The sequence below is a fragment of the Pelophylax lessonae genome, assembly GCF_965119305.1.
Source record: "Pelophylax lessonae genome assembly, chromosome: 2".
NCBI classification, from domain to species: Eukaryota; Metazoa; Chordata; class Amphibia; order Anura; family Ranidae; genus Pelophylax; species Pelophylax lessonae.
The window spans coordinates 151,793,643-152,063,268 of NC_138769.1; the positions used below are offsets into that span (position 1 = coordinate 151,793,643).

A 269,626-nucleotide genomic window follows, 5' to 3' on the forward strand; every position below is an offset into this window, starting at 1 on the left:
AAAGATCAAAAGAAATGTTGATAAAACCACAAACTAGGAAAAAAGAAGAATGTATAACATGATTAATGAAGATTGAGGATGGCTATAAGGTAAAAACACACTGGATTCCTGCTTCGTTGCACCCGATTGATCACCAAGACATTCAGCAGATTTACGACAAAGATTCTCTCTAGCTCCACCAAACAGAAAGCAAATCACAAACAATTTATGTCCGAATACAAAAATACATAATCATATCATGCAAGGAACATAGAACAGCATAATCATATTAGTCAGTTATAAAAAAAAAAAGAAAAAGAGGAGAAAACAAAGTTGAAACAGACACACAGGTATTGCTTAGAACAAAGACTAGGTATCCCTGGTACTCTCATGGGTGCTGCACTGCAGCTTAATGACTAAGAGGCAGAACATCAGCATCCTTTTCAGTGCCACAGACTGCCAATTCCTGGCGTATAAATGTAAGAATCAACCAGATCTAAGGATAGTATGGCACAACATATATTCATCACAACACTGGTTGATTCTCATCACCCATTTTAATATAGAGGATGGATGTGTAATCCCTTTAAACGTATATATTTGCCTTTCTCTACTGTTACTAAATGTGGAAAGCAGCAAGGTTCATTAGTGCAGAAAGAGTTCAATAAATGAGCACACATCCCCCTATGCTGTTAGATCAGGACACTTCTCCTTGTCATATAACTTCTTCTTTAGGAAAAGCTGTGGTGATGTGTTCTCAAGGTGGTCATGTGCTCTGTTTGGCGATTACAAGATTCAGTTCTGGCTAAATTATCTCAAGAAGACCTCTCTGTTCCTGAGAGGCAATAATGATGACACTAACTGGCATCGCCGCTGGCACAATATTATTGTCAGAACGAGTGGTCATGCTAAACAGAAGTAATCACGACAAGAATCCAATTCCTGCTACTTCTGTGTTGAGCACCTAAGAATATGAATCCACATAACAGGTTACAGGCTCCAGCTTTATGGCAAGGTAGTCCAGCATGTCTCATGTCACCAAGAGTTACTGTTGACTAGATGTCGCCCTTCATTAAAGGGCATCCAAGGAAGAATTTGCCAGAAGTTTGTCTTGTATCCCACAGGATATGGTAAAGTATAGACTTTTGTTTGTATTAAGAAAGAGTCGATTTTTCTGGCTCAGAGACTGTGCCGCCTTCCATTTATTCTTGAAGAGAAAACTGGTGCACTGATGACATGCTGAAGGTTGAAATATCTTCGAAAATGGTGACTTGTTATGCTGGAGTGAAATGTTCCCAGAGATTTTTGAATAGGAACATTGTATGGGTACAGGGCAGGCCAAGTTTCTGGCATTGCTTACACAAACGCTTCATGATCAGGAGTGCCATTTATTTTCTGGTACAGTTTGGAGTCTTCGATTTTTTGCTTCCTTTGCCGTTCCAGGCTCCGCTTAAAGAAGATGAGGTAGAGTGGTAGGCAGAACCCAAGCAAGCTCGTTACCAGCAATCCAACATTGACCTGTCATTGCAGAAAGATAGAAATAAGTATAAGGAATGCATACACAGTAAGTTAGAATACAATATACACAGCTCACTACGTATATTTTTCTTATTTATTAAGATCACAGAAAAATGAATACACAGCAATGAAGTACACATAGTGACAAAGGCCAACAAACTCCCACACTCTTGGGCCTCATGCAAACTGGACATTTTTAACGCTGCTGTTAGGGGCATGTGGGTTTTTATTTCTACCTCTCAAGGCCCCTGTATGTTATCCTACAGCTGCAAGAAAAAGTATGTGAACCCTTTTGAATGATATGGATTTCTGCACAAATTGGTCATAAAATGTGCCTAACCTAAACCCCATAGAGAATCTGTGCGGTTTTGTCAAGAGGAAGATGAGAGACACTAGACCCAACAATGCAGATGACCTAAAGGCCGCTATCAAAGCAACCGGGACTTCCATTCCACCTCAGCAGTGCCACAGACTGATCGCCTCCATACCACACTGCACTGATGCAGTAAATCATGCAAAAGGAACCCGACCAAGTGTTGAGTGCATACTATACTGTTCATACTTTTCAGTAAGCCAACATTTCTGTAATAAAAATCCTTTTTGTTATTGGTCTTATGTAATATTTAAATTTTCTGAGATACTGAATTTTGAGTTTTCACTAGCTGTAAGCCATAATCATCAAAATTAAAAGAAAACAAAATGCTTGAAATATATCTCCATGTGTGTAAGGCCTCTTTCACACGGTCGCTCCGGTTTTTTGCTCCGCTGCGGGACTTTTTTTTTTTCACGGAGCGGACGACACTTGTGTCATCCGCTCCGTATGTCCGCATATCATCCCATCCGTTTGCGGATGATATACGGACATAATGTAAGTCTATGGGGATTGCGGATGTCAGCGGATGAAACCGCTGACATCCGATTTTCCTTCCTTTCCGTTTTTTGAACGGAGGAAAAAATAGGGTTCTGTTCCGTTCCAAAAAATGGAACAGAACTGAAAGGAAGAAAATCGGATGTCAGCGGATGGTATTCCGCTGACATCCGCAATCCCATAGACATACATTATGTCCGTAAATCATCCGCAAAAAAATAGGATGATTTGCGGACATACGGAACGCCCGTGTGAAAGGGCCCTAACGCATCTATATAAACTTTAAGAGTTTCACTGCTTGAATTGAATTACTGAAATAAAATAACTTTTTGATGATATTCTAATTTTATGAGATGCACCTGTAAATCATGTGCAATCATCAAAACATCAAAATATAATTTCACATAAAGTCCACTATAATTCATGAAAAATAACCAAGTAACAATTTTAATCTTCTGTGAATCCATTTGTGAGTTCCCCCACTAATAACATAAGTTGCCTACAGGAAGAAAAGATGTCTGCAACGCTCAACAGGCCTCCTGAAGACATCTCCTATGACAAAACGCGTCAGTCAGAGCCTATGCTGACATCCTCATGTCTGCCAGTTATAGCGATGGTTGAATTTTTCATTGTGCTTCTGTTCATGCTATTAAATGTGAATATCTTTATATAATTAAATAAAATAACCTAGCAGTTTTACACTATGGAGCATTTTGTGTCTGTTTTATATGTGAACAATGGTATATGCTGTTCGGATTGATGGTCATATCTAGACCCTATTGGCAACCCTGGTGGCTATATACACTTATTGGAGAGGATCTCTGGTATCTATGAGCGTTGCAGACCTCTTATAATATGGGGTCTTTTCTTCCGGTAGGTGGCTGATGTTATTAATGGTGGTGGAACTCACAGAAGATTACAAATGTCACTTGATTAATTCTCATGAATTATAGTGAAATTATTTTTTGCACATTATTTATTTTTATGCATTTGAATATAATTTTATAGCATAACAACATTTGGTTTCCATTTACCGTATTATACATTTGATTAGAACAGTGATGGCAAACTTTGGTACCCCAGACGTTTTGGAACTAATTTCCCATGATGCTTAACTACACTGCAGAATGCATGAGCATCATGGGAAATATAGTTTCAAAACATCTGGGGTGCCAAGGTTTGCCATCACTGAATTAGGATATATGGCACAAGATGTGGGTTTATTTTATTCATAATCCTTAGATTACGCAATAGGAATGGTAGGAGAAGGATAAAAAAGAGGGAACACAAACAAAACAGTAAAAAAGGCTAAACCTAATGCACTTGAAAAAGTATTCAGCAAAAGGCAATAAGCCAACAGAGTGGAGATGGGTTAGAACACCAGTCAGTTTTTTTTTTGCTGCCTGTGCCCCATTAGCGAGATTTGTCCCTCTCTATTTGTAGAAAAAGTAGAAATCCCAGATTTTGGGTTGTCATTATAACAGGAATAGAGCGGGAAACCTTCTAGTTCTGATGACAACTAGAGATTCCCTTATTTTGGAAGGATTTCTGCTAACCTATTATTTTGGCTATAAGACAGGATGTGAAAGGAAATCTTCCTAATAGGACACCGATGGCAAAAAAAAAGAAGAAAAATAAACACAACAACAGGGGTTATAACCCTCTCTCACTCTATCCAAAATGAAAAAAAAATATAGTTTTGCCTTTAGTTCTACTTTAGGTTGAATGTTTTAATACTCTAAATGCAATACCATCAAAAGTAAACAAAATGACTCTAGGAATACAATGAGACCTCTTTACTGATGTACTTTTTAACCTAACATAGTTAGGCCCCTTTTACACGGTCCACATTCCGTTGTGGACTGTGCTCTGCTCAGCGGGGATCGATACGCCGATCCCTGCTGAGCCGGCGGATTACAGCTCCGTCTCCGCACTGTGTGCGGAGAGGGAGGTGTCAGAGCCCCGCTGCTCTCTATGGGGAATCGGATGAGAGCGGACCGCCTGTCCACTCTCATCCGATCCCATCCGATTCGATCCCATCCGATCCGATCCCCAGGACGGATGGAAAATAGGGTTTCCATCCGTCCGGATTTCACGGACAGGATCGGATGCGGATGGCAGCGGGTGTCAGCGGACATGTCTCCGCTGACATCCGCTGCTCCATAGGGCTGAATGGGGCATCCGATCAGATCCGCCTAAAAAACCGACAGGCGGATCTGAGCGCAACGCCCGTATGAAAGAGCCCTTAGTTGGTCTTCTTTTCATTATATCCACACAACAACACTTTCAATATAAATTGTTTCATACACTAGTGTAATTACCCAATCATAAGTAAAAATCTAAAAAATGTATACATTAGAATTCTTACTAACTAGTCCTTACCCAGAGTGGATCACCATTCAAAGGTCCCATCATAGCCAAGAACAGAGGTTGCTGAAGGAGTGCAAACAGAGCGCTAATGAGAGATTGCAAGCCAGTCAAACTACCGAAATGTGATGATGGGTATCTGAAAAAAAGAAAGTTAAGGTTGTTAAACTTCTGGTGAAAAGAAGATTTATTCTACTGCCAAATTTCCAAAAAATGTAAAACGCTTTACTTTACTCTATGCTTAAGGAGTGTCTATAGTCTTTTTAAAGTCGTTCAGCCATAACTTTATGACCACCCACTTACTATTAAGTAGGTCGCTCTTTTGCAACCCAAACATCCCTGATCCATCGAGGCATGTACACAAGCCATCAGTAGCTGATCATTTAAGTCCTGTAAGGCCCTTTTCACACGGGCTTTCCGATCAGGTCCGCCTGTCAGTTTTTCAGGTGGATCTGATCAGATCAGGCACGTACAGTCAGGGGAGGCAGAGCCTCACCTATCATGAACATTGAACATAAACAACGATCAAGCTTCAAGGATAGGTAGGTAGCCGAAGTCCTGCCCCACCACTGGTCAAAAGTTGGGGTGCCTAGCACTAATGATTCTGAAGATACGGGGCTCCTCGGACAGCATGTAAGAAGCTGCATACAGCGCGGCCAGTTTAAATACAAGCTGGGAAACGCTGTTTGCAGCAGACTGAGAGGATGAGCTCACAGTGCCTCTGACTTCTTATCAAAGGCACTGAGCTCAATGGACAGCTTGGGGCCTTGGACCAATGGTAAAGCACTTTTGTTCCAAGCTGTCCAATAAAAATGATGCAGTGCAGGCTGTCCTCTCACTGCAGTGCCATAGAAGGTGGCATGTGTCTAAAAGACAAATGCTCCCTTCCTGCCCAGCCCTATTAAAGTGATTGTAAAGTCTAGTTATTTTTCCTATAAAAATAACAAACATGTTATTCTTACCTCCTCTGTTGCAGTGGATTTGCACAGGGCACCCTGGATCCTCCTCTTCTTGGGCCCCTCCTCTGTAATCCTGGCCCCTCCCTCCTGTTCAGTGCCCCCACAGCAAGCAGCTTGCTATGGGGACACCTGAGCTGAGTCACAGCTTCCGGAGTCCATTCAGACATGGAGCCCTGACCTAACCCTGCCCCCTCTCTATCCCGATTGGCTAGCTGACTTTGGCAGCAGCGGCAGCCAATGGCGCCGCTGCTGTGTCTCAGCCAATAAGGAGGGAGAATCTCAGACGGCTGAGACATTTGTGGACATTGCTGGACAGAGGGATCTCAAGGTAACTGTTAGGGGGGCTGCTGCACACAGAAGACTTTTTATGCTAATGTATAGAATGCATTAAGATAAAAAAACCTTCTGTCTTTACAACTCCTTTAACTACAAGGAAATAACATTTATGGGTATAAGGTTTACCCATAATCCCATGTTTTTCTCAGACAGGTAAGAGGGAGAATCTGCTGCTGCTGAAAAGGTACTTTTTTATTCAAGCAAAATAATATATTATTATGCTATATGTTATAACATAATCATTTATTATTTATCTATTTACTGTGAAATTACTGATTTTAAGTTATAACTTCAAATTCAGTAATTTGTCCGTTAAGCCATCTGCTTGAGTTCAGTTTTTAAAAATATAGTCAATTACCTGAACCACTTGCCACCAGTACATATACTGCGGCAGGTCGGTTCTGTCCAGCGAAACGACATAACTGTACGTTGCTTCGTGGGACCACGAGTTATCACGGCACACCGCGGTCCCTGTGTTCATTCCACAAGTCCATCCCCCACACAGTTAGAAAGCATCCCCTAGGGACACATTTAACCCTTTGATCGCCCCTGGTGTTAACCCATTCCCTTCCAGTGTCATCAATAAAGTGCATATTTTTAGCACTGATTACTGTAGCAATGCCACTGGTGCCCCCAAAAGTGTCAGTTAGGTGCCCGATCTGTCCGCCGCAATGTCGCAGTCCTGCTAAAAATCACAGATCGACGCCATTACTATTAAAAAAAATTAAACAAACAAAAAAAAAGACATAAATCTTTCCCCTAGTTTGTAGACGCGATAACTTTTGCGCAAACCAAATATACACAAATTGGTATTTTTTTTACTAAAAATATGTGGCAGAATACAAATTGGCCTAAAATAAAGAAAAAATTAGATTTTAAAATGTTTTTTTTTTATTGGGAATGTTATATAGTAGAAAGTAAAAATTATTGTTTTTTTTTAGAATTGTCGCTCTTTTTTTTGTTTATAGCACAAAAAAAAAAAAAAAAATGCACAGGTGATCAAATACCATCAAAAGAAAGCTCTATTTGTGGGAAAAAAAATCAATTTCATTTGGGTACAGCGTCGCACAACCGCACAATTGTCAGTTAAAGTAACACAGTGCCGAATCGCAAAAAATGGCCTGGTCATTAAGGGGGAATTTATATATTTTTTAGCAGACACCCTAGGGAATAAAATAGTGGTCGTTATAACTTTTTATGTTACACTTTCTTTTGTTGAAAAAACTGTTTCATGAATAAAAATAAAAACACTAAAGTTAGCCTGATTTTTTGTATAAAGTGATAGATGATGTTACGCTGAGTAAAATGATACCTAACCTGTCACGCTTTAAAATTGCACACACTTTTGGAATGGCGCCAAACTTCAATACCTAAAAATCTCCATAGGCGACGCTTTGAAAATTTTTACAGGTTACATTTTTAGAGTTACAGGAGGTCTAGTGCTAGAATTATTGCTCTCACTCTAACGTTTGCGGCGATACCTCACATGTGTGGTTTGAACGCTGTTTACATATATTAAAACAAGTCCTTATGTTGGTTAACCACTTGCCTACAGGGCACTTTCACCCCCTTCCTGTCCAGGCCAATTTTCAGCTTTCAGCGCTCTCACGCTTTGAATGACAATTGCGCGGTCATGCTACACTATACCCATATTAAATTTTTATAATTTTTTTTCACACAAATAGAGCTTTGTATGGTATTTGGTGGTATTTAAATCACCTCTGGGTTTTTTATTTCTTACAAAAAAAAAAAGAAAAAAGTTTTTCTTATTTTCTGCGAGAAAATTTTGAAAATAAATACATTTTTCTCCTTCACTGATGTGCGCTGATGAGGCGGCACTGATGGGCACTGATAGGCTGCACTTATGGGCACTGATAGGCTGCACTTATGGGCACTGATGAGGTGGCACCTGCACGGTTTAGGAGATATTTGCACTGCATGCAGCCGCTGACGCGAATGGCGCATGCGGGTCCGGCGGACCTTCAGAGTTCCTTGGCGGGAAGTGCCGGAAAATGACTCCCGTGCGCATGCTCAGTATTTCATAATGAGCTAGTATGCGATGCATACTAGCTCATTATGCCTTTGTCTTGCAGGGTTTTTTTTTTTAGTATACTACCTTTTGTTACCGTTTGTAAATATTTGTTAAACGAGTATAACTAGTAGAACTTGTAGAACTGCAATCGCCTACATAATGAGAATCAATTACGTAACTTGTGAATATGTAACCTGTGTGAATCTGGCTCTTATAATAGCCAGTACCTCACCAGCCACTGACCTCACCGCACGTCCCTGGATCAGATGCTCCATTCACCCCTATGGAGCAGCGGATGTCAGTATTGACATTTCCGCTGACACCCGCTGCTATCCGACCTGATCCTGTCCGTGAAATCCAGACGGATGGTAACCATTTTTTTCCATCTGTCTAGAGGATCAGAACGGATAGGATAAAAACGGACAGGCAGTCCGTTTTCATCTGATCACCCCATAGAGGGGAGCGGGGCTCTGACAGGTCCGTCTCTGCACAGTGAGCGGAGAGGGACCAGTCATCCGCCTGCTCAGCGGTGATCAGCGGATCGATCCCCGCTAAGCAAAGCTTAAGTCTTATGAGATTTAGTGATGTGACTACAGTGCTGCTGGTTGAACCCCTCCTCTTAGTTCTTGAATATTACCCCTCTGGGTATCAAAGAGGCAGTTCTGACATGAGTTATCAAACCCTGCTTCCCTTCCAAGATGGCCACCTTCACACAGAAACAAAGTGAAAAAAGAAAGCAAGGTAAAGCCCCGTACACACGTACCGAATGTCGGCCGTAAATATTCGGCCGCCGAACGATCGGACGATTGTCGGCTTGTTAGTATGATGCTTCCGACAACCGACAGCGAATTTTCGGCTGAACAGAATCTGGCGTGCAGACTTTAAAATTTTTGTTGGCCGTCACCAGAACGGCCGATTGTTCGCCAGTCAGTACAGAATTTGACCGACAAACAGCAGATTAGCAAAACTGGGCATGCTCAGAAAATAAAAAACACAAGGAAAGTTAACCATCACATGACATCACTTCTGCAGTCGGCTGTTGTTGGCCGACAAAATTCGTGTGCAGTCTTTAGCACTTTTCAGCCGACAGGACAGCACCGGACAAAAGACGGCCGATCGTTCGGCCGACATTCGGTACGTGTGTACGGGGCTTTAGTCACAATTTGGAAAAGATCAGCTACAGGGAGCCAACAGAGCTACCACAGTGGTTCCCGGGCTCTCCTGTTACTACTGGGAGCACAGATCCACAGTAAAATGCCCAAACATTTTGTGAGGAACATCGAGGAATATCTGTCCCCAAACTCCTCTGCAATGAGTGAACCTGGAAGTGATGTGTATTAGGTGACTTTAAGCTTCAGAGCTGTCATTCCACAGCTACTGTAGGGTCTTGATAGTTTCATTGTGATAGCAATAAAAATAAATACAAAAATATATAAAATGTTTACAATAAATTGCAATAAAATAAATAAAATACATGCATGTGCAAATGTGCACATCTGTAAACAGCAATTGGGCCGCACAAGTGGGGTATTGCTATGAATACCAGAGTGAGAGCAATAATTCATTGTTAAAGCGGAGTTCCACCCTGGATTTTTATTTTTTTTTAATACCCCCGGGACAGTCAGGGCTAGTACATTCCACAATGGCTAGCCTCTGATCTGTCCCGGGTTGCACTTACCTGTTAGGACAAATACTTACCTTGAAAACGTCTTGTCCAGCGCTGCCATCTCAGATGTGGGCAGCTTGAAGCCAGCGAGATCCCCTTCGGCGTCTTCTTCCACCTTCTTTGGTCCCACGATGCTCTGCGCCGGCCCCGACGTCACTTCTGGGTCGCGCGCGTCATCCCTCTACAGCTTCTGGGCATGCCCAGAAGCTGTTTAGAAGGGGATGACGCGCGCGACCAGGAACTGACGTCGGGGCCGGTGCAGGCGCAATGATTCCTGGGAGCTATGACGTTCAGCTCCCAGGAATCATTGCAGAGCCAGGAAGTGACGACGGGCCGCGGCCGAGGAAGGAGGAAGAAGGAAGTAAGGTAAGTATTTTTTCTTCGCTACGAGGTAAGTAAAAAAAAAAAAAAATATGCGATTATCCATTTCTTTTTCAGGTGACCCAGAGCGAGAAGATGGAGGTAAGTATTAAATTAGGGTGGAACTCCACTTTAACTCTAAACTGACAACCTGCAAAAAGGCTTTTAAAAAGTGTCGCGTATGGACACGTTCAGGTACTGTAGTTTGCTATTTACAGGCGCACATAATTTTAAAGCTTGATATGTTTGGTAGCTATTGACTTGAGGCAACCCCATCTTTTCTATTCTACCAAAAAATGGGTATTATGTGTATGTATGTACAAGAATTCATTTTTTCCTAAAAATATGTTTAATAAACAGTTGTGCTTGTATCGTGCAACACAAAAACTGCCACCTTTTATTCTACAGGGCCTTTGCTTTCCAAAAATATATATAATGTTTTATAAAGTCATTTTCTATTAAGAAAATGCAGATTTTAACATGTGATAACAACTAATGCACCACTATGCAGCACCTGTTTGTTATCTGTACATGGTGTTGAGGAACAAGAAGGTGGATTTGATTAGGAAAGTGGACTGAGTGAACCCATTATTGGTTGGATTAAGCAGCTAGTAATACGTGATACAAAACAAAGGTTTGCTGCTAACCAATGTTTGGTGAGTAGCTAGTGTTTGTGGTGGAAGAGATTACAACGTGGACACGCAGCTTGGAGGAGAGATTTCTTTTGGAACACAAGCACTTTTTCTTGGATGAACTTTGTTTGCATATGGATTTTGTTGCACCTGAGCTCCTTTAACTACATGGGACATTTGCACATTGTTTTTCTTTTTTTTGGAACACTTTACGATTTGGACTATTTATGTTTATTTGTATTTTGCACAAATTTGAGGAAGTTACACTAGGGTTGATTTACTAAGGGCTCTTTCACACTGTCCGTCCGTTGGACGGACTCCGTTTATCTCAGCGGGGGATCGATCTGCCGATCCCCTGCTGAGCAGGAGGATGACAGCTGTTCACCGCACTGTGTGCGGAGACCCAGCTGTCAGTTCCCCATACATCTCTATGGGGGAAATTGGATGGGAACGGACCGTCGGTCCATTCTCATCTGATCCCATCCGATTCGATGGACGGATGGAAAATAGGGTTTCCATCCGCCCAGATTTGACGGATCGGATGTCAGCAGACATGTCTCCGCTGACATCCGATGCCCCATAGAGATGCATGGGGGGACCGTTCAGATCCGCCAAAAAAACTGACAGGCGGATCTGAATGGTCCGCCTGTGTGAAAGAGCCCTAAAACTGAAGAGTGCAAAATGCGATGCAGCTGTGCATAGAAACCAATCAGCTTCCAGGTTTTTTTTTGTCAAAGCTTAATTGAACAAGATGAAGTTAGAAACTGATTGGCTACCATGCACAGTGCACAACTGCACCAGATTTTGCACTCTCCAGTTTTAGTAAATCAACTCCTGTGTATTACATTGTTGGATATTGCTAAAAGGGGACAGTGCAGTCACCATTTATAGGTTAGATTGTAACGTGTGTGAAAAAATAAAAAAATGCTCCGGTAGAAAAGTATTTAAACATTACAAAAACAAAGATGGAGAATAATGTCTATACTTACACAGCAGCATACAGTCCCCCTACAGCAGAATGGATGAATCCTCTGACTATTGTGTGCAATATAAAAGACAGGATCTGTAAAAAAACAAACAGAATTTAGACATGCTCCACTGCTGTGTCTGAAATTTGTTTGGATGAATGAGCAGCATAATCAGCACACACAAAAGAACTTCCCTAGAGACTTCCTTTACCTGTAAAGGCAGGTTCGGAATAAGACATGTGAACCCAAAACCCACTAGCAGCACGTTGGTAAATGCAAAGGCCCTGGTCGCATTTGTGATTTTCTGAATTTGGCGATCACGCTTTTTCTTTTTCTTTCCATCCCTGTGAAGAAAGCAAACAAAAACATGAGAAAAAAATGGTGGATATAACTTCAATTAATAACTATTTTATGTGTACCTGTACCTTATAGTGCAGTGCACATATGAACGTACCATAAAGACTAAAATGGATCTTCTGCAGCAGCACATTACTGTTTAGTATAACGCAAGTGTAAAATGAGCCTTTGTGTACCTTTAGGGCTCTTTCTCACGGTCCGCCTCCATAGGCGGATCCGTGCTGCTCAGCGGTGGGATCGATACACAGATCCCCGCTGAGCAGGAAGGTGACAGCTCCCTCTTCGCTCTGTGCACAGAGAGGGAGGTGTCAGAGCTCCATTCATCTCTATGGGGGAATCGGATGAGAGTGGACCGCCTGTCCGCTCTCATCCGATCCGATCCCCTGGATGGACGGAAGGAAAATAGGGTTTCCATCTGTCCGGATTTCACGGACAGGATCGGATGCGGATGGCAGCGGGTGTCAGCGGACATGTCTCCGCTGACATTCGCTGCCCCATAGGGATGCATGGAGCATCCGATCAGATCTGCATAAAAAACTGACAGGCAGATCTGATCGGAGCGCTCGTGTGAAAGAGCCCTTACCGTAGTTGCAGAGTAATAAAAACATGCTCAGGCCCTCCCTTTACTTCCTCCTACCCCTCACTGTTCACTCAATGTGATGGGCATCCATGACACAGGAGATTGTGGGTAGAGTTCCAGTTTTGGAGCTGGAGTAAACGTTTGCAGATGGAACTTCCTCATATGTCCATTGGGCTTCCCATACGTTTTGGATAGTGATGGGCTCGGGCGTGTTTGGATCGAGCCTGCCAGATAGGCATCACTGCACACCGCCAATCATAGGCAGTGAGGCATTTCCCGACCGGCAGCTGCACATACACACGCTGCCTATGATTGGCTTTGTGCAGTGCCGGCTTCCAGTCTGGCTCAATCAAAACATGCCTGAGCTCATCACTAGTTCTGGAAGATTACACATGGTACGTGCAGGTGGCCTCTGGTTGTTTGAATTCAACTCCTGCTGTCAGTTTTACTATAAGTTTGTTGTAACATTATAAAGTGTGTGCAGCCTAAATGTCACTTAGAGGAGCAAACATACTGATTAGCATCCTTCTCGTCAACATCATCATTTCCATCGTCGCATTCCTTGAGCTTCCAATCCATGATATATCCAATCACAGGGGCTGTCATTAGGCAGAGCAGCTGTAGAACTCCAAAGATGGATGTATACAGACCGACTGTAGAGAAAAAAACCAATTCATTTTACTATAAGGCTTCTGAAACCAAGTGAACATTTAACAGCTAGTTGGTTGAGAGACATGGATGGTTATGGAAATGCCATCTTTTTAAATGAAAGAGAAAAGGAGAAAAATAATTTCTTGCATTTTGTGTGGGTGGAGACATATACATGTATACAGTATGAAATGGGTCATATTTATAATAAAAGGTTAATAAAAAATAGTAAATGTGACACAAAACATAATTACGCTTTTAAGCAATAACTATAACTGTGCTATAAGTAGATCCAATCAGTCAAATCAGAAAAATGATGAATCATTTGCAGCAGCACAAGAATGGGCACATATATTTTGCACTTTCTATCATGATAAGGCTCAGTAAACCCGCACCCCCTGTTGTATTCTCTGTAATAAAAAATGAATTTAAAATCTGACAGGAAGAGAGGAAATCTCTCACTGTGGCCACAGCAGGTATACAGGCATAGGAACTCAAGCGTAAAGATCTCATCAGTTGAGTTCCCAAGAACATAAGAAAATTGTCTTATGGTTTAACTCTCCAGATGCCAAGAACTAAAATATCAGTTTTGGGTGGGCTGACCCTTTAAAAAAGCTAATAAGCCTGACTGCAAAAGGCAATGCCATTTTACTGGGTCTGCGGACAGGAAGTTTAAGATTCTTTTACAATGGCATTTGTAAAATGAGTCTGTTGGTAGCTCATGTTTTTAAGTAACTACTGTATATGTATTAATCCTTTAAACATGGGAACACTGATTGTGTGACAGCACAGATCTTGCGGCTGGTTTTCACTTCTTCCCAAAGCTTACCCGTGTGCATCACTTTGTGACGAAAGCAAGGCAGCATGTGACAGCAAAGAGAACAATACAAGAAAGAGATGTGTTAGCACAGACTTCAGCAACTAACTTTAACATACATACAGAAACTATGTTACACAAGGAATGACCTAAATCGAGAAATAAAAACTGGATCCAGCCTGAATTAGTGGAACCCACTACATTACAGACACAGGTCTTGAGCTTGAGGATTACATCTGTGCTGAATCAGCGGCTAGGGCAGGGAAAGGGAAGTGAAAACGACAGAAATGTCCAATATCAGCAATAATGACATCTGGGAATGAGTTGATATTGCACAAACAGAGCAAAATCCCCATTATGTAGACATGTATTCATATATGCAAGTATTATCTGTTCCAATTGTGCCCCTAGGTGAACCCTCTCTAGTTACCTGCTGTGTAAGATCTCAATATACACCCACATAGGTGCTCTTACTTGATGCTTGACAATACTGTTAAGGCCCCTTTCACACATGCGGACCGTTCAGATCCGCCTGTCAGTTTTTTAGGCGGATATGAACGGATGCCCCATGCATCTCTATGGGGCAGCGGATGTCAGAGGAGATATGTCCGCTGACATCCGATCCGATTTTGTCCATCAAATCCGGACGGATGGAAACCCTATTTTCCATCCGTCTGGCGGATCGGATGGGATGAGAACGGAAAGGCAGTCCGTTCTCATCTGATTCCCCCATAGAGGACAGCGGGGACCCGACAGCTCTGTCTCTGCACACAGCGTGGAGACAGAGCTGACATCCGCCTGCTCAGCGGGGGATCGGCGGATCGATCCCCGGCTGAGAAAAACGGAGCGGACAGTGTGAAAGGGGCCTAAGTCTTTTTTCCCCGAAACGCTATTAGGTCATTTTATGTAGTCAGGTATACTTCAAATATAACTTATATTGTGTCACAAAGACTTGGGGGAGCAGGAGCCATACAGCCTACTCGCCTACTGTACAGTTTTGCATTGTCTTCTTAAAATATATGTAAATACTCTAAATAGTAAGTATTGATTTAAAACGGATTATACTGCTTTAAAATAAAAAGCAGCACAGGTAAACTTTTTGTAGACAAGCAGAAGCAAAGGAACTTCAAAATTAGGAATTGTGCAATCCAAGCATAGTAAGTCAATAACGAAGAACAAAGGGCCTTTTTTAATATTAACCCCCTTCCAGCCCAGGCCAATTTTCCGCTTTCAGTGCTGCCGCATTTTGAATGAAAAGTGTGCGGTTGGCAACACTGTACCCATATGAAATATTAATCTTTTTTTTTTCACACACAAAGAGCTTTCTTTTGGTGGTATTTTTTTCACCACTGGGCTTTTTAAATTTTTTTGCAAAATAATACGAACAATATGGTTTTCTTTGTTATAAAAAGTTTGCAAACAATAAATGAATAAATTATAAATAATAAATAAATAATCTTTCTTCATAAATTTAGGCCAAAATGTTTACTGCTACATTTCTGTTGTGAAAATATTCTAAATCAGTTAATATTTGTTAGTCTGTAGGAAAGGTATAGAGTCCACAAACAATGGTATATATATATATATATATATATATATATATATATATACACACCAATACCAAAAATATACAATGAATGGCATGAATGGAAGCCATCCATTGTGTACAATTGTCATGTGATCTGCTGTGATTGGTCACAGCGATCACATGGTACTGACAGTGGGCCGGTGTTCCGTGAAAAAACCATACCCTCGTCACTTACGGTGCACCTACGGAGGGTATGGATGTCTCACAGTAGTGTGTGTAATGTTACACTTGCCGCCGTTACATTAAAACAGCTCCTCTGCAACATAAGTCATCTCCGCTCCTTCCCCTGTCACTTCCCTCATCTCGGCTAATAAATATAAAAGCGGATTACGGAGCCGAGATCGCCGTCACTTACATTTCATAAACCCACCGACGCTTTTATATTTATTAGCCGAGATGAGGGAAGTGTCAGGGATAGGAGAGGAGATGCCCCATGTTGCCGCCGAACTGTTTTAATGTAACCGCCGCAAGTATAACATTACACACACTCCGTAATAATTTCATTCCCTCCGAGCATGCGTAGTTGTGAACTTCTCTGCTGTGCAATGACATATCCGGGGCTCTGAGCATGCGCACTGCTGCGCCGCTCAGCTGTTTCAGACCGGATGTGACGAGGGTATGGAATTCTAACGAGGTATGGTTTTTTAACGTTACACCGGTACTCTGATTTGTCATCCACTGTGTCCGTGTTAAATATCAATTACTTGTTAAAACTCTTCAGCTTTTTCTCCAGTGCCTAAATCCTATTTATATACATTAACCATTCATTTATATTCATATAATTTGCTATTTATTATCCTATCCTGAATTATCCATAGCAACCTCACCTGAAGAAAACCTGACCTTTCAGGTGTTTGAAACTGTTGAAAGAATCCACTGTTTTGTATACTAGCATTTTGCTACAGCAGGCCACTGCAAACTTTGATAACAATTATCCTGGTTTATTGACATACATTGCACTACCAGTATGAGATATGCTCATGTATAGGAGGGGTGTGCATGTTTACGTACTGTAAAGACACCCCTGGCTCCTGGTTTATTGACATGCATTGCACTACCAGTATGACATATGCTCATGCATAGAAGGGGCGTGCATGTTTATGTACTGTAAAGACACCCCTGGCTCCTGGTTTATTGACATACATTGCACTTCCATATGAGATATGCTCATGCATAGAAGGGGCGTGCATGTTTACGCACTGTAAAGACACCCCTGTCTCCTGGTTTATTGACATACATTGCACTACCAGTATGAGATATGCTCATGCATAGAAGGGGCGTGCATGTTTACGTACTGTAAAGACACCCCTGGCTCCTGGTTTATTGACATACATTGCACTACCAGTATGACATATGCTCATACATAGGAGGGGTGTGTAAAGACACCCCTGTCTCCTGGTTTATTACAGTTAAAAACAACAGTGATCATCCATAAAAAAATCGATTTTGGATGATCAATCCTGCCCTCTATGTACGGTCGGCCATATCACAGAGAGCACATTCACATGCAACAGTTTTCCAATCGGATTGTAATCAGCCAGATCAGATGATCTTTTCGGTGACCTAAGATGAACTAATCATTATGTATATAAACAGTCATCTGTTTAACTATGTAATAAACATCCAGTGGTAACCTGAGTGTCTGTTTTCCTCCTGGCTTCATGTGTTCCTTCCCTTTCCCTGTATGTATTTTTGCCAGCCTGGAAGCCTGTCTCCTAACATGACTTTCAACTCATTGCTTCATCGTTCTTGATAGAGCAGGTTCAAACTGGATCGCCTTCATTGAACTTGTGCCACAAACAATTCTGCAGCTCGGGATGAGTGAGGTAAACAGCACATGAATCTGTCAGCGCCTAAAAATAGTTTCCAGGGGGGGGCGCTGCAGATTTAGATGTAAAATGCGGACTGGGCTTGCTCTGTCCTGAAAGCCATTGTATTACAAGAAAAGAGAAGGTTGCATACATTACATGAAGGATAGGCTGCTGGTGATAAGCCTCACCTTTACTGGCTGTACAAAATGTAATTGAACCTGTCATTAATATTGCTTCCTGTTCCAAACTGCTGGAGCTGTCATTTCTATCTAATTATAATGCTGCAAAATTTGACGTGAATAAAAGGCCAAGATCAGGACACAGAGCTGCATTCTGCCAATGTTTTTTTGATGAAACATTTCATTGACTCTTACGCAATAAGACAAAACAAACCAAAACACCCAGAACAACCTGATCAGATGAGATGATCTTTATACTCAGGTGTGTTTTGTCTATAGTCACTAAAGGGCACCTTGTCATAGAAAACTTGTCTAATAACAAGTCAGCTGACATGGGAGGAAAGACCTAGCTACTTAGAACATGCGGGAGACCAAACAAGGTCTTTTTGACAAAAAAAAACAAAAAAAAAACTGAGAATTGTGCTGTAACCGCAAAGATTCAAGCTGTTTGCAGTGAACTAATGCACCAATCACTTTGAAACTTACGGTAGTCCTGTGTAGCACTACTCCCAGGGAGCAGCTTGAAGCGGGTTCCCCTGGGTTATCCATAGCAACAACTTAGCAATTCAAAGTACTTTAATTGTTTGGCTCAGTCAGAAAACAGTCCAGGGGATGTGTTTCTTTTTGTTGGTTTTATTTTAGAACTTGGATAGGAGAAGGGATGAGTGGGATACTCCAACTGGATGAACTATGCACAATTTTAGGACTTTTAGCTATGTTGAGTGCGGCAAGGCCGCTGCTTCACCTTGCCACTGTAGTGAAGTATTTGATAAGCAAACTGTATAGTAAATTACTCTTCAGGGCCCGGCTTGGCACCCCCTTTACTCCTACTCTTCAGGGTTCTACTTGGCACCCCCTTTACTCTTGCATACTATGTGAGGTGACCTTCTATCCTCTGACTTCTCTGGAGTGGTCCCCCTTCCTGGGCGGAGCCCTTGACAAGCCCCCTGGTACTCATGGACACTGTTTATCCCAGATGACTCTGCCAGCAGCTCCACCGTCATCTTTCAAGGATTCTTCAGGCTCAGCTCCACACCTGGCTCACCAGGCCGACTGCATGTGACCACCTTCCTTAGACAGCAGGAAAGACAGCCGTCACCCTCCTCCTGGGACTCTGCTTCCCGCCAATGACGCCCTGTCACATTTGCCCTCAGGCTATGTCACGACCCTCCAACTTGTGTCTTAGAATAGCTGGGAGGTGAAGCCACCGTTAATCTACTTGTAATATCCAGCCCTCATTGTGTTTAGCTGATTAGTGGGCATGGATGAGGAGGGAGGGAGCGGGCTGTTATTTACCACAGTATATACTCCCACATGTGTGACTCTATAGTCACATGGGCTGCTTGGATGTGATAGGGAGGAAATGATCAGCTTTGAAACTTCCTGAAATCTGATCATGTGGAGAGTTGCCACCAAAGCTGCAAAATCCCTAGCTGAATGAACAGCATGTAATACACCATTTATTGTTTTTTTATGTGGGTTTAGTGACACTTTAATGAACTTCAAATCCCATCTTCCACCACGGCAGACAGCTTGTAGTTCTTAATGAACTATGAGAGTGCTGATGATCACCCTCATAGTTCATTGACACTTCCTGCAACTGAGTAACTGTCTGCTCATACGGAGGCACAGGAAGAGAGATGTCAACAGTGTCTGCAGGAGCCTGACATTGCACCTGCAATTCATTGATCACAGGTGCCATGATTTGCAGGCTGATGTGTAAAACAAAAAAAAAAAAATGTACATTTTATTGCCTGCAAAATCATGTGCATTTATTATTTTTTAAAGGTTAACTTAGCCTTTAATAGGGAAAATTAACAAAGGTTCCTGCACCAACTAGCATGAGTAGCATGTACCACATTACCAAAGCAGGAAAAACTCCTGCCAGCATATTGTAGAGTGGGACCTTGGTTCTCTGTGGGGGAAGCAGCAATGTCTTTGCAGCAGTCCAACACAGTCCCTGATCAGTTTGATCTACAACTCTCCAAATGAAGGGGAAAATGTAGACACGTGTTAGAGCTCTGCAGAGAGACTACTTCTTTCCCAAGGAAAGCAAGGATCAGCTGCTGGCAAAGGAAAGCCTTTTATACTCAGAGTGTGCCTTCTTTACAAAGAAAATGAACTGTAGGGCACTAAACACTTTTTTGTTTTGATGTACTCAGAAGACAATTAGCTCATTTATATTGAATTTTCAATTTGGATTTATGTGAAAGAGACACTTAAAGACAGCAGCATCTATCCTGAACTGGAATGTCCATTTTGGGTGAAGTTTCCAGGTGAATTAACACTACTATTTTGCCTTTTGTCATGCAAAAGTCTTTATGGTTAGCTAATATAAGGCACTCACCAGTCTCCAAGTTTCCATCTACCAGGAATTCCAGAATGTTGTTCATAGCTCCCATGTAGAAAATGAGACGGAGTTGGGTAACACACATGGTAATAAGGCTAAGGAGCAAGATAGGACTGAACACGCTCTTCATAAAGGATGGAGTTGCTAAAAGAATACGAGAAATACAATAAAAAAATGCACTGACTAACAAAACTTTCATGCTTATGGTATTAAACAATTCAACATCCTAAGTGTAGAGACCCATAATAACATTCCCGCTTTCAGTTGACACTTGCTGACTGCCTAACTGTAAATATAATATACATCATATTTTTTTACGTTAAATACCAGGGTTATCTCAGCAGCTAGATGCCATAACCCACTCGGGCGGTTAGGTTTCCGATAAAACTGGTCCCAGTGGCGGATTTGCCATGAGATCACTTTTATAGGCTGTGCCCTTGGAGGACATCTGACGTCACTTCTGCCTCTCTGGGATTTTTTTATTCCCTTAAAGGCAAAATGTCTGTTTTTTGCTTTCAAAGATAAATGAGAGATCTGGGGTCTTTTTGCGTTGCTTTAACCGAAAAAGTGTATGATATAAACTCCAAACCTTCTGCTTCATTTTTTAAGAAATGTTTTCTTAATGCGTATCTGCATTCCAGAGGCTGCAAAATATGAGAATGCACTAAACCAACCAGGGATGTGCTACTTTTTGCACACGCCAGATAAGCCAAATGAGTTCTATGTTTTATAAAGGTTCCTAATTAATTTACCTCTCATGAGCTGAGCATAAATGTGCAGAGCAGGAAATTATTGATTGAATCTTAGCAGGAAGGGAAGCTCAAATCATCCACAGATAATAATGCTGGCACTGAGACAGAACACATACTATTTTCCATATCGTTTACTGTGCACTAAGCTGTAAATGTTTAATGGCAACTGACGTTTCCTTAGAAAATCCATAATGTGCTAAAAATTGTAGCTACATTTCCCATGACACTCAATCTGATCTGTAGACCTTGGTTGTATTTTGAAGTGAGCATCAGCTAGTACACAGGAAGCTTGGCAAAGGGACTAGAAAAAAGCTCAGGTCTAATTAAAAAGGCAGATCTTATTTTAAAATGACAAGTAGGAATTGGTTAAAACTTCTATCAGTTTTATTTGTCAGCTGTCTCCTATTTAGGAGATTTCCCTTCACTTCCTGTTTTGTAGAACAGATCTTTTTTCAGAGAGAGAAACTAAAGCCTCATACACACGCAACGAATTTCCGCCGACCGGTCGTCCATCTTTTGTCCAGAGTGGTGTTTTGTTGGTTGGAATGTGCCTAGACTGCACACGAATTTTCCCGCACGACAAAAGTCATGTGTTGGATTGCTTTCTTTGTGTTCTTTCTTCTCTGAGCATGCCCAATCTTGCTCATAAGATTTTTCCCTGTCGAAATCTTTACTGACTGCATGAACATCGGACATGTTTTGATGGAGGACAAAATTTTTATAGCCTGCACACCAGATTTTTTTTGGCCGAAAAGTCGGAGTCGGTTGTCGGAAGCATCATACTAACAAGCCGAAAATCGGCAGATCGGTGGTCGGACGAAAATTCCCAGCCGAATTTCGACGCGTGTGCACGAGGCTTTAAGGCCCGTACACACGATAAGAAAATCTATAGGGAAAATTCGTCTGACGACCGATCTGCGGATTTTCGGATTGTTAGTATGGTGCTTTGGACAGCCGACTCCGACTTTTCAGCCGACAAAATCCTGATGGGCAGGCTATATAATTTTTGTCGTCCGTCAAAAAAACGTCCGATTTTCGTCTCATTAGTACAGATTTAGATGGAAAAAAAATCTTAAGAGCAAGACTAGGTATGCTCAGAGAAGAAAGAACACATACAAAGCAATCCAACACATGACATCACTTCTGAAGTAGAATTCTGTCGTACGGGAAAATTCGTATGAAAATAACCTCTTCACTTTCCACATCAGACTAGCATGCTACAAAAAATGGACGACAGATCGTTCGATAATCTGATCGTGTGTACGGGGCTTAAGGCTTGGTTCACACCTATATGTTTTTTAATGCTTTTTGCAGAAACGCACTACAGTCCATTTAACATGGTTTTCTCTGTGACATGTTCACATCTATGCTTTTTTTCAGCGTTTTTGGAAAGGGTCAGGAACTTTTGGTGGATTTTTGGTTCAATAGACTTCAATGGAAAAGCTTCCGAAAAGTATTTAGTGTAGTGTAGATTTTGCCTCAAATTTGTGTTTTTTAATCCATTCAACAACTCAACAACCAAAAAAAAAACATAAAAAATGTAAAATGCATAAAAAAAACCACAGGAAACTCTGGACGCATTATGTTCCCATTAGGGGCGTCTGGATGGGACAGATGGTCCTCTTCTCCTCTCAACTTAACCACTCCATTTTCTTCATTAGCCCCCGTTCACACTAAGGCGACCTGTGACCTCACAGGTCGCCTCCCATAGGGAAGCTGCGGACCCGTTCTAATAGGAGCGACACAAGTCGCTCCGACTTAGAAAAAGGGTCCGGAGCTTCTTTGGGGCGACCAGGAGGCGACCGCCATAGACTTCAATGTTATGAAGTCCGTGGTGGCCGCTCCGAGGTCGCGGCGCGCTGCTCGCACCGCGACCTCGGAGGTCGCGGTGCGAAGTAGCGTCGCCCCTATGTGAACGGGGGCTTATGCTCAAGACATTGTTGTTTAACAAATGTTATTCTTGTCTGACATGTTCACTTGATTGTTGTCAACAATTTTATACAGTACATTTTATGATTTGTTTTCTATAATGTTACTGCTTGTCCTATGTTAAAATGGATCAATAAAAATTTATTGAAAGAAAAAAACACAGGAAAATGGGAAAATGCGTCAAAAGCGAACAGTATAGGTGTGAAAAGTGTGACAGGTATCACCAGAACACGTGTCTTCAATAAAAGATTTCAACTATATTTCGTTTAGGTGACACCTCAAAATTTTGGATTTTCTCTTTCAGTCCCGGCGACATTGGTTTCAGGGCATATATTGTATAGAGGGTGAATTTCCCTAATGGGGACACAGCAATAAATCATGACTGGGGTTTTAACGCCTCACCACTCTTGCCAAGTAAAAAAGGTTGGGTTTAGCTACACTTTGATACAAACTCAGTTCTCATATGAGAGGTAGCTACACAAAGAAACAAATACCTAATTTCTTTACCTGACAGCTGGAAACAGGATACAATGAAAATCACTAATTATTTTTCTAATACTAGGGTAATGTTCAGGGGTCTTATTAGAAGTAAATGTTATGCAGAATTCAAAAACGACTCCAGCATTGGACAGCTGATTCCTTTTCAGCACAATCGTCTAATTCCAGACTGGGGACATACCTGCGTTGTCTGCTTGGCATTTCACCTCCAGATCCACAGTGGACAGACACAACTTATTGCCCTCCTGCAGTGCTGCCAGTTCTTTGGGGTTTTTCATGGAGCCTCCTACACTTAGTCGTCTCCCCACAGTGGTAACTTGCTTGTAAAACTGCTTTCCTGTAATCTTGTGGTCAAAGCCCAGCCAGCTGAACTTTATCTTCACACTGCAAACAATGGTAGCCATATAATCATTCATTTTCAAAAAGTTTTTATTTCATTTAAGTCAAACACATAACACGGCATAAAATCAAACAATCAGTTGGATGGAACCTCAAACCAGTAGAGGTCCGCAGTAACAGTGACAATCAGGTAACATACAATTGAGTCAACAGTGGAACATCTGTAGAAAACAAGCTATGCAGTATAGTAAAACCCAGCTAGATGCAAAGGTGTAAGGGCAAAGGGGACAAAGGGGTGCGACTGTCTCAAGATCTGGCCACATTCCCTGCATCATAAAACCCAAACTGTAGTAAGTGTAAAGAAAATGGGGGGGGGGGGGGGAGTCCCGCCACCATCCGTACCCCTCCTATGGGAACTCTGGGTATGCTAAGCTCCTGGCCAGGCTGAGGTCTCTGAGCACCAAAAAGGTTGCGAAACATCCGGAGACTTCCTACTGGGTCCAGCTGAGGGGGATTCCCAGACCGACACGCGGGCACCCCACCTTTCCATAGAGGCAGCTGAAGTGACCCTCAAGGTCCGTCCCTGAAGGTACAACCAGCGTTTGCAGATGGGAGGGGGTAATGGTGGCAGGCCAACCCAACTATATAGCCACCGGTCAGCGGCTGAGACGTCACAACACCAAGACACAACAAGGGGGGAAAAGAAAAAGTGGGGGTGGAAATAGAGCTAGTGTAGGAGATGAGGTTGCAAAAGTAGGCAGTCACGGGGGAGTCTAAAAGCGAGCAGGGAAAGAGAAAAATCCAGCATATAATCATTCAATGGAACTTTACTATAATAGCAGTATGTTGTTATAAATACAATGTTCTTACGTATAATCCATGTCTTCTGGTCCAGGAAAAGGCTCCAGAGGCCAGTTAAAGAAGCAGTTGAAGAAGACCAGCCCAGCACAGGCAGCCCAGACAATAAGAATAGTGATAAAACTTACATTTAGATCATAAATAACCTGCAAAGTAAACAGATAAACAACATTGTTTAAAAAAACAGAGCGGGTACACCAGAGGCCAGAATTTACTTGCTGACTGTTCTCCATCCCCTCCCCGCAGTCTTTTAGGAACATCACAGGTCCCAGAAGACTGCGGGACCACTCACAATCAGCAGCGTAGTGGGCACCTGGCTGTGCAGTCGCTTGCTGTCACAGCCAGGTGCCCATAGTTAAGATGCCAGTGCCGGGGTCCAAAGGCAGTAAATGGCGCCCCCTCAAGTGAGCACAGAGCTGGATCCTGGGACAGGTATGAGTTTGTTCATTTAAGTGGAAGTAAACCCTTTTTTTGAACTTGTACCTACAGATAAGCCTATTATTAAGGCTTGCAGCTGCAGTAAATATCTCCTAAACCTGCACGGTTTAGGAGATAATCACACTGCATGCAGTCAGTGATGTCACCGGTGCATGCGCTCTGAAGGGACGGCATACCCCCACCGTGGTCCGTGACTCCCACGTGCATACGTGGGAGTGACATCATCGTGAAGCGGCCAATCAGACAGCCAGAGGACACAAACCCAGAAAGGAAGACTGGGTGAAGATGGAGGGTGCCCCGTTGTGCGGTTTACTATGCTTTAAAAGTCAGCATGCAGTTTTTGTAGCTGCTGACTCTTAATATTAAGGGCCAGTTCACACCAAAGAAATGGGTTCCAGATGTTTTTTTGCAATTTGCATTTTTGACATATTTTTGGTGCATTTTTTCCACCTCCTTTTTCTTCAAGGCCTAAATTACACCTATGCATTTTCAGTTTTGCAAAACACATTACAGTCTATTTACCATGGTTTCCTATGGGTCACGTTCACACCTGTGGGTTTTATGGAAGAGGCCAGGGACTTTTTTCTGTTTTTTGGTCCCTTAGACTTCAATGGATCAAAAATGTATTGAAAAATGCAAAATGCACCTGGAATATGCAAACTGCAACCTTCATAGGTGTGAACCAGGCCTAAATAGGGACATTTGTGTTCCAGTGTGTTCTGGTGCGTTTTATCACTTTCCAGTACAGTTCAGTGCAGACAAAATGCAGCGTGTCCTTTTTTTTTTGTGGAACTATACCACACTGGAACTGACTGCACTGGTGAGAACTATGCCATTGAAAACCATATAATCTACTATCCATGCATTGTTGATACAGAAAAAAAAAAATGCACTGGACTGCATGAGTGTGAACTGGCCCTTAGAAAATCGATTGAAACTCCTCTTTAGGATCAGCAAACTTTATGAGGCTTATTTTTCTTACCAAGTACTTATGCTTACAAAAGAAATCATTAAGAAAACAATAATGCACAGATATATCACACAACACTTTACATCAGAGCTGGATCATCCATAAGGCAACCTAGGCAGTAGCCTAGGACCTGGTGGATATCCAGGAAGCCAAGCTACAACATTCATGCTCCTACATTAAACAAAAAGGAATAACACAAATGGTCAAAGCTATGGACCAGCCTGCCACTTGAAAAGGGGGTCTGGTGGGGCTTACCATGCAAGTAGAGTAAAACATAATGCAGATATGGGCCACGTGGGATTTCTACCTAAGAACTCTCAGAGCTGCAAGACATCAGTGCTAACTACAGCACCCAAAAAAAAAAATAGCAATCTTGCCAATTTATTTTTAACAGACAAGATTACAGTGACCCACCCTAGACAGCTGGGACACAATTTTATTTGTGTTGTGGCCATAGGCGTGCGCACGGGGTGTGCCGGGTGTGCCTGGGCACACCCTAATCACCCTGTGTCTGTTAGTGTAGGGCCGGCTGCCTCCCGAGATCTCCATCTTTGGCACTGAGGGTAGTGAGATACTCCGTGGAGAGGCAGCTGTGCTGTTGGCTCCAGCAGACAGTGAAGCTTGCCATGTGTGTGACACTGTCAGGTAATGTTACTGCTTGCAGGGAGAAAGACAAGCTGTCAAAACTCAGCGGTGATGTCGGGGATGGGCGGGACCGAACAGCTATCAAACACCAGCCAATGGGATGGGGTCTGGGCGGCTGCTTCATTTATGTGGCTCCGCCCCTTTCTTAAGCAGCCCAATCATTGGCTGGTGTTTGACAGCTGCTTGATCCCGCCCACCCCCGACATCACCGCTAAGTTTTGACAGCTGGTCTTTCTCCCTGCAAGCAGCTACATGACAGTGACTGTGTCACACACACAGTGGGGTACCAATAGGGGGGCGCACTGGGGGGTATCAGCCAGCGTCCTCTGAGAGATCCTGTATGGCAGTGTGAAGGCAGCTGCAGTGGCAGCTCCTTCAATCCATGCTGCAAGCGGGGGGCGGAGCCGCGGCAGGAAGAAAGGGGCGGAGCCTCGGCGGGAATGAGGGGGCGGAGCCTCTACGGGAAGAAGGGGGCGGAGCCTCGGCGGGAAGAAGGTGAGTGCCCATTGCCCAAGTGTGTGTGCTCTGTGTTGGATAGGAGGAGGATGGGGAAGCTGCACATAGAGGAATTCATCCTTCCCTATCCTTCCTGCAGCTGCTGAATAACTGATTGTCCTCCTCTCCCTCCTGCAGGAAGAATGGTGAAAGATCAATTCATCTATATGCAGCTGCCCCATCCCCCTCCTATACAACTTCCTTTGCTGGCCCCCCAGTGCTCTCTTAACCCCCCCTCCAGTGTTCTTATCCCCCCCTCAGTGCTCTTAACCCCCCCCCCCCCAGTGCACTAGACCCCCTGTTCTTTAGCCCCCCCATGCTCTTCAGCTCCCCACAGTGCTTTTTATCTCCCTCCCCCCTATGCTCCCTGTCCCCCCCCCCAGTGCTCTCCACCCCCCGGTTTTCCCTGCCCGCCCCCCAAGTGCTCCCTGTCCCCCCCAGTGCTCTCCACCCCCCCTGGTTTTCCCTGCTCGCCCCCCCCAGTGCTCTCCACCCCCTGCACCTTCCAACCCCCCTACAATGCTTTGCAAACCCCCTCTTAATTCTCTCCTGTCCCCCCCGCCCACCGTCCCCCTTCACCTCCTCCAGTGCTCTCTGCTTCCCCTGTGCTCTCCGGCCCCCCTAGTGCTCTTCTATCTTCTATCATGTCCTCAGTCTTTGAGCATCTCCTGTATCACGTCCTTAGTCTCTGACCATCTCCTGTATCATGTCTGCAGTCTCTGACCATCTCCTGTATCATGTCTGCAGTCTCTGACCATCTCCTGTATCATGTCTGCAGTCTCTGACCATCTCCTGTATCACGTCTGCAGTCTCTGACCATCTATTGTATCACGCCTACAGTCTCTGACCATCTATTGTATCATATAATTAAAGGGGTAGTGGTGCGCTTCAGGAATCGGCTCTAATGGATCTCTATTTGGGTAGGTGGCAGTGATGTGTATAAATCTTACTTTAAAGGTGCTCCGCGTGATAAATATAATATTTAAAATAATTAGGTGATGAAAATGCAGGTGTGTCAATCAAATCAGTAAATATACAGGTTTTCTTAAAATAAATAAATATATGGGTACGGTGTTTATCAATAGATAAATAAATAAATAAATAAACATCAGATTGCTACTTTTTTGCCAATGACATCAATAAATAAATTATATAAATCCAGTGTATGACCTTCAATCTGATTCATAGACAGTGAAATAAATATATATTGTGCTCAAAATAAAGTGCTACATGCAATTTTCTATTAAAACGGTGCTGGAAAAGATATCTGTGAATAGTTCGATTGTGATCCTTCAAATACCAATATTTAAATGAGATAGTCCAAAAGAAAAAAATTTTTTTTTTTTTATAGAGAACATCCAAAATAGCTTGTGTGAATACGTTCTTCGCTTATATCCGTGCTTCACTCATGCAATCAAGTGGCTATGATCTCCTTCACCTTGTGTGTCACCTCTGAGTGCTCTAGCCTCTCACCTTATAGGCAAGATAAATATGCCTTTGGTATCTATCCAAGCTCGACGATAGACTCAATTTCTCTCAATCTGGATCCTTTCTTCCTTAATGGAGCTGCTTTCTTGGATCCCTCTAAATGTTTGTCTTGATCGTTTTTGACACTATCCTCTTTGTCCGATCTTTAGTGTGCCTCAGAGACAAAGACTATTCATGGTGCAGTATATCCAACTCATTTATTAAAATATAAAGATTTACACTTACAATTTAGGTATGATACTTCAGCATGTAAACAAAAAACCAGCCGCCGCTGTGGAGATCGGGCTCCGTTGTAACGTCACTTCCGGCTCCTCCTACGCGTTACGTCACGAGGTCACGTGACTTCCTCAGGGAGTCCCTGAGGAAGTCACGTGACCTCGTGACGTAACGCGTAGGAGGAGCCGGAAGTGACGTTACAACGGAGCCCGATCTCCACAGCGGCGGCTGGTTTTTTGTTTACATGCTGAAGTATCATACCTAAATTGTAAGTGTAAATCTTTATATTTTAATAAATGAGTTGGATATACTGCACCATGAATAGTCTTTGTCTCTGAGGCACACTAAAGATCGGACAAAGAGGATAGTGTCAAAAACGATCAAGACAAACATTTAGAGGGATCCAAGAAAGCAGCTCCATTAAGGAAGAAAGGATCCAGATTGAGAGAAATTGAGTCTATCGTCGAGCTTGGATAGATACCAAAGGCATATTTATCTTGCCTATAAGGTGAGAGGCTAGAGCACTCAGAGGTGACACACAAGGTGAAGGAGATCATAGCCACTTGATTGCATGAGTGAAGCACGGATATAAGCGAAGAACGTATTCACACAAGCTATTTTGGATGTTCTCTATAAAAAAAAAAAAATTTTTTTCTTTTGGACTATCTCATTTAAATATTGGTATTTGAAGGATCACAATCGAACTATTCACAGATATCTTTTCCAGCACCGTTTTAATAGAAAATTGCATGTAGCACTTTATTTTGAGCACAATATATATTTATTTCACTGTCTATGAATCAGATTGAAGGTCATACACTGGATTTATATAATTTATTTATTGATGTCATTGGCAAAAAAGTAGCAATCTGATGTTTATTTATTTATTTATTTATCTATTGATAAACACCGTACCCATATATTTATTTATTTTAAGAAAACCTGTATATTTACTGATTTGATTGACACACCTGCATTTTCATCACCTAATTATTTTAAATATTATATTTATCACGCGGAGCACCTTTAAAGTAAGATTTATACACATCACTGCCACCTACCCAAATAGAGATCCATTAGAGCCGATTCCTGAAGCGCACCACTACCCCTTTAATTATATCATTTACTGCCTTAGTATCAGTCCCAGTGGCGCTGCAGCAGGGAATCTCTGGCCACCTCAGACAGCGCAGGGATCACACACACTCCCTGATCTATTGTATCATGTCTGCAGTCTCTGACCATCTCCTGTATCATGTCTGCAGTCTCTGACCATCTCTTGTATCATGTCTGCAGTCTTTGACCATCTCCTGTATCATGTCTGCAGTCTCTGACCATCTCCTGTATCATGTCTGCAGTCTCTGACCATCTCCTGTATCATGTCTGCAGTCTCTGACCATCTCCTGTATCATGTCTGCAGTCTCTGACCGTCTCATGCCAAGGTTCGCCATCACTGCTCTATATATATATATACACGCATGTGTGTTTGAGCTTTGGGGTGCACACCCTAATGCAATAGGCTGCGCACGCCTATGGTTGTGGCGTTAAGAATTTTTACTGAAGGGCCTCACTGGCTTCCTGTTTTCACCAAGGCTGAGCAAGAGATTTGCTGTACACTGAAATTACACCCTGATTGAGTGTACATGTTTTACAACATAGATCAACACAGGAATGGGATTTTTATTGATCCATCTACATTAATGACTCTTCTAAAAATATATAATGGCTGCCATGCCAAGCTGCTGTGTACAATGACCTCAGATGAGGTAACAAGAGAGACAGATCTTCAAAGTCAACACAATTTGTCTTTTGTTTTCCAGCACACAAAAAAAGAAACTGAAGGGTTACAAAATAACTCATTAGTAACCCCTAAGGCCCTGGTAACATGACTGGTTTTGTTGCAGCAACACAAAGGAACAAAACATGATGTAGTAAACTGTATGTCAAGTGGATTTAAACTTTTTTGTGTTGTTTTTGAGCATTAAAGTGGTTGTAAAGACCTGAAAGGAAAACAACCTTCTGTGTGCTGCTCCCCCCAGCACCTCCCCCCCCCCCACAATACTCACCTGAGCCCCCGCTTGATCCAGCGATGTGCACGAGAGCCTCCGCTGTCCCGGGTCTCTCTCTCCTCATTGGCTGACAAACTGTCATTTATAGCCAGTGAGCCAATGAGGAGTAAGCAGTGGGCGGGCCCGAGCCACTGCTCTATGGTTGCATAGAGCATGGTTCAGGAGCGGGCATGCATCAATGCCCCCATTTCAAGCAGCTGCTTGCTATTGGGGGCAATGGTCAAGGAGGAGGAGCCAGGAGTTCAGGGGACCCGAGAAGAGGGTTAAGGGCAGCTCTGTGAAAAAACACTGCACAGAGCAGGTAAGTATACCATGTTTGTTACTTAACCCCCCCCCCTAAAAAAAAATCTAACCTTTAGAATCATTAGGGGGGTGGTACTGCGATTTGCCTTACATTGGAGAGATTTCCTCTCACTTCATTTGGTTTCTAGAGGTCAGGAAGTGAAAATCCTCCCTTGTGGTGGGGATGCCTAGTATTGCAAGGGTAAATGCTTGTCTATGTCTAGGGTACCAGAGAAAGCACTGTACTTACCTTATCCCTGCTCTCCCAGCAGCCGATGCTCCCCTGTCCATGTCTACATCTATGTCTATATGTCTACATCTGCATATCTAGATCTGCTTGTAGACTGTCCTTCAGCATTCTCACATCCAATGCATGGCAATGGGCCCTACATTGTTCTTAAATGACATCAGAGGGCTTGTAACTGCTGGACAGTAGGGAGGAAGAGGGTGCAGAGACAGGTCTAGCAACATAGAAGCCTGCTGGAGTTAATGATTGGGTAAGTAAAATAGCTTTTTCTGGTACTCTAGACATAAATGAACATTGAAACCTTGGCAGCGTACGAGAGAGGATTTTTATTTTCCCCTGAGTTCAGCTTGAAAACAAATCCCTTAAATGGAACACAGACGGCAACAAATTCTGATGGGGGTTTTAAATAATCCCTACTCTATCCAAAATAAAAAAGGTATATATTTTAACATTGGGGCAATCCTAATTTGTCCATTTAGACCTTGTATTTAAGTTCAAACTGAACTTTCAGTTGAATTCAACTAAAAACATTCCAAGTGCATCAAATCGTTAGATCTGCAAATCTGCTTTTTTTTAGCCCCAACATGAGTAGAAAAACCTGTTTCCCACTAGAATGCTGCAGAGAAGGAGTCTTGTTCTTTGTGTGGAAGCAGTTATCTCTCTGCAGTGGTTCCAACATACTCCCTGCTGAGTCAGAGCTAGAGCCCTCCAATCAGCAGGAAGCATGAGCTTTACTGAGCTATAGGGTTTGCTCATCAGGGGGAGTGTGGGACCTCTGCACAGAGACCATTGCTTCCATGAGCATGGCAAGGGTCCTTCTCTGCAACACAGGCTTTTCTGCTTAGAGTGAGGCTGCTTTGCAAAGAAAACTGTTATGGCTCATTAACACACGTACAGAGAACCATACACCATGGAAAGAAAGTGTATCTCTGCACCCAGGAATAACAGATGTATGCATATAGCCTCCTGTACAAATAAATGACAGGCTGTGGCTGAACAGCATATTGGAGCCTTTACTTGCCTATAGGGACAGCTGATCCGCCCTGCGTGCAAACTGTTTGCATCAAGGGGCACACATCTGTACACAAGTAAATGCTCAGATATGCAATCATCACTGTGCAGTTGCAGCCTGTCATTGATTAGCAAAGCTCTCTGTGCCCATGGGAATGTACCCTAAAGTGATAATAAAGCCTTGTTCTTGTTTTTCAAATAACAAACATCTTATACTTACCTTCTCTGTGCAGTGTTTTTGCACAGAGCAGCCCGCACCCTCTTCTTCTCGGGTCCCATGCCGGCGCTCCTAGCCCCTTTCTCTTGCTGGGTGCCCCCACAGCAAGCAGCTTGCAATGGGGGCACCCAAATAGATGCACTCCCAAACTGTGCCTCTGTGTCGTCCCCCCCTTAGTTTGCTGATTGGCTCACTGGCTGTGATTGACACGAGTGAGAGCCAATGGCCAAAAAGCAATCAGGAGTGCAAGTCCTTGGAGAGACAAGGCTCTCTTGGACATCGCTGAATCAAGAGGGGGCTCAGGTAAGTATTAGGGGGGAATAGAAAAAGAAAAGAGGGCGCACTGGCCTAGTGAATTATCCAACAGATTTATTAAACAATATGAATAAAATCATAAAGATATCTACTCACAGACGTAAGTTAAAAACACGCTTGTTAGGCCACATATGTGGCTATCTCTTATCGCTTGCTCGAATCACCGAACCTGGGAGTGGGGGGTCCTGGATGAGACCCCTTAGGCTGACGCGTTTCGAAGGACTGGCCTTCTTCTTTAGAGCTTCACAGGCTCTGAAGAAGAAGGCCAGTCCTTCATAATGCGTCAGCCTAAGGGGTCTCATTCAGGAAACCCCACTCCCAGGTTCAGTGATTTGAGCAAACAATGAAAGATTGCCACACATGTGGCCTTACCAGCGTGTTTTTAACTTACGTCTGTGAGTAGACATCTTTATGATTTTATTCAGATTTTTTAATAAATCTGTTGGATATTGCACTAGGCCAGTGCGCCCTCTTTTCTTTTTCTATTCTCGCAGCACTGTCGGGACGACCCCAGTCCTAAAGGGCAGCAAGGCATCTATGAGATTGTCCAAGATTTGACCAGGTACCTGTGACACTACACAGTCAGCTGACCATAGCGCAGGATTGTGTTGTTCTTTTCTGTAAGTATTAGGGGGGTGGTTCCACACAGAAGGTTTTTTTACTTTCATGCATAGAACTGTGCCTTTACAACCACTTTAAGTGCCGGTTCACAGTTATGCGATGCGGGAAGGCTGCGAATTCGCAGCCTGTTCCCGCATCGCAAACGCACATCTGGCAGTTCACACTGCCATATGCGATACGCAGGGGGTGTCAATGAAATGTTAACGACACCCCCAGTTTGATCGCATATCGCAGTGCGATCTGACAGTTCGCACAGGATCGGATCGCACAAGTGTGAACCACTGTGCGATCCGATCCTGATGCGGTTGGAAAAAAGGGTCATGTGCGAGTTTGGTACGGATACAGTGTGAATTCAGCCATACAAAGTGTATGGCTGAATTCACATCCGCACCTCCGATCGCATGTAATGAAGGAGCAGTGCGCTCCGAATTACATGCGATTGGCACACTCGCATAAATGTGCCCTAAGACCTCTCAACTGCCCATCAGGCTCTGCCCAACCAGTTGCTCAAGTAAATTCCCAAATACTGTATGTTCATTGCCCTATTTGAGTAATGATATCACCAGTATCCCAGACCTTTTTTTTTTACGTTTAGCGGAGATCTTACTGTTGGTTTGCTAATTTGCAAACTAGCAAATCTATTGCTGCCATTGTGACAAGGCCTTAAATTACGGTAGTAAGAACTACCTGAATTTGGTGCCCATGGCAGTAATGTTACCAAAACTGGTGCAAATGCTTGCCTATACTAGGTGCAGGAAGAGGGAACTATTGCCAGAAAAATGTAATTAAGGCTGTATTAACATCAACAGATAATCTTGTAATGGAAGGAAATATACCAACCTTGATAAAGGGGAAGGTGACAGCGGAGGAAGCATAGGACCCAATCATTAGTGCAATAAAAGTTGAACGTAGGTCACCAAACATGTTGGGCAGCTTTAAAAAAAAAAAACAGGATTGTTAAAGTTTACTGTGGATAGGCTACTTTTTCATATTAACAAGTGACAATGACTGCACATAGCTGTGATATAACATTATCAGAATTTCATCTACAAATAGCACAAGGTTTGTGGCTTAAAGGAAATTAAAGATGTTATCAGCCTTTATTTGACAGAAGAGTGATTATACAGTACAGTCTATATGACAGTAGTTTATTGTGTGGGCATTGTTCTCTAGTCAGCAGCACAGCAGGATCCCACTAAGTTATTGTGTCATACCCCTGGCATTTTCTTTCAAAGCAGCAAGACTAATATGAGGAATTTTTAAACAGTTTCTATTTCTAACACAAAATTTAAACAATCACGAATGAAACATATTATCAATTATTTCAGGAATAAAAATAAGGAATCTCTAGGGGAGTAATAACATTTTTCCAGAGAAAACGAAATCTTATTCGAGTCCTTTTGTGGGTGGTAAATGTGTTACTATCATTAGTTACACCATTTATAGCACACATCCATAACTTCGATAAACACTAGTGATGCAATGCCAGAGGCCAAGCATTACTTTCAGCTAGAGATGGTCTCGGGCGCGTTCGAGTTCCCACGTGCCCGATCCCACCAGGAAGCCGACACTGCACTCCGCTAATCACGGGCAGAGAGACATTTCCCAGTCCGCAGCTGCACAAATCGGGAAATGTCTCAGTGCCTGTGATTAGCGGAGTGCAGTGTCGGCTTCCTGGTGGGATCGGGCACGTGGGAACCCGAACACGCCCGAGCCCATCTTTACTTGCAACTATAGGGCAGTATATGAGTTTACTTCATATCAGAATTTATTCATATTATTTACATAAAGAATATTTTCAACATGGTAGAAAACAGGCAACTCATGCATAGGAGCGTGTATCCGCACAGTGGCACGGTGGGGAATTCCTCGACTGCTTATGATTGGAGGAGTATAAGAGATGATTAAGGCCCCACACACCTACACAGGTTGAACTGGATGGACTATTGTCTTTATTCAACCTCACCTACTATGTAACTATGTAACTATGAGGTCTGCAGTGACAACTTCCCTGAAGGATTGCTCAGGCAGATTCAGACTAGTATTGCCGGAGCTCATCCCTGCTAATGAATCATTTTTTTGTCTTCATTAAAAAGTAAAAAAAAAAAAATATATGATTTTGCTGCAACCAAGTATGCACCAAGTCAAAGGTAAAAGCCACTATGCACCCTAGAAGCACTCAACCTTTGTAATGAGGGATCTCTCCCATCATGCTCTTCTCTGGGACAAACAAAGTCTATAAACACGCTATACACAGAGCAAACTACTGGTTTCTGATGAACCATACAAAATGTGCTTCATGAATGGCCCTGTCAACACCCTCCTTGAAGTTTCCAATTGAAAAATTGAAGGAGTTGAGAGGAATATCAGCTGACCATCAGCTGCATGCAATTATTAATCACAGTGGGAGAATAGTTCATCCATACTGTATAGGGATGCTGTAGTCAACTGCGGGCAGGCTTGCTGGAAAACGTTAGTTTGATTATTGATGCAGCCTCCGCTGTCAGAATACGGATTCCCGCATCCACCTCAAATTTGTGGATAGGAGAATCAGTTAAAGCGGAACTCCACCCAAAATGGGAAATTCCGCTTTTTTGCTATCCCCTTGCACCTGTCAGGGGGGGAGAGCGTGCACCTGGTTTCGCTGCGGTGAAGTCCCCCCGGGAGTTCAGGCCCCGTCCTCCTTTTCCCTTCACTGGGCAATTTATAAAGCACAGCGCCCTTTGTGCATGCACAGTAAGGAGTCATCAGCTGTGAAGCCGCAAGGATTCACTGCCAGTTTCCCTTACCCGAGATGGCGGTGGCAGCACCCGAGAGCCGATTGAAAAATCAGCTCGGGTGAAGACACTGCTGGATTTGTGGACAAGTAAGTGTCCTCATATTAAAAGTCAGCAGCAGCTACAGTATTTGTAGCTGCTGACTTTTCATTTTTTCTGAAGCAGCCCGGAGCTTCGCTTTAAGTTTTCTTCTTTCAACCCACTAGCTGGAAAAAAAAAAAAACAGCCATGTATAATCAGCTATAGTGTAACCAAGGGTTGTGCACAAAGGGGATCGCTGAAGAAGTCCCGCCTACTCGGACGTAACACGTACGGGGGATTGGTCACATGATCCACGGCCGTACTGACCAGGAAGTAACTAGGAAGCATCACAGCACAGCACGCTGCACGCTCTGCATTTTTTATGCTCTTAATCTATGGATACAATGTAAGTGGGATTCTTGTTTTTGGGCTAATAAATTTGGCAATATATACCGAGAGCACTAGATCCCTTTGGTTTTTTATTACATATTTCGGGGGATGTATCCTGGAGACTCGTTTGTATTAGCCACTCATTCCGTGGTGAAGACTGCTTTTGTAAACATCTGAGGGTTGTGTGCTTGGAGCTGAGTTTCCAGATTTTAAGTGATTTATGCGATTTGACCCTGCAGGGTCGTACCATTGAGGCAGATAATGCTTGCTGGTGGGAAGCTGCGAGCACAGAAATCACACTGAATGTTGTTGTTCACCAGACCACATGTGGACTTTTTTCTCTCTTACATCACTTCAAGCTATAGACTGTCTCCCTTATTATCATTATTATTTTCATTGTTGACTCTGCAAATTCCATTGTTTGATTATGCAATTTGAGTCATTTCATTCATTCTAAGAGGGTTTATGACTGCGCTGCACTATGATTTAAATTTTCAGAAGTTGGAAGTAACTGAATCACTAGGTATACAAGTTATGAATATCTACAATGTTTATTCGGTCTGGACAGAAAAAGGCGAGGCTGAGGGTAACTCAGGGGAGTTTGTAACTCACTCAATGCACACCTAATCCTTATGTGACACCTCCAGTTTATTTAAAGCACTCAGAAAATTCCTTCAATGGACATGTCACTACTCTAAGAAATTGCACCTGGCTATGCTAAACACAGAGTAACAATACCAGCTGATTCACAGATGACAGGTAACCACTGAGAAGTAGAAGCCAGAGCTGTAGAACAACAGCAGGATGATACAAAAGGTAATCTATGACCCTGAAATAATTTGGAAAACAAAATAGGATAGGCTACTAAACTATATAAGCCCCAAATGATCCTGTTATTGGAAAGATGTGACTGATGCGATCTCATTAGTGTACAAGGTCAAGGTTCCGATCCTATTGTTTGTTAGTAGCAGTAGATGAAGAAATGTATACCCCTCCAATTATTGTTGCGGTACTTATGCTGGCCATACACGTATAGATTTTCATCCGGAAATTTTCGTTTCAAGAAAATTCGTTTGATTTTCTAATCGTTAGTGGGGTTAAATCGATGTCCTTTTTTGACTGCAGCGACGGGAAAATTCGTAGGGGCAGAAGGGAAAACTTTTCTCGATCAATGAATTTTCGGGCAGTGTATGTGGTAATCGTTCAGAAATTACATTCATTTTAAAATTAAATGTTAAAAGCAAAAGACAATTTTCGAACGACATTCGTCTATTCAAAGAATGTTCAAAGAATGTTCAAAGAATGTTCAAAGAATATTCCCGTCCAAAAATCTATACGTGTATGGCTAGCATTAGACTTTTATATATCACACGGAAGCAAATCGCCAGATTCTGGTTATTGTCACATGCACCCGCGAAGAAACAGAGGGTAAAACTGGTTAACTTTATTCCTATATGGGAACATTTAACATACCAACATGTAAATTCTACTCTATATGGCAGGCATGGTTGGACACTCCAAGACCTGCTCACCCTTAACTGGTCATGCACAGACTGCTACAGGTATGAATGTTAAATACCTTCTGACATCTCCCTCTAGGGTAGGATATTAGAGAGTTGTCCATACACAAGTATTATCGCAAGTGAGAATCACAAATCTGCAATTTTTGTCCTTGCCCAATGAGGTTATGTTTATCCTCAAAGCTTTGGGGATAGAAAGAACCATATTTTGTTTTTGGTCCGTTGGCCGTTGATTTCTCTTCCTGATGGGGTGAGAGTAGTTAAGCCCCGTACACACGATCAGATTATCAAACGATCTGTCGTCCGTTTTTTGTGGCATGCTAGTCTGATGTGGAAAGTGAAGAAGTTATTTTCATACGAATTTTCCCGTACGACAGAATTCTACTTCAGAAGTGATGTCATGTGTTGGATTGCTTTCTTTGTGTTCTTTCGTCTCTGAGCATGCCTAGTCTTGCTCTTAAGATTTTTTTTCCGTCAAAATCTGTACTAATGAGACGAAAATCGGACGTTGTATTACGGACAGCAAAAATTTTATAGCCTGCACATCAGGATTTTGTCAGCCGAAAAGTCGGAGTTGGCTGTCGAAAGCACCATACTAACCATCCGAAAATCGGCAGATCGGTCGTCGGACGAATTTACCCTACAGATTTTCTTATCGTGTGTACAGGCCTTTAGAACTTACGCTCTCAAATGTTTTTTTCTTTTTCTTTAGGTTCTACAGGACTTGATTTGTCATCTCTAAAATCCTATGTAACTACATTACTGTTCCTAATGGTTGAGATGATCTGACTCCTAGGATGTGTTATTTTCCTTATCAAGTGAATTTTGTATACCTCTTTGATGTATGTTCTAGGCTTCCTATATGTCTAGATTACTGTATTTTGTTTTTGATGACTAATGGCACAATAAACATTTTCCTGATTAAAAAAAAAAAAATGATATAAGGTGGATAGAATATATAATGTTGCTAACCAAGCTACAAATTGCAGTGCTCAACCACGCACCTAAAATGGTTCCTTATTTTAGTCATTGTAACCTTGTGCTAGTACAGTTCAGTTCGCAACTGTTTTTATGCTAAGCCAATTCTGAAATTTTTAATAACCCTTCATTTAGAAAATATAAAAATATTTGGTGACACCCACAGAGCACATCTGAGGTTGTCGTCTCCTCTTTATCATGACCTTCTCCAAAAACAACCTGAAGTCCTTGGCCTTGTCTGCTCTTCTTTCTCCTGGTCTAGATAGGAAGACCCTTATCAGCTCTCCCTGACCGATAGGAAGACCCTTATCAGCTCTCCCTGACCTGGTAACGTGCCCCCCTGTAAATGGGCACATTCTCTGAGCCATTCCAAAATCTTCCTGCTTTGCTATTGTAATAACAAACAAGCACATTCTGTCTGGCCTCCTCAAACTGAGAACACCAAGTCCATCCCTCCTCCCCCACAACCAGAAAAGAACTCAAACAGAACCCGTTCCCTGAGCACACAATCATCTGCGTAAATTGGACCAAATTTAACTGATGACACCGATGCTGGCCTTCAATAGAGCCTGTGACGGAGATAAGCATTTATACAAAGACACTGCTATCTTTCAAAACAATCTCTGACATTTCCGCTGTTTAAACTACATATTATAATGAATATACAAGCTGTTAACATCTAAACTGGGCTGGCTCACAGTCTATAAGAGCTCATTCACAAAAGGAAATGTATGTGAATCGCACATTGTATTATAATACAATTCAGTACTTTCTGAATGGCAAGTGTTACCATGGAGGTATTAGAGGCTTAGCATCAAGAAATTAAGGGAGAGATTTACTAAGACTGGAGAGTGCAAATAAAAAAAATCTGGTGCATGTCTGCATAGAAACCAATCAGCTTCCAGGTTTTTAGGAAGCTAATTGGCTACCATGCACAGCTGCACTGGATTCTGAGTGCTCTGATTTTTGTAAATCTCCCCCTAAAGCCTCGTACACACGCAACGAATTTCCGCCGACCGGTCGTCCGTCTTTTGTCCAGATTGGTGCTTTGTTGGTTGGAATGAGTTCTAGACTGCACACGAATTTTCCCGTACGACAGAATTCTACTTCAGAAGTGATGTCATGTGTTGGATTGCTTTGTATGTGTTCTTTCTTCTCTGAGCATGCCTAGTCTTGCTCGTAAGATTTTTCCCCATCAAAATCTGTACTAATGAGATGAAAATCGGACGTGTTTTGATGGTCGACAAAAATTATATAGCCTGCACACCAGGATTTTTTCGGCCGAAAAGTTGGAGTCGGTTGTCGGAAGCATCATACTAACAAGCCGAAAATCGGCAGATCGGTCGTCGGACGAAATTTCCCGGCCGAATTTCTACTCGTGTGTACGGGGCTTAAGTGTCAAGCTTATATTGTCTGCTGCAGTCCGGAAGGGTCACCACCTGACCCCTGTCAAGACTGGAAGGCGGTGACGTTACAGTCAATGGACCATCCAAGGGGGACAAAGGGGCCGCGACAGGCCAAACCTCAACTGCTGCAAAATTAAAAGTATCCCGGCAGGAAGCCATCCCTGCCGGCAGAAGACAGTGATTATCGCTAAGGGCTATAGCAACTGCTTGCGATAATCTCAAGTGAATCTGGCAGGCTGGTTGTACCCCCGTTGATCGATTGATCAACTTGGGACTTTCAGCCTGCCCATTAATGGTTTGAATCTCGGCCGGTTCCTGCTGAACTGTGTTTAGCCAGCCTTACTTTCTTGATGGTAAGCCTTCAATACCTCCATGGTGACATTTGACATTCAGAATGTTCTGAATTGTATTATATGCTGTTAAATAATTTTTCAGGTGCTTTCGTGGTCTCCCTGATAAAGCAGCAGTGGGCGGCAAAATGCATTGGAATCCACCACTGAAAATTTTGTGCATCAATTTTTTAACAATCTAACACTTGTTTTGGTTTTTTTTATTGATGGTTATATTTTATGGTTGTAACAATTTCATATTGTTCACAAGGTCATATAGGTCTATGAGCTCTTTTATTATAAAATTATGTAATAAAGGTCTTGTTTTAAATTTGATTGTGCTACCTCACTCTTTATCTATACAGCCGTGAAAGCCCCCACGTACCTTTAAGGGTTATTGTTTTTTCTCCAATATCTTTAATTGGTGCTATGCATTTTTACTTTTAGCTAGCGTTCTACTTTATCTTGCTGTACACTGTGAATTCGTATTTGTTTTTTTATATTTAAAGCAAAAAGATGCTTAGCTTTCATTTCTTGTATTGTGCAAAAAAAACGGGGGGGGGGGGGGGGGTGAGCTGGGTGTCTAATTGTAGACTGGTTGAACCAAAGAGAACGTCATATAAGTTATCGACACCTGACAGTATGCAGACACCAAGGGAGTGACGGCAAATCAGTTATCACACACTTTTCTGTTACAGTAGTGTTCAATGTTTTTCTATCTGACACATGCTGTTTGGTGCATACACAAAAAGATAAGAATTTCTGAGGATAAATGGCAGAGACATCTATACATTTCTAGATAACAAAATTTAAGAAAAACCAAGAAAACAAGTACATTTGGAGCTGCTTTCTGGAGGGACTCACAGGAACACTGGCTGGAATAAATAGAATAGAAACTGCACTCAGAAGGTTTTTTTACCTTAATGTAGAAAATGCTTTAAGGTTAAAAACATTTGGCCTTTAGAACAACTTTAATACCATAAAAATAAGGATCTACCTGTTAAGTAGTTCCTATGGATTGTTGGATAGAAAGGGGGTTATTTACAACTTTGTTTTTCTTTTAAGACTTACCACCAATTTTATTTTCTATATTGGGTATTTCTGCTCTACACCTACACATAGTAGAAGTGTCCCTATTATGACATGGGCAAATGTCACGTCGTAAAGTGCATCCGCCTGCTCAGCGGGGGATCTCTCCTTTGATCCCCGCTGAGCAGGCGGATGACAAGTCCGTGTCTGCTCCGTTATGCAGAGCGGACGCGGACACAGCCCCGCTGTTCTCTATGAGGCAGTCGGATGGAAACAGACCACCTGTCCACTTCCATCCGATTGTCATTCGATCCAACGGATGGATGGGAAATGGATCCCTATCTGTTTTTGGCAGACAGGATCGAATCGGATGCCCATGTCGGCTAACATCCGTTGCGCTGTAGATAAACAAGGGCTGGTCCAATCAGGTCCGCCTTAAAAACTGACAGCCAGTGAAACCAGCCTTAAAGTGGACCTGTCTTTCTGTTTAATTTGCTATTCAGCTTTTAACAAATTTGAATTTAAAATTTTAAACAGGGTTTTTCTTGGAGGAATTATTCCACTACAGTATGGGTAAAATCAACCAAAACCTAATTTGTTGTTTGTCACAGAATACATAGCCACATAGCCACTAGTGACATCACACAACAATCACACAGCTATTCATACTAAAAGCAAAGGATATACATTATGTGCAAAGGTTTCATTCATGTGGTGTTCCTGGCCATTGAGATTTTCTGATTTATCTGTAGCCAGTACAGCCAAGTGTTTCTGATTTACTGCAGATGGAAAGCCTGGGCAAAGCAATGACAGGCTGATACTATCCATGGCTGTTCACATGTAATCAAAGGCCTCATTCACATAGAGCGTACACAACTGTACACCCTTGGAGGGTGGTGTTTACCCACACGGGGGTGCACAGGTGTTCTGTGCATTCCATTCCATTGCTGTAAATTGGGATGCAGCAGCTACACGGATACAGCCACTGCTCCCAATCTGACATCTATGCAGGTTCAGGTGCACCCACACATTGGGAGCAGAGGCTGCGTCCATGCAGCAGCTGCTTCCCAATTGACAGCAATAGAACTGCATGCACAGGGAAGCATCCTTCCACCTTCCACAAGCTTATATGTACGCCTTGTGTGAATGAGGCCAAAGAATGATTTCATGTGGCTAAAATTAGTAGCCCTGTACATAGACTGTTTATGACCAGGGCCGGATATCTGTTCCTAACTGCAGGTGATCGGTCAACTTGCAATTACATGAAAGGAAGCTACGGAGCATCTCAGGTAAGTGGAAACACCTGGCTGTACCCGCTGCAAAAAATATGCAGATTGGGGTGGTGTAAAACCAGCAACATCCATGTGAATGAGTCCTAAAACTGCCTGATCATCCCCACTCAAGGCTTAATAATAAAGCTTACCTGTAGGTAAAATTAAAATCTAGTAAACTTGCACGGTTTAGGAGATATTCGCCCTGCTTCGATTGACCTTCAGAGCTCCTTGCCGGAAAGTGAACTCCCACGTGCATTCGTGGGAGTGACGTCATCGCGGCACCGGCCACTCACAGCGCCGGAGCTGCCGAACCCAGGAAGAGATGCCGGGGGAAGATGTCAGCTGCCTCAGCAGTGTCCGGGCGACCGTGTCCAGGCTTCGTTCTAAGGTAAGTATTTCATAATGAGCTAGTATGCAATGCATACTAGCTCATTATGCCTTTGTCCTGCAGGGTTTGTTTTTTTTTTGTTTTTTTGAGGATACAACCGCTATAAGTGCTGCTCTGTAGAGTATCATAGGACACTACTGTATCATACGACATGTTACTGTTAGGTTCAGGCATGATATGTACAAAAAGGTTTCATATCATTTTTACACAAAACCTTATTTAGATTTTTAAATGTGAAATTATTTTGACACCTATGCAAATAATTATTATTTTTTGGGTGAGGGGAGAAAGTCTATTCCCAGAACTTATCTTTCAGTTATGCAGAGAAGTAACTATGTTGAAGGATAACCAACCCCCCCCCCCCCCCCCGGCTTATCTGCCTTAAACCAAGGACGACCCTGGCTTCCTTAGCAGCGATATTCTTCAGGAACCAGGCAACAGACGGCAGCAGAAGTAGAACTATTTTAAGATCATTTTGTCTAAAATAAGCCAGCTTTAACCGTTTGCTGTTATGCTGCTGTTTTCTACCACGAAGATTTCCGATTAGTCAGGCAATACAGACTTGAAGGCTATTTGGGTTATAAATTCAATATACTGCGAAATCTCTGTACACTTCATACAGTGAAAAATTCTGTATAGGATTAAACTGTTTGCTATTTGCGGTTTGAATGTGTAGCCCTGACAATCATAATGATAATATAACAAAAGTTCCCTGCACGGCCAGTTTAGGCCGTATCGCTAACACCAGAATAGCGATACGACATGGAGATTACTATAAGAACCATAAAATCAAACAAATGAGGACCAGTGCCCTAAAGGGATTATAATAAGTATTACATAAACAAACAGCTACTTATAAAAAGAAAAGACTGGATACTGAAAAACAAACAGGGATCATACAGTTGAGCTCACCCATTTTCAGATTAGGGCAATGACACAGAAGACACATTATGACAGAGTGTGTATGAGCGTGTGTTACCTACTGGGGTCCCTAAGCAACAAGACTCATAGCAGTACGGCCCATAATCGCTGCTGCAGCTGATCACAGTGATGTAGTCCTTCAAGCTGATATTTTATTTATTTTATTTTATTTCAGGTACTTATATAGCGCTGTCAATTTACGCAGCGCTTTACATATACATTGCACATTCACATCAGTCCCTGCCCTCAATGAGCGTACAATCTAAGGTCCCTAACTCACATTCATACATACACAGTAGGGCCAATTTTTTTATTTTTTTTATTTTAAGCCATAATATATACATTATAGAGTTTCTGACTTTTTCTCTCTGAATATAACTGATGAATTACCACTGGTGTACAAACACTATCACAGAAGTGTCAGCATTTTGGCCAAGAGCAATCATCCTTTTCAACACCAAAATTATTGCAACAGTGGATCTAATATCTAAGCTAGACGGTTATTATATTAAAGCGGAACTTCACTCTCCCAATTAACATTGTCTATTTTTGATCCTTATGCTGCTACCATTAGTAAATAGAAAGGAAAGTGGATCACATTTAGGCCCCTTTCACACTAGTGCGACTTGTCCCGCGATTTTGGACCGCAAAATCGCATGACAAGTCGTTTTCCATTACAGTAAAACCTTGGATTGCGAGCATAATTCGTTCCGGAAACATGCTTGTAATCCAAAGCACTCTTATATCAAAGCGAATTTCCCCATAAGAAATAATGGAAACTCAGATGATTTGTTCCACAAGTTCTTCAGTTTATAGTCTATATACAAAGATTATAGCAATGTGATAGGTTGTGTAACCATAAAATATCCATCCACAATATGCAGCCTTCCCAAGGGGATTAGAAGCAAAATCTAGCAGAGCTACAGAATATAAGAGAGATGAGAGGCGCCTCTAAGTGTAGCAATATGGTTACATTTAATGAAGGTTCAACATTTAGCAACTCACATGGTTGATGATTAAAATAGGCATATCTAAGTATGCAGGCATCCGGGGTAAAGCTGTCCACATAGACCATCTTCTGAACCACCATCTCTCACCACTGTCAGTCTGCAATCGTGACCGGGAAGAATAGCCTGCAGTAGAGTGATCTGAAAGTGAGGCTTTGAATCACTCGTGGAGTGCAGCGGGGAAGGGATGATGAAGATGGCTGTGCAGAGGACGGTCTATGTGGACAGCTTTACCCCAGATGCCTGCATCCTTAGATGTGCCTGTTTTAATCATCAACCATGTGAGTTACTAAATATTGAACCTTCATTAAATGTAACCATATTGCTACACTTAGAGGCTCCTCTCTTCTTTTTTATACATGACGCTACTTGTATATCAAGTCATCGCTTGTATATCAAGTCAAAATTTATTTAAAAAATGTGCTTGTCTTGCAAAGCGCTCTCAAACCAAGGTTTTACTGTATTTTCAATGAGCCTGATTCATATCAGTGCGTTTTGAAGTCGCACCGACTTCAAAGTAGTTCCTGCACTACTTTGCCACGATTTGATTGCGTTTTGAGCCATAGCCATAGCCATTGCTTTCAAAATCGTGGTAAAATCTCGTCGCATAAGTGTGAAAGGGGCCTTACTTGTTTTTAAACTTTTCTTTTTACATTTCTTCAGTTAGGCTCCATTCACACTAATGTTTTTTTTTTCATGCTTTTTGCCGAAACGCATTTCATTTATTTTACATGGGTTGTAACACGTTCATATTCACATCAATGCATTTTGGTACCTCTGCCATTTTGGAAAGGGTTTGAGGATTTTTTTACCCCCAAAATGCAGCATTTTTGCATGTAACAGACTTCAATGAGCATGTATCAAAAATGCAAGTCCTGCGTTTCTGACCCATTTTGCATTATTTAATCTGCCCAACAACAAATTGGCCAAATAAAAATAAAAAAGAATCAAAGACGCATTAAAAACGTGTCAAAATGCGGAAAGCCTAGCAAAAGGCACTGCTGAATTGCTCAAAAGCAACATGCATAGGTGTGAATCGAGCCTTACGTCCTGGTTTACAGGCCTAGGCAAATGATGTCATACATCTCAGAAGTCTTCAGGAGGGGGGAGGGGTTTTCTCAGCTAAGCACGTCCTCCTGCCTGCATGCCTGAGCTAAGGGTAGATGGATTCCAGGAAGTACATGCTACATGAACCATCTGTCCTTATTTAAGATGGTCATAGCCAGAAATGTTAGGGAGTGTTTTTCAAAGTGGGTTCTCAGCAAAATAAAGCATGGAGACATGGGTGGATGGGGGAGTTTGCATAGAATATTAAAAATGAATTAAATAGCATTTTCAGTTTGTGGTGCTCAGATGCAGTGTAGTTTCACTTTAACCTCCCTGGCGGTATGATTCTTTCGGATTTTAGGTGCTGAAAGCGGTACCATTATTTTGCATGTAATCCTTGAGAATGAGCAGCCCAAACCAACTGTTTACATATTTTTTTTTTTTTTACTGTGCGTTCTTCTTTATAACATCTCGGGTATGATAAAGATTGAGACACAAAATCATAAATTATAATATAATAAAAAACTATAAAAAAGTTAAAATATGTATATATGTATATATATATATATATACATATATATATGTATATATATATATATATATATATACATATATATATGTGTATATATATATATATATATATACATATATATGTATATATATATATATATATATATATATATACACATATATATGTATGTATATATATATATATATATATATATATATATATATATATATATATATATATATATATACACGTGTATATATATATATATATATATATATATATATATACATAAAAAGTACAGTAAAACTGAAGGAAAGGGCACTGGGGGGCAATGTAATGTGAATTTATTTTATTTTGAATGGTATCAGTGTGTTTGGTGTGTTTTACATTTGAATTTGCTGCCGGTTCCACCCCCCTGCGAACGTCACGTCGCAGGAGACGGAAGCCGGGGCACGGAGAGGATCGAGTGGAAGATCCGCCGCCGCATACCGCTGAGATACATCGCTGGATCCCGGTGACAAGGTAAGAAACCTCTTTTACAGGATCCAGCGATGCTTCTGGCGGTACCCTGAGTGTGGCTCGGGGTTACCGCTTTTGGCTCTGAAATTTAACCCCGAGCCACGCTCGGGAATACCGCTAAGAAGGTTAAAGACTTTGTCATTATATATGTATACATTATCATGTCACAGAGTGGAAGTTTTATAAGTGCAAAAAAAATAATTGAGGTTTCCCTTAGCAACCAGAAAAATATCAACCTCAATATTACTTTCTTTGTTATAGATCAAGGATCCTTAAACTACTGCCCTCCAGCTGTTGTGGAACTACACATCCCATGAGTCATTGTAAAACTCTGATATTCACAGCCATGACTAGGCATGATGGGAATTGTAGTTCCTGAACAATTGGAGGGCCATAGTTTGAAGACCCCTGCTATAGAAGATATCCAAACGTATTCAATGATATCAGTCATTTTCACAGCGAAAACAGAAAATGTAATGACACGTGAAGTAGCAGCTTCATACTTACTGTAAGAGATGTAAAGGTCATACACATTCCACCAAAGCCATTTAGACATAAGGCTACGAAAATCAGCACAGACAGCGCTGTAGTGGAAAAAAAAAAGGCATGGATCATTACCGACTGAGGCTTCCAAACTGACATGTCCTATACACAACGAATTGTAAACAGGAGTCGGAATAAATAATAATTATTTATTTGCGGTTTATCAAACTCTGAAAAAAGGACGATGGTGAATAAGTCTTTGTAGAGGTGGGTTTAATTATTTCTTCTTGGACAGGCAGTATCATGGTCTATAAACTATTGCCCTAAAGGGTAAAAACACATCTAACTTTATGTTGTGTGCAATTAGGTCCATTTATAAAGAAGGTAAGGCCCTGCCGAAATCATACCGCTACCTAAAAAAAACAAAAAAAAAACACATTTATGAAGCCTAGAGCCGCACTTTACAACAGGTGTGCTTAGTGCTCCACAAGTTTCAGAATTCCGAAGGTAAATACAAAGCCAGGAGGACATCTTGGTCAAAACACTTGTCAAATTCATGTGACTTGCCTCTCCTCCAATCAGAGGTTCTTGACACAACTCAGGATCGGTCTGTATCTTATGTTAGAAAAGTCCTCTAAGGCTTCGTTCACACTAGTGCAACTTTGAAGTCACGTGTTTTCAAATGCGAGTTTGGAGTGTGACTTTGATGCGACTTTACATTCTCTGGCACTAAAACTGCAAGAACGTTGCATCAAAGTAGGGCAGGAACCTTTTCAAAGTTGCTGCGACTTCAACAGACAGATTGGAACAGGTGCCATTGAAATCAATGGGCTAAGACTTGTCATGCAAATTTATGTGTGCAAAGCAGGGGCGTAGATAAGGGGGGGGGAGTCAGGGGGGGGGGGTGGTCAGTTTTTCCAACCCCCCCCCCCCCCTCCCAGAGCATTAGTCAATTTCACAGCAGCTAGGCTAGTGTAGCCTATCAGCTGGTGGAGCCGCACTGCCCCTGGGAATATCACCTGTCTCATCCACGAGGCTTACAGGCAGGGCCCGGCTTACATTGAAGCCATGTTTACTATTTGCTTCACTAACAGATGTGCCTGCTGGGGGCGCTGTATATACTGTATATATTTACACACCACAATCTGTCACAGTGTGGCAGGCGTGATAATTATTGTTCTCTGAGTACTCAAGGTTACCCCCCCCCCCCCCCGGAAAAAAAATTATCTACGACCGTGGTGCAAAGTTACATGACAAGTCGCACTAGAGCCTAATGCCTCGTACACGTGCAACGATTATCGGCCGACCGATCGGCCGTCTTTTGTCCAGAGTTGTGTTTTGTTGGTTGAAATGTGCTCTAGACTGCACACGAATTTTCTCGGCCAACAAAAATCAACTTCAGAAGTGATGTCATGTGCTGGTTTACTTTCCGTGTGTTTTTTCTTCTCTGAGCATGCCCAGTCTTGCTCATCAGATTTTTGTCTGCCGAAATCTGTACTGACTGACGGAAAATCGGCCGTTGTGTTGACAGCCAACAAAAATTTTATAGCCTGCACACCAAATTTTTTTCGGCCGAAAAGTTGGAGTCGGTTGTCGGAAGTATCATACTAACAAGCCGAAAATCAGCCGATCGGACGTTGGCCGAAAATTCACGGCCAACTATCGATGCGTGTGTATGAGGCATAAGTCTTTTTAATGAAACATGTAACAGAATGTATGCTATGAGATAATATTTTAAATGTATGAACTTACACAACTGTATCAATGCATACATGGAGCAGTGTGAAGGACATAATCTTATCCTAATCATGTAAATTGTATATACAACACACAGTATTTACTATGCGCCCATCAAAGCAGAAATACAGCAAATTCAATAACAAATGTGGTTTTCTAAAGAGTATAGGCTCCAGCATGCAGACATAAGACATATAAGTACTGATGTAACAGAAACAAACAAAGTATTTTCTCTAGTGTTTGTGGCTATTGCATTTGCTCAGAAGCAAAGGCGGTAAATAATATCAAATCAAAAAATATGGGGCAAGCATATGCAGTACGACATGAATTCATATGCTGCTGATTAGGAATGAAGGTTTCAATGTTAAAAACTTGTCATACATGATATTTAATACCTAAGATCGGCCATAGACGGAGCAAATTTCTTGGTTGCAAAAGATAAACTAGCTCGATTGCCCACACGGACAGATTTGAACTGGCTATGACTGGCTTAAGTGAGCAATTACTGTGCTTGTCACATTGTACTTCGTTATTTTTATTTTACTGTAGAATCTTATTATGTGCATCCTCTAAGCAAGGACAGAAAATTGGTACAATTTGGATGCTCTATGCACATTGCAAGCTGAGACCATTAAACATGTATGTGACATGATTGCATCCTATAAGCAAAATCAGTAGGGGACTGTGACTGCTGGGTGCACTTACATTTGCATGCTCATGGGAACCTGGATTGCAAGGGTACCAGTTAAAGCAGAACTAAACCCTCCTATCCTTTACAGCCAAGGAAGCTGACACCTTGGTCTCTGTTTGATCTGCAGCTGTCATGGTGCTGTACATGTGATCATGTATGACACTAACCACTACTTCGGCTTGACAGTTCAGATAGGAGCACAAGCAACTGTGACTGTTTTCATCCACGGTATGCCTTGAATATAACTGTTTAGCATAGTTAAATCAATGTATTTAGTTTATAACAATTTCTTACTACTCTTATGCCTTTTCCTTTTAATAAATCAGTACTTATGCATTAAGGAGTTGCTAATCAACCATGCAATTCATGTTTTTGTTTTAGCAGTCTTACTTACAGTTGGGATTACTTGATCCATATGCAATAAGCAGGCAAGAAACACCAAAACTGGCACTGAAACAAAAAGGAAACAATTTTTTTCTTCTGACCTATATGGTCACTCATATTTACAAAAATACAACTAGTGGTATTGATTAAAATGTTGGAGAGTTAACCTCCCTGGCGGTCTGATTATGTCAGTATTTTTAAATGTCAACGAGGTACATTGTTTTGCATGGAAATCTGTTGTTTTATATTGGAGGCCTGTAATTATTAGGAATAAAGCAGTAAGAGCCCATTCACACTGCCGCGACTTGTCAGGCGACTTGTCAGCCTGACAAGTCGCGGTATGTCGCGTCCCATTGAGTAGTACAGGACCCGTTCTAATAGGAGCGACACAAGTCGCTCAGACTTAGAAAAAGGGTCCTGTACTACTTTGGGGCGACCTCGGAGCGACTTGCATAGACTTCAATTATGTGAAGTCCCTGCAAGTCGCGGTGCACAGCGGTGCACGCGACTTCACAGGTCGCCCCCCGAAGTCGTGCCGCTTCAGTGTGAACGGGCACTTAAATTGAATAAAAATTATTAATATATTAATTAATAAATTAATAAATAAATGAATGAATGATAAATAAAAGGAATAAACAGTAAAAGTGCAGGCATGGCACTGGACAAAGCACTAGGGACAAAACTGAGGCGAAATGGTTTGATATAGTAATGTAATCCTAACAGATTACAATATATAATAATGTCATGTTTTGTTTATTTTTTTGAATTTCCCCCCTGGTTCCGCCCTGCTGAGTCACGGTGCTTGCAGGGAAGAGAACCCCGAAGATGGATGCGGGTGTTCCGTTAAAAAACCCTACCCGTAAAAATTCCCTACCCTCGTCCCTTCCAGTGAGGGTACGTCAAGGCATCAGTTGAGCCGCTTCCCAGTGCGCACAGTAAATGATCTCGGCTTCCGTGAAAAAACTCTACCCTCCTTCCCAGTCCTTAAAGCGGCGCATTCCCGTCAAAATACCCTACCCTTGTTCCCCGGCGGGTCCAGAAAAATTTAAAAGTGCCTCCTAACAGAAGAAAATGTATATACAGTGGGTACGGAAAGTATTCAGACCCCTTAAATGTTTCACTCTTTGTTATATTGCAGCCATTTGCTAAAATCATTTAGGTTCATTCTTCTTTCTCATGAATGTACACATAGCACCCCATACTGACAGAAAAACACAGAATTGTTGACATTGTTGCAGATTTATTAAAAAAGAAAATCTGAAATATCACATGGTCCTAAGTATTCAGACCCTTTGCTCAGTATTTAGTAGAAGCCCCCTTTTGATCTAATACAGCCAGGAGTCTTTTTGGGAAAGATGCAACAAGTCTTTCACACCTGGATTTGGGGATCCTCTGCCATTCCTCCTTGCAGATCCTCTCCAGTTCTGTCAGGTTGGATGGTAAACGTTGGTGGACAGCCATTTTTAGGTCTCTCCAGAGATGCTCAATTGGGTTTAAGTCAGGGCTCTGGCTGGGCCATTCAAGAACAGTCACAGAGTTTTTGTGAAGCCACTCCTTCGTTATTTTAGCTGTGTGCTTAGGGTCATTGTCTTGTTGGAAGGTAAACCTTCGGCCCAGTCTGAGGTCCAGAGCACTCTGGAGAAGGTTTTTGTCCAGGATATCCCTGTACTTGGCCGCATTCATCTTTCCCTCGATTGCAACCAGTCGTCCTGTCCCTGCAGCTGAAAAACACCCCCACAGCATGATGCTGCCACCACCATGCTTCACTGTTGGGACTGTATTGGACAGGTGATGAGCAATGCTTGGTTTTCTCCACACATACCGCTTAGAATTAAGGCCAAAAAGTTCTATTTTGGTCTCATCAGACCAGAGAATCTTATTTCTCACCATCTTGGAGTCCTTCAGGTGTTTTTTAGCAAACTCCATGCGGGCTTTCATGTGTCTTACACTGAGGAGAGGCTTCCGTCGGGCCACTCTGCCATAAAGCCCCGACTGGTGGAGGGCTGCAGTGATGGTTGACTTTCTACAACTTTCTCCCATCTCCTGACTGCATCTCTGGAGCTCAGCCACAGTGATCTTTGGGTTCTTCTTTACCTCTCTCACCAAGGCTCTTCTCCCCCGATAGCTCAGTTTGGCCGGACGGCCAGCTCTAGGAAGGGTTCTGGTCGTCCCAAACGTCTTCCATTTGAGGATTATGGAGGCCACTGTGCTCTTAGGTACCTTAAGTGCAGCAGAAATCTTTTTGTAACCTTGGCCAGATCTGTGCCTTGCCACAATTCTGTCTCTGAGCTCTTCAGGCAGTTCCTTTGACCTCATGATTCTCATTTGCTCTGACATGCATTGTGATCTGGAAGGTCTTATATAGACAGGTGTGTGGCTTTCCTAATCACGTCCAATCAGTATAATCAAACACAGCTGGACTCAAATGAAGGTGTAGAACCATCTCAAGGATGATCAGAAGAAATGGAAAGCACTTGAGTTAAATATATGAGTGTCACAGCAAAGGGTCTGAATACTTAGGACCATGTGATATTTCAGTTTTTCTTTTTTTAATAAATCTGCAACAATGTCAACAATTCTGTGTTTTTCTGTCAGTATGGGGTGCTATGTGTACATTCATGAGGAAGAAGAATGAACTTAAATGATTTTAGCAAATGGCTGCAATATAACAAAGAGTGAAAAATTTAAGGGGGTCTGAATACTTTCCGTACCCACTGTATATATTAATCGAAATGGAATGATAAAAAAAATATATTTATATATTTTACATTTTCCTCTATTAGGAGACACTTTTACATTTTCCTCGACCCGCCGGGGAACAAGGGTAGGGTATTTTCATGGGAAGCCGACATCATTTGCTAACCCAACGCTTTAAGCACTGGGAACCAGGGTAGGTTTATTTCACGGGAAGCCATTGTAATGTTAAAAAAACCCTACGCAGTGAAAATTCCCTACCCTCGTCACTTCTGCTGTGAGCCGATCATTTACTGCCTGAGCATGCGCACTGGGAAGCAGCTCAGCTGATGCATGACGTACGTGCACAGGAAGTGATGAGGGTAGGGAATTTTCATGGGGTAGGGTTTTTTAACGTTATACCGGCATCGGCCAAAGTACACAGCGGGAGGACATCAGGGGATCATAGGGACAAGGTAAATTTCACTATTTAGGGTAATCCTGAGTGTAGCTCGGGGTTACCGCTTTAGGTACTGAAAACTAAGCCACACTCAGGATTAATGCCAGGGAGGTTAAACCACCTGTTACATATATATCTAATGCCCCGTACACACGTGCAGATTATCTGAAGACTTTTGTCTTCAGATTTACCTTTTCTATGTAGTGCAAGGGCCTGCCGGATTGCATATAAATTGAAAGTGTTTAGGTTTGACCTCATATTATATGGTTTTGGTAAGTCTACAGACAAAAGTCTTCAGATAATCTGCACGTGTGTACGGGGCATTAGAGTCACCGGTGGTTAAATGCCAGCACACGGGCCCCACTTACTAGCTGTGACTAATGATGGGCTCAGGCGTGATTGGATCGTCCCTGCACACAGCCAATAATAGGCAGAATGTGTATGTGCAGCTGTAGGCCGGGAAATGCCTCATTGCCTATGATTGGTGGTGTGCAGTGACGGCTTCCTGGGAGGTACAATCAGAACACGCCTGTGCCCATCCCTGGCGGTGACACTTTTAATTTGCTGTGTTTTTGGAAAGGCAACTATAAGATTGTACACAGGTGAGTGTGAACACCCATTGCACTAGCACAGGTAGAAATGGATATGTGAACTGTGGTATGGAGATGTTATTGCTAGAATGAGATAGTAGAAGCCAGAAGGCTTCTCAACTTAAACAACTTTGCCTAAAACTGAAACGCACTGTGGTTGACTTGCTTTCATTTCCTAAACATTACAGATTTAAAATCACAGTACAGTTTTTCACCTAGTAAGTGAAGTATATATAGCTGCTATGGGCAACAAGGTCCCTATTTTCTGAAAACAGATAAAACATTACTCACCTTCCACTTAGCCTCAGCTTGCGTGGACCATACTTGTCCATGATGATTCCCAATGGAAGTGAGATGGCACTAAGCAAGAAAGATCCCACTGTAAAAGCCAGATTCAACATTTCATCTTGTTCTTTACACACCAGCCAGCCATTGAGCTCTATCAGTTGTTCTTGCTCTTCTGTGTCAGTGCTGCTGTTTGTGGAGCTATTAAATGTTGCATTTTCTGTATAGGAAAGAAGGAAAACGTAGGTTTAGGTAAAGCATTTACAATAAAGCTAGGTTTTGTCAAAAATAGTTAAAATGTGACCATCCTCCAAACAAACAAGATACACAATGTCTGCATTAGAGTAGTGGTCTCTAAACCGTGGCTCTTTGCTTTCTTTTATCTGGCCTTTGGGGAACTATATTGGGACAACAATGGTACATAGTCCCCCCCCCCCCATGACACCAATGAAGGGGCAGATTTTCTCCCAATGCCACCAAAGATGGGGCACAATTCCTCCCAATCACATAAATAATGGGACACAATTCCTCCCAATGACATCAATAATGGGACACAATTCCTCCCAATGACATCAATAATGGGACACAATTCCTCCCGCTGACACCAATGAAGGGGCAGATTTTCTCCCAATGACACCAAAGATGGGGCACAGTTCCTCCCAATCACACAAATAATGGGACACAATTCCTCCCAATGACATCAGTAATGGGACACAATTCCTCCCGCTGACACCAATGAAGGGGCAGAATTTCTCCCAATGACACCAAAGATGGGGCACAATTCCTCCCAATCACACAAATAATGGGACACAATTCCTCCCGCTGACACCAATGATGGAGCATTGTTTGACCTATTCTATTCCCAATGGCCAGAGTCTGGCCCCCTTGAGTCTGAAGGACAGTAAACTGGTCCTTTGTTCAGAAACTTTTGAGACCCCTACATTAGGCAACAACTGCTATTCACATGTACTGTACTCATGTAAAAGCTCTGAAACCTGTGTGATAATTGACAATTGGAGTGATTTCAACCCTTCATATTTGTGTTTTTTGTACACATTTAAAAAATCCTTTTAGCCTTAAAAAAAAAAAAATCTTATATTTTCCAAAAGCAGAAATGGTAGAGAATAAAATGGTGGTAGTTCCAATTTTTTATGTTACACAATTTAGCACAAAAGCCAAAGAAATGCCAAATTCCAGTAAACAAATACACTAAAGTTAATTTTATATAGGAGGAGGTTGCACCAAGTACAAAATACTCAACATTTCAAAGAAAATTGTGTGCGTCCGTGAAATGGCAACAAACTTCAGTGCATTATATTTTCAAGGCTTTAAAAGCCTCTACGGATCATCAGTTTAGAGCTATGCAGGAGTGATGGATGTCACATTCACCGATTTATAAGTGTTTTTGTCCCCCCCAGTGGAGAGATTTCTCTACACTCCCAGTCTAATTTCCCCCCCACTCCAGCCAATGGATAGGAACACAAAATGGATAGGATTCTAGCTTTAATCCAAATGTACAAATACCAAATAAGTTCTAAACATCCATTTCATACAGATTCCAGGCAAATATTTATCTTGCTTGTGGCTTCTATTTCCTCAAGTGCATTGGCATGAAAATGGCAGTGTATTGCCAGGCACATGTTTGTTCACTCAGTCTCCGAATTTTCGAGAAAGTTCTGGCTGCTTCATGGAACTCTGTGTTACTTCTGTATCCAGATGCTTGGGATCAGTTAGGTTTATAATGATGCTAGACACCAGGGGTTATTTCCTAGCAAGACAATAATGGAATCCTCAGTGTCTTTCTATAAATAAATCTATGCACGCGCCATGGTACTAAGAAAACAGCCGGTGGCAGAAATGACCCATGAGAAAGAATGATTCATCTCTGACTATGCTATGGCAAATGCAAAAAATACGTACACAACCTCTTCCCACATAACATCCTTTGATGTCATTTATATCCCACTTTGATTAGGTCAATGAATTGCCAATAAAGAATATCTTAGCTCCATGCACACTGGCGTTTTTTTTTTTAAGCAAAAAAAAATACTGGATAAAAGCAGCTTTTTGTAGTAGCGTTTTTAGCAGCATTTTAGGAGCATTTAAAAGCATTTAGGAGCGTTTGCGTTTTATTCGTGTTTTTGCAGTAAAAGGGAAAAAAAGCTAAAAAAACCATTACAGTAAACCCCCGTTATATCGCGGTTCAGTTTTTGAGGTCCCGGTATTTTGCGTTTTTTTTTTCTGTAAGACCTATTAATATTATTTTACTAATAAATCATTGTTAATTCAATATTTTTGTGTTTTTCATTGCCCTTGCTCTGTCTCTCAGTATCTTTTATGTGTTTAAATGTGTTTCTATTGTTTTAAAAAGTGTGTTTAAGCCCATTCACACTGCCGCGACTTGTCAGGCGACTTGTCAGCATGACAAGTCGCGGTATGTCACGGTCCATTGAGTAGTACAGGACCCGTTCTAATAGGAGCGACACAAGTCACTCCGACTTAGAAAAAGGGTCCTGTACTACTTTGGGGCGACCTCGGAGCGACTTGCATAGACTTCCATTATGTGAAGTCCCTGCAAGTCGCGCCAAAGTCGCGGTGCACAGCGGTGCACGTGACTTCACAGGTCGCCCCCCGAAGTCGTGCTGCTTCAGGGTGAACCGTCACTTAAGACCTTAAAATGCTTTTAAGAGCCCATTCAGACTAGCGCGACTTGTCAGGCGACTTGTCAGCCTGACAAGTCGCGGTATGTCACGGTCCATTGACCGCTACAGGACCCGTTCTAATAGGAGCGACACAAGTCGCTCCGACTTAGAAAAAGGGTCCTGTACTACTTTGGGGCGACCTCGGAGCGACTTGCATAGACTTCCATTATGTGAAGTCGCTGCAAGTCGCGGTGCACAGCGGTGCACGTGACTTCACAGGTCGCCCCCCGAAGTCGTGCTGCTTCAGGGTGAACCGCCACTTAAGACCTTAAAATGCTTTTAAGAGCCCATTCAGACTAGCGCGACTTGTCAGGCGACTTGTCAGCCTGACAAGTCGCGGTATGTCGCGGCCCATTGAGTAGTACAGGACCCGTTCTAATAGGAGCGACATAAGTCGCTCCGACTTAGAAAAAGGGTCCTGTACTACTTTTGGGCGACTTGCATACACTTCCATTATGTGAAGTCCCTGCAAGTCGCGCCAAAGTCGCGGTGCACAGCGGTGCACGTGACTTCACAGGTCGCCCCCCGAAGTCGTGCCGCTTCAGGGTGAACCGCCACTTAAGACCTTAAAATGCTTTTAAGAGCCCATTCAGACTAGCGCGACTTGTCAGGCGACTTGTCAGCCTGACAAGTCGCGGTAGGTCGCGGTCCATTGAGTAGTACAGGACCCCTTCTAATAGGAGCGACACAAGTCGCTCCGACTTAGAAAAAGGGTCCTGTACTACTTTGGGGCAACCTCGGAGCGACTTGCATAGACTTCCATTATGTGAAGTCCCTGCAAGTCGCGTCGAAGTCGCGGTGCAAAGCGGTGCACGCGACTTCACAGGTTGCCCCCCGAAGTCGGATCGCCTCAGTGTGAACCGGCTCTAAAAGTACAGTGAAAGTTATAAAAACATGCCTACAGTGTATTTAAATAGGGTATTTCTATTTCGCGGATTTTCACTTTTCGCGGGTGGGTCCGGAATGTAACCCCCGCGATGGAGGGGGGTTTACTGTAGTAGCGTTTAGAAGCGTTTCTGCTGGAAAAACGCCCCAAGAAACTCCACAAAACATTTTTTTTCTCCTCCTAGACGCTGAAGCTCAAAAAACGCTAGTGTGCATGGGCACATAGGATAACACTATTTAGCTTCTAGGAGCTAATGATAATAACCGATTCTAGGAGCTTAAAAAAACGCTAGTGTGCATGGAGTCTAAAGGCAACATTTTTAGAGCAAAGGCTCGTACACGATAAGAAAATCAGAAGTATAATTTCATACTACGAACGATCTTCTGATTTTCTGATCATTAGTATAGCGCTTTCAATTGCTGTCCGTGTCGCCATAAGGCCTCAATTTACACGGGTGCACTTAAGTGTTTGCCCGTGTGAACATTATGGAGTTATGTTACCTCCTTTCTTAACCCCTAGAAACCAATGTGCTGTGCCAACATTGCATTTAGTTGAATGGATGAGGTTCAGTCGGCAATATTACCTGCTAAACATGACAAGTAAGATAACTGTTGCCGGGCATATGTATACCCTATAAGAGGAAGCAGTTGGAGGGTGGTAAAAATTTGGCCCAACCATGTCCCCCCCCCCCCCCCCCCAAGCTGATTACATGTAAACAGACTTGCTGGTTGTCGGCAATCCTTTCTTCAAATGCTGTGTCTGTGTAAGGAAAGGAGAGCCGAAGACAGGCAAGGCTGTCAGTACATTGTTTACACTAATAATCAGGGCACTGATCATCAGTGTCCTGATTATTAGTGCAGCCCCATCAGTGCAGCCTCTCAATTCCCATCAGTGCCTCCTTATCAGTGCCTCCTCATTAGTGCCCATGAGTGAAGCTTATCAGTGCCCATGAGTGCAGCCTCATCAGTGCCCATGAGTGCAGCCTCATCAGTGCCCATGAGTGCAGTCTCATCAGTGCCCATTAGTGCAGCCTCATCAGTGCCCATGAGTGCAGCCTCATCAGTGCCCATGAGTGCAGTCTCATCAGTGCCCATGAGTGCAGCCTCATCAGTGCCTATGAGTGCAGCCTCATCAGTGCCTATGAGTGCAGCCTCATCAGTGCCCATTAGTGCAGCCTCATCAGTGCCTATGAGTGCAGCCTCATCAGTGCCCATGAATGCATCCTCATCAGTGCCCATTAGTGCAGCCTCATCAGTGCCTATGAGTGCAGCCTCATCAGTGCCCATGAATGCAGTCTCATCAGTGCCCACGAGTGCGGCCCCATCCGTACCCATCAGTGCAACCCCATCTGTGCCCATCAGTGCAGCCTCATCTGTGCAGTCTCATCAATGCAGCCTCATAAGTGCCCATCAGTACAACCTCATCAGCACACATCGGTGAACAAGAAAAATGACTTATTTGCAAAATGACATAACAGAAACTAAGAAAAAATGTTTTTTCCCCCAAAATGTTTAGTCTTTTTTTGTTTAGCAAGAAACTCAGTGGTGATTAAATATCACCAAAAAAAAGCCCTGTCTCAAAAAAAATTATAAAAATGTAATATGGGTACATTGCAATTGTCAAAGTGTGACAGCACCGAAAGCTGAAAATTTGCCTTTCAGGAAGAGGATGAAATTGACTGGTACTGAAGTGGTTTGGGGGGGGGGGGGGGGTAATTACAAAATTTTAAGTTGCCACCACAAAAGGAATAAAGAGGAAATCTCCCATTGAGGACATTTATTCCCATGACAAGTTTCCAGGAAATAATTTTTCTCACATTCAAAATAAATCTTCTCACTTCCTGCTGTGTCTACAGGACAGGAAATGAAGAGGATGTTCCCTACTGAGACACAGATGATAAGAAAAAAAAAAAACACAACAGTTATTGAACCCTTTCCTACTCAGTTTTAACTTTTCCTACTAAAATCAAATACGAAAAAAAGTGTTTTTCATTGGAGATAATTAAGACTCAATCTATCTTATACAACGAGGCTGCTTAATGACCAATAATGATGTGCAAAGCACATTAACTCCTATCAACTGTTCACAATTTCACTTTACTGTAAAGCTACTAGTAATTTCTCAATGGCAACTAAGGGTTAATGGTATGCAGTTGAATGGTGGGGGAGAGAGAGAATGGTACAGCTAGGTGCTGAATTTACAAATGTGTCCAGTGCCTCTGTTGCAAGACCCTTTAATCTTTTTATTTACATGGTCTCGCTGCAGTGGGGAGTAAGGAAATCAGTGGGCCAGACACTGCCAGCAATGTTCTAAGCAGAGTAGTGCCATGTCATCAGATTTACTCCCAAAGTCAGGGGGTAATTGACAGGTGTGGGGATGATGCACTGAATTCCTTTCTTTTTCTGGTAAGGTCTAAAGATAACCAACCGTGAGGATCATTGATCCCTATAGAAAACAGATGGTTAGTGGACATAGTAATTAATACAGCAGATGCTAGACAATTGAACTATGGAAATGGTATGGGCAGTGCCATTTTCTTCAGTCCTGAATGATTCTTTGCGTTTGTTAGGCAGCATAACTCAGTTAATAATCAATGCATTGTAAACTGCATAAATGATATTCATAAAATCTAAGCTTTCTGCTTTTTTGTAATCCTGTTACCTATATAGTAACAGAATCGGATATAGTAAACTAGCACATTGCATGCCAGTCTACAGGTGGTCTGTCTTTTATTTTTCTCTCTGAAAAATGGCTGGTATATAAAATCATACATCATGAAAAATGACTTAGTATAGCATATGAGGGACTATTGACACTTTTTCCTTTTTTTAATGTATGTTAAAATGTGCAGTTTAATGTGATTGTCATTGTAATGTTCATTGTAAAGTTCACTAACATGCTCATATGCATTGGGATGTGCTGCTATTTAGTTTAAGTTGCACAGCAATGCACATACACTATATTGTCAAAAATATTGGGACTGCTGCCTTTACACGCTCATGGACTTTAATGGCATCCCAGCTTTAAGCCCCGTACACATGATCAGATTATCGAACGATCTGTCTTCAGTTTTTTGTGGCACGCTAGTCTGATGTGGAAAGTGAAGAGGGTTTTTTCATACGAATTTTCCCGTACGACCTAATTCTACTTCAGAAGTGATGTCATGTGTTGGATTGCTTTCTATGTGTTCTTTCATCTCTGAGCATGCCTAGTCTTGCTCTTAAGATTTTTTTCCATCGAAATCAGTACTAATGAGACGAAAATCGGACATTGTTTTGACAGACGACAAAAATTATATAGCCTGCACATCAGGATTTTGTTGGCCGAAAAGTCGGAGTCGGCTGTTGAAAGCACCATACTAACAATCCGAAAATCGGCAGATCGGTCGTCGGACAAATTTTCCCTACAGATTTTCTTATCGTGTGTACGGGCCTTTAGTCTGTAGGGTTTAATATTGAGTTGGCCCACTCTTTGCAGCTATAACAGCTTCAATTCTTCTGGGCAGGGTGTCCGCTAGGTTTAGGAATGTGTCTATGGCAATTTTTGATCATTTTTCAAGAAGCACATTTGTGAGGTCAGGCACTGAAGTTGGACGACAAGACCTGGCTTGCAGTCTCCACTTTAATTCATCCCAAAGGTGATCTATCGGGTTGAGGTCATGGACCTTGCTTTGTGCCCTAGTGTGCAGTCATGTTGGAACAGGAAGGGGCCATCCCCAAACTGTTCCCACAAAGTCGGGAGCATAACATTTTACAAAATGTCTTGGTATGCTGATGCCTTAAGAGTTCCCGTCACTGGAACTGAGGGGTGAGCCCAACCCCTAAAAAACAACCCCACACCATAATCCCCCCTCCACCAAATGATTCATAAGGTCCATAAAGACATGGATGAATGAGTTTGGGATGGAGGAACTTGACTGGCCTGCACAGAGTCCTGAACTCAACTCGATAGAACACCTTTGGATTGAATTAGCGTGGAGACTGTAAGCCAGGCCAATGTGCTTCTGGAAGAATGGTTAAACATTTCTATAGGCACACTACTAAACCTTGTGGAAAGCCTTCCCAGAAGAGTTGAAGCTGTTATAGCTGCAATGGGTGGGCAAACTCAATTTTGAACCCTATGAACTAAGACTGGGATGCCATTAAAGTTCATGTGTGTGTAAAGGGAGACGTCCCAATACTTTTGACAACATAGTGTACATTGTAAGGCATCAAATGCAACACAACACATATGGTTGCTACCTCATCCCTTTAAAACCGAACACATGAATTACACAGGTTCTGCGACTGACTAAGGTAGTAAATAAACTCACTTGGTGCCTTACATGCATAAAATTAGCTCCAGAACCTGTGTAATTCATATGTGTTTGGGTTTAAAGGGATGAGGTGGCAACCCATGACACAGATGTGAATGCTCTTAGGCATTGTGCTTTAGAGCCCTTTTACACTGAGGCGCTTTTCAAGTGCTTTGGCGCTAAAAAACACCTGAAAAGCTCACGAAAACCTATTCCCTCTAAAATCAATGAATGCTTTCACATTGGGGCAGTGCGTTGAAAAAAAAAAGCGATAAAAACGCCCCTCTCTATTAAAATGAATGGGAAATGCCTGAAAAATGCTTCAAAAGCGCCTCAAAGCAGTTCTCAAAGCAGTTTTTGAGACACGTGTCCTTAAAAAAGCGCACTACCAACGCCGCAAAAGTGTGCTTTTTTCCTTTGAAATCAGTGTTCTTATTTCAACCATTTTATAGTCAAAAGTCCAATAGGGATTAAGAATAAGACAAGAAAGTTGTACTAAATCAAAAATACATGCTGCAAAATGTATTTGGTGCAAAATATAGTGTAATTACCACAGGTGGGTTAATAATTATCTATGGAATGGTAAATATGTAGCTAGATGGAGATGATGCATGCAGTGCCTTCTTCTTTCCTCCCATCCCCCTTTAGTTGTATGGGTGAGTCTAATGGTCTTAGTAAAACATGGATAAGGTAACAGGAAACAGATGTGGGTAAAAGGTCGTCATACAGGCCGTGGAGGCACATTCATCCTATGCAGTAGAGGCGTAGACATTGTAATATGGGGTTGGCACTGGTTCTTCAACCTTGCACAGGGCCTATACCGTGTAGACAGTGAGAACATGACCCTGAGTAGAACTTATCAGTAAACAAGTCACCATAATAGCTCTGGAATGGAACAGGCTCTTAGCCAGTGTCCTCAGCACTTTTTAAGAACTCTGGCACAGTTCCCATAACAAAAGAATATTTGTGACCAGGACAACATAGCTGATATGTAAATGAACCCTTCAGATGAATCCTTATGAAAGTTTATTAACTCTCTTCACAAACAGACTTCAATTTCTAGCTTTGTTCCAAATGTGGTTTAAAAAAAAAAAAAATCTAAAAGTATGTTCTACTGCTTTCAGCCTCCTCCAAATTTCCAAATTCTGTTTTTTATCTGCTGTGATCTGACATCCTGTCACATACCTGATCCGAGGCCGATATGTAGAGAGGGTTCCCCTTGCGGCTGAGTGCGATACACCCCTGAGGATGGAACAGGAGGTGTAGCGCCCAAGCACTGGTTGCCACCAGGGTCAGTGGAGTAGACCGGTGGTCATCTGCAGGATGCTGGGCAGAAGTCTTCTGAGAGTCTTCAGATAGACTCGACAACTAGTGCCGCCAGGAAACAGGTGTAGAAGCAAGCTGAGAGTCAAACACTGGTAATCAGTCTGAGGACGCAGGCAGGTAGCAGTAACAGGAGCTTTAGCCAAGGTCACAACAGGAAGGCAGGTAGAAGGCAATGACAGAGCCTGTGAAACAAGCCGAGGTCATATACTGGAGAGCAGGCAGATAGGTAACAAGTCCGTAGGCCAAACCAAGGTCATACACTGTAGAGGTAAACTGGAGCGAGGTAGGTGAGACAAGCCAAGGGTCGGAGCCGGGAGAGAAGAGCAGACAGGTCAGGAACCAGCCGAGTCACAACAGGAAATCCAAGGTAGGTTAGCAGATGCTCAGGACACAGGAAGGGTGACGACAATCCAGCAACTTGACGGGCTGCATCAAGATATAGGCCAGCAAATGGTAACATCTATGACGTCATGCGTGCGCCATTGTACATGCGTATTCGCGAACACACGCTGCGACTAACCTGCGTAAGCGCATTTGCCAATCTTATGCCGGTGCACATATGCGGGGGAATGCCCCTGATGTGCCCATCGCGAGTGCTGGCAGAAATGCCAGTCTCACCACAGCCATTTCTGACACATTCTTTTAGAGGGTGGCTATGTTCGTTCTCCATGGTCCCACTCTATGCAGGAATGTAACTACTATCTTCTTCTTGCTCCCAAATAGGGATGAGCTCAGGCGTGTTTGGGTCCTAGTTCCAACCCACATGAGCAATCCAGCCAGGAAGCCGTCACTGCCAGTGGTGTATTTAGGTTTTGCGCTGCCCTAGGCCTGACTAAACTTGGGCACCCCTAATTTAAATATAACCCCCCCCATCCTGTAAAGGTCACATCCTTTCCTGTTTATGACCCACCCTGTCATCTGTAAACAACAGACCACAACCACAGTCTATCAGTGCCCATCAGTGAAGCCTCATCAGTTCCCATAAGTTCAGCTACATCAGTGGCTATCAGTGCAGCCTTATCAGTGCTCACCAGTGCAGCCTCATTACTGCCCATCAGTGCAGTCTCATCAGTGCAGCATATCAGTGCAGCCTCATCAGTGGCCATCAGTACAGCCCCATCAGTGGCCACCAGTGCATCATATCAGTCAAGCTTATCAGTCTTGCCTCATCAGTGACCATCAGTGCAGTCTATTAGTGCCCATCAGGGCAGCATATCAGTGCAGCCCCATCAGCTTTTTTGCTGCCCCCCCAGCAAAGTGCTGCCCTAGGCCTGGGCCTTGTTGGCCAAGGCCAAGATACAGCACTGGTCACTGCACATTGCCAATCATGCGCAGCCTAGTCAGGGTGTGTGTATGTGCAGCTGTGGGCTGGGAAATGCCTAACTGCCTATGATTGGTGGTGTGCAGTGACGGCTTCCTGCCAGGATTGCTCAGGTGGGTTGGGACTAAGTCCTGAACACGCCTGAGCCCATCCGTACTCCCAAGATGGACTAGGGACTATGGGATGTATATTGTATTATACAGTGAGGGGGAAAAAAGTATTTGATCCCCTGCCAATTTTGGACGTTTGCCCACTGACAAATAAATGATCCGTCTATAATTTTAATGGTAGGTTTATTTTAACAGTGAGAGAGACAGAATAACAACAAGAAAAACAGAAAAAAAGGATATCAATTAGTGTCACTTTAAGCTGAATTCCGGGGATGATATATTTTGCATATTACATTGGACCAGCTTGGCACAGTATTAGTAGGCATACCTGCTCAGTCTCTGTGGAAGCTGCAAATTACTCTAGTAGCCCCAGACTACTACAGAGACTGTCCTTCTGCATAGTAACCAGAGGTCCACTAGCCACGACAACCACTCGAGAACACCATGCATTTTTCTAAATCAATGCAAAGCATTATCTGATTGGACGAGGTTGAGCTTTGACAAAAAAAAAAAACCTGAAAGCCGATTGGTTTCTCTGCAGAGCTGCATCAGATTTTGCACTCTCCAGTTTTAGTAAATCCAGGGCCGCTGATAGGGGGGGACCACCAGCCCTCTTGTAGGGGGCCCGAGCACACAGAGGGGCCCACACAGAGAGGGGGATTAGTGATGGACAACAAATACAGAAATCTTCCTCCAGCACCTGAATCTGATCTGTCCCTCGCCCTGCTATCAGGTTTTATCTGCTGAGAAAGAGACAGTTGTCCCTCACTAATCCCCCCTTCCTGTGTGGGCCCCCCTCCCAGCACTGGCTCTAATGTTATCTCTACTCAGGAGTTTATTTGTAACTTTGTTTCTCTCTCTCTGTCTCTTTGATCACTGAGCTCCAACTGCCCAGCCTGTATATTTTTCTCATCCCATCTTCATTTTTATTTAACATAGTTTTTTTTTTTTTTAGATTTAGCAGGCATTATGTGAGTTATGTTATATTTGTGTCAGCTAATAGTGATTTTGTTGTAATTTTAGCTAAATATATCTTTAATTTTTTTCTTGGGGGGGCCCTGCCAGGTAGTCTGTATGGGGCCCCGCGATTTCTAACAGCAGCCCTGAGTAAATCCACCGATGTTTGTTCGGGGACATGCATGCGCACACACATGGATGTCAAACTGTGTCTCAATTGACATGAATAAGACTGTCAGCACATGGATGCATTGAACACCAGTGCATTCAATGCGAGGAAACACGGCCATCACACTGGTGTAAGCTTAAAGTGAAACTCAACTCTCTCAATTAACATTTACTATTTTTCATCCTTATGCTGCTAGTATTAGTAAATATATATGAAAGTATATTAAAATTACGTGTATTTTTATTTTTTTTTCACATTTCTTCAGCTACTTCCTAGGCAAACGATATCATATATCCCAGGAGTCTTCGATGAGGGGGGGGGGGTCTTAGCTAAGCAGACCCTCCTGCAAGAAGGCCTGGCCTAAGGGCAACTGGATTCCAGGAAGTAAATGCTACATTTTTCATCTGCCCTTACTCAAGATGGCCCTGGCCAGAAATGCAAGAAGGATGTTCTGCAAGCAGGCCTGGCCTAAGGGCAAATGGATTCTAGGAAAAAATTGCTACATTTTTCATCTGCCCTAGGCCAGAAATGCTGGAAGGGTGTTTTTAAAAGTGATTTCCCAGCAAAATAAATCATAGTGACAGAAATGGATGGGTGAGTTTATTTTGAAAAAAAAAAAAAAAAATAATTAATTAAATAGTGTTTTTAGTTTGTGGTGCTCAGATGTAGTTTTGTTCCGCCTTAAGTACACCCATGTGAATGACACCTTACAAGTAGAAAGCATCAGTTCACATTCTGTTTACAAGCCTGTTCAGTATACACAGATGCTGACCCATATAAAAGCAGAGTAAATCAATGCCAGACAACGCTTGATGAGGCAACATCGTGCATTGGCTTAGAAGTTAAACATGATGCAATCTAAGGTGTGGCCTAAATGATGCTGTTCAGGTGGAAAGGGATCAATTTAGGAACAGGCTGAACTAGGAAAGTGAACAGGACATGCTGTTTTGCCAGGAAACATTAAGTAAACATGTAGATCTAAATAATTATTAAACCCGGGCTAAGTGTAAGTGTTGAAAATGACAAAGAAAGTAAAAAATTATTAAAAGTTTAAACATTAATTAGAAATGCCGCTGTTGTTCGCTAAGTAAAACCTCAGAAATAAATAACCAACAATAAAACAGCGCTTGCAATAATACAATTGACAATCATATAGTGTTAATTAATAATGTGTAAAATATAGTGCAAAAAAATCTTGTGCAAAATATAGTGCAAACAAATCTCGAAAGTTCAATATTGCTTAAACAATTTGTCCATAAACTGTGCAATTTCTTAAAAGTGCAATAGTGCTAAAAAAAAGTCCATAAATAGTGCAATTATGCTTAGTAATAAAAAGTGCTTAAAGTGCCTCAAAAAAGTGCTGGAGTGCTTCAAATCAATCAGGCGGTGCCGGGTTCTTCACTCCCCTCCTGTATAACAGGAAGTCTCAGGGGCAGACTGGCAACTTTCATACAAACCAGAGGCCCATGGTGCAGTGACTCAGCCCCCCTCCCACTCTCCCTCTTCCCGTTCTCCTCCTGCCCCCAATTCCAGGCTGAAGCCCAGCTCCAAGGCTCTCTACTCACCAGCTGAATCAAGGTTCCCAACCTGGCCAGCAGGGGGCGGTTGGGGGGAGCTAGGACAGCTCGATTGGGACTGGCCAGGGGAGGAGAGTCTCCAGTGGGACCCCTGCTCAGACACAGTTACACCATCCATGCTGGGGAGGGAGGTCTGCGCTCTTTCCTCATCTTCAACCCAAGCTCAGTAGGTCAGCAGTGAGGACTTTTTACTTCTCTTCACCAGGAATCCTTTAGGCATGTCTGTGGCAGAAGCAGTGCAGCCTTTTTACAGGACATCAGAGCGGCCCGGGCGGCAATTGCCCCCCTGCCCCCTGACCCAGTCCTCCCCTGGGAAGTCTTATCCGTGGAACGCACACTGGTCAGCGTTCCCGGAAGTGCTGTGTGTTTGTTTCTACATGCCGTTTTTCTACATGCTGATCAAACATGGAATTTCTTGTAAGTAAATGATTTTATGCGCTATTAAATATTCGTCTCTATGGACTTCACTATGTGGGCTGTCTGGTTTTTTTTGAGCTGCTAAGATTCGGTACAAGGCGTTTTACAGTGACTGAGTGCCAACACCAAGTGGATTTGCTTTTCATCTCACAAGTTTCAAGCATATCTGACCCCCAGACTGAAATAGCTGAGGGGAGGGAAGCACCCGGCACCGCCTGATTGGTTTGAAGCACTTTTTATTACCAAGCATAATTGCACTATTTATGGACTTTTTTTTTTTTTTTTTTAGCACTATTGCACTTTTAAGGATTTGCTCGGTTTATGGACAAATTGTTTAAGCACTATTGCACTTTCGAGATTTTTTTGCACTATATTTTGCACATGATTAATTAATACTATATGATTGTCAAATCAATTGTATTATTGCGCCGTTTTATTGTTGGTTAATTAAGTAAACATGATCAAAGCCCTGTACAGTAGGGATCGACCAATTATCATAAAGCAAAGCAAAGCCGATATTTCGAGGGCCGATATGCACTTTCCCTGATATATCGGAATCGGCCCCGGAGGTTACTGATATTGCCGATATTTCGGGAAAGTGCTTGTACCGGAGTGATGCCTTCAGCTAGAGGAATCAACCCGGTTTCGGGGTCCATAGCCGAGGGTCGGCTGGCTTGTAATGACAACCGATGCAGCCAAGAAGCCGCTCGGCTGTCATTACAAGGAGCGGGAGGGGACATCCCCCCGCTTCTGTCGCCTTCCGCGGCTCTCTCGGGTCTCCCGTCCCACCGGGAAACCTGGGCAACCAGCCTGCACGGCCGCCGAAGACTCGATCAAAGCCGCATTTGGCTCTGATTGGGTCTCCATGCAAAAACCCGAAAGTGATGTCATGACATCACTTCCGGGTACTGTCTGGCGCCAGATTAAAAAAATGACAGCGTTCAAAACAGCCAAACTTGGCGTTTTGAATGCTTTTAAGTGCAGAGGATGGGTTTGGGGTCTTTTAGACCCCCAGATCCCTCCAAAAGAGTACCTGTCAAGAAAAAATATTTTTTTAAATGTACGAAAATATCAGCGCATATCGGCCGATACCAATATGCATCGGTATCAGCAACGAAAAACCGATATCGGTCGATCACTATTGTACAGTCATTTAGCTCTTGTCTTTGTAATACTGCCTATCTCTAGGCCATTTGCAAAACAGTGATTTAATTTTGCCCTCTACCACAGTCCTGCTCCCACATTTATAAAACTATTCAGGCCACGCAGTTCAGGATCAGTCACTTTCTGTGATTTCCATTTTTTGTTCAGTTTCCCTTTAATAACACATGATAGTTGAAGATGCATTCCTTTAACTAAGAAAACTATGCTGGTGTTAAACAAACATGACAAAATTCACTTAGCTATTAAAAGAAATATGTAAGTCTATCAACGTGTAAGATGGCACATAGCTCAAAACATGAAAATGACTGAGATTAGGTGAAACATACCTTTGAGCACTACCATACCTTTGGGTGATTAAATCTCTTTCTACTAAGATACTTAACTAATGTTGGCTGTCACTTCACTCGCACACCAAAATCAATGTCATTCAAATGAGATAACCATCTAAAGATTTGCTCAGGAGTGTTCGGGACCGTAGTCTCAACCCATTTGCCCGATCCCGCCATGAAGCCGTCACTGCACACCGCTAATCACAGGCATCGAGACATTTCCCAGTCTGTGCAGCTGGAAATGTCTCACTGCCTGTGATTGGAGGTCTGCAGTGTCGGCTTCCAGGCAGGATGGGTTGGGGATAGGATCCCAAATATGCCTGAGCCCATCTCTATAACTGTTAAAAGACCTGAGGAAAACGACTTGTATAACATTTTTAAGATTACAACTCTGGATGCAAAAATCTGCATAATCACCCTTACACACATATGGCGCCAGATTAAAAAAAAGACAGCATTCAAAACAGCCAAACTGGCTGTTTTGTAATGCCACGTACGGCCATTGACTTCTATAGGTGGCTGTGTGTAGCACCTGTGGGCAGGTGGGGAAATGCACCAAAATTTAAAGCGGTTGTAAAGCCTTACTTATAGTCCTAAAAAGGAATGTTTTACATATACCCACTGAAGTGACTAACCTCATGTGATACATGGCAATTAAACAAATCCTCCTACATGTTGTACCTGACTGTTTATCTGCAGCACTTTCTCCTCTCAGCCACCTAAAGCACATATTTTACATTTTTCACATTTCTCAGCTCCCGAAGGCAGGGGGTGGAAATTTGATTTGACATACAACACAGAGAGCTGAGTGTACTCTGAGACCTGAGTGGAGGGAAAGAACACACCCCCTCTATACAGTCTAATAGGAAAACATGCACCGCTCAGCCTGTCATAACGTTCTGTGTGGGTGAGGGGGGTAGGGCAATCTCTCAGATTGTCAAGTGTTGGCATAGCTTTTCAGAAGTGACAGGCAAGTACATTTTATAGAAGGATATTTTTTATTCCTTTTTCATTTTTGAGGTTTACAACCACTTTAAGCTATCTGGCCATATATGTCTGTGTGCATGAGCCCTGATTTAGTGTGGCCACCATAGTGGGCATAAGCTGCACTGTGCCTACTGCTATTTTCATTGCTCAAAACTGTCCCTGATTTCGAGGGACTGTCCCTGATTTGGAACAAAGTCCCTCTGTCCCTCTTTCCTCCTCATTTGTCCCTCATTTTGGTCTGATCTATATAGTTGTATATAAAATGCACTTTGTATCTTTTAAAAAGTGTTTAACAGTGCTAAACCTTTCGTCCAATTTCTAAATTGCTGCATTTCTTAAATGTCAAAAGCCAATATAAAGGAATAGTAGTGGTAAAAAAGAGCACTTATGGGCTTAACTAACAATTTTTTTTTATTTTTTTTTTTAAATCTCATTTAGGGGGTTGTGGCATGGGGTTTGTCCTATGCCTACATACTTTTGCTAATAGGTGTCCTTCCTTCCCATCCCAAAAAGTTGGGAGGTATGGTATTTTCAGTTAAAGCGGTAGTATACTCTGCTTTTTTCCACTTTTAACTACAGGTAAGCCTATAATAAGGCTTACCTGTAGGTACAATTATTATCTCCTAAACCGGCACGGTTTAGGAGATATTTGCAGTATATGCAGCCGCTCACGCGAGCGGCGCATGCGCTCTGAAGGTCCGGCGGACCTTCAGTTTCCCTTGCCGGGAAGTTGCCAGAAAATGGCTCCCACGCGTATGTGCGCGAGTGACGTCATCCGCCGAACCCGGAAGAGACGCCGAGGGATCATGTCAGCTCCCACAGCGGTGTCTGGGGGTCCGTGTCAGGGCTAAGGTAAGTAATTCATAATGAACTAGTATGCGATGCATACTAGCTCATTATGCCTTTGTCTTGCAGGTTTTTTTTTTTTTTTTAGGTTTACAACCGCTTTAAGGCCTACCATTAACTAGTTATCATGGAGATTGCTCCCATTATTAGGAACAGGAAGGCATACTACAACACTGTGGACGTCTCTGGATGGACCTGTTTTGAGTGTGGTCGGGGTTCCTGATTACAGGAACACCTACAAAGAATGCTTCACCAATTTATAATTTATTTTGTTTAAGGAATTACAGAAATAGGGAACACATCACAAGCTAAGCACGCTCAAAAGACAAGTGAGTAAGTTGAATAACCAAGTGGTATACATATGGGAGGCTAAGCCTCATTCTTAGAATTACTGGTCAGAAAGACAAATGTTTCCAACAGCACTTACTTGGCTAAAACAACATAAATTATGATGGCAGAAAAATTCCAAGCCCATGTGCACACAGCATAATGGCTTTCGTCTTCTCTGATTATGATCAACTAGTTAATTTGTAACCATAGTTAGTTTTAAAATTGTGTATAGGAATATTTTAAAATATGACCTTCCCTATAATAACAGAAAACTACTAGGACGAAAAAAAGGAAAAGAAAAGTGTAAACTGTACTGCAGAGTAGAAGTAGTGAACAAACTGAAAGGCTGACATTTCATGGCCCACTGTTTGCAGGCAATACAAATGTTGTTTGTAATAACCACAATAATACCTTATAAGGTCTACATCACTACAGTTCAGGTTTAACACAAGGCAGGGTAAAGTAAATTCCTAACTGATAACTAGTGGTTTAAAAAACAGGTTTGAAAACCAAGATGACTGGTAAGGCTGCGTACAAGGATTTCTTTAGGTGCTGAAATATACAAACCCTTAGGGCTCTTTCAGGCTTCGTTTCCACTATTGCGACTTGTTGTGCGACTTGACACATGTCAAGTCGCACAGCAAGTCAAAAGCCATTCATTTCAATTTGGCCCGTTTTCACTGCCGCGACTTGAGTTGCGGCGACTTCAAAAGTAGTTTGTGCACTACTTTTGGGGAGACTTCAGTGCGACTTCCTTCTATAATGAGGGACAAGTCGCACTGAAAGCCGCAAACAACTTTCACTACGAAGTCACGCTAGAAGTAGCATGACTTCGTAGCCGCGATAGTGGAAACGGAGCCTCACACACGGAGTCCGCCAGGTGGACTGCGTTTTTCTCAGCTGGGGATCGATCCGCCGTTTCCCCGCTGAGCAGGCGGATGACAGCTGTGTCTCCGTGCTGTGTGCGAAAAAAACAGCTGTCAGGTCCCCATTTATGTCTATGGGGGAATCGGATGGGAACGGACCGTCTGTCTGTTCTCATCCGATCCGATCCGCCAGACGGATGGAAAATAGGGTATCCATCCATCCTGTTTTGACGGATTGGATGTCAGCGGACATGTCTCCGCTGACATCCGATGCCCCATAGGGATGCATGGGGCGCCCATTCAGACCCGCCAAAAAAAAATGACAGGCGGATCTGACCTCTGAACATGGGCATCCGCAGGTAGGGGCAAGGGGGGGCAAATGCCCCCCCCTGGAATCTCAACTTCCCCTTTCATGTGGTTGTTAAGCCATTTTATACCATCCTGTCTGGTCTGTTTAATAATCCTGTTTGCCCGTGTGTCTGTGTGCCTGTGCGTCTGTGTATGTGTTTTAAAAAAATAAGCCTTTCTTTACCAGTTTTCAGAGGGCCGAGCACCGATAACGTGACCCGTCAGCTCTCTCCTCTCCCCGTCTGACAGCTGCCTGCAGTGGGCAGGGCCGAGGATTTCTCACTGATGTCAGTCAGGAGGGGAGGAGGAGGGGAGGGGGAGAGGAGAAGAGAGGCGGTGGGTCACGTGAGCGGCGAGTGGTGCTCTGAAAACTTGTTATTTTTATAAAACACAGACACAGGGGCACACAGGATTATTAAACAGACTGTAGACAGGATATAAAACTTTAAATTAAACTACAGCAGCAGGAGGGGAGGGCGGGCACTGACACAGGAGCAGATAGGCAGGGAGAGAGGGGGGGGGGGGAGGACAGAGGAGGACAGGAGGGCTGAGGATGACAGAGGCACGTAAACTGACCACAGTGTCAGGGCTCAGCAGCCATGGAATACCGTGGTCAGTTTACAGAGGGGAGGACATAGCCAGGCAGGATCAGCCAGGTATTTTAGGTGATAGAAGGGGCCAAATTACACAGCAAAGCACTGTGCTGTATAACATGCTTTAAGGGAACAGGATACATTTTTTTCAGGTTAAAAATGCTTTAAAAATAAATTCTGGTGTTTGCTCTTTAAAAATAAATACTCAAAATAAGTATAATGACTAAGCCCCTCCCCTTCATGACATTTTTGAAAAGGGGCAGAGCATGGGTGACCAAAAATGATGCCCCCCCCCCCCCCCTGAAAAAAGTTCTGCGGACGCCCATGCCTCTGAAATGAAAAAATGAACAAAGCATAGCCCTCTATAGTGTGTAATAGCCTCAATCCAAAGTACAGAGAGTGATTTATGTCTGATCGCTTCACAAGTGGGGGGGGGGGTCCCCCTGTAAGAACACAATAGCACAGCAGGGGACATAGTAACATAGTTAGTCAGGTTGCACTGCTGTAGCTTCTGACTTTTAATATAAGAATACTTACCTGTCCAGGAATCTCAGGATGTCGGCACCCCTAGCCAATTCATCAACTGTAGTAAGGGAAACAGAGAGTGAAGCCTTGCTGTGCTTCCTGAATGGTCCTGCCATCTACTGGGACCTCTGTGTGTCCCAGAAGGCAGCGGTAGGAAGGAGGTGGGGATGGAAATTACCTAGATCGCTGTGTGGCCATCTTACCAGGAAGTGGGAGCAAGTACCTGTCAAACCAGGTACCTGTTCCCCCCTCCCTCCAAAAAGTGCCAAATATGGCAGTGGAGGGGGGAGTGTGCAAACAAGCGGAGCTTCCCCTTTTGGGTGGAGTTCCGCTTTAAGTTAAAATTTATAGAAATAATTCAGATTTTTAATTTAATAAACATGCCATAAAGTCTGGCTTGAGATTCTTTACATTTTCATGTTGAGCCAAAATAAAATGATTCGGCAGCAAGGTGCCCCTGGAAATTATATTCTAGTGTTGACAACTATTTCTGATTAACTGATCTCTTCTCCAATACATCAACAGTTAATAAATCAATGCCATCTTTAATTATCCTAGGGCACAATTTCCAACATACCCAACTTATGCAAACAGCCCTCTGCATAATCAGAAAAGATTGGTTGTAGCCATATACAGTATATACTGTACAATGCATAATGGGAGCAACGGCGGAATTCTTTCTTCCTCTCCTTTTAGTGCCGGTTCACACATATGCAATGTCAGACATCGCATGTGATCGCATGTGATTCGCAGCGCACTGCTCTGCAAATCACATGCAATGTCTGTGCATTGCGAATTCAGCCATTACAGATTGAATGGCTGAATTTGCATCACATATGACCAAAGTCGCACAGGACCCTGTTTTTGGTCCGCACCAGAATCGGATCACACCTATGCGATCTGATTAGTGTCCGAATTGACAATTCGCACTGCGATATGTGAACTGATCTGGGGTGTCGTTAACTTTGTATTGACGCCCCCAACGATTCGCATATGGCAGTGTGAACTGCCTGCAAGTCGAGTGCGATGCAGGAACCCGCAGTGGATTCGCAGGGTTCCCACATCGCATATGTGTGAACCAGCACCTACTCCAGTGTAATTAATCAAAGAAATCAGTTCTGATAGTAATAGGAATACAGATAGTGATCTGCAGAATTTAGACACCAGCATGAGAAGCTCAGATCACACTGGCTTTGTCTTCAGATGAGTAAGCAGGAAGCCACCTGCAGTGCAAGGTTCCATAACACACTGCCTATAACTATAAGAGACTGACACACATATACAATCAGCACAGAAGAACTTCATTGTTCAAGGTGCTGCCAACTTCAGGAGGCCTTGTGGTAAACAATAATCTGCACCCACTATGTTCACTTTTCTTGGCAGCTTCCTGATTTTTAAACTGCAAATTTGTGTAAATCTTCTTTCAAACTTTTCTAAAATAATCTGTCATCTATAAAATTGTCTGTGCATGCATTAATCAGATAAAATAACACGTCTGCTCAGTTATCAGTATTCATGAGCAGGGCTGCTGTTAGAAATCGCGGGGGCCCGTACAGACTACCTGGCAGGCCCCCCCCCCCCCCCCTCCAAGAAAATATTAAAGATATATTTAGCTAAAATTACAACAAAATAACTATTATCAGACACAAATATATCACAACTCGCATAATTCCTGCTAAATCTAAAAAAAAAAAAAACTATGTTAAATAAAAAAGAAGATGAGATGAGAAAAATATACAGGCTGTGCAGTTGGAGCTCAGTGAGAGAGAGACAGAGAGAGAGAAACAAAGTTACAATTTACAAATAAACTCCTGAGCAGAGATAAGTGCTGGGAGGGGGGGGGGGGGCACACACAAGGGAGGGGGATTAGTGAGGGACAACTGTCTCTTTCTCAACAGATAAAAGCTGATAGCAGGGAGAGGGACAGATCAGATTCAGGTGCTGGAGGAAGATTTCTGTATTTGTTGTCCATCATTAATCCCCCTCTCTGTGTGAGCCCCTCTGTGTGCTAGGGCCCCCTACAAGAGGGCTGGTGGTCCCCCCCTATCAGCGGCCCTGTTCATGAGTATTATTACTTTCTGGGTGAGGCCATATAGTATAACGGCCTACAGCTTCCAAGCACATAGCAGTGTCCAGCATGGTCAGTCCGAGACATAGGTAGGAGAGGGTCCTGTCTCAGGCACTGCGGTAGACATGGCGCAGCTGAAGAGGGACCCCTTAAAGAGTCCCTAAAAAAAATCAAATAACTTCTAACTCTTAACATCTAGCCATTTCCTAACATTAACTTACTCCCTTAGTGAGGACTTCATTCCTCACCTTACCCCTTAAAACTTATCCGTAACCTTTAGGCCCCTTTCACACTTATGCGACTTGTCATGTGATTTGGGACTGCAAAGTTGCATGAAAAGTCATACTCCATGATTTCCAATGAGTACCGTTCATATCTGTGCGACTTCAAATTAGTTCCATAGACAGAGGCCTTGCTTCAAGTCCAATCAAAATCATGGCAAAATCACGCAACTATTAGGTCGCATACGTGTGAAAGGGGGCTTAAAGATGAATGATACCCCTAAGGTCTTATGCACTGCACACAGGATATTTAAAAAAACGCCATTGCTGCTGCCAGGAAAAAGTAAAAACGTACTTTTAACTGCGTTAATGACTAGCGTTTATAGGCGTTTTTTGGCGTAATCGCTTTTGGGCGTTTTTACAGTAAAAACACCCCACATAATGTAAAAAATGTTTAAAAAGGTCAAAACGCGGCTAAAAGCTAGTTAGGGTCCATGTACACGGGACGCTGGAAATGGCCGTTTAGGAGCAGTTGGGCGTTTTTTTCAGAAGCCCCTGAACCCATCTACATTTTATCTTATCTGTCCATGTACACCAGGTCGTTTACAGTCATTTGCAGGCAGTTGCGTTCAGGGACTTTTTTTAAAAAGTTATAGCGTTTACAAACTACGGGATAGATTTTTGGACTTTTTATTTATTTTTTTTTGTTTTTATTAGTAATGGCGGCAATCAGCGTTTTTTAGCGGGACTGCGACATTGCGGCGGACAGATAGGGCCCCTAACTGACATTTTTGACACTTTTTGGGGACCAGTGACATTAATACAGTAATCAGTGCTAAATATTATGCACTGTTACTGTATAAATGACACTGGCAGGGAAGGGGTTAACACTGGGGGTGATCAAAGGGGTTAATGTATGCCTAAGTATGCTTGCTCACTGTGGGGGGAGGTTCTGTGACAGAAATGTGAAAATCTATCAGCGCAATAATAAGCAAAAAATATAAATATAATGTGATAAAGCTGCAAACACTAAGGCTACGTTCACATGTTAGCGTAGCGGACCGCGGGGAGAATTACCGCAAATCTGCCCGTGATCCGGAAATCATTGCAAATCGCGGGATGCCTGTGCGTTGCCGTTGATTTGCAATGGCACCCCAAACGCTGTGCAATGTTGCCGCGATTTCCGCCTGCCGAATCGCGGTAACATCGCGCAAACAAAATCGCCGGTCGCATGACGCCCCAAAGAAGCTCTTGTACCTTTTTTTGGCATCATGCGACCCACGATTTTGTTTGCGCGATGTTACCGCGATTCGGCAGGCGGAAATCGCACAGCGTTTGGGGTGCCATTGCAAATCAATGGCAACGCACAGGCGTCCCGCGATTTGCAATGTTTTCTGGATCGCGGGCGGAACCGCGGTGATTCTGCCCGCGGTCCGCTACGCTAACATGTGAACGTAGCCTAATTGTGATCCCACTACACAAACAAGTAAACAAATTAAATAAATGCGTTGCGCTAAATCATAAATGTACACAAGTGATACAATGAAACTTATCAACATAAAAAATTTGAAAAACGCCCATGTGATCCAAATAGGTGACAATAGTGATGAATAAGCCCCTTCGGGTAAATAATAAACAGAGTCCACGTATGAAAAAATGTGCTGTGATCAATAAATTCCAAAACACCTCCTTGACTGTGAAAATCCACCACCAGAAGTGCAAGCCTCTCACCTCAATATCTGACCCAGGAGTCACCCAGGGTCAGACACAGCAGTCCCCTGTGGTGGTAATATAAAGCCAGCAAAACGATGTATACAGGAGAGTCCAGGATCATATAGCTCATACGTCCATAGCACAGGTATAGAGGGGAACAAAAAACAGACAGAACCGAGTGCTCTCTGTTTTAAACTGATCAAGCAGACGTTTATTCAAAAGTAGGGTACTCACAAATCACTAGATGTATTTGAGCATGTCAAACAGCGGTGTCTCCATGCGAGAGGAGAGGATGTGACGTCTGCAGCACGGCTCCGCCCCCCTGTATGCGTTACGTCGGTGCTCAGGGCTGTGACTTCTTCAGCAAGGGGTCTGAGCGTTTTGAGCCAATAGCTGAGAGCGCTGATCAGGGTATTCTGATGGGGGGGCGTCCCCCCTGTCAGAACACAATAGCTCAGCGGGGGAGGTCGCTGTACTAAAGTTGGATCATTAGTACAGCTGCTCCAACCAGAGCTAACAGTTTTTTTTCCAGCGGGTTGAACGGAAAAAAAACAAATAGTGTGTACCAGGCTTTACTGTAAATTACTAATCAGATTAGCACTGTAATTGTGTACCAAATATTACAGCATCTGTTTTCATTGTCTAGCATTAAATGCAGGGGTAACATAAAAACTGCATTGTAAAGAAAAATAAGATGTCCTTTAACCACTTAAGGACCGCCCGCCGCAGTTTTACAGCGGCGCGCAGCCCCTCCTGCGCGAACTGATGTAGCACTACGCTGGTTGCGCACCTGTGCTAGGGGGGGAGGGCGCGCTGGTGGCAGCGTGCTCCCGCCCCCACTCGGCAGCGGGGAAGCCGATGCATGGGGCCGGTGGCCGCGATTCCCGCCAGGCACCCGCGATCGCTCCCCGCTGAGAGAGAAGGACGGGCAGCTGTTGTAAACACAGCTGACTGTTTTTCTCTCTGGAATGATCACAGAGGGCCTGTGATCCTTCTGTATAGGATCACTGGTCTCTATGTTAACCCCTTGATCACCCACTGTGTTAACCCCTTCCCTGCCAGTGCCATTATTACAGTAACAGTGCATATTTTTAGCACTGATTACTGTAGTAATGTCACTGGTCCCCCCCCAAAAGTGTAAAAAAATGTCAGTTAGGGGTCTGATCTGTCCGCCGCAATGTCGCAGTCCCGCTAAAAAATGATGATCGCCGCCATCACTAATAAAAAAATAAATAAAAAGTCCAAAAATCTATCCCGTAGTTGTAAACGCTATAACTTTTGCACAAACCAATTAAAATACACTTTTTTTTTAGTTAGGGGTCTGATCTGTCCGCCGCAATGTTGCAGTTCCGCTAAAAATCGCAGATCGCCGCCATTACTACTGTAGTAAAAAAAAAAAAAAGCAATATAAATGACATAAATATTTCCCCTAATTTGTAGATGCGATAACTTTTGCCCAAACCAATCAAAATACACTTATTGTTTTTTTTTTTTACCAAAAATATGTAGCAGAATACAAATTTGGCTTAAAAGGATGAAAAATGTTGTTTTAAAAAAAATCTTTTTGGGGAATGTTATATAGCAGAATGTGCAAAATATTGTTTTTTTTCCAGAATTGTCGCTCATCTTTTGTTTATAGCACAAAAAAAAAAAAAAAAATCGCACAGGTGATCAAATACCACCAAAAGAAAGCTCTATTTGTGGGGAAAAAAAGGACATCAATTTTATTTTGGTACAGCCACGTAAGACCGCGCAATTGTCCGTTAAAGTAACGAAGTCCTGAATCGCAAAAAAATGGCCTGCTCATTAAAGCGGTAGTATACTCCACTATCTGACTTTTATCTATAGGTAAGCCTATAATAAAGCTTACCTGTAGGTATAATTAATATCTCCTAAACCTGCACGGTTTAGGAGATATTCGCCCTGCATGCATCCGCTGACTTCAGCGGCGCATGCGCTCTGAAGGTCCGGCGGACCTTCAGAGCTCCTTGCCGGAAAGTGAAACTCCAGCGCACATGCGCGGGAGTGATGTCATCGCGGCTCCAGCCACTCACAGCGCCGGAACCATAGAACCAGGAAAAGAAGCCGAGGCAACATGACAGTGCCATTAGCGTTGTCCAGGCGACCATGTTGGGGCTTTGTTTTAAGGTATTTCATAATGAGCTAGTATGCGATGCATACTAGCTCATTATGCCTTTGTCCTGCAGGTTTTTTTCTTTTTTTGCATTTTTTTACTGAGTATACAACCGCTTTAGGGGGCAAATCCTTCCGGTCCAGAACTGGTTAAAAAAAAACAAAAAGCACCAACTGTTGAGCCCATCATTGTGGATATGATGTCAGTATTCCATTAACAACCACCGTCTATTTGCCATCTTTGAATGCAAGCAGTTTCCATGAGTTTCTATTCCAATAGGGGAGCATTCACCTTTGATAGGTGTAGTGTTAGGCTGGCCATACACTATACAATTTTCTTGTTCAACTTTCCTTTAGATTTACCAAAACCATGTAATATAGGGTTAAACCTAAACACTTTCAATTTGTATGCAGTCAGGTAGGCCCTTGCACTACATAGTTTAAGGTAAATCTAAAGGAAATGGAATAAGAAAATTGTATAGTGTATGGCCAGCCTTACTCCCTGGATAATACAAAAGAGCATTATTTCCATTCATTCATTACTAAATGAGAACAAACCCAAATGAATGGCCCTCAGAGTGTGCGCTTCCTGCTGCTGATTATGAATTGGCCTTTGCTTCTTCACAGATAACACTGCAGGGTGTGGATGCTTTGCACCTCTTTAGGAGACGTATCTCAGATACACCCCAGAGATAATACACAGCAATCCTTGAAAATGTAACAGCACAGAGCCCGTCTACCCACAGAATCTGTACGGATCATAATAAGAAAAGTGTTAACATGAATTATGCATCATATTAAATATTGTTAATAAAATTAAATCTACATCTGGCCTGCAAAGCTAATATGCAGAGGTAGGAATGAAATGCTGTAATGATATGCCTCATTTGCTATACAAGTGCAAACATTGCCTAATTTTGAGATCTTCTTCTATTATACTAGGTGGGTTAAAGTCCACAAGTAACAAGAATTAACCACTTTAGCCCCGGAGGATTTGGCTGCTCAAAGACCAGGCCCTTTTTTGCGATTCGGCACTGCGTGACTTTAACGGACAATTGCGTGGTCATGCGACGCTGTACCCAAATGAAATTTTCCCCACAAACAGAGCTTTCTTTTGGTGGTATTTGATCACCTGTGTGATTTTTATTTTTTGCGCTATAAACAAAAAAGTGTGACAATTTTGAAAAAATAACAATATTTTTAAAATTCTCAAAAAAAAATAAAAATCAAAATTTTTTAACATTTTAGGCCAATTTGTTTTCTGCTACATATTTTTGGTAAAAAAAAAAATTGCAATAAGCGTATTTTGATTGGTTTGCACAAAAGTTATTGCGTTTACTAACTACGGGAAAGATTTATGTCATTTTTATTGTTTTTTATTTTAACTAGTAATGGCGGCGATCTGCGATTTTTTACGTGACTGCGGCATTGTGGCGGACAGATCAGACCCCTAACTGACATTTTTGACACTTTTGGGAGTACCAGTGACATTACAGTATAATATGCACTGTTACTGTAAAAATGACACTGGCAGGGAAGGTGTTAACTTTATTGGTGATCAGTGGGTTAAATGTATCCCTAGGGGCGTGATTCTAACTGTGGGGGGGGGCGTGGCTTGTGATGTAACCACAGAGACATACGATCCTACATAGCAGGATCGTATAGTCTCTGCACTTACACCAGGGAGAATGACAGACGGCTTTGTTTACATCAGCCGTCTGCCTTTCTCCCTCTCCTGCGGGAGATCGCGAGTGGCCAGCGGACATCGGCACGCGCTCGCCCCTACAGGCTCCTGGGCGAGTGACGTAGCCCTAGGTCGGTTTGCCCAGGAGCGGCTGACTGCCGCAGTAAATAGTCATGCGGCGGTCGGCAAGTGGTTAAAGCGGAGTTCCGGCCACATACACATTTTTTACCTAAAAATACCCCCTAATCCTAAGCTATCCCCAATTACCCTAACACTAACCCCACATTACAGGTAATTACAGTTATAGAATAAAGATAAATACTTACCTTTAAAATTAATTGCAGAGCGATTTTAGGGTGGAACTCCGCTTTAAACAGACCAATCCTAGTGGAAGCTCTTCTACATAATAATTTTAACTACTTGCCAACCAGCCGCTGTACATATACTGCGACAGGTCAGCTCATTCCCACGAAACGACATACCTGTACATCGCTTCATGGGACCGCGAGTGAGGGCGCAGGGGAAGCTGCTCTATGGGTCCCGCCTCGATTGCCGCCGGGCACCCGTGATCGCTCCCCCGTGGAGACAGAACGGCGGTCTGCTGTTGTAAACACAGAAGATTGCTGTTCTGACAGCAATGAACACAGGGCTCCTGCATGCCTCTAATTTAGGAACACAGGTCCCTGTGTTCACTCCATAAGCTCATGCCCCACACAGTTAGAAAGCACCCCCTATGGACACATTTAACCCTTTGATCACCCCTGGTTTTAAGCCCTTTCTTGCCAGTGTCATTAGTACAGTAGCAGTGTATATTTTTAGCACTGATTAATGTAGTAATGTCACTGGTCCCCCCAAAAGTGTCAAGAATGTCAGTTGGTATTTTGATCTGTCTGCCACAATATCGCAGTCCCCCTTAGTGCCGGTTCACACTGCAGCGACGCTACTTCGCACCGCGACCTCCGAGGTTGCGGTGCGAGCAGCGCGCCGCGACCTCGGAGCAGCCGCCACGGACTTCATAACATTGAAGTCTATGGCGGTCGCCTCCGGGTCGCCCCAAAGAAGCTCCGGACCCTTTTTCTAGGTGCCGTTCTTGTGTCGCTCCTATTAGAACGGGTCCGCAGCTTCCCTATGGGAGGCGACCTGCGGCGACCTGTGAGGCGACCAGGTCGCCTCACAGGTCGCCCTAGTGTGAACCGGCACTAAAAATCACTGATTGCTGTCATTACTAGTAAAAAATAAAAATAAATAAAAATTACATAAATCTTAGTTTGTAGACATGATAACTTTTGCGCAAACCAATCAATATACACCTATTGGGAGGATTTTGTTTACCAAAAATATGTGGCAGAATACAAATTTGCCTAAAATAATAAAAAAAAAGTAAAAAAATATAGTTTTTTTTTTCCAGAATTATCACTCTTTGTTTATAGCGCAAAAAATAAAAAATCGCACAGGTAAATCAAATACTACCAAAAGAAAGCTCTGATTGTGGGAAAAAGATGGACATCAATTTTATTTGGGTAAAGCGTTGCACAATCGCGCAATTGTCAGTTAAAGTAATGCAGTGCCGAATCGAAAAAAATCGGCCTGGTCATTAAAGAGGACGTGAACCCGCTGAAAAAAAATGTGAAAAAAAAACCCTGTAAAGACAAAGGCATAATGAGCTAGTACGCATTGCAGAGTATAATTTGCTGGAGTTACACCAATGAAAATGTTATTCTAATTATTCTGTGTAATCTGATTGTCCAACGGATTTTACTGTGCAACATGTTCTTTGGTCTTATAAACTAGTCCCAAAAAGCAGCGCCATATTCTACAAATGTATGTTTAATGCAGACCTAAAATAAAAAATCAATTATACGTCTGCAAAACTGTCTTGTTGGTGCCAAAAAAATGGCAGTTGGAGCCCTACCCCCAAACGAATAATATTGTTCAAAACTTTATTATTCTGACATAATATATGGGAACAAGTATCCTAGGTACAGAACTACATGCAACTGACTTGCAAATAACAGAAAATGAGACCCTGGGTGACATGAATTAATGTGAGGCTGTTGGGAGCAGCCAAAAAAGAGCAGCGTTGGGATCGTAATATAATCACTTGTTGAATATTGAAGCATAATAAAGAGTATGTAAACCGAACATTTCACATTCCTGATATGTGCCTGCTGTACCATGTACTTATATAAGAAAGTATCCCGTTCTCTTTGTATTGCTTCATTATGTGAAATCCCTGGTGTTCCCTCCGAGCACTCTATTTTATTATTAAAAACTGACTTCTCCAATCAGCAGAACACGTCGTGGTCAGTTCTCTAGCTATCCTGGGAATTCATTGTCCTCTCCTCCAATGATCAGACGTGTCCTGACACCGACCACCCCCCTGCACAGCCATTCATTGGGAAGATTAGTGTGCTGCTGTTTCTTCTCCCCCAGCTCTTATGCAGAGGAGAACAGAGTGAATGTAATCACTTATAAAAAAAAATGGAAAAAAAACAAGTATTGTTTATTTCTATACACAAATATTTTGTCTTTCATTTCTATTTTAAACTGAATGGGTTGTTTTAAAGCAGGGGTCTTCAAACTATGGCCCTCCAGTTGTTCAGGAACTACTATTCCCATCATCCCTAGTCATGTCTGGGCATGTCAGAGTTTTACAATGCCTCATGGGATGTGTAGTTCCGCAACAGCTGGAGGGCCGTAGTTTGAGGATCCCTGTTTTAAAGGGTGAGGGTTTGCAATCACTTAAACCTTGCCCTCACAGAAGAGAAAAAAAAGACACCCACCCTCAGTTCTTATGACTCAACAGTTTATTGTACCGCAAATGCTGATAATAGTGTATTTCTGCTATGAGCAGACTTTTTTTTTTTAACTTGGTGTACTATTACCTAAGGTTATCGGGGCAGCTAGCCAACAGCTTCAAAAGACGCTGCTGAATAAAAAGCAACAGAAACAAAAAGTAAGGATTATATGATCATTAGTATCTGTAGGTATAAAAAGACTATCCTGCTTACACACTTCTTATCTCCGCTTGTGAGCAATGCAAAATTCTTAGAAGCAATTATTACATTATAAAGCAGTAAAATGACTTCTTAAGAGCAAAGTCCATTTTCCTTTCGGAAACTTACTTTTTAAAGGTGAACTCCAGGCACAAAAACTTCTACTTTAGCTTTTACTCAAAAGACACAAAGCGTATAAATGCACTTTGTGTGCACAATATGCATTTGCAAACCCAGAAATTACCTTGTAAAGTGGTGGTGCCATCATCACCGGGCTGCACATAGCCTGAGCAAGAGCAGAGCTATGGGAAGATCCCCACTACAGGCTGCCTGCAGCAAACTTCAGGAAGAGCAGGTACGCAAGCAACTGGTGAAATCAGAAGGTCCAGCGCTGGAGCGCCAGAAGTATATAGATAGATATGCTCTCGGCATGCTGTAAAAATGTCAATTGTAAATGAAAGCGATAAGTCCACAAGGTGGCAAGCACCTCCTTGGACTTAAAGCATCGGTTACCCCAACACTTCATAGTCCTGATATGTGCCTGCTGTACCATGTATTTGTATGAGAAAGTATCCTGTTCTCTTTGTATTGCTTCCTTTGTGTGATATCCCTGGTGTTCTTGCCAGTCCCTCTGCTTTCCTATTAAAAACTGACCACACCAAGCAGAACACACCGTGGTCAGTTCCTTAGCTATGCTGGGAACTCAGTGTGCTCTCCTTCAATGATCACACGTGTCCTGACACAACCCTGCTGCACAGCTATTCACTGGGAAGCTCACTGGACTGCTGCTTCTCCTCCTCCCAGCTCTTATGCAGCTGAGAATAGAGAGAATGTGATCACTTATAAAAAATGGATAAAAGGTCTTTGTATTGTATTTTTATATTTATACAAAAATGTTTTGCCTTTCATTTCTATTTTAAACTGAATGAGTTGTTTTACAAGGTGATCGTTTTGCAATCACTTTAACCCTTAGTAATCCAGAATAGTTTACAAAGTGGCTGAATTAGTGGAGTTCATCTTTAAAGCTTCCACAGGTGAAAATCCAGGAATGCTACTAAAGGGTAACATCATGCAAACCCACCAAGCATAGACTGATGTGTGTGTCCTTTGTGTAGGGCACAGGTGTCCAACACAAGGCCCGTGGGCCAAATGCGGCCCCCCCCAGGCCATTTCATGTGGCCCTCGCACTTCTCCTGCAGCTGCAGCACCCCTTGTCTCTGCCCCCACCTTGTCTCTGTAGTCGGCAGCAGAGAGGACAGAACACCTTTGCCAGATCCTGCACTCCTCTGTGCAGCGGCAGAAAGGCTCGTCTTTCACCACCCCCTCCCTTCTCAGCAGTCTACAGCAGAGAGGAGGGCAGAACTCCTCCTACAGATCCTGCACCTCTCCATGCAGCCGCAACACCACCTTGCCTCTGCAGACTCTGGAAGCGGACTCCAGCCCTCCTCTGGTTCTCCTCCAGACCCTGCACTTCTTCCCAGATCCACCCGCATTTTCTTCCTGGTAGCAGCACAAGGTAAGGGGGTGCATTGTGATGTAAGGAAGGGTGGGTGACTCTTGACTTCTGATGGTGGGGGCTCTTGACATCTCATGTAAGGGTGTAAGGGGGCGTGGGGTGCTCTGGACATCTAATCCTACAGATATAACTGGCCCTTTGAGGGCAACCATAACGCTGATGCGGCCTGCAATGAATTTGAGTTTGACACCCCTGGTGTAGGGAGTAGGGTGTGTAATTGTGTGTTCATGATATACAGCAGGGGTCTTCAAACTATGGCCCTCCAGTTGTTCAGGAACTACAATTCCCATCATGCCTAGTCATGTCCGTGAATGTCAGAGTTTTACGATGCCTCATGGGATGTGTAGTTCTGCAACAGCTGGAGGGCCATAGTTTGAGGATCGCTGATATACAGTATTATGCAAGTTACTGTAACTCCGCTACCTGATCTACTATCCAGAATTTACTGAAATGTGCAGTACACATATGGCACTTTTCCACTGCAAGTACCGGCTCGGCTCCACTCGGCACTGCTTGGCCCAGCTCGGCTCAGTTTGCTTTTCCACTGCGTGGTACGAGTTGGCACGTTTCAGCACTGTATAGGCTCTACTCGGCTCGGTTTGCTTTTCCACTAAAGTAGTAAGTGGGTGGGATTACAATGATTCTCTGACCAATCAGTGGCTAGTAGTGACAAACAATCAAGGCTGCATGCAAAGGATTGTGGGATATGGTATAGGTACGGCACGCTTGGAACCCCAACCGAGGTTATACTGTTTAAGCGAGCCGTACCGAGCCGTACCATGTAGTGGAAAAGCGCCACTGTAGCAAACCGTTCTAACACGTACCATGCAGTGGAAAAGCACCAAACCGAGCCGTACCATGCAGTGGAAAAGCGCCAAACCGAGCCGTACCATGCAGTGGAAAAGCACCAATAGAGTACCGTACAGATAGCGGTGTATTGGTGCAAAGGAAGCAGTTTTCTTCATTAGCACTTACAGGGTGCTTTCTACTTCTCTTTATACAATTGCAGATAAAAGGGTTGGCACTTTTGTTTCTGTTGATATGCTACAACTGAATGCATCTATACTCTTACCTTTGCATTAAAATGCATTTAAACTAGCTTCTTTACAACACTCATAATGGTGCAAAGTACAGTAACCTCTAACAATCAGAATTTGTCTCTAGCTGAGCTACTCTAAACCAAAATCCCTTTGTAATGGGTTATGACACTGCGGACATCCTCACTGCTGTTGTTATTGTCTCATTAAATAATCCTATTATGCTTTCCCAAGGATTAGGGTTGGCATAAACCTTTCACTGCTCTTTTATACAGATATCTCGAAGGTCAGCATCTTATATGTTAAGTAAAGTATAACCAAAGTAAAATTTCCCTACTGTATTATAAAGTATAATAAAACTGACCCAATCGCTCTGTACGTAGCTGACATATTAAAACATACAACTATATATTTTTTTAAAATGATTCATCAGTGTTTGGAAGAGCTCCTCAGTTATTAGTGAGAAGTATGCCCATCATGAATGGCTTCCTAAAAGAGACAATGATAAACCATGCCTATAAACTGACATGGGCACTTGTAATCTCCATTGGGAGGGCATACAACAGGGTACTGTTGACTGACCTATTTCTTCCACTGGAAGTCTATTTCAAGCATCAACTACTCTTTCAGTAAAATAGTACTTTTTAGGATTAGTTTTGAACGTACCCCCTTGCTAGTTTGAGGTGATGTCTCCATGTTCTTGGTCTTGGCTTCATAGGCGTGCGCACAGGGTGTGCCGAGTGTGCCCAGGCACACCCTAATAACCCTGTGCAGCACAGATTCCCCTACTGCCCTGGCTCCCCTCCCCACTCCCCCTTCCTCCTGCAGCTCTGCCTTCTTCCTTTCTCTCCTCTCCTGCCAGCTGTTGCTGTGGGTATGTTTTAGGATAAGTGGAGAAAAGGGTGGGTAAATATATTATTTAACAGCCCATTCCCTTTCTGAATGAACATTGTGAGTGATCAGTAGTGTGTGTTTGAGCTTTGGTGTGCACACTCTAATGCAATAGGCTGTGCACACCTATGCTTGGCTTCTTTTTCTGAGTATAGATCTATGTTTGTCCTTGGCATCTTTGAATCCACTTACTGTTGACTGACCTATTTCCTCCACTGGAAGTCTATTTCAAGCATCAACTACTCTTTCAGTAAAATAGTACTTTTTAGGATTAGTTTTGAACATACCCCCCCCCCCCTGCTAGTTTGAGGTGATATGCCTGTGTTCTTGGTCTTGGCTTCATAGTTAAAATACTGCCCCCCCCCCCCTTCCCGAACGTTATTCACCCCCTGATGTATTTAAAGGTTTCAAGCATGTCTCCCCTTTCTCTTCTTTCCTCCAGACTGTACATATTAGGTTCTCAAGTCTCTCCTGATATGTTTTATCCCTCAGCCCTTTTAACATTCTTACTGTCGTTCTCTGGACCTACCAATGTCTTCTTGGAAGAGAGGTTTTTTTTGCAAAAGCATCACATCAGGATAGATGAACTGTTTCAGAGTCACGCAGGACCCCATCGCGGCAGGTTCTCCATTTCTGGGACACCTCTATACTCGCTAACTATTTGACTAGAATTAGTGCCTAATCCACCTGCTATTGAGCTGGCGAGTCTATTTAAGGACGAATTACATTGCCGTGTGTACGGGGTTCAGCACTCCCCAGGAGGATTACCCTGGATACATGTCTGTGGGTCTCCTCTTTTGTATGTGATTGCTGGGAATTCATCATCCATTCATCATTCATATAATGTCTGTAGGGCGCTGCCTAGCTCAACCACTATATTTTCTGTGTTGGCCAAAAAGTCAAGGGTCTCTGAGGAAGCATTTTGGAACACAAAAGTTCAGCGAAATGCGTCAGTCCCATGCTGTCTTGATCGACCATTAGAAGGCCATCACTACTCTTTGGATGGCTCTATCTTTCTATGGCGGCTTTGTTATTTATATATATATATATATATATATATATATATATATATGTATATATATATATATATATATATATATATATATGTGACCTCTGTCTATGGTTTCTAACCAAGCATATGTATTCAATTCATATGTTTTTAAGAGTATAATTTTGTTGTCTCAATATGCTCACTTACTGTACATTCTACACCCGTTAAAGTCCCTTTTCTTTTATTGAGTTGGGCTTGGCTTCCCTTGGTTCCTCCTTGGAATATCAAAAACCACCCCCCCTCTTTTTACACATAACGTAGGACCCCTTTGTCACATGCCTGACGAAGGGGTCCTGTGTAACTCCGAAACGTTGCACCTATCCTGATGTGATCCTTCTGCAATAAAAAGTTTCTTCTGACTGCTGTGCAAGATCCTTGGTGTGCTGGGGAATATGTATGTATCTGTGATAGATCCAGTGTCCAGCTGGTGATCGCTGCCGCACCCACAACTGATGTGCCTATATCCAGGAAGGTGTGCGATGGGAATATGAACTATTCTTGGTAGGGATGCACCGATCCGATATTTGGATCGGATATCGGCGCCGATATGGCCATTATAGCTGGATCGGGGGATCGGTAACATTGACCGATCCACTGGCCGATCCGGTTTTTGCTTAATAATGGCTCAGCCATCCCTTACTTGGTGTAGTAGTAGTATGGGATGGGAGCCGCTACTTCCTGTGTAGTCCCGGCTCACAGGCGGAGTGATATCAGATGCACTCCGCCTGTGAATGGAGGAGCCGTACACATGAAGCAGCGGCTTTGCTCTGTACTGCAGCCACTTGCTTTGTGTGTAGCTCCGGATCGGTTCCGGTATCGGCGATTTCACAACGCCAGGTATCGGGTCCAAAAAAGTTGGATCGGTGCATCCCTAATTCTTGAAAGAGAGGTCTCTAGGACTGCACTCAGCCTTAAGCCTGGTACACACTAGTAGCGGGCTGAATGAAAAAACTGAACCGCTCAGGTGGAGCCGCTGTACTATGTGATGTTAGTACAGCGTTCTCCCCTGCTGTGCTATTGTTTTCTGACGGCTATTGGCTGAGAGCGCTGATCAGGTGCCGATCAGCAGACCTTTTTCACCATGCCCCTTCGGCCAGCTTCTGTCGGACGTGCTGCTGTAAACACGGGCCGAATGTTGTCTGGTTTCTATTAAACCAGCCGATGCCCGATATTCCGCCCATGTGTATAGCCCTTTACAGTCGGAAGTATAGTTCTGCCATGTTCTTTCTATATCCGGATTTTTCCTAGACCGTTGAGAATTTTTGGTGCATTTTGCGTATTTTAAACATTGGGACAATCTATTTTTTAGTATTTGTTAGTAGCACTGGAGGACCAGGCAAGTTTGATGTGCTTATTCATGTTTTCACATGCTGACATTCTCAGCGGTTTAGACCAGGCTGTATGCTTTTTCCTAGCCAAAGTTCAGGACAACACTCAGCAGTTCCGGGAGCTGTGCAGATACAGCCGAGATTTACTTAACAGTCCAAAGGGCAGATCCTGTAGTGCTGAAATGCGCTTTCTGGACAGATTCAAAGATAGCAGAAGTACATGCAGATGTGATCAGAGTCCTCCTTTCATATCTCATTTTTTATGCTACATCTACTTAATTTCTTGCCTGTGGCAGCAGCTTTTAAAGTAAATTATGACCAAGGCGTTGCCTGATTTACTTAACTGTATTACTAAGCAAGGAGAAAGGTGCTTGCCCTCTGTCCCTGTAGTAAAGTCAAATGCTAATTAAATAATCTGATGAGGGGGCAGAGTGTAAAGGTTTGCACAGTACGTACGGCTTATACCTGCTGGCAGTTCTAAATGCCATGCAAATTATTAGTTGTACAAGTTACTTTCCAACACGCATTACATTACATTACGTATAAATGGTTAACATAGTATTTTCTGGTCCAGCTAAAAGTGCTAAATGTACAGTTTGTTCATTTTAGGCAGCTTGTTAAACCTTGTCCAAAAAGACAAGGATTTAAATATACTGCTTTGCAAACTGGTATAGGAAATAAGGAACTATATGGCATATATACAGTGGGTACGGAAAGTATTCAGACCCCCTTAAATTTTTCACTCTTTGTTATATTGCAGCCATTTGCTAAAATCATTTAAGTTCGTTCTTCTTCCTCATGAATGTACACATAGCTCCCCATACTGACGGAAAAACACAGAATTGTTGACATTGTTGCAGATTTATTAAAAAAGAAAAACTGAAATATCACATGGTCCTAAGTATTCAGACCCTTTGCTGTGACACTCATATATTTAACTCAGGTGCTTTCCATTTCTTCTGATCATCCTTGAGATGGTTCTACACCTTCATTTGAGTCCAGCTGTGTTTGATTATACTGATTGGACTTGATTAGGAAAGCCACACACCTGTCTATATAAGACCTTCCAGATCACAATGCATGTCAGAGCAAATGAGAATCATGAGGTCAAAGGAACTGCCTGAAGAGCTCAGAGACAGAATTGTGGCAAGGCACAGATCTGGCCAAGGTTACAAAAAGATTTCTGCTGCACTTAAGGTTCCTAAGAGCACAGTGGCCTCCATAATCCTCAAATGGAAGACGTTTGGGACGACCAGAACCCTTCCTAGAGCTGGCCGTCCGGCCAAACTGAGCTATCGGGGGAGAAGAGCCTTGGTGAGAGAGGTAAAGAAGAACCCAAAGATCACTGTGGCTGAGCTCCAGAGATGCAGTCAGGAGATGGGAGAAAGTTGTAGAAAGTCAACCATCACTGCAGCCCTCCACCAGTCGGGGCTTTATGGCAGAGTGGCCCGACGGAAGCCTCTCCTCAGTGTAAGACACATGAAAGCCTGCATGGAGTTTGCTAAAAAAACACCTGAAGGACTCCAAGATGGTGAGAAATAAGATTCTCTGGTCTGATGAGACCAAAATAGAACTTTTTGGCCTTAATTCTAAGCGGTATGTGTGGAGAAAACCAGACACTGCTCATCACCTGTCCAATACAGTCCCAACAGTGAAGCATGGTGGTGGCAGCATCATGCTGTGGGGGTGTTTTTCAGCTGCAGGGACAGGACGACTGGTTGCAATCGAGGGAAAGATGAATGCGGCCAAGTACAGGGATATCCTGGACAAAACCTTCTCCAGAGTGCTCTGGACCTCAGACCGGGCCGAAGGTTTACCTTCCAACAAGACAATGACCCTAAGCACACAGCTAAAATAACGAAGGAGTGGCTTCACAACAACTCCGTGACTGTTCTTGAATGGCCCAGCCAGAGCCCTGACTTAAACCCAATTGAGCATCTCTGGAGAGACCTAAAAATGTCTGTCCACCAACGTTTACCATCCAACCTGACAGAACTGGAGAGGATCTGCAAGGAGGAATGGCAGAGGATCCCCAAATCCAGGTGTGAAAGACTTGTTGCATCTTTCCCAAAAAGACTCCTGGCTGTATTAGATCAAAAGGGGGCTTCTACTAAATACTGAGCAAAGGGTCTGAATACTTAGTACCATGTGATATTTCAGTTTTTCTTTTTTAATAAATCTGCAACAATGTCAACAATTCTGTGTTTTTCTGTCAGTATGGGGTGCTATGTGTACATTCATGAGGAAGAAGAGTGAACTTAAATGATTTTAGCAAATGGCTGCAATATAACAAAGAGTGAAAAATTTAAGGGGGTCTGAATACTTTCCGTACCCACTGTATAACACACCTGTTTGCTTCTGACACAAACTTAAAAATAAAAAAGTTTCTTTAATGTTCCCCTAAAGTGGTTTTCTACTTTCAATAAAACACTAAAACCTTGGGGAAGTAATGCACATTAGTGAAGGCCTTTTACTTGGGCCAAGATGCATACATTTGCTCCACAGTATACAGAGTTTGCATGTTCTCCCTGAGCCTGCGTGGGTTTCCTCTGAGTACTCCGGTTTCCTCCCACACTACAAAACATGCTGGTAGGTTAATTGGCTCCTGTCTAAATTGGCCCTAGTATGTGTATGTATGAATATAAGTTAGGGACCTTAGATTGTAAGCTCCTTGAGGGCAGGGACTGATGTGAATGTATAATATACACTATATTGTCAAAATTATTGGGATGCCTGCCTTTACACGCAACTTGAACTTTAACCACTTTTTTTTACAGGACTGCGACATTGCAGCGGACAGATCGGACCCTTGACTGACATTTTTGACACTTTTGGGGTTACCAGTGATATTACTACAGTAATCAGTGCTATACATATGCACTGTTACTGTAAAAATGACACTGGCAGGGAAGGGGTTAACTTTATTGGAGAAGGAGGGGTTAAGTGTGTCACTAGGGGCGTGCTTCTAACTGTGAAGGGATGTGGCTTGTTGTGTAACAACAGAGATATACGATCCTACATAGCAGGACTGTATGATCTCTTTTCTTACACAGGGGAGAATGACCGGTGGCTTTGTTTACATTAGCCGCCTGCCTTTCTCCCTCTGTAACGGACGATTATGAGTGGCCGGCGGACATCGGGTCCGCCGGTCACACGTGCGGGGGGGTCCGTGAACGAGCGGGGCGAGAGCGCGCTTCCAGCGGTGCACGCTCGCCCCCTAGAGCCTCACAGGCTAGCGACGTAGCCCTACGTCGCTTTGCCTGTGAGGGGCTGACTGCCGCAGTAAATATACTGTGGGCAGTCGGCAAGTGGTTAATGGCATCCCAGTCTTAAGCTGGATACACACTATCCAACTTTTGTGGTTAGATTTCCTTCAGATTTACCTTTTCTATGTAGTGCAAGGGCCTGCCAGATTGCATACAAATTGAAAGTGTTTAGGTTTGACCTCATATTATATGGTTTTGGTAAGTCTAAAGGAAAAGGTCTTCAGAAAATCTTATAGTGTGTATGGCCCATTAGTCCATAAGGTTCAATATTGAGTTGGCCCACCCTTTGCAGCTATACCAGCTTCAACTCTTCTAAGAAGGCTGTTCACAAGGTTTAGGAGTGTGTCCATGGGAATGTTTGACCATTCTTCCAGAAGCGCATTTGTTATGTTGGACAAGAAGGCCTGGTTTGCAGTCTCCACTCTAAGGTGATCTATCTTGAGGTCAGGACAATCAAGTTTCTCCACCCCAAACTGGCTCATCCATGTCTTTATGGACCTTGCTTTGTGCACTGTGCGCTGTCATTTTATAACAGTAAGGGGCCATCCCCAAACTGTTCCGACAAAGTCGGGAGCATAAAAATTGTCTGAAATGTCTTGGTATTCTGACGTCTTAGGAGTTCCCTTCACTGGAAATAAGAGGCCAAGCCCAACCCTTGAAAAACAACACCCCGCCAAAAATCCTCCTCCACCAAATGATTTGGACCAATGCACAAAGCAGGGTCCATACAGAAACGGAGGAGCGAGTTTGGGTTGGAGAAACTTGACCGGCCTGAGTCCCGACCTCAACCTAATAGAACACCTTTGGGATGAATTAGAGAACAGACTGCAAGCAAGGCCTTCTTGCCCAAAAATCAGTGCCTGACCTGACAAATGCGCTTCTGGAAGAACGGTCAAACATTCCCATAGACACGCTCCTAAATCCTGTGGACAGCCTTCCCCGAAGAGTTGAAGCTGTTATAGCTGCAAACCGTGGGCCAACTCAATACTGAACCCTCTGGATAAAGACTGGGATGCAATTAAAGTTCATGTGTGTATAAAGGCAGGAGTCACAATACTTTTGACAATATAGTGTATATATATATATATATATATATAAAGTGCTACGTAATTGATGGGACTATATAAGTACCTGTGATAAATAAATATACAAGTGCATACATTCTTATCATGGTGTACCCCACATGATCCTGCACATAGGGAGGCTCACATGTTTACAACATGCTTACAAGGACAATGCACAGATGTCAGCAGTTTCCCTGTCACTTTGTCATAGTGAGGAAGCCAAGGAAGCAACTGTGAAATATCAGGGCATACTCTGCCTCTAGAATGTTTTGAAAATGATAAACGCACTATGCAAGTACAGTATATACTTGCAATTGGTACCCTGCTCTTATGTCTGTGAAAACAATGGCAATAGGTTCAAAAAAGTCAACCCAGTTGAATGATTATTCCCCAAGACTGTTTCCCAAGGCTGGGGATGGCTTCAAAAAAAACTTACAAACAAAGCAATTGTTTCCTCATATTAAAAAAAAAAAAGAAGAAAAGGACTGGGCAATGATTAGTACACAGAAATCTTACAGTGGTGCCTGAGGATAACAGCCATCTGCTTTGAATGATTGCAGTTTAGCAATACTGTACAATACTTAGCAATACTTTGGCTGCCTTTTACGATTTGACAAGTCAAAAAATGGATGCCATTACACATTCATGCATTTTTAAAAGCAGGTATATCTAGACTTTTTCTGTTGCCTAGATTCACCCGCATATGTTGCCCATTTGTTGGCATTCACCCCAAAGACATGCATCGTCTATATTGTAAAAATGTAGCAAGCACAGAAGGCAAACGCACATGAAGATTTTAGGATATAATGGTTATCAAATGTGCACGATCAATAGCAAATCATTGATTGGACAAAAGCATAAAGAAAGCTTTGAAGTATACAAATTATTCTAAGTTATGAATTGAATAAAATGTGTTCCCAGTCAATTACACAAACTACACAGCTGCTAATAAACGTTGGCCATACATGGAGTACTGATCTTTTGATCAGCCAGCAGCCTGATCGAAAAACTGAATGGATTCCCCCATCCAAGCAAGTTAGATGTAGGAATCCACCCCACGGTGCTACGGAGTTCTGTGCAATTGGCTGCATGTGCTGACTCAACAAAAAAATTCAGGCAGTCCCGTTCGAGAAGAGTTGATCATTAGATTGACTACCAGTCCTAGATGGATCAAAATTTGGTCAGTCCCTGCTGAACCGGACGAATTTTGATCCCTCTATGGCCAGATTTTAGCTGAAGGAGGACCTGTTATATAATTACACCAGATCTGACCCCCACCTTACCTCATTCTCTTTTTCAAACACAATGCCAATAGTGCAGTACTAGATACCTGAATGATTATCTTATGAAATAACATCTATTCCATTAACAGACTCCAATATAAATATTACTGCAGTGTGTGTTCCCAGATGTTGCCAGTTGTGAGAGGATGGGTGTTCAGTTTTGCAGGAGGCCTCAGGAACATCTAGTTCTACATGGCTCCCACTGGACAAACTTTCATGAATGTTGATGTATGGAGAACAGAAAGTCACTCAAATTAAATGTTAATTTAAAAAATCTTAATTCACAAGGTAAATTAAATGTTTATTTAAAAAATCTTAATTCACAAGGAAAAAAGATAAAATAAAATAAAATAATGCCTACATTTACCACAGTATTTTATAAACGATCAATATAAATGAAAAAATGTTCAGTTTTCCAATACTAAAAAGGTTATTTTTGTTGGGTAATAAAGCCAGTTTAGGTGGCATATTAAACATCTGATGCCTCCTATACATTCAACATGATCCTCACAATGGATGGATATAACTAGCTAATACTGGAGAAGCATGTGATGTCTATGGGTATGTTTCCAATACAAGCTTCACTTGGTAAACAGAGCAATGCAAAGCTCAAAGACAGATTAAGCCTTGTACTATTCCCTTGAGGCAAAAAATATCCATCTGGCTTCTCCAAAAGCAAATGACTCAGATTAAAACCAGACAGCTTCTGCAACAGTGAGTGGCGACAGTTCAGATACAAAATACATGCTTAGAATTATCATTTAAAGAAGGACTCTGCTGAAATGTTAGCATGTGTGTGTGTTTGGATGTGGGGGGTGATTGTCCACTAAGTACAGTGTGATAATTTCACTTACAAGCACTTGGGACTCGTTGTTCTAATATTCTTGTACTTTGGATTTATGGCTTCAGCTCTACTATACCCCAGGCCCACTCAAATCTGAACCAAATATGGCAAGTACCGGCTCAGCTCCACTCGGCCCTGCTTGGCTCGGTTTGGTTTTCCACTGCATGGTACCACATGGTACAGTGTTGGAATGATTCGGTATGGTTCGGTACGGTTTGCTTTTCCACTAATAGTAAGTGGGTGGGATAACAACGATTCTCTGACCAATCAGTAGCTAGTAGTAACAAACAGTCAAGGCTGCATGCAAAGGATTGTGGGATATGGTACCGGTACGGCCCTCTTGGAACCACAACTGAGGTGGTACTGTTTAAGCGAGTTGAACCGTTCGGTTCCATGCAGTGGAAAAGCGTCGCCGTACTGTACCGAACCGTTCCAACACCGTACCATGCGGTACCATGCAGTGCAAAAGCGAGCCGAACCGTTCGGTTCTATGCAGTGGAAAAGCGCCGCCATACCGTACCGTTCCAACACCGTACCATGCAGTGAAAAAGCGCAAAAGCGAGCCGAACCGTTCGGTTCTATGCAGTGGAAAAGCGCCATTAGGGACCAAGCCTATTTCTGACATGTTGTTTACAAGTTAAAATCAGTATTTTTTGCTAGAAAATTACTTAGAACCCCCAAACATTATATGTATATTTTTTAGCAAAGATTTTGGAGAATAAAATGGCGGTCGTTGCAATATTTTTTTGTCACATGGTATTTTTCACTGAATTTATAAAAACTAAACTGTAAAGTTAGCCCAATTTTTTTGTATATTGTGAAAGATGAAATAACGCCGAGTAAATAGATACCTAACATGTTACAGTTTGAAATTGTGCACACTCTCGTGGAATAGTGACTTAAAAATATCCGTTTTTGTTTTAGTATACTAGTCTCATATCGAAATCAAAAATGAAGAGGTAACTAAAATTCCCTAAATTCTCGTACAACAGTATACAACTTTGGAAGTGATGTAATGTGTTGTATTAAATAGTAATGTATTCTTTTATTTGTATATGTGTATGTGTGGTCTTGGTGTTATGATAACTTTTGTTAAAATACGCTTATTGGGATTTTTTTTTGTACCAAAAATATGTAGCAGAATACAAATTGGCTTAAAATTATGAAAAAATTAATTTTTTTTTATTGGGAATGTTATATATCAGAAAGTGAAAAATATTGGGTTTTTTTTTTTTTTTCAGAATTGTCGCTCTTTTTTTTGTTTATAGCGCAAAAAATAAAAATTGCAGATGTGATAAAATACAACCAGAAGAAAGCTCTATTTGTGGGGGGGGGGGGGGGGGAAGGGAATCAATTTTATTTGGGTACATCGTCGCATGACAGCGCAATTGTCAGTTAAAGTAATGCAGTGCCGAATCACAAAAAATGGCCTGGTCATGAAGAGGGAAAATCTTCCGGTCCAGAACTGGTTAATATGATATGCCCTGCCTAAAAACAGATTTGCAAACCAACAGTACAAGAATAACTATTCTATGACCACACAGTCATTAGACCTGCCATGAACGGCAATCTTAATGTCACTTTTATTGTTCTGTCAAATCTCATCACTATATACATTTTCAAGAAACATTAGGAAAGCTTGGAAATTATTCTAAATAAAGACAAATTTCTGAACAGAATTGTCAGAACGAGTGAGTGGGTTTGTCATATTGTGCGTAATACCATCCAAGTAACCTGTACAGCTGTCATTTAGAGTGCTACCTATGTGACAACTGAACAATCCTATTCAGTTCAATGTTTCCTGCATGCATATCATCCCATGTAACACCCACATGATATTCTCAGCCTTGATGACTGATATAACCGAAATCCAATGAGTGAAAGCGGTTTGCCAGGGACAGTCAAGGTGGTCGATGAAAGAACTAGATGACACTGGAATCCTCCAGGCAGAAAATCTGGCAGGCTCTATCTGACTTGCTGCAGCTTCTAATGCACACTGTGAAAAGCTCTTAGGCCCCTTTCACAGTCCGTTCAGTTCATCAGTTCAGTCACGTCAAAATGTATCAGTTTTTCATCCGTTTCTTTTACATCCACTACCAATGCAAAAACCAGACCGTTTGTCCGTTTACATCCGTTTTTCGTCCGATCCGTTTTTTTCATGGATGAAAAATAGAGCATTCATCCGTTCCAAAAAAACGGACATTGACGGAAGCAGATGAAAACGGATGATCATCCGTTGTCATCCGTTTTTACATAGAGATGCATTGATGTCCGTTTTTCATCTGTCAACGGATGGATAAAAAACGGACAAACGGACCGTATGTGTGAAAGGGGTCTTAGTGTGCAGTGAATTGAGAGTAATTCTGGCCATACACGTATAGATTTGTTTGGAAATTTTCGTTTTAAGAAAATTAATTTGATTTTCTAATCGCTGGTGGGGTCAAATCGATGTCCATTTTCGACGTGACAGGAAAATTTGAAGGGGCAGGAAGGAAAACTTTTCTTGATCGACAAATTTTTGGGCAGTGTACGATCAGAAATGACATTCCTTTAAAAGCAAAGGACAATTTTTCGAACGACATTGACCATTCATCGAATGTTCAAAGAATTTTTGTACAAATGTTCATACGAATATTCTCATCCAAAATTCTATACGTGTATTGCAAGCATAAGCGATTTTAGAGGAAGAAGCCTGTACAACTCTGAAACGAAGGCTGGAGTTATTTCTTTCTCATCCAGTGTTCATAATATTTGTGTTTGTGGTACGTAACATAAAAATGTATTAAATTGGATTTTTTTTAAATCTAATAAAATGCACCCTAGCATGATATCTGTTCTGTATAGCAAAAGGAGTAGAGCCATCAGTTCAGAATGAATTTAAGCTTTATGCTGAGGAAGCATAAAAAAAGTCAGATGAGGTGCACAGTCGTCACTCGTCACTTCTAATGGATCAGAGAAGGGAAGGGTAACTTCTCTGTTTTACAGCACAGAAGGTTCTGCAAAAAGTGGAGTTTAAAATTAAACTCCTTGGAAGGAAATATGTCACAACTAGATCAGTGTTTAACCATTTCCCACGAATTGATGTACCTGTACATCAGCTGCAAGCATCATCCCAGGACTGTTCTTTAGAGATGGCGGTCGACTTTCAGAAGATAACAGCCGATGTGGTACAGGAGTCGCTCAGTCGTTATCCCAGCGAGCTGGAGGGGATGTTCCCGCCGCCTTCCATGGCTCTGGAGTCCCAAACAAAGCCGGATTCGGCTTTGTTTGGGTCGTTAATGCCATGGCGCCACTTCCGGTTTACTCTGCAGCTAACAGCGCTGAATTTAAAAAACTGTCAGTATTCAAAAATGCAGATTTCAGCATTTTTAATTCTTAGAAGTGCAGTGGAGGGGTCTTTTAGACCCTAAAGAGTACCTCTCACTGCTTATTAAGCCCCGTTCACACAGGGGCGATCCGACTTGGGGGGGCGACCTCCGAGGTCGCGGTGCGAGCAGCGCGCCGCGACCTCGGAGCGGCCGCCACGGACTTCATAACATTGAAGTCTATGACGGTCGCGCCGGGTCGCCCCAAAGGAGCTCCGGACCCTTTTTCTAAGTCGGAGCGACTTGTGTCGGTCCTTTTTAGAACGGGTCCGCAGCTCCCCTATGGAAGGCGACCTACGGCGACCTGTGAGGCGACCAGGTCGCCTCACAGGTCGCCTTAGTGTGAACGGGGACTTACTGTCACAAGGGATGTTTACATTCCTTGCAACAGTAATAAAAGTGATCAGATTTTTTTTTTTTTTTTTAAAAACAGTGCATAAAATAAAAAATTAAATAAAATAAATAGGGGAAAAAAATAGACACCCCCGTCGCCGTGAGCTTGCGCACGAAAGAAAATGCTTACGTAAGTCGCGCCCGCAAATGAAAACGGTGTTAGAACCATAGTGAGGTATTGCCACGATCGCCAGAGTGGGAGCAATAATTCTAAAAAAAGACTCAAACTGTAACTCGAAACTGGTAACTGTTAATAAATTTTAAAGCGCGACGCCTATGGAGATTTTTAAGTACCGTTGTTTGTCAACATTCCACGAGTGTGCACAATTTTAAAATGTAACATGCTGGGTATCTCTTTACCCCGGCGTGACATAATCTTTCACAATATACAAAAAAAATTGGGCTTACTTGAATGTTTAGTTTTTTAAATGCAGTGAAATATATATTTTTCCAAAAAAAAAAATGCATTTGAAAGACCGCTGCGCAAATACCACGTGACAAAAAATATTGCAATGACCACCATTTTATTCTTAGTCTTTGCTAAAAAATAAATATATAATGTTTCTAAGTAATTTTCTAGCTAAAAATACTGATTTTAACAACATGTCAGAAATAGCCTTGGTCCATAAGTGGGTAACAAAGGAGAACCGGCTTTTAACAAAGCAAAATCTGAAGTTCTGATGTCTATATTTGTATGTGCGTCTCTATAACCGCACTGAGCTTTGATATCTTCACACAGCTCTGTGCTCCGGTCACTGGAGATAAACATTTTAAATAGCTGCACTTACAAAGGAGTTACCACTAAATTCATTACATTACAAATTAACAGACGCTGAACAACTCAGCATTTGCTAGTTATGGTATCTAATTAAGGAACTGATGCATGTACAAGCGTACATTTGTGGGGGAAAGGCTTTCTTCAAACTTGTGAACTGACGTCAAATCAGGCAACACTTTGTCAAAAGGACAGGAAGCTGTATCTGAACATTCTGACTTGGCCCCCCGTCCCCCCCCCCGTTCACATTGGAGCAATCTGTCTTGCGTTTTGACAGGTCAAATTGCACGACAGGTCGCATCCTATTACCTGCAATGGCAGTGTTTAAATTGATGCAACGCAGACTTTGCGGTGCCACATCGATTTGAAAAAGTACTCTACTTTTGGCGATTTCAGGTGCGACTTCAATAGACATCTGTGCAGGAAGCTCAGGTGAAATCACACGATTTCAAAGCCGTACTCAATGTGAACAAGGGCTTAATCACAGGTGATGAATTTATCAGAAATTAGATCTGCATGTACGGTATGTATATTTCTCACAGTTCCTATTGTCATCTATAATCCTTCTAGACAACTGATCTAGAAATATCTCCCTAAAATGTCTTAGAATCTAAGTGAAAGAACATGTCATATTAGACCAGATACTAGTCAGATATATCAAGACTCAAGCTATGAATAGTTATTTTAAAGCCAGCATTAATGAATAGTTATTTCAAAGCCAGCATTAAAGCAGACCACTTCTCCCCCACTTCAGAGGAACTTCAGTTACTTTTGGCCCAGCCCTGCTCCCCTGCATGTTCATCTTTGGAAATGCGCTAAAGACCTGACAGAGACCCGTGACACATGTGAGCAGGCGTGGGGGTTTCCCGCATATGTGAATAACGGCTTGTCACTGGAACCTTGATACCTGCAGAGTCTGCATGCATTCGTGGCAAACACCTACATGTACTGCAGATGTTTCCCGCATATGTGAATAACTGCTGGTCACTGGAACCTTGCTACCTGCAGAATCTGCATGCAGGTGTGACAAACACCTACATGTACTGCCGATGTCTTCTGGATCCCAAAGCAAATCTTCACACGCCAATCGGTAAAACTATATTTTGGGATGTAACATGGACATCTCAGGAGTCAATGGGGGGGTTTAGTGCTGTGTCATTCTCGCCTAGGCGAGAAAAAAGGAAATGCAGAATTGCAGCACAAAAATAGTCAGAATCCCTTACAAAAAAAAAAAATACATATAGCTAATTGTGGGAGAGGGAGGGGGAGGAGCCAGGTGGAAATAAGTTGTTTTATGGGTGAAGTTCGCTTTAATAAACTTGACAATAATATTCAAATTTCTACAGAAAAAAAATCAAAAACAAAGCATGCCGCAGAGAGCCTGAGCCAGCTGCTCCCTCCCTCTCTACAGCCCGGGACTCCAGTGAGCACCGGAGGGGCAAAACAGAAAGCCCATGACTGGCATTCACTGCTCTGTGTTCAGTAAAGACTGAGAACTGAGCATAGGTGTGCGCAGCCTAATGCATTAGGGTGTGCACACCAAAGCTCAAACACACACTACCGATCACTTAAGATGTTCATTCAGAAAGGGAGGGGGCCGGCAAATGATATATTTACCGGCCCCTTTCCCCACTCATCCTAAAACATCCCCACAGCAACAGCTAGCTAGAGAGGACAGGAGGGAAGCCAGAAGAGCTGTGGGGGTAAGAGGGAGGAGAGTCAGGGCAGTAGGGGGAATATGTGCTGCACAGGGTTATTAGGGTGTGCCTGGGCACATCTGGCACACCCTGTGCGCACACCTATGGAACTGAGCGATCAACAGTCATGTGAGTCGGCAGGCAGAGTGGCAGCATTGATCTATATTGGTGAGTATGTTTGTTTTTAAATTTCTCCAGACTTTTCTTTAAGGCTCTGTTTCCACTGCCGCGGCTACGAAGTCGTGCTACTTCTAGCGTGACTTCGTAGTGAAAGTTGCTTGCGGCATTCAGTGCGACTTGTCCCTCATTATAGAGGGAAGTCGCACTGAAGTCGGCTCAAAAGTAGTGCACAAACTACATTTGAAGTCGCCGCAACTGAAGTCGCGGTAGTGAAAACGGGCCAGATTGAAACAAATGGCTTTTGACTTGCTGTGCGACTTGACATGTGTCAAGTCGCACAGCAAGTCGCACTAGTGGAAACCGGCACTTAAAGCTAAATTCGAAGCAGATATAAACTTATAGCATTACAAGTTAAAGCAGCTCTGTATTCATTACTACATTATTGAATTTTTAATGCAAGTATGGTATCAGAATCTTGAAATCCACTGTACAGCAGAGTTTAGACTGGGAAAGAGGAAAGCAGCACAAGGATCGTTGTGCTACACTGTTATGAGCATGCTGATAAGAGGGAATAGCAGAGTGACAAAGAAATGAACTCATTAGTGTTCTATTTTTCCTTAAATAGTCCAGTCATAGACTAAAGATTGATAGGAGAACTGTGTAACTGAACTGCAGGAGACAGGGATGTGCTGTGTGGCAGAGCTGTATATATAATGTATCTGTATATTTGGCTATTTACCTAGAGACCAGCTTTAAAGTGATACTAAACACACACTGTTTAAATTACATGGTCCCTTCTGTACATGGATGAAAGCACTGTCATTATTTTAATAAAAAATAAATCTAAGTACTTTTTTCCTAATTGATATACAGCTGTCACATGACCCAGCTCTTCCCAACCTGTCTGCAGGGAAACATAAGCAGGAAGAGCTTCTACTCCTCTGCTTCTGGTCGCATGTTCAAAAATAAAAAAACAGCCTTTGGAATACAGAGTAAAAATAAATAATTGTCAATAAACTGTTTTAAATTGTCATACAAATATTTATTTATAATCAAATCTTTATTATTTTTTTTTGGCAATAACACGGTGTGGGCAGATTTCTGCCAGTCACAGGCTGTGTCACGCCCCTCCAGCCTGTGTCTTAGAATAACTGGGAGGTGAATCCTCCATCAATCTACATGTAACATCCAGCCCCCATTATGTTTAGCTGGTTAGTGGACATGGAGGAAGAGGGAGGAAGTGGGCTGTCTTTTCCCACTGTTTATACGCCCACATGTGTACCTCTATAGTCACATGGGCTGCTCAGATGTGATAGGGAGGAAATGCTCAGCATAGAAACTCACTGAAAACTGAGCATGTGCAGAGTTGTCAAAACAGCTCTGCAAAATCCCTAGCTGCATTGGGGACATGAACAGAAGGTCGAGATAGAGAACAGCAGGATCAACCAGAACTTTTGTAGAATACAGAAAATGAATCTCATAGTGAGTGAGTGAGTGAGTGAGTGAGAGAGTGAGTGAGTGAGTGAGTGAGTGAGTGAGTGAGTGAGTATGAACAGCATGTAATACACCATTTATTGATAGTTTTTTATGATGTGGATTCAGTGATACTTTAAAAATGAAACTGTATTCAATGACAGTTACCACTATTGTAAGCATATTCACAAAACAAGTGGTTCTTTGCTTAGTCTAAGGTCAATTACCACCAGTGGCACACATTCCCTGTCCATTAAATCACTGGCTTACCGTACATCATCCAAAAACACTAAAAACAAAGATAATAGATGAATGTTACTATGAATGCTCTAAATATTTCATACCTGGATAGTGGCACAGGTAAGAGTAGAATCCTTCAGATTTAAGCATAATGAGCAGGGACCCCCAGCCCAAAAGTACTGCAGAGAAGAAAAGATTTTCAACCACTGCAGTACATGCCATCCACCATCGGCGCCGATGCGCTGTAGCCAGTGTAGGTGCCATTCTTATTTCTTCTCTTTAGGAACTGTTACTCTGTAAAACAAGAAATGGAATATTACCAACCTATTTCAAGCCAAAAATAACAATCACAATTACAATCTACAGCATTATACTAGAAAACATCTGTCTGTCAAAATGATGTAGCTTCAGTTTGCTGTTGTCCTCCTTGTCAATGAGAAATACTTATATTGTAGGTTCCCATTATACTTATCTCAGAGATATATCTGAATGAACGTAAAGCCTCAGGCAATAAGTCTGTTTTTACAGATTTCAAGGGTTATATTGTCCAAAGTAGACATTCAGCATATATAACTGTCATAAAATACATTGCCTTCCTTTATGAAATACCTTTTAGTGTGAGTCACTCTGCAGAAATCTCAGCATTTCATGGGAATATTTCTTGTAGAAGTCTTATAAATACAGGTCCAGCCCACGCTATGTATGTACCTCTCTGCCCATGTTTGAAATAAGTGCATTGATATTCCAATCCACAATACAGGTCTCATTCTTGTGGTCGATAAGGGCCAAACATCGGCCTATTCTTGCGGTTGAGCTGACAGGTAGATGCAGTCAGCCACGGGCAGGAGACCCATATAAAATCAATGACAGGTGCCACGATATATGTTTACATATATTTGCACATCCAATTGTTACATGTGGCTAGGGACAAATGAGTGACCCTCGGCACAGAATGTGTGCATCTAGGGCAGTAATGGCGTACCTTGGCACCACAGATGTTTTGGAACTACATTTCCCATGATGCTCACCTACACTGCAGAGTGCATGAGCTTTGTGGGAAATGTAGTTCCAAAACATCTTGGGTGCCAAGGTTCGCCATCACTGATCTAGGGTAACCCATCTGTCCCTAAAGATTTGTACACACTAGCAGTTTTTTTTATTTTTTTTTCATTCCACCCAGCAGGGCTGAACGAAAAAAAGACCTGACAGCTCAGGAGGAGCTGCTGTACTAACTATCCAACATTAGTACAGCTATCTCCCCTTGCCGTTCTATTGTCTTCTGACAGGGGGACGGTCTCCCTGTCAGAACATTTGGGTCAGCGCTCTCAGTCATTGGCTGAGAGCTATGATTGGGAGCTGATCAGCAGACTTTTCGGTCATGCCCTTTCGACAGAAGCCGACTGAATGGCCAGCTTCTGTCGGCTTGACTCCAATACCCACGGACCGAATGTGCCCGACATTTGGCTTGTGTGTACTAGCCTTAACCCCATGAACCATTGGATGTGTGGTTACATGTGAACAGCTGCGGTGCTTGCCAGCCTGCCATCAATTTCTACACTTTCCTGTCTTTGGCTGATCACATCCACCTGTCAGCCCAGCAACAATACACTGATTCTTGCTGCTGTCCGCCTATATTAGGCCATCGGAATGAGTCCTCATATAGCTAGAAGCTATAGGGATGACCAGCAGACACAGCATGAAAGGAGATTTTTCAACTAAGCTTGTACTGGATTGTCAAAAATAACTATTGTTTGTGTTGTTATTACAATGATGCTCTAAAACATGGGTGTCCAACCTGCAGCCCTCCAGCTGTTGCGGAACTATAAGTCCCATCATGCCTCTGCCTTTGGGTGCCAAATTCCATCATGCCTTTGCCTTTGGGAGTCCCTGTAACGTTAGAAAACCATACCTCGTGAAAATTCCATACCCACGTCACTTCCTGTCAGAAACGTAATGGAACAGCTGAGCAGCGTAGCAGTGCGCATGCTCACAGCTCCGGATACGTCATTGAACAGCTGAGGAGCCGACTAGTGCGCATGCTCGGAGGGTATGGAATTTTCACGGTAGTGTTTTGTAACGTTAGACCGCATCAGCTGTTGCGGCGGTTACATTAAAACATCTCGGCTGCAACATGAGTCATGTCCGCTCCTACCCCTGTCACTTCCCTGATCTCGGCTACTAAATGTAAAAGCGGCGGCGGGTTTTTTCATAGACCCGCCGCCGCTTTTATATTTAGTAGCCAAGATCAGGGAAGTGACAGGGGTAGGAGCGGAGATGACTCATGTTGCAGCCGAGATGTTTTAATGTAACCGCCGCAACGGCTGATGCGGTCTAACGTTACAAAACACTACCGTGAAAATTCCCTACCCTCCGAGCATGCGCACTAGTAAGCTCCTCAGCTGTTCAATGACGTAGGTGCGACGTAGGTGCAGCGGAAGCGACGAGGGTAGGGAATTTTCATGGGTATGGTTTTTTCACGGAACACCTGTAACGTTAGTAGGGAATTTTCACGGAACACCTGCAACTGTCAGCCTTGCAATGCCTCATGGGACTTTCCTAGCAATGCTTCATGGGCCCTGTAGTTCTGCAAAAGCTGGAGGGCTGCAGGTTGGACACCTATGCTCTAAAATGAAAGTGTATGACGCTGTGACCATGGATTTTGTCACTTTTCTACAGGTAATATACAGTCATTTCCATTTCTTTAGTTACATATTTAGAAAAGACAAAGAAGTCCAGATATTGGCATACTTTGTATTACAAATAGAGTTCTTCTTGTATACTCTCTTTTTTATAACAGAGTTTAGGTAAGTATTCATTTGCATAGCCCCACAATAACATAACAGGGAATTAATCTATTTCTTAACATATTGTCATCAGAACTTGTTGTAGCCAGGAAATAATTAAGAAGTCAAGCTCTAAAAATAGTATTACATCTTTATGTCAGAATTCAACCATTGTTTTGTACTAGTAATGAAGGATTCACACATAACTGCTGCTAGGATCTATTCCGAACACTGCAATGCATGATGAGTTACTGTTGAAGCGTTGATAAAATTGCTGAACCAGAAAACTATCACAAAAAGTAATTTGTTTTCTTTTGTACTTTAGCTGGTAGTTAAGAAAAGTAGTTGTAGTAATGCACAGCTATTACAAAGCAGTTTCATAACAGGACGGATTGTTTTGGCTCCAGTGAAAAGTTAGCCATACATGTTAAGGTTTTTCTTGCTCACCCCCATTCACGCTAAATCAATAGATTCTCCCATCCACGGTAAATGGCGTGGATGGAGGAATCTCTAGTTACAGCTATTGTATTCAGACAGCTGTTGCTCCCGAGAAAGTCAGAACACCCAAACAGTGACTGCATTTAATAGGCGGCAATCAGAATTTTCCAAATGACTCCTTCGATTTAGGTCAAAGTTTGTTGAGCTGTGTCGGTAGGGCCACCCAAAGCTCAGATTTCAGCTCACTCACAGGAATCAGTTGAAAATTCGAGCCATGTATGACCAGCTTAAGAGTGAAGCTGGAACCGCTTCAGATGGAAGCTAGATCCATGGAGACCTGTCAACTTTGCCCTATATTTCAGGTAAAACCACCATCTAATTTTCTACAGGTTCAGTTGATAGCTGCACAAATTCTAGCTTTGCATATGAGGCGTAGAGTAGCCTGTTCCCAACAATGAATGGTGGTGCATGCATGAAAGGCCATCGTCACGGAGCAGTGCCTAGGGCTGCTTTAGAGCCGGTTCACATTCATGCGGCTGCGGCGTTCGCATGTAATGTCGGAGCGCACTGCTCCTTCATTACATGCGATCGGCTGTGCGGTGCGAGTTTAGCCATACACTTTGTATGGCTAAATTCGCACCGCACCCGCAGCAAACACGCACAGGACCCTTTTTTGCAGCCGCATCAGGATCGGATCGCACAGCGGTTCACACTTGTGCGATCCGATCCTGTGCGAACTGCAAGATCGCACTGCGATATGCGATCAAACTGGGGGTGTCGTTAAGATTACATTGACACCCCCAGCGTATCGCATATGGCAGTGTGAACTGCCGGGGGTACGTTTGCGATGCGGGAACAGGCTGCGAATTCGCAGCCTTCCCGCATCGCATAAGTGTGAACCGGGGCTTTAACCGTAACTGAGAAAAAAACATTCCCCATTCCCCTGTACAGAGGTGCATTGCAGGGATTTTAAACTTTGTTGCAGATTCCTACCTTTTGTTATTCTGAAGAAATCACTGTTTGTTACTCTGTGCTGAGTGGGTCAAATGGGAGTGGTTTCATAATTGTCTATCAGCTGTGCAGCTGCAGGGCTCTAATGAGGAAATCTGCTGGGCCTGCATCCCTTTAGATGTGTTCCTATTGGGAGTATCTCACCAAAAATTACATTTTTGTTGCAGGGGATGCCAGAAATCTGACTTGTATCTTAGTGCAGACTTCTGGGAAAATTGGTGAGCCAAATGATGTTTCTGGGGTGTGGTCAGTATACATTCTGTGTAGAACCGCTTCAGGTAGCCATATTGCATAGCATTTTCAGAAAATTATAGCAGCTGCAGATTGAAAAGGAAAGGTCATTTTTAATAACATTCAATTACAGTATGATTTGTGTCCCAATTGTATATATGATATTGTTTTTTCTTTATTTGCTGATTTTTTCCCCCACGAAAGTGGAGTTACCCTTTAATGTGATCTGGTACTTTTCTCTCACCAGGAAAATAAGCAGGTTCCCTGCAAAGAAGTCATTATAAGTTGAATGTATTTATAGCAGAACACCCATGTAGTGGGGCTGTGCCCGCACTGCATGGGTTAACTGCTCTTTTTGTTCAGGGGTGCACTGAAAGGCTATACTTACCTGATCCTTAGGAAAATAGCGCTCTCCCACGTCCAGTGGTGGACTGTTCCTGCTGTCCTCACATCCAAACCAGAGCTGGTCCATGGGTGCGATGACGCCAGGAACAGTCCATGCACATGACCGCTAGAGTAAGGGGGGGGGGGGGCAAGAGCGGCAGGGACCGGTTTTTGTCTTGGAGGATCAGCGGATTAGGTAAGTATATCTGCGCTCTCCAGTTAACCCATGCAGTGCAGATTAGGTAAGTATATCTGCGCTCTCCAGTTAACCCATGCAGTGCAGATTAGGTAAGTATATCTGCGCTCTCCAGTTAACCCATGCAGTGCAGATTAGGTAAGTATATCTGCGCTCTCCAGTTAACCCATGCAGTGCAGATTAGGTAAGTATATCTGCGCTCACCAGTTAACCCATGCAGTGCAGATTAGGTAAGTATATCTGCGCTCTCCAGTTAACCCATGTAGTGCAGATTAGGTAAGTATATCTGCGCTCTCCAGTTAACCCATGCAGTGCAGATTAGGTAAGTATATCTGCGCTCTCCAGTTAACCCATGTAGTGCAGATTAGGTAAGTATATCTGCGCTCTCCAGTTAACCCATGCAGCGCGGGCACAACCCCACTGCATGGGAAGGAAACATTTTTTTTCTGGAATTCTTCTTTAACTCACCTCTGCCTCCCAGACCAGCTGCTGGAGCCCCAAACAATACTTAGTACATAGTAACTAAAAAACAAATGTTACATATGGCTCTTATAAGGAGTCAAGACCATAATTGGGGACCTCAAAATCTATCTGATTCCCCACTGTCATTTTACAGCCCAACTCCATTTAAAATGTGTATTGGCTTTGGACAGAATGGGGAAAGGTTTGAGGGCCTGCAAGGGTTTTTTTAATTATCTATGGCCCGACAAGAGAAGATTTCCACTTTCTGTCTTTGTAAAAATAAGACAGGAAACGACGGAAGCGAGCGTCAGTGAACAGGATGGCACAGATAAAGTTTCAAACTCTTCTGTGCTGTACTACAGGACATGCGTTTCACACAAACCTGATAGGAAAGCATTAAACCGGAGAAGAAAGATGTCACCAGGTTCATTCTTATCACCTGCATGTTAAGAGGAGCAAAGATCTATTTCTTGGTAAAGATTGAACGGTGTAGGATGGAAACAAATCTAAAACAAATAACCCAACAGCTTCCTAGGAGCCAACAAACATCATGGATCATGATAAGGCACAGACGTTATTTGCTAGGTTCAGGTGCTTCCTATTCTGAGATTGGTTTATTGCTGTAAAAACATCATATCTACAAGGTGACAAACATTAATGCTTTGACCCTTCCTAATAACACCGGGACTCTCCGTGTTTTATCAAACATTAGGAAATACAGCTTGTAGATCTAAAAGTTCTTTCTTTGTATTTGTCAATGAGAGGAAACTTTTGCTGGGTAAACAAGAAAGGTTTGGAAACACCAGCATTCTGCTAATGCAGCTAATCTGCTTACTAGACTACTAGTCCTGAACAGGTTGTTTTCTGCAATGCTTGGGATGGTCTTCTTTTAACTTCCCATTCATGAAAGAAAGATCTATAGCAGAGTTTTTTGTAAGGCCCCTTTCACACGGGCGGACCTATTGGATCCGCCTGTCAGTTTTTCAGGCGGACCCAATTGGATCCCCTATTAACCCCTATGGACAGACATGCGTCCGTTTACACCCGCCAACATCCAGTCCAATTTGCTAAAAACAGATGGATGGGGGATCTGTTCCCCAGCCATCTAACGGATCGATTCAGATGGCAGTTGGGTGTAAACAGACAGGCAGTTCACTTACATTTGACCGCCCATAGAGGAGAGCGGGCTGTGTCAGAGCTCGCCTGCTCAGCGGGATCAGCAGACAGATCATGCTTATGCAGTCTTGGTCACCATGCTGCAGCTCAGTTTCAGGGTCTTGGCAATCTTCTTATAGCCTAGGCCAGTGATGGCGAACCTTGGCACCTCAGATGTTTTGGAACTACATTTCCCATGATGCCCAACTACACTGCAGAGTGCATGAGCATCATGGAAAAGTAGTTCCGAAACATCTGGGGTGCCAAGGTTCGCCATCACTGGCCTAGGCCATCTTTATATAGAGCAACATTTTTTTTTTTTCAGATCCTCAGAGAGTTCTTTGCCATGAGGTGCCATGTTGAACTTCCAGTATGAGAGAGTGAGAGCGATAACACCAAATGTAACACACCTGCTCCCCATTCACACCTGAGACCTTGTAACACTAACGAGTCACATGACACCGGGGAGGGAAAATGGCTATTTGGGCCCAATTTGGACATTGTCACTTGGGGGTGTACTCACTTTTGTTGCCAGCGGTTTAGATATTAATGGCATTGTGTTGAATTATTTTGAGGGGACAGTAAATTTACACTGTTATACAAGCTGTACACTCACTACTGTACATTGTAGCAAAGTGTAATTTCTTCGGTGTTGTCACATGAAAAGTTATAATAAAATATTTACAAAAAATGTGAGGGGTGTACTTACTTTTCTGAGATACTGTGTATGTATATATATATATATATATATATATATATATATATTAGTGATCGACCGATATCGTTTTTTTGTTGCCGATACCGATATTTTGGTCATTGCATATCAGTATCGGCCAAATATCAATTTTATTTTTATCACTTAACAGGTACTCTTGTGAAGGGATCTGGGGGTCTAAAAGACCCCAAGCCCCTCCTCTGCACTTAAAAGCATTCAAAACGCCAAGTTTGGCTGTTTTGAATGCTATCATTTTTTTTAATCTGGCACCAGTACATGGAAGTGATGTCATGACATCACTTCCAGGTTTTTGCATGGACACCCAATCAGAGCCGAATGTGGCTTCGATCGGGTTTGGCGGCCATGCAGGTTGGTTGCCCGGGTCTCCGGGTGGGACGGGAGACCCGGGCGAGCCGTGGAAGGCGGCGGGAGGGGGGAACGTCCCCTCCCGCTCCTTGGAATGACAGCCGAGCGGCTTCTCAGCTGCATCGGTTGTCATTACAAGACAGCCGCCCGTCGGCTATGGACGCCGTTACCGGGGAGATGCCTCTAGCGGCAGGCATTACTCCGGTACAGCACTTTCTGAAATATTGGCAATATCGGCCATCTTGGTGGCTAATTCCGATATATCGGGAAAAGTGCATATCGGTCCTCAATATATCGGCTTTGCTGATAATCGGTCGATCGCTTATATATATTATTATTATATAAGATTTATATAACGCCGACAGTTTACGCAGCGCTTATACATACATGTGATTCTACACAGGAAAGCTCCCCCGAAGCCTTTTTTTTTTTAAACACGCCGCAAGGATCTGCAACACGTGAAGGCGCAGGCATTTTGCCGATGAATGTGTAAAGCTAGTAAGAATTATTGGCACTCTGATAAAAAGCAGTGCATTTATCTCACACGTCGTAAACACGTGCGTTCCCGGGCGCGATAATGCAAACCTTGCCTCAGTGTTCTAGTTCTTTTTCTGGAAGAAATGGAAAACATTTCTTGTTTTTCAACCTAATTATTGTAAATAGACGGATCTGGAAGCCATTAGCAGAATCCTTGGCTTATATAAATGAGCATGGAGTGTGGGACAGGTAACTGCTGCAATTAGTGTAAATGTAGTGCAATTAAAAAGGATTTTCCTATTCTTGTATAGATGAATGTACGTTCTGTGTGCAGTCTGTCTCAGTACAGCCAGCACATCCTATCATTATGGAGACCGGCCGGGACAGCGCCTCATCCTCTCACACAACATCCTCCCTCCCCGGCACGACCGCCCGGCTCACTGACACACTCCTCTGACTGTGGTGAAACAAACAAATAAGCGCGCTCCAGACGTGAAGTACCCGCCCCCCGCCGAAGCCGGATTGGCCGCTCGATATTAATGAACGGCCAGTGATTGGTCGCTGAACAGCAGCAAAGCACGCGGAGGAGACAGGTGTCAGAGAAGCCGGTTTGAACCGGCAGGCGCGAGACTGCGGCTCTGCGGCTGAAGTGCACGAGAAGAGAGCCGGGAAAGCGCGAGGGTGGGAGGAGAGGGGGAAGGAAGACGGCGGAGAGAGTGTGTGAGGGAGATATGGAGGAGGCAATGTCACCGAGGGGCGACAGGGAGAGGGAATGGGTTATAAAGCTAGTGTGCCCGGTGGGTTAGAGAAGAGGGAAGTGACACCGCGGAAGTCAGCCATGTACAGCTCCTCATAAATCACCCACCCGGGTGACACAATACAGGGTGAAAACCAAACAATGGACTTCTCTTATCTGTTGTCTCTTGGTGTGTCACATATGCCATGGGGGGGGGGGGGGGGGCACCAACCAATACCATGGGGACACTAACACCAAGGAGACCACCAATATCATGGGGACACTAACACCAAGGAGACCACCAATACCATGGGGACACTAACACCAAGGAGACCACTAATATCATGGGGGCAATAAACACAAAGGAGGCCACTAATATCATGGGGCCACTAACACCAAGGAGACCACCAATACCATGGGGACACTAACACCAAGGAGGCCACTAATATCATGGGGAAACTAACACCAAGGAGACCACCAATACCATGGGGACACTAACACCAAGGAGGCCACTAATATCATGGGGACACTAACACCAAGGAGGCCACTAATATCATGGGGAAACTAACACCAAGGAGGCCACTTATATCATGGGGACAATAACACCAAGGAGGCCACTAATATCATGGGGACACTAACACCAAGGAGGCCACTTATATCATGGGGACAATAATACCAAGGAGGCCACTAATATCATGGGGACACTAACACCAAGGAGGCCACTAATATCATGGGGACAATAATACTAAGGAGGCCACTAATATCATGGGGACACTAACACCAAAGAGGCCACTAATATCATGGGGACACTAACACCAAAGAGGCCACTAATATCATGGGGACACTAACACCAAAGAGGCCACTAATATCATGGGGACACTAACACCAAGGAGGCCACTAATATCATAGGGACACTAACACCGAGCAGGCCACTAATATCATAGGGACACTAACACCGAGCAGGCCACTAATATCATGGGGGCACTAACACCAAGGAGGCCACTAATACCATGGAAGCTATAAATACCATGGGAGCAGCATTGCCTAACACAGACAAAGGACATTTTGCCTAGAGTTTAGGTCCCAATATTGGGGGAGCACATGTAAATCACACACATTCCCACACCCCTGGGCAAAACATGTTGCTCTCTACCATACACACAGGGGTGCCATCCTCGCAGCATAAATCGCAGCAAGTTTTAGGGTGAGGGAAACTGCAAAATCGCTTTGTGGCTGCAGCTGCATTTTGGAAAAAGGTTCCGGAATCGTTTCCTGCAGGTACACAGGGCTGCCGCTAGAAATCCTGGGGCCCCATACAGCCTACATGACAGGGTCCCCCCCCCCCTTCCACCGAAAATATCAAAATTATATTATCTCCCCCAATCCCTCTTCCTAGCAGAAATCCCTCCCAATCACCCCTCACAGCGCAACCCCCCAAATCCCTCCACAAATTCACAACCCCATCCCCATACAGAGTGCAGGGGTCAGGAATGCATTACGTACAGAGTGCAGGGGTCAGGGATTGTTCAGGAGAATGCTAGATACAGAATGCAGGGTTCTGGAGTGCATTATGCACAGGGTTCAGGAGAGTGCTAGATAGGGAGTAGTGCCTTACTAAGCTGACCAAGATTTCCCATAGATGCAAATGTTAGACAGGGAGCAGTGCCATACCAAGTTGACCAAGATTCTCCATTGAGGACAATGTTAAAAATCGGGAGTAGTGCTATACCAAGGTGACCAAGATTTCCCATTGAGGCCAATGTTAAAAATCGGGAGTAGCGCCATACCAAGCTGTACATAGTAGCGAATGTACGTAAATGCCTCTGTACTGCACCTCTTCCCAGCTGCTACAACCTCTGCAACACACACACCTCTCATCTTCCCCAAAGGTCCCCCATCTTCCCCATGATTACCTTTCTAAAATACCTTTCTGTTGCTGGCTGCCATATCTTCCTTCTCCTTCTTCCCTATGCACGTGTTGCTTGACACAGGGGGCGGGTCTGAGTAGCAGTCCTGCCCATTACCGACATCACAGAGTGAATTTGACAGGTGCAGTCTCTCATTGTGGCTGCATAGTGCATACCCAGCTGGTTTGTTAGCCAATCCCTGGCTGTTCTAAATGTTCCCACTGCTGCAGCTAGAAGGTAACATTTATTACCAGAATTATGCCGGACAAAGCCTCTGTACAGCAGGACAGTCCTGCCCAGGTTGGGAGGTATGCTGTCACCCTACCGATCTTCCTGCTGTCCGGGCCCCCCTATGTGCCGGGGCCCCATACAGGAGTACTGGCTGTACCCCCCTGATGGCGGCCCTGCAGGTACAGCAGCCTATTCCAAAGTATTGGTTGCTGTGCCTGCACAAACGCACCCACACAGAGCCGCAACAGTGTGATCCTAAGGGATAGACGCATGGGTGCTCAACCTGTGGCCCTCCAGCTGTTGCAGGACTACAAGTCCCATCATGCCTTTGAGAGTTATGCTTGTAACTGTCAGCTTTGCAATGCCTCATGGGACTTGTAGCACAATAGCTGAGGAGGGGGGGGGGGGGGGGCACAGGTTGAGCACCCATGGTAGAGGCTTGTTTACACCAGATGCAGTCAAGTGCGTTCCCAAACGCAGAACAAAGGCACATGCAAGAGAATGTATTCCAATGAGCCTAGTTTACACCATTGCAGTGCCTTCATTTACATTTCACAAAGGTACAGCATGCTGCATTTTTCTGCACCGAAAATGCACATGAAAGTGTAACGACAACAAGCATTGAAATAAATTAAGACTTTTTTTAAAATATGCATCGCAGACGCATGTAAATGCACTGAAAACACACATGCAGGCACACACAGTGAAAAGAGATTGTAGTGTAAATAAGCCCTAAATGTAGGACTTTTTTTGTTATTAGCACAGCGTGTTGCAACAGTACATAGCACTGCAACCCCCTACAGCGAAAATAGAAATGAAATGTTACTTTGTGACATTTCAAAAGAGCTGAAAGAAAAAATTAATTTACAACAAATTGGTTCTGCTCCCTTCACAGTGCAAACAAGTCCTACAAGCATTTTATTGTATTTGCTTGATAAATCCCAAAAATACGGTTTGACCCCCCCCCCCCCCCCCCAGAAATGTTCCCAGCTGGTCAGCTGCCCTCCCTGTGCTCTCTGCTGATGATAACCAGTTACATTGTTCCCAGTTTTTATTTGAGGACTACAGACCCCCTCCCCCCTGTTTTATGGAGAAGAAGAAAGGGGGAGTGTTGTCCTTCTCTATGGTGACAACGTTGCTCCTTCAAAGATACAATAGAGTGAGTGTTGTCACCTTAAGACAGAAAGTGTGGCAGGATCACCAGGGGTGAAAAAAAAAAAGAAAATGAAGGCAGCCACCATATCTAAAGCCTGATAAGCTGCAATATATGACATTTTTGTTCTTGGGTTTTTAGATACACTTGACTAAAGGGGTGTTGGATGATAGAGGGGGTCGTTGCTGTGGAAAGAGGGACCCAGTGAGCAGAGGGGTTGTCACCCTATTGGGGGGGGGGGGGGGGGAAAGAAAGAGGGGATACCTGTTCTTTAGAATTATTAATATTATATAGAACGTCATTATCTGTTAGTCCCGTACAAACAGCAATGCTGCATTATAACCCATAGCGATAGTGCTGTAACCTATAGTGATAACACTGTAACCCATAGCAATAGTATTGTTACCTATAGTGATAACAATGTAACCCATAGCAATAGTATTGTAACCTATAGTGATAACACTGTAACCCATAGCAATAGTATTGTTACCTATAGTGATAACACTGTAACCCATAGCAATAGTATTGTTACCTATAGTGATAACACTGTAACCCATAGCAATAGTATTGTTACCTATAGTGATAACACTGTAACCCATAGCAATAGTATTGTTACCTATAGTGATAACACTGTAACCCATAGCAATAGTATTGTTACCTATAGTGATAACAATGTAACCCATAGCAATAGTATTGTAACCTATAGTGATAACACTGTAACCCATAGCAATAGTATTGTTACCTATAGTGATAACAATGTAACCCATAGCAATAGTATTGTTACCTATAGTGATAACACTGTAACCCATAGCAATAGTATTGTAACCTACAGTGATAACAATGTAACCCATAGCAATAGTATTGTTACCTATAGTGATAACACTGTAACCCATAGCAATAGTATTGTAACCTATAGTGATAACAATGTAACCCATAGCAATAGTATTGTAACCTATAGTGATAACACTGTAACCTATAGCGATAGTGCTGTAACCTATAGCGATAACGCTGTAACCCATAGCAATAATGCTCAAACCTATAGTGACAATGCTGTAACCCATAGCAATAATGCTCAAACCTATAGTGATAACACTGTACCTTATAGCGATAGTGCTGTAACCTATAGTGATAACGCTATAACCCATAACGATAATGCTGTAACCCATTGCGATAATGCTGTAACCCATAGCAATAATGCTCAAACCTATAGTGATAATGCTGTAACCTATAGCGATAATGCTGTAACCTATAGTGATAACGCTGCAAACCATTGAAAAAGTGCTCAAACCTATAGCGATAGTGCTGTAACCCATAGCGATTGTGCCATAACCTATAGTGACAACTTTGTAACCCACAGCGATAACATTGTAGCCCATTGCAATAATGCTGTAACCCATAGCAACCAGCCCCAGCCTTTCATGATTGAACAGCTGACTGCTTCTTATTGGGATGTGAGAGCCCCTCTATCGGCTGGAGGTGCAGTGATCGGTAGGGATTATCTCCGGGAAGGAGCTCCGTGTTCTCTTCTATTCGGTGTACTGTACACAGCCATCCTCTCCGCTTCACCGGTCACTCCGGGCTGTGCAGTGACAGAGAACACGGAGCGATCACTGGGCACCGCACTGATCAGCTCAGGATAAGACGGTGATCACTGTCAGTGATCAGCAATTAGGATATGAGCGGTCAGACAATAGTCGGACACCATAGTGAGTGATAAGGAGCAGTACCGTACAACACACCGGGAAGGTTTCCGTATACACTGGCATCTCATCTGTACCCATCATCCCCAATCATCATCATGATGTACAAGTTCCCGGACACAGTACGGGGAGTTTACAAGTCTGAGCCCCGTCCTGTCACCGGTGATCACTGTCAGATCTCCGGATGCTCTGTGTCCTATATGACTGTAGTCATTGATCCAGGCTGTCACCCCACTGCCCATCATCCCCCCCAGCCCTCTGCCTCCATCCCGTACACGGGACATCACTGATCACTTGCTGTCTTACCGGCTGATCAGCTGTTCTGAGGATGACACTGCACACCGGCCGGGGATGTGGGCAGCTCAATTCGTTATGTGGCCAATGACGCCGGTTGGGGGCCCCGGGGCTGCTGCGGATCTTAGGTTGTCTTGGACCGGATAGGTGCAGGTACCGCAGACTCTGCTCGTCCTTCTCGGGCCCGGCCGACTTGTTTTCTCATTTCTTTATTCAGGTCCTTTTTATTATTGCGGAGCCACTGAGAAAAACAATGGACGCATTTGATTGGCTGACGCTGGCTAGAAACAGAAAACAGCCAATGAGAATTCGGCTAGATAGAGAGAAGAGATGGAAGGAAGACAGAGAGTGAGCAGGGAGGTGAGTGAGTGAAGTCAGAGGGGAGAGAGTGAGATCAATGGGCTCCTCTATACACAGGACGACCCAGATCCCAACTCTCCATTCATCCTCTATTTATTACAGGGTAATAGCATTTATTACTATTATTTATAGGCCTATCAGGAGCTGACATGAGCCTCATCCCCCTGTGTTATGCATCACTTACTTCAACTGCACCATGGTAAAATATTACCAATCATTTGTAGTCAACCTATTAGATTGTAAGCTCTTATGGGCAGGGACGTCTTGTTTTTTTTTTTTAAATTGTATTGTAACTGTAATGTTTCCCTTTGTATTTCAAAGCACTGCACAAACTGTTGGTACTATAGAAATCCTGGATAATAATAATTATAATACTGAGGATCCATCGGGGTCACTATGGGAAAACTTGTCTGGATGTGTACAGTTGCCAAACATGTCTGTCTGTTGTTTGCTTAGAAGGAAACCTGACTCCAGATACACCGGCCAATGGTAACTGAGAGGAGAGACAAAGAAGACAACGTACCCTCACCCACCAAGCCACCAAAAATACATTGGAAGCTCCATTCATCGTCCAGACAAAGACATTGACACAGAATAATGGCTGGTCAAGCAATACAAATGAAGAAATGAGTGTCCATTCTAGGAACTGTATACTTCTATGATATAGTCACCATTAAATATTCTTTTCAGTAGTAGTCTTGTTTTTGAGATCAAAGTGCGCGATAAATAACCTTTTGGATATAAATGATATGTTAGTTACCGGCATTTAAAGGAGCACCTAAAATTGATAATTGGTTATGGATTGGCACTGCCAGTGTGTAAGAATCTACCTCAGGGCTCATTAGGCTCTTTTACATTAGCACATCTCCAAAGTTGCACGATTTCCAGTTCGACTTTGAAGCACCACTTTGATGTGACCATCCAAAGTTGCTTCAAATGTTGGACCAAAGTAGTGCAGGAACCTTTTTTGAAGTCACAGCGAGTTCAGTAGTGTCAGTAGGAATGTCTCTCATAGAAATACATTGAATTTCACATGTCTTGCAACTTGGGGTCTCAAAAGTTGGATCCGAGGTCGCATAAGTGTGAAAGGAGCCTCTTAGACTTGGGGGAGGGTTAGAAATGCGCAGTTGAGCCATGTTTTAGGGCCCCCAGACCACACTCCTTAACCAATTCTGGAACTGCTGCATTAAATGTATGGGCAGCCTATACAGGCACAATAACGTACCACGGGAGTGGTATCTGGGTGGGGGGGTGCATACTGTACGCGCCCCCACCCGCCTACTCCTCTGTGACAATTGCGCGGTCGTGCGACGCTGTACCCACATAAAATTGACAACCTTTTTTCCCACAAACAGAGCTTTCTTTTTGTGGTATTTGATCACCTGTGCGGTTTTTTTTTTTTGCGCTATAAAGAAAAAAATAGCGTAAATTTTGAAAAAAATAAGAATATTTTTTACATTTTTTTATATGAAATTCTCAAAAAAAATGTAAAAATAATTTTTTTTTAACATTTTAGGCCAATTTGTTTTCTGCTACATATTTTTGTTAAAAAAAATTGCAATAAGCGTATTTTGATTTGATTTTGATTTGGTTTGCGCAAAAGTTATTGCGTTTACTAACTACGGGAAAGATTTATGTCATTTTTATTGTTTTTTTTTTCTAACTAGTAATGGCGGTGATCTGTGATTTTTTTTTTTGCAGGACTGTGACATTGCGGCAGACAGATCGGACCCCTAACTGACATTTTTGGGGGTACCAGTGACATTACTACAGTAATCAGTGCTATAAATATGCACTGTTACTGTAAAAATGACACTGGCAGGGAAGGGGTTAAATTTACTGGTGATCAAGGGGTTAAGTGTGTCCCTAGTGATAATCTGTGATAATCTAAGGGAGAATGACAGACGGCTGTGTTTACATCAGCCGTCTGTCTTTCTCCCTCTGCTGCGGGAGATTGCGAGTGGCCGGTGGGCGGCGGCCATTGGATCCGCCGGTCATGCGCTGGTTCCCCAGGGAACGAGCGGGGATGGGGCGCGCACTTGCCCCCCATAGGCATCTGAGCGAGCGCTGTAGCGGTACGTCGCTTTGCTAGTATATGTACAGTTGGCGGGGCGCAAGTGGTTAATGGCCGGGACCTGCTGATCAGCTGTGTCACATAGCAGAGAAAAGAAACAAATCAATCAAAAGCAGCACACATTAAGACCACCTGCCGCACATTTACTGCGGCAGGCAGCCTCTCCGGCATGAACCGACATAGCCCTACGTCGGTCGCACGTGTGGTGCTGGGGGGCGAGTTCGTGCTGCCGGCGGCGCACTACCACCCCCACTAGGCAGCGGGGATGCTGATGCAAGGGGCTGGCGGCCGCTATTGCTGCCGGGCACCCGCGATCGCTCCCCGCTGAGAGAGGATGGTCAGCTGTTGTGATCCTTCTATATTGGATGGCAGGTCTCTGCGGAATTTCACAAGTCCCTCCCCCATACAGTTAGAAAGTACTCCCCTAGGCTTACACTTAACCCCTTGATCACCCCTAGGTTTACCCCTTTCCTGCCAATGTCATTATTACAGTATCAGTGCATATTTTTTAGCACTGATTACTGTAGTAATGTCACTGGTCCCTCGAAAAGTGTAAAAAATGCCAGTTAGGGGTCCTATCTGTCCGCTGCAATGTCGCAGTCCCGCTAAAAATCACAGATCGCTGCCATTACTAGTAAGAAAAATAAAATAAATAAAAATGACATAAATCTTTCCCCCTTGTTTGTAGACGCGATAACTTTTGCGCAAACCAAGCAAAATACGCATATTGCGATTTTTTTTACCAAAAATATGTAGCAGAATATTAATTGGCCTAAAATGATGAAAATTTTTGATTTTTATTTTTTTTTGGGGAATGTTATATAGCAGAAAGTTAAAAATATTGTTTTTTTTTTTTTTCAGAAATGTCGCTATTTTTTTGTTTATAGCGCAAAAAATAAAAATCACACAGGTGATCAAATACCACCAAAAGAAAGCTATATTTGTAGCAATAAAAGAACATCAATTTTATTTTGGTACAGCATTGCACGACCACACAATTTTCCGTTAAATAAAGCAGTGCCGTACGGCAAAAAATGGCCTGGTCCAGAATGGCCTGGTCCAAATCCTTCCGGTCCAGAACTGGTTAAAGAGGTTGTAAACCTCGAGAAAAAAAACAAAAACAAAAAAACCTGTAAGACAAAGGCATAATGAGCTAGTATGCATCGCATACTAGCTCATTATGCAATACCTTTGAACTAAACCAGCCTTTTTCAACCAAGGTGCCGTGGCACCCTGGTGTGCCTCCTGGGTTCTTCAGTGGTGCCTTGGCAAAATGCCTACAAATTGCAACAAATTGAAACAGGTTTTTACATTGCAGCATTACAATCCTGGGCACCACTGGCATCCTGACAACCAATGACATCACAATGACAGGTGCTTGCAAAGAATCCTTGTTTATTCCTCCTCTTCCCCTCTCCATCAGCAATGGGGTCACATTAGCAAGTAGAAGAAGAGAAACCAAGGGAGAAAAGAAACACTAGAATACTAGTCAGTACCAGTTTGCAATAGTGGAGGAATAAATCACTTCTAATGTTGGATGGCCCATGTGTAAGGATGTTGTTGCTATATGTAAAACTATTCGTTTTGTTTTTTTTTACATTTTAGATTGGGGTGCCTCAAGATTTTGCAGAATTTTAAAGGGTGCCGCAACTGAAAAAAGGTTGAGAAACACTGAACTAAACCCTTCAGTGGCACCTGCACACCGCTGAGACAGCTGACATCTTCCCTGGTGTTTCTTCCGCATTCGCGGGCTCCGGTGTTGTAAATGGCCAGAGCCGCGATGGCGTCACTCCTGCGCATGCGCACGGGAGCCGTCATTTGCAGCACGGGCTCTGAATATCTGGCATGGTAACCTGGACCTTTAGAGCACATGCGCCTATGACGCCATTGGCACTCGGAATATCTCCCAAACTGTGCAAGTTTAAAAGATATTCACAGTACATACAGGTAAACCTTATTATATCCTTATTATCATCCAGAATGATTTGGATGCTGGTCTGACTCACTTTGCGTGTGCCTTTTGTTAACGTGATACCCAGATTCCTGACAATATTGCATTTTGTGTTTTGCCACCTTGTGTCCTTCATTACCCAGGTATTCTAACAGAGATCTACTATCCTGCCTACATGACTCTCTGTTGTGGCTGCACAAAAGAATATCATCCACATATTGGAGCAACACAGAACCCTGGGGTGGGGACCAACCCTGTAAGGATGTATGAAGGGCCATAGAGTACGCCGCAAGTGAGTCTATGTAGCTATGAGGCATTTCACGGCAGGTAAGCTAGCGGCCGTCAAACGTGAAACTCAGTAGTTGTGTCTCTTTGTCTACTGGGATGGAAAAAAAAGATGTTTGACAAGTCCAGCACAGTGTATTACTAAGTGGTAAAGGGAATAGAGGTAATCAATGACGGTACATCTGGGACAATCGGTGCAAGTGGGACTATCAAGTTATTAATAGTCCTAAGATCTTGGGTAAATCTACTGTATAAGAGCCATCAGGCTTCTTCACTGGATATATTGGTGTATTGTAGGGAGATAGCATAGGCCTTAATATACCTTGTTCTAAAAAGATTCAATTATTGGCCTAATTCCTTCTATTTTCTCTTGTGACAACGGGTATTGCTTCTGGTACACAGGATTATTGGAGGGCTTCAGTGTAGCTTTATAAGGTGTGCATGGAATGAACCCTATGTCTAACCTGTCCTTTGCCCATACCAGTGGTTTTATATCATCAAGTTCACCAGCTGCTAGGAAGCAATACGGTGATTCCATGTGTATGCCACCATTAGGGTCTACCTGTATTCTGCTCTGTAATTTGCCTTATAAATCCCTTCCAAATACATTTACAGGGCAGTCTGGGATCACTCTAATTGAATGTTGTAAAATGTTACCTGTACCATAAAGGTTGTTTACCTAAAGGGGTGGGGTCTCCCATGTATGAGTCAATACCCCATTTATTCCCACAGAAGGTTCACACTCTGACAGGTAATCTTCATATGATTCTGATTGTATGGTGGACTGGGTCGCTCCTGTGTCAATTATAAAATTGAGAATTATGCCATCTAACGTTAAAGGTATTGTTGGCTGATTAGAGTATTGAGAGCATATCTGAGGGAGCAAAAGGGGACTCTATTGTTGTTTTCCCTGCCATTGTTATGGGTATTTAATGGTATGCTGCTCAATATTGCCATGGGGTTGCTGTCTTTGTTGGGGGGTAGTTTCCAGGTTTATATCCTGAAATACCACCCTTGGACTGTGGGCATTGGTTCCTCCAGTGTCATAATTCCCCACAATTGAACCATCTCTCATTTCTCTCTCCTGAACCTCCTCTTCTATTTCCTCTGTATCCTCCCCTACCTCTGTATCCCCCTCTATTTCCAAACCCAGCATTATCAGATTTCCCTGGACTATGCTGAAGTCCCTGGAATTGTGCCTTTGATGAAGTTTTGAAAATATCAAAACAACCGGCTAAATTCTTTAGCATAACTTCCTTCTCAAATCCCCTTGTTTCCAGCTCAGGCCATTTAGCAACTAACTGCCTAATCACCGTGAATCGCTGAAGAAGTCCTGCCCCAGGGATGTAACGCGTACGGAGGGAACGAGGAGTTTGTGACGTCACCCGCTGTCCAGCAGCCCGGTCGGAGGACGGAGCCGTGCTCGCTTCCAGCTGTGCTGCAATCACCTGCACTCATTATCCAGAAAGATTACCATCCTCTCTTTAACTTCAGCTTTTTCACAGATGGCATCAAGTTACCATCCAAAATTTGATGAAATTTTATTGCATCCATTTTTCCTTCTACTCGTGAGATGTTCCCTGTGCCACTGGCTGCAATACAACTCCAAAGCATGATGGATCCACCCCAATGCTTAACAGTTGGACAGAGGTTCTTTTCATTAAATTCTGTGCCCCTTCTTCTCCAAACATACCATTGCTCATTCCGGCCAAAAAGTTCAATTTTAACCTCATTGGTCCACAGAACTTGTTTCCATAATGCATCAGGCTTGTCTATATGTTCATTTGCAAAGTTCAAACGCTGATTTTTTTGGTGAGAACGTAGAAGAGGTTTTCTTCTGATGACTCTTCCATGAAGACCATAGTTGTACAAGTATCTCTTTATAGTGGAATAGTGTACCACAACTCCAGTGTCTGCCAGATCTTTCTGGAGGGATCGTGCAATCAAACGTGGGTTTTGAATTGTTTTTCTCACAATCCTGCGAGCTGTTCTGTCTGATATTTTTCTTGGTCTTCCAGATCTTGCTTTAACTTCCACTGTTCCTGATGACTGCCATTTCTTAATTACATTCCGAACAGAGGATATTGACATCTGAAAATGCTTTGCTATCTTCTTATAGCCTTCTCCAGCTTTCAGTTTTCTAGACAACTGCTTAGAAGATCCCATGGTGCTGATTGTTGGGGCAAGGTCAGATGAGTCTGGGCATTTAAAACCTTTGAGATTGACATCACCTGGTCTTCCCAGACGATGATTGAGAACAATCCATGACACTGGCAGGTCTCAGCCTTGCAAAGGGGGCAATGCATGCTATAAATTCTCCAGGGTGCCCAAACGTTTGCAGACACCATTTTTTTGTTTTCTGTAATTTTGAAAGTGTCAATGATGGAAATAAAATCAAACTTTTGTTGACATATTATAAGAATGTCTAATCTGTAATTTGATGCCTTTTGGAGATTTTTCCATCTTTCCTTGGCTTCTTTATGCACATTAATACAATTTTTTACCTGGGGTGCCCAAACTTTCGATCCCCACTGTAAAGCCATTACTAAAATGAAAAGTGATGGCTGGGACCTTAGGTCAGGGCTTGACAAATTTGCCTGAAATCTAGGAGCCAGCTAAAAAAGTTAGGAGCCAGTTTATTTTTTAAACTAACAACCAAGCTTTATTTAATAAAACGGATAGAACCCCACTCTCCTCTATAGCGCAATTGGATGGAAACAGACTGTCTGTCTCTTTCCATCTGATGCCATCTGATCCGATCCATGGGATGGATGTAAAATAGAACCACCATCCGTCTGTTTTTGGCGGACAGGATCAGATGGCGGCAGATTACTGCTCCATAGAGGAGAATGAAGGGTCCAATCAGGTCTGCCTGAAAAACTGACAGGCGGACCTGATCAGACAGCCCGTGTGAAAGGGGCCTTCGGCTGTGGCATGGTGATGAGGAAAAAAAAAAAAAAAAAGATTATATATATATAATTTTTTTTTTAATAATAAGAATTAAATAATAATTAAAAAAAAAAAGAAAAAATTATTATTATTTTTTTTTTTTTAAATTTAAAAAATAAATTAATAATAATCCCACTCCCTGTCCACTCACCTTTAAGCAAAGGTAACTGGACAGAGAGATGAAGCCTGCAAAAACTTCCCTCTCCTCTCCTGTTTGGAAGGAGATGGAAAGGCATTGAGAACAGGCATTACTCCCGGCCACCACAAGAGGGCGCCAGCTCCCCAGCCTCTCTCATCTCACAGAAGAAGGCCGAAAAGCCGGGGCCTCAATTTTTGGACGGCGCGGAAGTCCGTGCACTCGGGGAGGAGGTGGGGGCGCAAAAGGGACAGAACACCTCCTGCAGGGCACCCCAGGCGCCAGGTCGATAATTCTAGTCGCAAATGCGACCTGGCGCCCGGGGTTTGTCGAGCCCTGCCTTAGGTGTTTGAGATAACAAGCTCTACATCCGTTTCGGGTCCAACGCGTCTTCAGGAGCTTTGCAGTTATCATCTCAAACAGGCATATATATATCTGTATGTTAATTTAGGTCATCAGACCACATGTAGTGATTGGGGTCACCAGGGAATTCTCATTTCCTGTTTTGGCCTCCATTTTGTTGGAGTCTCATAATAGAAAAGTGTGTATCTGATATAAATTTGAGTAAGAATGAGGGAAATGTAAAATGATAGGAAGAAAGAACTGTGTATTTAGTGAATAATATCAAATATGTTTAAATTTACTTAAAATAATCAGACTGTGATTGTTTCACATTGGTATTCAGAATGAAAGGCGAAACGTCACTTCCGGTTTCGTGTAATATCCTCCAATCTGGTGGAATGTAATTTAAGGAACCACTACTTTAACATACAGATATATATATGCCTGTTTGAGATGATAACTGCAAAGCTCCTGAGGACGCGTTGGACGCGAAGCAGCCTTAGAGCTTGTTATCTCAAACACCTAAGGTCCAAGCCATCACTTTTCATTTTAGTGGTGGCTTTACATGTGAGTTCTTTTTTACCATTGTTTGATTTTATATTCTATATACACTGTTTTTGTATCAGTGTTACTGAATATTTTATTGTATATTTTTATTAAATTGATTTTTACTTCATACTACACCATGAGCCTCTCCCATTTTTTTAATATAATTTAACCCTTCCATGACGTGCTGAGTCAATCTACGCATTGGAGGTTTTCTATGAGGCTGGAAGTTGCTGACTACATTGATGTCCCAAAAGATCTGGAGACTGGTCACATAACACTTGCTTGCTGTCCTATAATCTAGACAGCATTTGGCTCTGGTGAGTTTGCATTTCACTTACGTTCGGTGGTGGAGAGATCATTATCCTTTTCATCGTGACATCCACATGTTCATTGGATTGCACCTATTGAATGTCGTCACATTAATTTATGAACTTTATCACAAGAGACATTTCTTCAATTTGTTCATTTTTGAAATTGTTTCTTTTTGTCTATTTACTTTAGCACTGCATTTTTCTTTTTATTGTTGTCATTTTGGTGAATGTATATTTTACACTTTTTTTGCTAGATGCTTTTTATTTCATTAGCGTGGATTCACACCTTTTATCACTTGTGGAAGTAGACATACTGCTTATACCATACTGCCACTTGTATGGAAGCATAAGGTATTCTTGCTCTCTCTAGCAGCAGACTTGATGCATCTACTTTATCTTCAGGACGCTCTCCAGTAGTGATGAGCCGAACCCCCCCCCCCGATTCGGTTCGCACCAGAACACCGCGAACAGAGGATAAGTTTGTTCGAACAAACAAACCCCATTGAAGTATATGGGACTCGAACCTCGAAAATCAAATGTCCTCATTTTGAAGGCTTAAATGCAAGTTATTGCCCCAAAAAAGTGTATGGGGGTCCGGGTCCTGACCTGGGGAACATGTAGCAATGAAAAAAAAGTTTTTAAAGGAGCACTGTTTTACTGATTTTAATGAGGATTAAAGTGAAACTATAAAAATGAAAAATTCCTTCAAATATTGTGCCTGTTGCTGTAGCAATACTGACATTTCTAAAGCAAAAAATGTCATATACAAATATACATACAAATTTCAAGTCGCATGTACTTGTTATACAGGTGCAGAAAAATTGTGCCTTGTTTGTTGGTGGTAACCCCTCATAGTTACTCTTGTTGGGCGCAGGAAAGGGCCCTGCTGCTAAAAAATTCATACAAATTTGAAATCGAATGTACTTGTCATACAGGGGCCAAAAATTAAGCCTTTGCTGTTGGTGGTGCCTGAACACCGTAACCAAGCCCTCGCAGTTACTCTTGCTGGGTGCAGGAAGAGGACCTGCTGGTAAGAATTACATACAAAATGGAAATTGCATGTGCTATACAGGTGCCAAAAATTGGGCCTTTGCTGTTGGTGGTGCCTGAACACTGTAACGAAGCCCTCGAAGATACTCTTGCTGGGTGCAGGAAGAGCAACTGCTGGTAATAATTACATACAAATTTGAAATTGTATGTGCTATACAGGTGTCAAAAATTGGGCCTTTGCTGTTGGTGGTGCCTGAACACCATAACGAAGCCCTCGAAGATACTCTTGCTGGGTGCAGGAACGGGACCTGCTGGTAAGAATTACATACAAATGTGAAATTGCATGTACTATACAGGTGCCAAAAATCGGGCCTTTGCTGTTGGTGGTGCCTGAACACCGTAACCAAGCCCTCGCAGATACTCTTACTTGGTACAGGAACGGGACCTGCTGGTAAGAATTACATACAAATTTGAAATTGCATGAGCTATATAGGTGCCAAAAATTGGGCCTTTGCTGTTGTTGGTGCCTGAACACCGTAACCAAGCCCTTGCAGTTACTCTTGCTGGGCGCAGGAATGGGACCTGCTGGTAAGAATTCCATACAAATTTGAAATTGCATGTTCTACACAGGTGCCAAAAATTTGACCTTTGGTGTTGGTGGTGCCTGAACACTGTAAACCCTCACAGCAGGGCACAGGTACAGGGCCTGCTGTTAAAAATTACATATGACATTTAAATTGTATGCACCCGCCATACAAGTGCAGAAAAATTAGGCCTTGGGGGTTGGTAGTGACCTAAACCAAAAACATTGTTGGAAGCTAGCAGAATAAAGGTAGAGGAATAGGATAGGCAGCATATGCAGTCTTCAAGGGATGGCAGACCCCTAGCAAATTCAATCAGTTACATCAGCATCAGGGGCCTGATAGCTCTTGTTGATCCAGGACTGGTTCATTTTGATAAAAGTCAGCTGGTCAACAGAATCTGTGGACAGACGCACTTTTTTGTCCGTCACAAAACCTCCAGCAGTACTGAACATCCGTTCGGAAAGCACGCTGGAAGCAGGATAGGCCAGTAGCTCCATTGCATGTTGAGCAAGTTCTGGCTAGTGGTCCATCCTCAAGACCCAGTAAGCCAGTGGATGCTCAGCTGGAATGGTCTCCAAGTCTGCTCTGGCGCCTAGATAATCATGCACCATATGATGGAGACGCTGCCGATAGTTGCTTAAATCTAACAGCCCTGGGTGCTGCTGAGGACAAAATAACTGTTTAAAGGCATCGGTCAGCCGGCCGCCTTCTCCACCGCTCCTCCTTTGGCTGAACAATGCCTCAGAAACACGTCCAGAGAATGTTGACCTCCCAGTGTCTGGAAAGGCGGTACACACATTTTTTCTCAAGTCCTCCTCAAGATGTTTCATCCCCTGCTCCCTCTGCGAAGGCAGGATGTGCTCTGCAACTTTACCCTTGTAACGTGGATTAAGAAGGTTTGCCAACCAGTAATTATCCCTCTCCTTGATAGCACAAATCCTCGGGTCCTTTCACAGGCTTTGCAGAATCAGGGAGCCCAGGCAAAGTAAGTTGGAGGAGGCATGAGCTTCTGAGTCCCCTGGGTCACTAAGGATGACATTGTCAGCAGGAGCAACCTCTCCCCAACCATGTACAACTCCTGTGGTTTCTAGGGAATCAAAACCATCCCTTGAAGACTGCTGTATGCTATCCTCTTCCTCTACATCCATGCTGCCAAAATCCTCCTCCTCCTCTTCCTCCTGTGTGTTTTGTGGCCCTGCAGGAATGATATCTGCATAAAGGGGGCCATCTGAGGAAAGGAAGTCCTCCTCTTCCTGACGCTGTTCTGCCCTGTCCATGATTCCACGCAGCGTGTGCTCCAGCAGGTAGACTAGCAGGATAATGTCACTGATGCATGCATCGTCCGGGCTCACCATCCTTGTGGCCTCCTCAAATGGTGACAGGACAATGTATGCATCCTTAATCAAAAGCCACTGGCGTGGCGAAAAAAAGCCAAACTGCCCTGACCCTGTCCTTGTGCCATACTTGCACAGGTACTGATTGGTGGCCCTCTGCTGCGTGTGCAGCCGCTGCAGCATTGCCAACGTTGAGTTCCACCTGGTGGGCATGTCACAAATGAGGCGGTTGGTGGGCAGGTTGAATTCCCCTTGAATGTCAGATAAGCAAGCACTGGCATTGACAGAACAGCGGAAATGGCCACAGATTTTCCTGGCCTGCCTCAGGAGATCTTGGAAGGCCAAATATCTGCTCAAGAAACGCTGCACCACCAGATTCATAACATGTTTCAAGTGTCCCTGTCGGAGGGCGGAGAGAAGGTTGGTACCATTATCGCATACAACCATTCCTGGCTCAAGCTGTCATGGCGTCAACCATCTCTGAGCCTGCCCCCTGCAGAGCTGACAGAATCTCTGCACCAGTGTGACTCCTATCCCCTAGACAGACCAACTGAAGCACAGCATGGCATCTTTTAGCCTGACTGCTTGCATAGCCCCTTGAACGCACTGCTGCTACAGAGGACAATTGAGCAGAAGAGGACATGGAGGAGGAGGAGAAGGTGGTGGAGTAGCCAGATGTGGCAGAACCAGCACCAGCTTTTTGGAGGCGTGGTGGCAAAACAAGCTACAACACCGAACCCTGTCCTGCATCCTTCCCAGCTGCCAGCAGAGTTACCCAGTACGCTGTGAAAGAAATGTAACATCCCTGTCCGTGCCTGCTGGACCCAGAGTCAGCAGTAATGTGCACCTTCCTGCTGACCGCATTGTCCAATGAGGCCAAAACACTACCTTCCACATGACGGTAGAGAGCCAGAATGGACTTACGCAAAAAGAAATGCCTTTTTGGGACCTGCCACTGTGGTGCAGCACATTCCACAAATTTGCGAAAGGGAGCCGAGTCTATCAGATGAAAAGGCAGCAACTGTAATCCTAGCAATTTGGCCAAGCTAGCATTAAGACGCTGAGCATGTGGATGGCTGGGACAGTATTTCTTTCTACGGTTCAAATACTGGGGTAGTGAAATTTGCCTGCTGCTCAAATCAAGCGGTGGTGTACTGCTAGCAGATTGGGTGCAAGTCTCTGTGCCACTCATTGCTATACCATCATCCCTCTCAATGCTGGTATTTGAGAAGGCATGAGGTATAGTAGGGTTACAGATTGCAGATGAGGAGCAAGGTAATGTATGTGTCAGGGTCCGGACTGGCGGCAGGTGACTGCACTGGAGGTGGATCCTCTGTGTCAGTGAGGGATTGGCGTGGACCGTACCAGGGGACCGGTTCTAAGTTACTACCGGTTTTCACCAGAGCCCGCCGCAAGGCAGGATGGACTTGCTGCGGCGGTAGCAACCAGGTCGTATCCTCCGGTAACGGCTCAACCTCAAAGACAGCTGATTCAGGCGTGGTACAGAAGGACAAGGCAAAGGCAAGGTCAGACGGAGCAAAAGGTCAAGGCAGGCGGCAAGGTTCGTAGTCAGGGGCAATGGCAGAAGGTCAGATACACAGGCAGGGAAAGATAGACCAAAAGCTTTCTCAAGGCACCAAAGGCACAAGATCCGGCAAGGACAGGAAGGGGAAGTGGGTTTTTATAGGGTTTGGACTGATTGGACCAGGCACCAATTAGTGGTGCACTGGCCCTTTAAATTTCAGTGCAGCGGCGCGCGCGCCCTAGGGAGTGGGGCCGCGCGCGCCGGGAGGAGGACGGAACCAGGCGTGCGCCGGGAGGCAGAGATAGCGGGACCCGGCGGGTAAGTACCTCAGCTGCGGGGGAACAGCGCTCACGGTCGGGGACGATGACCGGAGCGCTGCAGCCTGCGGAACGCCTCGAGTGCTCCGGGGAAGCCAAGGGACCCGGAGCACTCGGCGTTACAGTATGCTTTTTTTGATCTGGTGCCTCTTTCAGGTGCTGTTGCCAACGGACTGCATGGCAGGTCGTCATATGCCTTGTCAAGCATGTGGTGCCCAAGAGGCTGGTGTTTTGGCCACGCTTGATCCGCTTTAGATAGTTGTAGCAAACAGCAACGCTGCGGTCTACTGCACAGATGCTGAAAAAAGCCCACACTAATGAACTTTTTGGAGTCCGTGGGGATTTTGCTACTGCTATGGCGGCCCCTGGAGCACATCCTGCCTCGTTGGAGTTGTGCGTCCTCCTCATCTTCCCCCTCCTCCTCCTCTATCCTGTCAGGCACCCAAGTACAGTCAGTGACCTCATCATCCCCTCCCTCCTTGTCACTGGGGCAAACTTGGCGATATGCTTCAGATGTGGCAAGATGACTTCTGGTTTCTTGTCCGTCATTGTCACCCCCTCTTTCTAGGCTCACGTTATTCCCTTCATCAACCTGGGAGCCAACATCACAGCTTTCAAATTGCTGCGCATCCTCCAGGAGCATGTCACTGACACTATGATCGAATAGTTCAGGTGATTCCTCCGTGCATGATGGTGGGGCGACTGAAAGGAGTAGCTGTGGAGAAGGAGCCTGTGGAACGGGCCGCTTTGGCAGCTGCTGTGGAAGACAAACTACTGGGAGCGTGGGTGTAAGAGGAAGATGAGGATGGCTTATTGATCCACTCCACCAACTCTTCCACATGTTGTGGATGAATAGCACGGGCAGCACCGGAAATAAAGGACGGACATGCCCTGCCTGCAGAGGATGCACTATGTCGACTGTGACCACCACTTTTCACAATGGACACAGAGGCTGCTTGCCCTCTTTTCGTGGCATGTGAGCATCGGCCTCTCCTTGTCGGCCTTTCGGACATGATGTTGATACAGATCAATATAGGGTATACGCAACTGACCAATAGATACTCAATGACCTGATATGATTTAATCAATAGCCCTATAGATGAGATGTGCTGCTTATAGGGTGTACGCAAGTGACCGATTAACAATACTCTCACTGATATCTGATGTAATCTATAATCCTATAGATGCATGATCTGTGATGCTTATAGAATGTTCTACAACTGACCAATGAATACTCTGACTGGTATCTGAAGTGATCTATAATCAAATAGGTCTGTGAATATTATAGAATGTTCCACGACTGACTGATGAATACTGTGACTGATATCTGAACTAATCTATAATCAAATAGGTCTGTGAATATAATAGAATGTTCCACAGCTGACCAATGAATACTCTGAATGATATCTGAACTGATCTATAATCAAATAGGTCTGTGAATATTATAGAATGTTCCACGACTGACCAATGAATACTTTGAATGATATCTGGAGTGATCTATAATCAAATAGGTCTGTGAATATTATAGAATGTTCCACAACTGACCAATGAATACTCTGAATGATATCTGAACTGATCTATAATCAAATAGGTCTGTGAATATTATTGAATGTTCCACGACTGACCGATGATGAGAACCTGGGAAGTCTCTGCCTATCTCCTCTCCCAGGTGGGGCATACAGGGTCTCCACTTTAGAGATCAGCTTAGAATAGGAGTCATCCTGTGCTCAGACCCAAGCATAGGTGTGGGGTGGGGATAAGTCTGGGACCCTTGTGGCATAGGCCTCACAGAACCCGAGATTACTCGCACACCTCATGCGAATGACCGCTGCTTCTATCTCTTCACGAAGTGAACTGGAACTTGGAGGACTTCTTCTTACCTCAGTTCCCTAGTCCCACTCAGTTTCCACATCTGATCCCCATTTACTGATTCCCTCTTCCAGGGATCTGAATCGGCACTCAAATCTGGGTGACCCCCACATCAATGATCCCTGCCTCCTTGTCACTGGACGAACTGGAGGACCTCAGCTTCTGGATCAATTGAAGCCCCTCTGTCTCTTTAAGAGCTGGACCTATTGTTGCTGCAACTGCAACCAATGCACCCTGTGGCCGCATTGAACCTCTGAAATGTGGGTCTTCCTGGTTTGGCAGATAGTTGTATGGGTCTGCACCACTGGTCCCAGGCCCAGCGTTGTTCTTGGCAATCCTGGTCCTCATTCAAAAGGAATAGCCACTACAGGTGTTAGCAGTTCAGAAGTTGTCCCTGCCTCCCAGTTTACATATAATTTTCTGGACTGAAAATCACCCTGCTCCAATCTCAGCAACATCTCACCCGCAGTGCCCACACTGGCCCCATGCTCGCAGCCGCACGGATACATTCAGGCATCTGCCACATACCAGTCCAAGATGCTCCGTGTCCCTTCCGCTGCACAACACCAGACTTCCTTTGGGCATCAATTGGACTCCTGTGTTCAACAGGGTCAGATTCTGCCTCTCAGTCCGCTTTGCAGGCTCTCCACCAACACGTGCGATAGCCTCCACACTCTGGCTCATCCCGACATCCGCCATCTTGCTATGCCATACACGTGTCTCTTTTTCAGCTACACACGATGGCGGAAGTGACATCTCAGCTCCCTTACCCTGTTCAGATTGGTGGTTGGTGGATGGCGACGCTGCCCATATCCCTAGTCTAGCTAACTCTCTGGCAGGGGCTCCTCCTGCTAGGCAGATCTTTTTGGCACGCTCTCTCTCTCGCAGTACAGTAACGCCTTTGCTGCTGCCATAACACTGCTCAGCCTGCACGAATGGTACTGCAATGCAGATTGTGTTCCCCTCCACAGACACACATACATCTGCCGCTTCTGCCTTTACTCGAGCTCCGGTTATACTTTTATGTTCACATGTCAACTGAACTCCCCCACTTCCTGTGTCCCTGCGTCCCAGGTTACTCCTTTCATGACCATAACTTGAAAGCACACTTGCACTGATCACTGTGAAGCAGAAATTACTTTCCTCCATGATACAACACATCTTTTCTTCACTGATACTCCGGCACTTTGCATAAGAAGACATGGCATTTCTTGGGTATCTACCTGGCCATTGCCGGTAGCAACCACTGCCGTAACTCAGAGGAAAATCCTGGACGATGCCCCCAAATGTAGCACTGTCCCCGTAGGGCTTTCTGTGTGTTGACTTCTTAGGCCTCCCTCTAAATACCTGCAGACAGTTGCTAGGGGTTTTTCACATATCCCTCCTTACTCCCGTTTGCTTGTTACTCAATAAACAGTCCAGGGTATTTGGGTTTTTCATATTTATTGTGCAACTTGGATGGGAAAATGGAATAGTGTGATACCCCAGCTGAACTTTTCAGACTAGATAAGGACAACTCTCATTTGGTCTCACCAGATTACTTGTGGAATCAGACACACTGCTTTTACCATACTGCCACTTGTATGGAAGAATTAGGTATTCTTGCTCTCTCTAGCAGCAGACTTGATGCGACTACTATCTTCAGGACACCTGTCTTCTCTAGCATCCTCTGGACTGACACCTGTCCACTAACTCTTCTAGTTGAAGGGATGGCCCTCACAGGACAGGCCCCATGACATAGATCTGTACTTGATATATGTGAAAAAAAGTGCGCTGATAGATGTACTGTATGTGAGCTGCAACCAAAGATCCAATGTTGGAATAAATAATAATGAAAAAAGTCTGGTGCGCTAAAACAGGTAACTGTGACAAAATACCATATATAAATATATATATATATATATATATATATATATATATATATCTATATTGTGACAGGAAGTCAGGTAAATCTGTGGATGTAGTCACAGACAGGAGATACATTTCCACCTGGTTTAGAAAATTCACCAATTACTATAGGGTGTCGGCTACAGAGGTAGCCAGGACGGCTTAAGGAAGTTGAAAGGCCTTCAACTGTTTGGAATGAGGAAGTTAAGGCCTCTATAATTTGTCCAAAGGAAGTCTATTGATTGCTGGTTCCTGACGTTGTGTGAGCTGGGGAGAGGAGGACAGTCAGATGTGTGCCTCCCGACGCTGTATGAAGCCTGGGAGAAGGATTGCTGCCTCCTGACGCTGTGTGAAGCTGGGGAGAGGAGGACAGTCAGATGTGTGCCTCCCGACGCTGTGTGAGCATGGGAGAAGACCTCCTGGAGCGATGTGCGCTGAGGAGGGTAAAAAGTGTGAAGACTTCTCAAGGTGAGAAAATGAACTATTTCTATGTGGAAGAAATAAATGAACTATTTGCTATGTGAAGAGACAAGCAAAGGGACATGTTCAATGTGAAGAGGAAAAAGGGACATGTTCAATGGACATTTGTTGCGTGAAGAGAAAATAAATGGACTATTGAGTGTCTACTGTAGGATCAGCAAAGTTTGCCCAACAGTAGGTTGGAGACAGACTCCGTCGGTAGGTTCCTGTATGTGAGAAGGTAGCCGCCCACAGTGGCAAGGATTTATTTTGTGTTTTATTTTTATTTTGATGTTTTGACACTTGCACTTGTGTGAAGAAAATTGCATGAATAAACCAAACTGTTGTTTGCAACCACTTCTCGGCTATCTCCTTGTGTGTAACGAACCCCCCCCCCATAGGGGTCATCCATACCCGCCACCGAGCTAATCAATCTCACATATGGTGGAGGTATGCATTGGGCAGAAGCAGAGATCCCTGCAAAGAAGCGCATATGTTCTATGAACTTTGTCTGGTGCATGAGATTGCACAATCTGTGTGTGCAGGAGAAAAGATCCTGAAAGAGAGGAAAAACTACTTGTTTTAAAGAGACAGTGGTCTCAAAATTTTTGATGGACTTTGTTGTGTCTGGTGCATGAGACTGCACAAACTGTGTCTGCAGGAAAGGAGATCCTGCAAGAGAGAGAAAAACTACTACTTTTAAAGAGACAGTGATCTCAAAACTTTTTGCTGGACTGTGAAAAATTTATTGTGGAGTAATTGAAGATGGGGCGATCAAAACGCCTGAAAGATGCAAAGATAGCTGAAATGAGAGACCGAATTCTATGGATGGAGGGGATGTTACCGTCTGAACGAGCCCCATCCATGCCTAAAGAGATTGTACTAAAGAGGAAGGTTGTTGTCCCTAGCAACACTGAGGCAAATGCAGATTTTCTGCGGAGCTTTGCAGCTCAACAAAAGGCTCACCAAGAGAGCATGGCAGGCTGGAAACAGAGACGCCAGCAGCAAATGGAGGGCATCGGTTTTGAGGAAACCAAGCATGTGTGCAGGGCTGAGCTGGATGCCTTGCAACGGAAAATGGAAGAAAAGGAACACGCCCTGGAGTTGCTTAGGATGGAGCATAGAAACTTGCAGGCTCAGGTGTTACAGTGGGAAAAATCCACTGCTCTTCTTTTTTCCGAGTTACAAAAACGTAGAGAGACTATAATGGAGAAAGATACCATCCTCATGGAAAAGGAAATGGAAATTCAGACTTTGCAGGAGCAAAGTATGGGTGAAATGTTGGAGTTGCATAATCAGCTGGAAAAAAGTCTTCAGTGTTTGGAAGCTACAAAAATAGACCTGCAGGGGGCGCAGGAACAGAATGTTGCTTTGAAAACGACATTGTCTCTCAGCTACAAGGAGAAAAGTGAGAGAGAGGCTAAATTACTGAGTACTGTGTATGAGCTCACCACTTTGAGCAATGTGGTAGAAGAATTACGTACGGACTGTGAATGTTGGAAAGATGAAGTCCAACGTGTCCAGCAGCAGTTAAAGGAGAAAGAAGCCTGTGTGACAGAATTACAGTCTCATTCCCAGAAACTAGCCAATGAGGTGAAGGCTCTTATGCAGGGAAAAGGAGATTCTGAACACAAGAGGAAAAAAATAGAGGCACAGCTGCAGGAATCGCAAGTCAAGGTGTTAGAAGGTGACCGATTGTGTGCTAAGCTGTCAGAGAAGGCAGGTTGAGTTGGACAATCATACAAATCAGCTTTCTCAAGCAGACAGCAAATCTAGAGAAATTGCCAAAGATTTTTCTATCTTGGAATCGCAGCTGCAAGACACGCAGGAACTCTTACAGGAAGAGAGGTGTAAAAGGCTGAGTTTGAGCACAAAACTCAAACAAATGGAAGATGAGAAAAATGGCTTCGTGGAACAATTAAAAGAGGATGAGGAAGCAAAGAAAAACCTATCAGAGCAAGTCGCAACATTGCAAGCTCAGATAGCGGATATGAAAAAATGCATGGAAGAAAGCGTTGGTTCATTAGAAAATGTTGAAAATGTGAAAAAGAAGTTTGATCAGATGCTTGGTGAGGAGAAGACTGTGTCTGCAAAATATGCAGAAGAACGCGACCGTGCAGAAGCGGAGGCGCGTGATAAAGAGAGCAAAGCCCTGTTCTTGGCTCGCTCCTTGGAGGAAGCTCTAGAGTGTAAGGTTGAACTAGAAAGAGTTAACAAGCAGCTGTGTACAGAAATGGAAGATTTGGTCAGCTCCAAGGATGATGTTGTGAAAAGCGTTCAGGAGCTAGAAAAGTCTAAGCGAGCCTTAGAACAGCAAGTAGAAGAGATGAAGATTCAGTTGGAAGAATTTGAAGAGGAATTACAGGCAACAGAGAATCTGTCCCAAAGAGGGGATAGTGTGCCTGATGCAGTTTTTAAAAGGATCAGTGTTTTGGGGTCTGTCCTGAGTGAGCATCAGAAATTTGATGACATGTTGTTTGAAGCAACCCTCTGGATTAAACAGTTCCTTCAAAAACGTCAAGCACTGGAAAATGTATCATTAGAACTTCAGCAAACAAAGGAGCTGGGTAAAAAATGTGATGATTTCTCAGTTCAGGCTGAAAACCTAGTGGAGAAAACTAAAGCAAGTGATATAAAGCTTGGAGAAAAAAGCAAACACCACCTAGTGGAGAAAACTAAGGCTGTTGGTGAAAACGTGAAGCAAATGAATAAGTGCCTTTTTGGGAATATTTCCAAAATGGAACTGGTGAAAGACAGGTGGCAGAAGTTTGAGCGTGATCTTGAGATACATTCCATGTGGAGTTCAGATGAAGAAAAGGAGCTACAAGGGAAAAGTAATGCAATAGCAGAAAGTGCATTGAAGAAACCTGTAATAGACTGTGTTGCAGTTCCATGCTTCTTCACTGATGCAGAGAGGAGGTCTGTAATGGATACCACCCAGATCGCTGGGTTCAACTGTCTACGGCTAATTAATGAAGCTACTGCCTTTGACCCATATGATGGTGGAAGGAAAGTTGATAAAGTACAGACATTTCTTATAACAAAGCCAAGTGAAGCAGAGGTTCTCAAAGTGTTGTGGAAATCATTTGTTGATTGCAGAGAGAGGCGTCTTAAGAATGTTGAAGACATTAAGACTAGCACAATTGAGTTGCCTATGGATCATGGTCCTCCTTGGTGGATAGGACAGATGGTTATGCAGGACAAACCTGAGAAGGTTTTATATGTGTATATGAGATGAGGGACAAGTTGTCTGACATTTATGAGAAATCTGTCAATGAAGATGACAGAAACAGTTTCATCCTGAAGCTTGAAGATACAGAGAATTGGCTATATGAAGATGGAGAGGATCAGCCAAAACAAGTGTGTATAGACAAGCTAACGGACTTAAAGAAAGAGCCACCCCTACAAGCATTTCAACAAAGGTTAGCAGTTGTTAATGAACTGGGGAGGGAAGATACTAGGAGACTTATCAGTGAGAGTCAAGAGAAGTGCCTGACACATGCGTGCCTGGAAAACTGTGTCCCGGACCTAGGGTTGAAGCAAGAGGGGGGGGGGGGGTATGTGACAGGAAGTCAGGTAAATCTGTGGATGTAGTCACAGACAGGAGATACATTTCCACCTGGTTTAGAAAATTCACCAATTACTATAGGGTGTCGGCTGCATTGGTAGCCAGGACGGCTTAAGGAAGTTGAAAGGCCTTCAGCTGTTCGGAATGAGGAAGTTAAGGCCTCTATAATTTGTCCAAAGGAAGTCTATTGATTGCTGCCTCCTGACGCTGTGTGAGCTGAGGAGAGGAGGACAGTCAGATGTGTGCCTCCCGACGCTGTGTGAAGCCTGGGAGAAGGATTGCTGCCTCCTGACGCTGTGTGAAGCTGGGGAGAGGAGGACAGTCAGATGTGTGCCTCCCGACGCTGTGTGAGCATGGGAGAAGACCTCCTGGAGCGATGTGCGCTGAGGAGAGTAAAAAGTGTGAAGACTTCTCAAGGTGAGAAAATGAACTATTTCTATGTGGAAGACATAAATAAACTATTTGCTATATGAAGAGACAAGCAAAGGGACATGTTCAATGTGAAGAGGAAAAAGGGACATGTTCAATGGACATTTGTTGTGTGAAGAGAAAATAAATGGACTATTGAGTGTCTGCTGTAGGATCAGCAAAGTTTGCCCAACAGTAGGTTGGAGACAGACTCCGTAGGTAGGTTCCTGTATGTGAGAAGGTAGCTGCCCACAGTGGCAAGGATTTATTTTGTGTTTTATTTTTATTTTGATGTTTTGACGCTTGCACTTGTGTGAAGAAAATTGCATGAATAAACCAAACTGTTGTTTGCAACCACTTCTCGGCTATCTCCCTGTGTGTAACGAACCCCCCCAAAGGGGTCATCCATACCCGCCACCGAGCTAATCTCCCACAATATATATATATACTAAAACCATAAATAAACTGAATAAAAGAAGGGTTTGGGACTTTGAGTGAGGTGGAGACCAGAACGCTGGGAAACATGGGTAATAAAAACATTTTATTACTGTATACTATCAATAGACAAAGTACAACATGTAAAATAGCAATTCATGTATAAACAGCATATTACAAACATATCGGTCAGTCTGATGCATTTGCAGGTACACAAAATATGCATAAAGAGTATAGGGACTATGGCACTTCGTATTGGCCACACAGTCCAAAGTTGCTACATTATTGCCATACTGTAGGCGGTCTGCAGCGTGCACCATGGTAATGAATGTTGAATCAAAAACTTGCTGCAGCAGTCATGGACCTAATATATATCATGTGTTGAATCACACAGAATTGCAATAAAAGTTCAGTAGGTAAGTAACCGTTAAAATTGATTGAGTAGCGATTAATTCCTGTATAGTGGAAACATTGATGACATCCTTGTAGCTCTACGCGTTTCATGGCTAAATACCACTCTTCAGGAGCGGATGCAAAAAACTCTGTAAAAAAGTATAAATATAACTATTGATCGACTAAAATCGCATATATGAGAATGAGGAGCGAGGAAAGGGTTATCCAATCCTATGGTTACTTACAAGATGGCTGTCATTAACAAAGTGCGGCTCTGTGGGCGCAGGGCATCGCATGCGCCTCCCCCGGGAGCTGTGGTGGTCATCACCGCAGTCCCGCACAACGCACCACACATATCACCCTAAAACGAAGTGCAGAGTAATGAAAAAAGGTGGGTTGCGGCTGTGTTGCTGTGAAAAAGCAAAAAACTACTAAGAGTCTGAAATAACAAAAGTGTGGGAAAAATGGCATGTGTGGAAGTAGTGGACCAAAAAATAAACTCTCCACAGCCCAAAAGAAGAAAAAAAAAAAAAAAAAGGTTTAAAATAAAATAGGTAGCGATAGGAAATACTCCTGAATAAACTGAAAGTGAATTAAATATTTTCCCTATAGGGAATGGTGCAATATTCACACACAAAAAACTGAAATCAAAGTCCAAATGTGAATGGTGCAATAAGTCCCAAAATATCCAATGGTGATGAATGTTTAGACATGAAGAAATGGTGAACTGGTGTCGAAGAAAAACAGCAGTGATTCAACTGGGATGTGACAGTTTCCCACCACCTCACAGGTTTGCTTCTTACCAGAAAATGTGTTAAAAAGGGCATATAAGGCAGAAATCAATCCAAACGAGAACCTCTGTGACACATCAAAGGGAGTGATGATTCCCACACCTATGTATAAAGGGGCTTCTTACCAGATCCCAATTATTTAAGGCTGCTGGTTAATGATCCAGTCTCTCCTAGGCAATGGTAGTGTACATAGAGGGACTCCTGGCATACACACTCAAATGGATGTTCAGTGTTACATCTCCTCTTTTGCCAATGTCTCCTCTCTACTTCCTCCCACCTCAGAGATTGACATTATAGATCTGTACTTACAGTAGGCAGAATCAGATCCTTCCTGGTGTCTCCCTTCCAGTCAGCTCTGCAGGACCTCTGGGTTCAGCTTCTCTCTGACTTTCCAGGCCCTCATGTCGACTACCCAAGGCCAAATGGCAACCTCTACAGAGAAGGGGCAGCGGTTATAGTTTATGGTAGCTGAATGATTTTTTCTAGGATCTGGGGAATTCTTGATGATGTCCATGCAGTATTGCATGTCCATTAGTTAAACCATAACATCATTTCAAACTATGATATAAGGTGCTGTTAAATCTGTAGATGGGAAGCTGCATGCAATAGGGGAAGAGGTACTGGGCCAAGCGATGGGGGGTGGAGGCACTGGGCCTAATTAAATTACCACTTCTCAAAGTACTAGGGGAGGTTAAGGAAAGCTGACTAACAAATCTCCCTTCTGTGCTAGTTGCCACTCCTACCTCCTCAGTACTATACCTCCAGTCCACAGCCAGCCAGTCACATCAGCCTCTCCACCTGGTGGTGCTGTTCTGAAAGTTGCTGATGGCTCACTCTGCTTTGGTCTCAGCTGGAGGAAACATCAAGCCTGGGGGCTCCCCTACAGGCTTCTTCCCAGCCACCATGCAGTGGGTGGGAGAAGACAAAGGTGGAGGCTCTGCAGAGGCTCTGAGGCCTACACCATGTGCTCAAGGTGCAATGAATCCTGGGCTTGTCCCTATGCAAGGGAAGTCCTTACCAGCCTTCCAGGATAGAGTGGTGAATATACTTTGCCATATTACTAAGGAGGAACAGAAGCTTACTGTCCTGAAAGCAGATTTCAGGAAAAATAAATCTTTGCACAGTAAGTCAAGGAGCAGTCGAAGGCAAGACTCCAAGCTGAAGTCTCTGGAGGAGGCATTAAAAAAGCAGGAGCAGTGGCGGCCGGTGGAATGAGGGCGCAGGGACGCCGACCCCCCATCCATGCGTCCGGCCCCCTAATCTGCATGCAGGGGCGCCGGACGCATGGAGCTTAATGGGGTTTGGTATTTTTTTTAATCACCTGATTAGAGCCATAGGCTCTAATAGGGTGATGCAAAGGGTGGAGCCGGGGCGCAGAGCAGTGCGCCCAGAGCCCACCCATTGTGTGACAATAGCGAATGAAAATTCGCTATTGTCACAACGATCCTCCTCCTGGCCAATCAGGAAGTGTGTCCGATACGCGCTTCCTGATTGGCCGCAAGGCAAACCCCATGCCATTGGCTGAGGAGGAGGCGGGAGGACTCAGAGACGCGCCGCTGGGACTGAGGAGAAGCCAACGCCGGGACACTGATGAGAAGCCGCCCGCCGCCGCTGCTGTTTCAGGTAAGTAAGGGGGCACGCACGCTGATCTCTGCTTTGGGGGAATGTATGCTGGTCACTGCATTGAAGGGGGCCAGTACGCTGGTCACTGCATTGAAGGGGGGGCATGTAGGCTGGTCACTGCATTGAAAGGGGCATGTACGCTGGTAACTGCATTGAAAGGGGGCATGTATGCTGGTCACTGCATCGAAGGGGGCATGTATGCTGGTCACTGCATTGAAAGGGGGCATGTATGCTGGTCACTGCATTGAAGGGGGCATGTACGCTGGTCACTGCATTGAAGGGGGCATGTACGCTGGTCACTGCATTGAAAGGGGGCATGTACGCTGGTCACTGCATTGAAAGGGGGCATGTATGCTGGTCACTGCATTGAAAGGGGGCATGTACGCTGGTCACTGCATTGAAAGGGGGCATGTACGCTGGTCACTGCATTGAAAGGGGGCATGTATGCTGGTCACTGCATTGAAGGGGGCATGTACGCTGGTCACTGCATTGAAAGGGGGCATGTACGCTGGTCACTGCATTGAAAGGGTGCATGTATGCTGGTCACTGCATTGAAAGGGGGCATGTATGCTGGTCACTGCATTGAAGGGGGCATGTATGCTGGTCACTGCATTGAAAGGGGGCCTGTATGCTGGTCACTGCATTGAAAGGGGGCATGTATGCTGGTCACTGCATTGAAAGGGGGCATGTATGCTGGTCACTGCATTGAAGGGGGCATGTATGCTGGTCACTGCATGAAAGGGGGCATGTACGCTGGTCACTGCATTGAAAGGGGACATGTACGCTGGTCACTGCATTGAAAGGGGGCATGTATGCTGGTCACTGCATTGAAAGGGGGCATGTACGCTGGTCACTGCATTGAAAGGGGGCATGTATGCTGGTCACTGCATTGAAAGGGGGCATGTACGCTGGTCACTGCATAAAAGGGGGCATGTATGCTGGTCACTGCATTGAAGGGGGCATGTACGCTGGTCACTGATTTGAAAGGGGGCATGTATGCTGGTCACTGCATTGAAAGGGGCATGTATGCTGGTCACTGCATTGAAAGGGGGCATGTATGCTGGTCACTGCATTGAAGGGGGCATGTATGCTGGTCACTGCATTGAAAGGGGGCCTGTATGCTGGTCACTGCATTGAAAGGGGGCATGTATGCTGGTCACTGCATTGAAAGGGGGCATGTATGCTGGTCACTGCATTGAAGGGGGCATGTATGCTGGTCACTGCATTGAAAGGGGGCATGTACGCTGGTCACTGCATTGAAAGGGGGCATGTACGCTGGTCACTGCATTGAAAGGGGGCATGTATGCTGGTCACTGCATTGAAAGGGGGCATGTACGCTGGTCACTGCATTGAAAGGGGGCATGTATGCTGGTCACTGCATTGAAGGGGGCATGTACGCTGGTCACTGATTTGAAAGGGGGCATGTATGCTGGTCACTGCATTGAAAGGGGCATGTACGCTGGTCACTGCATTGAAAGGGGGCATGTATGCTGGTCACTGCATTGAAAGGGGGCATGTACGCTGGTCACTGCATTGAAAGGGGGCATGTATGCTGGTCACTGGATTGAAGGGGGCATGTACACTGGTCACTGCATTGAAAGGGGGCATGTACGCTGGTCACTGCATTGAAAGGGGGCATGCTGGTCACTGTGCATTGAAAGGGGGCACACTGGTCACTGTGCATTGAAAGGGGGCACGCTGGTCACTGTGCATTGAAAGGGGGCACGCTGGTCACTGTGTGCATTGAAAGGGGGCACGCTGGTCACTGTGCATTGAAAGGGGGCACACTGGTCACTGTGAATTGAAAGGGGGCACGCTGGTCACTGTGCATTGAAAGGGGGCACGCTGGTCACTGTGTATTGAAAGGGGGCACGCTGGTCACTGTGCATTGAAAGGGGGCACGCTGGTCTCTCTGCATTGAAAGGGGGCACGCTGGTCTCTCTGCATTGAAAGGGGGCACGCTGGTCACTGTGTATTGAAAGGGGGCACGCTGGTCACTGTGCATTGAAAGGGGGCACGCTGGTCCCTCTGCATTGAAAGGGGGCACGCTGGTCTCTCTGCATTGAAAGGGGGCACGCTGGTCTCTCTGCATTGAAAGGGGGCACGCTGGTCACTCTGCATTGAAAGGGGGCACACTATACCTTATTTACTGAAGGCCCCTTTCACACTTTTGCGACCTCAAAGTCACGCAATTTTTTACAGCTTTTTTGCCGCAAAATAATGCCTATTACATTTTTCTGTTTGCTCCCCCCCAAAAAATTTGGAGCATCAGCCGCCACTGAGCAGGAGAAGTTGGTTGCTTCTCTGAAGGAAAGCAGCGGTGTGTTCAAAGAGCCAGAGGGTGGATGCCACAGCAACGGCGACAGAACAGATGGGGGGGGGGGGGGGGGTAAGGAAGTGGCTTTACATGGTGGCCCCAGTACTACCCCTGTCTCAGGATCTGTCGTGTCTGAGTCGGTATCTGCCCCCTTTCTTCCCCAGCAGCCTGGGACTTCTCAGCAGGAGGTTGAGGAAAATAGCGATTGCTGAAAGCTATTGCAGAAATGGAATCTCCTTTGAGTGGCAGGAAGTTTCAGTTTTCCACTGACTCCTCAGGTGAAGATGAGGAGGATGTGGTCCCTCAGCCTGTAAGGGAGAGAGTTGTGAAAAAATGTTAATTTGTTAAATCTGATCAAAATGACAGCAGTGCTACAGTGTCTGCAAATGGTGGACATGCAGGAATTGTTTCAGATTAGAAAAATGTGTTGATGACTTTCCTGTGATTGCTGCCACAGACAAGATTGCATCTGTCAATGGAAAGCAGGAGGAGAGGGCTGTTGTCTGTGAGAACAAGGAGCAGGTGTCCCACATGGGCACTAAGAGTGGAGAGCAGGAAAGCCGTATGGACACTAAAGCCGCAGAGCAGGAGTGCCACATGGACACTAAGACTGCGGAGCAGGAATGCCGTATAGACGCTAAAACATCTGGTGTTTTTTTCTAAACAGAAGACTTTATCTAATAACAGGACTGCTGGTAATTATGGTACCTCTGGGACTATGGTGAGCAGGACTGCTGTGCTGGAGGGGAGGAGGGAGGATCGGGTGGTGGGTAATTTACAAAACCTGATTGCAGAGGTTCCTAGGAAGCCACTAAATGTATGAAAAACCCTTAATTCTGTGCCATCTGTGCCGGGTAGGAGCTATGCTAGGGCTGTATTCGGACAAGTTCATGCTGCTGCTAGAAGCGAGCCAGTAGTGGGACTTTCACCTAAAGCACCTTGTTCCTTTAAGCGTAGGAATGTGGTACAGCTCAGGTGGGAAGGAGGTATTCCATCTACCAGGAAGGTGGTTGTGGATAATATCCTAGCCATGGAATTTAAGGCAGAGGATATATATCTTCTCATCAATCCGGCAGGTTCCTATGAATATGATTTATCATTAGTGCCTCCAAAAGCCAACTGGACTGGAAAGGGCTTATCCCCAAAGTTATCTCACGACAGCTCTTGATAAAGAATGTCACTATCTTGACAGGAAATTAGTCTATACCCCCCTGAGGATTTATGGGTCTGGTTGAGGAGGTTTGATGAAACGTTGTGTCCCCTAAAAAAGATTGTGGATGATAGAGGAATCTGGACGGGTGGGTGTTCAGTGTCAAGGAAGTTAAGAGTGAGTGAGAATGAGGTCCAGCCTTTGCCCTCCTCTGCCATTATCGGTAAAGATAGGCTTACCATCTTCTACCCTGGTCAACCTAAGCTGTGCCATAAATGTAGTGCCAAGGGACATTTCTCCTCTTCCTGTCCAGAAGAGAAGTGCTCTTTGTGCAAGGAACTGGGGCATCTGGCAAGGGACTGTAAGATCATTAAGTGTAACCTATGTTATAAGGTTATAAGGTTGTGCCAGGGGATCCTAGTGTCTCTGCCCCATCAGAATCAGTGTCTGTGAGGCTGTCTCTGGTGTGAGTATCCCCCCAGTCTGTGGTTCCCCAGTCATTGTCAGAAAATGTGGTTGTCAAGTCTGTCTGCACCTATTGTTTTTCCTAAAGTAGTGAAAGCAATAGTGGGTGCTGGACCAGCGTTTATGGTTGTGCCAACCCCTCCTCATCAGCATGGCAGAAGTGCAGCTGGAGGTCAGCAGACACAGAGGGGTGGAGTGCGTGATGGATTAAATGATAGTGGGGGGGGGGGGGATGGGAAGGGAAAGTGAATGAAAGAGGTTGGTGCAGAATGCAAGGTGAATGATGTGGAAGTTGGGGGGAATGATGTGGGGAGAGGGGTTAATGCGGGGGTTTTGGCTGGGAAACTCCTGGGGGGGGGGGGGGGTTCTGCCATCAGGATTGTCAAATGAGGATATGGAATGGTTGGAGGCTAAAAGGAAAAAGGGTAAGGGGCGGAGAAGGAGGAAGGATGTCAGTGCTTCTGAACCTGGGAGGTTGGAGGTGTCAAATGCTTTTGAGGAGTTTTCTGAGGTGGAGGGTGGAAGTTATTCTGGTGATTAGTCAGTGATTTCTTTGGAGGAAGAATCACAAGGAGCATTAAAGCATGTAGGGTCTCCCAGTAGGGAGGGGGGTAAGCAGGCTAAGAAACGTGTACCTTGATCAGCCTGATGGCAGTTCCCAATCCTATGAAGGTGGCAACCATTATTGTCGCCAGCATAAAATCAATAAGTGCTCGTAACATGGCATTCTTTTTGCGCAGCTTGATGCGGTCCCTCCTAGTCGCTTACAGCTGAGCTTTACACTGGAGTTGTGATACTTTTTTTCCGGCTTGGTAACCTGTAGGCGGATTATTATGGTAAAAATGGGGAGATGCATTGTCTTGGACATCTTCATGGGGAGGCAGGACCTGCGCAGGATTAACATCTATGAGCCCTAGACAAAGTGGGACAGGAAATGCCTCTTCATGAAGATCAAGCCTTTTCTTTTTACAGATTTTACACTATAACTAGGACTAAGGACAGGAAGGACACTGGAACCAGGCTTGACTGTGACGGCCTTTTTAAAAATCAAATAGCTAGAGAGGCAGCTCTGGTTGATGTGCACATTTACTGCTGCCCAGACAACACGGAATTAACCTTTCAGCGAGTTAGTATTCAGAGTAAAATAGATAGTTTTCTTTCCGACCGCCACCTGACTCTAGCGATTGTTCCCCGCTGAGAGAGAAGGACGGTCGGCTGTTGTAAACACAGCCGACTGTCCTTCTCCCTGGGATGATCACAGAGCCCATGTGATCCTGCTATATAGGATCACATGTCTCTATGGTCATCTCAGAAGCCACGCCCCCCCCCCCCCCCACAGTTAGAATCAATCCCCTAGGCTTACATTAGGCAGACAATTTGCGGTAATTCTTCTGTCAAAGGGTAAAGATTGTTTGAGAATTGAGAATTGGCAGCCCATTAGCCTTCTCAATGTTAATAGGAAGATACTGGCAAAAATCATTTTCTGGCGTTTATAGTCTGTAGCGGGCAATATACTTTCTCACCACCAGCACTGTTCGATTCAGGGTAGAAGTACTTTTTCAGCAGTGTTAGCTGCCCGGGAGGCCCTGGAATGGTGCAGGGCTGCAGGCTGGAGAAAGTACTTACTGACATTCGATCAGGGTAAAGCCATCGGGTCAATCATGAGTACCTATGGCTGCTTCTTGGCAAGTATAGCCTGGAGGGGGGCTTTATCGGTTGGCAGAAGACTTTGTACAGAGGGGCTGAAAGCTTCATTCTTGTGAATTGTTGAATCGGACAGCCCTTTGAGGTTGGCTCAGGTGTGCATCAGGGTTGTCCTTTGAGTCCTCTGCTATACGCGTTCACAATCAATCCCTTCATCAGGAGGTTAGAGAGCGGACCATTGTGCGGGGTGCCTTTGGGCATTCCTGATGAGCCCCCTTTGAGGGTTGTGGCCTATGCTGATGAAGTGTCTGCTTTCATCAGAGCAGTATGCTGAGGCATCTGGCTCAAAGATCAATCAGGATAAGAGTGACGTTTTTTGGATGGGAGAGGAAGGCGGTGGGTCCGAGCTTCCGGACAACTTCCCAGAGCCCCAGCAGGAAATTAAAGTTTTAGGCATCAAATTTAGTCCCAGAGATTATGGCCTTGCAAAATGGGAAAGCAGGATACAAGATACCAATGCCAAGGTTGCCAGCTGAAAGGAATGGAAACTCTCTTACAGGGAAAGGATTGAAACTTACCTGATTCCATTATTTCTGTATGTCAGCTTTGTCTGTGTTTTGCCAGCGTCTCTCTATGCAAAGATCTACAGCTGTTTCTTCCAGCTGTTATAGGGGAACAAACTGAACTTTATTAAGAGGTCTGTAACCTACCTTCCCAGGCGGATGGGTGGCCTAGGTATGGTCAACCCGGTGGTATTCTTTTCTCTGATGTTTTTGAAACATAATTTTGGTAACATGCTGGCAGAGGAACCGCCTGGGTGGGTTGGTATTTTTCAGTCTTGGTTTAGGCTTTTTCTGTGAAGCTGGGAGAATGGTGGCTCCTGGTTTACGTTGCCCCGTGCCTGAAAATGCTTCGGAAGTGGCGAGCGACAGCAGAGTAAAGTAAGTCTCTTCCTAGGAAAACCCTGGAGAGGAGGGTTGTTTAATCTGCCTTTAGCGAGCCACTGGCCTTGAGGGATTGCCCAGGCCCTGTTATGAGGGAGGGTCTGCGTTTGATTAATCTAGAGAGAATCCCTTTAAAGTTTTGGGATATGGCCTGGCTCTCATTCCATGGCAGACTCTACTTGAAGCATCGCTCTGCGGAGAACTATGGTTGTCCAAGAGTGGAGTGTAGTGGGATGGAGGAGACTATAGACCATTTCTTGCTTCAGTCCCCTTCAATATAGAAGTCTATAAGCGGTTGGATGGGGCTCTGGGTATCCCTTTAATTTCCAGCATGAGTTATGTGGAGTGGTCGTAAGGGTCTTAGGATTCGCATCGGGATTTTGATTTTGAGACACTTTTTCTAGTTAGCGTAGTAGTCCATTACTTCAGGTGGAATGCACAGTCAGGTTTGCACTCCGAAAAAAATCCTTCCTGTCGAGGTGGTGGTGCACAACATTCTGGGTGAGGTTGGAAAGATTTGGGGTCTTGAGAAGGCCAGGAGCCTGGGCAAAGGCATGGAGGAATGTCAGGTCTCTGTAGCTGCTGTCTGTCAGCCTCTGGGTGTGTGGCTTTTCCTTCTGTACTTTCACATCCCCTAGATTTTTATAAAATCAGATTTTTGAAAAAAGGCTGCATGCATGGATTAAAGCGGAGTTCCACCCATTTTTTAATAGGTTGGAATACATAGATCTATGTAATCCCCTTTAAAACGGCTTTTACCAATGGAAACTTTTTTTTTTTTCTAGTAAATACCTTAATTTCTGCTTTATTCCTCCTCTCCTCACTTCCGGGTCCGATCGGCGATGACGTCATTCGGCGATTCGCAGTGTCTGCTGGGATGTATTCTATTCCAGAAATCTCGCAGTAGCTGATATGTAGTGAGCCGTGCCTGCCCCGCCTCCGCCCCGCCTCCTCTCATTAAGTTGTATTGTATGAATGTATTAAGGCTGTTCTCTGCCCCGCCTCCGCCCCGCCTCCTCTCATTGGTTGTATTGTATAAATGTATTAAGGCCGTTCTCTGCCCCGCCTTCGCCCCGCCTCCTCTGCCCGCCTCCTCTCATTGAGTTGTATTCATACAATACAACTCAAAGAGAGGAGGCGGGGCGGAGGCGGGGCAGAGAACGGCCTTAATACATTCATACAATACAACCAATGAGAGGAGGCGGAGGCGGGGCAGAGAACGGCCTTAATACATTCATACAATACAACCAATGAGAGGAGGCGGGGCGGGGCGGAGGCGGGGCAGAGAACGGCCTTAATACATTCATACAATACAACTTAATGAGAGGAGGCAGGGCGAAGGCGGGGCAGGCACGGCTAACTACAGCTCAGCTACTGCGAGATTTCTGGAATAGAATACATCCCAGCAGACACTGCGAATCGCCGAATGACGTCATCGCCGATCGGACCCGGAAGTGAGGAGAGGAGGAATAAAGCAGAAATTAAGGAATTTACTAGCAAAAAAAAAAAAAAAAAAGTTTCCTTTGGTAAAAGCCATTTTAAAGGGGATTACATAGATCTAAAGTTCCAAAAATGGGTGGAACTCCACTTTAAATGTGTAATAGTTTCTTAGCCTGAGGGTGTGTTTAGGTGGAGATTAGGGCTTTGTTGTGCTTTATAATATTAATAATAACATACAGTATATCTTGCTTTCTATATTTGGTTCTGTTTATGTTTTCTGGCAAAAAAACTTTTTTTTTTATGCTGAAGTAAGCTAATTTTTGTTTGTTTATATATCTTTTTTTTCTGTATGTATGTAAATATGTTTTTATTATGTTGTATGTTTGTCAGATTTTTAATGAACAAAAATATACTATACCTCCTTGGGCTCCTCCTCTTTGTTCCTCCCACATTTTAGGGGCAGCGGCTCCTGCAGAACTACCTGCCTGTACTGATTGCTGGGGAACCCCATCTCTATCATCTTGCTGTATGGACGGGGTCCTGGGATGCTGAGGACAATTTGCACGCAGTCTAAAACCTGCTGCATTCTCATCCTCTGCTATTAACTGTGATGTTAGAGGTAATTGCGGGTATATCTGTTTATAATTAGGGGGCCCTGGGGATGGAGCAGTAGGCTCCATTGTATCTAAAAAGGAAAGGATTATTACATTTCTTATCTGCCTGGGATGATCCTGAAAGTACATATCCCGGTGTAACCAGTTTAATCCTCCTGCCACCATATACTTTTTTATCCCATTCTGGATCAGGGTCAAACCATGGAAGAGCTTCCCTGTCTCCCAGTCACAGACCCTTCACAATATTCATATTAAACTCATCATTTGCTCCATCTCTGGGAAAAGGGCTTGAACTATGCATTAACTTAGTATACCCTGACAGATTATCTACCCAAAGATTTACAAAATAATAATCCCAGGGGGATGTCCGTGCAACATACTTTTTACATGTTAAATTTTTAGGATTTGGTTTTGGAGCTGATTTTGGCATTTTATCAAGTTTGCGCAACAATTTTCTTTCACTTAGAACCTTTCTAGGAGGCTTAGGTGTACCTGGGAGTTTCCTTTTTCCTTTGAAAAAAAGCAGTTATGCAAGCGGTTTCTAGTGTAGTGATAATTTGTCCGATATTATATGTGCTAGAGTAGCTGACAACACTCACGTAGAGCCTCCGTCAAAAACTTGTCAACAGCACATGCGCAGCTATGACCTAAATAGGACAGAATTGGGTACACCCCTAACACTCTGTCTCTCCCTCACTTGCTTTCACCTTCCAGCAGCACTAGGATTCTTTGAAATGTGCCCGCAATCAGGGAGTCTTAAGACAGAAAGTCTTGCTTACCTCTGATGGCAAAGTCACACCCCACTTCTGATCACCAGTTCTGAAAGGTAGTACCCCTTGGTAGGTACACTTCTGCTGGCCAGCCTCCCTTCAACCTGAAATGAATGTATGAGCACATGGAAATAAGACATCAGACAGATATTGTCTTTTAGTCTGTATTCGATTTGATTCAGGTCAGGACAGCTTATATACTGTTCATATGGGAATATGACATTAATCTCCCAGACCAACTAAAAATATACATATAATATTAAAGCGCAATGGACATAACATATACCTAATAGGAAACAGATGTACATAAAACAGGAAAACAAACTCAGTAAACAAAATCTCAGAATAGCAAAGTATCGTGCAAACAAAAATGTTCTCATAACTCAGATAACAATGGGTGGAAATTGACATCCTCAACAGCAAAAATGTCTAAGTTGCAAAGAGAGAGATTTTCAGTAGAATTATAAGTTAAAGTATAACTCCAACATTCAATTAAGCATGACTATATAACATTTAAATAAATTATAATTCTAACACAAAACAGGAGGCAGATCGGGTTGGGTGGGAGGAGAAGAGGCGGTGTCGCGACCCCCCCCCCAAAAGTTTAGCACCAGCCGCGACTGCTCCCCTAGGTTTCCAATCTTTCAATCTACAAGAATCAGTACTGTCCAGTTGGCAGGGGAACGAGTGAGTCACATGCTCCTGTATACCATGCATGGACAAAGCACTTGTGCATGGAGGGATTTTTCAATAAATGCAAAAATTTCCTTATATAATTATTGACACTTTTGACTATTCAGAGACCTTGTGTTTTTTTGCATCTAGCACAGCCATTCTCAGCCAGGGTTATATGGAATACTAGGGTTCCTACAGAGGTTTCTAGGGGTTCCCTGAGCTGTGGGGCTGTGGTTGATTGAACTGTGCTTGGATAGTTTTAGGGCCAACATCACTTGGAAAACCCAGCAGCATGACAACAATTATCTTTTTAGCTATCTGTAAGGGTGGCTTTCTGATCATTACTGTAATAAGTCTCTTTTACATGGGCGGTAGTAAGATCAGGTCGCTCAGCCATGGTTGGTGCGCATTAGTCCCTTGGGGAAAAAAACAGGCTTTCAGGAAGCAGCAGGATTGCCTCCTGCTTAACCTCACTCTGTAAAGCAATCCGCAGTGGACCATTTTTCAGAAAATCAACAAGTGTGAACCTATCTTTAGGGTTGCATTGTTCCTACTGACCACCAATAAAAGGAGCATTCATCTAACTGAACAACAATTTAAACCATTCTCCCTACTGTCTCCCAATGTATAGAGCATTCTTCCTACTGACCCCCAATGTATGGAGCATTCTTCCTACTGACCACCAATGTAAGGAGCATTCATCCTACTGAACGATAATGTAAACCATTCTTCCTACTGACCCCAAATGTATTTAGCCTTCTTCCTAATGACCAACAATGTAAGGAGCATTCATCCTACTTAACAACAATGTAAACCATTCTTCCTACTCACCCCCAATGCATTGAACATTCTTCCTGCTGACCCCCCAACGTATGGAGCATTCTTCCTACTGACCCCCAATGTATTGAGCATTCTTCCTACTGACCCCCAATGTATGGAGCATTCTTCCTACTTACCACCAATGTAAGGAGCATTTATCCTACTGAACAATAATGTAAACCATTATTCCTACTGACCCCCCAATATTTGGAGCATTCTTCCTACTGACCGTCAATGTATGGAGCATTCTTTCTACTGACCACCTATATAAGGAGCATTCATTGTACTGAACAACAATGTAAATCATTCTTCCTACTGACCCCCAATGTATTGAGAAATATTCCTACTGACCCCCAATGTGTTGAGTATTCTTCCTATTAACCATCAATGTAGGGAGCATTCTTCCTACTGACCACCGATGTAAGGAGCATTCATCCTACTGAACAACAATGTAAACCATTCTTCCTACTGACCTCCAATATTTGGAGCATTTTTCCTACTGACCCCCAATGTATGGAGCATTCTTCCTAATGACCACTTTTATAAAGGAACATTCATTGTACTGAACAACAATGTAAACCATTCTTCCTATTGACCCCCAATGTATTGAGCATTATGCCCACTGACCCCCAATGTATGGTGCATTCTTCTTACTGACCATCAATGTATGGAGTATTCTTCCTACTGACCACCAATGTAAAGAGCATTCTTCCTACTGACCATCAATGTAAGAAGCGTTCTTCCTTCTGATCACCAATGTATGGAGCATTCTTCCTACTGACCACCAACTTAAGAGGCATTCTTTCTAGTGACCATCAATGTAAGGAGCGTTCTTCCTTCTGACCACCAATGTAAGGACCATTCTTTCTACTGACCCCACGTATGGAGCATTCTTCCTACTAGTCACCAATGTAATAGGCATTTCCCATTTAATCCCTTATGAATTAATTTTAGGAATGGTTCCCTGAGATCTGAAACTTATTTTAGGGGTTCTTCTAGGGCTAAAATGTTGAGAAACACTGCTCTAGCAAATCAAAGGTGATTGCAGCTGTTACTTTGCATATCCTTTGAGAGACTCCCTTTCTATTCCTATTCCAGTGACAGTCATAACATTTTGGATTTTCCATCACTTTCTGTCCCATTTAAACCCTGCAGTGGGGGAGCAGATTTCATCTAATTCTCAGAGTTCAGCTTCAGGGACTCATATAAATAGGTGCTTAGGCCTGTGCAGTGGGCAAAACCGTTTGTTTACAATTTTTTTTTTTCACAGCATTGTGTGCAGGCAGTACAGAGAAAGGGAATGCGGGAATGGATTGGCTGTAAAGACTCACCTATACAGCTGAGTTTGACAGGTATTCAAGGATGGATGCACGGACCTGATGCACAGGCTCTGCCTCTGTGTTATTGCACCTGTCCCTGCATACCTATCAAACTTGGTTGTGTGGGTGAGTCTATACAGCCATTGCACTCCCATTCCCTTTCTGTGGGCTGTTTGCACGCATCTCAGCTATGAACAATAAAAACTAAACAAATGGATCTGGCCAATGCACGGGTCTGAGCATGTGTGTGAATGAGCCCTAAAATCAGTTGTTTCTATTTAAAGTGAAGTTCCAGTTGTTTTTGTGTTTATTAAAAGTCAGCAGCTACAAAAAGTATGTGCGAATAGCGATGTGCCTCCTCAATGGTCAGGCAATCTTCTGGGACCTGTGACATGTCCCGGAAGATTGCAGGGAGGGAGGGGGAGAGGAGAACTTCCACTCGGATCTTCTAGGTGGCTCGAGTGGAAGTTGGAGCGGGCACCTGTCAAAACTAGGTACCCGCTTCCCCCCCAAAAAAAATGTAATGCCAAAAGAATTCCTCCCAACCGTCCCTGATTCAGGGCTGAGTCCAGGAATGCCCACGGCGGTGCAGGCGGGTTGGTTCCCGCACACCGCGAGCAACACATGACAGCTGATCTCTCTCCCCGGCTGCCTCTGAATAGTGCAGAGAGTGGAGTCACTGAACACGCCCCCTCCTCCTTCCTTTTTTCATGCACACAGAGGAGGAGGTGGGGAGCAGCACGCAAGATACGGCTGATCTGAGGTCTGTGATTTTACTACTATACTAACTTGCAGATTAGGGAAGCATGTAGAGAGGGGTGGATGGAGCTGGGGTGGGCATTTGGGGTGGATGGAGCTGGGGGGGAATGGAGCTGGGGGGGCATTTGGGGTGGATGGAGCTAGGCAGTTGATGGAGCTGGGGTGGGCATTTGGGGTGGATGGAGCTCGGATGGGTGTTTGGGACAGATGGAGCTGGGGTGGGTGTGGGGGGTGGATGGAGCTGGGGTGGGTGTGGGGGGTGGATGGAGCTGGGGTGGTCATTTGGGGTGGATGGAGCTGGGGTGGGAATTTGGGGTGGATGGAGCTGGGATGGGTGTTTGGGATGGATGGAGCTGTGTGGGGAGTGGATGGAGTTGGGAGGGGTGTTTGGGATAGATGGAGCTGGGATGGGTGTAGGATGGGTTTGGGGGGTGGATGGAGCTGGGATGGGTGTGGGGATGGATGGAGCTGGTATGGGATCAGGGGGATGGATGGAGCTGAGATGGGTGTGGGGAATAGATGGAGCTGGTATGGGATCAGGGGGAAGGATGGAGCTGAGATGGGATCAAGGGGAAGGATGGAGCTGGGATGAGATCGGGGCAATGGACAGAGCCAGGATGGGATTGGGGGGATGGACGGAGGCGCGATGGGATCGGGGGGATGGACAGCCAGATGGGATCTGGGGGATGGACAGAGCCGGGATGGGATCAGGGGGATGGACAGAGCCGGGATGTGATCGGGGGGATGGACAGAGCTGGGATGGGATCGGGGGGGTGGACAGAGTCGGGATGGGATCGGGGGAAGGATAGAGCCGGGATGGGATTAGGGGGGAAGGATGGAGCCGGGATGGGATCGGGGGAGGGATGGAACTGGGATGGGATCGAGGGATGAATGGAGCCTGAATGGGATTGGGGGACGGATGAAGCCGGGAAGGGATCAGGGGATGGATGGAGCCAGGATGGGATTGGGGGAACGGATGGAACTGGGATGAGAACAAATAGGGAACAAATAGAGTTGGATGGGGGATAGATGGAGCTGGAATTGGATCAAAGTGGTGGATGGAGCCGGAATGGAATCGGGGTGGTGGATGTAGCCAGGATGGGATTGGGGGAAATGGATGTGGCCGCCCCCTGCATTCTGTACATTACACACTCCTGTCCCCTGCTTTCTATATATTACACACTCCTGTCCCCTGCTTTCTATATATTACACACTCCTGTACCCTGCCTTCTGTACATTACAACCTCCTGTCCCCTGCCTTCTGTACATTACACACTTCTGTCCCCCTGCATTCTATACATTACATACTCCTGTCCCCTGCATTCCATACATTACATACTCCTGCCCCCTGCCTTCTGTACATTACACACTCCTGTCCCCTGCATACTATACATTACATACTCCTGCCCCCTGCCTTCTGTACATTACATACTCCTGTCTCCTGCCTTCTGTCCATTACACACTCCTGTCCCCTGCATTCTATACATTACATACTCCTGCCCCCTGCCTTCTGTACATTAAATACTCCTGTCCCCTGCGTTCTGTACATTACATACTCCTGTCCCATGCCTTCTGTACATTACACACTCCTGTCCCCTGCATTCTTTACATTACATACTCATGTCTTCTGCATGCTGTACATTACACACTTCTGTCCCCTGCATTCTGTTTATTACACACTCCTGTCTCCTGCATTCTGTACATTACACACTCCTGTCCCCGGCATTCTGTACATTACACACTCCTGTCTCCTGCATTCTGTACATTACATACTCCTGTCCCCTGCATTCTATACATTACATACTATACATTACATACTCCTGTCACCTGCATTCTGTACATTACATACTCCTCTCCCCTGCATTCTGTACATTACATACTCCTGTCCCCTGCATTCTATACATTACATACTCCTGTCCCCTGCATTCTGTACATTACATACTCCTGCACTTTATACACAATACTGTGCATTATACTTCTCACTAAAGTCTTCATTGTCTCAACAGTTGCTGGTTACTATGCAGTCCCTCACTATTTTATTGAAGTTCTTGTTTAAGGTAGGCTCAGACAAAGCAATCAAAGCACATTTTATTGGTACAAAGAAGCCTGGGTTATGTTTACCCACATCCCTTAAGCCCCTCCCACTGCTAAGTGATTAGACATGCCCTTATTTTACCACAGCGCGCTACGCAGCAGATCTTTTCCCTCTTCCAGTGTCCCTCATTCCGAAGTTCAAATGTTGGGAGGTATGCAAAAGGGGCATAGTGGAACTTTTGGGTGGAGCTCCACTTTAATTCAGCTAGAAAGCTAGATGGTACTTATGGAAAATATCTGCTGAATTTTCTGTTACAGCAAAAACAGTTCAAACAACTTCCTTTTGCTGAGAAATGATTTAATCCTTTTGACAATGATAAAACTAGTACAGTCCTGCTGCAAAAATCCATATTTGGCAATAATTTGGAATCTAGGGGGTGGCAAAGAAAAAACATGACCATGTGTCTGTTTTGTGCATTGAGATTGCTAATGCAGGTGTACTTTTATAGCTTAGTCTTTCATTTTCTCTGATCTTTCCTTTTTTTCTTAATCTCCTTCATCCTCATATCTTCATGTGGGTTTACTTCCTTCCCCCCTCCTTTTTTTGTTCTATCCGGGCCAAGATTAAGAATCAAACAGAAACACTGTCCATTAGAGCACTCCAGCACATATTTGTGTCACCTAACTAAGCTTTACCTAGACTGATCAGTCAATATTGTTTACGCATTATTGTTATCACCAATTTAGTGGCTATATGGGGCCGAACAAGTAAGGTCTATAGGCTATAGTAATTAAAGCTGTTTTATTAAAACACAACTGACTGAGGATAAGCCATTGGTGGGATTTTTAATCTATACAGGGCCAGGACAAGGTCCTTTAGCACCAAGGTGAAAAGGCTAGTGTGCCTCCCTACATTAGCTGCTTTTTCTTACTATAACATCACTCTCTTTTAACACGGTAGCAGTAGAGCCAGTTTTTAGGTAGGGTGCAGGTATAAAATATACAGTGGGTACGGAAAGTATTCAGACCCCCTTAAATTTTTCACTCTTTGTTATATTGCAGCCATTTGCTAAAATCATTTAAGTTCATTCTTCTTCCTCATGAATGTACACATAGCACCCCATACTGACAGAAAAACACAGAATTGTTGACATTGTTGCAGATTTATTAAAAAAGAAAAACTGAAATATCACATGGTCCTAAGTATTCAGACCCTTTGCTGTGACACTCATATATTTAACTCAGGTGCTTTCCATTTCTTCTGATCATCCTTGAGATGGTTCTACACCTTCATTTGAGTCCAGCTGTGTTTGATTATACTGATTGGACTTGATTAGGAAAGCCACACACCTGTCTATATAAGACCTTCCAAATCACAATGCATGTCAGAGCAAATGAGAATCATGAGTTCAAAGGAACTGCCTGAAGAGCTCAGAGACAGAATTGTGGCAAGGCACAGATCTGGCCAAGGTTACAAAAAGATTTCTGCTGCACTTAAGGTTCCTAAGAGCACAGTGGCCTCCATAATCCTCAAATGGAAGACGTTTGGGACGACCAGAACCCTTCCTAGAGCTGGCCGTCCGGCCAAACTGAGCTATCGGGGGAGAAGAGCCTTGGTGAGAGAGGTAAAGAAGAACCCAAAGATCACTGTGGCTGAGCTCCAGAGATGCAGTCAGGAGATGGGAGAAAGTTGTAGAAAGTCAACCATCACTGCAGCCCTCCACCAGTCAGGGCTTTATGGCAGAGTGGCCCGACGGAAGCCTCTCCTCAGTGTAAGACACATGAAAGCCCGCATGGAGTTTGCTAAAAAACACCTGAAGGACTCCAAGATGGTGAGAAATAAGATTCTCTGGTCTGATGAGACCAAAATAGAACTTTTTGGCCTTAATTCTAAGCGGTATGTGTGGAGAAAACCAGGCACTGCTCATCACCTGTCCAATACAGTCCCAACAGTGAAGCATGGTGGTGGCAGCATCATGCTGTGGGGGTGTTTTTCAGCTGCAGGGACAGGACGACTGGTTGCAATCAAGGGAAAGATGAATGCGGCCAAGTACAGGGATATCCTGGACAAAAACCTTCTCCAGAGTGCTCTGGACCTCAGACTGGGCCGAAGGTTTACCTTCCAACAAGACAATGACCTTAAGCACACAGCTAAAATAACGAAGGAGTGGCTTCACAACAACTCCGTGACTGTTCTTGAATGGCCCAGCCAGAGCCCTGACTTAAACCCAATTGAGCATCTCTGGAGAGACCTAAAAATGACTGTCCACCAACGTTTACCATCCAACCTGACAGAACTGGAGAGGATCTGCAAGGAGGAATGGCAGAGGATCCCCAAATCCAGGTGTGAAAGACTTGTTGCATTTTTCCCAAAAAGACTCCTGGCTGTATTAGATCAAAAGGGGGCTTCTACTAAATACTGAGCAAAGGGTCTGAATACTTAGGACCATGTGATATTTCAGTTTTTCTTTTTTAATAAATCTGCAACAATGTCAACAATTCTGTGTTTTTCTGTCAGTATGGGGTGCTATGTGTACATTCATGAGGAAGAAGAATGAACTTAAATGATTTTAGCAAATGCCTGCAATATAACAAAGAGTGAAAAATTTAAGGGGGTCTGAATACTTTCCGTACCCACTGTATATTTGTTGGTTAGGTTGCCTGAGTAAAAGTGGCTGGCAGGCAGGTAGGTTGTGGATCTAAAGTTCTGCATGTCTGTCTAGTGCCATTCAGTAAAATACATGTTTAAACTGGTCAACTGCATCAAACGAATCCCTTTCTGGCTAGTCCCTACTCTGCTCTGCAAAACACAATTGCTCCAGTGGATATAGTGACAATATGGGGCAAATAGACACAAGCAGGCACATGCAGAGGGGGGGGGGGCAGAGGGTTCTTGAGCACCTGCCCCATTTGCCCCTTGATGCCCAAAGTGCCCTTTTGTCAAGGCAGACATCCCAAGTCTCTCGCGAGGTGCGGGAGTCTCCTGCATTTGGGCTGTGGCTCCCTGAAACCCGCAAGTGCCGTGTGATGTCCCGGCTGTCAGCTGTCAGTGTATCCCCGAGTCAGAATGGAGCCGATGCTTCCTGTATAGTTCCAGCTCCGTCCTGTCACAGGCAGAGGAGAGATACAGGAAGCATCGGCTCTGCATGTTTTCTCCAGCGCCCCCCTCATACTTCGGCGTTGATGTGTCAGCTTCTTCCACCAGCAGTACCAGCCAGCAGTACCCACCAGCAGTACCAGCCAGCAGTATCCGCCAGCAGTACCGGCCAGCAGTACCAGCCAGGAGTACTAGCCAGCAGTACCAGCCAGCAGTACCCACCAGCAGTACCTTCTTTATTATTCTTTATAACAGAAGAAAAAGTCTTCGGGTTGGCACAACTTAAGACACAAAATATTTTTTAACTTTTAAACTTAGAACAGTCTTTTCTGTTCTGTTTCTTTTTCAAAGCTGTTTCACAGCATTTTTCTGCCCAATCAATACATACACATCTAAAGAGTGGTAAGCTGCAATATATTACATTTTTGGTTTTGGGTTTAATACCGCTTAAAGGGTATAAATAATATTGTACATCTTATCCACATGGCTATGTTGCTATGTTGTTACCATAGTCAGAGGTACAGACTGGATGAGAACAGGACAGCTGAAACTTGTTTTCATAATATGGAAAATTTTGCACACTGGTAGTGCCAAAGCAAAAAAATGCCAACTTTTGGACCATATTAGTGACAGAACAAGATATTTACCAGTAGTGCTAGAAATGGACCATGCAACCCAGAGCCAAGTCATTCATAAAGCAAACTAGGTAGGAGCCTAAGGCCTAGATATAACCCCAATCATTCCCATCCTGTAAACCAGGGGAATATTGCTAATGGTCAAAGCTGTGCACCTGCCTGCCACTTCAAAAGGGAGAATGTACTTGTAGGCAGTTGGTGTATGATGTTACTAGCCATAGGGAGGTTTCTATGTGCCTACTCTAATCTCTATCAGTGCCAAACGGGAGGGGATGGGTTCCAAACTGTTACCTAGCCTGGTACCCCATTTAGCCTTAATCCTTCTCCGAGGTTGCCTGTTTGTAATGGTAAAATATGCCAGCTTAATGCTGGGAAGTGGTCGCACCTCCTGGGTTCACTGACAAATCAAGACATGCCACTTGTCAGAAATACTAGTAGATGGCATTTTATAATTACCAGAGGCAAAGATGGTGGAATTGTAACATGTCATTGCTTCTTCTCAATAATGTCTGCCAGTGGTTCTTCATATGAACATTAGTAATTGCAAATTCAGATCATGCCACCTAGGAGTAAAGTCAGGGACAAATATTGCCACATGTTCATAGTATTTAGACATACAGTATTGTTAATTCCAGAGTTAGGAAAACTCCTTGGGATGAATTAGAGCAGAGAATGAGAGCCAGGCCTTCCCGCCCACATCCAAGCCTGACCTCACAAATGCACTTCTGGAAGAATGGTCAAACATTCCCATAGAAACACTCCTAAATCTTGTGGACAGTCTTCCCAGAAGAGCTGAAGTTGTTATAGCTGCAAAAGGTGGACCAACTTAATATTGAACAGACTAAGATTGGGATGCCATTAAAGTTCATGTGCGTTAAGGCAGGTGTCCCAATACATTTGGATATATAATGTATATGCGTTTTTGCTGTGTATTTACTGCGTTTCCAGTGTGTTTTGCACCAAACATGCACCAAAAATGCAGCAAGCAGGACTTTGCAGGACTTTGAAAAACGCAATGAATCCCCAACTGATCCGCAACTGACCAGTGTCTAAAGCTTCAAAGGATTTAATTAGAGACGGGCTCAGGTGTGTTCGGGAACCTAGTCCCAACCCACGTGCCCGATCCCGCCAGGAAGACGACACTGCACACTGCTAATCATAGGCAGTGAGACATTTCCTGGTCCACAATGTCGGCTTCCTGGCGGGATCGGGCACGTGGGTTTTGACTAGGATCCCAAAACACACTTGAGCCCATCTCTAGATTTAAAGATAGCAGCCTGTACAGAAAGTCCACAGCTGGAAATACTATTTTACATGCATCCAGCTTCCACCCCAAGCCTTTAATAAACTCAATCCCTTATAGTCAGTATTTAAGGATAAAACTGAATTGTTCGGACAACAATACTTTTCAAACTACTGCTGATGGACTTCGCGACAGGCTGCTGCGGAGGGGCTACTCTAAAACCTTCCTGAAGAAGGCATATAAAAAGGCCGTAGCGAGAGATAGACAACAAGAATTGATTTATCCTCCATCTTGTAAAAATGATGATTTAATCAGAATTATCAAAAAATTAATCCAATACCCACAGATCAAAAAAATTGTGGAAAAATATTGGCATGTCCTTACTATGGATCCAGTTCTTGGCTGCTATGTCTCTCAGACCCCACAATTCACATATAGAAAAGCGTCGGCAATCAAGGACAAGCTAGTAAAAAGCAAATTTAAGGGAGAAAACACAGGAGACCCATCTAAATACAAAGGCACTTTTATGTGCGGGGCTTGCAGATATTGTAAATACATGCTGACTGACAAATATCCAAAACTCCCAAATGGACAGGCTTTTCAGGCAAGACATTTTGCCAATTGCTGGACATTTGGAGTAATTTATTTACTGGTATGTGATTGTGGTTGTTTCTATATTGAAAAGACCAAGCTCTAATTCTGGAAAAGAGCATATAAGCATATCAAAAGTATGCAGACATGTAACCCGGATTTGCCCCTAGGCCCCCATACTTCTTTGGTACATGGGGGCAAATTCCCAAGGATTAAGTTCCTTTTTCTTAATCGGAACCACCCAAGCCCCTGGGGGGGAGGGGAGGTGACTGGAACAAAACCCTCCTCCAGATGGAGCTTAGGTGGATCAATTTTCTCAAAGCCACCCAACCTCTGGGTTTAAAACAGATGATCTCTTTTAGATCCTTTTTAAGGGGTTTTTCCATCTGGGTAATGGAAAAATAAGACAGCAATAATGTTGCCTCCTAGCCACTATTCTAATGAGAATTGTGATATTTAGTGGTAATGTGGTTTTTCTGTTAAAATCTTAATGTGATGGAATTTCCTTGCTGTAGTTTTGATGCTGTGCCTACTGTGTGTGCACTTATCTGTCTCTAGTCTAGTTTGGTCCAGATATGTATACATTATAGAGAATCTTTATTCTCCTTTTAATTTATGATTGACTAATGATATGTACAATTGTGATGTTATTTGACCATCAGGTGGCGCGGATCCATGGCAAGCAGCTGCCACTGTTCTATAATAGCCTGGGGGATGGTGGTGACCTGGCACGGAAAGGGCCTTGCGGTTTGCGCTGGCCCCCCTTTTTTGTCGATCAGATAAGGGTCTCACTTGTGATCCCACTTTAACATTCGCCCTAGCTGGTGTTTGGATGTATTGGAGACCTGGAAATACTGGTGACTAAGGTAAAGGGATTTTATTTTTGCTTTTCTCTGCTATACGAGTGATATACTATTTTTTCGCCTCTCTTTTGGAGAGTGTAATCTGGAGGCAAACCTCCCCCCCCCCCCCCTCTTTTTTTGGGCATGTGACATTCCCTGATTATCAAATTATATATTTTACTCCTTACTCAGATATAATACTCATCTTGGGCGAGCCTTTACATATTGAAGGCTGCTATCCCTGGGGATTTTTCTGCCCATACACTCCTAAACCTTTTTACTAATACATCTAAGATTTTTTAGCACTATCTTTTACTACTATTTCTTTTGGCATCTATTGCTTATTCCAGCATCTTCCTGCTACATCTCTTTATTTTTGCAAATAAATTATATATGCCAATTTTTTGAGACAAGCAAATGTCCCTGGAAAGCTTCTTTATTTTATTATATTTCAACAGAGCTCTACCTTTTCTTGGCTTCAGTTGCCACTCCTAGCCTTCAAGCTTTTGGACACCATATCCTTTCCTTTTAGGAAAAACAATGCATTAATAACCAGGAAATTAAAAAAAAATCTAATGCAATCTGGGCCGGTGTAACTGGAGACAGGTGTTTTTATCCTTTATGCGCAAACCTAAACGTGTCACCAATACAGAGGATGTAAGTGTTATGTGTAAACATAAAAATCTCTAGATACTACAAATATGTATATTAATCACTGTATTATTTTACCCTTAGAGATTGTGTGTAACAAAATACTATACCCCTGAAGAAGAAGCACAATATAACTTTGAAACGCGTTGGATATAGTCACGCTGTACCACAACATCATCGCTCTTGTATTGTCATGCCATTATTCATGGTTTGCGATCTTATTCATCTTTTGTATTTTCTGTTTAATTGTGCATATCTACTTGTTTTTTATCTATGTGTCAATAAAATGTATTTTTTTATATGAAATGAATATACTACTAAGTGCCTTAAGTCCTGGTTCACACTGCCACAAAGTCACGCTCCATAGGAGTACCTTTTTTTTTACTAAGAAAAACATGTTTTGGTAATGCTGATATATGCCCTATTAATTCTCATTTAGTGTGAGTTTGAATGATAGGTCTTTGTGAAATGCTCCAAGGAAGTGTCTCTGATTTCATTTGTATGGTCGGACTAATTTTAAAAGGTTTTGTATTTATTAAAAGCAGAATACTCATTCAGAACTCTCGTACTTAGTAATGTGGAGATGAGGGTATTTCCTACGCTTCATGTTTTTTAAAGCAGTAGTAAACCGCTGGGTGTTTTTTTTTTTTTTTTTTTGGAACCTGCAAGGTAAAGACATAATGTGATAGTAGGCATCGCACACCATTGCACATTATGTGAAACGTTTTTTTAGAACGAAGCCTTTTAGCAACGAGCTGTCACCGCTGACAAGGCTTCCATCTTCACCCGGTCTTCCTTCCGGGTTCGTGGACTCCGGCTGTGTGAGTGGCCGGAGCCGTGATTGCATCAATCCCGCTGATTGCTCAGTTCTCCTCCTCCGCTCTGCCTTATGGTTGGGATCTTCCCTGGGCGGGCTGAAAACATCACTCCTGTAATCCATAGGAGAAATATTTCCAAAAAAAAGCTTTGGTCATACTTTTCCTTTAAGGCACTGCTTCATACTTTTCTTCAGTATATACTATATTTGCCCTCATGTGTTTTCCAATGTAGATTTTTACCAAATTACTGTACATCTGTGTGGACCAATTCATAAAAAGTCCAGAAACACAACTTAATCTGCTTACAAAAGCAGCCTCTGGCTATCTCTGCTCCGCTTCCCTGAACTTCTTGTAGGAGAGAGAAGACCCTATAGTCAAGAAAGTAATCCTGAAGCCCATCCTCCTAGAATACACATCCCATAATTCAAAGCGCCATTGAACATGTGTGGCCCCTGTGAGTCAATTACTAACCCTTGGAGCAGGGGCAGACACATATCTTCTATATGTAGTGTTCTTGGGTTGCTTATGTCATCATGTCAGCCTGTAGTCCTGTCCCAGTAATGTGCAAAAGGGTGACTATGGCAGGGCTCCATAGGGCTCTGCAAGCCTAGGAACTACACTGATTCTGGAAAGCAGAACCACCAATCCGTGGGCCAGGTAAAACTGGAAACAGGCAACATTTCAAACATGAAGAGGCTGAATATAATCTGTTACCTTTAGCAACTGAAAGTGTTAAAAAATGATGGTTTACTATTACTTTAAATGGACAAACTACAACAAAAGTTGAGGTGGTGCTGCAAATAGAATCTACAACTGAGAGGCATTGAGACATTAAGGCTGATGTACTAAAGGAGTTGAGAATCTTCTCTCAATATATTGTGTATAATGTTCATGTTAAATACTCAGTGGATGACATAAACAGGAATTTGCTTTTGACATGACTGAAGAATCACAGTGAATGTTTCCTCAATTTATTGTTTGAAGATTCTCAACACCTTTAGTAAATCATCCTTACTTAAAGTAGAATTCTAGGTTTCAATTCACGTTATTGGGCCAAGCTGGTCTGCATTGGCCCAGTGCAGCATCTCTGCAGTTTTCTTCACTGCACTGGATATCAGCGTATGTCACTGCACAACAGTTCAAGACATTGCTCTTAGGGCTCTTTCACACGGGCTTTCCGTGTGAAAGGTCCGCTGCGGGACTTTTTTTTTTTTTTTTTCACGGAGCGGATGACATTTCTGTCATCCGCTCCGTAGGTCCGCATATCATCCCATCCGTTTGCCGATGATATGCGGACCTAATGTAAGTCTATGGGGATTGCGGATGTCAGCGGATGACACCGCTGACATCCGATTTTCCTTCCTTTCCGTTTTTTGAACGGAACAAAAATAGGATTTTTTCAGTTCCAAAAAACGGAACAGAACTGACAGGAGGAAAATCGGATGTCAGCGGATGGTATTCCGCTGACATCCGCAATGCCATAGACTTACATTATGTCCGCAAATCATCCGCAAAAAAATAGGATGATTTGCGGACATACGGAGCGCCCGTGTGAAAGGGCCCTTAGTGTGTAGTGACATGAATGATGTCTCATTATATGACACTTTAACCACTTCAATACTGGGCACTTTGACCCCCTTCCTTCCCAGGCCAATTTTCAGCTTTCAGCGCTCTTACAATTTGAATGACAATTATGCGGTCATGCAACACTATTCCCAAATTAACTTTTTATCATTTTTTTTTCACACAAATAGAGCTTTCTTTTGGTGCTATTTATTCACAACTGGGGGCTTTATTTTTTGTGCTACAAATAAAAAAAGACCGAAAATTTTCGGGAACAAAAGCGTTTTTCTTTGTTTCTGTTATACAATTTTGCAAATAAGTAATTTTTCTTCATAAATTTTGACCAAAATATATACTGCTACATTTCTTTGGTAAAAATAACCCAAATCAGGGTATATTATTTGGTCTGTGTGAAAGTTATAGAGTCTAGAAGCTATCTTACCAATCACTGAAATTGATCACACCTGATGTACTGACGGCCTGTTAAATTTCTTGAGCCCCATAAAATGTCAAGACAGTACAAATACCCCCCAAATTACACCTTTTTGGAAAGTAGACATTCCAGGTTATATAGTAAAAGTCATTGCGAGTTTATTGAAGTTGTAATTTTTTCCCACAATTCTTTGCAAAATGAAGAAATTATTATTATTTTTTCTTTTTTTTTTAACAAAAATTTCATATTAACAAGTTGTTTCTCACAAACGGCATTGCCATTCTTGCAACTACACCCCAAAACACATTCTGCTACTCCTCATGAGTATGGCGATAATACACGTGTGAGACTTTTCACAGCTTGGCCACATATGGCGCTTTTCCACTGCATAGAACCGTACCGGCTCGGCACACTTTTGTGCTTTTCCACTGCGGTACCGCATGGTATAGGGTCGGAACGGTTCGGTACGGTACGGTATAGGTTTGCTTTTCCACTGCATGGGACCGAACGGTACGGTACGGCTCTGAAAAAACAGTACCTACTCGATTGTGGTTCCAACAGGTACCAAACTGGTACCATATCCCACAATCCTTTGCATGCAGTCACTACTAGCCACTGATTGGTCAGAGAATCACACCCACCCCGTTGTTATCCCACCCACTTAACTTTAGTACTACTTTAGTGGAAAAGCAAACCTATACCGTACCGTACCGAACCGTTCCGACACTATACCATGCGGTACCGCAGTGGAAAAGCAAACCGGGCCAAGCAGGGCCGAGTAGAGCCGAGCCGGTACTAGCCGGTACTTGCAGTGGAAAAGTGCCATTAGATAAGTGCAACATCCAAATGGCACCTTCAGCCATAATCCACTTTAAGACCAGGCCTTCTTCTGACCCTTTTTGTTTACAAGTAAAAATCTGTATTTTTGCTAGAAAATGACTTAGGCTGGCCATACATTATACAATTTTCTTACTATTTTCTGTACAATTTTCTTTAGATTTACCTTCAACTATGTAGTACAAAAGCCTGCCTTAAGGCCCGTACACACGTAGCAATTGTCGGCCGTAAATATTCGGCCACCGACCGATCGGCCGATTGTCGGCTTGTTAGTATGATGCTTCCGACAACCGACTGCGGCGGATCTTCCTCCCGATCCTCTCCGTGCCCTCGGCTTCCGTCTCCTGCGACGTGACGTTCGCAGGGGGTGGAACCGGCAGCAAATTCAAATGTAAAACACGCAAAACACACTGATACAATGCAAAATAAAAAAAAAAATCACATATGTTTGCCCCCCAGTGCCCTTTCCTGCAGTTTTATTGTATTTTTTATGTATATATATATATATATGTGTGTATGTATATATATATATATATATATATATATATATATGTGTATGTATATATATATATATATATATATATATATATATACAGTATATATATCTATATATGTATACATATTTATACTTATTTATAGTTTTTTATTATATTATAATTTATGATTTTGTGTTTCAAACTTTATCATACCCGAGATGTTATAAAGAAGAACGCACAGTAAAAAAAAATCATATGTAAATAGTTGGTTTGGGCTGCTCATTCTTAAGAATTACATGCAAAATAATGATACCGCTTTCAACACCTAAAATCTGAAAGAATCATACCACCAGGGAGGTTAAAGGCAGAAGTTTTTTTTATTTACCCTAATGCATTCTCTGCATTAAGGTAAAACACCTTCTGTGTGCAGGTTTGCCTCCCCTCCCAGTCACCCCTATTCTTACCGGAGCGGCTCCATGCTCTCTTTCTCCCCACTGGACATGAAGACAGCAATGGCTCCTGCCGCTGTCTTCACATCTTGTGAGGAGGGAGCAAGGGGAGGGACCAAGAAATGCTCTGTGTCAATGGACACATAGAGCCTGGCCAAGATCAAGCCTGCACGAGTGCCCCCATAGCAAGCAGCTTCCTTTGGGGGCACTCGGAAGGGGGGGGGGCAGAAGCATCGGCAGGAGACCCCTAACGTGGAGGATCAGGGCTGCTCTGTGAAAAACCATTGCACAGAGCAGGTAAGTATGACATTTGTTAAAAAAGTTGTTATAAAAGTTCAAAAAGAAAAAAATTCCATTAAAATCACCTTAACGGGGTTGTAAAGTCAGGAGGTGTTTTATCTTAATGTATTCTATGCATTAAGATAAAAAGCCTTCTGTTTTTTTTTTAACTACGTTATCATTTTCAGCCAAAAAAATACAACAGGAACAGGTTAGAGATATTTCACAATATGAGTATATCATCAGCTCATATACATTATTCATAATTGTCACAAAGAGTCCATTATCTCTTAGCGCCGGTTCACATTGCAGCGACGCTACTTCGCACCGCGACCTCCGAGGTCGCGGTGCGAGCAGCGCGCCGCGACCTCGGAGCGGCCGCCACGGACTTCATAACATTGAAGTCTATGGCGGTCGCCTCCGGGTCGCCCCAAAGAAGCTCCGGTTTCTTTTTCTAGGTCGGAGCGACTTGTGTCGCTCCTATTAGAACGGGTCCGCAGCTTCCCTATGGGAGGCGACCTGCGGCGACCTGTGAGGCCTCACAGGTCGCCCTAGTGTGAACCAGCACTTAGAGTATATGTAAAAAGAAGAATATTTTAGAAAGTCCCCGAACAAGCGGAGTAAACATAATAAAACCGTTGTAAACCAAACAAAACACAACCAACCTAACCATCTGCACATAGAAATCTGCACCTTAAGTATGCATTATCAAGATGCATATTACACGGGTAACAAATAGAGCTGGTAGTGGATACAGAGCGCTGCCACACCACGGCAGCAGATGGTTACAATTGTACTTTTTCATACTATGAGTCCGGACCTTTTAAACATGTTATAATCTCTTCATGTTTTAATACACTGTGTGTTTGGTGATTTGGTGGAGGTTATTTTCTGTTATTTTCATGTTTTGAATTTTTGGATGTTTTTTCAATTAATAAATTATTTTTTGGCTGCATTATTTTGATCTTTGTGGTACCTTCTTTTTTATGGTCTCTCCCATAGCTTTTTTTTTTGTTTATACATTGCTTTTGGTACATAGATCCACGACTTTATTTTTTATATTATCTCAACAAATAGAGCTGGTAGCGTTTATTCCTCATAGGAGCACAATTACCCCGCTCCCTTTCTTATACCAAAGATAGACAGTGTCCATATATTTTTAGGGAAGCTTTTAACATGTCTGTACCTCAGCAACATGAATAGTTTTCCAATAAATTCGATTAGTCAGGGCTTCAAATGAGGAGAGCAATACCGCTTCAACCACAGTGGCCGCGTTATTTAATAGTGGGCAGAGCCACCAACAATCTTAAGTTTGGTAGAGCTAATCCACCCCGAGACGTAGGTAGTTGCAGCGTCTCTATGGAAATTCTGGTTTTCCTGGGAAACCATAGAAAGGACGATATGAGAGAGTCAATCTCTTGGAAAGTTTTCTTAGGTATGTATACCAGAGAGTTGGACAGAATGTACAAGTATTTGGGTAAAAACATAATTTCAAAGAGATTGACTTGTCCCTTTAACCTCAATGTTAAGTTAGCCCAGTTAATTATTTTGTTTTTGAAGGAAGCAATGCAAGGTAAAAGATTATTTGCAATGTAGTTAGACACTGGAAGTTGCACTGTAACTAAATATTTAAACAAGGAGGTAATTTTGAGAGGGCAATCTGAAGGAAGAGCAAATGGAAGGGCAGGATCCACAGGGAGCACACTAGACTTAGCCAAATTCACTTCAAATCCAGAGAAAACTCCAAAGCCAGTAATGAGTTGCAATACTACGGGGATTGTGACATGAGGATTGGAAGGATAAAGCAGCATATCATCTGCATAACGATACACGTTCTTCTAACGAGCCTACCCACATTCCTTGTAACACTGGAGAGGACCGAAGAAGCTGAACCAAGGGTTCTATCGCAAGGGCAAATATTAACGGGAATAGTGGACATTCTTGCCTGGTACTGCAATGGATAGCAAAGGGCCTAGATACAGTACCATTAATCCTAAATCGGGTCAAGGGTTGGTTATACAGGATACAGTTCTAGGTAAGGAAATTAGGTCCAAATCCAAATTTCTCCAAAATATAGAAAATATATGGCCATTCAACAGAGTCGAAAGCTTTATGCGTATCGAGGGTCACAACAGCCCGGGGTATGGATGAGATGTTAGGATATTGAAGGTTCGTGAATAATCTTTGTAAGTTGATATGTGTAGATCCGCCAGGAATGAAGCCCGTTTGATCTGGGTTAATTAGTGTTGTGATTACCAAATTTATGCAGGTGGCTAAGATTTTGGAAATGATCTTAAGGTCTGTATTTATCAACGAAATCGGTCTGTATGATTCACAATAAAGGGCATCTTTGTTAGGTTTAGGGATCAATACTACTAAGGCCTCACGCATGGATGGGGGAAGCTGTCTCTGCTTAAAAATAGTAAAATATAGTGTATATAACCTAGGGACTAGGGCGTCTCAATGTGTCAAGTACCATTCTATGGGGAACCCTTTTGGTCCTGGAGTTTTGTGTTTGGCAAAGGTTTTTGGAGCTCGGTCAAACTCCTCTATAGAAATTGGTGCTTCAAGGTATAGTTGATGTTCTTATGACAGTGTACGAAAAGTTATAGAGTCTACATAGTCATAAAGCTCTGGTGGAGTATAGTGGGCTTGGGAACTATAAAGATCGGAGTAAAACTGCAAAAAGCCCCCCTAACACTTGCCTGAGCCCCTCTCTATCCAGCAATGTCCACAAGTGCTTCAGCCGTCCGAGACTCTCTCTCCTGATTGGCTGAGCAATTGGCTCCCGCTGCTGTCAATCAAACTCAGCCAATCAGGAGAGAGAGAGGGGGCAGGGCTGAACAGCAGCTCTGTGTCTGAATGGATACACGGAGTTGCAGCTTGGTTCGGGTGCCCCCATAGCAAGCTGCTTGCTGTGGGGGCACTTAACAGGAGGGAGGGGCCAGGAGCTCCAGCCAGGGACCAGAGAAGAGGAGGATCTGGGCTACTCTGTGCAAAACTACTACACAGAGCAGGAAAGTATGACATGTTTGTTATTTTAATAGAAAAAAAAAACATGAGACTTTACCATTACTTTAATTCCAGCAGCAGATGGAAAGTTGCTCACAGTCCTACATACTGTATGTAGCTAATGCTACTACAGTATATTATAGCAAACACAATTGTTTAGCCAAGGAAATATTTCTTCGGGCCAGCTTGTCCCAAACTAAAGCTGGATACACACTATCCAACTTTTGTGGTTAGATTTCCTTCAGATTTACCTTTTCTATGTAGTGCAAGGGCCTGCCAGATTGCATACAAATTGAAAGTGTTTAGGTTTGACCTCATATTATATGGTTTTGGTAAGTCTAAAGGAAAAAGTCTTCTTTTTTATTATTCAAAAAAGTATTTAATCAAAAAAAATTGCCTTTGAAAAACCGCTGCGCAAATACCATGTGACAAGAAAAAGTGCAACAATCACCATTTTATTCCCCAGGTAGGTTGTCTGGAAAAAAATATATAATGTTTGGGGGTTCTAAGGAATTGTTAAGCAAAAAATACAAAGTTTAAAACATTTTAACTTGTAAACAGAAGGGCCAGAGAAGGCTTGGTGATTTTGCTTTAATTTTCAGAAGAACGCTTCAATATATTCCTTGCCTGCAATGAATTGAAGATGATACTGGAACAAGACAGTTCTAGAGTTTTGGTTAGTCTGCTGCATATACAGCTTTACAGAACTGCAATAAAGCCGGTTGCCTGTGAGCGTAGAATAGATTTGTTTTTGTACAGATGTTCTCCTTTTCCCAAACAGTACATTATTCCTTGATCTGAATTCATAGAACAGAAAGTCTACAAATTACTGGACTAGAGAAGAATTTTAAACCCAGACTGTTTGCAGGAGCCAGCTGTATTTTTATTCATTCAAATCTCTTGGAAAGATTTGAGATTAAAATGACTTCTTTTAGAGGTTGTTGTTGTACAAGAGCCCTAAGCGCATTGTATAAAGCTGTCTTCTATGGGATGGAAAACAGGCCACACAGCGCCCTCTTCTGGGTTTTTCTGACCAGGCCATCTGTTTACAATATGAGGTTGCTTATGGTGAATGTTATTTAGCCCCCGTTCACACCAAATCTGATTTTGAAATCGTGCGACTTCGCTTGAAATTGTGCGGTTTCAAAGCCGCACGTCAGTGTGACTTCAGGTGCAATTTGGCTGACATCTGTGCAAAACACACCTAAAATCGTGTAAAAACTTCTTTTTCAAATCAGTTTGGCACCGCAAAGTCGGCATCGTCCCGATTTGAACAGTTCCATTGTTGACAAAATAATGTGATTTGGACCTTTTAAATTACATGACAAGTCGCACTGGTGTGACCGGGGGCTAAGGGTTCATTAACTCCATATGCATTGAGCTGCATAGAGTCCAAACCCAAAGGCAAAAAGAAAACAATAGTTACATACACATGTGCTGTATGTATGCAATTTTTAAGCAATATAATACACAGCACCGCACGCCAATGCTCTTTGGCACATCACAATGTGCCGCGGTGCATAGAAATAATTTTTATGACATTTTTAGACATTTTAATAAAGTTAAAAAAAGTAAACAGTTGTAAAATCACACTGCCCTTTACAACACACGCAAAAAAGAAAAAAAATGCAGGCTCATGTGAAGGAGCCCTCAGGGCCTGTGTTAATAGCCTTTTGGCTTGTGTCCATGGCACCAGTTTGACATCAGCTTGAAACACTGAAGAGATCATTCAGAATTCATTGACAGGTACATTCCACCTGCACTTTATCTCTTTCTGGCCTGCATTTAGCCTGCTTCAAGTGGGTTTTATATTTTTAAAGACTTGACTATGATTATGGAAATACAAAACCCGCTTGAAGCAAACATAAGCCCGTCAACACAGGCCCTTATATTGTATGAAAACTAGCTTGTATTAAAGGATAAGTCCACACTAAAACTAAAATCCCTGCATCTTTAGAACGGATTGGCTAAAGGTAAGGTAAGTATACTGATTTCTTCTTTACAGGGCTAGATAGATTAGTGTTAGATCGTGGAGGTCTATAGATGCAGGGATTTTAGTGTTAGGGTGAACTTCCCCTTTAAAGTAGAACTAAAGGCAGACTTTTTTTTCTGTTTCAATCTTTTTATGCAATGTTCAGAAATACAGTGCAATGTTATAATGTAATGCAAAAGAATGCAAACTAGCTCTGTCAACATATACAGTAAATAAGAAGTTATCAATAGTAGCAAATTTTAAGGGTAAGGAGTTAGGATAGAATTCCTTGGAAGTCCACCAATAGTTATCAGGAACTGCGACAGGGTGGTCAACTATGGAGTGACTTGTATTTAGAAACATGTTCGGCTATAGTCCAAAAAGAGGCCAAGAAACCAATAGGACTTACATCGGACCAACTTTGCACGTTCAGCATAGGGGGTCAAGCAGGACGACACCCGCCCACCTGACCACCAAGGCAGGCATAGACACAACAATGGAATTATAGCAAACATAGTGACTATTATATCATCTAACACTAGACTTATATATCCCACCCCAAAAATATTACATACGTAGAAAAATCAAGTATATCAACAACATGTCCATTAAGGTCTATTGTTACATATAGACCTAAACGGAAACCCCTGAAGTCGAGACAAAGGGTCTGACTAGAGGGCCTATCTTGCACCTGAGTGAAGAGATAGAAAAAAGCCAGTTAGAAAAAGAAAAGGAAGCGAGTCAGAAAAGAGAGTAAATGAGCGAGACCACAACTGTCAAGGAGTCCAATATTAAATATAGTGAAGTGCTACATCTTACAGATGTAGAACTATGTGTAGCTAAAGAAATGTATATAGATGCCTGTGTGTTATGTGATACACATTAATTCTAGCAAGGTGCATCAATAAAGGTAAAAAAATCACATATAATAAATAACAATCAAACAAAATCCAATGAGCGAAAATATACACAATGATGTGCTCAAATTATATATAGCCATCGCGTTAGTAAATAATGTGATTATTCAACCAAGTGCTGAGTGCACATACAACAGTGCAACAATAATGATGTGAATATCCAACAAAGTGATAAATCCACGTATGCCAGTGCCAGAAAAGGATTCAATATTTAAAATATGAATAAAAAGATGGCAAAAAATAAATAAATGAAAAAAGGTAAATGTGAATGTCCTGCGGGGTGTATTCGGTAAATCCGCTCACCAATAGATGACCAGAGGTGTGTGATGGTCGTCTTTTTGAAAGTGCCACCAACCCAGTGCTCACTAGCTTCTCACCTCTCTTTTTCTTGTGGTAAGTCTCTTTTAATAAGCTGGATTCTTTGGGGAGTCCTGGATACAGATATCCAATGCGATACAGCTCCTGTCACTATGTGATCGTTATTTACACTGTTCCATCCATATTCCGAGTACGCTCCGTCTCTGCCCTACGCATTACGTCACGTGTTTCATGACTTCTTCCGGGGATGTCCAGGAGTCCAACTCTGCACCGATCCAATGTCAATCCTGAGTGTTCAGCACCTGTAGGTAAGAAAGTCAGGGGGTCCACACCTTTTTAAACAGGGGTTGTTTGTCCCATAGGACGCTGACCAGTTTTTTGTGGAGCATAATTCAGGTTAGTTTTCGCTTCATTAAAGATTAGTCGATCACTGGACTTTTCCAACCAGTAGCGATGGCTATTTTGGCTGCCAAAAACATATAATAAATTAGAGTCTGTGTAGACCTTGGGATATTCTCCACAGGTTCGTTAAGCAAGGCCATTCCAAGGTCCTTAGTGATGTTAACCATAGTGACCGAATTAGTTGAGGAATGAACCCATATCCAGAAACGACGGACAAATTTATGAAGAGCAGAGCCAACCTAACCACAGCCCCTAAAGCAAGACTTTTTTTTAAGTAAGGGAGGGTTATACCACTTTTTTTGCCATGTGTCCCACTGGGGTGATTTCTCTTTACTTCCTGTCCTATAGCCAAAACAGGAAGTGAGAGGAAATTCCTCCAAAGTAAGGGAATTTATGGTTGTTACCAAGGTCACCAGAACTAGTGTCCCCATTGAAAGATTTCCTCTCTATTACTGTTCTGGGGACAACCCAAATTTTGGGGGTTTTTTTTCACTTTCAGTGAGATTAGTAAACATGACAAATAAAGGGGGTGAATCACCCTAACGTAAGCACAGACAGTGATTAAAAGCCTGACGGGTGTTCTAATCCTTCTCCACCCAAAAAAATATCCTTTAAAGTGTTACTAAACCCATGTCCCTACATTCACTATATTTGGTCTCCCACAGTACAAAGAACATGGAAATGCAATTATTTTAGTAAATACAGACTGCTAAATACCATTTCTCATCAGAGTGACTCCAAAGGCTCTGCCTTATCTAGAGATAGATTGGAGACAGTAGAAGAAGGGGAGGATCAGAGAGGACAGGATCAAGCAGCTTTTTTACACAATGTGTAGGATTAACCCCTTAAAGGAGTTGTAAAGTCAGAAAGTTTTTTATCTTAATGAATTCTATGCATTAAGATAAAAAACCTTCTGGGTGTAGCAGCCCCCCCAGCACCCTCTTATGCTTCCTTGAGGTCCCTCTCTCTCCAGCAATGTCCACTAGTCTCTCGGCCATCCGGACTCTTCCTCCTGATTGGCTGAGACACAGCCACGGCGCCATTGGCTCATGCAGCTGTCAATCAAAGTCAGTTAGCCAATCAGGAAAGAGAGGGGGCAGGGCTGAATGGCAGATCCGTGTCTGAATGGACACACGGAGCTGCAGTTCCGCTTGGGTGCCCCCATAGCAAGCTTCTTGCTGTGGGGGCATTCGACAGGAGAGAGGGGCCAGGAGCAGCAACGAGGGACCAGAGAAGAGGAGGATCCGGGCTGCTTTGTGCAAAACCAACTGCACAGAGGAGGGAGGTGTAACATCTTTCCTTTTTTTTTTGCTTTTTTTTTTTTTTTAAATAGAGGCATTACAACTCCTTTAACTTTTACAGTGAGTATAACAAGCATGCTTTACAAAATATACAGACTGATTTTACTTTTGTGGGTTTAGTAACACTTTAATTCAGGAGCGGACTGAGAACCCTCAGGGCCCCTGAGCAAAATAAATCAAGGGCCCCCTTCCAGGCCCCACCCATATCCGGCCTACAGCCACACCCTTGCCCCGCCTCCAGCCACACTTGGGTACAGTGTCGCAGGACTGCGCAATTGTCTGTTAAATTAACGCAGTACTGAATCGCAAAATATGGCCTGGCCATTAAGAGGGAAAATCTTCTGGTCCAGAAGTGGTTAACTGATGTAGTTTTAATAAAATGGTGCATTAATAAGATGGGTCTTATTACACTTATAAGCCATGCTGTTCCTTATCTTGTGTTTTTATATAATGTATGGCTCAATGACAAGGCCTCTATTTTAAATAATTGTGCTCTATGTGCATAAAAATATATATCGAAGTGCTTAAATTGGTGGAGGTGTATACTATATATCACCAACCACCTACATGAGTATGTGCCAAATATTTATAAAGCAAAAACACTGTGCAATCACGTATCTAAATAACAATCACATAAAGTGCAAATAGCTGAACCAATATAAGATGCCAAGTGCAAATGTGCTAATATACCATAGTTGCCAACATTTGAAAATAAATTCCAGGGACACTTTGCAGCACAGCAATCAATTACCACACCCACTTCCCTGAAGCTCCGCCCACTCTGTGTAATTAATTCCGCCTACTTATCAGATTATAGAGTCTACTCAATATAAAGAGAATTACAGGAGATTAAAAAGGGAATTTCAAATTTAAGGCCACAGTAGCAGAGTTGGAATAATTCTCCCATTCAGCTGCGCTACTTCTGCGTAACATTTATGGGCAGCCCGATTAACAGGCGCTTCCAGGGACAATATAAATTACCTGGGACAGGCTACTATTTACAGGGACTGTCCCAGGAAAAAAGGGACAGTTGGCAAGTATGATATACAAATACAGTATATGACTCTTGCGCTCACAACAGTTCCATAAAGTTCTTGTGCAAACAATATGGTGATAATAAATCACAAAGTGCTGCTTATTCCACTGCTGAAATTATAATCCATGCGCTATCAGCAGTCTCACAAAGTCCCTGTGTAAACACAGAAATGATAATGAATCTCAAAAAAGTGCCAAACAAGAAGTGATGATCAATCACAAAAAGTGCTCGGTGCTCCACTGTGTGCTCCCCTCTTGCTCCCTCACTCACCGGATCTGTAGAGGTATAGCGCCCATATACTCCTGGTGAAGTGCCTTAAGATACCAGGACCTCTCTGCTAGACCCTCCGGATATCGATATCCATAGTGTAGTAATTAATATAATCTCTTTATTAGATAAAATTACTTCACTTACACGATAAAAGCCAAACAAATTCGTATTTTCTCCTCGCTTAATTACCACACTATGGAGGATCTCTTCTTTTCATGGCCATACTTTATGGGGATGTAATTGAGTGATAAGATACCGCAACCCGGAAGCACTCAACCCTTGCAGCAGTATAGTGTGCAGTTACCCGCTCGATATCCGGAGGGTCTAGCAGAGAGGGGATCGCACAGTGGAGCACCGGGCACTTTTTGTGATTGATCCTCACTTCATGTTTGGCACTGGGCACTTCTTGAGATTCATTATCATTTCTGGGTTTACACAAGGACTTTGTGAGACTGCTGATAGCGCATGGATTATAATTTCAACAGTGGAATAATCAGCACTTTGTGATTTATTATCACCATATTGTTTGCACAAGAACTTTATGGAACTGTTGTGAGCACAAGAGTCATATACAATATTTGTACATTAGCACATTTGCACTTGGCACCTTATATTGGTTCAGCTATTTGCACTTTATGTGATTGCTATTTAGATACGTGATTGCACAGTGTTTTTGTTATATAAATATTTGGCACTTACTCATGTAGGTGGTTGGTAATATATAGTATACACCTCCACCAATTTAAGCACTTAGATATATATTTTTATGCACATAGAGCAGCGCTGACACATATATTAAAATCTCTATTTAAGGATTCATCCTTTTCTCAGCAGCAGCTCAAAATATATTATAAACACATACAATTGCACATACAATTGCACAATTTGCATTATACCACAACATTTTTATAAAAATATATGAAAAAATATATAAATCATATATTTTTCATTCATATATTTTTATTAAAATTTTGTGGTATAATGCAAATGTACACACTATTCCTCAGAGGAGAGACCTTTGCGTGGAGCTTTATTTCAAACAGAGCGAGGCTATATAGGACACAGGACACAAAAACTACTCACAACTTGTCACAAGAGAAGAGGAGAGAAGGGAACAAGCAGGTGAGGTCAGGAACTCGTCTCCGATGCGGTGCAGTGAGGTGATGACTGTCCGTTACCCGCGGCTTCTGGAGGCGGGGCACGTCGACGTCACGTCAGTATGCGACGCCGACACGCCCCCGCTCACAGGACACCATACAAAGTAACCCAGCGCTGGGTCTCTCCTCCCACCTACGCATCGCTGTCCGCAGGGCCCCGCTCCCCTCCTCCCACCTACGTATCGCCGTCCGCCGGGCCCCGCTTCCCTCCTCCCACCTACGTATCGCCGGCCACCGGGCCCCGCTCCCCTCCTCCTACCTATGTATCACCGGGCTCAGATAGCCCGATGTTGTCTCAGAGACAACATCGGGTGAGTTAATTCTGTACTGGGCGGCGGGCCCCCTTCAAGGCCGGGCCCCCATTCCCGGCCGGGCCCTTTATAACTAAAGGCAAAACTTTTTTTTTAGCTTTTGACAGAGTGGAGAGGGATTAGAGCACTTGTCAGTTTTTATTGCTGTCTGTGCCCCCGTTAAGGAGATTTACCCTCTCTATTTGTTCTGTTTACCATTATCATTGAAAGTGAAGGTAAAAGAAGACTCCAAATTTTGAGTTTTCCCCAGAAAAGTAATAGATGGAATATCTTCCAATTGGGGACACTAGTTCCAGGGAACTCGGGGTCCCCAAGAAACTCCTTTAATTTTCAGAGATTTCCTCTCATGTTTGGCTATGGGACAGGAAGTGAAGGGAAATCTCTGCAATGGGACAGAGATGGTGAAAAAAAATTTGACAGGGGTTATAACCAGGGCCGTCTTTGAGGCAGGGCAAAAGGGGCAGCTGCCCTGGGCCCAGTCATCATTGTGGGGCCTAAAGCAGCTGCCCCTTGAGTCTGTACTGCCTGAGAATAGTTGATAAGTGGATTTGGGAGGGCCCAAGAAAATGTTTGCCCAGGGTCCAATCAATATTAAAGATGGCCCTGGTTATAACTCTCCCTTGTTCTATCCAAAATGAAAAAAAAAAAGGTTTTGCCCATAGTTCTACTTTAAGTAACAGGGAATGGCTTTTGCTACTTAAAACATTTTTTTACTTGTTATTCAGTAGACTCATAACAATTATCAGAATCTACAGCAAAGTGAATATTGTTAGTCAGAATAGAAACTACTGATATTGTAAAGAAATAATGAGGCTACTTACAAAAAAAGCTAGAGAGAATGGGAAGTTAAGCAATTCTTTCCTCATTATGAAAGTATGGGGATGAGGGACATTTTTTCAGCTGTTCAGTGTAAAATATGCTGGCTTAGCATCAATGACCTTAACGAAGATGTTACTACTGAGTCACACCTCTTTAATCACAAGACAGATATCTAAACTGTCAGATTTGGGGCTTGTGTACACAGGCGTTGCTTATGCAGCAAACACAGAGCCTGACCTGCTTTATCTAGGATGCAACACATCTCCCATAGGACAGGCTGCATCCAGAGAAATGCAGCACAACGCAGAGAAGGTTAAACAGAACTGTCATCCACACTATCTACATAGAAACATAGAAAAGTGCTGGTAGTCCATCGACTCTGCCCATTTTAAATTTTTTTTTCTAGTTAACCTGTTCCTGACCACCCGCTGCAGTTATACGGCGGCAGGCAGCCGCTCCCAGGCAAATCACCGTAGCTGTACGTCGCTCAAGTGGACGAGGCTAGGGGGCGCGCTCCCTTCCCCGCTCGTCAGCGGGGAAGCCGATGCAGCGGGCAGGCGGATCCGATTGCCGCCTGACACCCACGATCGTTCTCCGCTGAGAGAGAAGAATGGTCAGCATTTGTAAACACAGCTGACCGTTCTTCTGATCACCCCCAATGTTAACCCCTTCCCTGCTAGTGTCATTATTACAGTAACAGTGCATATTTTTAGCACTGATTACTGTAGTAATCTCGCTGGTCCCCCCAAAAGAGTAAAAAATGTCAGTCAGGGGTCCGATCTGTCCGCCGCAATGTCGCAGTCCCGCAAAAAAATAACACAGATCGCCACCATTACTAGTAAAAAAAAAACAATCAAAAATTACATAAATCTTTCCCTTCGGGCTCTTTCACACGGCCGCTCCGATTTCTTCTTCCGCTGCGGCACTTTTTTTTTTTTTTTTCACGGACACGGATGACACTTGTGTCATCCGCTCCATATGTCCGCATATCATCCCATCCGTTTGCGGATGATATACGAACATAATGTATGTCTACAGGGATTGCGGATGTCAGCGGATGAAACCGCTGACATCCGATTTTGCATCCGTTACGTTTTTTTAACGGAAGAATAATAGGGTTCTGTTCCGTTCCAAAAAACGGAACAGAACTGAAAGGACACAAATTGGATGTCAGCGGATGGTCATCCGCTGACATCCGCAATCCCATTGACATGCATTATGTCCGTATATCACCCGCAAACGGATGGGGTGATATACAGACATACGGAACGCCCGTGTGAAAGAGCCCTTAGTTAGTAGACGCAATAACTTTTGTGCAAACCAAACAAAATATTATTACTGTTATTGCGTTTTTTTTTTACCAAAAATATGTAGCAGATAATAAATTGGCCTAAAATGTTAAAAAATTTTGATTTTTAAATTTTTTTTTGAGAATGTCATATAGCAGAATGTGAAAAATATTGTTTTTTTTTCAAAATTGTTGCTATTTTTTTTGTTTATAGTGCAAAATATAAAAATCGCACAGGTGATCAAATACCACCAAAATAAAGCTATATTTGTGTGAAAAAAAAGGACATCAATTTTTTTTGGGTACAGTGTCGCATGACCGCGCAATTTTCCATTAAAATTAACGCAGTGCCGAATCGCAAAATAGGGCCTGGCCAGGAAGGGGGCAAATCCTTCTGGTCTTAAAGTGGTTAAAGTGATTGTAAAGTTTTCTTTTGTTTTTTTTTTAAATAACAAACAGGTTATACTTGCCTCTTCTGTGCAGTTGGTTTTGCACAGGGCAGCCTAGGTCTTCCTCTTCTTGGGTCCCTCGTTGCTGCTCCTAGCCTCTTCCTCCTGTCGAGTGCCCCTACAGCAAGCAGCTTGCCATGGATGCACCTGAGTCGAGCTGCAGCTCCGTGTGTCCATTCAGACACGAAGCTGTGGTTCGGCCCCAATCCCTCTCTGTCCTGATTGGCTAACTGACTTTGATTGACAGCCGCTGGAGCCATTGGCGTCACGGCTGTGTCTCAGCCAATCAGGAGGGAGAGTCCTGGATGGCTGAGGGACTCGTGGACATCACTGGAGAGAGATGAGCTCAAGTATTAGGGGGTGCTGGGGAGGCTGCTACACCCAGAAGGTTTTTATCCTAATGCATAGAATGCATTAAGATAAAAAACCTTCTGACTTTAAAACTCCTTTAACTTTTTTATCTAAGTATAGATCTATGTTTGTCCCAAGCATTTTTTAAGCCATTTATTGTTGACTGGTTAACTAACTACCTCTGCTGGAAGATTATTCCAAGCATCGACTACCCTTTCAAAAAAAATAATACTTTCTAAGATTAGTTTTGAACTTTCCTCCAGGTAATGTCCCCATGTTTTTGTGATTTTGGTTTCTTATTGAAAAAGCTGCCCTCTTGAACTATATTCAAACCTTTCAACGTTTTTGTTACCTGTCTCTGGACTAATTCTATCTTATCAATATATTTTTGTATGTGAGGTCTCCAGAAGTGGACACATTATTCTAAATGAGGTCTCACTAAAGATCTATAGAGGAATCAGAACCTCTTTCCTCCTGCTGGTGATCCTTCTAGTGATGTATCCTAGAATTCTATTCACTTTGCCCACTGCCTGGTCACACTGTTTGCTCATTTGGCAATCATCTGAAGTAAGTACCCCCAAATCTTTTTCTTCTGTAGTGCTGGCTAACACTGTACCCCCAATGTTGCACACTCTCAAAGGATTTTTTTTTTCTCCTAGGTGCATTATTTTACATTTAGAAACATTAAACTGCAGTCTCCACTGATTTGACCAATCTTCCAGCAATGGCAAATCATGTTCCATGTTACAGACACCACCAGGGATATCAACCCTATTACACACAATAGTATCATCATATTTGTACACCAATGGTATCTTCATATACAGAAAAGAAAGCAAGGGCGCCAGGTCACAAGGAAATTTAAAAGCAATGTCTTTATTAATAGCAACTTACATGTAGAAAATCCAGCATCTGCCTGCGCAGTAACGAGGAGAGATTCCCAGAACGATGACAGGTGGTATACAGTCAGCTGGAACCCCCGCGGTGATCTTGTGATGTGTATGGAAACTGTCCAAAACACTGGGCTGTCACTGAGCGGTGCGAAAGCTCCATTAGTGAGCAGCGTCACAGATGCCCAAGACCGGAAGTGACGCAATAACACATTGCCGGTTCCTCCACGGAGTCCGGCAGGGATCATGCGGCGAAGCAGATAGTGGAGGGCGAGCCACATCGTCATTTCGGAGGTCCACTTCCTTCGTCAGGCTGGCCCGCCCCTCCACCAACAGCGAGTGTTTATATGAAACGGTGACATATTACCTAGTTAAGGGGAACGATCCAATTTAAAAAAGGAGGGAAAACGACATAAAAAATGAAATGAACCCCCCCTTTTTTTCTGCATTAAGAAATGCGTAAGAGCAGAGGTATCCTTTTGTGTTACTGGATGAGGATGGTAATGTGGGAAATTGGTCTGATAGACCCCCACCTGTGCATCACTGGTAGAGAATCCATTCTTTACATATGTTCCAAATCATAAACCATACACAATGACACATACAGTATCTCCACAACTGCATAAAGTATACATGTATTCTGAAAATACAATTCACATACATGTGTTGAATAAAAATGAAATTAAAATAGTGTGTAACTTATTATAAATATGTAAAAAAGGAGTATATGTTAACCAATATAGTACATATATATGTGTATATGTATATAAATTACACATTATCTATATAAAAACTTTTATTAAAAAACTTTTTTAAAAAAGGGAAACCTGATGGTCATTGGTACCCAATATGGCTAAAGCCACAACCAACAGTCTGCATCACAAAATGGTGTTTATTTCCAACTCTTCGTTTGACCCCCCGGGAGCCAAAGAGTTCAAGGTAGGCCACAATAAAGTTTCATAGTATTCTTTTTTTTTTTTGTAGCATACACAAGTATAGCGCACAGACCAGATTAATATGGCAGTTTGGTCCCAGGTTCCATTCCTTGATAGTCACACAGCAGCCAGGCACACAACATTTCACAATCACTTGAGTCAGAGAACAGGCTGTGCATATCTTTTTTGTGTTCCTTTTTTTTTGGGGGGGGGGGGGGGGGGGGGTTGGAACTTGGATAGGGTGAGGGTGAGTCTAGGGATACCTCAGTAGCTTGACAATGAGGACTCTGTACTGAAAGTTCTGGGTGAGGACAGCCACTTTGAAGTGTATAGATGAACAGTACAAAACAGGAACTCCTCAATAGGAATACTGTCCTGAGTGTACAAATAGCAACTGCTGACTTCTCAGGAAAGCTAAAGAAAGTCTTTAGGACTTCACGGTGATGACAGGCCTTCTAAAGTGTATAGATGAACAGTACTAAACAGGAATTCCTTTACAGGAATACAGTCCTGAGTGTAAAAAGTAGTAACTACTGATTGCCCAGAGAAGATAGGAAAAGTATTTTGGTCCAGAAGTCTGGTAGTCACTGGTTTCTGATCTCAGTGCAGCCATGTGCAAGGTCAGCCAGCTTATGTAATTCAGTTGCATGTGTCCTGGATTCCTAAGAAGCTTCCTGAAAATACTCCAAGAGTGTATAACAGAGGTCCCCAGCCAAGCAGTAGCTGGGGCCCCAAAAAATGTGCTGGCATTTCCAGGCAGATGTTCCAGGGATGCAACAGCCCTCAGAATGGGTCTTACTCCCCCAGGAACAAAAGACCTCTGCTCTGGACTGTGGCCCATTTATACCCCACTCAGCCCCCTGCTGGTCACCTGCCATATTGACCAGGGATTGGCTGGGGAGATAATAACATGCAGGCTGGGATCATATTCTCCCACCCACTATGTCACAGGGCCCCCTGGGAGACAAGGGGAAGTAATTGAGCCTATATGTACAGAGCCCAGAGCAGACCTAACAAATAGTGTTGGTTACAGGGAGGCCAAAAACTAAATTTAACAAACAGTAGCTATATGGTGCACTACACAATGCAGTATATTCATGAGAATAACATATATAACATTTAAAATAATAATTAAAGACCCTAGTGTGTGCTTCCTAGCAATAAAAAGAGTAATAATAGTTTATTTGGCTGTCTGCAGTAAGGATCGTCCAGCTACATGGATAGAATTTAGGTCTTCTGGGCATCAAAAATTGCTGTTTTCTTAACCAGTATCACTTTATCTAAGATGCAATATCTTTATAATCTGTCTTTAGTAGGGATGAATTTACGGTTGGGGTACAAACATAAACACAAGTTTGGACTGAGTCTCTGCCATTTGGGTGTTTGGACAAATGCCCGAACACTTAACCATGGTCTGGTAGTTGTGGGGGTCTGTAGGTGGTGGTGGGGGGCTTATCGAAATCTGTAAGCTCCCTTTACTAATAAGGGGGCCCCAAGATTACACCCTGCTCCAAAAAATGTAAAGTATAATACAAACAGGAACAGTTTTTGACAAGTCCTTTTATTAAAGAGAAGTTCCACAGTATTGTACTTCACTCATGATGGCAGCAGACATGTCAAAGGAAAATATTGAAGTTAATCCTTGGCCGCATTGTATACAAACAAAATTAGGTGACCAAGAGTAGTGATAACACAAACTGCTCTGAGTTAAGTTCGACAAGGGTTTGGTTTGCCAAATTCCAAAGAGGTTCCGCTGCCAAACCTAAACCCCACTGAAATCAATGGGAGACAGATCTGTGAAATTAAAAATGCCCAATTTCTGGGCTAATAGGGGGTGTCTTAAAATAATGCAGTTAAGTTTTCAAAGTTATTGCTCAGAAAAACCCAAATTAGAAAGCAGCTGGCAAAAACCATATGGATAAGATTGTAAACAGCATATACAAACAGAAAATTGCCACACTAAAACGATAAGAGCCGGTTCACACTGAGGCGATCCGACTTTGGGGGGCAACCTGTGAAGTCGCGTGCACCGTGACTTCGGCGCGACTTGCAGAGACTTCACATAATGGAAGTCTATGCAAGTCGCTCCCAGGTCGCCCCAAAGTAGTACAGGACGCTTTTCCTATGTCGGAGCGACTTGTGTCGCTCCTATTAGAACGGGTCCTGTACTACTCAATGGACTGCGACCTACCGCGACTTGTCAGGCTGACAAGTCGCCTGACAAGTCGCGCTAGTCTGAATGGGCTCTAATGAAATAAAGTCCCATAAATATTATAGTCCAATTAGAAGTGATATAGTCCAATTAATGAAACTAGTAGATCACTCCAAGGAAAATGTGAGGGATTAAGTGTTTAACATAAATATAAAAAAAAAAACACCTTCCATCCAGGTGCGCCTCCGCCATATATGAGATGGCTGCTTACCAGAGGAAATGGACTCTATATAATAAGAGTCATGAACGCGGTATGATAGAATATTCTTAAGACAGGAGTCATCAACCCTCTTTCCTTTGCAAAGAAAAGGGAGACCTCTGTGGCTTTTCTTTAGTGTCCAATAGGAACACTCACATAGGGAATAATCGATGGTTCACCGGCAAATTATGCATGTAAGATTCAGAGTCAAAGAAATCCAGGGGATGTGATTTTTCACAAAACGTGTTGGGTGGAGTCCTTGCTTGCGACGTTACCATGCCTGCCAACCCCACGAGGCTGTTGGCTTGAATCCCAGGACAGATATACAGTACATTGCATATATGCTAATTTTTAACTGCCTCTATATAAGTAGTGGGTATCTTTTATTTTTTTTACATTTTATAAGGTTTCACACTATAGGAGTTTCTTTGATTCATGATTTGCCAGTGAAAATGGGTGTTTCACCTTTTTATACGATATTCACTATCAGGGTTTTTTTTTCATATATGTTAAACACTTAACCCCTCACATTTTTCCTGGAGTGATCCACTAGTTTCATGATTGGACTATATAACTTCTAATTGGACTGTAGTATTTGTGGGACGTTATTTCTTTGTCAGTTTAGCACTGCAGTTTTCTGTTTGTATATGGTATCATAAAATAGCTGGGGGGGGGGGGGGGGATTTACTTCAATAGGGCTCGGAATCGTCACCAAAACGAATGATCGCAGAACCTGCTTCAATCTGAACCCAAGTATGTTTGGCTCATTACTAGTTGTGAGATGCAACTATTCTTAAGCCTAGTACACACTGCTAGTTTTTTATTCGTTCAACCCAGCGGGTCGTATGAAAAAAAAAACTGGCAGCTCAGGTTGGAGCCGCTCTACTAACAATCTGATTTTAGTACAGTGATCTCCCCTGCTTTTCTGTTGTGTTCTGACAGGGGTAATGGCCCCCTGCCAGAACACTCCAGTGGCTGAGAATGCTGATCGTAAGCCGGTCGGTTGACCTTTTTCAGTCATGACCATTCGATAGTTGGCCAGTTTCTATTGAGCCGACCGATGCCACCCATCATTTGGCCGGTGTGTATGGGGCTTTAGGCAGTTTTCTTTATTCCAAACCCTGGTATACTGTCGCATCCACACATGTTCATGACAAAAGAAATAGCACAGCTCTTGTGCCGCTTGTTATATTTTGGCATTTTTAGCAGCTGGTGGTGTGCTCAACTGCCCATCTGTAGCTTTCGTGCTTTTCAACATTGTGTAACTACAAATTTTGTAGAGGCTTTACTGTGACTTTCCAACCACACTGTATAAGCAAAATTTGTTTTGCCTTTTCCTTGAAAATGCATTGGAAAAACTATACATTTTTAACTTTTAATGCAATTCTCAAAATGAAGTATTATTTTTCTTCTCATATATCACATACATTGTAATTAATTGTAAACAAAATGTATATGTCATAGCAGATATTAGGGACAAAGAACATGTCTGTTCACCTTTGTTGGAACATTTTCCTTTTGATGCAAGAAGAAGATGTTTGCGCACCTACATTAAAAAAATAGATGTGCATTCTAGGAGTCCTGAACCTGAGTAGATAACATAAGGTAGTTCCATTTCTTAATTTTATGGAGGCAGATCTTTGTCAGCAGTGGTATCTCATTGAGATACACAGATTTGTTCAGTCCAGTATGAGTTATTTTATTAGATATAATGCAAAAATAAAAATCCAACGTGTTTTGGGGGCTCACGAGTCCCCCTTCACCAGAGTTTGTACACTGACTATGAGAAGAAATCTGTACTGGACTTGTGCTAATAGGATGGATAAGATAGCGATTTGGCTTCAGTATTATATGCTCTCTTGACACTGGTGCAATTCAGATTCCTGTACACCATTTTGGAACATTTTACCTTTTGATACAACAATAATATCACCCCTTAAAGTGTCCTTAAACCCACATCATAAAAAACTATCAATAAATGGTGTATTACATGCTGTCCATACTCACTCAGTCACTATGAGATTAATTTTCTGTATTCTGCAAAGCCCTGGTTGACCCTGCTGCTCTCTATCTCCACCTTGTGTTCATGTCCCCAATTCAGATAGCGATTTTGTAGCTTTGGTGGCAACTCTGCACTTGCTCAGTTTTCAGTGAGTTTCTACGCTGAGCATTTCCTCACTTTCACATCTGAGCAGTCCATGTGACTATAGAGTCTCACAAGTGGGCTTATACACAGTGGTAAATGACAACCCACTTCCTCCCTCCTTCTCCATGCCCACTAACCAGCTAAACACAATGGGGGTGGGGTATTACATGTAGAATAATTGTGCCTTCACCTCCCTGTTATTCTAAGACAGAGGTCGGAGGGGCGTCACACAGCCTGTGACTGGCAGAAATCCGCCCACACCGTGTTATTGCTACAAAATAATAAAGAATTGATTTCAAATATAATTTGTATAGCAATTTAAAACATTTTATTGATATTACATTATTTATTTTTTTATTTTTACTCTGTATTCCAAAGGCTGATTTTTGTTTTTTTTATTTTGAACATGGGACCAGTAGCAGAGGACTAGACATTCCTCCTGCTTATGTTTCCCTGCAGACAGGTTGGAAGAGAGCTGGGTCATGTGACAGCTGTATATCGATTAGGAAAAAAAGGGAACTTAGATGTGTTTTTTTATTAGAATAATTACAATGCCATCATCCACACACAGAAATAGAAGGGAGGAGGTAACTTAAACAGTGTGTGTTTAGTATCACTTTAAGAAAAGTAAGAATTAACTGCCTGAGATAGTATTTCCTTGTTTTTTCATGCTTTTATGAAGACAGAGGAATGTAGATCACCTTTTTTTTCCAACATCTGCTGGAACTGGCTTTATGTCCTGTAGCACGATTGGTAATCCAGGAGTGTATCTTTCATCTCCTAGGCATAATTTCAGACCTCCACTGTCTCTTACATCCAGTGGTTCCAGAGCTGGAGGTGGCCGGGACCCCTAGGAGCCATTGTCCAGTGCCAACAGCATAAAGAGTTGAGGGATTGTGCACATGAGGATTTGTGAAGGAAGTCATAGCAGTATGCATGCACTCATTTTCCCCATGGAGGAAACATGACAACCCTACGGTTGCCTCAGAAATTGTTAGGAGTTCCTTGAGCTGTGGCTTATTGATTTGACATTTGATGGTGCCTGCATATTTCCAGGGCCAACACCACTTAGCTAAGTCAGCTGCATGACACTGGTGATCTTTTTTAGGTATGTGTAAGGGGGGCATTTTGACCAGCCCTGAAAGGGGGGCATTCGTCCCACTGGCCATCAATGAATGGAAAATTTTTCCTACTAATACCCAAATAACTGGTTTTAGCAGTTATTTGGGTAAAAAGGTTGGGAAAGGCTGGTATAAATATAGATGGTGTAAACAAATCTTACCCCATCTGTATGATGTGATAGTTTGCACAGCATCTGTAATAAAGATAACCTTGGAAAACACCACTTTCTATATAATCGCTACACAAAATCATTCATCTTGCAGCCAGCTGCCAAAAATACGTTGTTAACCTTGCATGTCAAAATAAAAATTGGATCCAAGGATAGAGGACAAAATGTTATGCAAAGCTTAACATTTCCTGTAAATGACAACCTTTTGATCTCCCTTTGTGGTCAGTGTGACACAACTTATCACATTAAAGGATCATTAGGGAGGGACAGAGCGAAGTGTGAGCTTTACATGACAAGTTGAGGTTTGCAAATGATTTCAGCTGCCTAAAACCTTTAGACCTAGATCTGATGGTTTTGACATGTTAGGTTCTTTGAAAATTGCCAGTTAACACCAGGACAAAAATAGGCCCGGGCATTTTAGACTGTGCAGCCCACTCTAAAATGCCAGGGGGTGGAGTTAATTAAGAATAATTGGTTGGATGGGAGAGGGGAGGAACACACACACACATACACATCTTCACATAAGTCCCCTCTCTGCATTTACATGCACACAAACATACTCATATCCACATAAATACTATTGTTCTCTTTAAGGGGGCAGATCCAGCTGCATCCAATCTGTGTGGTGGATCAGATCGGATGACAGTCAGATGAAAACTGACAGGAGGTTCGTTTACATCAGACTGCCCCATAGAGAAATGTGGGTTGTGTCTGTGCCCGCTCTGCACAAGTGGAGTAGACACAGATCTGTCATCCGCATGCTCAGCAGGGATCAACGGACAGATCCCCCCCTGAGTAGACGGAACCGCTTGATGGAGTTCACCCATATGAAAGGGCCCTAAAATAGAAAAAAGCTGAATGTTTTTTTCTATTGCGAAACCCTCCGAATAAATGACCATTTTGTCTATGATCACCCCCCCATACCATCGCACCTTCCTACCACAAGGCCAGCCATTGAAACAAAATGTTATAATGTGAACCTAGCCTTAAAGGGAACCCATTTATTGGTGCAATCTTCATAAGGGATTCTACCTGTGATAGTGTGCAACAGCTGCAGTATTAGCCATTCATGTGCTGGGTGTATACACAGTCTTTCAAAGAAATCCTTTGAAGATTGAACCAGTAAAAGGATTCCCTTTATCTCCAAACTTTCTGTTTCCAAAGCTGGCCTTGTAGTATGAAGGTGTAATAGGATGGAGGCCGTGATCACATACAAAATGATCATGATTGATCTGATCTGAGGGTTTCATATACCCGGCCAGGGGCGTCACAAGGGGGGAGCAGAGGGGGCAGACCGCACCAGGGTGTCCACCGGGGGAGGGTGACACCACTATGCCTGCCTCTGCCCAAGCTCCCGATCCGCTTCTCTCTATGCGGGCAGCGGCCCAAAATCCCGGTCTGTGCATCCACGGCAGGGTTGCTGGCTGCAGTGGTAAGCGGAGAGTGTCGGTACACTCTCTCTTACACTGATCAGAGCCAGCAGTGACAGCCCGGTCTCCTCGCCTGCCCCTCCCTCTCCTCTCACACTGACAGGACAGGACGGGAGAAAGAGAGTGAGCTAGTTCTACTCTTCCTCCTCCTCCCCCCTCCCACCCCTGTCCTCCTGTGTGTGCCTGCGGTCCGGTCTCCAATCAGAATGGAGTTTGGGCGGGGAAGAACAGCTGCCGGGAACAGCATGGAGAATGAATGTGGAGGATATGCAGGCTGCATAAGCCTCCTTCCTTCCTGGGGTAAGTTCACTATCCATTCATTCACCCCCTTTCTTCTCTCTCCTGCCTCGAAATCAGCACAATAATGTATATTTATAACCTCAATTTAAAACTGGTATAATTTATAGCACATAAACGGGTGTACGTGCAAAATGGTGCATCAACTAAAGTGCTGTAACGAATAATAGCATAAATATTCAGCAAATTAAAGTGCACACAAATAGCTAAGGTGCTTATGTATCATAAATTAATTACTCCATATATGTGTAAATATTGGATGGTGCAAATAGTGCAAAAAAGTCCTTCTGTGCATATCAATAAAAAATGCTGGTGCTTTTCACATATACAATAGTGGTGTGACCGTCCGCTTCTCCTACCGGTGGTAAATGGTAGGAAGACCCACTTACCAGATCCCGTGGATTCCTGTGGGCGTGCGCCAACAGGAATCAATAAAGGCTTTGGTGTATCTCTCTCAGGTGGATACCGATTTCCTGGGGGTGCTGAGAATGCTTGGGGGTCCACAACTTGCTCCTGCTCCTGGGTGCACTCAGGATATGGGGAGAAAAAGAAGGCTCCTCATAGTGCAGACGTTTGTAAAAGATTTCCTCTTTATTCAGTATAAAAAAGCCGCAATCACAATAAAAACAGAAAGTAAAAATATACTGGTGCCCTTATGTGAATGTCCTTTGCAGACACCAAGCCTCGCGGCTATGTTGGATGTCTGCTCGTGAGAGCTGTGCCGTGCCTACCGTACCCGGAAGTGGGGAAGTTGTGTGCGGTTCACCTAGGGCCCAGAAAGAGGTTGCAACGCAGGCTGCCTATTTTGCTTTTGGGGATAAATGTCCAACAAATTTTTTTTTTTTTTCCAATTTCGTGTAGATGCATTTGTTCCTTTTTTTTTTTTGTTCAATAATGTAAAGGGACCTCAGATTCAAGGGGTGCTCCGCAAACCCTGTTGTAAAAGGCTTTGGTGAGCAGAGACCCCCCTTACATCAGAGATCCCCTTTACACCAGAGTCCACAGCATTCCCCCTTACATCAGAGCATCCCTATAAATCGGGTTTCCTAGAGCACCCCCTTCCATCAGAGACTCTTCCATCCTCAGACTCTGATGTAAGGGGGGGCTCTGCGGACTGTGATATAAGGAGGGCTCTGCAGACTCTGATATATGGGGGCTCTCTGGACTCCCATGTAGGGTACTATGGGAACCCTTATTAAATGGGAATCCTAAGAACTATGAAGCATGTGAGGGCTCTGGTTACCAGAGACCCCCTAATATCAGTGTTTCTTTACATCAGAGTTCTCAGTGTCCCCCCTTACATCAGAGTTCTCAGTGTCCCCCCTTACATCAGAGTTCTCAGTGCCCCCCCTTACATCAGAGTTCTCAGTGTTCCTCCTTAAATCAGAGTCTCCAGAGTTCTCTCTTACATTAGAGTCTGCAGAGTCCCCCCTTACAGTGTAAGGGAATTCTGCGAGTTCAACTGTGAAGGGGAGCTCTGTAGATTCAGATGTAAAGGGAAAACTCTGTAAGTTCAGATGTAAAAGGAAAACCCTGCAAGTTCAGATGTAATGGGGAACTCTGCAGATTCAGATGTAAAGGGACCTCTGCAGATTCAGATGTAAAGGGGAACTCTGCAGATTCAGATGTAAAGGGGAACTCTGTAAACTCTGATGTAAGGGAGGACTCTTGTCATTAAATCCATATGATTAGAAATGTTATTTAACGATAAAATATATGTATAGTGTATACAACCAAAAAAATGGCTGTGTGCCACTAAATTGTTCATGTTTGGTATGAAGAAAAGGTGGCAACGCTATCCAAGACAGCATGAAGGGGGCCACTGCAGAACATGTCAAAGGGTCCCACTGCCCCGGAATCAGTGGGAACGGCCCAGGTTATGAGGAAAGGTCCTGGGACCAGAGGTCAGGGGGGCCCTTTATTTTTGTGCACCGGGGCCCTGAAGGTTGTAGTTGGGATATGATATTGTAATTTAAAGGTAATTTTAATTCTCCTACTTATTAATGTCGCTATTTCCATTACATTTAGTGTTATATGGGAGCTATGATTTATGAAAAAAAAAAAACATTATTAAAAGGGGTTGGGGTGACCCCGTGAGTTACCACACCGGGTGACACCAACCCTAGTGACGCCACTGTACCCGGCTTCAGAGAATCTTCACCCCTTATGGGGACTGGGGACCTTTACTATTGTGGATTCCATAACACTCCACAGTACAATGTGAGATCATGATGGGATGGGATGGGAAGGTCAGGTGTTTGCAGCGGTAGCCAAGAACCGGCACTCTGTTTGTAAGATGCTGCCTGCTAATGGTAGCCTGTGTCAGAGGGACTCCCAGTTTCCAGCTTTCCAGAGCTGGACTGTTAGATGCTGCCCCTGAACAAAGCCAACGATCGGTCCTGTCTCTCCCTATAGGGCAGGCACAGGGTCCATGGGGATCTCTGCAGCTCGGTAACTCCAGTCCGACTCCATACTGTGCATGGTTGCCTGTGTAAAGGTAGCAGGCATCTACCCGCCAACTCCAGCAGAGTGCAGACCACTGGTTGTGGGGGCTGCAAACAACACTCATGGTGCCTCCTACTGCCAGCCAAGGTGGGGATTGCAGCACCCTCCTCCGCTGTCCTAAGTATTATTTTTATTATTATACAGGATTTATATAGCGCCAACAGTTTGCGCAGCGCTTTACAACACGAGGGCAGACAGTACAGTTACAATACAATTCAATAAAGGAAGTATCTGATATAGCTGTACTCTCTGTCACCTCCATTCTGTGGGCAGCAGTCACCATGGAGGAAAGGCAAGCCTGCGAGGCCCCTCTGTCTGCTATACCTGGCGTACTGGGCGAATGCCCACTGTGCCTGATGGCCAGTCCGGGCTGGGTTAACATATAACATGTCTGTTCTCAAACCATCATGAGTCAACTAATAATTTAGGGTTGTATGCATTCAAGGATGTACAGTGGGTACGGAAAGTATTCAGACCCCCTTAAATTTTTCACTCTTTGTTATATTGCAGCCATTTGCTAAAATCATTTAAGTTCATTCTTCTTCCTCATGAATGTACACATAGCACCCCATACTGACAGAAAAACACAGAATTGTTGACATTGTTGCAGATTTATTAAAAAAGAAAAACTGAAATATCACATGGTCCTAAGTATTCAGACCCTTTGCTCAGTATTTAGTAGAAGCCCCCTTTTGATCTAATACAGCCAGGAGTCTTTTTGGGAAAGATGCAACAAGTCTTTCACACCTGGATTTGGGGATCCTCTGCCATTCCTCCTTGCAGATCCTCTCCAGTTCTGTCAGGTTGGATGGTAAACGTTGGTGGACAGCCATTTTTAGGTCTCTCCAGAGATGCTCAATTGGGTTTAAGTCAGGGCTCTGGCTGGGCCATTCAAGAACAGTCACGGAGTTGTTGTGAAGCCACTCCTTCGTTATTTTAGCTGTGTGCTTAGGGTCATTGTCTTGTTGGAAGGTAAACCTTCGGCCCAGTCTGAGGTCCAGAGCACTCTGGAGAAGGTTTTTGTCCAGGATATCCCTGTACTTGGCCGCATTCATCTTTCCCTCGATTGCAACCAGTCGTCCTGTTCCTGCAGCTGAAAAACACCCCCACAGCATGATGCTGCCACCACCATGCTTCACTGTTGGGACTGTATTGGACAGGTGATGAGCAGTGCCTGGTTTTCTCCACACATACCGCTTAGAATTAAGGCCAAAAAGTTCTATTTTGGTCTCATCAGACCAGAGAATCTTATTTCTCACCATCTTGGAGTCCTTCAGGTGTTTTTTAGCAAACTCCATGCGGGCTTTCATGTGTCTTACACTGAGGAGAGGCTTCCGTCGGGCCACTCTACCATAAAGCCCCGACTGGTGGAGGGCTGCAGTGATGGTTAACTTTCTACAACTTTCTCCCATCTCCTGACTGCATCTCTGGAGCTCAGCCACAGTGATCTTTGGGTTCTTCTTTACCTCTCTCACCAAGGCTCTTCTCCCCCGATAGCTCAGTTTGGCCGGACGGCCAGCTCTAGGAAGGGTTCTGGTCGTCCCAAACGTCTTCCATTTGAGGATTATTGAGGCCACTGTGCTCTTAGGAACCTTAAGTGCAGCAGAAATCTTTTTGTAACCTTGGCCAGATCTGTGTCTTGCCACAATTCTGTCTCTGAGCTCTTCAGGCAGTTCCTTTGACCTCATGATTCTCATTTGCTCTGACATGCATTGTGATCTGGAAGGTCTTATATAGACAGGTGTGTGGCTTTCCTAATCAAGTCCAATCAGTATAATCAAACACAGCTGGACTCAAATGAAGGTGTAGAACCATCTCAAGGATGATCAGATGAAATGGAAAGCACCTGAGTTAAATATATGAGTGTCACAGCAAAGGGTCTGAATACTTAGGACCATGTGATATTTCAGTTTTTCTTTTTTAATAAATCTGCAACAATGTCAACAATTCTGTGTTTTTCTGTCAGTATGGGGTGCTATGTGTACATTCATGAGGAAGAAGAATGAACCTAAATGATTTTAGCAAATGGCTGCAATATAACAAAGTGAAAAATTTAAGGGGGTCTGAATACTTTCCGTACCCACTGTATACCAACAATGTAGTGGTACCTTAAATGCAAGTAACAGCATCCAGCCACAGCATATTTCAAACTGTAATAGACTTTTACATGCTGCACCTGTGCCTTCTGCGCGCTCAAAAACCCAGGAATTGGACACACCCAGGCTAAATGCCCAGTATGCATTACACAGCACACACCATTGCACATGTATTGTGCGAACAAGGCACATGGAAAACAATTGCACTGATATATGCAGATCACAGTAGCTCGAAAGACATAGTGTGGGCAAGCCCTTACAGATCAATTAGCTTCCTCACTCTTCCTCTGATGTCAAATCAATATCTGGGAGGTTGTGAGGGGACCACTAATCTGAAGTCCCAGCTGGGAGAAGCAGGGAGCAGCCAGCACAAATAAGTCCCGGAACAGTCAAATACTCATGACATTTTGATGACTGATTTCAGGAAACACTTTTGGCAGTATAATAAACAAATAGGACTGCAGGGTTATGCACTTATTTAACCTGACCGATTGCGGTGTGTAACTAATAAACATTGACAGAGTCTCTTTAAACATTGCATAAATTGATAATTTTAAGGAAGTCCAAAGTCAGTAGGTCTGATGATTGATCTGTATAAATGAATTACCAAGCAAGATAAGGCCTTTTTTATAGAAACTGGTGCACCCTGTGGTGCAGCACTGTTTTGTTGTGACTTTACCATATTCCTAGTCTGCACAATGCAAAACACATTCAAGAGTGGTTTTAATTAATAGCATAATGAAGTCCCTCCTAGAACTAGAGGCTTTTCTTTTTCAAGGCACTTCACATATCATAACTTTATTATCACTAATCAAAAGGATATCATAAGGAAATGCAAGGGACAGATTTCACTAAAGCCATGAGCAGTGATAAGGACCATGTAAGTAGTCTGAGACAAAACATTATAAAGATGCAAAGACTAAAGCCTAGTGCACACGATGAGATTATCAGACGAATAATCGTTTTTTTATTTTTGCATGCTAGTCTCCATATCGAATGCAAATAGGTTACTAAAGTCCAAAAATTCTCATATGACAGAAAAAAATTTGGAAGTGCTATAATGTATTTTTTATTGTAGTCTCAGACAAAAACTGTACTGATCAAATGAAAATCGTATGATCTGGTAGAGAAAAAAAGTTCAGTGTTTGTCCCTTCGGAAAGATTTGGATGACAGTTGTGTACTAACGATCAGATTATCGTATGATTGCATCAAAAGCAGTATATTTTTGTCCGGTTTTCTCATCGTGTGTACGAGGCTTTAGATGTATAAAAAGAAAAAGGAAACAGGACAGAAGGTGTAACTAGGCAAAGACAGACTAGAAGCAATTAAAAAACACTAAGGCCTCTTTCACACAATTTAACACTAGGGACGGGCGAACGGTTCCGCCCAAGCATGAGTTAGATGAATACCCGAATTATCAGGGCGTTCAACCGTTTTTTGGCCTGCCGAATGACCACAATGCACTGCACCGCTGCACAGTGCATTGGAAGTCCTGATTGGCTGAAGCAATGAAAGCTTTGCCCAATCAGGGCACATAGCACTGTCAAAACCATTACTGGATGCTGTCACAATGACTCTATCCAATCATGGCTCATTGCTCTTAGTCCCATCCCACACTATAAAAGTATTCTTTCAATACTGGCCATCTGCAGTGTAATATTGGCGTGGAGAGAGATAGAACAGGGCTCTGTTAAGTGCTACAGGAGAGTGTGCTATAGTGTGCTATCTTAATTCTATTATCAGTGTAGAGTATAGGTTAAGGCTCCATGTACACGGGACGCAGGAAATAGCTGTTTAGGAGCAGTTGGGCGTTTTTTTCAGAAGCCCCTGAACCCATCTACATTTTATCTTATCTGTCCATGTACACCAGGTCGTTTACAGTCATTTGCAGGCAGTTGCGTTCAGGGACTTTTTTTAGAACGCAATTATTTGCGTTCGAACGTGTGTTTCCCGGCGTTTTTTAAACGCACAAACGCGTCCGAACGCGTCTGAACGCGTCTGAACGCGTCAAAACGCGATGACCCGCGTTTAGCGTTCGCGTTTTTCCATTTTAAAGGGGAATAATTTTTTTGACCTCAAGGAACGCTTCTAAACTCAAACGCCGCTAAACGCCCGCTAAACGCGGGTACAAACGCGACCGAACGGACGTTTCAAACGTCCTAAAAATTCCAGCATTCAAAGGGACTTTTAACAACGTCCCATGTACATGGAGCCTTAGTGTGAATCTAGTGATATTTCAGTGTGAGTGTAGTGTGACTGTTCATTTTTACTTTAGTGTCACTTTAGTGTAAATCTTGTGATAGTTCACCCAGTGTGAGTGTAGGGACAATTCATTTTTACATTTATTTTTATTTTGTCAGGGCAGGTTTACTGCAGTCTAGTTCAGTGCGTCAGTGCACTTTTATTGCAGTATGTTTCAGTGCGTTACTGCACATTTAACGCAGTACACTTAATGCAGTAAAATTTTCAATGCGTTACTGCACGTTTAATGCAGTATATTTTAGTGCATTGGAGCATGTTTAACGCAGTATATTTCAATGCATTACTGCACGTTTAACGTAGTATGTTTCAGTGCGTTACTGCACCTTTAACGCAGTATGCTTCAGTGTGTTACATGCCGTTTAACATAGTATACTTCAGTGCGTTAATGCACATTTCCTCAATATATTTCAGTGCGTTACTGCACATTTAACGCAGCATATTTCTGTGCGTTACCGCTCATATAACGCAGTATACTTCAGTGTGTTACATGCCGTTTAACACAGTATATTTTAGTGTGTTAACACTAGGGATGGGCGAACGGTTCCGCCCGAGGATGAGTTAGGTGAACACCCAATTTTTAGGGCGTTCAACCGTTTGTTTGGCCCGCTGAATGAGCACAATGCAGTGTGCAGCTGCACATTTAACGCAGTATACTTCATTGTGTTATGTGCCGTTTAACACAGTATATTTTAGTGTGTTAATGCACATTTAACGCAGTATATTTTTGGGCGTTATTGCACATTTAACGTAGTATATTTCTGAGCGTTACGTGCAGTTTAACGCAGTATATTTCTATGCATTACTGCATGTTTATTGCAGTATATTTCAGTGTGTTACTTGCCATTAAACACAGTGTATTTCAGTGCATTAGTGCACTTTTAACGCAGTATGTTTCAGTGCATTACTGCACGTTTAATGCAGTATATTTTTGGGTGTTACTGCACGTTTAATGTAGTATATATCTGTGTGATACTGCACGTTTTGGGCATTATATTTCAGTGCGTTACTGCAAATTTAACACAGTATATTTCTGTGCGTTACTGCACGTTTAACGCAGTATAGTTTTGTGCATTACTGCACGTTTAATGCAGTATATTTCATTACGTTAGTGCACATATTTCAGTGCGTTACTGCACATTTAACACAGTATATTTCTGTGCATTACTGCAAGTCTAACGCAGTATATTTCTGTGCTTTATTGCACATTTAACACAGTATATTTCATTACGTTAGTGCATATATTTCAGTGCATTACTGCACATTTAATGCAGTATATTTCTGTGCGTTACTGCACATTTAACGCAGTATATCGCTGTGCGTTACTGCACATTTAACGCAATATATTTCGTACATTTAATGAATTTCTGTGTGTCACTACATGTTTAACGCAGTATATTTCAATGCGTTACTGCACATTTAACGCAATATATTTCTGTGCATTACATGCGGTTGAACGCAGTATATTTCTGTGCATTACTGCATGTTTAATTCAGTATACTTCTGTGCACTACTGCATGTTTAATGCAGTATATTTCAGTGTGTTACTTGCCATTAAACACAGTGTATTCCAGTGCATTAGTGCACTTTTAACGCAGTATACTTCAGTTGCATTACTGCATGTTTAATTCAGTATATTTTTGTGCATTACTGCACGTTTAATGTAGTATATTTCTGTGTGATACTACACGTTTTGCGCATTATATTTCAGTGCGTTACTGCAAATTTACCACAGTATATTTCTGTGTGCTACTGCATGTTTAACGCACTATATTTCTGTGCATTACATGCCATTTTTTACACAGTATATTTTGGTGCGTTAGTGCACATATTTAAGTGCGTTACTGCACAATTAACACAGTATATTTCTGTGCATTACATGCGGTTTAACGCAGTATATTTCAATGGATTACTGCACGTTTAATGCAGTATATTTCTGTGTATTACTGCATGTTTAATGCAGTATATTTCACTGTGCTACTTGCCGTTAAACACAGTGTATTTCAGTGCATTAGTGCACTTTTAACACAGTGTATTTCTGTGGGTTACTGCACATTTAATGCAGTATATTTCTGTGCATTACTGCACGTTTAACGCAGTATATTTCATTGCGTTACTGCACATATTTCTGTGTGTTACTGCACATTTAGCGCAGTATATTTCTGTGTGTTACTGCACATTTAATGCAGTATATTTCTGTGCGTTACTGCACATTTAACGCAGTATATTTCTCTGTGTTACTGTACATTTAATGCAGTACATTTCTGTGTGTCACTACATGTTTTACACAGTATATTTCCACGTGTTACTGCATGTTTAACACAGTATATTTTAGTGCATTACATGTCGTTTTTAATGCAGTATATTTTGGTGCGTTAGTGCACATATTTAAGTGCATTACTGCACATTTACTACTGTATATTTCTGTGCATTACATGCAGTTGAACGCAGTATATTTCTGTGCATTAGTGCATGTTTAATGCAGTACATTTCTGTGTGGTACTGCACATTTAGCGCAGTATATTGCAGTATGTTACATGCCGTTTAACACAGTATATCTCAGTGCGATAGTGCACATTTAACGCAGTATATTTCTTTGCATTACTGCACATTTAATGCAGTATGTTTCTGTGCATTACTGCATGTTTAACATACTATATTTCTGTGGGTTACTGTACATTGTGTACAGTATATTTTAGTGCATTACTGCACATTTACTGCAGTATGTTTCTGTGCGTTACTGCACGTTTAACGAATTATATTTCTGTGCGTTACTGCAAGTTTAACGCAGTATATTTCTGTGCGTTACTGCACATATTTCAGTTCGTTACTGCCCATTTAATGAAGTATATTTCTGTGTGTTACTGCACATGTAACGTAGTATATTGCTGTGCGTTACTGCACGTTTAACGCAGTATATTTCTCTGTGTTAATATACGTTTAATGTAGTATATTTCTGTGTGTCACTACACGTTTAACGCAGTATATTTCTGTGCATTACTGCACTTTTAGTGCACTATATTTCAGTGCGTTATGTGCCGTTAAACACAGTATATGTCAGTGCATTAGTGCACATTTAATGCAGTATATTTCAGTGCGTTAGTGCACATTTTATGCAGTATATTTCTGTGCGTTACTGAACGTTTAATGCAGTATATTTCTATTTCAGTGCGTTATGTGCCGTTAAACACAGTATATGTCAGTGCATTAGGACACATTTAACGCAGTATATTTCAGTGCGTTAGTGCACATTTTATGCAGTATATTTCTGTGCGTTACTGAACTTTTAACGCAGTATATTTCTGTGCATGTTTTGCGCATTATATTTCAGTGCATTACTGCACATTTAACGCATATTTCTGTGTGTTACTGCACAGTTAACATAGTATTTTTCTGTGCATTACTGCATGTTTTACGCAGTATATTTTTGTGTGTTACTGCACGTTTAAAGCAGTATATTTCTGTGCATTAGTGCACGCCTAATGCAATATACTTCTGATCGTTACCTGCCGCTTAATGCGGTATATTTCAGTGCGTTAGGGCACTTTTAACGCAAGATATTTGAGTGCGTTTCTGCATGTTTAACGCAGTATACTTCTGTGTATTTCTACACGTTTAACACAGTACATTTCAGTGCATTCATGCACATTTAACGCAGTATATTTAAGTGCCTTACTGCATGTTTAACGCAGTATATTTCTGTGCGTTACTGCACGTTAACGCAGTATATTTCAGTGTGTTAAGTGCTGTTTAACGCAGTATATTTCAGTGTGTTAATGCACGTTTAACACAGTATATTTCAGTGCTTTACTGCATGTTTAGCGCAGTATATTTCTGTGCATTACTGCCCGTTTAACATAGTATATTTCAGTGCATTACTGCATGTTTAATGCTGTATATTTCAGTGCATTACTGCACGTTTAACACAGTATATTTCAGTGCGTTAAGTGCCATTGAACGCAGTACATTTTAGTGCATTAGTGCACGTTTAACCCAGTATACTTCAGTGTGTACTGCATGTTTAATGCAGTATATTAATGTTTGTTACTGCACGTTTAACACAGTATGTTTCTGTGCGTTACTGCACATTTAACGCAGTATATTTCTCTGCATTACTGCAGTTTAATGCTGTATATTTTAGTGCTTTACTGCATTTTTAATGCAGTATATTTCTGTGCATTACTGCATGATTAACACAATACCGTATTTTTACGTGTATAAGACGCCCCCATGTATAAGACGTCCCCCACTTTTCCAACCCAAACTTCAGAAATCAATATTTTAAACATAAAACAGGACACATTTTTGGACACATTTTTATTTAGTAATCACCAGTACTGCAGGTAACGTTTACATGCTCATACTATAATATTTTGCAGCATATCACTTTATTCAGCCTCTGTTGCATCACTGCTCTCTTCTTCTTCAGTGTCAATTTCTTATTGAATAGTGAAGTTATGTGAATTAATATCAAAAAGGTGTGTAACAATATGAGTGAGCGCTCCAAACAAGCAAAACACTAGCCAACCTTATATGCAGATGTAAGGTGTGACAGTGAAGATCCCCTGAGGACATGCGTGGGCATAAATGCATTGGGTGGAGCCTGTACGCGCTGACATCAGGCCACCGAGTCAAAGAGATAGATCGGCAGCCCCTGGAGTGAGTTTATTGCATTTTTATAAACTTTCCATGTGGATTGCTCATTTTATGTACTATTGGTCATATTTTAATAAAATATTACACTATATACTTTTTCTGTGTGGGCTCTATGGTGTGAGCTTTCTATGCAGAGAAAGGATCAGCGGCACCTGAGCTGTTTGAGTCTGATGAATATCAGGCAATGTATGGTTTGGATGTGTATTTGCTTATTCATCTATCTGGTGAGTGCATTTGAGACGTGGTGGTGCGGTGCACTGTTGGTGACAGCGTGGATTATTTCTGCACTTGGGGACACTGCATATGCATGTATTAAGGAGGAAGATTGATATTAATCCTTGCACCTAATTTTGGGACTTTGTTTGCACTATTAGCACTTTTTTAAGGAAAGAAAGAAAGATTGATATTCCTATCTGCACTTATTTTTGAGACTTTATATATATTTTAAGTATGGTTGCCACCTAGTGGTAAATATCCCTCATTACATGTATTGTTATATTGTTAAATTTTTTCTGGTTTATTTTGATGGTCATGAATTCCAGAAATTAATTTTTGCACACTATTCTTTATATGTAGAATTCCTGAGCGCTGCACTGACTATTTTTATATGTATTTATGTGCAAACCAATTACACACGTTAACATGTATCAAAAATCATACAAACTAAAAATACCCCCATGTACAGTGCATATACAGTATCTCACAAAAGTGAGTTCACCCCTCACATTTTTGTAAATATTTTATTATATCTTTTCATGTAACAACACTGAAGAAATTACACTTTGCTAAAATGTAAAATAGTGAGTGTACCACTTGTATAATAGTGTAAATGTGCTGTCCCCTCAAAATAACTCAACACATAGCCATTAATGTCTAAACCGCTTGCAACAAAAGTGAGTACACCCTTAAGAGGAAATGTCCAAATTGGGCCCAAAGTGTCAATATTTTGTGTGCCCACTATTCTTTTCCAGCACTGTCTTAACCCTCTTGGGCATGGAGTTCACCAGAACTTCACAGGTTGCCCCTGGAGTCCTCTTCCACTCCTCCATGACGACATCACGGAGCTGGTGGATGTTAGAGACCTTGCGCTCCTCCACCTTCCATTTGAGGATGCCCCACAGATGCTTAATAGGGTTTAGGTCTGGAGACATGCTTGGCCAGTCCATCACCTTTACTCTCAGCTTCTTTAGCAAGGCAGTGGTCGCCTTGAAGGTCGTTATCATGTTGGAATACTGCCCTGCAGCCCAATCTCCGAAGGGAGGGGATCATGTTCTGCTTCAGTATGTCACAGTACATGTTGGCATTCATGGTTTCCTCAATGAACTGTAGCTTCCCAGTGGTGGCAGCACTCATGCAGCCCCAGACCATGACACTCCCACCACCATGCTTGACTGTAGGCAAGGCACACTTGTCTTTGTACTGCTCACCTAGTTGCCACCACACACACTTGACACCATCTGAACCAAATAAGTTTATCTTGGTCTCATCAGACCACAGAACATGGTTCTAGTAATCCACATCCCTAGTCTGCTTGTCTTCAGCAAACTGTTTGCAGGCATTCTTGCGCATCATCTTTATAACAGGCTTCCTTCTGGGATGACAGCCATGCAGACCAATTTGATGCAGTGTGCGGCGTATGGTCTGAGCACTGGCAGGCTGACCCCCCCACCCCTTCATCCTCTGCAGCAATGCTGGCAGCACTCCTATATCTATTTCCCAAAGACAACGTCTGACTATGACGCTGGGCACGTGCACTCAACTTCTTTGGTCAGCCAAACCTGTCCTGTTAAACCGCTGTTGGTCCTGGCCACAGTGCTGCAGCTCAGTTTTAGGGTCTTGGCAATCTTCTTATAGCTTAGTCTATCTTAATGTAGAGCAACAACTCTTTTTTTCAGATCCTCAGAGAGTTATTTTCCATGAGGTGCCATGTTGAACATCCAGTGACCAATATGAGAGCGATAACACCAAATTGAACACACCTTCTCCCCATTCACACCTGAGACCTTGTAACATTTATGAGTCACATGACACCAGAAAGAGAAAAGTGGTCCCAATTTGGACATTTTCACTTAGGGGTGTGCTCACTTTTGTTGCCAGCAGTTAAGACATTAATGACTGTGTGTTGAGTTATTTTTGAGAGGATAGCAAATTTACACTGTTATACAAGCTGTACACTCACTACTTTACATTGTAGCAAAGTGTAATTTCTTCAGTGTTGTCACATGAAAAGATATAATTAAATATTTACAAAAATGTGAGATACTGTATAAATGTGAATAACATATAATGTGTACAAATGTCCAATTCACAGGTTAGTTGATATAAAGCGCTGCGCAAACTGTTGGCGCTATATAAATCCTGTATAATAATAATACTCCAAAGGTGCTCAATGTCCAAAAACAATCTTTAGTGATAACAGTTCAAGATAAATTATTATGTACATCCGCTCAATCAAAACCAGGGACAAGGGAGTGAAGGGTGGGCTGAGTCCTGCTTTCTGTGTCGATAGACATAGACAGCAAGGCTTAGGAGCAAGCTTGCATGAGTGCCCCCATAGAAAGTAACTTTCTATGAGGGCACTCAGTGGAGGGAAAAACTAGAAGCACCTATAGGGGAGGAGAGGAGAAGAGGAGGTTCGGGGTTGCTCTGTGCAACTCCATTGCACAGAAGAGGTAAGTACACACCTGTTTGTTATTTTACCCCAAGTACAAGTAAGCGTTAGGAGCACATTGGTCTGTAACCTCCATTGGTCTGTAACGTTTGCCTACATATCTGTACAGGTTAGTATACCAAGTCAGAGACATGGGGTATTTGAAAATTAGAAAGTGAGTAAAGCTGTACTTTTTAATTCAAAGTATAGGAGAAAGTTGTGCAATTCTGTTGCATGACATCAAAGGATGTCATGTGTTTGCCATGCAAATACGTGGGATAAATAACTCAAAGACAGATCTGAAACATTTAACAATATTTGCAACAATGTCAACAAAACAAAATGTTACAGAACATTGATTGAGTAGCTAGATAAAAAGTAGTTTTACTTAATTTGGAAAATTAAATGTTCCTTAATGGCATAGTCCACCTTTTGCAAAAATGCACCCACATTAATAATTAATATTTCTGCATTGAAGCCTACAGAGCACTGCAATAGGTGCAAAGCGCAGGCCTCCTGCATTGATTATATCCCAGCCACAGACCTGCGCAAGGATACCGACCTTCAGCTATAGAATCGGAGGAAGTAAACAATAGACTACAAATGCTGTGATGTCACCACACTTGGCTGGCATTTGGTGGCAGAGAGGACTTTTTCCATTAACAAATCCCTGTCAATAGATCTGTAAATGGAGGAGACGGCCTTGTGAGCAAAGCCCCAGCCATACCTAACTGAAACAAACAGCAGGGCACTCCAGGGAGATGCACCCTGAGATTTGGGTAAGTGAAGGGGGGAGGGAAATTTGAGGGGGGGGGGGAGTTTCGGGAATGTAACCATGTTTAATTTTACACCATAAAAATGGGTGTCAAAGGTGGGCTATGCCTTTAAAGGATGACAATGCTGCAGTGATTTTACTGCAAACATAAGAGTGTTGTCACCATTTTAACTAAGTGCCTTTCCAAAGGTTCTTCTGGCAGGAACAACAAGTATTTACATATGTTCCAAGAAATACTTAGAAAAGCAGAGCGCCCAGTCTCACAAACATAGGCAGCCTACATGACGTGTAATTTCATCTTTTGGCCATAGTTCTACTTTAAATGCTGAATACAGTCCCCTAAAATCAACTCCCCTCTAGAGATCAGATGTCTGCAAATTCCCTTCCTGCCGCTGGTCTTCTTCCAGATCTGGCATCTTCAACCATCTTAGTTGGCCAGCCTGGGAGGACATAACTCCTGCAAATGTGTACAGGAGTCAATTCATCCCACAACCCACAACATGGTGTGCATGTACTGTGCTGCACATGCACGGCTCAATGTACCTTCTAAAGAAACACTGTTGGCAAGCAGGTAAGAAGCATATATACAGTATATGTCTTTTAGAGGAGACATTCAAAATCTCTTCTGCAATGAAAGCCTACCTACCAGCAATATTTCTAACACTAAGGTTCCACGTTAATTTGAATCTACCAAAATTTACAGAAAAGGCATAGTTCCCCAAAATCTACCTGTTCTTCTTTCAGGGTTCTAGATTAACCCCCCAAACCAACAATACAGTTTTGGTTTTAGAATGAGTCTATTTTTTTTAATTCACTCTGCCAATGTATTCATTATTCCTATGAAAATTCAAAATAGGTACTGTAACAACATTTTTCTACCCATAGGAGCTTTAAGGGACCCTCAGAGTTACAATAAGTCACATTATTTATCTCACCTCCATTCACCAAAATCAAATGTGTGTGGACTAAACCTTGTGAACTAAGCATTAAACCGACATCCTATGGGATTCCAGCTCCATGGTCAGCCTGTGTGAGCAGCTTCCTGATCGCATTTCGTCATCCTCACACAAGAGCATGCTTCAGAACCTCAGATTGATGAAACTCATTGCAGAGAGCAGGAAGTGACGTTATCTCGCATGGTACTCCTGGAAGTGACGTTAGTACACCCGGAAGTTAGATCCCAATAGGGAGGTGCTCCCACAGTCTGATTGTGGAGCTGGCATCCCGCAGGAGAAAGCGCTCTCTTTACCTTTGTGCAGGGAAAAGCACTTTATAATGTGAGTGTGTATTACCTGTGTGTTTTTAATAGGCAAGATTTAAATAAAAAAGATAGGGGGTTTTACACTATAGAGGCCTTTCTGTTTTTTTTTTTATGGAAACTTCTTATGTGAATGGAGACACATAGGTGAAAGTGTGCAAACCTCCTGGCTTAAGAGTGAACCTGGAAGGTATAACCACTTGGGGAAACATAAGCATTCAATGACTTATTGTACTATAGGTGGTCATGGCGATTTGGTGAGTTTGTGAGTGTGGAGTATCACGGATGGAGTATCACGAATGATAGGCACAGTAAACAATTTAACAAACGGAATAATATTTTTGGAGGAATTTTGCACAGCCCTGAGCACTTTTTGAAATACTGAGCATCAACACTTTATTTATACACGAGCACTATCATAGCACCCTCTTTGGTAGGTGCTACCAGTGGCGGCCCGTCCATTAGGGGCGCCGCCCTCCCTATCTATGCGTCTGGCACGTGATTAGAGCCAGTTGTGTGACAATAGCAAATTAATATTCGCTATTGTCACACGGATTCTCCTCCTAGCCAATTAGGAAGCAGGCCCTGAGACCCGTTTCCTGATTAGCCGAAAGGAGAAGCCATCCTATAGGCAAAGGAGGAGGGAGGAGACGCAGGAGAAGCCCCACCAACGAAGGGGGGTACAGAGGAGACTGAGGGGGAAGCTGCCCCCTCCACATGTCAGTCCAGGGGCAGCACAGGGAGAGGGGGCCGGCGGGGGGGGGGAGTATGGTGTGCGGGTGTGGTCAGTAGTCAGGTCCGTTTGCCGGCCCCCAAACCAGTGGAGCACCACCCGCCACTGGGTGCTACTATAGGTGTATATAGTTTTTGCTTTCTCTGCTTAACAGGGAGACCGCTAGGTAAATCTAGGAGCTGTCTGCTTAACAGGAAGCTGTTATTGTTGGATAGGACCTACCCAGTGTGCCCTAATTTTGCTCATCCTGGCTTGATGTTTCACACAGATCAAAAAGTGTTACAGTGTATTAGACAGTGGGAGGAAACAATGCAGATGAGAGCAGGGGAAATCTATACAGCCTTCGCCAATAGGCATAGGAGGCACCCTGGTGCATGTTGGGTGACTTTACCTATATCTGGGATGCACATGTGGCTCCTGGTATTTGGCTGGAGAGCGGAGTCCAGGTGGGGAGGGGGCTGCTGCTTCTCCCCAGGGCAGGCTGCCATGAGGCCTCAGGTGGTCGACCTGAGGACCAGAAACAGAGATGCTGAAACCCAGGGACTCTTTTGAGGGCATACTGAGGGAGACTTCCCACAGGGATCCTAGAGACTGTTGCTGTTGAAATCCTCTCTTGGTGCTAGAAAGTCAGTGGGCTGGGTGTAAGCTAAAGGGGATACTGGCTAGTGTCCTGAAGATACAGAGTTCACTGAGTCTGCTGCTAACACAAGCAAAGGACTTATTCTTTCATGCAAGTGTTGTATGGTTCAAAAGAAGACCTGCTATTCAGTTCCAGTAAGTGAGACCAAGTGAGAATTGTCCTTGCCTGTACATAGTTGAATTTGGAGTATCCCAATAATCCCTTCTCCTATCCAAGTTCTCAAAAAAAAAAAAAAAATCCCCTAGACTGTTCATTGAAGACAATGAGCAAAAGAGTGTGTGTGCACCTGGCAGTGTGTGAAAATACCTGGTATCTGGCAACGGGATAATCAGAGGGAGACCCAGGATAGAACTATACTCAGCAGTCCCTATCGGGGCAGTGCTACACTATTATATTTGACTTTAATATATTTGGTTTTGTATGACATTTATTGATTAAAGAATGATGCACATTTTAGCGTTATAAATGTGGCAATTAACATTGTTTGACACTAAGTTTGGGTGTTGTAATACAGCAGCTGGTATATGTGTGATGGATCCTAGCACTAGTGATTTGTGGTAATATTGATTTGTAAATACAAGTCTATACATTTCACAAAAAGGCCCCACCAAGGGATCAAGAGCATTTTATTATCAGCTTTTGTTTTAAAAAATTAGAAAATGGCTCACAAAACTTTCTGTTGATATAATACCACAAATATCAATATGTAGATACTATTTGTTATATACAATAAATTGTCCTTTAAGAGCTGGAAGTCTCACATGTCATTTGAGCATCTTCATAAAGAGAAGATGGGTCTTGTGCATTGTCCTCAAAATTATTAGATATTGTAACATTTTCATACTTTGGTTCTGAATCTTCTCTTTCATCTGGACTTTGGTAAATGTGTTCACTATTTGGAGCTTGTTGCAGGGTTAATGGTTCCTGCAAGTTAGAATACATGTTATCAAGCTTCCCAGAGCTACCAGTCTGCTCAGATCCATGCCCATCTTCAGGAACGTTTTTTTTAAGAATGGAGGATGTTTGAATAACTGGTTTCTTATTTGCATTGTCCAGTAACTTACTAACAGGAGAACCTTTATTTGTGACTTTTAAATCTTCCTCACAAGTGGCCTTTATCTGTGAAAGTCTAGAGTTTGAATATTGCAACAAGCTTTTTCTAACAGGTTTCGGAATTCCTTTCTGAAAACTGCCAAAGCGTTTCAGAACAGCCTGGACCGCCCCATCCATATTGCCCTCTGATCTTCTTCGAGGCTTGTAAGACTTTCGAGGAGGACCAACACTCACATAAACAGTTGTAAGGTTATGACTTTTCTTTTTTGCTTCTGCACTTATATCTTTTAATCCAGATTCTGTTGACTCCGCTTTAAAGATTGGCTTTTGAGCATTAGACATTGTCCTTCGTCTCCCAGCTGGAGCACACCTCTGAAACTTGGGATGATCTTCTGGTTCTGGATTAGGGCTTACTTTGTCATAATTATCAGTGCCGTCGTCATACTGCTGTGCCTCATTTCCTCTAAGTGTCTGAGACTGTATAGATGGTAGTTTTGGGAGGCTCATGGCTAGTTTTGGCTTCCGGGCAAGGTTAGGTGTATCAGTTGTAGAAGATCTTCTGCATTCAAATTTGGTCCCTTCAGCAAATGACACAGAGGGTCTTTTCGCTTTGGCAATACTTGATGTCCTCGGAATAGAAAATGGAAGACAGGCCTCTTCTGCACTGAGAGCCATTGCTTCAGGAAACACATTACATTTGGAACTTATCTCTTGAAATCCATCAAGGTCAGCAACAGATAACCCTGTATGGCAGAAGAAGAGTCATCATTATTTCAAATGCCCAGGCATTCTTCCAAGGTATAGCTCAGGGTATTAGGAATGTACCCCTAATAATTGCATACTGAAAAAATATCCCTACTTTCAATATATAACATTTCTTTATCTATTAGTAAACTAGAGGCAGAAAAACTAATGAGCAAAGGGTCATTTTAATACTAAAAATAAAATATAAAACAATAAGGTAAATGCAGTCTTATTTTAACAAGTAGGGATGGGCGAATGGTTTGGCCCGAGCATGAGTTCGGACTGAACATTGGCTGTTCACCCGTTCAATGAACATCTGAATTATCCGGTCATTTGGTCATTTTTTCGGCCCACCAAATGACCACAATGCACTGCGCCGCCGCACAGTGCATTGGAAGCCCTGATTGGCTGAGGCAATGAAGCTTTGCCCAATCAGGGCACAGAGCACTGTCAGAGCCATGATTGGAGAAAGTAATCATGACTCTATCCAATCATGACTCATTGCTCTTAGTCCCACCCCACACTATAAAAGTATTCTTTCAATAGCGGCCATTTGTAGTGTGATATCGGAGTGGAGAGAGATAGAACAGGGCTCTCTTCAGTGCTACTAGAGAGTTAGTGTGTTATACTTATTCTATTGTCAGTGTAGAATATCAGTTTAGTGTGAATCTAGTGATAGTTCAGTCAGTGTGAGTGTAGTGCTACCATTAATTTTTACTTTAGTGTCACTTTAGTGTAAATCTAGTGATAGTTCAGTCAGTGTGAGTGTAGTGCAACCATTCATTTTTATTTTAGCGTCACTTTAGTGGGAATCTAGTGATAGTTCAGCGAGTGTATAAAGCAGGGCTTTTTTCAACCATGCCCCCCCCCCCCCCCCACATACACACACACCCTCCAAACCGCATCAAAATTGGGTGTGGCAAAATTTCACTAACAGTGGGAGGGTCTCAAAGGGGTATTTAATACCAGGAGTGCATTATGTACAGAGTGCAGAGTTTGGGAGAGGTTACACTAGAATGCAGAGTTCGAGGGTGTGCTGCACACAGAGTACAGAGTTCAGATGCGCTACACAGAGTGCAGAGTTTAGCCTTCTTCCACAGCTGCTTACCTCTGCATTCCCCATCCACATCTTACTTTTACCCCTCTTCAGCTCTGAACTCTGCATGCCACCCCCCCCCCCCCTTTCACTGCACCCATCTTCTCCTCACCTCCTTAAAAGCTTCATCATCTTCTACATGTCATACATTTGTTGCTGTATTAAGCTGAAGCACTCAGTCTCTTGTACCTCCTTGCACACTGTAGTTGGCTCTGCCTCTTTACTTTTAGGGAGATCATCCAGTGGGGGTGTCGGCATCTGCACTGCGCTCCAGGAACCTGCATCTCTCTTGTCCCCATCCTGCACTCTGCTGTTGGAAGACAAGCTGTCACTTGTAAACAGCCAGATATCTGTGTTTACAAGTGATAGTGGTGAGCAGGGAGCAGAGGGCCTGAGCCAGAGGTGTTGGAACTGAGTTTTGTCATGTTCCAGCTGAAAAAAAGCCCTGGTAGTAAGTAACCATTCATTTTTACTTTAGTGTCAGTTTATTTTGTCAGGGCAGGTTTACTGCAATATAGTTCAGTGCGTTAGTGCACCTTTAACAAAGTATATATCTGTGCGTTACTGCATGTTTAGCGCAGTATATTTCTGTGAGCTAAGTGCAATGCAACGCAGTATATTTCAGTGTGTTACGTGCCGTTTAATGCAGTATATTTCTTTGCTTTAGTGCATGTTTAATGAAGTACATTTCTGTGTGTTGGTGCACGTTTAACGCAGTATATTTCTGTGCGTTAAATCACATTTACAGCAGAATAGTTCTGTGCATTATTGCACGTTTAAAGCAGTATATTTAAGTGCGTTACGTGCCATTAACAGCAGTAAATTTCTGTGCGTACTGCACATTTGACGCAGTATATTTCAGTGCATTACTGCAGATTTAATGCAGTATTTATTCTGCGAATTAGTGCACGTTTAACGCAGTATATTTCAGTGTATTAAATGTTGTACAATGCAGTATACAGTATTTCAGTGCATTACGTGCCATGTAACACAGTATATTTCTGTGCGTTAGTGCGCGTTTAACGCAGTATACTTCAGTGCTTTACTGCAGGTTTAACGCAGTATATTTCTGTGCATTACTGCACATTTAACACAATATATTTCTGTGCCTTAGTGCATGTTTACGTAGTATATTTCTGTGCATTAGTGCACATTTAGCGCAGTATATTTCTGTGTGCTAGTGCAGTTTTACTGCAGTATATTGTAGTGTGTCGGTGGAGTGTGTTTGTGTAGAGAGTACTCAGGTTAAAGTGCACCAAACACCACTTTCCATTTGTAGCACCCTCCTAGGTAGGTGCTAGAGGGAGAAAGTATAGTTTTGAATCCTGTCTGCATACCAGAGGGATTTCAGGTAAATTTATATTGTTCTCTGCCTACCAGAGTTAGTGAGGTCTGCTCAATGTGCTCAGGTGCAACCCATTCTTCACACTGGTTCAATAGGGAGGCATATTGGACAGTGAGAGGAAACTTGACAAATGAGTGCACAAGTGTTTGATACAGCACTGGTGATATGGCAGAAGAAAGTGCCTCGTTGCATGCTGGGATACTGTATAAATGCCAGGAGCACATGTGCTTGGAGTCTTTCGGCTGGATAGCGGAGTCCTGGAGGGAGGGGGTGGCTGCCTCCTTCTCTGTAGAGGTGCCATGCAGCCTAAGGTAGTTGACCTGAGGGTCTAGAGAGAGCTAGAGAGGAACTGAACCCAGAGGTCCTGTGAAGCTGACTGAAAGGGGAGACGCTGAAGGATCTGATGGTGCAGTACAGTGAGTACAGATCTGTGTCAAGGGGCCATGAACTGAGGGGGGGCTACCCCTGCAGCTAGAGGAGTCAGTGGATGGGTGTCAGTAAAGGGGATGCTAGTGAGTGTCCTGAAGAGAGTGTAGTTCACCAATCTATTGCTGGAGAGGAAAGAGCAAGGGGACTTTCCATATATGTGGCAGTATGGATTAAGCAGTGCAGCTGCTTCCACAAGCAACCTGATGAGGCCAAGTTGAAAGTTGTCCTTATCCATTGTGAATATTTACAGTTGGAGTATCCCACTATTTCTCCCATCTAAGTTCTGTAATAAACATTAAAAACCAATACCCCTGGACTGTTTATTGAGTGACGAGCCATCGGGAGTAAGAAGGTATGTGTGAACTGTGCCCTAAGTGACTGTGTGCTGGTAATCAGAGGAGGCCTAACAAGTCATCACACAGCAAGCCCTATGGGGACAGTGCTACTCATTGATTAAAGTTCATCCACGTACACATTTCCACATATTTATTATACTTTGTTAAAAAGCATCTTCCCATCATTTCTTGGAGGGCCAACAAGGAGAGGCAGATGTTCCCATGGCACTGTGAGAGGGCCAGTAACATATGTGTCCACAGGCAAAGGTGAACGTGGTCAGTCCTCAGGCAAGGCCTCACTTCCTCTGTTTAGTGATGTTGCCTGTGCTGTCCAGCGACAGCATGCAGAGGAGGTGGTGGACTGGCTTACTAAACCATCCTCACCCTCCTCATCATCCGTCATCCAAGCAGAGACTAGTGCACAGTCCACTGCAGCTGCCAGAGTGGCTAAATCTGCCTCCTTGTCCACAGCTATTTCTGCCATAGCCCCAGCATCAGGCATGGAGGAATCAGCTGAGTTATTTGAACACAGCATCAGCCACTTGCTCCTTGACAATGCACAGCCATTACTTAATTCAGATGTTGGTTCTGAGGTTGAGGAAGGTAGGAACTTGAGCCTACAGAGAGGGGAGAACACTGGTACACAAATCGCAGCGTATTGCCAAGTTGTCTTCAGTGGTAATGAGGATGGAGGAGATAATGATGATGAGGTAACTGATGCGACTTGAGGGTAGAGATAGAGCAGAGGAGGAAAGTGGAGGGTGAGGCACAACCCCAAAGAAGCAGCTATCATGGAAGAGTAGAAAGCAGCAACCTATTTCATCACATTGTGGAGCTGTTATCTCCCGGTCTCCTTCCAACAGCTCAGCTGTCTGGGGCCTTTATTAGTACATATGCTGCCGATCACACTGTTGCAATTTGCAAACTTTGTCTTAAGCACATTAAGCATGGCAAAAGCACCAGCCATTTAGGTACCACATGTCTGACAAGGCAATTAACCTCCCACCCCTCAGCCCGTCGGCAAGAGCACCTAAAAGTCACACAAAAGGGACTCAGTTCTGTTCCTCCTCCTTACTCACTTCAGTCTACCCCCACTATACCTCATGACCTCTCAGCAGCCTCCACTGACAGGGATGATGGTATAGCGCAGGGTGTCCCAGGTCCTTACAGCACATCTGCCAGAAGCACACCACCAGCTGTAGACTATAGCCGGCAAATTTATCGGCCCCATCTGGTGCAGCAAAAAAAAAAATACAGTCACTGCCACCCACATGCCCAGCGCCTAAATGCAATCGTGTCAAGGCTGCTGGCTTTACAACTTCTGCCTTTCCATCTGGTGGATTCTGCCCCCTTCCGTGAAGTTGCAGAATGTTCTGTACCACAATGGCAGGCTCCCAGTCTGTATTTCTTTTCACGTAAGGCCATTCCATCTCTGTACTATCATGTGGAAAGCACTGTTGTGGCATCGTTGGGCAAGGCAGTCAGCCTCTAAGTCTATGTTATTGCTGACATGTGGTCCAGCAAGCATGCTCAGGGACGCTATATTTCATTCACAGCACATTGGGTAACTCTGTTTGCAATTTGTAAGAATGCAGGACAGGGCTCGGTGCTGCAGCTTATTGTGACGCCATGTCTTCATACAGCTAGTGGTAATGATGCGAGATTTGTCAGCTCTACCCTCTGTTTCCCCTCCTTCTCCTCCTCCTCCATTCCCTCCTCTGCTGAATTTTCCTACGAACCACATGTACCCCCTAAACGTTCAAGTGGCTATTCAATTAATCGGGCTAAAGAGTGCCATGCAGTGCTTCAGTTAGTGTGTCTAGGAGAGAGGAACCACACCAGGACATAAATTCCTGCAACTCTGTAGGGGCAGGACCAGAGGTGGTTCAAGCCACGCCAGCTGGAGCCAGGAATGGTGGTGTGCGATAATGGCACAAACCTCCTGTCCGCCTTTAGACAGGGAAAGTTGATACATGTGCCATGCTTGGCACATGTCCTCAATTTGGTGGTGCAGCGTTTCCTAAATAGGTACCCAGGGTTGGAAAATCTGCTAAAGTAGGCCAGAAGAGTCTGTAGCCATTTCAGGCAGTTATACACTGCCATTGCTCTGTTGGCTGAAATTCAGTGGGAATTCCACCTGCCCATAAACCGCCTGATTTGTGACATGCCCACTAGGTGGAACTTGACTTTGGCAATGCTGCAGCGGCTGCACATGCAGCATTGGGCCATCAACAAGCACCTGTGTGAGTATAGCACAACAACAGCCTCAGGCCGGCTAGGCTTTTTTCCCCTACATCAATAGCTGCTTATAATGCGCTGTACTGTCACCATTTTAAGAGGCCACAAGGATGGTGATCTATGACAATGTATGCATCAATGACACAATTCCTGTTTTGTTCCTGCTGGAGCAGATTCTGTTTGGCATTATGGACAGGGCACTTGAGGCAGAGCAGTGGGAGGAAGAGGAGGAACTTCTTTCCTCTCAAGATCCGCTTTAGGCAGACCCCATTCTTTCTACGCCACAGAACGCACAAGAGGAGAGGGGGGAGAAGGAGGATTCTGGCAGCTTTGGAGGCATTGAAGCAGAGGAAGACATATGTCAACCTTCAACAGATGGTTTTCCATCCCCAGAAGCCTTGGGAGTAGTACGTGGCTGGGAGGAGGCAGTTCCAGATACTGTAATCCTCAGTGACCCCAAGGAGTCTGCTTCTCATGTTTCCACAAACTTCCGGTGCATGGGCTCCCTCATGCTTCAAAGCCTGCGAAGTACCCAAGAATGCGTGGTATCAAGGAGAAGGATCATTATTGGTTGGAAACCCTCCTTAACCACAGTTTCAGGTCTCAAAACTCATCCCATCACCACAAAGGGTGCAGAAGATGAAATCTCTTGAGGACACTTTAAAGAGGAGTTTATCTAATGCTTTTCCTGTCTCTGTTAGGTTACAGTGTCATGGAAAACCTAGTTTTGAGGCTTCTGTTGATCAAGAGAGGAGTGGTGGAGAAGGGGGCCACCTAAGTGATGCATTTCTAAATTTTTTTAGTCCTCGCCACCCAGGGCTCTCAGCTTCTTCATACCATCGGCAGGGTCTTATATTGGGCACCTATTACTGAAAAAACTACACTAGAAAGAAACTATGGTCTTTCTTGCTTGAAAAGTGATATTTCAAAGTAGATCACTTATATCACTGATTTTCTTTATAAACCGTGCACACACCCATGCAGAGCAGCCACTTAATCCTTTCCTATTATTAGACTTCTTTGATTGAGCTCTGCACTTAAAATGCTGCCCCCCCCCCCCCTATTGGTGTATTTAACTGCCTTAGTTATAAATAATACAACTGCAGCTGTGCACTTCAAAGAGACTGATTACTGGATTAACTAAACAATATTAAGGGATAATGAAGAAGCATAATTTATTTGTGATGCATTCACAGCAGTACCCCATTGACACTTCCTAAATTAAATATCTATTTTTTGGAACTTGTACACACGTGTCTGATTTAAGTTTTTATGTAATCAAGCACATGGTGAAATAAGTGGGGTTTTAGCTCATACTTTTATTAGAGCCACTGCCAACCTAGGTTCAGCTTTAAGTGGAACTCTAGGTAGCTATAATTGCACAGTTATCAATAAATGCATTTTTAAGTACGGTACCTAAAGTATAATCTCAAGTAACTTTTAATTTTATTCCCATAACTCCCTACAAAAACCAACCTTTTCAAAAATGAAAAGTCAATCTTTCTGTCTCCGTCTCTCTTTCTGTTGCACTGTACATAGACTTGGTCTTCCATATTGTCTTTGAGTTAAGCCCCATCCCCATTGAAACAAAGTATCACCCAAGTCATTCAAAGACTGTTGAATGAAACAGATGGGTCTTTGCACTGGTGAGAAATTATTTTGACAGAACTTAGACTATAGCATACATCTGGCTGGGACTAAGAAGCCCCTGGGTGCACAGAAAAAAAGATAACCAAAGGTACTTTAAAAGTATCACAAATTATTTCTTTATGTCTATGGTACAACTGTGGGTTATAATAAAGATACAGTCTAACATTATAGAGCCATTTATTCCAAACTGCATACAGGTGTTTTAGATTTTTGGCCATCATCAATGCAATGTTTGGAAAAAAATAACTGCTAGGGCTTGGGGAGAAACATAAAGCCCTCTGCTGAACACAGCAGTAGTTACAGGCTGCATGCTTATAGAGTTACTGTGAGGTCTGCTAATTGTTCTGCAATTAACTGAACTACATAAAAAAAAAAATATATATATATTTTTTTTTGGGGGGGGGGGGGGGGTTGCTAATTTCTGATGATTGCACAATGAACAAACAGTGTGAGCAGGCAATAGAGAAAGAACACTGAATTCTGGAGTGCATCACTAAGGCTACATTCACAAGAGCTGACTCCAAAGTTATTATTATTATTATTTATTATTATTTCAGGTACTTATATAGCGATTTTCAGTGCAACTTTGGAGTCCAACTTTGATATGACTTTGAAGTGACTTTAATAAGACTTTTACACTCTTTGGCAGTGAAGCTGTGTCAAAGTCGGATCAAAGTAGTGCAGGAACCTTTTCTGAATTCGCAGCGACCTCAGTAGTGTCAATTGGAATGGCTCGCATAAAGATAGATGGTATTTCACATGTCCTTTGACTTTGGGTCTCACAAGTTGGATCCTAAATTGCAAGAGTGTGAACCAAGCCTTAAGGCGTTACTGCAGGAGGAAGGAGGCCCTGATTTCACTACGTACAGCTTTAATAAGACCTTTGTTAGAACACTGTGTCCAGGTCTAGAGACTCTCCTAAAGTAGGGTACACACGATAAGAAAATCAGAAGAAACATTCTTTACTTGGCACATTCGTTCAGTTTTTGTATACTGTGTACACAGTTTTCGATATCTGATTCAGACTTTCCAAACTAAAATTTCTGAAGAGACAAACTCCAAAATGTTTTTTCCGTTTGTGAACCGAACTAATGATTTTAGTTTAATGTGTACTTTTTTGTACAGTTTCATATGAGAAAAATTGGATACGAAAGACTGTGCATGATCAGAAACAATAAACAACAAAAAAAAGACTGTCGTTCGAGAGTTTGTCGGATATCTATTACCATCCTCGGTTTCAACCTGCTGTGAAACATTGAGGAAAACCGGACGATCATTCATCCGATTTTCTTATAGTGTGTAGTGGGCCTTACAAAAAGATACTGATTGGATAAAACAAGTCCAGAGACAGGCAACACAAATAGTATAAGGTCTGAGGAATTAAACATATCAGGAAAGACTAAAGGGACCTAATATGTACAGCCTTCAGGAAAAAAAAGCAGGGTTTGAAGACATGGATCCCCATAAGGTAAGTACACATGCTCTACATTTACAGAGTTGGCTTTGTTATTATTCACACTGTTTGACAGAATCACATTAAAGTGGTAGTTCCTAAAATAAAAAATAAAATCCTGGACCCCTTAAATTATTGGTATAATGTACTAGCATGCATTGCATACTAGCACAATATGAAAGATTTATCTGTAAAACGGATCCCTCCAGCGGTGTGCTGTCACCACTGCCAGAGCTTCCATCTTTACCCGGTCTTCCTTCCAGGTTCGCAGGCTCTTGCTGTTTGGCCAAACCGCGATGATGTCATTCCTGTGCATGCGCACTGGAGACACGATCTGGCACAGCACTCTGGATTGGCGGCACATTCAGTGTGCCCTTAATTCAGAGCCCTGTGCGCATGCGTCAGTGATGTCCCTGCCTGAAAACAACGGTGCACGTTTAGGAGATATTAATTTTACCTACAGGTAAGCTTTATTATGAGCGTGCCTGTAGGTAAAAGAGACAAAAGCTGAGTTTACTACTGCTTTAAGGCTTGTGGTATGTTGACTATCAGGGAGCAACATTGGCATACCATATACAGTATTGATATACAGGGCCGGCCCCAGCATAAGGCAGCTCAGGCGACCGTCTTAGGACAGAAGTAGAGGGGGGGTGCTTTTGCTGGCGCCACCCTGCTCACACCTGCTTAGCACAGCAGACCCGTGACAGGCAGTACAGAGCTGTCCGCTGTAAGCTGCCTTCAGCTGCTGCCTCCGCACTAACTTTCACCAGCAACAATGGTCCCTTTTCCTCCTCTCTCTCTCGTATGAAAGGCAGATGATGGCCTTTCATTTCCGTACATCAGGCACTTCTTATCTCCAGGAGAATCCCCTCCCACTTGGGCAGTAGCAGAACCACCTCTAGTCCAGTACACTCGTCGGTGGACTGGTGGAGACTGAGAGGAGAGTGGAGGAGCCGAGTGAGACCAGGGGAGGTGCCAGCAGGCACAATGCATGAATGGTACAGTCCACGGATTCTCAGTGGAAGCATGGCAGACTATTACACAGCCTGCTGCATGTACAGGTACATTATGGGGACCATCTAGAGATAGAGGAGGAATAGATGAGGACATAAGGACAGGGCAATGGAAAAAGAGAGATGGGGGCAGTTAGAGAGTACATGGGGACAGACAGAGCAGAGGAGATGAGACAAAACAAGACATCAACAATAAGGCCCCTTTCACATGGGACACACTTTGCTTTGCTCAGCAGGGGATCTGTCTGTTGATCCCCCCTGAGCAGAGCAGGAGGATAACAGATCAGCATCTGTTCCACTTATGCCAAGCAGAAACAGCCAACTCTGCTCTATGGACAGGCGATTGTAAACAGACTGCCTGTCCATTTACGCCTGACTGGTATCCGTCCTGATCTGCCCAAAAAGAGGGTAACGTATCCCCCTTTCTTTTGTCGGATCTGATTGGAGGTAGGTGGGTGTAAATGGACACAAGTCCATTTACATCCGCCGCTCCATAGAGGAGAATGGAGAGTCCGTTTAGGTCCACCTGAATAACTGACAGGTGGACCCCATCGGATCATTTGTGCGAAAGTGCCTAAAGTGCAATGTGATAGCTATCAAGAATAAAATATTCCCATAGTGTCCTACAGCCCACTCTCCCACAGTACTCTACAGCCCACCTTCCCACAGTCTCCTACAGCCCACCCTCCCACAGTGCCCTACAGCCCACCCTCCCACACTGCCCTACAGCCCACCTTCCCACAGTGTCCTACAGCCCACCTTCCCATGGTGTCCTACAGCCCACCTTCCCATGGTGTCCTACAGGCTGCATGCATGGAATGGACAATGTTGTAAGAAGGAATCTGGCAAACTCTGGTGTAAAGAGAACCTCTGATGTAAGGGGGCCCTACAGCCCACCTTCACACAGTGTCCTACAGCCCACCTTCACACAGTGTCCTACAGCTTACCTCCCCACAGTGTCCTTCAGCCCACCTTCCCACATTGTCCTACAACCCACCCTCCCACAGTGATCTACAGCCCACCTTCCCACAGTGATCTATAGCCCACCTCCCCACAATGTCCTACAGTCCACTCTCCCACAGTGCTCTACAACCCACCTTCCCACAGTTTCCTACAGCCCACCCTCCCATAGTACTCTACAGCCCACATTCCCACAGTGTCCTACAGCCCACCTTCCCGCAGAGCCCTAGAGCCCACCTTCCCACAGTGCCCTACAGCCTGCATGCATGGCATGGACAACGATGTAAGAGGGAACTTGGCAAACTCTGGTGTAAAGAGGAACTCTGATGTAAGGGGGCCCAGAGCACATTCTGGTGAAAAGGCTCATTCAGACAGGCATTGAGTCCTATCCTAGATGAAGAGCTGCTGTCTGTTGTGTGTCCATCTGTCTTGGAGTTGTGTGCAGGGATTCTGATGTAAGGGGGAACTCTGAAGACTCAAATGTAAGAGGAAACTCTGTGGACTCTAATGTATGATTGGTACTCTGCAGACTCTGATGTAAGGGGGGACTCTGTGGACTCTGCGGACTCTGATGTAAAGGGGGCTCTGGGAAACCCAATTGTAGGGCTGGAATGTTGGGGACTTTGATGTAAAGGGGAACTCTCATGTAAGGGGGGCTCTGGGAACCTTGATTGTAAGGAAGGAATGCAGGGAAACTCTTTTATGAGGGGGGACTTCTGGGGAAAAATCAGTGCACTCTCAGGTAAAGGGGATTGCTGATATAAGGGGGGATGCTAACGTACAGCGGGAATGCTGGGGACTTTGATTTATGGGGAACTCTGTGGACTCTGATGTGACAGGGGGGCCCTGGTGTAAAGAGAAAAAACTGAAGACTCTGAGGGACACTGATGTAGGAACGGAATCTGGGAACCCTGATGTATAGAGTAATGGTGGGGACTTTGATGTCTAGGGAGAGATTCTGATGTGCAAATAAAGTTCATGCCATATGGGGGTGGGAGTTTGCATTGTGAAGGGAAGGGGTTGGCGGGAGGATGGTGGGATGGGGGCACCAAAATGCACCTTCGCCTAAGTAGACAAAAATCCTTGCACCTGCCCTGTTGATGTACCAATACGTTTGAGAAGCAAATCAATTACCAGACCCAGAGCCAGTCATTTTTTGGTCTATCTATTTTAAACACTTCCACGATATACTGAAAATATTATCTAGTAATGTGCTTCCATCTGTAATTAGAAGAACTTATATATTACCTTCTCTGGGAGGAACACAGTAGACTGGGCCTTCTTCATCTGACTCAAAAGAAGAAAAAGAGTTCTCAGAGATCCAGCCAGTGGAGGGGGATTCAATGAAACTGTGGTTGAAAGGAAGTTCTGTATCGTGGTGAGAAACTGGAAAAAAAAACAGCAAGAGCTAAGAAAGCAGAACTTCAACTTCTTTTTCACACTTAGACAAAAATGAACATTGCTTGATTTATTACATTTGAAAAAATACAGTTGATTGTTGTCACAAACTAAAGTGATCAACAATAAGGTACTGTTGAGTTTTTCTTACCAGTAACCCAGGAAACTTTGTTGTTCCCAACAGAACAGCACGGCAAGAGGGAGCTAATGTTCACTAAGGCACCCTGGAAATTGTGCTTCATTCTTGATAAACACCCTTCGTCTCCATTAGACACTCTATAGTGAAAAGCAGATGCTAATGAGTATACCTCTGGGCACCAGTAAATTCATAACATTCATAACAAATCATAATGGAATATAACATTAATGAGATACTGATGTGAATATACATGATAATATTGACTAGGTGTATTTGAGACATGTTATGCTTCAATGAGGGGGTAAGACTTGTGTTATGGGGGGGGGGGGGGGGGTAAAAAGGATATGGGTAAGTGATCCAGTACCAGTGAGAACTTCCATATCAAGGATAACCATATTTTTACATCTTTTTACATCTTTTACTTTCCATAACATCATCCAGCTCTGCTTGTTCTTGGTGCCAAGACTGTGTGGTTTTAGCTGGCACATGATGGTCCAATACTTAAAGTGGAACTCCACCCAAAAGGGCAAGTTCTGCTTTAAGTCCTCCTCCCTTGAAGTTCTTCTCCCTCCCTGCAGTCTTCTGAGACATGTCACAACGTCTTCAAAGCCTTGAACGGGATCTCGTATGTTATCCGTTTGAAAAAAAAAAGAAGCTTTCTCCCGAGATGTCATGAAATCCAGGCGAAGGCTTTTTTTTTTTTAAATCGATTAATGTAATGTGGTATGGCATATGTGCAAGACGAGCTATTTGACATCAGGTACTCCAGCTGGGAAAGGCCTACACGTGACACCATTATGCTAATTGATGGCCAGAACACTGGTGTTTGGAGTTTGGAGGCAAAAAGAGCCGAGGCCTTCCGTCTCAGCACTCATTAACAATGTATCTCCTCCGCATAAAGGAAATCACAAAGATGTCCCAAGATGGGGCCCAGACCTCGCGGCCTGCAATAACGGATACACCACCACCAGATCACACTATCCCTGCATGGATCGTGAGTACAGTAATCAAATAACTAAAGCTGACCTGGATGCAAGTCTAGCCCTGATGTATGAGAAATTAGCGGATAAAGATCAGTCAGAGCTGCATAAATCCACTAGTACATTAACTCAGGAAATTGCATCACTGGGGGGTTGCACAGATTTACTTGAAACTAAACATGATGAACTTTCTCTTGCCCACAATGATCTCAGAAAATAATATTAAATATTGGCTGAAAACTTTACAATGCTGCAAGCACAAGTGGAAGATTTGGAAAATAGGAGCATGCGCATCAGAGGTGTTCCCGAGGCCATTGCAGATCTCATACCTGCTAATAATAAGTTATTCCATGATCTGCTGCCTGAAAGACGAGCATCTTCCTTCACTTGTGATAGAATTCATCGTGCACCACGCCCCAAACCTCCTGCTGATAAACCCCCTAGGCAGGGCTGTTGCTAGGTAGGAAAAAGACCAGGGGCTTCAGCCCGAAGGTAAATTATCCCACAACGCCCCCTTCCAACATCAGAAGGGGGCGTGAAGATCAGCGCCAGGGAGCTTTGCCCGGCACTGGATTAAAGGTGAGTGTAACACAAATTAGAGCATTTTAATGGGGCGACACTTCTGGACCCCATTACATTACACAGCCCCCACACCTCTGGACCCCTTTACATTACATAGCGCCCTTCCACACCTCTGGACCCCTTTTGCATTACATAGCCCCCCACACACCTCTGGACCTCTTTACATTACACAGCCCCCCCACACCTCTGGACCCCTTTACATTACACAGCCCCCCCACACCTCTGGACCCCTTTACATTACACAGCCGCCCCCACACCTCTGGACCCCTTTACAATACACAGCCCCCCCACACCTCTGGACCTCTTTTGCATTCCACAGCCCCCCACACCTCTGGAACCCTTTACATTACACAGCCCTCCTCCCACACCCCTAGACCCCTTTACATTACACAGACACCCCCCCCTACACACACACCTCTGAACCTCTTTTGCATTAAACAGCCCCCCTCCCCCACACACCTCTGGACTCCTTTTGCATTACACAGCCCCCCACACACACCAGATACCCCATTTCTACCATAGATACTCCCTGCACTGTCACTACTCCACCCCAGATACCCCCTGCCCTGTCACCTATCTACCCCAGATACCCCCTGCACTGTCACCTCTCTACCCCATATACCCCCTGTACTGTCACCTCTCTACCTCAGATACCACCTGCACTGTCACCTCTCTACCCCAGATACCCCCTGCACTGTCACCTCTCTACCTCAGATATACCCTGCACTGTCACTACTCCACCCCAGATACCCCCTGCACTGTCACTATTCTAACCCAGGTACCCCCTGCACTGTGATTACTCTACCCCAGATACCCCCTGCACTGTCACCTCTCTACCCCAGATACTCCCCGCACTGTCACCTCTCTACCTCAGATTCCCCCTGCACTGTCACCTTATGTGCTCCCCTCCAGCACAGTGATAAGGACTAACCTTTGTACCATGTCCTGTAGGCAGAAGGCGTTTCCAAACTCAACAATATCCACAGCCCAGCCCCAGTCACAGTTCTCACTGGCAGGACTGCTCTCTGGATCCTCGATGCACTTCCTGCTATTCATTTCAAATAGTCACACACATAATCTTCTTCACAGGCATAGCAGCACTGGCTGTACAATGGGGGTTGCAGGGTGGGCGGACACAGATGGATATGGACAGGGGGTGGAGCAGATTCAACCTCCCTACTCTTTCATGCACCTGGAAAGTGAGGGGGAGCTGCGATGTCTGCCCGACTCAAATCACAGCCAGCCACCAGCGCGCCTCTGCTAGGCAGGCTCTTCTTTCTGCAAGGAGCCTCTCATGTCTATGCATGGAACAAAGGGGCGGAGCCCCGCATGCCAGCCCCGCCCACACCCGACATCAATGCCTAAACTTGACAGCTCAAATCACTCTCCTTGTGGCTGCTCCAGATCGCCCACCAATTACTGGATGTGCTTTATAAATGGTACACTGCTGAGATATGTAGCCCCGAGTTCCCAGCTAACCTCAGGCCTTGGGTCTTGGGGCTAATGATTTTAAATAAGCAACAGGAGACCGGGGGGCTTTTTGGGGACCCACTCGGGGCTATATCCCCGGTCAGCCCCCCCCCCCTCCCGAAGCCACTGCCCCTAGGGACATAGTTTTGTGCCTCAAGGACTTTCTTGTTAAAGAGGACCTCCTGCATGCATCCAGAAATGTCCCTTATATTGTGTTTGAAGGCGCTAAAATTCAAACTTTTCCAGATATCTCACAAGCCACGATTGAAAAGAGACACAAGATGAAAGAAGTAACCTCTGTGCTACAATCAGCCAGCATAAGATACAGATGGGGTTTTCCCTTTAAACTCACGGTTCCACACAATGGTTCAGTATATGTTGTGTATAATGTTAATAAAGGGAAGGACTTGCTGATCAAGCTTGGACTGTTGGAAGCTGAACCAAGTGTTCGCCAACCATCTACCCCTAGATCCTCCCCTATTTGGGCAACACCAGCTACACGTCGAGATCAACGTAGATGGAGACAACCTTTCAGAGATGTGGCGGCCTAATATGAATAATTCTTTATCTCAGCAATCCTGCCGCTTATTGTTTACCTTATGGTAGTTGTTATCTGAGCCCCAACATGGGCTCTCATATAGAGGGCTCCGGGTTTTCAGCTTCCCTAGTTGTCTTTTTACAACACTGGTTGGATACATTTTTTGCAAAGAATGATTTAGCTGGGACCGGACTTGTGGCTCCTCTCTTTCTGTTGGGATGATTTTGACTTTTTTGACTTTTAGCACTTCCTGGTTAATAATCATACTATAGGCTTCATCTCTCTCTTTACCCATTGGTTTGTCCCCCCTTATTCACCCATGGGATCTTATTTGAGTGTCCGGGCGTGTCACCCCCCCCCCCGTGGGTGTTTGCGCCTTCTGAGGGCTCTGTGAGGTTCCATGTGTGGATGTTGGACTTTATTGTCCTCTGGAATTTCTTTATTTGGATGGGTTATAATTCTATACCTATCCCCCAATGTTGTACTCTGCTTCATTATTACTTTTTTATTAGTTCTACATATATTTTCTCAAGTAATGGAAAGTCATATTTACCTACAGTCCAAACTATATTAGGCTATGCTCAACCATATTACTATTTGCATAGTGTTTATCTGATGAATGGGTTGCCTGTTGGCGGGGGTTGCTTCCTCCCTTGTTGCCCTTTGGCTGCGCTATGACAATGGATTTGCTTCTATATGGAGGGATTGGTTCATTTTTCTGCTGAATGCTCCGACATGGGTGGTCTTTGAATGTTTTTTGTCTGCAACTCATCATATGAGCTCATTCTTTTGGTTTAGATATGGGGCTTAAAGTCTTATCGCATAATGTGCAGGGCTTCAACTCTCCACATAAACGTAAGAAAGCATTTAGGCAGTATAAACGCTTGGGTGCAGATGTAGTATTCCTGCTGGAGACCCATTTTGCTACCGCTAACCACCCTCATTTCATTAATAAGTCATATAAGCAGTTCTACTGTGCATCATTCACTAATAAGACAAGAGGAGTGGCAATATTCATTCGTAAAAATATGATATTTGATATCTCTTCCTCGTATAGTGTTCCAGAGAGTAGATTCCTAATTTTGAAGGGTATGATCTGTGGGAAATCGGTTACTATAGTTTCCTTATATGCCCCCAATGAGTCTAATTCTATTTTCTTAAAACATTTTTTAACACTCTAGATAGATGCCAATCTCCTCACATGACTGTTGGTGGGAATTTTAATTTGGCTGCTCACCCTGGCTTGGACAGGAGTTGTGTTACATCCTGTTCTAAAGCCTTTCCAAAGGGTTTGACTCATTCACTGAGTGGTTCTCAGTTGATTGACATGTGGAGAGCCCATAACATTGGTGTAGAAGCCTTTACATTTTATTCCCACCCCCATAATAGTTTTGCCAGACTTGATTACATTTTTTGCACGCCAATATTGCTGGCTAACTCTTCTAGTGCGGACATTCATGTTTGTCCCTGGTCTGATCACCATATAGTGGCATTCACTGCTTCCCAGTTGGGTATGGCACAGTCTTCATATTGCTGGAGGCTGAAAGACTCAATCCTTAATGACCCCTCTATCATCCATCAACTAACTACCTCCCTTAATGGTTACTTTGAAGTGAATGCTGCTGGTGACATGCCCCCCGACAACCATTTGGACCGCTCATAAGGCTGTCATAAGGGTCATATAATTAGCTTATCATCTGCAAAGAACAAAGCTAGATTGTCAGACATCAAGACTCTTACTAGAGATTTAGACCATCTTTATAATATTCAAAACCATTCTCCATCTACACAAAATATGGATCTCATTTTCTCTAAACGTAAGACCTTAGATGATTTGTTGTCTAAGGACACTGAAAAGACTTTGAGATGGTCTAAAGCTAAATTTCTATTGCACAGTAACTCAACCTCCACCATGTTTGCTAGGAAACTAAATCAAGTTATGAAACCTACTCATGTGTATAAGTTGAGGAGGGGTGATGGCAGGCTAGTCACCCACCCCAAGGAAGTGCTTGAAATTTTCACAGATTTTTATAAATCACTTCTATCTAAACCATCGCCTACCTCTAGGGGCTCATTTAATTCTTGGATGGATAAACTATCTATGCCCTCCCTTTCACCTCATCAGATTGAGGCTCTTAATGCCCCATGTACTGAATCAGAGGTTTTGGAGATCATTAAGTCCCTCAAATCATCTACTGCTTCAGGACCTGATGGCTTCTCCACTACCTACTACAAAACATTCTCCCCGATTTTGGTACTACATTTAAATAAATGATTTAACTTTATTCTTCAGGGTAATAACTTCCCTGATGAAATGCTGTTGGTGAATATGTCCCTGATTCCCAAGCCTAATTAAGATCATTCCCTTCCTCAAGATTTTCGACCGATCTTGGTCATGAATAATGATTTAAAACTCTTTGGGTGGTTCCTGGCCAATAGATTAGCCAATAATATCACTTTGTTAATAAATCCAGATCAGACTGGTTTTATTCCACGCAGGCAAATAACAGATAATATTCGACTGGTTACAAACATTATTCAAGATGCTAATTTACATGCACATCCTAAGTGCATCATTAGTCTGGACATCCATAAGGCTTTTGACGGTGTCAGTTGGTCTTATCTAGAATACCTCCTTCCTAGATATGGTTTAGGACTTTAGGTGATACATTTTTACTGGGCTTTAGGGCCTTATACAATACTCCTCAAACTAAAGTTAGGATCCCTGGATGTAACTCAGAGTTTTTCCAACTTAAAAGAGGCACTAGTCAGGGTTGTCCCCTTTCCCCTCTTTTATTTTCCTTAGCAATCAAACCATTTGCGTGTGCTATTAGAAATAATCCCAACATTAAAGCTTTTAGTAAAGGTAATAAAGATTTTAAAATCAGCCTATATGCTGATGATGTTTTATTGTTTCTATCAGATCCACATATTTTACTCCCTAACCTAATTTTGGAATTGAAGGCCTTTCAGGAAATCGCGGGTTTGGAGGTGAACATCTCTAAATGCTCAATTTTGCCTTTGAATTTGCCAAACTAGTTGACTGTTTCCCTAAAAGAAAGTTTCTCTTTCTCATGGTGCTTGAAGTCCTTTAGATACTTAGGCGTATAAATCACCCCGTATTATGAATCTCTATATGTGGCCAATTTTCCTAATTTGTTTGCTAATATCAGATCACTTATATCCTCTTGATCATCGTTTCACATTTCTTTTCTTGGCAGAATTGTTGCTGTAAAGATGGTAATATTGCCAAAATGTTAATTTTTTTTAGAGCCCTCCCAGTCACTGTCCCGTACTCCCATATCTCATCTTTACAAAGGGACATCAGTAAATTTGTCTGGAATGGTAAAAAAAAACCCAGATGTAATAAACAGGTTCTTCATGCCCCCCAGTTGGGTGGCCTGGGCCTTCCTGATTTCTGGTCCTACTATTTAGCAGTCAAATTTATACAACTTGCAAACTTGCACAGTGGCATTCTACTGAGACAGATGTTCCTTGTCTTGCCTTTGAGAAATTATCAATCTCTCACTCAATCCTTATTCCCAATCCTAATCGCAATCCTTACTTTGGTCTAAATCTATTGTGTCCAAATCTATGCTTCAATCTAATAAAATAATTAATCACCTTTATTAGGTTTTGAACAAATACAAAGGTAATTACAAATTGATCTCTGATGTTTCCCCATTGACCACATATTTGGGGGAGCTGGGTGCCCCCCCTTTTCCCCCATACCTTGATCTATTCACATCTTGGATCACTATTAGGGTTGAGCGAACCCGGACTGTATTGTTCGGGATCGTATCAGACTTTTGGGTATTCGGTACCCGGACACAGACCTGAACATTTCACTGTATGTTCGGGATACAATCCGTTGTTCGGTAATGTTATTTCATGTTTTGGCACGGTTTTAATGGCACGGTTTCAACAGCTGCAAGGCAGCCAATCAGCAAGCGTTTAACTAGTGTGCCCTTAGAAGCCATCACAGCCATGCCTACTAATGGCATGGCTGTGATTGGCCAGTGCAGCATGTGACCCAGCCTCTATATAAGCTGGAGTCACATAGCGCTGCGCATCACTCTGCTCTAACTATACTAGGGACAGGTTCCTGATGCTGCTGAGGAAGAGATAGGAGATTATTGTAGGGGCAGGCTGGAGATTGCTTTCAGGGAAAGAATAGGAAGAATCTTCTTTAATCAGACAGCGATCTACATTGATTTTATTGTGTGGTGCAGTGCACGATCTTTTTGCCCAGACCTGATCCCAGTGAGGAGGAGGGAGAAAAAATAAACTTTTATCAGTCTGTTAGGTGGGCAGCGTGCGGCATGTAGCGGCCATATAATGCAAGCTCAGTGCATATGTGTCTGCTTAATCTGGATTTAAAAAAGAAAAAAACTTTTTTTCTTCATATTTTACTTTGACATACAGTGTTTAGACACTGCTTTTCTAATCTGCTCTTCGAAAAGCACCAATTTAAGGGGAAAATAATTTTTTTCAGTTTTTAGGGAAAAAAAATATTTTTCAGTTTTTCATTCAAATGGGTTTTCTTTATTCAATAGCGGAATAGAACAACAACAGTATCCAACCTGATAGGCGTGCGGCGTGTAGCGGCCATGTAATGCAAGCTCAGTGCATATGTGTCTGCTTAACCGCTTGCCGCCCGCCCGCCGTCATATGACGGCGGAGCGGTGCGACCATTATCCTGGGCCGCCGTCATATGACGGCGGCACTTTAAGCAGGGCAGGCGCGCGATCGCGTGCGCGCCGCCGTGCACTGCCGGTGTCGGGGTGTCCCCGGGACACCCCCCGTCACCGGCAGGGGGGAAACAGCCAATGGGCGTGGCTGTTTCCCACGTGATCGGCTGTGTTCCAATGACACAGCCGATCACAATGAAGGCGCCCACAAGATGACCGCGCATGCGCGATCGGGAGCGCGCAGCGCGGTCATGTCGGTGGCACTGTGTTCCGTAGGAACACAGCTGTCACCGGCGGTAGTAAACAGTCACTGACAGTGACTGTTTACTATGTGATCGGCTGTGAATCCATTCACAGCCGATCAGAAAATGTAAACAAAGAGCAGTAACTCACTGTTACTAGCTCTTCTCTCCTCATACAGTTTCCAGTATGAGGGGAGCAGAGCTAGAAATAGTGAGTTACTGCTCTGTACACATGTAAAAAGTAAAAATCACACTAATAAAGGTCCCCACACAGTCCTCAGCCCCCCCCCAATGTCCCCTGTCACCCAACAGTCACCTCATCAGTGCCCAGAAATTGACACCCATAACGTTCACATGTGAGCGTAGCGATCGCAGGCAGAATCACTGCGATTCTGCCCGCGATCCGGAAATCATTGCAAATCGCGGGACGCCTGTGCGCTGCCCCTGATTTGCAATAGCACCCCAAACGCTGTGCGATGTTGCCGCCATTTCCGCCTGCCGAATCGCGGTAACATCGCGCAAACATCGCATGACGCCCCAAAAAAGGTACAAGAGTTTCTTTGGAGCGTCATGCATTGTTTGCGCGATGTTACCGCGATTCGGCAGGCGGAAATCGCAGCAACATCGCACAGCGTTTGGGGTGCTATTGCAAATCACGGGCAACGCACAGGCGCCCCGCAATTTGCAATGATTTCTGGATCACGGGCAGAATTGCAGTGATTCTGCCTGCGATCGCTACGCTCACATGTGAACATAGCCTAAAGTTCACCGGTCACCAGAGACTGCCATCAGTACCGCCGTGCACCATCGCCCGTCACCTGTCACCCATCAGTGACCATCGCCCGTCACCTGTCACCCCATCAATCACTGTCACCCCATCAGTCATCGTCACCTGTCACCCCATCAGTCATCGTCACTTGACACCCCATCAGTCATCGTCACTTGTCACCCCATCAATCATCGTCACATGTCACCCTGTCAGTGATTGTCATCTGTCACCCCATCAATCATCGTCACCTGTCACCCCATCAATCATCGTCACCTGTCACCTCATCAATCATCATCACCTGTCACCTCATCAATCATCGTCACCTGTCACCCCATCAGTCATCGTCACCTGTCACCCCGTCAGTCATCGTCACCTGTCACCCCATCAGTCATCGTCACCTGTCACCCCATCAGTCATCGTCACCTGTCACCCCATCAGTCATCGTCATCTGTCACCCCGTCAGTCATCGTCACCTGTTTGCCATATACATGCAATCACTTACTGACCGCTTAACGACTATATGCGTTGGCCATTAAAAGCTAAATACTGGGGTTATGGCAGCAGATAGCCCCCATAACCCCGGTATTTTTTGAAACGGCGGGCGGTCGGCTTTCAGATAAGGGTGGTCCCAGTGGCGGATTCGCCGCGGAATTACCCTTACGGTGCAGGGGAAGAGGTGCCCCCCCCCCTCCTGCCACGTCCCAGATGTTTTCCCAGCTTACCGGACCAGCCGGCAGCGGGGAAAACTATCCGGTCCCGGATCCTCAGAGACAGGAAGTCGAGTGAGGGCAAGATGGCCCTCATTCAACTCTATGGTCTTGGAAGACCGGAGCTACGTCAAAAGACGTTGCCTAGCAACCGGTTTAAAGGGCCGCTTTTTTTTTTTGCTTTTTGTTTTTTCCTCTTTCAACAATTTTTTTTTTTTTTTCTTTTTTAGTGTAGTTGTGAGGTGTGAGGTCTTTTTGACCCCAGATCTCACAATAAAGAGGACCTGTCATGCCTATTTCTATTACAAGGGATGTTTATATTCCTTGTAATAGGAATAAAAATGATCAAAACATTTTTTTTTTTTTAAACTGTGTAAAAATAAAAAAATAATAAATAAAATAAATAGGAAAAAAAAAAAAAAAAAAAATTAAAGCGCCCTGTCCCCGTTAGCTCGCGCGCAGAAGCAAACGCATACGCAAGTCCCGCCCACATATGTAAACGGTGTTCAAACCATACATGTGAGGTATCGCCGCGATCGTTAGAGCGAGTGCAATAATTTGAGCCCTAGACCTCCTCTGTAACTCTAAGCTAGTAACCTGCAGAAATTTTTAAAATGTTGCCTATGGGGATTTTTAAGTACCAATGTTTGGCGCCATTCTGTGAGCATGCGCAATTTTGAAGCATGACATGTTGGGTATCAAATTACTCGGCGTAACATTATCTTTCACATTATGGAAAAAAATTGGGCTAAATTTACTGTTTTCTTATTTTTTAGTTCAAAAAAGTGAATTTTTTTCAAAAAAATCGCATTTGGAAGACTGCTGCGCAAATATGGTGTGATAAAAAATATTGCAACGATCTCCATTTTATTCTCTAGGGTCTCTGCTAAAAAAAAATATATAATGTTTGGGGGTTCAAAGTAGTTTTCTAGCAAAAAAAATGATTTTAGCTTGTAAACACCAAGTGTCAAAAATAGGCCCAGTCTTAAAGTGGATAAATGGACAACTTTGTGTAAAGCGCTACTTGGATGTTAGGCCTATGTATGTGGCCAGACTGTGAAAAAGTGTTACACATGTGGTATCGCCATACTCAGGAGGAATAGCAGAATGTATTTTGGGGTGCAAGTTTTGCTATGTACATGCGATGTGTTAGAAATATTGCATAAATGGACAGCTTTGTGTAAAAAAAATGTGTTTTCATTTTCTTTCCACATTTTCCAAAAACTTGTGGAAAAAAATGACATATTCAAAAGACTCATTATGCCTCAAAAATTATACGTTGGGCTGTTTGCTTTCCAAAATGGGGTCATTTTATGGGGGTTTCCATTGTCCTGGTGCTCCAGGGCCTTCAAAAGTGCGATAGGTTGTCAGGAAATTATATGTGTAATTTATGCTCCTAGAATGCCGGACGCTGCTTCTTGGATGTTAGGCCTCTGTATGTGGCCAGGCTGTGAAAAAGTCTCACACATGTGGTATCGCCATACTCAGGAGGAGTAGTAGAATGTGTTTTGGGGTGTAGTTGCAAGTATACATGTGCTGTGTGAGAGAAATAACCTGTTAATACGGCAATTTGTAAAAAAAAATAAATAAAAAAAAATAAATCTTCATTTTGCAAAGCATTGTGGGAAAAAATTACAACTTCAAAAAACTCATCATGCCCCTTATTAAATACCTTGGAATGTCTACTTTCCAAAAAGGGGTCATTTGGGGGGTATTTGTACTTTCCTGACCTTTTAGTGTCTCAAGAAATGAGATAGGCCTTCAGTACATCAGGTGTAATCAAGTGTGATCAATTTTCAATGATTCGCACCATAGCTTGTGGACTCTATAACTTTCACAAAGACCAAATAATATACACTTATTTGGGTTTTTTTTACCAAAGATAAGTAGCAGTATACATTTTGGCCAAAATTTGTGAAGAAAAATGACTAATTTGCAAAATTTTATGACCGAAACAAAGAAAAATGTGTTTTTTCACGATATTTTCAGTCTTTTTTTATTTATAGCACAAAAAATAAAAAACCCAGTATTGATCAAATACCATCAAAAGAAAGCTCTATTTGTGTGAAAAAAAGGACACAATTTTTGTATGGGTACAGTGTTGCATGACTGAGTAATTCTCAGTCAAATTGTGAGAGCGCTGAAAGCTGAAAATCGGTCTGGGCAGGAGGGGGGGGGGAAAGTGCACTGTAGGCAAGTGGTTAATCTGGATTTAAAAAAGAAAAAAACTTTTTTCCATCATATTTTACTTTGACATACAGTGTTTAGACACGGCTTTTCTAATCTGCTATTCAACAAGCACCAATTAAGGGGACAATTATTTTTCAGTTTTTCACTAATACTTTACTGTGACACTGTCATACAGCATTTAGAAACTGCTGTTCAAATCTGCTCTTCAAAAATCACCAATTAAAGGGAAAAATAAAAAATTTTCATTCATACGTTACAGTGAGATACACCCATTGGATACTGCTGTTGTATTCCGCTTTGCAATAAAAACCCATTTAGGGGAAAAAAATTAAATTGCAGCCTAGTCTGTATATGTTACAGTGAGATACACCCATTGGTGTAACGCCGAGTGCTCCGGGTTCCGTGGCTTCCCCGGAGCACTCAAGGCGTGCTGCGGGCTGCAGCGCTCCGGTCGGCGTCCCCGACCGTGAGCGCTGTTCACCCGCATTAGTGGAACTCACCCGCCGGGTCCTCTCTGCTCCCGCCGCACGACGGGTTCCTTCCTCCTCTCGGCGCGCGCGGCCCCGCTCCCTAGGGCGCGCGCGCGCCGCAGCATGTAAATTTAAAGGGCCAGTGCACCACTAATTGGTGCCTGGTCCAATCAGCCCAAATTCAATAAAAACCCACTTCCCCTTCCTGTCCTTGCCGGATCTTGTTGCCTTTGGTACCTTGAGAAAGCTTTTGGTGTATCGTTCCCTGCCTGTGTATCTGACCTTCTGCTGTTGCCCCTGACTACGAACCTTGCCGCCTGCCTTGACCCTTTGCTCCGTCTGACCTTGCCTTTGCCTTGTCCTTCTGTACCGCGCCTGAATCAGCTGTCTTTGAGGTTGAGCCGTTACCGGAGGATACGACCTGGTTGCTACCGCCGCAGCAAGTCCATCCCGCCTTGCGGCGGGCTCTGGTGAAAACCGGTAGTAACTTAGAACCGGTCCCCTGGTACGGTCCACGCCAATCCCTCACTGACACAGAGGATCCACCTCCAGTGCCATCACCTGCCGCCAGTCTGGACCCTGACAGTAGATCCGGCCATGGATCCCGCTGATGTGCCGCTGCCTAGTCTCGCTGACCTCACTACCGTGGTTGCCCAGCAGTCCCAGCAGATTGCCCAACAAGGACAACAACTGGCACAGTTGACCGCCATGCTGCAACAGCTTCTTCCCGCACCGCAGCAGCCGCCTGCTTCTGCTTCTGCTTCTGCTCCACCTCCGCAGCCGGTGGCCGCCACCTCCGCTAGAATCCGTTTGTCTCTCCCGGACAAGTTTGATGGGGATTCTAAGATGTGCCGGGGATTCTTGTCCCAATGTTCCCTACACCTGGAGATGTTGGCCGACCAGTTTCCTACGGAACGATCTAAGGTGGCCTTCATGGTCAGCTTATTGTCTGGGAAGGCCTTGGCCTGGGCCACACCACTTTGGGACCGCAATGATCCTGCCACTGCCTCCGTCCAGTCTTTCGTCTCTGAAGTCCGCAGTGTCTTCGAGGAACCTGCCCGTGCCTCGTCAGCAGAAACGGCCTTGCTAAACCTCGTCCAAGGAGACGCTACTGTAGGCGAATATGCTATACAATTTCGCACACTGGCCTCCGAACTGACTTGGAACAACGACTCCCTCTGTGCAACTTTTAAAAAAGGTTTATCCAGCCATATCAAGGATGCTCTAGCCGCACGAGAAATACCTGACTCCCTGACGGAACTCATCCAGTTGGCTACTCGCATAGATATGCGCTTCCTTGAAAGACGCCAGGAACTTCGCCAAGAAAAGAATCTTGTTCGCAACAGGTGTTATCCACGCCTGGCACCTCTCTTTCAGCAACCATTGCAACCGGTTGCTGCGCCTCCCGCCGAGGAGGCCATGCAAGTGGATCGGGCTCGCCTGACCCAGCAAGAAAGATCTCGCCGGAGGAATGAGAATTTATGTTTATATTGTGGGAGTTCCGAACATTTCTTAAAGGACTGTCCAGTTCGTCCACAGCATCAGGGAAACGCTCGCACCTAGTGAACGTAGGAGAGGCGTCGCTGGGTGTAGAGTCTTCCTCTCCACGTTTGATGGTTCCAGTACGGATTTCTTCTACCTCTAAAGTCTTCTTCCCTGCACAGGCCTTCTTGGACTCTGGTTCTGCAGGAAACTTCATTAGAGCCTCCTTCATAAACCGCTTTAACATTCCTGTGATCCGTCTCGTCAAGCCTTTCTTCATTTCTACAGTTAACGGTGAGAATCTAAACTGTACCGTGCGTTATCGCACAGAACCTGTGCTCATGACCATAGGAGTCCTCCACCAAGAGACCATTGAATTTTTTGTTCTACCGAACTGCACCTCTGACGTCCTTCTTGGCCTGCCCTGGCTCCAGCGCCACTCTCCTACCCTCGACTGGACCTCTGGGGACATTAAATCATGGGGGCCTACCTGCCACACTCATTGCCTCAAGTTGGTACCTACTAGACAAGTCTCCGTTTCCTCACCATTGCTCGGCCTTCCTAAGGCTTATCTGGACTTCTCTGACGTCTTTTGCAAGAAGCAGGCGGAGGTCTTACCACCACATAGACCCTATGATTGTCCCATTGATTTGCTTCCTGGTACCACGCCACCCCGTGGCAGGATTTACCCTCTTTCCATCCCTGAAACCAAGGCCATGTCAGAATACGTTCAGGAGAACCTTAAGAAAGGTTTTATCAGGAAATCCTCTTCTCCTGCCGGAGCAGGATTTTTCTTTGTTGCCAAAAAGGATGGGTCACTACGCCCATGTATTGACTACCGCGGTCTTAACAAAATCACGGTAAAAAATCGCTACCCTTTGCCTCTCATCTCGGAACTCTTTGACCGTCTGCGCGGAGCAAGGGTCTTCACCAAGCTTGACCTCAGGGGCGCTTATAATCTCATCAGAATCCGTGAGGGAGATGAGTGGAAAACCGCTTTTAATACCAGAGATGGCCACTTTGAGTATCTCGTCATGCCGTTCGGCCTGTGCAACGCTCCTGCAGTCTTTCAAGACTTTGTCAACAAAATCTTCCGGGACATGTTGTATACTTGTGTAGTGGTCTATCTCGACGACATTCTAATCTTCTCCTCCACCCTGGAGGAACACCGTCGCCATGTTCGTCAAGTGCTCCAGCGCCTTCGTGTCAACCATCTGTACGCCAAAATGGAAAAATGTCTTTTTGAACGTAGCTGTCTGCCGTTTCTGGGATACCTAGTTTCTGGACAGGGTCTTCAAATGGACCCTGACAAACTCTCTGCAGTCTTGGATTGGCCACGCCCCTCAGGCCTTCGCTCTATTCAGCGCTTCCTGGGATTCGCCAATTATTACCGTCAGTTTGTTCCCCATTTCTCCACTATCGTGTCGCCTATTGTGGCCCTAACCAAGAAAGAAGCGAATCCGAAATCCTGGCCTCCCCAAGCTGAAGAAGCCTTTACTCGTCTTAAAGCCGCCTTCGCCTCCGCTCCAGTCTTGAATAGGCCTGATCCGCTGAAACCATTCTTCCTGGAGGTAGATGCCTCCTCTGTTGGAGCCGGAGCGGTTCTTCTTCAAAAATCTGCTAAAGGGAAAAACGTCACCTGCGTTTTTTTCTCAAAAACTTTTTCTCCCCCTGAAAAGAACTACGCCATCGGAGATCGTGAACTTCTAGCCATTAAATTGGCACTGGAAGAATGGAGACACCTTCTGGAAGGATCCCCTCATCCGATCACCATCTATACTGACCACAAAAATCTCTCGTACCTTCAGTCTGCCCAGCGCCTTAATCCACGCCAGGCCAGGTGGTCATTGTTCTTTGCCCGATTCACCTTCCAAATCCATTTTCGTCCTGCTGATAAAAACATTAGGGCGGATGCCCTATCACGCTCCACCGATGCCTCCGAGGATGAAACCGTGCCTCAACACATCATTCCTCCTGAGTGTCTAATTTCAACTGCCCCTGCTTCACTGGTACCAGTTCCTCCAGGGAAAACATTTGTTCCTCCAAGTCTTCGCCTGCGGACTCTCAAATGGGGTCACTCCTCTCACCTGGCGGGTCATGCTGGAATTAAAAAGACGACTCAACTAATTGCCAGACACTATTGGTGGCCTTCCTTTGAGAAAGATGTGACTGAGTTCGTTCGGGCCTGTACTGTCTGCGCACGTGATAAAACTCCCCGCCAGAAGCCTGCAGGTCTTCTTCTCCCTCTGCCAGTGCCTGAACAGCCTTGGTCCCACATAGCAATGGACTTCGTCACGGATCTTCCTGTATCCCATGGCAACACAGTCATATGGGTGGTTGTCGACAGGTTCTCTAATATGGCACATTTTATTCCGCTCCCTGGCCTCCCTTCTGCGCCACAGCTGGCAAAGCAATTCTTTTTACACATTTTTCGTCTCCATGGTCTTCCAACACACATCGTCTCCGATAGAGGCGTTCAGTTTATCTCAAAGTTTTGGAGAGCTCTCTGCACCCAATTGAAGATCAAATTGAACTTCTCCTCTGCCTACCACCCTCAGTCCAATGGACAAGTGGAGAGGGTTAACCAGATCCTTGGTGACTACCTGCGACATTTCGTCTCCTCCCGTCAGGATGATTGGGTCGACTTGTTGCCCTGGGCCGAATTTTCTTACAACTTTAGAGACTCTGAGTCATCCACCAAATCCCCGTTTTTTGTGGTGTACGGCCGTCACCCGCTTCCCCCCCTCCCCATTCCCACTTCTTCTGGAGTTCCTGCCGTTGATGACTTGACCCTGGACTTCTCCTCCATCTGGAAAGAGACTCAAAAGTCGCTCACCCTCGCCTCTTCTCGCATGAAGAGACATGCAGATAGGAAAAGAAGAACTCCTCCTGTCTTTTCTCCTGGGGACAGAGTGTGGCTCTCTGCCAAATACATCCGGTTTCGGGTCCCCAGCTACAACTGGGTCCACGTTATCTTGGGCCTTTTAAAATCAAAAGCCAAATTAATGCTGTCTCTTACAAACTCCATCTTCCTCCTTCTCTCCGTATTCACAACTCCTTTCATGTATCCCTCCTCAAACCCCTCATTCTTGACCGATTTTCCCCCAAGGTCATCGTTCCTGCTCCTGTCTCTGGGTCCTCTGACGTCTTCTCAGTAAAAGAGATCCTCGCCTCCAAGGTCGTCAGAGGTAAAAAGTTTTTTTTGGTTGACTGGGAGAATTGTGGTCCTGAGGAGAGGTCGTGGGAGCCCGAGTCCAATATCCTTGACAAGGACCTCATCCACAGGTACCTGGGCTCCAAAAAGAGGGGGAGACCTAAGGGGGGGTACTGTAACGCCGAGTGCTCCGGGTTCCGTGGCTTCCCCGGAGCACTCAAGGCGTGCTGCGGGCTGCAGCGCTCCGGTCGGCGTCCCCGACCGTGAGCGCTGTTCCCCCGCATTAGTGGAACTCACCCGCCGGGTCCTCTCTGCTCCCGGCGCACGCCGGGTTCCTTCCTCCCTAGGGCGCGCGCGCGCCGCAGCATGTAAATTTAAAGGGCCAGTGCACCACTAATTGGTGCCTGGTCCAATCAGCCCAAATTCAATAAAAACCCACTTCCCCTTCCTGTCCTTGCCGGATCTTGTTGCCTTTGGTACCTTGAGAAAGCTTTTGGTGTATCGTTCCCTGCCTGTGTATCTGACCTTCTGCTGTTGCCCCTGACTACGAACCTTGCCGCCTGCCTTGACCCTTTGCTCCGTCTGACCTTGCCTTTGCCTTGTCCTTCTGTACCGCGCCTGAATCAGCTGTCTTTGAGGTTGAGCCGTTACCGGAGGATACGACCTGGTTGCTACCGCCGCAGCAAGTCCATCCCGCCTTGCGGCGGGCTCTGGTGAAAACCGGTAGTAACTTAGAACCGGTCCCCTGGTACGGTCCACGCCAATCCCTCACTGACACAGAGGATCCACCTCCAGTGCCATCACCTGCCGCCAGTCCGGACCCTGAAGATTGGATACTGCTGTTGTATTCCGCTTTGCAATAAAAACCCATTTAGGGGGAAAAAAATGAATTGCAGCCTAGTCTGCATATGTTACACTGAGATACACCCATTGGATACTGTTGTTGTATTCGGCTTATCAATAAAAACCCATTTAGGGGAAAAAAATGTAATTGCGGGCTAGTCTGCATATGATACAGTGAGATACACCCATTGGATACTGTTGTATTCCGCTTATCAATAAAATCCCATTTAGGGGGAAAAAAAAATTGCAGCCTAGTCTGCATATGTTACAGTGAGATACACCCATTGGATACTGTTGTTGTATTCCGCTTATCAATAAAAACCCATTTAGGGGAAAAAAAAGTTAATTGCGGGCTAGTCTGCATATGATACAGTGAGATACACCTTTTGGATACTGTTGTTCTATTATGCTTATCAATAAATAAGTCAATAAGTCAATCAATAAGTCAATCAATAAGTCTGGCCAGCATGTGCAAGGTGGAGTTCCACCTTGTGGGCACATCACATATGAGGTAGTGAGCAAGAAGGCCGAAGTTACGCTGCAGTGCTGACAGGCGAGCAGCAGCAGGGTGAGAACCCCGAAAGTGTGCACAGACGGCCCGCACTTTCTGCAGCAGCTCTGACATATCGGGGTAATGTTTAGGCTCCGTTCACATGTCAGCGTATGGATCGCGGGCAGAACTGCCGCGGTTCCGCCCGCGATCCGGAGATTATTGCAAATCGCGGGACGCCTGTGCGTTGCCCGTTGATTTGCAATAGCCCCCCAAACGCTGAGCGATGTTGCCGCGATTTCCGCCTGCCGAATCGCGGTAAGATCGCGCAAAAAAAATCGCGGGACGCAATACGCTCCAACGAAGCTCTTGTACTTTTTTGGGCGTAATGCGTCCTGCGATTTTTTTTGCACGATGTTACCGCGATTCGGCAGGCGGAAATCGTGGCAACATCGCTCAGCGTTTGGGGGGCTATTGCAAATCAACGGGCAACGCACAGGCGTCCCGCGATTTGCAATAATCTCTGGATCGCGGGCGGAACCGCAGCGGTTCTGCCCGCGATCCATACGCTGACATGTGAACGGAGCCTTAAGGAAGCCCTGTACCACCAAGTTCAGCACATGCGCCAGGCAAGGGATGTGCGTCAAACCGGCTAGGCCCAGAGCTGCTATGAGATTTCGCCCGTTATCGCACACCACCAGGCTGGGCTTGAGGCTCACTGGCAGCAACCACTCATTGGTCTGCTGTTCCATGCTCTTCCACAACTCCTGCGCGGTGTGGGGTTTTCCCCCCAAACAGGCAAGTTTTAAAACTGACTGCTGTCGTTTACCCCTGGCTGTGCTGAAGTTGGTGGTGAAGGTGTTACGCTGATCAGATGAGGAGGCGGTAGAGGATGAGGAAGCGGAGTAGGAGGAGTTAGGAACAGGAGGCAAACTGAAGCGCCCTGCAATCCTCGGTGGTGAAGGGACATGCGCCAAACTGCTATCCGCCTCAGGCCCAGCCACCAATGCATTTACCCAGTGTGCTGTTAGGGAGATATAACGTCCCTGACCGTGCTTACTGGTCCACGTATCCGTTGTTAGGTGGACCTTGCCAGAGATGGCGTTGCGCATTGCACACCTGATTTTGTCACCCACTTGGTTGTGCAGAGAAGGGATGGCTTGCCTGGAAAAGTAGTGGCGGCTGGGCACGACATACTGTGGGACAGCCACCGCAATAAGGCTTTTAAAACTCTGCGTCTCCGCCAGACAGAATGACAGCATTTCAAAGGCCAGGAATTTTGAAATGCTGGCATTTAGGGCCAGGAATCACAGGTGGGTAGGGGGGTACTTCCTCTTCCGCTCCAGTGTTTGGGAGACAGAAAGCTGAACACTTCCACGGGACATTGTGGAGATGGTTGTTGGTGACCCAGTTGGTGGTGTTGCTGGCAGATCCTCTGTTTGCGGGGTGGCAGATGCCACTGTCACTACAGAGGTAGATGAAGAGGCCGAGATTGCAGCAGTAGAAGAGGAAGCAGGAGGAGATAGAGACCTTTCTTGGTTTTTGAGGTGTCTACTCCACTGCAGCTCGTGCTTTGCACTTAGATGCTCGGTCATGCAGGTTGTGCTCAGGTTGAGAAGGCTTATGCCTCGCTTGAGGCTCTAATTGCACAGCGTGCAAACCACTCGTGTCCTGTCATCATCACATTGTCTGAAGAACTGCCACGCTAGGGAACTCCTTTGAGCTGGCTTTGGTGTCCTCGGTCCCTTGCTGCGTTGGGCAGTAGCAGGCGTAGTATCTAGGGCACGGCCGCTCCGCTTTTGCACCCTGTTCCCTCTTCTGCTGTGCTGTGCGACCACCGCCTCTTCCTCCAAACCACTCAGGTCACCTGCATGACGTTCATTCCATGTGGGGTCGAGGACCTCATCATCCTCCACATCATCTTCCACCCAGTCTTCACCCCTGCCCTCCTTGTCGGTCTCCACAATTTGGAATTCCGCAGCAGTTGGCACCTGTGTTTCGTCATCATCCGAGACGTGCTGCGATGGTCCTCCCAAGTACTCATCTTGAGACATAAGTGGTTGGGCATTGGTGCACTCAATCTCTTCCACTTCTGGGGCAGGGCTAGGTGGATAGCCCTGGAAAACCATGCTAACAGAGTCATCAAAAAGAAGAAGAGACTGCTGCATGACTTGGGGCTCAGACTGCTTGGCTGATTTGCAAGGGGGTGAGGTGAAAGATTGGTGGACATCGGCTGCAGGTGCCAACTCTGACCTTTCAGCAGAAGACTGGGTGGGAGACAATGTGAAGGAACTGGAGGCACTGTCAGCAACCCAATCTACTATCGCCTGTACTTGTTCTGGCCTCAACACTTGTAGAGGCGCATTAGGCCCTGCCAAATACTGCTGCAAGTTCTGTCGCCTACTCGCAGCTGAGAAAGGTGTTTCACTTGTGCGTGTAGCTGGCACAGATCGACCATGTCCTCTCCTTGCAACAGGAGCTCCACCAGCAGCACCACGACCCAGCACTAACATGGTGGAGTAGTATGTGTGCACACGCCTAGACGTACTGAATGACGGGTCTGCCCCCTTCAACTTCTGAGTCTCCAAGTTGGGCACATGGCCCGAGCTTGCCCTTTACGCCTTGGAGGTGCTGGCCTGCCCTGCAGCCAGTGTATTATCTGAACGGGTATTTAGCACGGCTGGGGGCATTATCACAGACAAGCGCAGCCGCCTGTCCAGATCCAATGAGGACAAGCTCAAGTTCATTAAAATGAACCAGGCATGGATCCCAGAGGACTTGTCCGTACCTTGTGCAGAATAGACATGTATACCGGCCTTACCCAGCCATTGTTGTATTTGATCTTTCTTACTCTTTTGGGGTGTACCCTAATTAAAAAAAAAAAAAAATTAAAAACCAAAACCAGTGTTGGCTACCTCGTCCTCCTCCTCCACCCCTGCTGCTTCCACCTACACCGCCATATCCACCGCCACCTCAACCTCCTACTCCATATGGGCCTCGTCCTCCTCCTACATCATTCAAGATTATTATTTTTTATTTTCATTTATTTTTTGTTATTTTAAGTTATTTCCCTATCCACATTTGTTTGCAGAGCACTTGCCATGCTCTTAAGAAGATTTTGCTGCCATTTGCAGCCCTCTAGCCCTTTCCATGTGTTTTTTAGAGCCATTTTAGTGCTCAAAAGTTCGGGTCACCATTGACTTCAATGGGGTTCGGGATCGGGGTAAAATTCAGGTTAAGTCTGGGTCACGAACCTGGACTTTTTTTTCAAGTTCGGCCGGACCCGCCGAACCCGGACATCCCGGTGTTCGCTCAACTCTAATCGCTTGGAGTCTTGTTAATTTGAGATCCCTCTCTATGAATAATATGTTCTGCTCTTTTGACCAACTACGTTCCATTCACAAAATTCATAGTACTACTGAACTGATTAATTATGTCCTTATCAGAGAATTTTTCCAAAACCATGGTTCCTTAAATTTGCGCCCCCCCTTTACGCCCTTTGAAGTCACTCCTCCCCTCGGGGTAGAGGCCTAATCTCAACGATGTATAACCATCCTAATGAGTCCTCTCTTCTTAACAAACACAAATATATGTGTAGATGGGAACAGGAATTGGAGTGTTCTATATCTGTGCTGGATTGGCATAAGATGATGCATAATCTTCGTAGATGTACTCGCTCCACCTCTAGCAGAAAAACTCCTCTTAAGCTTTATATTACATGGTATATGACCCCTACTTTAATCCACTCATTCTACCCCTCCAAATCTTCTGATTGTTTTAGGGGTTGTTCAGAGGAAGGCACGTTATTGCATTTATTTTGGAGCTGTAGTCATTTGAGAGGGCTGTGGAGCCTCACCTCAGCAACAATTTTGCAGATAGCAGATAGAGATGTTCATATCAACCCTAAGATGTGCCTTCTTGTTGCACCTATTCCTGATATCCCCTTAGCTAGATTGATTCACACATTATTTAGTGCCATCCAGTGGATAATTGCATTTAACTGGAGATCCCCCACAATTTTGTGGTTCCCTGCTTATCTCCAGAATGGAGATGCTCAGACTTTCAGAATACATTTATCACCCTTTGAATAATACATTGCATATTTTTAATGTGAAATGGGATATCTGGGATAAATGTGCTTCCAATTCATAAATGTTTTCCTCGTTTGGATAAGATATCCAACACCTTTTATTCCCCTACTTTACCGGAATCCGAAAGATTTTTATATCTATCATATAGCATTAAATGCCATCTCTATGTGAATATTCTGTTGTGAATTATTACGTGGCCTGTAACTTTCATTCAACGTTATTCATGTTATGCTGCTTTTATCTGTACTGTTTGGTTTTGACTTTCCAATAAAATCTTTTGTAAACAAAAAAAATACAGATTTTTTTAAACATATTGCGCTATGAGATGACATTTTCTTGCTTTGCATTACACTGCTGGGAGAGCTCATAGCAAGAGGATGAGGAGTGACAGGAAGACATCCTGGTTATTTTAAATGCACTGTTACCCATTTAATATGGTCCATACTATCTGGTAAGGAGTCTACCTTATCTTGTATCACGGGTGATATTACTGTGGTGATCAGCACTGTATCAACAATTTATCTCTTGGATTGCTCATACTTTTTGGATAGGAGGGGCATCTATTTGCACCTGGGTATGGGACTACTCACCCTATATTTTTTAGGATATTGCACATGAATTACCAATTTTCTAGATTATTTAGTTCATGAATTGGGACATTTTATTTGCTTTAAGAATTTGATCATTGGTTTTTCATTTTACTAATTTCATTATTTTGGTGATTATTTATAAATTGTATATTTGTATTTTTTTCATATTTATTCACTTTATGAATTGAGATATTTAAATGATATATTTTAGTTTTATGCACATCAAGTATTGTATATTTTCTATTGAGTTTTATTGATTCAGCGCCACATTATTTAATTTAATTACTCCAGCTAATGCATGTGTAATTGGACAATATTGTGACTATATTGTACATTGTGTACTTTTCCTTGCGTTATCAAAAATGTGTTTTGGCTGTGTTCCTGATTTCCCTTTGTCATATTTTGTGTGCCATTAATTTTGAACTGCACCCCAACACACTGTTAACGTGCAGTGAATGAGCTGCCCTAACATACAACTTCTGGTGTATCTTTGCATATTTAAAGAAGAAGGGGTTACTATCAAGGCATACCTGCTCTCAGTTTATCAATTGATATACACTATATTACCAAAAGTATTGGGACGCTTGCCTTTACACACACACATGAACTTTAATGGCACCCAGTCTTAGTTTGTAGGGTTCAATATTGAGTTGGCCCACCCTTTGCAGCTATAACAGCTTCAACTCTTCTGGGAAGGCTGTCTACAAGGTTTAGAAGGGTGTCTACTATGGAAATGTTTCACCATTCTTCCAGAAGTGAATTTGTGAGGTCAGGCACTGATGTGGGGGTAAAAGACCTGGGTCGCAGTCTGCACTCTAATTCATCCCAAAGGTGTTCTATCGGGTTGAGGTCCGGACTCTGTGCAGGCCAGTCAAGTCCTTCCACCCCAAACTCGCTCATCCATGGACGTTTCTTTGTGCACTGGAGAGAAGGCCTGTTGAAACAGAAAGGGGCCAACTTCAAACTGCTCCCACAAAGTTGGGAGCATGAAATTGTCCAAAATGTCTTGGTATTCTGATGCCTTAAGGGTTCCCTTTACTGGAATTAAGGGGCCAAGCCCAACCCCTGAAAAACAACCCCACACCATAGTCTCCCCTCCACCAAACGATTTGGACCAGTGCACAAAGCAAGGTCCATAAAGACATGGATGAGAGAGTTTGGGGTGGAAGAACTTGACTGGCCTCAACCCGATAGAACACCTTTGGGATGAATTAAAGAGCAGACTGTGAGCCAGGCCTTCTCTCCAACATCACTGCCTGATCTCACAAATGCGCTTTAGGAAGAATGGTCAAACATTGCCATAGACACACTCCTAAACCTTGTGGGCAGCCTTTCCAGAAGAGTTGAAGCTGTTATAGCTGAAAAGGGTGGGCCAACTCAAGATTGAACCCTACGGACTAAGACTAAGTTGCCATAAAAGGGGTTGTAAAGGTTCAGATTTTTTTAAATAAAAACAACAAACATGTTATACTTACCTGCTCTGTAGAAGGGTTTTGCACAGAGCAGTCCCAATCCTGCTCTTCTGGGGGGCCCCAGGGGCGCTCTTGGCTCCTCCTCTTCATCGGGTGCCCCCAGGGAAAGCCACTTTCCCTGGGGCACCCGGGCGTCCATTGACAAAGACAGCCCCCCCTCCCATGTCACTGGATTAGATTGACAGCAGTGGGAGCCAATGGCTCCTGCTGCTATCAATCTGTCTAATGAGATGAGAGCCAGCGGCTGGAGCCACTAGGCTCATGCATGCTGCTGGAATGAATGGGCTCAAGTATGAAAAAAAAGCGGGGGGGGGGGGGGGGGGTCTGGGGGAGGAGGCGCTCTAGCAAAGAAGGTTTTTCACCTTAATGCATAGAATGCTTTAAGGTGAAAAACTTTGAGTCTTTAAAATCCCTTTAAAGTTCATGTGAGTGTAAAGGCAGGTGTCCCAATACTTTATATATAGTGTATATTTTTCCGAAGTAGGAGCCTTGTTAGTTTAGGGTTGAGGGACCTTTTATTTCAGATACTGTATGTATGCAAACAGTTTATACTTTGTTTTTGTGCTGACTAGCTGGCAGGTGTGATGGGGAAATGTGTGCATTGTTCTGTGGACTGCCCTGGCCACATGCACTATACAATTGCTGGGTATAAATTGATCGGGATACTTGCAGCTTTTACTAAGATGTAAAGTCCTATATATTACTTTTACCATTTAATTCTAAGTGGAACCCAATTCAACTTTTTGTTTATAAATTGTTATATAGTATTGAAGTGTGGGCCTTTGTCAGGTGCCCATTGAAGAAATTTCCTGGTTTGTGCCACTGACATGACAGGAAGTAATGAAATCTCTGTAACAGCAAAGCAGACAGCAATAAAACCTGTCAGAGGTCCAATTTTTCTGCTGCTCTATAATTTTTATTGCATGTAACCATAGGAGTAAATCTCCTTCACTTCCAGCCCCGGTACCCACAGAGGAACTCAGGGTAATACAGCAATGAGCAGGATAGCCAGCTTATTCCTAATAGCAAGAATTACAAAGTATGTTAAATAACTGATATTATTGTGACAAAAAATGAGCACCTTATTGTTTTTTCCTATGAATAAAGGAAAATGTAATTAATTAGTGACACGTGGGAATGTCTGTCTAATCTAGCTGGAATTTTGCTGTTCTAAATGTGGCCTTTCCATAGATTGTTCCAGAAAACATGTTTGAACACCTAGGTCAGCAGGCAGATCTAGTGATAGCCTGTGTATGTGTTCCTGACAATTGTGACCAAGACATACCAAAGGCTGCGAAGGGATATGCAGTCATAGAATGACTTTATCAATGTACTGTGAGGTTCTTAGAAAAAAGAAAAAATTAGGACAACAAAAAGAGGATGTGGAAGGTTTCTATGATTTTTTCATTACCTTGCTTTTTTGTTATTTGAATATTTTTCAATGAAACATTCATTTATTTATTTATGTGTTGGTATTTTTTCTTGGGAATTTTGCAATTTTATACCCCGGTTACTTAGATATGGCGCTTTTGGACAACTGTCTCCTCTTTTCGTTGTCCTAATTTTTTCTTTATGCCTTTTGTCATATGAGTACCACTCTTCTGCAATTTTGCAAGTAGTTGAGTGAGTGGGTTCTATAGAACTGTTAGACAGTCCTAGCTACTATTGAGCTTTCCACTTTTTGATTGTTTTTTTGTGCCAAGTGAGGTTCTTAGACCACTTCATCAAGTCTATCATAAGTGCTCCAGAAATTTGGTGAGGATGCTGAATTTCTGGATTTCTAATACTCTCTAGTTGCTGTTGATGGACAAATCCATTGCATATTGGGTCAATTTCAGTCATAGAAGGACTTTATCAATGCACTGTAAGTGAGGTTCTTGTACCACTTTTTCAAGTCTACCTTAAGTGCTCCAGAAATTTGGTGAGGATGCTGAATGTCTGGATTTCTAAGACTCTCCTGTTGCTGTTGATGGATAAATCCATTGCATATTGTATCAGTTTCAGTCAATACCAAGAAATGTTAGGTTCTGCTAAATAAACATTTGCTTGTTGTCAACAGAAAGGTGTATTTTGTCTATTCTTATTTTCTTATTTCTCCTTTAAAATATACTCCCAAAAGACTCCCCAAAGTGACGCTACAAAGCATGTTACCTGACCTATATCAAAGTATGTTTACACTTTGTTCTAAAAGATGGCTTGAGTCTGAAAAATATTCATTATTTATCTCATTCTTTGACATTTGGAAGTGGGTAATTAATGCTTTTGTGAATGTTTATTGATAATATCACAGTGTTCATGGTTAATTTTATATATAACCTTGTTCAACAAATATTTTGAAAGCTGAATAGATTACATATTAGTAAATTATGCTGTTTGTTAAATTACCACTAGGTGGCAGGTTGACACAATTTTCAAAATGTGTAACCTTTACCTTCCAATTTTGGCAAATGTATGATAGGAGCATTAGATTACATTGGAAACTTTGTGACATTTTTGGGAAATGAAACTGGTCTCTAGTTATTACTGTATATGCGATATAACAGGGTCAGAAGAACCATGTCAAATTATTGTTGTATTCAGTATCTGTTTCATATTTACTCTACCTTACATTATACCCATTATACATTATACATGCTCCCCTACAGAAGATACTAATGGATAGGGTGAATGGAAAACAGGCCTGATATATCAGAGTGTCCTCTTTAAATTATACAGACTAGATGTATGCAAATATCACCATGTCAGCTTGTTGCACACTGCATGAATATGCATAGACTTAAATATTTCCATTGGTATGCAGATGGTATGATTTATTTATATAAAAATGTTTCGAATATATGTTACATCTCAGAATACCATTAGCTTTACAAATAATATCTCTGCTTGACAGTTACTAAAAAGCGCATTTTGGGATGTTTTCCATAAAAAGCATCATTACTTATTATACACAATATAAAAAGGTATAAAGAGCAGTAAATGATCAAAATCTGATTTTTGAAATATGTGTGTGAGTGTGTGTGTGTATAACATTGGTATGGAAGATAAACAAATTCTGCTCTCGTACCTTTATATACTTTCTGGACCAGAGCAATTTTTACTTTTCCACTATGGGCTCTTTATTAGGGATTACTTTGTCATTACATAAGATATCAAAGTTTAACATGTCTTGTTTTTATTTTTAAGAACAAACATGAATTTATTTTGGTGACAGGATCAAATACATGAGCAACCCCCCACCCCCCCCCCCCCCCACATTCCGATTTCGGTCATGAACCCCAGGACCAGTGATGTTGGCATCAGGAAGTGGAGCGGCTAGGGTGCAGTATGCAACCTCGGAAATGCAAAGTTGACATTGCTGCACAGTGCCTTGCAGCAGCTATCCATCACACTGCATCATTCATGGAAAAATGTATCAGCCACACCCCACTCTTGCCATATTTTTAGTTATCAATAGGGATGGGCGAACAGTTTGGCCCGAGCGCCCATTCGATGAACACCGGAATTATCAGGACGTTCGACCATTTGATTGGTCCGCTGAAAGACCGCAATCCACTGTGCTGCCACACAGTGCATTGGAAGCCCTGATTGGCTGATGCAATGAAAGCTTTGCCCAATCAGGGCATAGAGGACTGCCAGAGCCATGATTGGAGAAAGTAATGATGACTCTATCCAATCATGGCTCATTGCTCTTAGTCCCACCCCACACTTTTAAAGTATTCTTTCAATAGAGGCCATTTGTAGTGTGATATCCGTGTGGAGAGAGATAGAACAGGGCTCTGTTCAGTGCTACTAGAGAGTTAGTGTGCTATAGTTTGCTATTCTGATTCTATTGTCAGTGAAGAATATCAGTTTAGTGTGAATTTAGTAATAGTTCAGTCAGTGTGTGTGTAGTGACCTCTCCATTCTTTAGTGTCAGTTTGTTTTGTCAGGGCGAGTTTACTGCAATATAGTTCAGTGCGTTAGTGCATGTTTAACAAAGTATATTTCTGTGCGTTACTGATATTTCTGAACGTTACATACCATTTAATGCAGTATATTTCAGTGCGTTACGTGGCATTTAACGCAGTATATTCCAGTGCTGCAGTGCACGTTTAACGCAATATATTGCAGTGCGTTACTTTACATTTAACGCAGTATATTTCTGTGTGTTAGTGCAGGTTTAACGCAGTATATTTCTGTGCGTTATTGCACGTTGAACGCAGTATATTTGAGTACATTAGTGCACACTTAACACATTATATTTCAGTGCATTACGTGCCATTTAATGCAGTACATTTATGTGCATTAGTGCACGTTTAACATAGTATATTTCAGTGCGTTACGTGCCGTTTAACGCAGTATATTTCTGTGTGTTACTGCACGTTTAACACAGTATATTTCTGTGCCTTGGTGCACGTTGAACGCAATATATTTCTGTGGGTTACTGCACATTTAACACAGTATGTTTCTGTGCGTTACGTGCCATTTAATGCAGTATATTTCAGGGCGTTACGTGGCTTTTAACGCAGTATATTCCAGTGCTACAGTGCATGTTTAACGCAGTATATTTCAGTGCATTACCATACATTTAACACAGTATATTTCTGTGTGTTAGTGCAGGTTTAACGCAGTTATTTCTGTGCATTAGTGAACGTTTAACACAGTATATTTCTGTGCATTATTGCACGTTGAACGCAGTATATTTCCATGCATTACGCGCTGTTTAACGCAGTATATTTCAGTGCATTAGTGCACATTTATCACTGTATATTTCAGTGCGTTACGTGCCGTTTAACGCAGTATATTTCTGTGTGTTACTGCTTGTTTAACGCAGACTATTTCTGTGCCTTAGTGCACGTTGAACGCAATAAATTTCTGTGCCTTACTGCACATTTAATGCAGTATTTTTCTGTGCGGTACGTGCTGTTTAATGCAGTATATTCCAAGTGTGTTACGTGGCATTTAACGCAGCATATACCAGTGCTGCAGTGCACGTTTAACCACTTGCCGACCGCCGCAAGTAGATTTACTGCGGCGGTCAGCCCCTCACAGGCAAAGTGACGTATATTTACGTCACTAGCCTGTGAGGCTCTGGGGAGCGAGCGCGCGCCGCCGGCGGCACGCTCCCGCTCCTGCGCGGTCACGGACCCCCCTGCGCGTGTGACTGGCGGACCCGATGTCCGCCGCTCACTCTGCGATCGTCGGGGGAGAGGGAAACAAGCTGCCTGTCATTCTCCCCTGTGTAGAAACACTGATCATACGGTTCTACTATGTAGGACCGTTGATCAGTGTAACTACAGCTCAAGCCACAGCCCATAGGGACACACACAGCCCCTCTCTCTCAAATAAAGTTAACCCCTTCACTGCCAGTGTATTTTTACAGTAACAGTGCATATATATAGCACTGATTACTGTAGAAATGTCACTGGTAACCCCAAAAGTGTCAAAAATGTCAGTCAAGGGTCCGATCTGTCCGCCCCAATGTCGCAGTACCACAAAAAAAATCGCAGATCGCCGCCATTACGCGTTAAAAAAAAAACAACAAAAATGACAAAAATCTTTCCCTTTGTTAGTAAACGCAATAACTTTTGCGCAAACCAATCAAAATACGCTTTTTGCGTTTTTTTTTACGAAAACATATGTAGCATAAAACAAATTGGCCGAAAATGTTAAAAAATTTTGATTTTTACTTTTTTTTTGGGGGGAATTTCATATAAAAAAATGTGAAAAATATTGTTATTTTTGCAAAATTGACGCTCTTTTTTTGTTTATAGCGCGTGATCAAAAAATTGCACAGGTGATCAAATACCACCAAAAGAAAGCTCTGTTTGTGGGAAAAAAAGGACGTCAAATTCGTTTAGGTACAGCGTCGCACGACCGCGCAATTGTCCGTTAAAACCACGCAGTGCCGAATCGCAAAATACCCCCTGGTCAGGAAGGGGGTAAAATCTTCCGGGGCTTAAGTGGTTAACGCAGTATATTTCAGTGTGTTACTGTACATTTAACACAGTATATTTCTGTGTGTTAGTGCAGGTTTTACGCAGTATATTTCTGTGCGTTAGTGAACGTTTAACACGGTATATTTCTGTGCGTTATTGCACGTTGATCGCAGTATATTTCAGTGCATAAGTGCACACTTAACACAGTATATTTGAGTGCATTACGTGCCGTTTAACGTAGTATATTTCTGTGCATTAGTGCACGTTTAACACAGTATATTTTTGTGCATTATTGCACGTTGGACGCAGTATATTTTAGTGCCTTACATGCCGTTTAGTGCAGTATATTCCTGTGCATTAGTGCACATTTATCACAGTATATTTCAGTGCCTTACATGCCATTTAATGCAGTATATTTCTGTGCGTTAGGGCACATTTAACACAGTATATTTCTGTGTGTTAGTGCAGGTTTTACGCAGTATATTTCTGTGCGTTAGTGAACGTTTAACACGGTATATTTCTGTGTGTTATTGCACGTTGATCGCAGTATATTTCAGTGCATTAGTGCACACTTAACACAGTATATTTGAGTGCGTTACGTGCCGTTTAATGTAGTATATTTCTGTGCATTAGTGCACGTTTAACACAGTATACGCTTTTTGCGTTTTTTTTTTAAGAAACATATGTAGCATAAAACAAATTGGCCGAAAATGTTAAAAAATTTTGATTTTTACTTTTTTTTGGGGGGGAATTTCATATAAAAAAATTTGAAAAATATTGTTATTTTTGCAAAATTGACGCTCTTTTTTTGTTTATAGCGCGTGATCAAAAAATTGCACAGGTGATCAAATACCACCAAAAGAAAGCTCTGTTTGTGGGAAAAAAAGGACGTCAAATTCGTTTAGGTACAGCGTCGCACGACCGCGCAATTGTCCGTTAAAATCACGCAGTGCCGAATCGCAAAATACCCCCTGGTCAGGAAGGGGGTAAAATCTTCCGGGGCTTAAGTGGTTAACGCAGTATATTTCAGTGTGTTACTGTACATTTAACACAGTATATTTCTGTGTGTTAGTGCAGGTTTTACGCAGTATATTTCTGTTCGTTAGTGAACGTTTAACACGGTATATTTCTGTGCGTTATTGCACGTTGATCGCAGTATATTTCAGTGCATAAGTGCACACTTAACACAGTATATTTGAGTGCATTACGTGCCGTTTAACGTAGTATATTTCTGTGCATTAGTGCACGTTTAACACAGTATATTTTTGTGCATTATTGCACGTTGGACGCAGTATATTTTAGTGCCTTACATGCCGTTTAGTGCAGTATATTCCTGTGCATTAGTGCACATTTATCACAGTATATTTCAGTGCCTTACGTGCCATTTAATGCAGTATATTTCTGTGCGTTAGGGCACATTTAACACAGTATATTTCTGTGTGTTAGTGCAGGTTTTACGCAGTATATTTCTGTGCGTTAGTGAACGTTTAACACGGTATATTTCTGTGTGTTATTGCACGTTGATCGCAGTATATTTCAGTGCATTAGTGCACACTTAACACAGTATATTTGAGTGCGTTACGTGCCGTTTAATGTAGTATATTTCTGTGCATTAGTGCACATTTAACACAGTATATTTTTGTGCATTATTGCATGTTGAAAGCAGGATATTTTAGTGCCTTACATGCCGTTTAGTGCAGTATATTTCAGTGTATTATTGCACATTTAACACAGTATATTTCAGTGCATTATGTGCCATTTAACGCAGTATGTTTATGTGCGTTAGTGCACGTTTAACACGGTATATATCAGTGCATTACATCCTGTTTAAAACAGTAGATTTCTGTGTGTTACTGCACATTTAACGCAGTATATTTCTGTGCCTTAGTGCACATTGAAGGCAGTATATTTCTGTGCTTTAGTGCACATTTAACGCAGTATATTTCTGTGCGTTAGTGCAGATTTACTGCAATATATTGTAGTGTGTTGGTGGAGTGTGCCTGTGTAGTGAGTACTTAGGTTAAAGTGCACCAAACACTACTTTCCATTGATTAAAGTGCACCCACCTACATATTTCCAGAATCTTTATTACATTTTGTTAATAAGCACCTTCCTATCATGTCTGGGAGGTCAGCAAAGAGAGGCAGATATTCCCACGGCACTGTGAGGGAGCCAGCAGCGTATGTGTCCACAGGCAAAGGTGGACGTGGTCAGTCCTCAGGCAGGGCATCATTTCCTCTATTAAGTGATGTTGCCCGTGCTATCCAGCCACAACATGTAGAGGAGGTAGTGGACTGGCCTACTAAACCATCCTCATCCTCCTCATCCTCTGTCACCCAAGCATAGACTAGGGTCTCCTTGTCCACAGCTATTCCTGCCATAGCCCCAGCATCAGGCATGGAGGAGTCAGGTGAGTTATTTGAACACAGCCTCAGCCACTTGCTCCTTTAAGATGCAGAGCCATTACTTGATTTAGATGTTGGTTCTGAGGCTGAGGAAGATAGGAACATGAGCTTATAAAGAGGGGAGAACACTGGTACATAAATTGACAGCCATGTTCCCCCAGCCACAGCGTATTGCCAAGTTGTCTTCAGTGACCAATTTTACACCTGTTACTTCTATCCAAAGTCTGTGGAAGAGACACCAGAATTTATCCACAAAATCTCTATTCTTGTTCCCAGTGCACTACAAAGAAAAGAGAGCTTGCAGGGAAAATGTCATTTTTTGGTTTTATAAATGTAAATACTCCTGCAGCTGCTTCTTTACACAATACAATTACACAATACAAATGGGCCACTTTACAGGTAGACTCCTAAGGGGACACCCCATGCACTATATTGAAAGGAATTTTTCATTTTTATTTATTTATTTCTCATTTAGATGCTTTTACTTTAAGCATCAGTAAATCACTGCTCATTTAAAAATGATGTTTTTTTACAAACTTTTTTTTAATTTATACATTTCCCCCAGGGCAGTACCCAGACCCCCATAGCCATTGTATGCCCAATTAAGCCTTCAAAATGGGCACTTTTGATTTTTCCAGTTCGCGTCCCATAGACTTCAGTGGGGTACGTTATTCGGTTCTGAACTTTCGCGATGTTCGAAAGTTCTGCTGAAAACTGAACAGGTGGTCGTTCGGCCCATTCCTAGTCATCAACAAAATAGCTGCATACAGCAATGTCTCAACTTGGGAACCAACCTTCCTTTCACCATTCCTGGCTTGCTTACATGATAGGGGATAAGAGACTTCCCATATCCTTAAGGCTTAGGGGACTTCCCTTATTGCTTGATTCCCCAATTAACACAGTCAGTGTTCTAGATATAAAATTACGCTAAATATAAAATTACACTTGTCTCCCATTTAGTTTCCGATGGCTCCCTGCGGTCCTTTACATCTTTTTCCACTGACTATAACATCCTGACCTCTCACATGTTTTTAGATACCTTTAGTTGTCCCATGCTTTCAGCGGTCAATTTTCTAACATCTCCCTAAGGCTAAGGCTACGTTTCCACTATTGCGGCTACAAAGTCGCGCTACTTCTAACGCGACTTTGTAGTGTGACTTGTTTGCGGCTACTTCTAGGGACTTCAGTGCAACTTCCTTCTATTTAGGGACAAGTCGCACTGAAGTCGGTCCAAAAGTAGTGCAAAAACCTTTTTACAAGTCGCAGCAGTTAGAACGGGCCTAATTGAAAATAATGGGTTTTGACTTGTTGTGTGACTTGACATGTGTCAAGTCGCACTACAAGTCGCAATAGTGGAAACGGAGCCTAAAGCAATCTGACTTGGAACATGTAATCCGGACTGAGTGCTCGGAGAAACCTACTTTTGAGCTATATAAACATCTCCCATTGGTCTCTCTCCCCGACCTATGCACTCTTCGGCAGAGGTGGATGAGGGATGTACCTGAGCTTGACGATGAGAATTCGGAAGATATTTGGGACCTTCCTTTCCGACATCTGGTCTCCCAAAAAGACAAGCTCATTCAATTTAAAATTGTACATAGAGTTTTTACTCCATATAGACTGCATAAAATGAACCTATTGATTTCTCAGGAATGTTGGCGATGTGACCACTCCGCTGCTAAATTCTCACATATCTTTTGGAGCAGCCCGATTATTGTCAAATACTGGAAAGGGGTGATCTCTACTATTAATTTCATTGCTAAGATCTCTCTGACGCCTTCTGTGGGCCTTTGTCCTTTGGGGTTGGTGGAGCTATTAGTCCCCACTGTGGCAGGGAGGACTATACTTGATTTACTTCTTTTCTACGCCCGCAAAGCCATAACTATGTCATGGAAAAAGGCTACTCCTCCCTCCCTAGCCTTTTGGAAACATTTGATCAATGTTAATCTGCCTTTGTATAAAGACACCTATGTTAATAAGGGCTGTCCAAATAAATATGATAAAGTGTGGTCCAAATGGATGGATGATCCTACCACAGCCTCTATTTTAGATAAACCATAATGCTTATAATTTCTTTGGGTTTTTTTAAAATGTATTTATTTTTATTTTTTGAGGTTACCGTAGTGATTTGGGTGTCACATTGGCATCAGTGACATATACAAGAAGATGTATCCTTAGGACTTTGAGCCACACCTAGAGGTTTTTCCTAATCTCATTGTGGTCGCCTAGAACCTGGAGTTATTTTTGGTTGCTTTTCCATGACCCCTGTCGCCGGACTGTGCCATTATTGTTTATCATTACTCTACACCTAAAATACCAATAAAAAAGATATTTAAAAAATAAAAGTAGCACAGTGCTTCCTGCAAATTGAGGAGTGCGGGCGGGTGAGGCGGGCTTTCGGACAGCCTTTTTGTTTTTTCTTGATTTTCCTGTATTCTTTGTCTCTTATTCCCACCCCCCTTTTTTTCCTTGCTCTCTTCTTTTTTTCCTTTCCTTTCCTTTCTTTTGTTTCCTTGATCCTACCTAGCTTTTTTCATAGCACTCTCTTATAGAGCCCTTTGTAAATTCATGACCCACGCTGGCTGGCCAGTGGGTGGTGGAGATGTCAAGATTCTATTCTCTCCCCTTGTTGGGGGCCCCTGCATAGGATTGTTGTATGTTTTTTACAAGGGTTTTTTTATTGCTATGTTGAACTTTTACTTTATATAGTGATCCTTTGTATTGTAGATGACTGTGTGGTATAATAGCTGGATCTCTTTATTTTTGTTATTAATGTCTTGATGTATTCCACCAGCGTTATGGGCCTTACTCTTTGATGTCATCATTTGTCTACAATTTGTGTACTTTTTTGGGAAAACTCTTAATAAACATATTGAAACATAAAGTAGCACAGTGCTCAATGGCAAAAAATGGCCTTATCATATAAGGGGGTAATAGTGTTGTTGGAAAAAGCATGGACTTTAACGGCACTAGGTAAGTAACTTACCTAGTGCAGTTAAAGTCCATGCTTTTTCCAACAACACTATTTCCAATTATTTAGGATGTGGTACTGTATTATTAAATTGCTATCTGGTAGCACATACCCAAACAGTATATAACTTTCTGTAGCTCAAGTGGTTAAAAAAATTCAAAACTATTTCAAAGTTTTCAAATTGCATTTGACAGTTGGGATATAAATAATCAGCAGTAGTGATGTGATCTGAGAAAGTCTGTTGATTTCCCAACAGCATCAATGTGCCAAAAAGTGACTAAAAAAAGCGATATTAAACTCTTTTTTTTTTTTTTTTTTTTAATAACAAACATGTCATACTTACCTGCTCTGTGCAGTAGTTTTGCACAGAACAACCTGGATTATCCTCTTCTCGGGTCCCCCGCTGGCGCTCCTGGCCAATCCCTCCTGCCGTGTGCCCCTACAGCAAGCAGCTTGCTCTGTGGGCACCCAAGCAGGTGCACTCTCGATCCATGGCTCTCTGTGTCCATCCCCACATGGAGCAGTGGTCCCCTCCGTCTCCTGGTTGGCTCACTGTCTGTGATTGTCAGCAGCAGGAGCCAATGGCTCCGGCTGCTGCCAAAAGGCAATCAGGAGTGCGAGTCCCTGAAGAGGCAAGGGTCTCGTGGACATTGCTGGATCAAGAGGAGGCTCAGGTAAGTATTAGAGGAGCTGCAGGGGGGGGGGGGCTGCTGCACACAGAAGGTTTTTTTACCTTTATGCATAGAATGCATGAAGGTAAAAAACCTTGTGCCTTTACAACTACCTAAAGTTTCAAACTACCTATAATGACTTTATCATCAGTCTATAGCAGACTGCCTAAAATTAAGGTAAGTGTGGAAAATAGTAAAGAGGTTTCCTGCTAAGATTTGTGCTTGGTCAGAGAATTTGACTACAAAAGTAGAACACTCTTTACCTGTGTTTATTGTCCATTTGATTGCTCCCACAGCAGCAACAGCAACAACAACAGCAGAGGATGAAGAGCAGGCTAATGGGAATGAGAACTCCAGCGATTATTGCCCCTTTCTGGCTGGATGCTGTACAGGAAGATCAGATATATTCATTAATCAATGCATGCCATTATGTCATCATTATGTTTAACAAACAAATGTGTTTGTCAAGAAAAAAACTTTAGAAAAAAATATTTTTAGAGTGGGTATAGGTTAAAATCCCTGTCTGGTTTTTACTGCTATCCAGGCTTCCTTATACAGATCTTCCCTCACTTTCTGTCCAGCTCACAACATCTTTATCAGACAGGAGGGAAGCTGCGACCACGAGCTTGCTTTAACCACTTAAAGTCAAGAAATCTAGCCTAAGGACATCAAATGGTTAAAGGACAATGTCACGCTTTGTGAAATTGTTCTTTTTTTAAAAATCGCCGCCTCTCTTCCCCGATCGTCAGGAAAAGTGTGAGAAGACCCGCCTGCTTATGTAAACAAAGCAGGCAGGTCTTCTCAGTGACAGACAGGGAGAGATCACAGGATTCAGCATAGCTGAACCTGCGATCTCTGTCTGTGTCACAGAACCCCCCTCCTCACACACGTCAGTAAGCATGAGACATACATTTAACCCTTTGATCACCCATAGGGTTAAACCCTTCCCTGCCAGTGTCATTATTACAGTAACAGTGCATATTTATAGCACTGATTATTGTAGTAATGTCACTGGTCCCCCCAAAAGTGTCAAAAATGTCAGTTAAGGGTCCAATCTGTCCACCGCAATGTCGCAGTCCAGCAAAAAATCGCAGATCGCCGCCATTACTAGTAAAAAAGAAAAAAAAACAATAAAATTACATAAATCTTTCCCGTAGTTAGTAAACGTGATAACTTTTGCGCAAACCAAAAGTTTTTACCAAAAATATGTAGCAGAAAACAAATTGGTCTAAAATGTTAAAAATTTTGATTTTTACATTTTTTCTTTTGGGAATGTTATATAGCAGAATGTGAAAAATATTGTTTTTTTTTTTGTTTTTCAAAATTGTCGCTCTATTTAAAATACCACCAAAAGAAAGCTCTATTTGTGGGAAAAAAGGACGTCAATTTTATTTGCGTACAGCGTTGCACGACTGCGCAATTGTCCGTTAAAGTAACGCAGTGCCGAATCGCAAAATAGGGCCTGGTTAGGAAGGGGGTCAAATCTTCTGGTCATAAATTGAAAAATATACAAGTCCCTAATGCCACCACGGCAGATGGCTTGTAGTTTCCATTGAACTGTGAGGGCGCAGATGAGCACTCTCGTAGTTCATTCACAAGCTCTGCAGCTTTCAAACCAACAGCCTGTACAGAGGTATGGGCAGGAAGCTGTAGGACTTTGCTGCAGGAGCCTGACATAGCCCGTAATCCATTGATCATGGCTCCTGTGAAAAAAAAAAAAAATTAAACAACAACACTTCATATTCCTGAAATGTGCCTGTTCTCTGCATTGCTTCCTTTGTATGAAATACCTGATGTTCCTGCCAGTTCACCTGCTTTTCTTTTTTAAACTGACTACACAAGGAGAGCACATCCATCCGAGTGTGGCCAGATTTACTGGGAAGATCAGTGTACTGTTGTTTCTCCACCCAAACCTCTCCATGCCCGATCACTTATAACAAAGGGCGTTTAAAATGTTTATAAATATATTTCTGTATACAACCCCTTTTCCAAAAAATTTGGGACGCTGTGTAAAATCTATGAAAACAAAATGTACCAGGGTGATGCCTGGCATTTTTTAGAGCCGACAGTCGGCTCTCTTGTAATAGCAATCAGAGCGGCAAACTGTCCACTATTACAAGCAACCTTCAGGGACTTGGTAGGGCTCTCCTATCACACTGGCTGGCCAGATAGCTTTGATCGACTTTAATCGGCTGTTCGTTATAGTACCCTAGAAGCGATGACATGACATCCCTTCCAGTTTACCTAGATGTCAACGGCGCCATTTTAAAAAAATCAAAAGTATTAAAAAACACAGATCTTGGTGTTTTGAATGCTTTTAAGGGCAGAGGGGGAATTTGAGGTCCTATAGACCCCAGATCCCTTAATAAAAAGTACCTGTCATGTGCCAATTGCTGTCACAAAGGATGTTTGCATTCCTTGTGACAGCAATAAAAGTGTTATAAAAAATTGAAAGCAACAGTGTAAAGATAAAGAAAATGAATAATTAACAGGGAATAATAATTTCAAGTGCCTGTGCCCCCGCACGCACAGAAACAGAGATTGTCCCACACGTGAGGTTTCACTGTTAATGCCAGATAATGGGGAGTAATTCTAGCACTAGACCTCCTTTGTAAATCTAAATTGGTAACCCACAAAGACTTTTAAAACATCGCATATGGAAAAATTGATGTAGTTTATAGTTTGTTTCAAGCATGACATGTCTGGTATCTATTTACTTTGTGTAACATCATATTTTATATTTTCCAAAAAAATTGGGTTATGTATTGGATTTTTTTGCATTTGAGTTAAAAAAGTGTATTTTTTCCCAAAATTTTCATTTGAAAAACCACTGCGCAAATACCATGTGACATAAAAAAATTGCAAAACCCACCAATTTATTCTCTAGGGCCTCTGCTTTAAAAACATATATAATGTTTGGGGGTTCTAAGTAATTTTCTGGCAAAAGGAACTGATTGTTACATGTAAACAAAAAGTGCCTGAAAACTTTAAGAAAAAAAAGATGTAAGTTTGAAATTCTTAGCAGCATTATGTCTCAAAAAAGATGGAACAGGTCAATACAAAGCTGGAAAAGTAAGTGGTATCAACAAGAAAGAGCTGGAAGAACATTTTGCAACTAATTATGTTAATTCGCAGTAAATCAGTAACATGATTGGGTAGAAAAAGAACATCTTAGTGTCTCAGAAGTAAATTGTTTTGATTTTTTTGCATCTATCTCCTGACTTGTTCACAACTTGTCCACAACTTTATCCTGTAGATCTATTGACAGTGCCTTGCCGCCCATAGTTGATTGCTTCAGTTGTTGTACCAGTGACTAAAATGCTCCAGGAAATCTCTTTTCATGCTGAGCTAATCAAAATGACCACAGCTGATCACAGTTTAAAGTCAAATGCTTTTGTATGCCATTGAGAAACTAATTAGCTACACCTGATTGAGTCTACCAGTCATTTTTAGGAGGGGGTGGGGGTCTTTTTCCAATGCAGTGATTCTGTTTTTGATTTTTTTTTTATATTTTCTGGCATGTTGGTGTTATATCTTTGACTTAGATGTTGCACTGAGTAAATACAGCTGGATAAAACAAAAACTGTGCCTGTCTTCCTTTCAGTCTGCAAAACAAAAAATGTGATTATTTTAAAGGTCGTGATTATTTTCTATACCCACTGTATATCCAGATTTTAGAGCAGCATATGCCCCTGTCCAGACAGTGTCTTTTTCATGGAAGAACTTGCATGTTTCAGCAGGACTACTAAACCACATACTGCTTCTATGACTACAGCATTGCTTTGTAGTAGACGAATGCGGCTGCCTAACTGGCCAGCCTGCAGTCCAAACCTGTCACCAATTGAAAATATTTGGCGTAGCTTGAAATAAAAAATACAACAAAGAAGACCCAGGACTCCATCAGCTTGTCTGCTCAGTTCCCAAATGTTTACAGAGGAATTGATTTACTAAAACTGGAGAGTGCAAAATCTAGTGCAGCTCTGCATAGAAACCAATCAGCTTTCAGGTTACTTGTCAAACCCTAATTAACCACTTGCCTACAGGGCACTTTCCCCCCCTTCCTGCCCAGGCCAATTTTCAGCTTTCAGCGCTCTCACACTTTGAATGACAATTGCGCGGTCATGCTACACTGTACCCATATGAAATTTTTATCATTTTTTTCACACAAATAGAACTTTCTTTTGGTGGTATTTAATCACCTCTGGGTTTTTTATTTCTTACAAAAAAAAAGACAGAAAATTAAAAAAAAAAAAAACTTTCTTATTTTCTGCGAGTAAATTTTGAAAATAAATACATTTTTCTCCTTCACTGATGTGCGCTGATGAGGCGGCACTGATAGGCTGCACTGATGGGCACTGATGAGGTGGCACTTATGGGCACCTGATGAGGTGGCACTTATGGGCACTGATGAGGTGGCACTGATGAGGAGGTACTAATATGCCGCACTGATGAGCACTGATAGGTGGCACTGATAGGCGGCACTGATGAGCACTGATAGGCGGCACTGGTGAGCACTGATAGGTGGCACTGCTGGGCACTGAGAGGTGGCACTGCTGGGCACTGAGAGGTGGCACTGCTGGGCACTGAGAGGCAGCACTGATGGGCGGCACTGATGGGCACTGAGAGGCGGCACTGCTGGACACTGACGGGTGGCACTGATCAGCACTGATGGGCAGCACTGATGAGCACTGATGGGCAGCACCATCAGTGCCCATAGTGCTGCTAGTCAGTGCCCATCAGTGCCTAGATGAGCAGGCACTGATGGGCACTGACTGGCAGCACTATGGGCACTGACTGTGGGCACTGATGGCGGGCACTGTGGGCACTGATGGTGGGCACTTATTGTATTTTATTTACCTCTTGTGTAATCAGGGCACTGGTGATCAGTACCCTGATTACATTTTTCTGTGTCCCCTAAACGCTGATCGGCTCTGCTCTTCCTCACACGCAGTCTCTGTGTGAGGAAGGAGAGCTGGCGATGAGAGATGATCTCATATGTTTACATATGAGATCATCTCTCATTGCAGGGTCCGATCACGTGGTAAATGGCCGCTGTGATTGGCCATTCACCACGATCTGTGATTGACTGTGTCCAAGGGACACGGCCGATACAGATTTTCCCCCCAATGCGCTCGCGGGAGCGCGTGGGGAGCCTGTCACTGGGAGGCCGTTTAAAGACGGCCTCCCGGAAATTAGAGCCCGCGCTGTAGCCGTCTTTCGGCTATAGCGCAGGCGGGAAGAAGTTAAACAAGTTGAAGTTAGAAGCTGATTGGCTACCATGCACAGCTACACCAGATTATGCACTCTCTAGTTTTAGTAAATCAACCTCAGTATATTGTTTAAACAAAAGGAGATGATGTACCATGGTAAACATAGTCTATCCCCACTTTTTTTAAATGGGTTGCTGCCATCAATTTCAAAATTAATTATTTTTTTTCTTAAAAGATAAGTTCACCTTCTGGAAAAAAATATAATAATAAATGCACATTTTTTTTCAGGTAAAAATTATTACTTTTTTACTTGGAAACCTGTAAAGCCTTGCATCACTATTAGCAGATCACGGGTGCAATGTTAGGCTCTTGCAGACTGTCAGTGCACTGTCTTCCAATACCTCCAATACAAGCAGGCAGTTACAGAAGTCCAGGAAGCTCAATGGACTACGAGAGCGCTCAGCAGCACCCGCAAAGTTCATTTAGAACTACAAGCTGTCAGTGGCAACGGGGGACAGTACTTGTAGGAAGCTGTGAATGAATGAATGACGCCACTGTGTGGGTGGAGCTCTGTGCAGCTGCGTTATTTTCAAATTGTGACAGCGGGCACTGGGAAAAGATCCCCTACCTGCTGTCACAGGGAGGGGGGAGAGGCTGCAGATGCTGGAACATGTTACATGCTCCACCCTAAAAAAGGGTAGAACATGCAACATGTTCCAAAAGGTGAACTTATCCTTTAAAATAGTACATTTTCTTAGTTTAAACATTTGATATGTTTTCTATTTTTTATTTGCGAATAAAATATGGGTTTATGAGATTTGCAAATCATTCCATTCTGTTTTTATGTCGATTTTATACAGCGTCCCAACTTTTTTGGAATTGGGGTAGTAAATACACGCTTTGCCTTTTATTTATATTTTAAACTGAATGGCTTCTTTTAAAAGGTAAGTGTTAATATATTATACACCTAAATATAAATAAATATATATATATATATATATATATATATATATATATATATATATATACTGTATATATAAAGGGGACTTTCAGAAAGTAATTAAATACCAAACAAAAGAAGAAAATGGCTGGTTGGCCTACATAGGACTTAACCTCCCTGGCGGTAATCCCGAGCGTGACTCGGGGTGGATTTTTTAGTCCAGGATCGGTATCCCCGAGTCACGCTCGGGGTGGATGTGCAGAGAGCGCAGCGGTGTCTCTTACCTTCTCCTGGCGATCCAGCGATGATCTCTCATTGCTGTGACCGCCAGCCGAGAGTCCCGCCGCTCCT

The 269,626-nt window shown here is 43.4% G+C and overlaps 2 protein-coding genes across 3 annotated transcripts in view; both read right to left on the reverse strand.

Annotated features, from left to right (window-relative positions):
• Positions 1-204: 204 nt before the first annotated feature.
• Positions 205-120,233, reverse strand: SLC43A2 (solute carrier family 43 member 2). 2 transcript variants are annotated; one of them, XM_082245152.1, is made up of 14 exons: positions 119,967-120,233; positions 105,832-106,002; positions 54,829-55,042; positions 50,825-50,880; positions 48,027-48,103; positions 34,243-34,335; positions 24,404-24,537; positions 23,376-23,578; positions 20,013-20,159; positions 13,137-13,275; positions 11,897-12,029; positions 11,707-11,780; positions 4,748-4,871; positions 205-1,497 (listed from the first exon to the last, which is right to left on the reverse strand). In XM_082245152.1, exons 2-14 carry the CDS (start codon positions 105,989-105,991, stop codon positions 1,336-1,338), a joined length of 1,716 nt encoding a protein of 571 aa, XP_082101278.1. In that variant the 5' UTR covers positions 105,992-106,002; positions 119,967-120,233; the 3' UTR covers positions 205-1,335. The 2 variants fall into 2 exon arrangements, with proteins under 2 accessions (XP_082101278.1, XP_082101277.1); XM_082245151.1 differs by having other exon boundaries at positions 105,832-106,013; positions 119,979-120,232.
• A 92,922-nt stretch (positions 120,234-213,155) lies between these two features.
• Positions 213,156-269,626, reverse strand: part of SCARF1 (scavenger receptor class F member 1) — a 135,049-nt gene continuing 78,578 nt past the window's right edge. The window contains exons 8-11 of the mRNA XM_082245150.1: positions 263,389-263,509; positions 226,412-226,536; positions 226,111-226,248; positions 213,156-214,342 (exon numbers count right to left, since the gene is read on the reverse strand). Coding sequence (XP_082101276.1) covers positions 213,288-214,342; positions 226,111-226,248; positions 226,412-226,536; positions 263,389-263,509 — 1,439 coding nt within the window. The 3' untranslated portion in view covers positions 213,156-213,287. The remainder of the gene's footprint in view (positions 214,343-226,110; positions 226,249-226,411; positions 226,537-263,388; positions 263,510-269,626) is intronic.

Coding starts and splice junctions, on each gene's coding strand:
- SLC43A2 (XM_082245152.1), bottom strand. CDS start 105,991: ATGGCACCTACACTGGCTACAGCGCATCGGCGCCGATGGTGGATGGCA. Junction 48,104..50,824: donor TGGATCAAGTAATCCCAACT/GTAAGTAAGACT, acceptor TTTCCACTACAG/CGCTGTCTGTGCTGATTTTC. Junction 23,579..24,403: donor CCAGAAGACATGGATTATAC/GTAAGAACATTG, acceptor CATTGTTTGCAG/TGTGAAGATAAAGTTCAGCT.